This window comes from Anolis sagrei, chromosome 2 (genome assembly GCF_037176765.1).
Source record: "Anolis sagrei isolate rAnoSag1 chromosome 2, rAnoSag1.mat, whole genome shotgun sequence".
Lineage (NCBI taxonomy): Eukaryota > Metazoa > Chordata > Lepidosauria > Squamata > Dactyloidae > Anolis > Anolis sagrei.
Window position 1 is genome coordinate 166,161,119 of NC_090022.1, and position 288,358 is coordinate 166,449,476.

Sequence of the window (288,358 nt, forward strand, 5' to 3'; positions counted from 1 at the left end):
TCACTCTCCACACATCTACTAGTTCCATTTCGTTTTTCATTTGAATTATATTTTGTGGTAAGGTGGTATGGCCATCTTTTAATTTTTTATTTTTCTGATTCTTAGATTTGTCTTCCTCACTATTTAGAACTCCATTAAAATCGCCCACAAGTATCAATTCATCAAATTCTGTGTTTTGTAGTTTTTCTTTAAGGATTTTGGAAAATGCCTTTTTTGGACCGTTTGAATTGTGGTGCCCAGAATTGGACACAATATTCCAGATGTGGTCTAACCAAAGCAGAATAGAGGGGTAGCATTACTTCCTTAGCTCTAGACACTATGCTCCTATTGATGCAGGCCAAAATCCCATTGGCTTTTTTTGCCGCCACATCACATTGTTGGCTCATGTTTAACTTGTTGTCCATGAGGACTCCAAGATCTTTTTCACACGTACTGCTCTCGAGCCAGGCGTCACCCATTCTGTATCTTTGCATTTCGTTTTTTCTGCCAAAGTGGAGTATCTTGCATTTGTCACTGTTGAACTTCATTTTGTTAGTTTTGGCCCATCTCTCTAATCTGTCAAGATCGTTTTGAATTCTGCTCCTGTCCTCTGGACTATTGGCTATCCCTCCCAATTTGGTGTCATCTGCAAACTTGATGATCATGCCTTCTAGCCCTTCATCTAAGTCATTAATAAAGATGTTGAACAGGACCGGGCCCAGGACGGAACCCTGCGGCACTCCACTTGTCACTTCTTTCCAAGATGGAGAGGAAGCATTAGTGAGCACTCTCTGTGTTCGTCCGCTTAACCAATTACAGATCCACCTCACCGTAGTTTTGCCTAGCCCACATTGGACTAGTTTCCTTGCCAGAAGGTCATGGGGGACCTTGTCGAAGGCCTTACTGAAATCCAGGTACGCTACATCCACGGCATTCCCCGCATCTACCCAGCTTGTAGCTCTATCGAAGAAAGAAATCAGATTAGTCTGGCATGACTTGTTTTTGATAAATCCATGTTGACTATTAGCGATGACTGCATTTGTTTCTAAGTGTTTGCAGACCGCTTCCTTCACAATCTTTTCCAGAATCTTGCCCGGTATCGACGTGAGGCTGACCAGACGGTAGTTGTTTGGGTCGTCCTTTTTTCCCTTCTTGAAGATTGGGACCACATTGGCCCTCCTCCAATCTGCTGGAACTTCTCCCGTTCTCCAAGAACTCTCAAAGATGGTTGCCAATGTTTCCGAAATTACTTCCGCTAGTTCCTTCAATACTCTGGGGTGAAGTTGATCTGGCCCTGGGGACTTGAACTCATTAAGAGCGGCCAGGTATTCCTGGACGACTTCTTTCCCAATTTGGGGTTGGATGTCCTCCAATCCCTCATCCACTCCATCTTGCTGAGGTTGAAGACTCTCTTTTTGTGAGAAGACCAAGGCAAAGAAGGCATTAAGTAGTTCTGCCTTTTCCCTGTCCCCTGTCAGCATTGCCCCATCTTCTCCGCGAAGAGGTCCTATCGCCTCCTTGTTTTTCCTTTTTCTACTGACATAAGAATAGAAGCCCTTTTTATTGTTTTTAATGTCCCTGGCAAGTCTGAGCTCGTTTTTTGCTTTAGCCTTGCGGACCTTTTCCCTACAGGTGTTGGCCATTTGTTTGAATTGATTTATAAATTGATTTATTATTCCAATTATTCTTTTAAATTGATTTATTATTCCAATGCAAGGGGCACTTTTCTTAGAGTTGTTCCATCTTGAAAGCGGAGGCAAATTCCACAGAGTAGCTAAGATGACTGGCTTCAAGTTGTTGTCTTTTCTGTGACCATATGGATTCACAAAACATTAAGACAAATATTGGGTTTTATGGAAAACCCTTGACTTTTTATACCTAAAAGGAGTTTTTGGCCTGTTCTGGAGCCCCAAAGCCAGTTTGTTTCTCTCCCACACTGAGCCAAAATTGGAACTTTAACAGTGGCAACTATTTATTTACATATAATACAAAAGTGATACATGCCACCAAGCAGGCATGTAGCCGGGGGGGGGGGGGGGGGGGGGCGCTTGGGGGGCTTCAGCCCCCCCCCCCTGAAATTTTCATGGTGGTTCACGAAAAGGCCTTACTGGTGCATTATTTAAACTGTTATGTTTATTCATATCATGATCTGATCACCATACTCAATATATCCCATATGCATAGGGGTATTGGGGTAATGATACAAAAGGTTTGCTAGGCTAGACCCTCTTTCACTCAGACTCAGCCCCCCCGAAACTCAGCCCCCCCCCGAAACCCCCCCTGAAAATTTTTTTAGCCCCCCCCCCCCCCCCCCGAAACGAAATCCTGGCTACGGGCCTGCCACCAAGTTTTACAGTCCTTCAATATAGTTGCCAACATTGTGTACAACCCATTTCCAACAATGTGGAAGTCATAGGACACCTGTTGCAGCACGTGTTGTGTTGACAGTTTGAATGGAGGGTCTACTGCCGCAAGAAACTCTGGAACAGTTCTGAAGGGAATGCCACAAAGTGGTTTCTTCATCTTAGGGAATTAAGTCAAAGTCACAAGGGCTTAAGTCTGGGGAGTGTGGTGGATGGTACAGCACTTCACAGCCCCATCGATCGAGCAAATCAGCCACAGCTTGCGCTGCTTGTGGCCGAGCATTGTCATGCAAAATGATAGGGACGTTCTGCAAAAAGGGTCACCATTTTTTCCGAGATTACGCACATGAATGTTCCTCAGAGAATTCCAGTAAATAATAATTCCAGTCTCAACAAGTGCTATAAGGAAATAAATTATATTTGGAAGGAGCTTGTTAGGTGATAGGCCTGCATCAATAGGAGCATAGGGTCTAGATCTAAGGAAGTAATGCTACCCCTCTATTCTGCCTTGGTTAGACCACACCTGGAATATTGTGTCCAATTCTGGGCCCCACAATTGAAGAGAGATATTGACAAGCTGGAATGTGTCCAGAGGAGAGCGACTAAAATGATAAAAGGTCTGGAGAACAAGCCCTATGAGGAACGGCTTAAGGAGCTGGGCATGTTTAGCCTGAAGAAGAGAAGGCTGAGAGGGGATATGATAGCCATGTATAAATATGTGAGAGGAAGCCACAGGGAGGAGGGAGCAAGCTTGTTTTCTGCTTCCCTGGAGACTAGGACGCGGAACAATGGCTTCAAACTACAAGAGAGGAGATTCCATCTGAACATTAGGAAGAACTTCCTGACTGTGAGAGCCGTTCAGCAGTGGAACTCTCTGCCCCAGAGTGTGGCGGAGGCTCCTTCTTTGGAAGCGTTTAAACAGAGGCTGGATGGCCATCTGTCGGGGGTGATTTGAATGCGATGTTCCTGCTTCTTGGCAGGGGGTTGGACTGGATGGCCCATGAGATCTCTTCCAACTCTTTGATTCTATGATTCTATGATTCTATGATACAGCATGTAATTACAAGATGCAAAAACACAAAAATTTGCTTCTTTAAGAGTTAGCTTGCAGCTGCTTCCTTTGGGAGTTCTAAAACAATTAAAGAAAGATAAACTCACATTTCAGTATGCACCTTAACCTACTTTCTGTAATTGCCAAATTTCAGTCCCCCATGAAGCAAGGATGGCCCTGGATCTGTGTGGTTGGTGTGGAAACAGAATTGCCAAATGGGAAAAAAGCTTATTTCCAATTTAGGGCAATCCTTGTGAGATTTCTTGACAAGATATCTTTCCAAAAAGTTTGCGATTGCCTTCCACCGAGGGTGAGAGAGTATGGTGTGACTAACGCAACCCGGTCGCTTTCTATGGCTGAGTTCCCATCTACACTGCCATATTAATTCAGTTTCTGAATCAAGATTATCTGCTTTGAACTGGGTTATATGCCAGTATAGAATCATATACTCCAGTTCAAAGCAAATAATCTGGATTCAGAAACTGGATTATATTTATTTATTATTTATTTACTATTCTTGTATACCGCTTTATCTCAAGCCCAAGGGCGACTCACAGCGGTTTCCAAACAGCAAAGACAATAAAAACAGCAATAATTAATATACAATGACAGTTAAATTACACATTTCCATTAATAGCTAATAAACAATCATCAATACACAGTTATCACAAATCCCATCCCTGATCGCCTCATCATCCAAGCGTGATCCAAATTCATCGTCCATTGTTCCGTTCCTATGTTCCAAATTACCAAGTTGCACTGAATTACTCAAACGCCTGCACAAACATCCAGGTCTTCAACTTTCTACGGAATGTCATGAGAGATGGTGCCAGCCTAAGGTCTACAGGAAGGACGTTCCACAGCCGAGGAGCCACCACCGAGAAGGCCCTATCTCTCGTCCCCACCAACCGTGCTTGAGAGGCTGGCGGGATCGAGAGCAGGGCCTCCCCGGAAGATCTCAAAGTCCGGGTGGGTTCATAGGCCGAGATGCGGTCAGATAGGTATCTTGGGCTTTATAGGCCAATACCAACACCTTGAATTGGGCCCGGTAGCAAATCGGCAGCCAGTGGAGCTGGTGCAACAGGGGGGTTGTGTGCTCCCTGTGCTCCGCTCCTGTTAGAATCATGGCTGCCGCACGTTGGACTAGTTGCAGCTTCCGGGCCGTCTTTAGGGGCAGCCCCACGCAGTGTAGATTCAGCCTGAGTAGGAATTTGAAACCTGGTCTCCAGAGGACCAAAACAACTACACCAATTCATATTCAGTTTTCACAGACAACTCTAGCTCAACTCTAGCAACTCCACTCAGGCTGGATCTACACTGCTGTATGATCCAGTTTCAAAAAGCAAATTAACTACATTAAAATAGAGTATATTGCAGTGTAGATTTGTAATCCAGTTCAATGCAGTTAATCTGCATTCTGACACTTCAGTACATTCTGGAAAATGATTAACAGAGTTGCTTCGTTGTTGAAGAGTAATGTTCCTCCAGTAGTTAAACATTTACCCAACTTGCGAAGTGACACAAAGGACAAAAAGTACAGAAAGTGTGCCTCCCTATTTCTTACAAACTTCCATCCCGGAAAAGTGAAAATTGTTATATAGGCAATTGTTTGCACCTTTCCCACGGAAGGGATGGTTTACCACTGCCTTCAGTATCGGGTTCAAGGGTCAAATCCCATCGCTGGCAAGGCCAAAGTACTTTGTGAAGGAACAGCAAGTGCTGCATTCCAAGGAATCAGCTGTTTTCATCTTCAGGAGGAGCAGAAGCACATAATGCTCAAAGGATTTACTGGCTTGAGGATTTACATGAATTCTCTGGGTATTGCATTTAGGCCAGAGAATTCCTGTTTGTGTTTAGAGAGTAGCAACTTAAAGTTGCCCCTGGCATGCAATCGAGTGCCCAGGTCGTTTTGACTCCAAAAGCAAGCCTGGAGTAAGGGATCCCTAACTTGTTCTGATCATACTATATTATCTCTAGTTGAAGCTGCCCACCTTATGAAGTTACTGAAAGTAACTGAAAGCTAAAACTTCCAGCATTCTACAGGATTGTTCACTGAGTATATCAGAGGCATAATCTCCAGTGGTCCCATTTTAGCAAGGACAGTCCTGCACTCCCACTTTTTCTCTCCTTTGAGATTCACCCTTATTTTATTTATTTTATTTATTATTTTATTTCAATTACTTATACCCCGCCCTTCTCACCCCCGAGGGGGGACTCAGGGCGGCTTACAAACAACGGCACAATTCGATGCCTGAATCAATAAACGAACAATACCTACAACAATTTAGACAGTTAACAAGTTAAAAACATTAGTACATAATAAAATAGCAAAACAATCTCATGCTCAGTGTTCAGAGTTCCGTATATCCATTCCATTCCATTCGTCCATGTTTGTCGTCAGATCTTCCTTTAGCTGCCAGCATGTCCAAAAGCTTGGTCCCATATCCAGGTCTTCAGTTTTTTCCTGAACGTCAGAAGGGAGGTCGCTGATCTAATCTCCCCGGGGAGTGAGTTCCACAGGTGAGGGGCCACCACTGAGAAGGCCCTGCTCCTTGTCCCCGCCAACCTCACTTGTGATAGTGGCGGAGTCGAGAGCAGGGCCTCCCCAGACGATCTTAAATTTCGAGGTGGGATGTAGAGGGAGATCCGTTCGGACAAATACACTGGGCCGGAACCGTATAGGGTTTTGTAGGTTAAAACCAGCACTTTGAATTGTGCTCGGAATTGGATCGGCAGCCAGTGGAGCTGATGTAACAGGGGGGTGGTGTGCTCCCTGTACGTCGCTCCGGTGAGCAATCTGGCTGCTTCTCGCTGGACTAGTTGTAGTTTCCGAGCAGTCTTCAAAGGCAACCCCACGTAGAGTGCGTTGCAGTAATCCAACCGGGATGTGACAAGAGCGTGGACCATCGTGGCCAGATCTGACTTCCCAAGGTACGGGCGCAGCTGGAGCACAAGTTTTAATTGTGCGAAAGCTCTCCCGGCCACCGCTGAGACCTGGGGTTCCAGGCTCAGCGATGGGTCCAGGATCACTCCCAAGCTGCGAACCTGCGTCTTCAGGGGGAGTGTAACCCCGTCTAACACAGGCTGTAACCCTATACCCTGTTCGGCCTATACCCTGTTCGCCCTTTGTCCTCAGTTTACTTTAATTGCTACAAAATGAGTTCAAAATTCAAATGTAATTTGCACTCAATTAATTCTGCAGTGGAGAGAGAAGAGGAAGGTCAGAATCTTGCACTTCCCAGTAGTCTCAAGCAAACGCAACCCTTGGTCACATTAGTAATTTCAGCTAGGACTGTGGTTAGAGAGCCCCGTGTCCAGTGAACTTCCACAAAATAGATCAGTCAGGACAGAGAACAAGTTTTCTGGACTGAAAGCAAAGTCAAAGAGGTTTATTACGATTTGGCCAAAAAGTATGCAAGTACAAACGGTCACAAGGAATTCAATGTGCAGATTTGACAAATATGAATTTAATATGATTTGTGGGAATGAATGGAAGAATGGAAGGATGTGTAGTTGGAGTTAATAATCTTGGAAACACCAGTATAATATTAAGGCCTGCAATGACTAACTACCTGCTTGCTGGAACTGTGATCAAAACCTGCTAATGAGAATTGATAAGAACTGTGACAATGGTTCTTTCAAGTTAAGGAAATGTTTGCAACATTCCTTATGTTAAGAAGGAAGTCAACATAAGATCAACACCAATCAAGATCAACATCTGGCCAGAAAACTGAGATGGAGCCAGGATGGAAGTCGTCTATTATTAATTTACAGCTTTGGGACTACATCAACAGAATATTTCTATAAAAGACTCAGCCTAATAATGCTCAAATTGTGACTGACCTGAGGAGTCTGGTTCACCCGCCATGGGAAGGAGAGAGATTGTGTATTCGGAGATGGCAGATCTGCACAGGAGCAGCCTGGTCACTTTGGGGCTTCTTTCTCAAGGGAAGAGGAAGAAGTGCGCTTTTGGAGTCTTAGGTTTTGTGCAGGGAGTCAGGTTCTGCTGTATGGAAAACAGAGATCTGGTCCTTGGCATTGTGCCTAGGGAAAAAAGTTTTGGTATCTCAGCGTTTTGAAGTTTTGGCATTATGGAAGTTATGTAACTATGCATTGACAGGTTGAAGGAAATTGGGGTCTGGCCTAACAGGTACTTCTCCAAGGAGGGAGAAAATGATATGGTAATATTTGAATGAATTTGGATGAATGCGTGTACATGTGTGTGGATGTTGAGTGAAAATGTAACTCCCCTTTGCTTGTTAACCAATGTAATTGTAAATCCAATGTAGTTGCATAGAATCTGTATGCCTGTATGTCCAAAGTCATTCTTTGCCTAAATGTATTCTGTAATCTGATATACCCTCTCACACTGGAAATTGCAATGGCATTGGCACTTCGCAACTTTGAAGCCTTGAAAATGGTTTTAAAAATAAAGAAAGAATCATATAACAACACCATGAGGTTGATTGTTTGAATGCTTGTGTCCTGGCTTTCATTTGTTAAATGATCTGTCGCGCACTGGGCCTGTAAATAGTTGTCTTTAAAACAAGACATGCAACCTTTGCCCAATGGGAAGCCAGGGGGCCTAAACAGAAGTTCTCAGAGGTTTCCACCACAAACAGTCTTTAGATGGTTTGAGAAGTACAACAAAGTCTTTTATTAATGAACAATCAAACAGAAACTTCTCTTGTCTTCAGTAAAGTTAAGTAAATGATTCCAAGCTTTTGGGCAACTGGTGAATTCCTAAACTTGCCCACGAAGGACAGGCCGCTATCTTCAATAACTTATAGAATCATAGAATCAAAGAGTTGGAAGAGACCTCATGGGCCATCCAGTCCAACCCCCTGCCAAGAAGCAGGAATATTGCATTCAAATCACCCCTGACAGATGGCCATCCAGCCTCTGTTTAAAAGCTTCCAAAGAAGGAGCCTCCACCACACTCCAGGGCAGAGAGTTCCACTGCTGAACGGCTCTCACAGTCAGGAAGTTCTTCCTCATGTTCAGATGGAATCTCCTCTCTTGTAGTTTGAAGCCATTGTTCCGCGTCCTAGTCTCCAGGGAAGCAGAAAACAAGCTTGCTCCCTCCTCCCTGTGGCTTCCTCTCCCATATTTATACATGGCTATCATATCCCCTCTCAGCCTTCTCTTCTTCAGACTTCTTCTTTAAAGGAAAAGCCCCTTTTTAACTTCTCCCAGGCTGACTGAAACTTAAACCTAACTGATGTGCGCACCACTACCGGGTTGAACTGCATCTCAAAGCACCGAGTGGACCCACCAGCAAGGCCTGTAGTCTCTTCAGCTGGAGTTCTTTGATCTTTAGGGCTGTTTCCCTGGAAAGTCTTTGGAGACTCTTTTCCTTCTGTTTCTGTTGGAATTTCTGTAACCCTGGAAATTCTTAAAGGTGGAAGCTTTTGTACAGGGGACGTTTACACACGTCCTGTACATTGGTTAAACTAGCTGAGACTAACTAAAAAAAAAGCTCCCTTCCCTTCCCAATTGCCCTGAGCAAGGGATGGGACCAAAACTTAATGATGATGGACAGGTGGATTGACCTATAACTGCAACCAAAAGAAGCCACCTATCTGCAGAGTCTCTGAAACCTAGGACTGCAAACAAACATTTAATGTAAAACAAACAAAATTGGAGCTCCTGGTACAGCTGTACCAGAACAGGTAACAAAAGTGTGTGAAATATGATAAACTGGCCTTTACTGGAATTTCTGCAATGTTGAACCCATGTGCCTTTTAATGATGTTTGTGGAATGCTCATCTGTTGCATACAACAAAGCATGTTGCTTTTATTTTATGTTATTTTGTGTATAGAGCTTGCAAACATTGCATTTGTGAACAGCAACTTCCAGATTCCCTAGGGATTCTTGGCGTTGTAGTCCAAAACTCAGAATGGATATTGGTTTAATAGATTTGACATTACTTAACAACGTAAGTTTCCATGTCTGTGTTACTTGCGTACTGAAATGGTGTTTGCAGCTGCTCCATTGCATTCATCTATTAGGAGTCTTCCTTGTATGCTTTCTGGCTGCTTTGTTATCAGTGGAACTTAATAGCATTTACAACCACAACTAAAATTCCATGACGCTCAAGGGAAAAATAACCTGTCATCACCCATACATTTCCCTCCAGGTCTACAGAGATTTTGCAGACTATCACATATATTCATGCAGGGGGAGAGGATGCCTACAACGGGCAAGGAGGATGAGGTCAGGCAGAAAGTTGCTAAGCGGCAGAAACTATGTCTTGTTCCAGAAGACAAAGGGCTCATCTACACTGTCAATTTAATAGCGCTCCAAACTCATTCAAAACTTCAGCAGCCACATAATGCATGTTGATGATATGTTCTGCAGCACAGATTATAGAGTGCATACCGTGCATTCAAGAAAGTCACAAGGAAGTTCTAATCAAGCCCTTTAATGCATTGCAGCAGATCCCAGGGTGAAATTGGCTCCACAGAAAGCAGAGGGCATTTTAGACACCTGCCTTTGCTGAAGTGCTTTGAAAGATTTGGAATGAAGGGGCTGCCAAAAAAATGTCCAAGGGCAAAGCTTGCTAGCAGGAGGATAATTGAGCCCCCCCCCCCCCCCGCTCTCGGTTTATCCCCCCTCCCTTTTATGATGGTGTTTATCTCTCCCAGAAATGGGAAGAAACTCAAGAGCAGTTTGAGGTCGGGATCCATGATAAACATAATAATCTTCCTATCCTCAAACTAGTTTGAGATCCGTCAATCGAACTACTCACACAGCAATACCTGTTGTTTGAGAAGTCGGATTTGGCCACGGTGGTCCACGCCTTAGTTACCTCTAGATTGGAGGTAACGTTCCTCTAGTTACCTCTAGATTGGAGGTAACGTTCTCTACATGGGGCTGTCCTTGAAGACAGCCCGGAAATTCCAATTGGTCCAGGGGGTGGCAGCCAGATTATTAACTGGGGCGAATTACAGAGAGCGGACAACCCTCCTGTTTAAGGAGCTCCACTGGCTGCCATTTGTCTTCCTGGCCCAATTCAAGGTGCAGGTCTTGACCTACAAAGCCCTGAACGGTTTGGGACCCACCTACCTGCGCAACCGTATCTCCATTTACGAACCCACACAATCTCTTTGATCTTCCGGAGAGGCTCTTCTCTCGCTCCCACTCGCATCTCAAGTGCGACTTGCGCGGACGAGAGAGAGGACCTTCTCTGTGGTGGCCCCCCGGCTCTGGAACTCACTCCCCAGAGATATTAGGCAAGCCCCCATGCTAGCAATTTTCAGGAGGAACCTGAAAACCTGGCTATTCCAATGTGCCTTCAGTGATTGAATGTAAGCACTCCCTGACCAAACTTTGCACTAAACGTCCTTTGAAGCACTTTATTTATGGTTTGTGCAATTGAATCCTCCCTCATTCTTGGATCCTCATCCTGATTATTTATATTGTCCTATCTCCCAGTTTTTAAAATTTTTAGCCTTGAATGTGGCTCTGCCCTGTTAAATTCTCTGTTTTTAAATGCATGTTTCATATTGTCTGTGTCGTTTAGTACATTTCTTTGCATTTGATATATTTATGTTCTGGCATTGTTATGTTTTTGTATTACAATGTATGTACTGCACGGATGGGCTTGGCCTCATGTAACCCGCACCGAGTTCCTCTTGGGGGAGATGGTGGTTGTTGTTCATTCGTTCAGTCGTCTCCGACTCTTCGTGACCTTATGGACCAGCCCACGCCAGAGCTCCCTGTCGGCCGTCACCACCCCCAGCTCCTTCAAGGTCAGTCCAGTCACTTCAAGGATGCCATCCATTCATCTTGCCCTTGGTCGGCCCCTCTTCCTTTTGCCTTCCACTTTCCCCAACATAATTGTCTTCTCCAGGCTTTGCTGTCTCCTCATGATGTGGCCAAAGTACTTCAACTTTGTCTCCAGTATCCTTCCCTCCAATGAGCAGCCAGGCTTTATTTCCTGGAGGATGGACTGGTTGGATCTTCTCGCAGTCCAAGGCACTCTCAGAACTTTCCTCCAACACCACAGCTCAAAAGCATCGATCTTCCTTCGCTCAGCCTTCCCTAAGGTCCAGCTCTCACATCCGTAGGTGACTACAGGGAATACCATGGCTTTGACTAGGCAGTCTGATGTTGCCAGTCTGGTGTCTCTACTCTTTACTATTTTATCGAGACTGGACATTGCTCTCCTCCCAAGAAGGAAGCGTCTTCTGATTTCCTGGCTACAGTCTGCGTCTGCAGTAATCTTTGCGCCTAGAAATACAAAGTCTGTCACGGCCTCCAGTATAAATAAAGATTATTATTGTTGTTGTTGTTCTTGTTGTTGTTCTCAAATCTGTTCCAAACTGCAGCATTATAGGTTTTTTTTGTCGTGTCAGGAGCAACTTGAGAAACTGCAAGTTGTTTCTGGTGTGGGAGAATTGGCCATCTGCTTACCCAGGGGACGCCCGGATGTTTTGATGTTTTACTATCCTTGTGGGAGGCTTCTCTCAAGTCCCCGCATGAGGAGCTGGAGCTGATAGAGGGAGCTCATCTGCGCTCTCCCTGATTCGAACCTGCGACTTGTTGGTCTTCAGGCTTGCTGGCACAGGGGTTTAACCCATTGCGCCACCAGGGGCTCCTTTTAGTATTATAGTATTAATGTAGAAGTGCCCAAATATTTGCAGTTTATTTGTAAGAGAAATGCACTATTAGGTGGATTGGGTCTGTTTTTGGTGGGAAATTCTAGTGCCATGCTAATATGCAAGAATAAGTAATATGCTTAGAAACTCCAAGATTAGACTACAGACAATTGAGGGAATTTCTCCCTTACTGGATTTGTTTTGGATCAAAGCTAGGATAACACTCTCCCTCACCAGCATCCCTGCCCTGAAATATGAGGAAAGTGCACAAGCTGACCCTTTCCAATGAAACACAAGCAGGCAGTTTCCATCTGACACCCAGGCCTGGCAGTCAGCACTTGGTTGAATGCAGGTGTTGCCAACACCAGTTTTTGCAAAATGAAACACAGAGGACTATGGCAACACATACACACACACATACAGGCCTGTAGTCAGGATTTTGATTCGGGGGTGCTGAGTTTGATTCGGGGGGGGGGGGGCTGAGTTTGATTCAAAGGGGTGGGGGGCTGAGGATCTCCCCTAGCAAGCCTTTTGTATTGTTATACCAATAGCCCTATGCATATGGGATATATTGAGCATGGTGATCAGATCATGATATGAATAAACATAACCAGCCAGAATGGATGTCCAAAGAACTTCTAACTGTGCTAAGACACAAAAGAGACATGCACAAGAAGTGGAAAAAGGGAGAAATCGCCAAAGAAGAATTCAAACAAATAGCCAACACCTGTAGGGAAAAGGTCCGCAAGGCTAAAGCAAAAAACGAGCTCAGAGTTGCCAGGGACATTAAAAACAATAAAAGGGGCTTCTATTCTTATGTCAGTGGAAAAAGGAAAAACAAGGAGGCGATAGGACCTCTTCGCGGAGAAGATGGGGCAATGCTGACAGGGGATAGGGAAAAGGCAGAACTACTTAATGCCTTCTTTTCCTCGGTCTTCTCACAAAAAGAGAGTCTTCAACCTCAGCAAGATGGAGTGGATGAGGGATTGGAGGACATCCAACCCCAAATTGGGAAAGAAGTCGTCCAGGAATACCTGGCCACTCTTAATGAGTTCAAGTCCCCAGGGCCAGATCAACTACACCCCAGAGTATTGAAGGAACTAGCGGAAGTCATTTCGGAACCATTGGCAACCATCTTTGAGATTTCTTGGAGAACGGGAGAAGTTCCAGCAGATTGGAGGAGGGCCAATGTGGTCCCAATCTTCAAGAAGGGAAAAAAGGATGACCCAAACAACTACCGTCCGGTCAGCCTCACGTCGATACCGGGCAAGATTCTGGAAAAGATTGTTAAGGAAGCGGTCTGCAAACACTTAGAAACAAATGCAGTCATCGCTAATAGTCAACATGGATTTATCAAAAACAAGTCATGCCAGACTAATCTGATCTCTTTCTTCGATAGAGCTACAAGCTGGGTAGATGCGGGGAATGCCGTGGATGTAGCGTACCTGGATTTCAGTAAGGCCTTCGACAAGGTCCCCCATGACCTTCTGGCAAGGAAACTAGTCCAATGTGGGCTGGGCAAAACTACGGTGAGGTGGATCTGTAATTGGTTAAGTGGACGAACACAGAGAGTGCTCACTAATGCTTCCTCTTCATCTTGGAAAGAAGTGACAAGTGGAGTGCCGCAGGGTTCCGTCCTGGGCCCGGTCCTGTTCAACATCTTTATTAATGACTTAGATGAAGGGCTAGAAGGCATGATCATCAAGTTTGCAGACGACACCAAATTGGGAGGGATAGCCAATAGTCCAGAGGACAGGAGCAGAATTCAAAACGATCTTGACAGATTAGAGAGATGGGCCAAAACTAACAAAATGAAGTTCAACAGTGACAAATGTAAGATACTCCACTTTGGCAGAAAAAATGAAATGCAAAGATACAGAATGGGTGACGCCTGGCTCGAGAGCAGTACGTGTGAAAAAGATCTTGGAGTCCTCGTGGACAACAAGTTAAACATGAGCCAACAATGTGATGTGACGGCAATAAAAGCCAATGGGATTTTGGCCTGCATCAATAGGAGCATAGTGTCTAGATCTAAGGAAGTAATGCTACCCCTCTATTCTGCTTTGGTTAGACCACACCTGGAATATTGTGTCCAATTCTGGGCACCACAATTCAAGAGAGATATTGACAAGCTGGAATGTGTCTAGAGGAGGGCGACTAAAATGATCAAGGGTCTGGAGAACAAGCCCTATGAGGAGCGGCTTAGGGAACTGGGCATGTTTAGCCTGAAGAAGAGAAGGCTGAGAGGAGATATGATAGCCATGTATAAATATGTGAGAGGAAGCCACAGGGAGGAGGGAGCAAGCTTGTTTTCTGCTTCCTTGGAGACTAGGACGCGGAACAATGGCTTCAAACTACAAGAGAGGAGATTCCATCTGAACATTAGGAAGAACTTCCTGACTGTGAGAGCCGTTCAGCAGTGGAACTCTCTGCCCCGGAGTGTGGTGGAGGCTCCTTCTTTGGAAGCTTTTAAGCAGAGGCTGGATGGCCATTTGTCAGGGGTGATTTGAATGCAATATTCCTGCTTCTTGGCAGGGGGTTGGACTGGATGGCCCATGAGGTCTCTTCCAACTCTTTGACTCTATGATTCTATGATATGAATAAACATAACTGTAAATAATGTACCAGTAAGGCCTTCTCGTGGACCACCCTGTTGCTCTTCATCATAGTCTTGCTTGCGAGTAGTTTTCCTGCCTCTCCTAATACAACTAGTGTTACTATCACTGCCAGCAGACTCTATCACAACACTCCTGGGATAAAACCCTGCCTGGAAAGGCCCTCAGTCACAATAATGGCCTTGTTTGTTGTTTCGTTGTTGCTGATGCACAGTCCCAGGTCTGTTCTGATCTATATATGTCCTGATGAACAGAAAAAGAGAAGGACACAGGACAACCAACCATGGCTGGTCTTTTACCTTTACCTTGATTCTAAAACTAAGTACTCGACAACTTAGTGATGATTGGATCCTAGGTGGCATTTTTTCAGAGACATCACCCATAGATCATTGCACTTCCCTGGCTTTGGCCCTTCACCTCTGGTCTCACAGTTCAAAATTCAACATGAGGCATTGATGGTGTTACAGATTGGAGTGTAACACCTTTCTCTTTATGGTATCTGTTCTGTGCTTCCTCCACCCTATGGAGAAACTTTGAATGAAGAATTCTACATATAATAATTAACAGGAAGGCAGGATTACCTGTCATATGCTTCATCTTTGTTCATTGGCTGCCCCATACACAATGCATTTTTTCTTCAGTGTTGGGAGAATTTCTTGTTTGTAGTGTTCAATATTACTTTGCTGTAGGACTGTTTGTACTTTGTCACTTCTTGCAAGAGATTAAACTCCCATAAAAACAGTAACGGAAAAGAAAACAAATACGATTCTGGGTATACAGCAATTTTCTTATCAGAAGGCACATTACTGAATGTTTATGAGGAACAAGGGCCACCTTTGGCACTCCAAGGCTGGTTTGTGCATCCTCCCCCTTCCTATTGCTCTGCCAGCTTTCCCTCGTCCAAATGTGGCTTTGTGGGTGCTATCGTTGAAAGCTGCTGATGTGCCAAGGAAATGAGCATGAGTCAGGCACTATGGAAAACATTCTTGGAGGTTACATGATAAGGTGTTTGGAAAACGTTCCTTTCCTTGGGGATGAATCCTTATAGAATCATAGAATCAAAGATTTGGAAGAGACCTCATGGGCCATCCAGTCCAACCCCCTGCCAAGAAGCAGGAATATTGCATTCAAATCATCCCTGACAAATGGCCATCCAGCCTCTGTTTAAAAGCTTCCAAAGAAGGAGCCTCCACCACACTCCCGGGCAGAGAGTTCCACTGCTGAACGGCTCTCACAGTCAGGAAGTTCTTCCTAATGTTCCTTGTTCAATTGAATCCCACAAATGTTTTACCAATTAATTTCCAGTGGGATTCAGATCACAAAATGAAAGGGCAATTCACTAGCATATCTTTGGATAGGTGAGTTGCACTCCCTCCTGATGTTTTGCCCACATGGCAGATATATAAACCCCATTTGCCTAGTTTCCAACAGACCTCACAACCTCTGAGAATGCCTGTCATAGATGTAGGTGAAATGTGGGTGAAATGTCAGGAGGGAATGCTTCTGGAACATGGCCATACAGCCCAGAAAACTCACAGCAACCCAGTGATTTCAGCCATGAAAGTCTTTGACAACAAATCTTTGGATAAATATTATAACTTTATGATTGTGAAGATTTTTTTGTCGTGTCAGGAGCGACTTGAGAAACTGCTGTGAAGATAATATAAATACTATCAAGTGAATGATCAGGCAAACAGTGAGATGGATGTGGGTTGCATTAGAACAAGGAAGAGTAATTGTCATCGGCTGGCTGGGAAACTGGGATCCTTTCAGACATGGAAGGAAGAATAGCCACTATGGATCATAGGAACATTCTGACATAGCTTTTTTATGATTATTACTAGCTGTCCCCTGCCACGCATTGCTGTGGCCCAGTCTGTTGATCTGGAAAATAAAATAATGAGAAAATGTTGGTTTCTAAGATATGTAATTTCTTTATGCTTGTGGGTAAACAGTATATCTTGCTGATTTTTTGTCGGTGTTGATGTGGAGAGTGTCTGATTTGCCCACCCTGGAACATGCAAGATATCATTGTCCTTCTTTAAGGGTTCCTTTCAAGTCTGTGATACTATATCTGTGTGTGTATGAATTATATCTATCTATCTATATCTATGGTTGGATGGCTATTTGTCAGGAGGGCTTTGATTATGTTTTCTTGCCCTGATGAAGGGAGTTGGATTGGATGGCCTTAAGTATTTTCTGTTGGTCATGGGGGTTCAGTGTGGGAAGTTTGCCCCGAGTCTGTCGTTTGTGGGGTTCAGAGCGCTCTTTGATTGTAGGTGAACTGTGAATCCCAGTGACTACAACTCCCAAATGTCAAGGTCTATTTCCCCCAAACTCCATCTGTGTTCATATTTGGACCAAACTTGGCACAAGTCCTCAATATGCCCAAATATAAACACAGATGGAGTTTGGGGAAAATATACCTTGACATTTGGGAGTTGTAGTCACTGGGACCACACAAACAACAGAATCGGGGCAAACTTCACAGACAATACAATTATTTGGGTCCATTCCTGTTCATCTGAATCGTGTACTTGCTTCCACTTCTCCAGAGCTACTCAGCGGCTGCTGTTCAGAGCTACTCAGCGGCTGCTGTGGGACTCTTAAAGCAATATTTCAGGACAGGCAAGTGGAAATGAAGGACAGGGACCACTTTGACCAGGAACCCCTCTCCAACATTAGTTATGAATAAATTATGAATCAATGTGTTGTCGAAGGCTTTCATGGCAGGAATCACTGGGTTGCTGTAGGTTTTTTCGGGCTATATGGCCATGTTCTAGAGGCATTTCTCCTGACGTTTCGCTTGCATCTATGGCAAGCATCCTCAGAGGTAGTGAGGTCTGTTGGAACTAGGAAAAAGGGTTTATATATCTGTGGAATGACCAGGGTGAGTCAAAGGACTCTTGTCTGCTGGAGCTAGGTGTGAATGTTTCAACTGACCACCTTGATTAGCAAACAATGGCCTGAATGTGCCTGGTGCAAACTTTTGTTGAGAGGTGATTAGATGTCCTTGTTTGTTTCCTCTCTGTTGTTGTGCTGTTGCAATTTTAGAGTTTTTTTAATACTGGTAGCCAGATTTTGTTCATTTTCATGGTTTCCTCCTTTCTGTTGAAATTGTCCACATGCTTGTCTCACCCTGGTCATTCCACAGATATATAAACCCTTTTTCCTAGTTCCAACAGACCTCACTATCTCTGAGGATGCTTACCATAGATGCAAGCGAAACGTCAGGAGAAATGCCTCTACAACATAGAATTATAGAATCATAGAATCAAAGAGTTGGAAGAGACCTCCTGGGCCATCCAGTCCAACCCCCTGCCAAAAGCAGGAATATTGCATTCAAATCACCCCTGACAGATGGCCATCCAGCCTCTGTTTAAAAGCTTCCAAAGAAGGAGCCTCCACCACACTCTGGGGCAGAGAGTTCCACTGCTGAACGGCTCTCACTGTCAGGAAGTTCTTCCTCATGTTCAGATGGAATCTCCTCTCTTGTAGTTTTGGCCATATAGCCCCAAAAAACCTACAACAACTCAATTATGAATCAGTTTTTGGTCAACTTTAGATTCAGTTGGGTTATTTGAGGTGCTGATTCAGAAAATTGCATTGGACAGATCACATCAGCTCTAGTTTCTGATACAGAACATATGCCATCCAGTAGTCACCACCTGCTCGCCCACAGAAAAGCATATTTAACAAGCCTCAGCACTATAAGAAGGTTTTGCGAGACCAGTTACTCTCTTTGCAATGGTGTAGTAATGGTGAGGCCATGGGTCATATTTTAGTTCTTGCGGAACACTGGTGATGGAACCATTGGTCTATCCAATTCCTGTTGCCCTCCCATTTCCCTATTTGCCATTCGCATCTTCCTGTGCCCGTTGCATGCTGCTCTCTCTAGCTCATTCATCTCCTTCTGACTCCAACTTCCTCTACAAAGTTAACCAAAAGTGGAGTCACAGGCTCCATCAGATTATGGATTTAATCCATTTGTTAAAATGAGCAACGTTTTCAGTACTTTCAGCTCCAACTTAACAGCTTTATTACCTGAGTACACTAATTCATATTCATGTGGTAAGACTTTTGGGTTAAAGAGTGGACTGCTATGGTACAAACAAACAAGGGAGCAGTTCAAAATTATCTTAATAGATCAGAAAGCTGGGTCAAAACTAACAAAATGAATTTCAGCAAGGAGAAATGTAGGATGCTATACAAACAGAAGCATTAAACACGCGGGTACGGGATGGGTGATGCCTGGCTCAAAAACAGTCCTTGTGAAAAAGATCTTGACGTTTTAATAGACAAAAAGTTTTAGTAGACAAAAAAAAAAACAACAACAACAACTCATGATCCAATAATGTGTTGCAGCTAAAAAAGCCAATAGTTTTAGTAGAAAAAAAAATCATGATCCAATAATGTGGTGCAGCTAAAAAAGCTTGTCCGAACACATCTCCTATGAACCAGCTAGGACGTTAAGATCGTCTGGGAAGGCCCTGCTCTCGGCCCCACCTGAATCACAAGTACGTCTGGAAGGAACGAGAGACAGGGCCTTCTCAGTGGTGGCCCCTCGGCTGTGGAACGCCCTTCCCACAGAAATTAGATTGGCCCCCTCCCTATTAGCTTGAAGACATGGTTGTTCCAGTGTGCCTTTCCAGAATAAGGAAACTCCTAGCATTATGTCCCAACGCACTTTATCAGAGACCTAGGATACCTATATGCCCACCCCCCTCCAAACACCCCACCTGGTCACGGCCAGCACTTTTTAACTTTTCATTACATTAGGCCCTGCCATAGTTTTTAATTGTGTCATTGTGTGTTGTTAATGTTATTGCTTTGTCTTTTTGAGTTATTGCTGTTGTTATTGTTTTACTATAGTACAGGGTTAGTCAAAATGAATAGGCCAATAAGAAATAAGGTTGATCCCTTATTGGCCTATTCATTTTGACTAACCCTGTATTTGGGCTCGGCCTCTTGTAAGCTGCACTGAGTACTTCGGGAGATGGTAGCGGGATACAAATAAAGGTTTATTATTATTATTATTAGCATTATTATTATTAGCATTATTATTAGCATTTCGAAAGAAAGTGAAGACCTGGTTATTCGAGCAGGCATTTGAATAGGCAGTGTATCGAATATAGGAATATGGAACAACGGATTATGAGACTGGATCCTGATTCTACCTATGAGATGCTAATGAGATGTTATAGTTATGTTTAATTGATTGATAATAATGTCATTGTTTTAATTGTTTTTTAACTGTTTTTATGATGTTGAGCATTGAATTTTGCTATTGTTAACCGCTTTGAGTCGCCCAAACGCTGAGAAAAGTGGTATATAAATGAAGTAAGTAAAGAAATAAATAATATTTATTTATTTATCATGTCAGGGGCACCCAGACCATTGCATTACATTTCTAACAGAACAAAACAAACAGATAAAAAACCACAAGGTTTGCAAACTTGGTCGTTGATTAAATGTCCTTTGACCAGTATCTGGCCACTTGGAGTGCCTCTGGTGTTACTATAAGAAGGTCCTCCATTGTGCATGTGGCAGGGGTCAGGTTGCATTGCAGCAGGTGGTCAGTGGTTTGCTCTTGTCCACACTCGCATGTCGTGGATTCCACTTTGTAGCCCCATTTCTTGAGGTTGGCTCTGAATCTCGTGGTGCCAGAGCGCAGTCTATTCAGCGCCTTCCAAGTCGCCCAGTCTTCTGTGTGACCAGGGGGGAGTCTCTCATTTGGTATCAGCCATTGGTTGAGGTTCTGGGTTTGAGCCTGCCACTTTTGGACTCTCGCTTGCTGAGGTGTTCCAGTGAGTGTCTCTGTAGACCTTAGAAAACTATTTCTTGATTTAAGTCGTTGACGTGCTGGCTGATACCCAAACAAGGGATGAGCTGGCGATGTCACTGCCTTGGTCCTTTCACTATTGGCTGCTACTTCCCGAAAGATGACCTCTGTGATCAGCTTGATCCACTGTTCTTTCTTTAGAGATGGAAGACACAATGCTCTGCCCTGCCTGAAGGGTCTGCTCACTAAATGGGTCTTCGTTGTGGAGCCTGTAATAGTTTTCCAACAAAGCAGCTGTTTCAGGAGTAATTCCCTGAAGTAGTTGGTTCTGCAGCCTCTCGGTATAGAGGCCCGTGAACAGGTTTTCACTATTTCGATGAAGTGCTCGTATTCCTCAGGGATTGGAGCGACTAATATGATCATGTCATCTAACATGTCTGAGAATTTAGTCCAATCTGCCTTTCTGAAGTTGAATCTTCATTTAATTCGAACTTCCTGAGGCCTTATAGTTGGGAACAGTTGGCATACTATTGGTTGGTGCTGTGTGTTTGGGATTGGTGGTCCCACTGATTTAGTGCATTGCTGTACAATGCTGTCACTCACAAATAAGAGGTCTGGGTTATAGCCTCGATGCCATCTCCCGCTGTTGTAGGATGGTGGGAGCTTACTATCATGAATGAGTGATAGTATGTGCAGTTCAGACCAGGAGAGGACAGCCTCTTCATTTTTGTCCTCTTGAGCATAGCCCCATACATGGCTATGGCTTATTTATTTATAAATAAATACATACATAAATAAATAAATAAATAGTGTCTAGATTAAGGGATGTCATAGTGCCCCTCTATTCATCATTGGTTAGACCTCTCCTGGAATACTGTTTCCAGTTCTGAGCTCCACAATTGAAGATATTGAGGAGCTGGAACATGTCAGAGGAAGGCGGCTGAAAGTATCACAGGTTGGGAGACCATTAATCACTATGAGGAGTGGCTTTTGACAGTCCACTACACCCTTAATGAGAAAGATTACTGTGGGGCTCTTAGAATCATAGAATCAAAGAGTTGGAAGAGACTTCATGGGCCATCGAGACCAACCCTCTGCCAAGAAGCAGGAATATTGCATTCAAATCACCCCTGACAAATGGCCATCCAGCCCCTGTTTAAAAGCTTCCAAAGAAGGAGCCTCCACCACATTCCAGGGCAGAGAGTTCCACTGCTGAATGGCTTTCACAGTCAGGAAGTTCTTCCTCATGTTCAGATGGAATCTCCTTTCTTGTAGTTTGGAGCCATTGTTTCGCATCCTAGTCTCCAGGGAAGCAGAAAACAAGCTTGCTCCCTCCTCCTCCCTGTGGCTTCCTCTCACATATTTATACATGGCTATCATATCTCCTCTCAGCCTTCTCTTCTTCAGGCTAAACATGCCCAGCTCCTTAAGCCGCTCCTCATAGGGCTTGTTCTCCAGACCCTTGATCATTTGAGTTGCCCTCCTCTGGACACATTCCAGCTTGTCAATATCTCTCTTGAATTGTGGTGCCCAGGATTGGACACAATATTCCAGGTGTGGTCTAACCAAAGCGGAATAGAGGGGTAGCATGACTTCCCTAGATCTAGACACTATGCTCCTATTGATGCAGGCCAAAATCCCATTGGCTTTTTTTGCCGCCACATCACATTGTTGGCTCATGTTTAACTTGTTGTCCACGAGGACTCCAAGATCTTTTTCACTCGTACTGCTCTCAAGCCAGGTATTGTCTTAAATTTCTTTTCTTTTTTTTTGTCGTGTCAGGAGCAACTTGAGACTTAAATTTCATGATTGGCTGCAATGGAAGTGTCTTATTTAGAAACACTAACAATTCCTGGTGGCACAGAAGAACATTTAATACTCTTTAGTGACCACTGTCTCACAAAAGACCACTAGATAATTTGCTTTGCTCTCATGCCTGAGAGGCCTCCAAAGTCCAAGATGTTTATTCACTGAGATTGGATGGCAACTCAATAGGTAGGTAAGGTAGACAGCTTCCTTTGCTCAGATCAACATTTTATGCACTCAGGTCTGGACACCTGACACTCTCAAAGGGAACCTAGTATCAGCTGAATGCTTGTCACCCGCCTTTGCTTGCGGGCATCTCGGAGGAGGCTGGAGCCCTTTTCAGTGATAACACAGAGAGGATGGGGGAGGGAGAGTGCAACTTGGGCTTTGTGTTCCTCTCAGGAGGCCAGTCAGGGGTTCAGTCACTCTGGCTGCACTATGGAGAGGAAGGAGGTGTGAGCAGGAGGCCAAGTCATCTGATCCATAATTGATTTATTCTTCTAAAATGTACTCTTACGGCATGTCAATGAATAGCCTGACTGAGGTAAAGGCAGAACAGAGCCCTTTGTCTGCCCAGCAGGGAACAAAGGCCCGCCTGTGAGCGTGTGGGCAGCAGCAGCAGTGACCCAGCAGAGATCAGCTGGCTGGCCCCATTCCTGCTTGGCAATTCCACCAGGCAGCCGTTACCGCAGGGCAAAGGACATCTCAGGATTTCATAGGCTTAAGAAAGCAATGGCAGCTTAGTTTGGGTTCTGGAGGAATTTGGCTCCCACTTACATGCACACTGCACATGTTGCCTTTATTTCCTACCTCCTTCCTTTGAGCTGCTTTTGATTTTGGCCTCTCCCCCCTTACTATGTCCAATTTTGTGTCCGAGGGAGGTGTTAGGATACCCCTATTCACAAGAAAGCATGCTAGGATTCTCCTCCCATAAATCTGCAGCAATGTAATGTCATGAACTGTCATCGCTCTGCTAAAGTAAAATTTTACGTTTGCCACAATTGTGCTCATAACACCATCCTCTCCCATGCTGGCCTCTGAATACACCTGCTGAATGCACACTCTCTGCTCCTAGTTAGTCCCTTTGCTAACAAGGGAAGTGAACAAGTAACTCTCTCTCAGGGTCTTATTCTACAGGAGCTGGAGGGATAGCCAAGCCTCCAGTCTCCATTGGCCAATTTATGAGCCTTTTCATCCTTGCTTCCTGTTTTGGTACAGCCGCACCAGGAGTTCCAGCTTATCTTGCTATTGGTTCGTTGCTGCATGTATTTTGAAGTTATATGCCTTTGCAGTTAGATGGCTCTCCTTATTTTGCAGTTATTGGGTCAATTGCTTGTCAATTATCCTTAGGTTCCCTAGTCCCGCCCCCTTTTTGGGCTTTGGTAGGGAAGTGAGCCATTTTGTGTTTAGTTTCATCCAGGTTAGCCAATGTATAGGATGTGTGTAGCTTCCACTGTACAAAGGCTTCAACCTTTAAGAACCTCCAGGGTCACAGAAACTAGAATCTCCAGGGAAAGAATTTCCAGGGGAGAACAGCTTTAAGAGTCTCCTAAGAACTCCAGGGAAGCCTTCCTACAGCCTTGAGAGTTTCCAGGAAGACAGCCTTCAGGTCTAAAGAACTCCAACTGGAGAACAACCATTGCCTTGCTGGTAGGTCCTCTCAGCGCTTGAGAAGCAGTTCGGCCTGGTAGCGGAACCCACACCAGTGAGGGTTGGATTTTAGTCAGCCTTGGGAGAAGTTAAAAAGGGGGATTTTCCTTTAAAGAAAGTTATTGAAGATAGTGCCTGTCCCCTGTGGGCAAGATTGAGAGAACTAATTCTTTATCAAGAAAGCTTTGAAGTACCTGTTTGATTCATTAATAAAAGACTTTGTTGTATTTTTCAAGCCATATGAAGATTCCTTTGTAGTGGAAACCTCCGAGAACTTCTTCTTAGGCCCCTGGCTTCCCGCTGGGCAAAGGTTACACATCCTATATTTAAAGCCAACCAAACACAGGCCCAGCAGCAACAGAACACTTCCCTTTGTAAACTCCCTTCCTAGTGGCATGGGTGATTAGGGTGGGTGAGTCCACTCCAGAAAGTTTTAATGAAAGAAAATATAGAAGAAGGTGTACACCAAAGTCCAGTGATAACTTTGCTGTACACCTCCCTTCCTGCCTGTTATGACTATCCTAAGGTGATCCTGTCACCTTGGCGGAAGGGGGGGGCAGTGAAAGATTTTTTTCCCCTTTTATCCTGAGAGAGAGCAACTCATTGAAGGTCACCTTGTGGGTTTCTAAGACCAAACAGGAATTTGACCCCTTGTTTCCAGAGTTGAAGTCAAACATTCAAGGCACTACATTATTCTAGTGCTCTTTGGTGATACCTACTCCCAAGTAAATATCTCAAGTAGAGCAAGAACATTGTTTTTGAATAGAGGGACATCCATATGTAGGAAAAATTAATGGGAGCAAGGGAGGAATCCTGACAATGGGCATGAACATGGCTTGCTGCTCCTACCTGCATTTTCCTCCCACCCACCCTTTCCTCTTCGCTCTCCCTCCATTCATGGAGCTATATTGGAAGCTGTAATCCAACTCTTGGCTCCCATCACTCTTGTCTCCATGATACTGGGACACCCTAATGGAGTCAGGAGGGCTAGAAATAAAACCACCAAGCAAGGAGATGATGCCGGGAAACACTCCCAGCCTTAAAGATATGATTTATTTGTTTAGTTCAGGTGACAGCTGGTGTTTACAGGAGCTGGTTCAGGCAAGATCTGTCAGGGCTCAGATGGTTCTGGCAAGTTTCAATTGGAAAAAGGTTGCAGTCAAATGATTCAGAGACTGGTAGGGCTGCTTGAGGCAGAGCATCTCCTCCATCCATCAAGGTGTTGGAGTCACTTAAGGCTTTCCAGAAATATTAGATAAGCGTGTGTGTTTTGAGGACTCAATGGAATACTCTACGTGTCAACTTAGAAACAAATGACACTGCCTTCAGGGATCTTACTAGAGAGCCAAGGTTGCATTGAGGATTAATGTGACATGGTAAAATCTTGATTCCCACCACTACTCTACGTACTCGGGAGTTTGCACTCATGATTAATGGCCCAGTTGTCCTATTTCTTCTGAGGATGGATCAGTACAAACAGAGAGAACGCAAAGAGCCAGCAACAAGCTGATCAGAGGTACAGATGACAATGATATCTACAGAGATTCCTGCTTGTGAAAGAAAAGCTCTCATTCAAGGCAACTTTGAAATTCAACCTTGAACTGCTTAGTAATTCAAGACTGTGAAGGCCACAGGAGAGAAGGGGTCAGATTCCAAGGAGGAGAAGCTCTGCCTACAGCAAGGAAAATTTCTGAACAGAGTCCAAAAGGGCAGGAAGGCGTTGGTTTGCATATAACTGTAAAATGGATATTACTCGCTCACCAATGCCCCCACAGTGTATTCTGCCAAAGAAATGGCAAGGAGTTAATTAGGAAGCATGTCTTCCTCATCCAGGGCCTAGATCTGAGCTGAGGATTAGTAGTTGCTAATACCCCCTGAATTATATAAAATTCTTTGGAAGCTCCAGCTGCTGCAGAAGGGAACAGCCCATATATCAAGTGCCTTATCAAGACTTACCAGGATCACATACGAGATTGGTACTCCACTCTGCACTGGCTCCAAAGTGGTCCTTGGGCAAAACTACCCAAACATAGCAGTCTTCACGTTGCCCATCTGCTCCCCTTGGGCCCACTAATATATTTTCCTACCTAAAACACTGCAGGTAGAAAAACACTTGATTTTGCCAGTCACTCGCCATGCTTCAGCAGTTAAAATTGGGCATTTCTCCTCCTGGTTCCAGCAGTCCTGTTGGCAATGGGAGTCATGTAGGGACTGTTTGAAGCACATGGAGAGCACATGTTGTTGTTCATTCGTTCAGTAATCTCCGACTCTTCGTGACTTCATGGACCAGCCCACGCCAGAGCTCCCTGTCGGCCATCACCATCCCCAGCTCCTTCAAGGTCAGTCCAGTCTCTTCAAGGATGCCATCATCCATCTTGCCCTTGGTCGGCCCCTCTTCCTTTTACCTTCCACTTTCCCCAGCATAATTGTCTTCTCTAGGCTTTGCCGTCTCCTCATGATGTGGCCAAAGTACTTCAACTTTGTCTCTAGTATCTTTCCCTCCAGTGAGCAGCCGGGCTTTATTTCCTGGAGGATGGACTGGTTGGATCTTCTCGCAGTCCAAGGCACTCTCAGAACTTTCCTCCAGCACCACAGTTCAAAAGCATCAATCTTCCTTCGCTCAGCCTTCCCTAAGGTCCAGCTCTCACATCCGAAGGTTACTACAGGGAATACCATGGCTTTGACTAGGCGGATCTTTGTTGCCAGTGTGATGTATGTGTGAGAGCACATACCCATTACAAAAAAATCCAAGCAATGAACTACTTTAGTTTTCTGGAGCAGGGCTTCTTACCGTAATTTTTGACACCCCCCCCCCTCCACCCAAGAAGTTTTTATGTGACCCCAGGTGATATAAAAATCAAACATTTACTGATAATAAATCAGATTGCTAAACAGGCTGATTCTCCTTTTGTGTGGAGCACAACAAAAGCATTTTCTGCAGAGTCCACTTTAAACACCGCTTGCTGTTGCTAACAGATTTGCTTAAAGGGGTGGCATTCAGAATTCTTTTACTGTTGTCAATTTTTTGTGACCCCAACATTGAGTTAAGGGGACCTCATTTGAGGTCAGGACCCACAGAAGGGTCTCTACAGAACAGCAACAATCTCCTTTTGTATTATGGAGGAGATTAACCTTCAGTTATACATGCTCACACCCCAGTCCTCACCTTTTGGGCATTTTCTGAATGCTGTATGGAATGACAGAACTAGCTCACAATTAATGAATTTATAATCAACTGCACATTGATAATGAAGTAATCAACTATAGCCAGGCTAAGAAATGGTCCCAAGGCAGCAACTGAGGCAGGAAGACTTGGGGGCCAGGAGTGTGTGCTTCCAGGCTTTGTTTGCTGTGGCCTTGCAACCACCTCTCACACTGGATGCAGTCAACATCAGGTAATTCTAAATATCGACCTGAGCATCTACTTTTTGGTATCTGCTGAAATCAAACTCAGAGAAACAAAGGGTCCATTGTTCTTTGTGCTTATGTGGGCCTAATGTTCAAATGCTCAACATCCAATTTGCACATTTAAGACTAATTGCCGTATATACTCGAGTATAAGTCGACCCAAATTTTACCACAAATAACTGGGAAAACATATTGACTCGAGTATAAGCCGAGGGTGGGAACTGCAGCAGCTACTGGTAAAATTCAAAATAAAATAGACAGCAATACAATTACATTAATTGAAGCATCAGTGGGTTAAATGTTTTTGAATATTTACATAAAACTGTAATTTAAGATAAGACCATCCAACTGTGATTAAACCATTATTCTAAACTTCTTCAATGTAAATGTGCTTACGTATCCTTCCAATAATAATAGAGTAAAATAAGAAATGTAATAACAGTAATAATAATAAATGTAATAATAACAATAATAAATAGAGTGACATAATGGAACTGTAATAATAACAGTAATAATTGAATAATAAATGTAATAATACTAATAATAATCAAATAAAATAATAAATGTAATAATACTAATACTAATACTCATCAAGTAAAATAATAAATGTAATAAATATAATAATAACAAAGTAAAATAATAAATAACCTTGACTCGAATATAAGCCGAGGGGGACGTTTTCAGCCTTAAAAAGGCCTGAAAAACTAGGCTTATACTCGAGTATACACAGTAAGACTATTGTGCCAGTTGTATATGTTCCTAGGATGTGTTTAATCTGTCTTCAGGGAGAATCCTTGAATTAGTCCTGTTTGTACTAATGTAATCTCTCTTTGTGGGGCTGCCTTTGGATATTGTTCAGAAGCTTCAATGAGTCCAAAACAGAGTGCTCCGAGTGCTGCCCGAAGATCATCCAACTCTTGCTCAAACAGCTTCAATGGCTATCTATCTGGTTTCTGAACTCAATTCCAAGCTCTGGTTATGTCATATACAACTCTACACAGCTTTGATCCAGACTTTCTGAAAGATGGTTATTTTCCTGTATCTACCTGCCCATACGTCAATATAAAGAGAAATAGCTTTCCCTTGATTTCACAACAGTCTTCAGCCCATCTGGTGAGGACATGTGAGAGGATCTTCTCAAGGACTGCTCCCAAGCAGTGAAATTCTTTTCCACAGGAGACCCAAGCTGGAGTTTCTCTGCTTTCCTTTCACTATCAGCTTTTTCTTGTTGTAACTACCTTATTTACCACATTGGGAGAAAGTTGGGATTAAGAAGGCTTGTTTGGACCTCAGAATCATGCCACAACACTACCTTTTCCTTCTGAATAGCTATTTTATTTCCAAACCAGTAGTGAACTCAGATGGTTAGGTACTTATTAGTATAGAAAAGGAATACACAATCACATGTGCAGATCTGAACCTAGAACTTTGACTGAGATTCCAACTTTGTTATACTTTCTTGTCCTTCTGCTGGCCACGGCAGTCAAAGCATTAGGACAGAAACCCGATCCCTATAGAGAGATTCACCTCCCCAACTCTAATAAAGTACTCCATCCTTGCTCTCCATAGCAGAGTCAATTCATGGACACACACTACAGCAGTGTTTCTCAACCTGGGGGTCGGGACCCCTGAGGGGGTTGCGAAGGGGTGTCAAGAGGGGTCACCAAAGAACATCAAAAAACACAGTATTTTCTGATGGTCATGGAGACTCCATGTGGGAAGTTTGAGCCAATTCTATTGGCGCCGGCCAAGCTTACTTATCCGAATGTATCTCTCTCTACGTTCCACCTCATAATTTAAGATCTACTGGGGAGGCCCTGCTCTCGGTCCCTCCAGCATCTCAAACACGTCTGATGGGGATGAGGGACAGGGCCTTCTCCGTGGTGACCCCCCGCTTATGGAATTCGCTCCCCAGCAAGATTAGATCGGCATCATCCCTCCTTACTTTTAGGAAAAAACTAAAGACGTGGTTTTGGAGCCAGGCCTTTGGCTAATGGGCACAGCAGCACTTTAGGCACTGAACCCGGACAATAGGATTGTTTGAAAATTGGAAATGGCTTTATGACAGATTCTGTGATCTGTTCTATGTGGTTATGTAATTTTAATTAATATCACTGATTGTTATGTAATGGATTTTATATTGCTGTTTTATATTGTTGTTTTAATACTGTTGGCATTGAATAGTTGCCTGTGTTAGCCGCCCTGAGTCCCCCCTCGGGGGTGAGAAGGGCGGGGTAGAAATGGTCTAAATAAATAAATAAATAAATAAATATTGTTGGTGGAGTTCAGAACATTCTTTGATTGTAATGAACTATAAATCCCAGCAACTACAACTCCCAAAAGTCAAGGTCTATTTTCCCCAGGCTCCACCAGTGTTCACATTTGCGCGTATTGAGTATTTGTGCCAAGTTTGGTCCAGATTCACCATTGCGCGAGTCCACAGTGTTGTCTGGATATAGGTGAACTACAACTCCCAAACTCAAGGTCAATACCCACCGAACCCTTCCAGTGTTTTCCGTTGGTCATGGGAGTTCTGTGTGGCAAATTAGGTTCAAATCCATCACTGGTGTAGTTCAGAATGCTCTTTGATTATAGGTGAATTATAAATCCCAGCAACGACAACTCCCAAATTACAAAATCAATCCTCCCAACCCCACTAGCATTTACATGTGGTTGCATTGGGTATTTGTGCCCAGTTTGGTCCGGTGAATGAAAATACATCTTGCATATCTGATATCTACATTATGATTTATAACAGTAGTAAAATGACTGTTATGAAGTAGCAACAAAAACAATGTTATGGTTATGGGTCACAACATGAGGGACTGTATTAAGGGGTCACGGCATTAGGAAGGTTGAGAACCACTGCACTACAGCATCCAAGTGATTGCACACAAGGTCATAAATTCCTCTTATAATCCATCTTTATTTGTAAAAGTCCAGATATAAAATCTTGTTTTTTTCTTTGAAAAAAAAAACAAACAAAAAGGCACATTTAAAACTATTCCTACCCTGGACTACATAAATCGAACACTCCCTTCCTCTCCACTGCCTGCTTTCTTTCTCTTCTCTCTCCGTCCGCTTCTGCCCTGAAAGGCCTCCATCTTCCTGCGTTCCAAAAGTCCACATCAGAGAAGAGTCCAGGAAGTGCAACCAAGGCTGTTCCCGCAGTACTTTAGTAGTATGTTTCCTTTTCCACCCAGCCTGCAAGGGGTGAGCGGGGAAGGGGTGGGGGAGAAAAAGAAGGCACGTGTCAAACTAAAAGTCAGCTGTCTGCAGGCCCACACTTTCCATTGAAATACTAATAAGTTTATATTTGTTAAAATTGTTCTTCATTTTAATTATTATATTGTTTTCCAGTGTTTTTTGCCCTACAAATAAGATATGTGCAGTGTGCATAGGAATTCATTCTTTTTTTTTTCAAATTATAATCCGGCCCTCCAACAGTTTGAGGGACTGTGACCTGGCCCTCTGTTTTAAAAGTTTGAGGACCCCTGCTTTATATTATACAGTAATGCTATTTGTATTCTATCAGAGGGGAAATTATATTGCAAATTGCATTGCACAATTTTATGTATTTGCTGTTCTTCCTTCTCCTGTGTATTTGTATTTGTACACCTGGAAGCTACAAGGCGTAGAGCTTTTTCAACCTATGCTCCAATCCTGTGGAACTCATTGCCTCCATACATTAGAGCAATGTCGGAGTTGCGACCTTTTGTAAAGGCACTCAAGACTTGGCTGTTTGGTTGTGAATTTAAGTAATCAGATCTAATTTGCCAAATAGTCACTGTTGAATGTTTTTATGTTGAATGTTTTTATGTTGTGTAAATGCTATTTTAGATTGTAAGTCGCTCGGAGCACCTTGGTGGAGAGCGACTAATTAAGAAATAAATTGAAGTGAAGTGAATATTTTAGGCTGTATGCCTTTGGAGGACTGGCTAAAAATAAAAAAACAAAAAAACCATATATATTGATGGTTCTATGTAAATAAATGATGAAAAATAACACCAGCAGCGACCAACACCAAATCATCAGGAATAAGATTTAGGTATCAGCAGGACCGCTAATCAAGCAGTCAACCAAAGATTTTGAGTGATTATATTAGGTCTTCTGTAGCCACAACTGAGAAGCTGCCACAATAACAGTCCTACAGAATCACCCAACCGTGGCTCAAAAATATTCCGTAAAAAAAAATCTAAAAGAACCTTGTTTTTATGATGTGCCCAGCAACATAATGATGTGTAGGCATGCCGTGCTGTAGCCTCTCACTGTTTAACAGGCTATCTCTGGCATTCTTTTGAACTGTTTCCCATATTATATAAGGGGCACCATTTTACTAAGCCAATGCACATAATGGAACATGGATTTTGGCATCCATGGGGGATCTTGAAACCATGTCTCAGTGCAGGGGTCCTCAAACTAAGGCCCGGGGGTCGGATACGGCCCTCCAAGATCATTTACCCGGCCCTTGCTCAGGTTCAACCTAAGTCTGAAATGACTTGAAAGCACACAACAGCAACAACAACAATCCTATCTCATCAGCCAAAAGCAGACCCACACTTCCCATTGAAATACTAATAACTTCATATATGTTAAAGTTGTTCTTCATTTTAATTATTATATTGTATTTAAGTGTCTTTGCAGTACAAATAAGATATGTGAAGTGTGCATAGGAATTCAAATTATGTGTGTGTGTGTTTTTCCAATTATAATCCAACCCTCCAACACTTTGAGGGACTGTGACCTGGCCCTCTGTTTAAAAAGTGTGATGACCCCTGCCTCAGTGGGTACCAAAGGTTCATTATGTGTGTTTGCGTATACATCAGGCTCCTTACCTCCAGGGCTGCGTCTGAGGATAAGTTTTCGTACTTCATCATAGACAAAGATGAGGAGGGAGTAGGGGAAGGCACAGAACCACCATGTTGGTCTGCAAGGTAAGAAATCCAGTTGTTGTACACAATGGTATAAATGGAAACTAGAGAGGGTCTCCAAAAGCAAATACTATCAACGTGCCATTTAAACTAAGCCCAAAGTATTATTGGTAATGACTCATTCAAGAAATTAAGAGTACCAGAAATTATGCCACACTGGTCACAGTAGAAGTGGTAAGGTTTAGCTAAAGAAAGCCAAGGGTCAATGGGATTCATGACTTACTTGAGAGGATACATCCTCAAGGCAACATCCATGCCAGGGCAGTAAGAGAGGAAGGCAGCCAAAGCAGTCTCTTCAAAGAGACCAAATATCAGAATCTTGTTCCTGGAGAGACACATGAAAGAAAGTCAGCACAGGAGGAGACAATTCTTTCTTTACATCTGGCCTGCACAAATGTGGAAAAGGGACAAGATGCATCCCACACAAGGAGATGATGTGGCCTGCAGAAGCATGAAGCAAGCAAAAGGAGAGTGCCGCCACCATCCTTAGCTCCATACTTCCATCACAAAGTCATATTGCTGCTTTGCCTCCAGATAGAGAAGGAAAGAGGGAAGCCAGCTGGAGGGCCTGGACTGGAAGTCCAGATCCTCCAGTTTTCTTCCCTCTCTCTTTGGTGACAAAGAATGGGGGGATGAGAAGAAGCGCTGTGTTCCATGAGCAATGGAGAGCCATTGCTGCCTCCAGAAAGAGAAAGACAAAGGCTGGCAGCAGCAGCAGCCCAGGCAAAGAACTTGTGTGTATCAGCTGCGACGCTAAAGGTGTGGAATTAGGGAGGCTTTCTGAGGGCTGGCCACAACAGCTGGATTCCTTCCTGCTCTCTCAGTCACCGCTTCCGATTCCCTTTATTTAAAAAAACCCACAAAAATGGAAATAACAACCAAAGCTGGTGAGACTATTATGCCAATTCGAGATGAGGTTGCCAGGACAGCCCTGCCTTTGTCCGCCCTGGTTTATGAAAGGATGGAAGAGAGGCAAAGGAGGAGGGAGGGAAGAATTCAGAAATCTGTAATTGTAAACATGGGGAGTCAGCATAGTGTAGCGGTTTAAACTTGGGACTATGGCTCTGAACCCACTGGCTGACCTTGATTAAGCCACCCTCTCAACCACAAGGGAAGACAAAGGCAAATCCCCTATGAATAGATCTTGCCAAGGAAACTTTGTGATGAATCATTAATTATACCTTCATATGGACAGTATGAAAGTATATGCTGATCAAATTTTTCCTTGATTTTAATGTTATGTATTAGATGTATATATTGTGAACTGCTCTGAGCCTTCGAGGAGTGGAGGTATATAAAATTGATAAATAAATAAAAATAAAGTGAGGTACTAGAAACCTATCTGCAGCCCCAAGAGCTTTAGCCTATTTAATTTTAGCCCCTTACTACTGCCAGGTTGTGCAGGCTTGTCGACATGGAAGCGAGTACCAACTTCCTCATATTTTGACCTGTTTTCCCCAGATTTCCATTCCACATTGATTCTAATGCTATCTTAAATTTTGAACCCTTTTGGGTTTCATTGAGGGGAGGAGCAGAAGGGGTTGCAAGCGGTTACTCACTTCATTCCTTGCTGGAAGACTGAGTTTCTTCTGGTCTTACAAATAATCAGATCTGCCCATTGCACCACCACAATGCTGACAAAGAAGGATGTGTGGCAAGTGAATTCCACAATTTTCCTTTGTTCGTATGTCTGATGGATCAAAAAGTAGGAGGGCAGTTATTTAGAATTCTTGCTTCTTCTGTCCACCATGTGACAGAAAACAACCAGGAATCTGGCTAACATGTCAATTTTTGAGGCTACTGGGACACTCACCCATTGCTGTCCGTAGCTGTCTTCCACATCATTAATCCATCGGTCATCCCATGACACTCTAATCCCTAACAACGATGATGGCAAGAAGCCATTCTCCGCAAGGATCACAAAATAGGTGAAGAAGCCTCCCAATGCTTGGATCATACCTGTATAGAAGAGCAAAAGCTTTATAGTTAGGAACAGTGAGCAGATGCTAGAATAGGGTCTGTGAATAAAGCACGCTGAGGCAGACAGAAAACCATTCACATAACTCTAAGTCCATGCTGCTGTTTCATATCCAAAGGGCTGGAAAATTACTTTGGTAGTATAACTTTCAGAAACCCAGAGGGATGGAAATTCTAAGACTTTAGTCCAAAAGAGCCCCCTTTTCTGATTATATCCTTGATCCAATTGTTCACAGTCATAAACACCTGCATCCTGCCATCAAGGAGAGAGTACAGGTCCTGAGGAAGGCTTACCAATTTGGCCGTAGGCCATGCTTATCAACCTTTCATTCACTAGTTTGTCTGTCTTGGGGTTTCTGGGCTGCCTCTTCATGATGTCACTTTCTGCTTGTTCATATGCGAGAGAGATTGCAGGAACCTTTACAGTGCAAAGAGGGAGACAATAAAAAGGAGAGGTGATGGAAACTTGGATACCAATCCATAGTTTGCACAAACCTTTGTTGTTCAGATTGTTGAGGGAGGGGAATGCAATGCTACAAGACATACATTCATCCTGCACGAATGTCGCAAAATAGATCAGGGGTGTAAAACTCAATTTCATCAAGGGCCACATCAACCTTCAAAGGGCCATTAAATCCATGAAGAGAGAATCCATGTATATAGAGGGCCAACTATTTATTTCTTTACATAGTGGTCAATACTCTTTAGTTTTACCCAGTTTAGGTCCCCAGATTTTACTGAACAACTCCCATCAGTTTTTATTATCTCTGGACTAGGAATGATGGAATTGCAGTCCAACAGCACTTGTGACTCTGCGTTTGAGAAAAGGTTAAACAACCTTTTAAAGTCCGATATATCCACAAACCTTGTATCTAAATTCAAACCCCACTATTCTGACTAAACAGAACACACTGCAGCCTTTCAGATATTACTGTGTCACAACTTCCCTCAGCGCTAGTCCATGTTGTCTAATGATGACGTCTAATGCAGGAGTTATAGCCCAACATCTCTAGGGCCACATAAAATGACATGGCGGGCTGTTATGAAATAGATGTTATCAGGCATGCTGAATGAGGATTTGAATCACTGAAAAAAACAAGGAGCTCGCGAAGGGTTTTTACTAACCATGTCTGTGCCCAGATCAATGCACAAGATAGTCACTGTCCCGAGTGGCAGGGGGATGTTGGCAATGATGAAGATGAGGAAAGGTGTGATCTCAGGGATGTTACTGGTCAAAGTGTAAGCAATTGATTTCTTCAGGTTATCAAAAATCAGGCGGCCTGAAAGAAAGAAACCTTTTTTGAGGAAATGAAAAAATAGGGATTGTAGTGACATGGAAACAGCATCCTGTGCACAATAGCCCCCGCAGTAGACACTTTTAATTCAGGGGTCCTCAAACTAAGGCTCGGGGGCTGGATACGGCCCTCCAAGGTCATTTACCTGGCCCTCGCTCAGGGTCAACCTAAGTCTGAAACAACTTGAAAGCACACAACAAGAACAACAACAATCCTATCTCATCAGCCAAAAGCAGGCCCACTCTTCCCACTGATATACTAATAAGTTTATATTTATTTTATTTATTTATTTACTTTATTTATATACCACTTTTCTCAACCCTCAGGCGACTCAAAGCGGTGAACAACATCAATACAAAACATCACGAGACAAGTATAGGGCAATTAAAAACAATTGTAACATAAATCATTAAACATCCGTATAACAATCATTAGCGCCTCAACAGTAAAATCAGAATCCAGTCTCACCATCCATTATTCCATATTCCTATGTTCAATTACACTGTTTAATCGAATGCTTGTTCGAACAGTCAGGTCTTCACTTTCCTCCGAAACACCAGCGGGGAGGGGGGGGCGATCTGATATCTGCAGGCAGGGCGTTCTACAGCCGAGGGGCCACCACTGAGAAGGTCCTGTCTCTCGTCCCCGCCAAGCGCGCCTGTGATGCAGGCGGGACAGAGAGCAGGGCCTCCCCATATGATCTTAGTGTCCTAGCCGGTTCATAGGAGGAGATGCATTTGGAGAGGTAAGTAGGGCCAGAACCGTTTAGAGCTTTATAGGCTATTGTTGAAATTGTTCTTCATTTTAATTACTGCATTGTTTTAAGTGTTTTTCCATTACAAATAAGATATGTGCAGTGTCCATAGGAATTCATTCATGTTTTGTCTTCAAATAATAATCCAGCCCTCCGACAGTTTGAGGGACTGTGACCTGGCCCTCTTGTTTAAAAAGTTTGAGGACCCCTGCTTTAATTCATGCTGATGTGGAAAGGCAAGAGCACACATTAAATGGAAATATAATTGAGAACAGATATACTGTATTCCTTAAATTGTAAGGCGTGATCAATTTGCCTATGTATATGCATTGAAAAAGAGAAAGAGGAAGTTGCCAACCCCTTGGAATTTGAAATGGAAGGCAGAAAATAGAAGAAATCCGTTCTGTTTTGGGTCAACAACCCTGGCTCTTCCTAGGATAAAGAACTCACCCTCTTCAACCCCTGTAACAATAGAAGCAAAGTTGTCATCCAGCAGAATCATGTCAGCTGCTTGTTTGGAGACATCTGACCCAGCAATACCCATAGCAACACCAATATCTGCCTTCTTCAAAGCAGGGGAATCGTTCACACCGTCACCCGTGACAGCTACAATAGCACCCTGGAAGGAAGAGAGGAAGAACAACGGGAGGAGATTTAGTTCTTGGGCTGATTTCCATGAGTTATCAAAAGCACAGGTCATCCTATTTGCCACTGCTGGTTTCAATACTGCCTGGGTTATCTGGACAACTTCCAAGAATGGCAGTGCCTTTGCTTGGTCTAAAAATAGCTGGAGCAAACTGACAAATTAGATCAAGTCCTATTGGGAATCAATGCAACAGTGGCAAGACAATCCAAGTTGCCCAAGTAAGCACCAGACAATTCTGGTGGGCACAAAATACAGGGATGCAGAAGCTGGCTCAATACCAACAGATATTCCCAACATTAACACCTGTTTGGAACTATGGATCAGACTACCTTAGAAGCGATTACTTCTTCTTCACAAGATATATTTAAGCAGAGGCCAGACAGCCTTCAATGCAAATCATGGATGGGTTCTGTAGGACACTGAAGGCCCCGTGCTGCAGAACTGAATTGCTTGGCTTACCTGTCGCTGACAGCCTTCCACAATAATCAGCTTCTGTTGGGGAGATGTTCTGGCAAAGACAATCTCTGTATGGTGAGTCAGAATGTCATCTAGTTGCTCACTGGTCATGTCCTTTAAATCGGAGCCATGAATCACACAAGCTTTGGCATCCCTGAAAGTTGAAATACATCATGTGGTACATTCCAGAATGTTATCTCTCCTCTTGCCCCAAAGTACCACTGGCCAAAACTTTCCCCATACTTCCAGACTCTGCATGAATGGGATGTTGGTGAGAAATGCTTCATTTGAGAGAAATAGCGCCAAATAAATATAGTAAGTATCAAATGTGAGATAAGCAAAACTACCATTCATACAACTCTGATTCCCAATACTGTTTACTAATTTTCTTCACATCTTGCTGTTGGATTCTAGAATGTAGAGAATAACTAAGTGGCAACCCCATGCCTCCCCCGGACATGCTCATGCTCTACCATCTGCTCAGTACCTGGGATTGACCTGGCTGACAGGAATATTGAGTCGAAGAGCAATATCTTCTACTGTCTCATTTCCTTCAGAGATGATACCAACTCCCTTGGCAATTGCTTTAGCAGTGATAGGGTGGTCTCCTGTCACCATAATAACCTGCATGGTAATAGAAAGCAACATCAGTCAACAGAAGCAGAGGCTAAGTGGGAAGATTAGAACACAAAGTCCTTCTCATGTTAAAAAACCAGGTATGTCAATGCAAGGAAATTGGCTGATGGAAGATACAGTACATGAATTAGCTGAAATGGACAAATTCACAATACTGATTAAGGAGAAATCCTTTACCAAATTCAAGAAAGGCTGGAACATACTTATATACAGCAAAGATGAGGACAATCTTTAATTATTCATTTTCTGATATAGAAAAATGTTATTAAAGGTAGAAAGGGAGAAATAAAGTAGGGACTAACAAACAAGAAGGTAAAATCAACTGGCAACAAGCAGGAGGCTTATAGAATAGTTTAGTAGGGGTTTGTTTAGAATGCATTAAGTTTGCATGATAAAGGTGTGTCAGTTACTTTTGTAGGTTTGCATAAAAATCATTTATAAAAAAGGCCCTTCTCATGTTAATAATCCATTCCCAAATGCCTGCTGGAATAGAACAATCTTCTCCTCCTCCAAAAACACAGCAAGGAAGGGGGACTGTCTGGGAACAGTCATGGAGAAGGCCCTTTCCTCCATTTCACTCAAAGGTATCTGTTAAAGTGGTGAAGACAGAAGTGCTTCCCCTAAGATCTCAATATTGAAACAGGCATATACTGGAAGATGCGGCTCTGTAGATAGTCTGGACCTGAACCATTTTTGCCTACTTTAATCCTAATGGTTGTTTTCCAGGACAATTTACTGAATCAATGGCTGACCACCCAGTCAGCACACAGATAAATCTCACTGAGATGAGCAATGGGATTCAGTAAAAAAAGGCTAGTGTTGATGTGGGAATATGCAAGGACAGAAGCACCAGGAGCAACTGATGGCTCCTTTGTGCAATGGATCAAAACATCAGAATGGAACTGCTTTGTTACATAGTTTCATCTATGTTTAGAAAAGAAAAAGTAGGCTTTAACCCCTGAAGAAATGGTGTAAATGAGCAGTTTTACCTTTATTCCTGCACTTCTGCATTTGCCAACAGCATCAGGCACAGCAGCACGGGGAGGGTCAATCATAGAAATCAACCCAACAAAACAGAGGTTATCCACTGGGAAGTTCACTTCATCTGTGTCAAACTGGAAACCTTCAGGGAACTGCTCATCTGGCAGGGCCAGGTGGCAAAAGCCTACAAGAAAACAAATTCAAATGGTTTCACACGCTAGTGTGCAATAAGGGAGCAGGTATTCAGCAGTCCTAATGTGATCACTTTTGCCCACTACATTGAAGGCACTTGGTATCTTGAAGTCAATTGAAATTATTACTAGATTCTTGCAAGCATTATGATATTACAATTGGGCCTTACCAACATTTTCCTTAAAGAGACTGGCCACTGAAAGCTACAGAACTGTCCACCCACTGGTCCAGTTAACCTAAACATCTGCAAACATCCCAAATGGTTTATTGACTAATGCAAGAAAGCTGATCTACCACTGAAAGGCAAAACTGTATCTTGCAGGAGATGACCTTACCCAAGACTCTCTCCCCCAGTCCTCCTAATTCAAGGTAGGCATTCTGAAATGCATCCTTGGCCTCTTCATCCAGGGGCTGTTCTTTCCCATGGACCAGGATAGTGCTGCAGCGGTCCAAGATCCTCTCTGGGGCTCCTTTCATCACAAGCAGGTATCGTGATTCAGAGGAGTTTGCATTATTGTGGATTGACAGCTGTATTTTGATAAGAGAAAAAACCAGCAATGTTTCACTGGACTTGGAATACAAGTTTTAAACCATCATGATGCTCCAAACCTCGGGCACAAAACTGCTTGGTTAAACGTAAGACCACAGTATCCCTCAGAGATGTGTTTGCTAGCACCTACTGTTTATGTGAAACATGGCAGCTTCTTACTTGATATTTGTTGGTAGAGTTGAATGGAATCTCCACCACCTTGGGATTTTTCTCTCTCAGCTCCTTGACAGATCCACAGCAGAGTTCAATGCATTTTAGGAGTGCAGATTCAGAGGCATCGCCTGCAACCGATCTCTAGCAGATGAAACACAATAGCTCTTAGTGAATATCTGAAGATAACACCAATTCACCATATTATACACTAGCCATCCCCTGTCATGCATTGCTGTGGCCCAGTCTGTGTATATGTGTTTTGTGTGTGAATATGTGTGCGTATATATGTTTATATCTGTGTTTGCGTATCTATGTGGTTATGTGCAAGTGTTCTAATGTATTTTTTTTGTTTTTAAGTCTCTTCTGCTGTGTTTTTCAGTGTTTCTATGAGTGATGGTCACTCATTGGCCTGATAGGTGTCTTGTGTCCAAATTTGGTGTCAATTCATCCAGGGTTTTTTTTAGTTACGAACATTACATTTTTATTTATATAGATTGCAACCCCATTAAGGTTTCTCTCTTAAAAATAAAGAGACCCCAACTGGAGTGAATAAAAGGCTAATGATTATAATATAATCATTTATCTTGTGTGAAGTTGTCCCTGGAAAAAGAAATGTTATGATTCCTAGGAACAGACTCAACCTATGAGTGACCTGTAGTCTGAAAATGCTTCCCGTACGGCTTTCTTGTAAGGACATTCAAATTGTTCTGCTGACAAAAAAATCAACTAAACTTCATGTAGCCTAGTAACCATATAAGTTCACTCATCATGGGTTTGATAAAATTCCCAGCTAGCTGCCTCCTTAGGATAGGCAGTTCATCAAGCACCTTACAAACGACAAATACATGGCCAATGAGCTGTGGTCAACTCAGTGGACATACATACTGCACAAATGACACCAGGGGTGATTTTATGGTTGGAATAAACATATACATTTGGCAAGGTTAATACTATACTTACTTGAATATAAGTAGCATCTCAATTTTGAAGGTGCATATTACAAAAAAAAAAAAAAAAGATTTGTTGTTGAATGTAATGCACCCAGGTTGGGAACTGAGAGAGGAACCATGCAAGGCTGGTGAAGAGATGTTTCCCCTTGCCTGTTGGCTGTTCTGCTGTTTGCCTCCCTGATGAAAGGCGCAATGGTGGAGGCAAGGTCATTGCCCTCCTTGGAATGGCTGACAGGCATGGGCAAGTCATGTCCCTTCACCAGAACCATGCAGTTCCTCACAGGGTTCCTAACTAACTTCAAGACCTCCTCCTCATTTTTGAAGGTCTCATGAATTAGGTCAGTAAAGAACCATACCTAACAGAGACGCACAGCTTCAGCCTGACAGAGAGACATGGGTGGGTTTAAACACACAATTCTAATGCACCCTTAAATCAAATGTGCACCTCAATTTTGGCTATGCAACTTAGCCAAAAAAGGTGTGCATTAGACTCAAGTAAATATGGTACCATGTTCTGCTTGTACAGGAGTCAATGCAAGCCTTCATCCATTTGCTTTTCTGTTAAGACGATTTCTTAACCCCGCCCCCAATGACTATCAAAATTATTTTGAATAAAGAAGGGATGCTATTTGGTCTTCCAACATTGGAGATATATCTAGGTTATCCTCTGCCCCTCAGAGGTCCCTTAAAACAAGATCAACTCTGCAGACTGCCTTTGGCCCATTCCTGGCCTTAACTAAGAACAGGAAACAGCAGACAAGCAAGCAGCAAGAACAACTAAGACAAGGAACTGACACTTACTTTGAGGATGGGAACATTTTCTTGATTAGCCTGAAACACTGCCCGGTTGCAGAGGCCTGCGATCCTAGATAAAGCAGTCCAAGTAGGAGATGTCTTATCAAAAGAAGCACCTTGGAGGATGAAGCAGGAGAGAGGGCCCCATTTAGATTGATTCCTAGAACTAATCACAGATTCGCCCACTTATCTGCATTTCCGCTTGTCTGACACTAAACATGCATTCATACCCATCAAAGCTGTGAAAGATTTTCTTCTGAATAATTTCTAATTTTTGTTTTTTCAAAGGAAATGTGGCTGCTTGCGTCTCAGTATCTGCTGGGACACTCCAAGATCTTCTGCCCCATTTACAAACACTCAGTCTGCAAAAGGCTTTGTCATCATTGCAGTATGGTAATGTTACAAATAAATGACTGGTCTCTGCCATGCATTTCACCAAAAACAAGTGACTCCTGCTCTTACAGGTGGCTCTCACAAATATCACATTCTAGGAACACACTCTATTCTTAACTTCAGCAGTACCACAGATTAACAAAAGAATTGAAGAATATATTTGATAGTACTTGGAAGCCATTTATTAGCTTCACATGTAAAAAGCAATTGTGAATTTAAGCCACCAAAAGTCTAAAGAAGCTGAGCAATTAATAAACATATTACAATAATTATATGTAATTGATCAAATTAGATTAATGTAGAGATAATACAATTGACAGTGCTATATTTTTATAATGCTTTGTTAGTAATGGGAGGGTGTTGGGGTATAGATCTGGGAACAGAAGATGTGATGAAACAATTGTGTTACATATTAAATGTTTTGAACTGTTAAAATATTTAAGAAAACCAATTAAACTAATCAATTAATCCATTATCTATTAATTAACATTAACAAAAAATAAAATAAAAGAACATTTAAAAAAGAAAAAAGTAATACCAACAGTTTCAGATTCTCCCTGGAGGTACTGCTATGTTATGAAACAGCAGTTCATTGCAGATAGTAGTGCCCAGTTATCTCTGACAAGAAAAGCGGACAACTTACCACTCTGGTTTTCTGTAGTGTCAGCCTCATGGATCTGGTTATCAAACCACATGTGAGCAACTGTCATCCGGTTCTGAGTCAGGGTACCCGTTTTGTCAGAGCAGATTGTAGATGTGGAGCCAAGGGTTTCCACAGCTTCCAAATTCTTCACCAGACAATTCTTACGAGCCATACGTTTGGCTGTCAGTGTCAGACAAACCTACAGAATGACAATGAGATGGGTGCATGTATGTAATGAAATTTTGTCTCCTCACATCTTTTGTTAGAAGGAGCAAAACAAAACAAAACAACATTTGACAACAGTTGGATCAACAGTTGCTAAAACATCTACACGAAGCCGCTGGGTGAGGTCATCTGGAGTTTTGGAATGCAGTCACCGCTACGCAGATGACACCCAACTCTACTACTCTTTTCCACCCACTTCCAAGGACGATCCTGAACCAGTGTCTGGTGGTAATAATGGATTGGATGAGGGCGAACAAACTGAAACTCAGTTCTGACAAGAGGTCCTCCTGGTCAGTCAGAAGGCCGATCAGGAGGCCCGGATGTCAGCAGTGGCCAGGGGAGCCTTTGCACAATTAAAACCTGTGTGCCAGCTGCGTCCGTATCTTGAGAAGTCTGATCTGGCTACAGTGGTCCATGCCTCTGTCACATCCAGACTACTGTAATACACTCTATGTAAGGCTACCCTTGAAGACTGACCAGAAGCTTCAGCTGGTACAAAGATCTGTGGCAAGGCTGCTCACTGGAGTCCTGTACAGGGAGTGGTCAACGTCTTTGTTGCAGGAGCTCCACTGGCTATCAGTTTGCTTCCAGGCACAATTTAAGGTGTTGGTTTTAAGCTTTACAGTCCTGAACCAACCTATCTTTCTGACCACGTCTCCCGATATGAGGCGCCCAAGCACTAAGATCTGTTGGAGAGGTCCTGATCTCGGTCCCACCCTGTCTCAGGTATGGCTGGTGGGAACGAGAGAGGTCCTTCTTGGCTCTGGAACTCCCTCCCTAAGGACATTAGAATGGTTCCCTCCCTGATATCCTTCAGAAAACAAATAAAAACCTTTCTCTAGAAGGAAGCCTTTGGGGAAGACAACTGATGGACTGAGTTAAATGGCAATGAACTTCCATCATGGCAATGAGAGGAAGCTGGTTTTAAATATTGTTGATATTTAATACTGTCTTATCATGTATTCCCGTCTTAATTTTTGTATATGTGATGTTTTGTATTTTGAGTTGATACCATCTTATGATTGAACGGCATCAAATCGTTAGCCGCTGTGAGCCCCTCCACGAGGGACAGAGGGTGAGATATAAAACAAAGTAAATAAATAAAAAGTAGCTCCTCAAAAAAGTATTTGCTTACAACTTACTGTGACTGTAGCAAGCAAACCCTCGGGCACATTGGCAACAATGATGCCAATCAGGAAGATAACAGCCTCCAGCCAAGTATATTCAAGGATAAGTGAAAGGACGAAGAAAGAAACACCAAGGAACACAGCTACACCAGTGATTATGTGGATGAAGTGCTCAATCTCTACAGCAATGGGTGTCCGTCCCCCTTCCAGTCCAGAGGCCAATGTGGCAATGCGGCCCATTACAGTACGATCACCAGTGTTAATGACTACACCACGGGCAGTACCTGGAGACAACAACAAAGCTGTGGTGAAATCAAGTATACAAGCAATTATAAACCTCACTGGAGACAGAGAGGTCCATGAGGCTCCTCTAGTCAAGCAGCTCAAAGGATACTGTAACTACAAGCAGAATGGTGGCACACCCACTTGCATCCCAGTTTTGGACAATAAAATAAAGGGCATGCTTATCTAATTTGCAAATAACACCAAACTGCAAGGGACAACTAATATTCCAAAGGGCAGGATCAGACTCTAACATGACCTCAACAGATTAGAGAGCTGGGCCAAAACTAACAAAATTAATGTTAACAGGGAGAAATATAAAGTATCATGCTTAGGCAATAAAAACGAAATGCACAGATATAGGATAGGTTACACCTGGCTTGAAACTAGTACATGTGAAAGGGATCTAGAAGTCTTAGTAGACCAGAAGCTAAACATGCGTCAACAGTGTGATCCAACAGTTTAAAAAATCTATTTGATTCTAGGCTGCATCAATGGGGGGCAAAGTGTCAAGACTGAGGAAAGCTATAGTCCTACTCTATTCTGCTTTGGTCAGACCTCACCTGGGGTACTGTGTGCAGTTCTGGGCACCAAAATTCAAGAAGGATATTGGCAAGCTGGAATGTGTCCAGAGAAGGGTGACCAAAATGACAAACATCTAGAAGACAAGCCCTATGAGGAACAACATAGGAGCTGGGAATGCTTATCTTGGAGAAGGTTGAAAGTGGACATGAGAGCCAAGTTTAAATATTTGAAAGGATGTCACACGCTTTGAATGCGATATTCCTGCTTCTTGGTAGGGGGTTGGACTGGATGGCTCATGAGGTCTCTTCCAACTCTATGATTCTACATTAAGGAGGAGGCAACCTTTTTGCCTGCTGCTCTAGAGACCAGGATGTGGAACAAAGGAAAATAAATGGAAGAAAATAACTTCCTGATGGTGATATCTGTTCAAATGGCAGGAAAATGACTTCCTGATGGTGATTTCTGTTCAGCAGTGGTAGTGTAGTCAAATCTCCCTCTCTGGAGGTTTTTAAGTAGATGTTGGTTGGCCATCTGCTAAGATTGCTTTGATGTTATTTTCCTGTGTGGCAGGCGGTTGGACTGGATGGCCTTTGAAGTCTCATCCAACTCTATGAATTCTATGATTAATATTTGAATGATCTCTTACATTCTTTTCTTTGTACTTGAGAGATAAATTATCAACTATCCTTGTCTGCTTCCACTGTCACTTCTGCTACCCTCCCCCAGCAAAGAGTAGTCTCTAAGACAATACAGTATCGAGATAGCAGGTCAGAGTGGCAAGGTTTTCCAGGTCCCTGATAAACTTATCATAGTCAGCATAGCCAGGCAAATGGCTGGGGCAGCTACAGCAGATGGGCTTGCACTTCAATTCTGGCTGGAATTAAGCTCTCCAAACGCCAAACAGCTCTGCCTGAATGCCCTCATTGTTCAGAAAGTACACAAACACAAGCAACTGCATGTTGTTTTTGTTGGGCAAAACAGTCACCTGTCAGCTCTAGTATGCTAACTCTATTAGGATGACTTCCCACATTCTTAGCTCCTATTATTCATGACTTTGATCAAAGAGGGTAGAAACAACTTTTCTCTTTTTCTTTTTACCTTCAACACAATTGGTAGAGAAAAAAGCAATATTCCTTGTCTCCAGAGGGTTCTCATTTGTGAAGTCTGGTGACCTAGTCTGAGGCTCTGATTCACCTGTGAGAGAGGAGTTGTCCACCTACATGAGAAAACATGATAAAGGCAGGTTAAGGAGCTGATCTGGCATTGCCCCCCCCCAGAAACTTTGGAAGCCAGCATTTGCCTGCAAAAAAACAACAAAAAAACCTCCTTCCCTTTGGAGCAGTGAAAAGAATGTGAACCTTGGTACTCAGAGAGGTTGTGCACAATCTTTCTGACATTTTCCCCTACTCTGCTGATAATAAGGAAGGCCTAAATGAGGCTCCAATATGCTTCAGGTGCATTTAAGTCTCTCCAGAACTGCACTTACCTTACAACCGTGGGCTGAAATGACCCGCAAATCTGCTGGGATTCTGTCTCCTCCTTTCACTTCCACCAAATCTCCAACAACCACCCCTTCTGCATTGATGCTCAATTTCTCTCCATTTCGGATCACCAGGGCTTGCTGTAAAAAAAGAGAAGGAGCTTTCAAGCAGCACCCAGCAATACCCTAAGTCCTTGGTTAGGACCCTTTCAAAATGGATATGTGTCATCACAGTTGTGGGACATACTGTCCTTACTTACCTGAGGTACCATATTTTTGAAAGACTCCATGATTTTTGAACTCTTTGCTTCTTGATAGTAAGAGAAACATCCAGTTATGATGACAACAGCAGATAGCACGACACCAAGATACAACTGTGAGATATAAATGAAAAACTCTAGATCAATTTAGGTGAGATGCTTTTGTCACAAGATCAGACGTAACCACACAACCCTAAGCGACTGTATAGTGGGAAAGCATGTTCTCTTGAAATGGGGCTAGACACATTAGACAAGTCAGATCTGCTATGCAGCTTAATACCATTACATTTCTCCCTTCAACTCCATACATTTACTCACATTGTCATTATTTGGTTCCTCCTCTGTTGCAGCCTGAATACCATACGCCAAAAAACAAAGGATTGCCCCAATCCACAAGAGAAGGGAAAAGCCCCCAAATAGCTGCCGGCAGAATTTGACCCATTCTGGGGTTGTAGGAGGAGGGGTTAGAGCATTGGGACCATCACGAGCCAAGATCTCAGCAGCTCGGGCAGGAGTCAGGCCCTAGAAATCAGATTAAGTGAAGAGGAGAAATCAACATACACTTCTATGCCCAAGAGATATTATGACTGTTCTATTCAAGAGGAGCCAATCTCAAAACTAGAAAGCTAGGCTATTTTAGCATGCAACTCAAACATGACAGCTTTTCTTTACAATCTCTACTGGAAAATAATTTTACATAGTTTAAGTTCTTCCTTAATAGCAACAATTTCCATGATTTTAAGGCTTTTAGGTAGGGCTGTCATCAAACCTATCTTATATGTTCTGAATTTAGTAAATAATTTGGCCCAAATAACCTGAGCCAATGTATTCACAGTACTACACCTTATCTCAGGAGCAGCCAACCTTTTTGGCTTCTTTGGGCCACACTGGAAGAAGATCTGTCTTGGGTTACATATAAAATGCTACACTAACACTAATGATAGCCGATAAGCAAAATTAAAAAAAAAAAGTGTGATATCCACCACCACAAGCAAAAAAAGTCTATGTATAGTAATTTTAATTTTGTGCTACCCAGTTTGGAGAGTCTTTTAAAATCATTGGACAAGTCTTCTGGCTGAACAGCTTGCAATTAAATTATAATGTGAATTACAGATAACACTGAGATTTGTGGATGTAATATACTCTCTTTATTCCAATCAGTTCCACTGATGTCTCCAAAGCTTGCTCTTGAGAACTGTGCTACTAAGTTTCACACACACACACACACACACACAATAAAACATATAATGTTCTAAATAAGTTGGGCTGTACTCATAGGTACCCATAGGTTGTGTGTTGGACAAGCCTGCCTTAAAAAAGAAACTCCTTTGAGTAGAGCGGTGAAAAACAAGAGCTTAGTCTACTTCAGGAGAACCTAAAAGCTGGGGCATTGCTGCATTTAACATCAGCTTTACTGGGTGAAAGATCAGAACATCTAATTGTTTCTGACTAGTTAACACATTAGGAGAGGTCTTCACAATGTGTATCACTAAACTTTGTCTAAATACGAAATAAATGTAAACCAAATTTCAAAGGATATGCTCCTTTTCAGTTATCCAGTTACTGCTTAGAGTTTCTCAAGTTAGCTTCTCCACCAGAGCTAATGCCTATGGTATATTTAACTTTTTCAGATCTCATTCATATCACTAAATACATAGCAGTTAACAGAAAGGAAATCAGAATGTTTCAAAACATTCATCCACATAAAGAGATAAAATATGACTGCCTTACCCAAAAGATTCAGTATCGAGTTTCACTTAGGCGCCTTCTACACTGCCATATTTTATATGGCAGTTTAGGAGGAGCCTTAGCCAAGCCTCAAAAGAAGAATTTGTGAATACCTCTAGCTCCTCAAATGTGGTTCTGTGGTATGTTCTAGCACAATTACAGTCAACATATAGGGTTTGCTATTATTCTCAGTTAAGAAAAAGGACTCTCTCTACCAGTTTTCTGTTCTTTCAAACCCTTTTGCAAAGATAGCCCAAATTACCCGGCTGAGATCTGTTCCATACTTCTGATGAAGTTCATCAAGGCTGAGTTTGTGATCTTCCTGCAAAGCAAAATATTAAATAAATAAACCAACCAACAAACACGATTCAGACAGTCAGAGGGTTGCCAATAATCACAATGATGTTCAACAGCATAGTTAAGCAGAAGAGGCACTGAGAAGGGAATTAAAATCTGTCAAGCCTAATCCTAGCCAAACAATAGCTCTATTCACTATATCTTGTTGAACCCACACACTTCTTATGCAAAGATCTGAAGAACCCACCAGAATATATACCCCCTTTAGACTCCTCTTAAATCCTGTGCTGAACAATTTTCAAAAACCTTCTCAAAGTCTCAAGTAGCTGTCAGTCTGTTACTATAGGTGGCGTAAAGTGCCCATCAGTTATTACTTCACTAGATAAACTTGAATAAATCACTGTCTTTCACCTTCAACTGTAACTCATTTTGCAATTTTATTACAGGGAGGACAATGGAACATGTGTGAGGAAATCTGACTAAACGTACATGATTTTATATTATTCTGTACACAAGAACACTCCCTTCTCATCCAGCTACATGGGTTGAGGCAGAAGGAAGAGAGAGATAGAAAGGACAATTGGTAGAGTAATGATAGGCTGAAATAAAGGCAACCATCTTGAAGTTAATGACCCGAGTTTCCTCTTCCCCTTAAATGACAATCTCTTCTTACCAGTGAAACTTCCTTTTTCAATTCTTCCATATCCTTTTCTTTCTTGCCCTTTTTTGTCTTGGGTCCATGTTCATTGGTTGCTGCCGGCTCATATTTGTCACGCCCCGTCTATAAGAAAATTAGATAGGATAAGGAGATGCCTTGCCATGAATTGGGTCTCTTGTTCGTCCAACTAAGTACCCTGCAGAGGCAAAACACAAGCTCTGGTCTTGCATGCAAGATAACCTCCACAAAACAGAGAAATGTCAGAAGGATTCTGCAAGTGACCCTTTTCGAACCCTTGAATTTCTCCAAGCTCAAAGACCTAAGCAATGCAGTAGGACATCTCTCTATGTAACAAGCGTTGGAGACCGCCAAGGAATATCAGATGCTGTAGACCAGTGGTTCTCAACCTGTGGGTCCCCAGGTGTTTTGGCCTACAACTCCCAGAAATCCCAGCCAGTATACCAGCTGTTAGGATTTCTGGGAGTTGAAGGCCAAAACATCTGGGGACCCACAGGTTGAGAACTACTGCTATAGACCATATCGTAGAGGAAGAGTCTGGCAAAGAAATATATTTTGAGTATATTAAGGAAACCCTGTGAAATTAATGGAGTCACATTGTAGGTTGAAGGAAAGTAATCACATGTAAATATTCACAGAAAAGGGACTATAAACATCACCAAGAACGGTACGACCAGGAATTGAAGTATACTTTTCATGGTGATGGAATGTGTCTGCTTGATCCAAAAGTGATTTACAATACAATCAAATGCAATTTAAACATTTAAAATTGTGACACCCAACAAAGCAACCCAATCCAACCAGGCTAACAACTGAAGATTCCAGGTAAATCCCGAATTAAAAGAAAATGCCAGGAAAGTTTCCCTTCATAGGTGTAGTTCATCAAAGAGGGAAAAAAGCCCCTCTAAGCCCATAGGAGCCATGCTGAAAAATACTTTGAATTTTCCCATCTGCTTCAGAAACTATCGGCAGCTAAGTAAAAGCATAACCGATCAATTTGAGAAGTTTAGCTATGGTTAGGTATGTAATCTAATCATAGTTTGTGGCCAGATAGCAAATTATGGCTTATTTAAGTTTGCACATCAGACTTCAGGTGATCATTCTGCCCCAAAGTTTTTATATACTAGACAGGAATGTGAAGAGTGTTTTTTTTTTCATATTCCTGATTAGTTAATATATATATAAAAAACCTCTGAGGCAGGATGACCATTTAAATTCTTGTCCTTCCACTGCTTCTCTCACAAGGTCAAAGGGAAATATCTTATCTTCCTTTCCTCCTTCACATCTAATCTCAGACATGGGGTGAACTCAAAAGTTTAGTGCAAAAAGAGAATAGAGAGGAGGCAAGCTGCTCTAAAAATCTTTCCATGTGATACTTTTGAAAGTTCAAGCCATATTTTAATTGCATACTATGATAAGCAGAAAACATCACTATATACTTAGTTTGAGCCAGTGTCTGAATGATTCCTTCTACTGTTCTTTTAACACGTGGGGGATTCCCAGTTCCCAACCACCAACCCACCAGTAAATATACATGCTTGCTTCATCATTCTCTGGCTGCAATTCAAAGGAATTATTTGGATTTATACAAGGGATCTGTGTGTGTACACAAAGCAGCTCATTTAGAAACAGACATTCTACATGCCCAACTTAGTAAGAGTAAGGTTGTTTCTAAGAAAATTCCATAACAGTATTTTCTGTCACAAGATTAGACTAAAGGAGCTACTTTGTGCAATTCTGAGGGGGGAAACTGCTCTTATTCTATTTATACATTCATTCATTGGAATACATTGCTATGTATTCCATCAAGTGAGAACTGGAGTTATCTAATGGGATTTTAGTATGCCAGCTAATAGGACTAAACTTTTTCCCACCTACAACTAGACATCATTTGTAGACAGTGGCCCAAATTAAGGAAGTCAGCAACAAGATCTTCTATTGCAGTGTTTCTCAACCTTCCTAATGCCATGACCCCTTAATACAGTTCCTCATGTGGTGGTGACGTTCAACCACACAATTATTTTAGTTGCTACTTCATAACTGTAATTTTGCTACTATTAGGAATCATAATGTAAATATCTGACATGCAGGATGTATTTTCATTCCCTGGATCAAATTTGTCACAGATACCCGATACTCCCAAATTTGAATACTGTTGGGGAGGGGGACTGATTTTGTCATTTGGGAATTGCAGATGCTGGGACTTATAGTTCACCTACTATCAAAGAGCATTCTGAACTCCACCAACGATGGAATTGAACCAAACTTGGCACACAGAACTCCTATGATCAACAGAAAATACTGGAAGTGTTTGGTGGGCATTGACCTTGAGCTTTGGAGTTGTAGTTCACCTACATCCAGAGAGTACTGTGGACTCAAACAATGATAGATCTGGACCAAACTTGGCACGAACACTCCAAATGCCCAAATGTGAACTCTGGTGGAGTTTGGGGAAAATAGACCTTGATGTTTGGGACTCGCTGGAACGAGCCTCTCTACACCCTCGTATGCTCTCCCTCACATGCGCATGATGCTATCATACAACGAGCACGCCTGCTCTCCCTCCCTACTTTGGAGTCTCAGAAACCATCCTTCCCTTGGCTGAGAGGCCAGCCAATCACAGTAGAGGAGGGCTTTTGGTGCGAGGATTCGCTGTTCGTTTCCAAAAAGGAAGAGAAGAACAGGCAGCGAGATCTTCAGCCTTCTCTGCCAAAGGGGTTCCTAAGACCATCAAAAATATTTGTTTTCTGGTGGTCTTTGGCAACCCCACCCCAAGGGTCCCGACCTCCAGGTTGAGAAACACTGTTCTATTGGAAGTCAAAGTGGAAAATCTTTTAAAAGCAGCTGAAGCATACCTTAAACTGGGGAGGAGACTCTCAGTTTCTGCTTAATTTCTAGCAGTGGTTTAGAATTTACTATAGATTTAGAGTTCTCAGTCAGCGGGCCTCCACAAAGACCAGAGAACCACAATGTCTGACGTTGCAACATAAATTTGAATCATGGAAGATCTTTAAGGACTGTGATATACATAAGCTAACTCTGAGATAACACTCTATGACTTTCTACACTTGCCTTCTCTCTTCTTCCTTGACTTCACCACTAACCTACTATCAGTTCTGATGAACCAGAAGAATTTATTTTGAGACAAAGATGTTTGGGGTGAGAGAACAACAGCATGAGGAGAGATATAAAGATCAAGATTGGAATGAGACCCAAGCTCAGAGGAAGCTTTTTGTGTCTGTTCTCTCTCTACATTCTTTTAAAGTACCACCTCTCTTCGTCTCCCATTCAGGTGTAGAAAACTTCATATGCCAGTTAACTGGAAAGCCAACTAAAGTGCTTCCAAGTTCCTGTAAATTCAGGATTGAGGAGCTGTCTGATATTCCCCAGCAAAAATAAAATAAAATTGGGTATGGAATCCTTGCAACTTTTGATGTTTGCAACTAAACATATATGAGAGGGTCCAAATTTGGATTGTCAACAAATAGTAGAGATTCTTTCCTCTTCTTCAACCAAGAAGATTGATGGCTCCTGGGTGTCCAAACAGAAGCATCTTATTTCACAAATATACAGCATGATTCAAGAATGGTTTCTCCAGTGAATCCGGGACAAGTCTCCTATAAATTTAATCCTCAACAGATATTAGATCAGGACAAGGTACTATTAAGCTCAGTCCATCCCCATTGCCCAAATCTGAACATTCAGCCCCCCTCCTAAGATGTCCACTGACGAAAGTGGTGGGAGAATAACACAAGTCAGCTCTTAAAATGCTGTCTCCTTCATGCCTCTTCCCTCGCTCACTACTGGTGGAGGAAAATCCCATCCCAGATCCAATCTGGTAACCCAAGGATCTATAATAATAATAATAATAAATAAAATAAAAATAATAATACTTTATTTATACCCCACCACCATTTCCCCGATGGGACTCGGGGCTGCTTATATGAGGCCAAGCCCGTCAAATACAAATACAACAGTACATCAACAAAACAAAACAAAACAAGCAAATAAAACAATATAAAAATATAACTAAACATATAAGCAATAACACACAAGAGATTTAAGACACTAAGGCAGGGCCAGATGCAATAGATAAACATTTTAAAACACTGGGCATGTACAGAGTAGGGTATGTCTAAACATGGAGGTTTTAGAGAGTGGTGTAGGGAAAGTGATTTCTTAAGCATACATCTTTAAAGGGAACCATGGTGATCTGAAGTACCTTAGATCATGTAACAGAGAACAAATTATCTATATTATATTTCAGCTATCTGACTGCATAAAATCAGGCTTGCTTATTTTTAAAACAAGTCAATAAGAATGAATGAAAGCCAAGTTTACTCTGAGGTTATCTGCTGATCAAGTTTCCCTTAAGTTTTGAATTCACTGTTTTTGTTGTGTGCCTTTAAGTTGTTTTCAGTTTACATGTCCCGATTATGTTTTTTTTTTTTTTGGAGGATGGGGGGGGGGGGGGAAGAGAAGATTAATTCAGAAGAGGTTTGTCACTGTCTTCCTCTGGGGCTCAGTTTGTGCACTTTGCCCAAGGTCAGTTTCCATGACCAAGTCGTGATTTAAATGCTAGTCCAGAATCACAGTGAAATACTGAATCACTACACCATGCTGGCTTTTGTAGTTCATTATACTAGTAGTATTCTACCAGTAGTATGAACTACAAAAACCAGCATGGTGTAGTGATTCATTAGAGACATAGAGAGGCCAGCTGATTGGCAGAAGAATGAAATTTCAGTAGTTTTTTTTTATAAAAAAAACAAACCCGAACCCGAACCCTAACCCTAACCCTAATCCTAAACCAAGCCCTAACCCTAACCCTAACCCTACCCTAACCCTAACCTTAACCCTAGCATCTGAAATTCAATGTAACAGAACTGAAAAACAAAATTTATTTTCCTCATATTTTCTGCCGTGTGCTCAGAGCTCTACTACATGAAGAACCCCACAGGCTGTTTTTAATAAATGGAATGGAGCTTTTGTTCTCTGCCTGTTATCTGTGCCGAAGGTGAAGCCAAGCTGAAAATGCTCAACATTCTTGACGTTCTCTTTGCTGCAGTGTCTCTCCCACCCCTTTTTAGGAAGCAGGAGCCATGTGAGTGGAGGGGGAAAAATCTATCACAACCTTCAAAAAAGCCACACTTAACCTTTTAACTTTATACACAACTGGGGTGTTAAAAAACCAGGAATAACGACAGAGGCACCAAGAGACTAGACTGCTTGGTTTTCTTTGACGCTTCCTTTTATAATCAAAGGAAGTGCAACTTATGAATCATAAAAGCTACACACAAACCTTGCTTTATTTTCTTCCCAATCTTATGGGTCCAACTTTTCCACATGTCACATTTCCGTGTTTCTTCATCCCCCACAATGTGAGTCATTTGCTTGGAAAATTCTGTAACCCCCCCCCCCCAGCTCAAATTACTGAAGTGTATTTAAGCTCAAATATTAAAGTTGGCCAATTCATTCTACTAGCCTCCACTCCCAGTGGACTCCAGAGACTGACATTATATTTCCTATTTTTTACTGTAAGTTTTATTTGATGTTTGGTTCTGATATAGGATGGAAAAGCAATGCTAATTTATTCCTCACCACCCATTCCAAGCAGTAATAGGCAAGAATCATAGAGTTGGAAGAGACCTCATGGGCCATCCAGGCCTACAATTACCGTCGGCCTTTCATATCTATAGATTTTGGTTCCACAGATTCAACCATCCATTGCTGCAAAAAAAAAAAAAAAGCCATCTTGATTTTGTTGTTTTTATATTGCCTATAATGGAGTGTGCGTCCACAGGCTTGGTATCCACTGTGGAACCTGGAACCACTGTAATCAGTAAGAAAATGTCCTTAAAATGTTGTTTTTCTCGGCAAGTAATCAAGAAATTCTAGTCAGTTACAAACCTGAGTAAAACAGAACTCCTTTGGCCAAGATAGATGGCCTGCATATTCCCATGGCTTTTATATCTCACTCTTGCTTTTCTTTCTTTCTTTCTTTCTTTCATCATCATCATCATCATTTAATTACTTATTAATCGCCCTCCATCCAAGATGCTCTAGGCGATTTACAAGCTAAAATTGTAAAGGATAAAAATACATACATACAGATATTGATAAAAGTAACATAGATCAAAAGCTCTAGTAAAAAGCCAAGTCTTAAGTGCTAGGGTAAAAGGTCCTAACTCATGCATGGCTCTCATATAGGGCGGCAAGGAATTCCACAAGGCAGGGGCAGAAATAGAAAAAGCTCTGCGTCTGGTCCTTTCCAAGTGCACTTCTCTAGGACCCAGTATATAAAGTAAGTCTGTTGGGATGGTCGTTGCGGAGAATGGGAGGATGGGAGAATGAGAGATGGTCCCTAAGTTACGATGGACCCTGGCCGTAAAGAATTTCTTTCATGTTTCTGAATGAGGAAATCGAACCAGTGTATAAAATATATATGCAAGAGCCAACATTTAAAAGAATGTTAAACTGTAATCCTATATCCATTTGATTGTGTTTCAAATCCCAGAGAGAAAAGACAAGCTGTGTGCACTGAAAGTGAAGGGGTGGGCAGATAAGGAAGAAGGTAAATAATATGATAAAGAGCATTGGGTTTAGATATGATGAATATTGAACAAAGGATTCCTACACCAGCAACTCTGCTGGACTAGCCATGTTGTACAAATGCCTGATCGTTGCCTCCCAAAGCAGCTACTATACTCCCAATTCAAGAACGGGAAACGCAATGTTCGTGGAGAGGAAAAGAGATTTAAAGATGGGCTCAAAGCCATCCTTAAAAACTGTGGCATAGACACTGAGAACTGGGAAACCCTGGCCCTTGAGCTCTCTAACTGGAGGTCAGCTGTGACCAGCAGTGCTGCAGAATTTGAACAGGGACAGATGGAGGGAGAAAGGTGCCAAGAGGACGGTGTATCAAGCCAATCCTGACTAGGACTGCTTTCTACCTGGAAAACTGATGTTCTCACTGAGGGAGAACATGCAGGTCAAGAATAGGGCTCCACAACCACTTATGAACACACTGCCAAGACAGTACACTTGGAGGACTATCATCCTTGGGCTATGAGGGATCACCTAAGAACTAAACAAAGGTTAGGTGCTTTAAGCCAAAGTATCTCAAATTCATTCATTTAATTTACAATTGATGCCATACTGGTCGGTCTTTATTAAATCTGCTTTAGAGAGTGAAAATGGAAAACAATATAACCTTGTTGGTCAGAAATTTTGCATATGACATTTGATTAATGGTTGATTTATAAATATATGGTGAAGGAAAGGATACTTGTTCAGGCCTTGGTGGTGGGGTTATGTGTTTGTAAAATATTTTGTTTACACTGTATGTTATTATTGTATGTAAATAAAATCTTTAATTTTTTTTACAATTGATGCAACTGGAGTAAGAAAATGTGTTGAAGGTTTATGTGTCCATTTACTTAAAGAATTAGTATGCTGTTCACAGGTTTTCTGCTTAGTAGTTTACAACAAACAAAAAGCTTATGTTACTTTAATTTTAAAGACAGAATAAAAGCGTAAAAGAAACAAAACACCAGAATGAGAGACTAGTTTTAGAACGTGATGCTTATATGCCTCCCCTCAAAACAACTGACAACTCCTCCAAGCTTGAGGCCTTGTGCCATTGGTGCTCCAAGTCAGAGAAAAATCTAAATATTAAACAAGTAGGAGGGCTGCTTTTCAATCTGGACTAGATAAGAGCCAAAGTACATAAAACAAACTCCTTGGGAATCTTCTTTGCTATTGTAGTGACATCATTAAAATAGCATCTCAAAAAGTTGGATCTGCTACTGTTCTGTGGCCTCAGCAACAGATTCTGAACAATTGTTATCTTCTGAGTGCAATTCAAAGGCAAGTGGCATCTCTCTCCAGATTACCCTTTAGCTGAAAAAATGGTAAAGGCATTTATCACCTGGATTAGCCAGTGCACCCACAAGGCAATAAAGGATGCTGTCTGCTGTATAAGCCAAAACTGAATTTTCAGTATTTGGTTAAATGCCATTCCAAGTCGAATCTGGTTAAAAGGGGCTAATGGAAAAAGAAATTAAGGAGAGTGGCCATTTTTCCAAAAGAAAGCATGGTTACTTTCATGGGTTCCACAGCTACCTGCTGTTCGAGCTTGGAAAATACAGTAATATCATTCTGAGTGGACAAGGCCAACCCATTTTGGAAGGAATACATGGAATTTTAATAACTGGGCCTTATAGGTTTCTGGACTGGGATTAAACTCTAGAAACAAGCTAATAGGCCAATTACTTATGGATAAACAAAGCGTATTTCTGGATTTTTATGATGTATTTCAGCGGAAGGAACTGGCAAAACTATCTCAGTATTTCTTGCCTAAGAAAAATCAATGTATTCATTGGGTCTCCACAAATTAAAAGCACACATATAGGCGATTGTATTGGCCATTCAAGGCAAAGATGAACCTAGCACCTAACAGAGTTTTGCCCATGTACAATATGTTCTCCAACCACTTCTCTATCTGTATGTATTGTCATGCCTAGAGAGATTTTACCCATACAGAACTCATTTCATTTATAATTTGATTAACAAATGATATTCTAGATCAATGGTTCGCAACCTGTGGGTCCCCAGGTGTTTTGACTTATAAGAAATCCAAGTTTACCAGCTATTAGGATTTTTGAGAGTTGAAGGTCAAAACATCTGGGGACCCACAGGTTGAGAACCACTGTTCCAGATTTATTTATTTATTTCAAATATTTGTACCCTGCCCTTCTCAACCCCAGAAGGGAGATGACCTCTTATTTATTTTTTTAATGTTTAATTTATATTCTGTTTTTCTCCCAGTACAAGTCAAATGTATGATGCTGTAAGCTTCTGGTTCAATGAGAAATGCCAAATGTTGCAACCACTATTCAAGCCAACTCTCCTCCCTCAAGAGCAGTCCCTGTGAGGCAATGGAAAAATTACCCTCTTGACAGAGATGCTGGGTAGCATATTCATGCTGGGAAATGTCAGTGACAATAGAGCTTGTAGAATAAATGCAAAATGTATGTGTGAGAAAGATCACTCAAGAAGCTCTGAAACTAGGACCAGCAGGGAACAATGCCTCTCTCACTTGACCATTTCAGGGAAAAACTGAATCCTTTGACACACTTATCTCTCCCTTAAGCCTTTCATACCATATATGGGGCCACAGAATCCCTTCTCACCAAACAGCCTTTCTGGTTGATACATCCAAGCGAAAGCACTATTTGTTTCTGAGGCAGGCACCCATAGACAATACACACAGATAGAGAAGTACCATTCTGCTTTGATCTGACTGGCAGGAACACAACACTCCACTCTGGTCAACAGTGATAATGCTGCCAGACTCTCCATTGTGATTTCTCATTGCTCCTAGAAAATGTGATGGGTAGTTGCCCCCCCCCCCCCCAACCTGCAATCCCAAGCCCAGGGCAATTAAAAACAAAAACGGAGATAGGAACCTGTCACCAACTGGGATGCTCACAAGTATGAGAATACCAACAGACCACCTCATCTACCCCTTGAAGGTTGTTCACACATGTCTTTCTGTTCACTCCCACAAGAGATAATTCTGTGATGGGCCTCCAATAAATCCACTTATGTTTCTAGAGTGTGATTTCTCTGATAAGGGATCCACTCAGAAGACTCAATGTATGCACCTTTCTCCTCAGTGCTCTGCTGAGCTTTAGAAGAAGCCAAACCACCCCAAATGTGGGCTGCTTTGAACGATCACAATTACAGTAGGAGTAAGGATATTATCTACTGCACTTTGCACACACTGTAGAGAAAGACAAACACAGGGGGTCAGTAGTGCCCAAAGTATGAATCTGCCTCAAGTAGGTCACACCTAGTTAAGCTATGAGAAGCAATGTCCTCTGATTAAAAAAAACCCTTCTTCAGGACACAGTCTGAGATCTGATGTAGGGGAAGGTTTGGTTGGAACCAGCAGTAGAAGTACTTTGGTTAGGAGTGTATTTATTACTTCAGAATGAAATGGAAAACTACTGGAATACTTTACTTTTACCCAAGGCAACAATGAAGTTACTGCACCAGACGTAGAATATATACATCAAGTATATGATTTCATGCCTTCCTTAGTCAAGTATCAATAGAATCCAAGCAACAAAAAGAAGATACAAAGCATATATCTATACTGTCAAACTAATACAGCTGGATACCATTTTAATGCCCCTGGCTCAATACTATGGAATTAATATGATCCATATAAACCCTTTTCCCTTATATCACTAATGGCATTCCAAAGAAGTTGGGAGCGAGGTGCGAACTGTGTGTTCATGCTCACAGCAGTTGCTCTTCCTGATCCAGCAATATGAATCAGTTCACTGTACAAATTAGCTAAGGCAGTGAGTGTATACAGTGTCTTATCAATCCAAAAGCTGTCACTATGCACTACAAATTCTACAAAATAATTATTTATTTATGCCATTTCTATCTTGCCTCTCTCAATCCCAGAGGGGACTAAAGACGGCTTAACAACATAAGAAGCTCTTTGATGCCATATACAAGGAGTGGGGAAAGTATAGTCTGTGGGTTGCCACACCAGATTCCAACTTGTGACCCCATATACCTCACATTAAATATACAAGGGGGATAGCAGTTTGACACCCACACATGTTTCCGGAGACCCCCCCCCCCCCAAATCACTTCAAAGTAAAACCAAAAGTGATGTGATATCCCTACTGGTTGTGTTAGGCATGCCCGTGAGCCCACTGGCAGGGATGTAGTTGCGTAAAATGCCCCCTCCCCTCCACAATTGCTTACCAGAGCCTTTCCCCAAGCATTTGCTTTTTCTGGGACATTATATAATAGCTATCTTTGTTTTACATTTCAGATAAGGTTAGCTAAATTATTAATAATATTATAATTACTACTATTATTTCTATCCTGTCTTCTTTTCAGTTAAGGACTTACAGCAGTTACTAGATTACACATACAGAGAAAAAGCGAGAGAGGGAGAGTCAAAAGCTTTGCTAGAAGATTATGCACATGAAATGCAGTAATACTTTAGCTCAGCGGTTCTCAAACTCTGCTCTGTAGTCCATCCCAGCCCTCCCCCCCCCCCCCAGCACACAGTGGCAGTGAAGGAGGCACCTGTTGGCTGGTTGCTCCCTGACTGCCAAAATGTGAACCATCAGAGCACAACCTATGGAAGCACTGCCACCAAAAGCAGGGAGGGGGCCCCATTGGTGGCAACGGCAGAAGGGGTGTGTGGGCTGGGCCCAGGAGGCTGGGGACGGCTGTGCTAGAGGGGTTCTCTATGAAGAACCATTTGGTGGTGACAATGGCAGCAGGGGTCCTGTAGGGTGTAGGCCGGGGTCACAGAGACAGCGCCAGTGGGGAAGATGGCCTCCAGGCACCGCAGAAGCTAGCCCATGGCTGGCCACAGGGCCCTTTCCAGAGGGAGCGGGTCCTTGCTCACCAAGTATTCTTCCCTTCACTTGTTCACCATGCAGAACCCCCCTCCCCCCCCCACATGCCTTCCTTGCATGGCAGAAGGGGGTTGGACTGGGGTTGCTCCTCTTATTGCTATTGCTGTTGTTTAGTATTATTATTAAGGCTGGATGACCATCTGTTGGGGCTGCTTTGATTTGTGCTTTTACCACATGAAAGAAGGGGGTTGGATTGGATGGCACCTTTAGTCTTCCATTGAAATACTGTTAAGTTCATAATGGTTAAAACTGTTCTTCATTTTAAATATTGTACTGTTCTTTTTTTCTTTTTGCACTACAACAAGATATGTGTAGTGTGTATAGGAATTTGTTCATTTTCTTTTCAGTTAGTTCACACAAACTGTTTCCATCCACCTTTGGCCGAGCCCACCTGTCAAATATTAAAATGCAATGCAATCCCTGTGTCCAAGTTTGCCATTCCTGTACATATGCATTATGTATAATATATAATATAAAATATAAACATTTCTTGGGGCTTCACAAGAAACTTTTCCTTCAAAAAGGGCTCCACAGCTGAAAACGTTTGAAAACCCCTGCTTTAGATTCTTAAATAACAATTGTAGCCTCTGTAAGGCAATGAAATATCTGACGCCCGATAGAATCTGTCATAGAATATGGAAACTACAGGAGGTCTTGGCTCACATCTTATGCAGATATAATTTTTGTATTTACATATCTTTAAGAAAGCAATATGTATTGACTAAATTCTTTAATCAGTATTATGGACTCATAGAATCCTTGAGTTGGAAGAGACCTTGTGGGCCATCCAGTCCAACCAAAAAGCAGGAAAATCACCTTCAAAGCACCCCAACAGAAGGCCATCCAGCCTCTGCTTAAAAGCCTCCAAAAATGGAGCCTTCACCACACTCAAGATTGCACTCACTATGCAATCACATATTCAAAGGCTGTAATAAAATGTTTAAACATGACTACAATCAAAAACTGTTTTTAAAGTTACATACCTACTTAATTACTATATTGTTTCCTGAAAACTGCCATAAACACCTTAGTACAGAGAGATGTTTAGGTATGTACAGGGTTATTCACATATATGCAAAACAAGCACATAAGATGAAACAGCCATACTGAAAAAAGATCAAAATATCCCAATTTGATGATAGTCCTTAAAACTGAGTGAAGGTCAAAAAGTTTACTACAAGCCAATAGCCAAAAATCTGGTTTGAATGGAGAAGCCCTACTGGCATTCATAGTGATAATCCAGTGCAAGCAGGTTTATGTCTTAAGGCTACACTTGAATCTCTGATTACGTAAGAACCAAAGGGCAGCAAAACAGGTTCAAGTAATTTTCCATTTTTCTCATGTTGAAATATGTTCGCCATTTGAGTCACTGTATTCTGTGTGGCACTGAGTTGTTGTTTTTTTCACTTGAAACTCAAACCGAGTCCTCTGAATCTGAGATCCCTCGGTGGTTTGCTTAACAAAGCCAGTGCTAACAAGGAGAATTCCCAGACGGGAGAATTTCAGCTCTATTTGTTTAAACCTAGCCAAGGGCACTAGCAGCCCACGTTCAATTCAAGCTTTTACGTTTTGTTGCAATTAAGGCTTCAGCTCCAGGGCTGCAAATGGCAATGAACTAACAAAAAGGGAACTGTTACTTGTTAAATAGCAGTCTAAACTGTCACTTACTAACAGCACCTCATATTTAACTTGTTTTTTTTCTTTGGGAAATTGGCATGTGCACCCAGATTTCTAAACTCTGTTAAGAGATTTATGGACAACTCGTCATGCCGGGGTGGCCCGCAAATTGCAAGTCCCTGGAAAGATTCCAGGAAAGAAGCCTGGGCATAGAAATGGCCCGGCGGCCGAATGCGGCCCTCCAAAGTCATTTACCCGGCCCTCGCTCAGGGTCAACCTAAGTCTGAAACTACATGAAAGGACATGACAACAACAATTCTATCTCATCAATCCTATCTCATCAAAAGCAGACTCACACTTCCCATTGAAATACTAATAAGTTTATATTTGTTAAAATTATTCTTCATTTTAATTATTGTATTGTTTTCAAGTGTTTTTTGCACTACAAATAAGATATGTGCAATGTGCATAGGAATCCATTCATGCTTTTTTCAAATTATAATCCGGCCCTCCAGCAGTCTTGAGGAACTGTGACTTGGCCCTCTGTTTAAAAAGTTTGAGGACCCCTGACTTAAGTCAATCCTACATTCCAGTTAGCTGGAAGAAGACTGCTCCAGCCTTAGGAATTTCACCTCAGATTGTGGCTACAAGAACTGGAAAGTGGGCCTGCCAAGTAGGACTCACTTGCCTCCTTCACATTCATAGCTATTCATGCCTCCTTGGCCACTACAAAATAAAAATCCAAAGGGTATTTTTGAGCATTACATCTGCTGAACTCAGTAAGGCTTACATCCAAGGTACGGAAAAATATTTAGGACTAGGCTCAAGGAGCTGAAGGCTGCTCTTCTGCTGAAGCACAAAGCTTGAGATCTCTCTCTTGTGACGAACAGCATCGGATATGAAAAGCAACTTAGCTTAAAGCTTAGTGATGTGCTTGTGGTCTACAACATAGGGAAAAAGAAAAGCAAAACACACAGAAAGGGGCATACTTTACAAGTAATCCCCATACGTGAAGGTTGCCTAAAGTTAAGTCCAAAAAGGGATCAAACTCAGTGTGGACACAACACTCCACTGAACTGCAAGATCTTGTAAGTTTAGAAATTTCCTCCATTAAGCAATTCCTGCTGTTGTTTTCACCCGCCCTGCATAATAAGCTCTTACAATTCACAACCACTAGCCAGAACATAGTCCCTGGGGCTCCCACTGAAAGAAGAAAGGATTGCACTCAAATTTAGTGTCTGAGGGATATATTAAGTACAAGAGGGCCCACCCACTCCTATATCAATCTGTAACAGTGCAACATAGAGAAATCATAACTGAAAACTCTGCTTGAAGACCGTCCCCATTTCAAAGAGCCTGTCTCACAGGTCTCTCTGACTAAAATGTAGGAACCTCAAGAACCCTGTAGGATAGAAAGAAGTCCTAGAGCTGGAAGAGAGCACAGGGGTCGTCTAGTCCAATCCCCTTCTGCCTTGCAGAAACAGCACTATTAAAGTACCCCAACAGATGGCCATCCAGCCTCTGTTTAAAAACCTCCAAAGGAGGAGCTTCCTACACATTCAGAGGACGCTGAATGGGAAAGCATAATTAAGATCCCCAAATTCCTGTTCTCCAGGTGTTTTAGACTTCAGCTCCCAGAATACCTCACCACCGGCCAAAGCAGCAGAGGCTTCTGGGAGTTGAGGTTCAAAACACCAGGAGGACTGGAGTTTGGGGATCACTCCTTTAGATCCTCTTCCCTGCATTTCTGGGTCTTACTCTTGAGCAGGCATGGGCAACCTTGGGCCCTCCTGGTATTTTGGACTTCAAAACACCTGGAAGGCCCAAGTTTGCCCATGCCTGCTCTAGAGTTTAGACCAGTGGTCCTCAACCTGTGGGTCCCCAGATGTTTTTGGCCTACAACTCCCAGAAATCCCAGCCAGTTAACCAGCTGTTAGCATTTCTGGGAGTTAAAGGCCAAAAGATCTGGGACCCAGAGGTTGAAAACCACTGGTTTAGACCCAAATGGGGGCTCCTCCTCACAGTGTTGGGGTCACGAAAAAATATGGCTACTTGAAAAAGGTTTCTGAGCATCACCCATTTATACAAATCTGCCAGCAAGAACCTCCAGGGTTTTCAGTGGACTCTGGAGACAAAGTTTCAGCTTCCTGGTGTGGTCTAACTATTCCACCTTGGTTAGACCACACCTGGGATACTGTGTCCAATTCTGGACACCGCAATTCAAGACAGATATTGATAAGCTGGAATGTGTCCAGAGGAGGGCGACAAAAATGATCAAGGGTCTGGAGAACAAGCCCTATGAGGAGCGGCTTAAGGAGCTGGGCATATTTAGCCTGAAGAAGAGAAGGCTGAGAGGAGATATGATAGCCATGTATAAATACGTGAGAGGAAGCCACAGGGAGGAGGGAGCAAGCTTGTTTTCTGCTTCCTTGGAGATTAGGACATGGAACAATGGCTTCAAACTGCAAGAGAGGAGATTTCATCTGAACATGAGGAAGAACTTCCTGACTGTGAGAACCGTTCAGCAGTGGCACTCTCTGCCCCGGAGTGTGGTGGAGGCTCCTTCTTTGGAAGCTTTTAAACAGAGGCTGGATGGCCATCTGTCAGGGGTGATTTGAATGCAATATTCCTGCTTCTTGGCAGGGGGTTGGACTGGATGGCCCATGAGGTGTCTTCCAACTCTTTGATTCTATGATTCTATGAAAGGTTACTACAAGATATCCCGGGTAGTATTCCTTGTTTCGGTGTTTGTAGTGGGAACACCTTCCTTGGGTAATTTATTCTTCTCTGTTCCTTTCAGTGGTATTCCAGTAGGAGTAAAGTCTCTGGCACTACATTTTACATGTATTAAAAGGAAAAGGAGTGTGGTGGAGGCTCCTTCTTTGGAAGCTTTAAAACAGAGGCTGGATGGCCATCTGTCGGGGGTGATTTGAATGCAATATTCCTGCCTTTTGGCAGGGGGTTGGACTGGATGGCCCAAAAGGTCTCTTCCAACTCTATGATTCCATGAAGAACTTCCTGTGAGAGCTGTTCAGCAGTGGAACTCTCTGCCCCGGAGTGTGGTGGAGGCTCCTTCTTTGGAAGCTTTTAAACAGAGGCTGGATGGCCATCTGTCAGGGTGCTTTGAATGCAATTTTCCTGCTTCTTGGCAGGGGGTTGGACTGGATGACCCATGAGATCTCTTCCAACTCTGTGATTCTGATTCCTTTCACCAAAAGGAAAACCTGCCTCTTGAGCAAGCCTTGCAAATGCTGGTTTGTTAACAGTATTTGATTTCCACACCTGTCTGAACACCTATATACCCGAGATCATGGCAAACTTTTTTCAGGTGGAAAGGGGGACCGCGAGTGGAAAAAGTTTAACCCGCTTTGCTCCCGGGGCCAAATCTCTGGAAACCACCCCGATAATAGCAAGTTTGAGGCAACAGTCTTGGAGTGGAGGAGGAATAGAGTTGGAAGTGTCCTTCCTCCCCTGGAGAGGAAACCGCCTTCCTTCTCATTGTTCATGGCGCCTCGCCTCAAGAGTGGAACAATGAGAAGAAACCTTTCCCGACGCCCTGTTCCACCATTTTGACGCCAGGCTTCCCTCCCTCGCCTCCAGGCCAGCTTTATTATCCTGCTTCTGCTGCCTGGAAAGAGGGTGAGGGCCTGAAAGCTCCGACTCACGCTAGCGCCTTCCTGGCGAGGGCCGGCCCCTCCCTTGACTGCGCGGGGCCACTCCACCCGCCTTGCGGGCTGCCTCCTTCCTTCCCCTTCCTTCCCTCCCTCCCTCTCTCCCTGCGCGCGGAGGCCCATGGCCGCCCCGTCGCCACCAAGAAGCTCGAGCAGGTAAGCCCGCCTTCCCGCCTTCTTCCTCGCGCGCCGCTTACCCCTTTGCCCATGGTGCTGAAGCGGTCGGGAGTCCTTCTGGCAAAAGTCCGCCGGAGGAGCGAGTGCCACGTGTGCGCGCGGAGGAGGGAGGAAGAGAGGGCTGCCGGGCGGCGGCGGCGGCGGCGCTGCTTCTGCTTTTGGAGCGCAAGGGATGGACGGAGGGCGGGACCCTTTCCTGCCGTCGGCTTCCCCGAGCGACTGCCCGCCCGGCCGCCCCTCGCGCCGCATAAAGCCCGCCGCCAAGGCCCCGCCTTCCCCCCTTGGCCACGCCCACTCCCTCTTGGGCGGGGCTCGCCCAGCTTTACTTTCTGACGTCTTACTCTCTCTCTGTGGAATCTTATCAAAGAGTTGGAAGAGACCTCATGGGCCATGCAGTCCAACCCCCTGCCAAGAAGCATTCAAAGCACACTCAGGAAGTTCTTCATAGAATCATAGAATCAAAGAGTTGGAAGTCCAACCCCCTGCCAAGAAGCACGAATATTGCAATCAAAGTACCCCTGACAGATTATTATTATTATTATTATTAACTTTATTTGTACCCCGCTAGCATCTCCCGAAGGACTCGATGCGGCTTACACGGGCCGAGGCCCCTACTCTAGCAGTTTTCAGAAGGAACCTAAAAACTTGGCTGTTCCGATGTGCCTTCGCAGATTAGGAATCCCCATCCCAAGTCCTAGATGCACTTTAGCACAACTATTGTTGCTGCACACCGCACTTTTAATCTTACGTTCCTCCTGCCATCTCGGCACTTTTAACCCTGTACCCCATTGCGCTGGCCGAACCAGTTTTAATAGTGTCTTGATGTATTGTCATTATGGTTATTTTGCTTAATTGTTTTGATTTGCTTTGTTTATTGTTGTGTTATGTTTTCTATTGTATTGTATTAGATGGCCATTTAGCCTCTGTTTAAGAGCTTCCACAGAAGGAGCCTCCACCACACTCTGGGGCAGAGAGTTCCACTGCTGAATACCTCTCACAGTCAGGAAGTTCTTCATAGAATCATAGAATCAAAGAGTTGGAGGAGATCTCATGGGTCATCCAGTCCAACGCCCCTGCCAAGGAGCAGGGATATTGCATTCAAATCAGCCCTGACAGATGGCCATCCAGCCTCTGTTTAAAAGCTTCCAAAGAAGGGGCCTCCACCACACTGGGGCAGAGAGTTCCACTGCTGAACGGCTCTCACAGTCAGGAAGTTCTTCCTCATGTTCAGATGGAATCTCCTCTCTTGTAGTTTGAAGCCATTGTTTCGCGTCCTAGTCTCCAAGAAAGCAGAAAACAAGCTTGCTCCTTCCTCCCTGTGGCTTCCTCTCACATATTTATACATGGCTATCATATCTCCTCTCAGCCTTCTCTTCTTCAGGCTAAACATGCCCAGCTCCTTAAGCCGCTCCTCATAGGGCTTGTTCTCCAGACCCTTGATCATTTGAATCGCCCTCCTCTGGACACATTCCAGCTTGTCAATATCTCTCTTGAATTGTGGTGCCCAGAATTGGACACAATATTCCAGGTGTGGTTTAACCAAAGCAGAATAGAGGGGTAGCATTACTTCCCTAGATGAAGACACTATGCTCCTATTGATGCAGGCCAAAATCCCATTGGCTTTTTTTGCCACCACATCCCATTGTTGGCTCATGTTTAACTTGTTGTCCACGAGGACTCCAAGATCTTTTTCACACGTACTGCTCTCGAGCCAGGCATTGTCCCCCATTTTGTATCTTTGCATTTTGTTTTTTTTCCTGCCTAAGTGGAGTATCTTGCATTTGTCACTGTTGAACTTCATTTTGTTAGTTTTGGCCCATCTCTCTAATCTGTCAAGATCGTTTTGCATTCCACTCCTTTCTTCTGGAGTATTGGCTCTCCCTCCCAATTTGGTGTCATCTGCAAACTTGATGATCCTGCCTCCTAACCTTTCAGTCAGGGGTCCACAAACCTTTTAAACAGAGGGCCAGTTCACAGTCCCTCAAACTGTTGGAGGGCTGGATTATAAGGACTATGACCTGGCCCTCTATTTAAAAAGTTTGTGGACCCCTGGTTTAAGGTTTGGGTTCGGGTTAGGGTTTGGGTTCGGGTTAGCATAAGGGTTAGAGTTTGGGTAAGGGGTTACGCTTAAGCTTACGGTATGGTTCAGGGTTAGGGTAAGGGTTTCAACATTAAAGAACTCTTAGATTCCTTCTATATGATCTGTCTCCAGTCTGGCTTACATTAGCCAGGCCTGGGCAAACTTGGGCCCTCCAGGTGTTTTGGACTTCAACTCCCACCATTCCTAACAGCCTCAGCCCCCTTCCTTTCCCCCCTCAACTGCTTAAGCAGAAAAGGGAAAGGGCCTGAGGCTGTTAGGAATGGTGGGAGTTGAAGTCCAAAACACCTGGAGGGCCCAGATTTGCCCAGGCCTGATCTATCTATCAATACACATAATAAAAGTGAAAAATGTGTATGTGTGTATGTGGTGGTGGTAATTTCGGAACCATTGGCAGTCATCTTTGAGAGTTCATGGAGAACGGGAGAAGTTCCAGCAGATTGGAGGAGGGCCAATGTGGTCCCAATATTCAAGAAGGGAAAAAAGGATGACCCAAACAACTACCGTCCGGTCAGCCTCACGTCGATACCGGGCAAGATTCTGGAAAAGATTGTTAAGGAAGCGGTCTGCAAACACTTAGAAACAAATGCAGTCATCGCTAATAGTCAACATGGATTTATCAAAAACAAGTCATGCCAGACTAATCTGATCTCTTTTTTCGATAGAGTTACAAGCTGGGTAGATGTGAGGAATGCCGTGGATGTAGCGTACCTGGATTTCAGTAAGGCCTTCGACAAGGTCCCCCATGACCTTCTGGCAAGGAAACTAGTCCAATGTGGGCTAGGCAAAACTACGGTGAGGTGGATCTGTAACTGGCTAAATGGACGAACCCAGAGGATGCTCACCAATGCTTCCTCTTCATCCTGGAAAGTGACGAGTAGAGTGCCATCTGCAGGGTCCCGTCCTGGGCCCAGTCCTGTTCAACATCTTTATTAATGACTTAGATGAAGGGCTAGAAGGCAGGATCATCAAGTTTGCAGACGACACCAAATTGGGAGGGATAGCCAATACTCCAGAGGACAGGAGCAGAATTTAAAACGATCTTGACAGATTAGAGAGATGGGTCAAAACTAACAAAATGAATTTCAATGGGGACAAATGCAAGATACTCCACTTAGGCAGAAAAAAAGAAATGCAAAGATACAGAATGGGGGATGCCTGGCTTGAGAGCAGTACGTTTGAAAAAGATCTTGGAGTCCTCATGGACAACAAGTTAAACATGAGCCAACAATGTGATATGGCGGCAAAAAAAGCCAATGGGATTTTGACCTGCATCAATAGGAGCATAGTGTCTAGTTCCAGGGAAGTAATGCTACCCCTCTATTCCGCTTTGGTTAGACCACACCTGGAATATTGTGTCCAATTCTGGGCACCACAATTGAAGAGAGATATTGACAAGCTGGAATGTGTCCAGAGGAGGGCGACTAAAATGATAAAGGGTCTGGAGAACAAGCCCTATGAGGAGCGGCTTAAGGAGCTGGGCATGTTTAGCCTGAAGAAGAGAAGGCTGAGAGGAGATATGATAGCCATGTATAAATATGTGAGAGGAAGCCACAGGGAGGAGGGAGCAAGCTTGTTTTCTGCTTCCTTGGAGACTAGGACGCGGAACAATGGCTTCAAACTACAAGAAAGGAGATTCCATCTGAACATGAGGAAGAACTTCCTGACTGTGAGATCCGTTCAGCAGTGGAACTCTCTGCCCCGGAGTGTGATGAAGGCTCCTTCTTTGGAAGCTTTTAAACAGAGGCTGGATGGCCATCTGTCAGGGGTGATTTGAATGCAATATTCCTGCTTCTTGGCAGGGGGTTGGACTGGATGGCCCATGAGGTCTCTTCCAACTCTTTGATTCTATGATGAACTTCCTGACTGTGAGAGGTGTTCAGCAGTGGAACTCTCTGCCCCAGAGTGTGGTGGAGACGCCTTCTTTGGAAGCTTTTAAACAGAGGCTGGATGGCCATCTGTCAGGGCTGATTTGAATGCAATATTCCTGCTTCTTGGCAAGGTGGTTGGACTGGATGGCCCATGAGATCCTTTCCAACTCTTTGATTCTATGAAGAACTTCCTGACTGTGAGAGGTGTTCAGCAGTGGAACTCTCTGCCCCGGTGTGTGGTGGAGGCTCCTTCTTTGGAAGCTTTTAAACAGAGGCTAAATGGCCATCTGTCAGGGGTTCTTTGAATGCAATATTCGTGCTTCTTGGCAGGGGTTTGGACTGGATGGCCCATGAGATCTCTTCCAACTCTAGGATTCTATGATTCTATGATATGTAAGTTGAATTTATATGTAAATCAGAACAGGGACTTTTTTCAGCGTAACTCACACACAGTCCATCTTCCGACTTATATATAAATTAAACTTAGGAACAAATCTACAGAACTTCATGGCCGGAATAACTGGGTTGTTGTGAGTTTTTTTGGGCTGTCTGGCCATGTTCCAGAAGCATTCTCTCCTGATGTTTGTCCACATCTATGGCAGGCATCCTCAGAGGTTGTAAACTGGGTTATCTGATTTGATAATCTGGATTATATGGCAGTGTAGACCCGGCCAGTAGTTTATGGCCCCATAAACTACTTTCCTGCAGTACCAGTTTGTAACTGCATTAGAGGATCAATGTCGACAGGGCCTCAGAAGAAGCCAGCAAATGCAGTCCAACTGCGGCAGTGCACTTTGGGGACAGGCATCTTCTGTGTCCAAGTTTTTTGGGGCTGCCAAAAGGCTGGCTTGGATGAAGCCTATTCTTTTGAATATATTGAAATGTAATTAATGGATCTATAGAATTTGTAGCAGGGCATGCCTGATAAGGCTTTGCTGGTTTTACTCTGATCAAACATTTACATGATGTATTCACCTCTTGACATTTTATCCCCACCCTGGACCTCAGGGCAGGCAACATATGGTAGGCCCCATCTACACTGCCAATTCATGCAGTTTGGAACTGCATTTTATGGTAAGCATAAACTCATACAATGCAAACTGATAGCATTAAATAGCATTATATGAGTCTACAGCGACCACATAATGTAAATTGCCTGCCCTGGGGTTCAGGGTGGGGACAAAATGTCAAAAGTGCTCCATCAAGATTGCAGAGCTGTGTGCTTTCAGGCTATGCCTGGAGGTTAAGATAGGTTTTGTGAAAGGCTGATTGTTGAAATTACAAATTTAGATTTTAAATGCTTGTATCTCGTTAAAGGTCAGTCCTCCTCTCAGTCCTTTCCTCGGGCACCTCAATAATTCAACTTTTCCCACAACCAGATTAGTCCTGTTCTAGGGAGATTCCTGTCTCGTATTATATTCCTGGGGACTTTTTCTAGGTTGTCCTCAACCTGTGGAAGAAGAGACCCAAGGCTGCTTGGAAACGACACTATAGTTGGTGTAGCATATGGGTCACACTCAAAGCCCATGCCATTTTATGTGGCCCTCTTCCAGATGCTGGACTACAACTCCTGGATTCCTCCTCTTCATTAGACATCATTTATTTATTTATCGTGTCAGGCAACCAAACAGCTGTATTACATTTTTGACAGAACAAACAAACAAACATACAAAAGACACAGAGTTTGCAAGCTTGATAGTTGATTAAATATCCTTTGACCAGTAGCTGGCTACTTGGAGTGCTTCTGGTGTTGCCACAAGAAAGTCCTCCATTGTGCATGTAGCAGGGCTCAGGTTGCATTACAGCAGGTGGTCTGTGGTTTGCTCTTCTCCACACTCACATGTCGTGGATTTCACTTTGTAGCCCCATTTCTGAAGGTTGTCTCTGCATCTCGTGGTGCCATAGCGCAGTCTGTTCAGCGCCTTCCACGTTGCCCAGTCTTCTGTGTGCCCAGGGGGGAGTCTCTCATTGGGTATCAGCCATTGATTGAGGCTCTGGGTTTGAGCCTGCCACTTTTGGACTCTCGCTTGCTGAGGTCTTCCAGCGAGTGTCTCTATAGATCTTAGAAAACTATTTCTTGTTTTAAGGCCTTGACGTGCTGGCTGAAACCCAAACAAGGGAGGACCTGGAGATGTCTCTGCCTTGGTCCTTTCACTATTGGCTGCTACTTCCCGGCGGATATCAGGTGGTGCAGTGTAATTTCTCCAGTGGTGCAAGGCGCAGACACCCCGTGATAATGCGGCATGTCTAGACATCATGACTAGAGTTGATGGAAATTGTGATATAGGAACATCTGGAAGGCTGCAGTTTGTTCTATTTAGTCAGGATAGTGCGGCTTGAATTTAGGTATATGGTTTGTGGATATGGCATCTGACTTTAAAATGTCCTTTAGCCTTTCCCCAACCTCAGAGTCACAAATTCTGTTGGGTTGCAATTCCCATCATCCCCAGTCCACAGACAATCAAAACTGATGGGAGTTATTGTTCAGTAACATCTGGGGACCTAAACTGGGTAAAAACTAAAGAGTATTGAACACTATGTAAAAAAATTGTAGTTGGCCCTCTGTGTAGATGAATTCTCCAATCTTGGATGTAATGGTCCTTTGAAAGCAACTATAAGGCTAATGTGGCCCTTATTGACAATGACTTTTATACCCCTGGTGTAAAAGTTAAAGTTGATGCAGGGTAATTTACAAAACTCAGCTATTTCGATCCTGTCATTTTCTGTATTTTGCAGAAATATTTCCGTATTTGCAGAAACGCATCTGTATTTTGAAGAAATCCTGTATTTAATACAAATGTGTATGTGCGTGAAAGAGAGAGTGAGAGGAGGAAATTAGCTGAATCTCAAGAGCTATCTCAAAACGGAATGGCAGGGCAGTGGTACCAATAATAACAAAAGTTAACTTCACTATAGCTCTGTAATAGCCTCATGTATTATTATCCTCAGAGTTTATCCAATGCCCAAAATATAGCAAGTATGTCCAGTAGACTTTTGCAATTGTTTTGATATTGCTCCAGGGATATATGCTTAGGAGAAGACTAGACAAAGTTACTTTACTGTAACGTTGGAATGCAGTCTATTGATATCAATAGTATCTATGAAAGAATTCTTAAAACACATAGAAAATAGATTGATTGAGGAAACGAGCCAAACCACATGCTATACCCCAAATCCCAAGGCATATGGGAGTATCACACGTAGTGCCTGTAGGCGCCACTGTGCCTGCAGGCATTTGCATCAAAGTGCCCTGTGGTTTTTAAAAATTAAAACTGAAAATTTGGCAGCCAGAGTGAAGCACGAACATCCACTCATCTCAACTATTTATTTCCCCCCGAATGCCACTAGCTCCACAGGGAATGGGGCTGGGGAACACAATCATGAATGGAAGGGAGGCCAGCAAATTGTTGGCCCAGTTGCTGGAGGAGAAAGCTGGGAAAATGTATGAGAAAGAGAAGGAAGCTTGGAGGCGATGATGAAGCAGAAAAATGAGTGCCTGGAGCTACAATTAAGTTCAGTGTATTCGAAATGTGAAAAGAGAATGGGTGAGATAATCCTGAATGAGACTACCAATACTGGGTTCAAAGCTATGGGGGTTGTGATTTTGGTATACAAGGGGTATTTTTTTAAGTAAGGTCCGTTGGAACATAAGTACACAACGAAAGTTTATTTCAAAAAAGTAAATTTATTTTCAGAAAGTACATACTTCACTCTATTTTTGGACATAGTTGCCAAGTTTGTTCAAACACTTATCATACCTCTGAACCAATTTTAAATTACCCTCTTCATAAAAACTTGCTGCCATCAAAAGCCACCAAATCGTCTGTAATCAAAGAAGGGTGACCGGATGTTGTCACGGCCATTTTTGAATTGTCGTACCCACTTACGCACTGTGCTTTCACTCATAACAGTATCACCGTACACTTCACAAATCTGTCGATGGATTTCTGCAGCAGGCAGGTTCCTTGCTGACAAAAACCATATCACTGAGCAAACCTCACAGGCGGCGGGTGAGTTGATAGTCTTAAACATTTTTAAAGCACAGAACAGAACCGTACAGGTTAGCTACAGAGCAGAAACTGAGCACAGTTGTTCCCGAGGCATGCCGGTACACGACGCACGCGCTCGTTGTGGTATGCGCACGAACTGCTAGTGTCTACAACAAAATGGACCTTACTTAAAAAAAATACCCCTCGTATAATCTTAGACAAGATATTGGCTTTTATCATTATTGATTTGGTTTTTTATGCAGCATATGTTTTCTGACTAGCTTCACCTCCATGGGATTTTGTGACACTGCTTTAGCCTCTAAAAATTCCAAGCATGCCTTGATCCCAAATAGTGTTTGACCCCAGGCAGAATGAGTTGATTGGTTTGAATTCCTCTTCTCGCAGGGCCCTTTCTCTCTTTTCCCCTCACATACGAGGAATCCATATTTGTTTCATTAGAATGCATTCAAGTATTAAGAGTAGCCTTTTGCGTGCACTTACACTCAAAACTTAAATTTGGCACTATCACACATACCTATACTGCTCTGCATTTCTCTTCTTAGGATACCTATTTGCACTAACTTTATACAGTTTCCTGTTTCACTATCATTTCATATTTATGGAGCCTCATAACTTGGGAGGTTAAAAAAACCCCTTTGCTTGCTCAAAAATCTTTGGAAAGCTTTCGTGGCTGCACACTAGGAAAAGGAGAACACCCTGATCTGGGAATTTCCATTTAATTTTGGATGAGAACCAGAATCTATAGGAAACCTACTAGCCCAAGCTTCATGCCAGGCAGTGGTTCTTGTAAAGGTTTTTGTAAGGGCAGAATTTGGCTCCTGCTGAAGTACTCTTCTTATATTCTTATATGTTCTTGCTGAGATACTCTTTATATAATAAACTTGCATAGAAGAAATTCTACAGCAAAATCTCCCTTCAGGCCATATATTCACACAACAGCAACCGAAAAAAAGTCATAGGAGTTGCCAACTCCTTTAAAAGCTATTCTTTCATTATTACATTGGCTGCAGTGGTATAAAACTTTCCTCTCAAGCAAAATAGCTGATTTCTGCACTTTAGTTCTCTGCCATCTTGAATCATGGTTTCATTTTCATGTGTGCAAAGTGAAAGGTGAATCCAAATGAAGTCAATCCGAATGGATGCCAACTGCTACTATAAGTAAAGTTTTTTTAAAAAAAATCTATATAAATAAAAATGTAATGTTCGTTTGTGGTATACACAGAACTCAAAAACCGCTGGACGAATTGGCATCAAATTTGGACACGATACACCTAACAACCCAATGGATGTTCTTCACTTAAAAAAAAAACGAAAACAAAAAGCAGAAAAGACTTCTAAACTGCATGTCGCCAAAGAGACCCATGGCCACGCACCCTCCTCCTCACGGAGAAACAGCTGGCCGTCAAAGCATGAGGAGCCAGGCGCACGTGCACGGCCACACACACACACACACACAAGGGAGAGTAGGCACCATGGGAGTAGAGGGGGAGGCCTGCTGCATGGAGCCCCTTCTCTTTCCCTGCTACAGGCAAGGAAGAAGGGGAGGAGGAGGAGGCGAGGAAGGGGAGGATGGGGAAAGGACTTTCTGTGGATCCTTCTTTCTTTTTAACTTTCTGTCTGTTTGACCTGCTCGGCTGTCTCCGGCAACACAAGCACACATTTAACTCTCTCTCTGTCTCTCCTATTAACATCCAGACCAGGAGGTAGCTGCCTCTGCCACACTCCACCCGAAAGGACTCCCATCCCTTCTTTCCTCTCTCCTTCCCTTTCTTTCCTTTTCTTCCTTCCCCTTCCTCTTCCTTCCTTCCCCCTCTTCATGTCCCTCCCTCCTTCTTTCTCCTTCCTTTCCTTCTTTCCCTCCTTCCCTTCCTTCCTGTCCCTCCTTCCTTCTTCCTTTCCTTCCTCCCTCCCTTCCTTCCTTTCCTTCTTCTTTCCTCCTTCTTTCCCTTTCTTCATTTCCTTCCCCTTCATTTCCCTCCCTCCTTTCTTCATCCCCCTCCTTCCTTTCCCTCCCTCCTCCCTCCTTCCTTCCTTCTCCTTCCTTCCTTCCTGTCCCTCCTTCTTTATTTTCCTTCACTACTTTCCCTCCTTCCTTTCCTTTCTTCCTTTCCCTTCCTTCCTGTCCCTCCCTCCTTCCTTCCTTCTTCCTTTCCTTCTTTCTATGTATGTTGATATAAATACAATATATATATATATATATATATATATATATATATATAGTTATATAGATTACTATATAATATGTTACCATTATATATGTGTGTGTGTGTGTAATATTACTATATAATACAAATTAAATGGAAGGGACAGTCAAGAAGTAATGAGAGAAGGAAGGAAAAAGGGAAGGAATGAAGGGGGGAAGGAAGGAGAGAAGGAGGGAGGGAAAGAAAGAAAGAAAGAAAGAAAGAAAGAAAGAAAGAGAAGCAAGGAAGGAGAGAAGGAAATAAAAAAGTGAAAGGAAAAAGGGAGGGAAGGAAGGAGAGAAGGAACGAAAGACAAGGAAGGAAGGAAGGAATGAGAGAAGGAAGGATGTAACCAAAGAGCAAAGAAAGAGGGGAAAGCAACAGGTAGAGATGGAAGAAAGAAGAAGAGAAAAAGGTTGGCCACAGCAACGCATGGCCGGTACACCAAATTTGGACACAACACATCTAACAGTTCAACGAGTGTCCAACACACACACACAAAACCCCAGTGGAACAGACTTCAAAACCCCCAAAATACACCATATATACATATACAAATACATTCATATACATATACACATGCACACATTCATACACACACATATACATATGCACAAACACACACAAATATACACATATACACATACATATACATACATATATGCATATAGACAAGCACACACATATACACAATATGCATGTACACGTATAAACACTCAAATATATACACACACATATACACATATATACACACACAAAACACGTATACACAGACTGGACCACAGCAACACGTGGCAGGGGACAGCTAGTTCTAAATAACCACAAACGTACATAAAACATCAAGCAAAAGAAAACAAAGTTATTTGGTGTCACACATACTGAATCTATAAACACGAGCCCTTGTTTTTAACCGGGTAATAATTACAGGCTTTTCAAAGAACAATGAGTAATTTTCATAATTCTTTGAAAAGCCTGTAGTTATTATCCTTGAGGGAGCTGGGGGTGGTAACGGCCGACAGGGAGCTCTGGCGTAGGCTGGTCCATGAGGTCACGAAGAGTCGGAGACGACTGAACGAATGAACAACAACATTATCTGGCTAAAAACAAGGGCTCATGTTTATAGATTTGTTTTATATTTATTCTGTACAGGCTGTCCCCGAGTTACAAACATCCGACTTACAAACTACTCATAGTTAAGAACGGGGTAAGACAACAGGAAGTGAGAGAAATTTACTCCTGGGAAGGGGAATTCACTCCCGGAAGAGTTATTAGTATGAGGGAATGGGGTCTCCACTGAAAGTTTGTCCCCAATCTTTATTTCCACAACAAGTCATTTTTTTCCAGAATCCAATAATCACAAGGACAGAAAGTGATGTTTTTTGTTTGTTGTTGTTGTTGTGTCCGGAGCGACTTAAGAAACTGCAAGTCGCTTCAAGTGTGAGCGAACTGGCCGTCTGCAAAGACGTTGCCCAGGGGACGCCTGGATGTTTTGATGTTTTTACCATCCTGTGGGAGGCTTCTCTCATGTCCCCGCATGAGGAGCTGGAGCTGACAGAGGGAGCTCATTTGTGCTTTCTCCGGATTCGAACCTGCAACCTGTCGGTCTTCAGTCCTGCCGGCACAGGGGTTTAACCCACTGCGCCACCGGGGGCTCCTTAGAAAGTGAGGTGAAATCCACAGACAGCAAAACAAACACCACAGCCATGTTCACCCTTCCCTATGCTATCCAGAGCTAAAAATTATACATTTTTGGATGGAGTTATACTTTAAAAAATGTACCTGTCCTTCTGTACTTCAATACAAATACAATTGGGGAACAAACCTACTGAACTTATTTTATTCGTAACTTAGGAACTGGCTATATTCCAATTCTGAGGCTGTATCTACACTGCCCTATATCTCGAGATTTGATCCCAGATTATCTGGCAGTGTAGACTTATATTTTATTTATTTATTTATTTATTTATTTATTTATTATTTGAACTTATATGCTGCCACTTCCCTGGGGCTCAGAGCGGCTTACAATTTAAAACAATTTAAAAACAGCAATATCAAAAATCAAAGGCCTGTCGAAACAGATATGTCTTGCATGCCCTGCAGAAAGCTGATAAGTCCCACAAGACATGGATTTCAGGTGGCAGAGAATTCCAGAGTGATGGTGCCACTGCTGTAAAGGCTCTGCGTCTGGTTGCTGTTAGACGCAAGGTCTTGACACTGGGAATTTCCAATAGATCTTGGTCCTCAGAACGGAGGGATGTCTGGGGTTGGTAGGGGGTGAGGCGGTCCCTCAGGTACATCGGCCCCAGACCATGCAAGGCCTTAAAGGTGAGTACCATCACTTTGAAAGTGATCCGGTGCTCAATTGGTAACCAATGCAGCTGCAGTAAGATTGGTGTTATGTGGCATCTCATCGGAATTCCCGCAAGAAGCCGAGCAGCTGCATTTTGTACCAACTTGAGCTTCCAGATCACCGACAGAGGAAGGCCAATGTAGAGGGCGTTACAGTAGTCCAGTCTTGAGATGACCATAGCCTGGATCACCATAGCTAGGTCGTCCTTGGACAGGTAGGGGGCCAGCCGTCTAGCCTGCCGCAGATGAAAAAAGGCAGTTCTGCTAACGGCGACCTGGGCCTCCATCGTCACCAGAGGGTCCAAAAGGACTCCCAGACTCTTTACTAATGATGACGGGCGTAGCGCCTCGCCATCCAGGGTAGGCCGCTGGATATGACCCGGCCATAGGATCTCCGTCTTTGCTGGATTCACCCTCAACCTGCTGACACGCAGCCATCCAGTAACGGCCTCAAGGCACTGATGGAAATAATAATGTTATATAACAGTGTAGACTCCAGTCCAAAGCAGATATGGGTTCAGATCCTGGGATATAGGGCAATGTAGATACAGCCTAAGACGCTCTATTTTCCCAAATGGAGTGTGTCTTTTGGATCTTGTCACATGTGCTGCTGGAATCAGCCCGTCATGCTGCTAACAAAAATAGAGCTGAACAGTAATGAATTGTTAAATAAAGGAATTAGGTAGAAATATAGATAGATAAAAGAATGCAAATGTGTCATTGTGGCTTTGGCTTAAGGATGGAGGATTTCCAGGAGGAGCATTTTTTCCTGAAAATGGGGCAATAGGTCAAAGAAGCTTGGGAATCTCTGCACTAAGCAGACTGTGGAGTTTTCCAGCTTGATGGGAAGAGAGGGAGGTGTTCTCAAAGAGTTACAAGTATAAACCTCCGCATTTTGTTCTCCAAGTCAGATACTTAAACCTTGATTCACAACCCAGAGTATTGGAACATGCTGGAACATTACTAGCCTGTTTCTTTAACAATTCTGATCAAATCTGTATTGAAAAACAAAAAACCGTATAACAATTGAACACTTCAGCAATTCCTACACTAAGGAATTGAAGTTTAAAAGATGCCCACTGTGCCTGAGGGCAAAAATGCAGATGGTGCCCTGCCTACAATCACCTTTATCTATTTAGGTACCTTCAGGCAGTTGGGAGGCTGAGTGAGGACCAAAAATGTTATTCCGAGTTGACCTTGATAAACCTTGCTTGTCTGTGGCAGTGGAGGTGCTGTGGGAGAGAATGTATACTGTTTTAAAGACACTTACAGTATCCTAAAACTCATTCTTTTCATGGTATCTTATGAACAAGTTCATTTGAGATTTTTAGAAATCTTTTCACATATTCATAAAATATGTATAGTGATACACCCAACACAGTAATATTTACTTTAAAAACTTGGAATAATGGTGTAAGTTGAGCGTCCCATATCTGAAATGCCTAAATTGGAATCACTGCAACATCCAAAATTATCCATATGGATAACTGAGATAGAGACACCTTGGCTTTCTAATGGTTCACTCTACACAAACTTTGCTTTAGGCACATTATCAAAAATACTATATAAAATTATCTATTTATGAAAGGTGTACATAAATCATTAATGAATTTAAAGTTGGATCCCAACCCTAAGATATCTTATTACATATACTAGCTGTCTTTTGCCATGCGTTGCTGTGGCCCAATCTATTGATCTGGAAAATAAATTAATGAGAAAGTGTTGGTTTCTAATAAATGTAATGTCTTTATGCTTGTGGGTAAACAGTATTTCTTGTTGTTTCTTTGTTAGTGTTGATGTGGAGAGTGTCTGGTTTGCCCACCCTGGAACATGCAACATAGCATTGTCCTTCTTTAAGGGTCCCTTTCAAATCTATGATACTATATCTGTCATATACATGTGTGTGTGTGTGTGTGAATCATATCTATCTATCTAGATCTATGACTGGATGGCTCTTTGTCAGGAGGACTTTGATTACTTTTTCTTGCCCTGGCGAAAGTAGTTGGACTGGATGGCCTTAAGCAGGCCCGTAGCCAGGATTTTGTTTCGGGGGGGGGGGGGGTGAGTTTGGTTCGGGGGGGGTGTGTGTGTTTGATTCGGGGGGGCTGAGTCTGAGTGAAAGAGGGTCTACCCTAGCAAACCTTTTGTATCATTACCCCAATACCTCCATGCATATGGGATCTATTGAGCATAGTGATCAGATCATGATATGAATAAACATAACAGTTTAAATAATGTACCAGTAAGGCCTTCTCGCGGACCACCATGAGAATTTCGGGGGGGGGGGCTGAAGCCCCCCAAGCCCCTCCCCTGGCTACATGCCTGGCCTTAAGTTTTTTCTGTTGATCATGGGTGTTCTGTGTGGGAAGTTTGCCCCAAATCTGTCATTTGTGGGGTTCAGAATGCTCTTTGATTGTAGGTGAACTGTAAATCCCAGTGACTACAACTCCCAAATGTCAAGGTCTATTTCGCCCAAACTCCATCTGTGTTCATATTTGGGCATATTGAGTGCCAGGTTTGGTCCAGATCCATCATTATTTGAGTCCACAGTGCTCTCTGGATGTAGGTGAACTACAACTCCCAAACTCAAGGTCAATGCCCACCAAACCCTTCCAGTATTTTCTATTGGTTAAGGGAGTTCTGTGTGCCAAGTTTGGTTCAATTCCATCGTTGATGGAGTTCAGAATGCTCTTTGATTGTAGGTGAACTATAAATCCCAGTAATTACAACTCCCAAATGACAAGATCATAATTTTTTGAGTGATGGTCACTCCTTGTGTTGTGAGACGTTTTGTTGCCAAATTTGGTGTGATTTTGTTCATTGGTTCTTTTGTTTTTAAGGTACTCATTATGCACAGAGCATTTTTTTATATATAGAAGATAGATGTACATACAAATCTTCAAAATCTGAAATCCAAAACACTTCTTCCCAAGCAATTTGGATAAGTGATTCTCAAACTGTAATAGGTATTTTGTATAAGCTGAACTAGTTGTGACTACTTGATTTATTGTATTATAACTTAATGCAAGAGGTACTGTGAACATGTGAAATTCCTGTAAAGTAACTATTCACACCAGTAATTGGTTGATAGAAACTTTTTCTATGTTACTCTAAAAACTGTAGTGGGAAAGAAACTCCTATCTATAATTAAAATTGGCTGAGCCATTCTGATGATTGGAAATAACTAGCGCTTACCAGTATCCAAAGAGGCAGTGCCTGAGGAGGAATTGTAAACTATAGTTCAATTTTAAAAGAAAATCATGTGGTCACGTTCGTTTTAGCTATGTAATTAAGGGGCTTGCTGCAGCATTGCCAAGAGAATGTGGACTTGTTCTCACTTGTATCTTGGATCTTCCCAGTGGTTGTAATGTAGCATCTAAAAGTACTCATTATCTTTGCCTTTACTACCGTTTCACAGACATACTTATTGGGTGATGTTAGTAAAAGGTCCCTTTTAGATTGAACAGATTTCTACAAGGCGAAAGGTAGGATACTACACTTTGGCAGAAAAAAATGAAATGCATTGATACAGGATGGGTGACGTCTGGCACAACAACAGTCCATGGGAGAAATATCTAGGAGTCTTAGTAGGCAACAAGTTGAACATGAGTCTACAGTGTGATGTAGCAGCTAAAAACGAATTGGATTTTGGGCCACATCAAAAGAAGGGTTGTGTGGTTCAGAGGGAAGTAATGGTGCCTCTCTAGTCTGCTTTGGTCCTCACCTGGAATATTGTGTCCAATTTTGGGGACCACAATTGAAGAGGTACAAGCTGGATCATGTTCAGAGGAGGGTGACTAAAATGATCTGGAGACCACGAATCCCTATGAGGAGCAGCTTAAAGAAGAAGAGAAGGTTGAGAGTCATGTTTCAATATTTGCAAGACTGTCATAAGGAAGGGGGAGCAGTCTTGTTTTCTGCTGCCCTGGAGACTAGGACTCAATGGAGCAATGGGTTCAAATGACAGGAAAGGAGATTCCACTTAAACATTAGGAATAACTTCTTGACCCTGTTCAAATAACGGTTTGGGACCCGCCTACCTGCGTGACTGCATTTCTGTGTATGAACTCACACAATCTCTTCGATCATCTGGAGAGGCCCTGCTCGCACTCCCACCTCCTTCACAGGCGCGATTGGTGGGGACGAGGGAGAGGGCCTTTTCGGTGGTGGCCCCCCGACTCTGGAATTCACTTCTCAAGGACATCAGACATGCCCAACGCTGACAGTCTTTAGGAGGAGCCTGAAAACGTGGTTGTTCCAGTGTGCCTTCCCAGAATAAGGAAAACTCTTAGCAATATGTCCTCAAATGCACTTTAACATTGATTTAGGATTGCCTGCACGCCCTCATCTTTCTTTGAAAACCCTATCCTAGTTGTACCCTACCTTGTTCATGCCCAGCATTATTTTTTAAATTTTAAATTATTACATTTGGCCCAGCCATGGGTTTTTAAATGCTTGTATGTTATTGCTATTGTTTATTTTTGTTTATGAGATTTATTTTACTGTTTTGTATTGATTATTTTGTTATTGCCTTCGTTTTATTGATGTACTGCGGGCTTGGCTTCATGTAAGCCACACGGAGTCCCTTGGGGAGATGGTAGCAGGGTACAAATAAAGTTATTATTATTATTATTATTCAACAATGGAACGCTCTCCATTATGGAGTGTGGTGGAAACTCCTTCTTTGGTGGCTTTTAAACAGAAGATAGATAGCCTTCTGTCAGGGGTGCTTCGATTGTGCTCTTCTTACATGGCAGTGGTTGGACTGGATTATGGGTCCTTAAACTAAGGCCCACTGGTCAGATGTGGCCTTCCAAACTTTACACTCAGGCTCGCCCTTAGTCAGAAACGACTTGAAAACACATTACAACAATATTAATTAACTTCACTATCCCATTAGCCAAAAGCAGGCCCACACTTCCCAATAAAATACTGGTACCTTTATTGTGGTTAAAATTGTTCTTCATTTTAAATATTGCATTATTTTAAATCATAGAATCATAGAATCAAAGAGTTGGAAGAGACCTCATGGGCCATCCAGTCCAACCCCCTGCCAAGAAGCAGGAATATTGCATTCAAATCACCCCTGACAAATGGCCATCCAGCCTCTGCTTAAAAGCTTCCAAAGAAGGAGCCTCCACCACACTCCGGGGCAGAGAGTTCCACTGCTGAACGGCTCTCACAGTCAGGAAGTTCTTCCTCATGTTCAGATGGAATCTCCTCTCTTGTAGTTTGAAGCCATTGTTCCGCGTCCTAGTCTCCAAGGAAGCAGAAAACAAGCTTGCTCCCTTCTCCCTGTGGCTTCCTCTCACATATTTATACATGGCTATCATATCTCCTCTCAGCCTTCTCTTCTTCAGGCTAAACATGCCCAGTTCCCTAAGCCGCTCCTCATAGGGCTTGTTCTCCAGACCCTTGATCATTTTAGTCGCCCTCCTCTGGACACATTCCAGCTTGTCAATATCTCTCTTGAATTGTGGTGCCCAGAATTGGACACAATATTCCAGATGTGGTCTAACCAAAGCAGAATAGAGGGGTAGCATTACTTCCCTAGATCTAGACACTGTGCTCCTATTGATGCAGGCCAAAATCCCATTGGCTTTTTTGCCGCCACATCACATTGTTGGCTCATGTTTAACTTGTTGTCCACGAGGACTCCAAGATCTTTTTCACACGTACTGCTCTCGAGCCAGGCTTCACCCATTCTGTATCTTTGCATTTCATTTTTTCTGCCAAAGTGGAGTATCTTGCATTTGTCATTGTTGAACTTCATTTTGTTAGTTTTGGCCCATCTCTCTAATCTGTCAAGATCGTTTTGAATTCTGCTCCTGTCCTCTGGACTATTGGCTATCCCTCCCAATTTGGTGTCATCTGCAAACTTGATGATCATGCCTTCTAGCCCTTCATCTAAGTCATTAATAAAGATGTTGAACAGGACCGGGCCCAGGACGGAGCCCTGCGGCACTCCACTTGTCACTTCTTTCCAAGATGAAGAGGAAGCATTAGTGAGCACTCTCTGTGTTCATCCACTTAACCAATTACAGATCCACCTCACCGTAGTTTTGCCTAGCCCACATTGGACTATTTTTCCTTGCCAGAAGGTCATGGGGGACCTTGTCGAAGGCCTTACTGAAATCCAGGTACGCTACATCCACGGCATTCCCCGCATCTACCCAGCTTGTAGCTCTATCGAAGAAATGTCTTTTTGCACTACAGATAGGGTATGTTCAATGTGCAGAGGAATTAGCTCATGCTTTTTTCAAACTATAGTCTGGTCTCCCAACAATCTAAGGAACTCTGAACTGCCCTCTGTTAAAAAAGTCTGAGGACTCCTGGACTGGAAGGTCTGCATGGTCTCTTCCAACAGTAGAAAGACAGGAGGCAATAGGAGAACTTGGAGTGTGACCGCTCAGCCTAAGTGCCCTCTAGGGGACAATCTCCTTGTCCCCTAGAGGGCACTTAGGCTGAGGGCTCACCCTCCAAGTCTTTCTCACCATGTTTGAGGGCCTTCCTTGCAAAAAGTAGGTTCAAAACACGGTGGGAATGCCCCCTATGACTGCCGGGAACATATGGGGAAAAAATACGTTAGGAAATAATGTGTTTGATCAGGAGCTGGGAAGGGGCAGGAGGCCTCCAACTATGGTAGAAATGCTTTCCAGAATAGCTGTAGAGGGTTTTCGAGGCATTTGGGAGCAGTAAATTAGTTTTAACCCCTGGGATAACTAAAATTGAAATCAAGTATGTGGCCCAGGGGCTGGATTTTGTCCACCTTCACTTTACTGTGTATTGAAATGAATCTTCTGTGAACTGTTTTGACGTGGTATCACAGAGCTGGAAGACACCTCTGGAATAATCTAACGCCATCCTTCTCTTTGCAGGGAACCCACTACAGTATTACAGCTTTCAACAACATCCTATTCTGTCTCTTTAAAGCTAATAAAGAAGAATCTACTATGTTATAAGGCAAACTGTTCCATTTACAAAATAGTTTGTACCATTAGGAAGGTTAGGAAATGTGCTGAAATCTTCTCTCTTGTAATTTGAACCCAAAAATAACACCTTTTGGCATTATGTACGTAACTCTTTAGATATTTTAAGATAACAAGTTGCGTATTCATTCTTTCTGCTTCAGGCTAAATAGCTAATTCCGTCAAACAATCTTCTCAGTACAAACTGAAACCTGGAACAGATTGTATTCACGACCCACCCAGAATCACTGGGGTATTGTGTGGTTTCTGGGCTGTATGGCTGTGTTCTAGCTGCTTTTTCTCCTGATGTTTTGCCTACATCTGTGGCTGGCATCTTCAGAGGATCCCCGAAATGTGAGGAGAAAATGCTTCTAGAACACTGCCATACCATACAACACCCTGGAGCAGATTCATCAGATATAGAAAACACTGGTTGTCACATTTCTTTGGAATTTGCTATGGCTTTAGTCTCTTTTTATTTTCTGCTTTTATGTTGTATTTATATTCTGTTCAACTCTATTGACTTGTGGGGTTTTCCAGATTTCTGTTTTATCCCCATGTCAAGAAACGAGGAAGTTGGGGGCCATTTACACAATTCAAACAAGTTTGCCAACTCTGTCAATTCCTATTTTATATGGCCACAGTGATATATGCCTTGGTCACTACCCTTTCCCATTTTATGGGACTGCTCTTGAAGCATGTTTAGAAAATTAACATGGTCTAAAGAGCTGCAGACTGTGGCTTAAATACTGTTTTACCACCTCATCACATTGAGAAATTTCCCAATTGTAGGACACTATTTTCAAATATTGGGAGGCACTGAGCTCATCACATGAGTTAAACTACTGGCAGTCACGCATAGCCCCCTGTGGTTGAAAAGAGGCAGAAGTGTCCTGAAAGGAGGGAATTCCAGCAGTTGACCTCATCACATTGAGAAATTTCCCCCTCGTAGGACATCTTAGCCTCTTTTCAAGCATGGAGGAGCACAGAGCTCATCACATGTCCCAGGGTTGAAAAGAGGCAGAAATGTCCAGAAAGGAGGGAAATCTGAACAGGGGCCAGCAATAGTGTTCAGAGCTCCTACCTCTTATTGTACTGTACTCACATATTTACAACTGAAAAATAAGTCAGATATTCAGTCAATCCATCAAAAGTTTTCCATCCTGTTTCATTGCCCAGCAGTCAGTGGTCTCTTGTATCCTAAGGGTTTTGATGCAGAACCATGGGATCCCATAGAAAACAATGCTTTTAACCTAGATCACTGTACCTTTATCCTTCCGGGTTTGGGGCAGAACCATAGGATCCCATGAAAGTCTCCTTTAATGTAAAGGGCTTTGGGCAGTGTAAGGGATCTCTTGGTTTTCAGATACTGACGTTTCTCCTGATTTAAAAAAGTAATGCTGACCTTGCAATGAATGTAAGATGAATGTATTGCCAGCCCTTATGTTTTTACCTGGGAGGCTGATGGGGAGGCAGAACTTCAAATGGTGATTCTCTTCCTTGAAAGGACGGTCACCCATGCTTCCTCTCTCAATGTGATGAGATGGTTAGTCCTGACTAGAGTAGATCCACTGAGTCAGTTAGATTTATCAGTATTCACCATTCAACCATTGACTACATGGATGTGCTCCAGTTGGGACTCACCAACAGGATTCAGTCAGTATCTTTCTATACAAGCCTGACCAATCTCTGAAGTCTTTGGGGAAACACTTCACTGGGCCAACTTTTTGTGTCTACTGGGAAAGCAAGAAAGGGCTTTCTTGATAGCTGCTCCTAGGCTTTGGAAAACTAGGCTTGCTCCTTCCAGGCTATACTTTCATTGGCAGGTGATCTTTTCATTCCAACAGAAACTACTCATTTTTACAAGGAAGGGCTATTCTTAACATGCTTTACAACTTTTCTCCTTTGCTTTTAAATGGGGATAATTTAAATTGTTTTAATTATATAAACAGTTTAATGCCAATTGAAATATAATTTTCTCTGTGTTTTGTCTATTTCTGTTTTTGTCTATGTTTCTTTTTATGTTATAAGCTGCCTGGGGACACAGCTTTGGGGGAATGTTGGGGTATGAACAAAGTAGTTCAATATACAATTGTAACGAAGCGTTAATCCCACCGCTTGTCAACAAAAATGTAAAGAAGCAGCGCTAATCTCACTAGATGCCACCAAAAATTATGTGAGGAAGTATTAATCTTCTTTAATGTCACCAATATTCTGTGAGGAACCTTCTTCATAAATATCAATTAAGCTGCCACCAATATGTTTAGAGACGCTGGTTTATGTCTCTGTTTATCCTTAGTTGTGTTGTGAGGTGATTTTGGTAGTGTGGAATGCACCAAGCATAGAAGCAATGGAGGAGGCAGGTTTGAAATACAAAGAGAACAAGTTTTATTGTTAACAGAACGTAATTGTTGCAGTTTTGAGAATTTGAACTTGGCACAAGGCTTGATGTTACAAAATGGCTGGTTTGAGATACTTTCAGGCTTCTGAATGTTACAAATCTACAAACTCCTTCTTTAGTGAAGTGCTTATACTATCTCAGAGTTCCCTATTGTGAATATCCACACGGTTTGCCCTATACTCGGAACAAACCACTGATCACCAGTCTTTCCTTACTGGCAATCCTTAAAACCCCCTCTGTTAGATTCTTTTAACCTAAGCAATCTAACAAGGTAACACCTTCAGCTCTCTTGCTGAAGAAATATTCACAAATTCTAAGAACTGCTGAATTCTCACAGCTTCACAACACTCTGAACCTCTTCCCCGGGTCTCATCCACCGGACTAAACTACTTTTCCCAGAGTCCTTTCTTGACTCTGCTATTTCCCAGAGCCCTTAACTGGCTCTGCTCTTCTCCGGGTCTCATCCACCGGACTGAAGCTTAACTGCCACTTTCAAACCTTTTCTCCTTAAGCTCCGCCCACCTCCTCTGCTGCCTTGTCTTGTCACCATGGCAACCTATCCCTCACAGCTAGGCCATGGCAATAAATGTAATACATAAATACAGATTCAACACAGTACATTAAACACTCTATAATAAACATTATAAATACAGTTTAAACACATTATAAATAACACTTTATAATGAACACATCTCTACACCTTCCCTCCCAGAAATATTATTTTTGTATATTTCTTAATCCTAGAATAGCAAAAATAATCTTACATATTATTTAACAATATATACATATACATCAATTCTGAAAGGGAAACATATTAGGGTTAAATACATTTCAATTACACATATATACAAACCTTTAACCTATGGAATCCTAAATAAGGCGTCCGCAACTAAATTTCGTTTACCTGAAACATTTGAAATTAAACATGTTTCAAATATAAAATCCTATAAACACAAACTCCATTCCAACAATTTGTTATCCATACCTTTCACATTATCTATCCATTTTCATTTGTTGACATATTACATTTATCAGAATGCCAATTTTTACTTGAAACTTCTACAACCTCTCTTTTCTGAGGTAGGGACAATTCTCTGTTCATATCTACCCGATCTAAATTCCTGTACTGTTCACGATCACCCTCCCAAAAAGAAAAGGGACCGGATTCCTCTTCTGAAACAACAAAACATACATTTGCAGATCTTACAACATAAGGCTTCAACGTATTTACATGGACTCTTCTTTCTACATTGGATTGTTCATCAAAAATATCGTAGTTTATGTGGTTGTGTCTTCTGATGACCTTCCATGGTCCAGACCAATCCAATTGAAGCTTGTTGGCCTTGTTGGGAGATAAAAATAAAACTTCATCTCCGATGTCGAAGACCTTTGGTTTAGCAGTAGAGTCATAATAGTCTTTCTGTTTCTGCTGAGCCGCAAGCAAATGTTCTTGAGCAATGTCTCTAGCCAGCTGCATTGTTGCTTGAAGATCTCTTAAATACTCTGTCACTGGAACAGGATCCTTCGCCGGACTTTCTTCCCAATATTCTCTTAACAGATCTAACGGACCACGAGCTTTCCTTCCATACAGCAATTCAAATGGACTGTAGCCGGTGCTGTCATGAGGGACGGTCCTGTAGGCGAACAGCAGTTGTTGTAACTTGACGTCCCAGTCATAAGGCCTTTCCTGACTGTAAGACTTTATCATTTTGACTAAAGTCTTGTTCATATTCTCAACCACTCCATTTGTCTGCGGATGATATGCTGTGGAAGTCAGGTGTCTAATTCCACATAACTCCAGCAACTTCGACATAAGCTTGGAAGTAAACTGTGTTCCCAAATCCGAGACCAGTTCTCTGGGATATCCAGTTCTTCCCCAAATGGACAGCAGGGCATTTGCAATTGTAGTTGTTTCGATGTTAGTCAGAGCTACAGCCTCTGGATATCTTGTGGCGTAGTCAATCATGGTTAAAATGTAACGGTAACCACGTCTGCTTGGTTTACAGAGAGGACCTACAATGTCAATGCCTACTCTGTAAAATGGTTCTCCAATTATTGGCATAGGGATCAATGGAGCTTTAACTTTATCCCTTCCAGTGCTCAATCTCTGGCAGATGTCACAAGACTGGCAAAACTCTTTGATCCTCTGGAACATGCCAGGCCAATAAAAGTTTTTAGTGATCCTTCTCGTGGTTTTTCTTATGCCCAAATGTCCACCTTGAGGGTTTTCGTGTGCCACCCTCATCAGCTGTTCTCTAAAACCCTGAGGCACTACAATTTGACTACATGTCACTGATCTTTCTGTCGAGTTTACACTTTTGGATTCTCTATATAAGACACCATTCTTCAGTATAAACTCGGAGGGCTGTTCTTCTGTCAACACTGTGGGGTTTTGAGCTAAAGCAAATAGAGGCTTCAGAGATCCATCGGCTCTCTGTTCCTGCCGAATCTCCTCAACTCCTCCCGTCTTCTTAACAAGCTCAGCCACTGTAGCGCTGGTTTCTGGACTCTCGTCCCCATCTTGTTGTATGGCAAAACACAGGGCTTTCTGTTCAGGGCTTTCATTGTTACATTCTTTCTCCCCACACGCCATCTTACAGAATTTAATCTCCTCAGCCAAATCATTTCCAATTAAACATTGATATGGTATGTCAGGACTGACTGCAAAATCCCACATACCCTTCCATCCTTTATATTCTATTGGCAAAGTCACCACGGGTGTTGGGATCGCGGGACCTAAACCTTTTAATTTTATTTCAGAGGTTGGCTGTTGAAATTTCTGAGGTATTATTTCAGGGTGCGCGATGCATACTTCGGAACCTGTATCTCTGAGTCCCTTCCTGTCTTTGTGATCAATAGAAATGGTTTCTAAGTAGTCCTTAGATGGGCTGCCTGACAGGATAAACAGACATTGTTTCTCTTGAGGCTCTGAGCTTGAACTCTCCTTTGCAACAGTAACCGGTTCTGCCTTTGGTGTTTCTTTCATTTTATTCACAAAGAGGGTTGTTTTCTCTTTCCTTAACAAGGGACATTGATATTTTAAATGATTCCATTCTCCACATTGAAAGCACCGTCGTTTTACCTCAGGAGCAGTTGGTCTTATTACACTCTGCCTCCTATAGGGGGTGTTTTCTATGCCAGAGTCCCTTTCTTGCTGTGGGCGCGTTTGTTGTGGATAAAATGGCTGCCTGTTTGTTCTTTTGTCCCCTGGCAGATCTTCCCTTTTAAATCCTTCTTTCAAGGTTGTTATTTGATCCGCCATACCCGCTGCCTCTACAATCGTGGATGGCTTGCGATCTTGAATCACCCAACGAATTTCATAAGGAACTAATTGGAAAAATTGTTCCAATTTCAAAAGTTCCCTCAGCTGTTGATAATCTTCTACCTCAGACGTCTTTATCCAACTATCGAACAGTTGAGACAATCTAGAGGCCACCTGAGCAAAACTTTGAGTTTTATCTTTCTTCAACGTCCTGAACTTAAATCTATAATATTCAGGAGTCAATCTATATTCCTGTTGAACCTGTTTCTTAAACAGATCATAGTCTCTACAAGACTCCTCCGGCATCTGTCCATAAATCTGTAAAAGCTTCTCATTTATCTGAGGCCTTAGGTATATCATCCATTTGTCTTTAGCCAACCCAAAATCTCGACAACATCTCTCAAAAGATATAAGGAATTTCTCTGGGTCATCTCCTTTGGTAAATTTTGGGAATTTCTTTGTCAAATCTGGGGTATCCACTCCAGATCTCCCTTCCTGGACAACACTGGATGTTTGTGCCAAAGCCAACCTTTGTTTTTCTAGCTCAAACTCCATTCTTTTCAATTCTAACTCCTGTTCTCTCTCTCTTTCTCTTTCTCTTTCTTCCAATTCTCTCTCTCTTTGTCTTTCCTCCATCTCTAGTTCTCTCTCTCTTTGTTTTGCCTCCATCTCCAGTTCTAACCGTCTCATCTCTAATCGTTTTTCCTCCATTTCCAGTTTGTATTTATAAGCCATTTCTGACATAGGCACTGGCTCTGTCTCTATCTCAGAGCCCGAACTTTCTCCTTGGTCTCCCTCTCTTTCTTCAGCCAGCTTTCTCTGCCACCTGGTAGCCATGTTTTCAACAACTTTTACCTCACAACTTATTTTAAAATTAAACTTAAGGCACTCGATTAGTTGTTACACGAATCCCGTTGTCTGCCACCAAAAATTATGTAAAGAAGCGCTAATCCCACTAGATGCCACCAAAATTATGTGAGGAAGTATTAATCTTCTTTAATGTCACCAATATTCTGTGAGGAACCTTCTTCATAAATATCAATTAAGCTGCCACCAATATGTTTAGAGACGCTGGTTTATGTCTCTGTTTATCCTTAGTTGTGTTGTGAGGTGATTTTGGTAGTGTGGAATGCACCAAGCATAGAAGCAATGGAGGAGGCAGGTTTGAAATACAAAGAGAACAAGTTTTATTGTTAACAGAACGTAATTGTTGCAGTTTTGAGAATTTGAACTTGGCACAAGGCTTGATGTTACAAAATGGCTGGTTTGAGATACTTTCAGGCTTCTGAATGTTACAAATCTACAAACTCCTTCTTTAGTGAAGTGCTTATACTATCTCAGAGTTCCCTATTGTGAATATCCACACGGTTTGCCCTATACTCGGAACAAACCACTGATCACCAGTCTTTCCTTACTGGCAATCCTTAAAACCCCCTCTGTTAGATTCTTTTAACCTAAGCAATCTAACAAGGTAACACCTTCAGCTCTCTTGCTGAAGAAATATTCACAAATTCTAAGAACTGCTGAATTCTCACAGCTTCACAACACTCTGAACCTCTTCCCCGGGTCTCATCCACCGGACTAAACTACTTTTCCCAGAGTCCTTTCTTGACTCTACTATTTCCCAGAGCCCTTAACTGGCTCTGCTCTTCTCCGGGTCTCATCCACCGGACTGAAGCTTAACTGCCACTTTCAAACCTTTTCTCCTTAAGCTCCGCCCACCTCCTCTGCTGCCTTGTCTTGTCACCATGGCAACCTATCCCTCACAGCTAGGCCATGGCAATAAATGTAATACATAAATACAGATTCAACACAGTACATTAAACACTCTATAATAAACATTATAAATACAGTTTAAACACATTATAAATAACACTTTATAATGAACACATCTCTACAACAATATACAATATAATCATGGCAGCCATGATACTAACTGGAGCGGAGCGCAGGGAGCATACAACTCGTCTGCTGCACCAGCTCCACTGGCTGCCGATCTGCTACCAGGCTCAATTCAAAGTGCTGGCATTGGCCTTTAAAGCCCTAAACGGTTCTGGCCCAACTTACCTATCCGAACGTATCTCAGCCTATCAGCCCACCAGGACCCTAAGATCTTCTGGGGGGGCCCTGCTCTCTATCCCGCCTGCTTCACAGGTGTGGCTGGCGGGGACGAGAGACAGGGCCTTTTCTGTGGTGGCCCCGCGGCTATGGAACGCCCTCCCCATGGAGGTAAGATCAGCCCCCTCATTGATGGCTTTCCGGAAAAGACTAAAAACCTGGATGTTCGAGCAGGCGTTCGGTTAACTCAGTGCAATAAGTGTAATGATTGAAGGACTGGCAATTTGGACGACGAAACTGGATCGCGATTTTAGTCAAGAGATGAATTGGATTGTTTATTGATAAATGTATTGTGGATCGTGTTTTTATGCTTTTAAACTGTATACTGTTGTTTGTTATAAGTTGTTGTAAACCGCGTTGAGTCGCCAGCTAGGCTGAGAAACGGCGGTATACAAGTATAGCAAATAAATAAATAAAATAAAATATAATAATACAATGCATTGACCATTTTCTCATACATTTACATTTATCGAAGGCTGAAAACCTATTCATGAATAATGAAAATAAATATTGACCACAATGAGGGAAATATGAGTTTTTAAAGGAGTAAATCCAATGTCCAAAAATGGTAAGGCTTTATATTGCTTTGACTCAGAACTTTTCATCAAACATTGAGCAGATAGCATTTGGTAATATATTTACATCTGAGATAAGAAGGGGGCAATCATTGTTGTAAATTCCATAAAGGAATCAAACATTGTACGAAGAAACATTGTATGAAGAACTCCTGCTAGTCAGCAGACCACAGAGGCTTAGAAGTACAATAATGATCTTTATTTAAAAGATAGGCCAAATTCATTTAGAACTTGCTGATTGCTGCCCAAATAATCTCATTTAAGAACTGAAAACAAATCCAGAAGATTTCCATGAGAAAGGGTAATAAAATGTTCAATCTGTTTGAATGTTGAAACTTATACTCTGTATCTGAACTAGAGGGAACGGAAAATCCGAAGAAATCGTTGGTCTCTTCAAACTTTTATTTTAGATTTTCCTTTTCATCGGATGTTTATTTGTAATTGTAAATTTGTAGTTGTACAGTTTATATTGTGTAATTTATGCGTAATATACGTAATTTATGTAATTGTGTTTTTATGCGTTATAATTTTTTGCCATAGCATAATAGAATCATAGAATCAAAGAGTTGGAAGAGACCTCATGGGCCATCCAGTCCAACCCCCTGCCAAGAAGCAGGAATATTGCATTCAAATCACCCCTGACAAATGGCCATCCAGCCTCTGCTTAAAAGCCTCCAAAGAAGGAGCCTCCACCACACTCCGGGGCAGAGAGTTCCACTGCTGAACGGCTCTCACAGTCAGGAAGTTCTTCCTCATGTTCAGATGGAATCTCCTCTCTTGTAGTTTGAAGCCATTGTTCCGCGTCCTAGTCTCCAAGGAAGCAGAAAACAAGCTTGCTCCCTCCTCCCTGTGGCTTCCTCTCACATATTTATACATGGCTATCATATCTCCTCTCAGCCTTCTCTTCTTCAGGCTAAACATGCCCAGTTCCCTAAGCCGCTCCTCATAGGGCTTCTTCTCCAGACCCTTGATCATTTTAGTCACCCTCCTCTGGACACATTCCAGCTTGTCAATATCTCTCTTGAATTGTGGTGCCCAGAATTGGACACAATATTCCAGATGTGGTCTAACCAAAGCAGAATAGAGGGGTAGCATGACTTCCTTAGATCTAGACACTATGCTCCTATTGATGCAGGCCAAAATCCCATTGGCTTTTTTTGCCGCCACATCACATTGTTGGCTCATGTTTAACTTGTTGTCCACGAGGACTCCAAGATCTTTTTCACACGTACTGCTCTCGAGCCAGGCATCACCCATTCTGTATCTTTGCATTTCATTTTTTCTGCCAAAGTGGAGTATCTTGCATTTGTCACTGTTGAACTTCATTTTGTTAGTTTTGGCCCATCTCTCTAATCTGTCAAGATCGTTTTGAATTCTGCTCCTGTCCTCTGGACTATTGGCTATCCCTCCCAATTTGGTGTCGTCTGCAAATACTTCTTTTCTAGCCTCTCCTTGCCATTAAGAAAAATTGAACTGTATTATAATTTTATAAAAAAAATAAAATCAAAACAGGGCAGAGTAATGAGCAAAATGAAAGATAGGAACAGCATTTAGTTCTGTCACTTTAAACAAGGGATGAAATTCAGTAAATTAGAGCATTGAACTGGAACTAACAGAATGAAATTCAACAGAGACAAATTCTACATTTAGGTCACAAAACCCAAGTGCACACGTATGGAGATACTTGGCTCAGAAATAATACATGTGAAAACTACCTCAAGGTTATTTTTGGACATAAGTAAATGCTGCATTAATAAGTCAAGGGACATAACAGTCTCACTGCACTGATCAGGCCTCATTTGGATACACAGTCAATTCTGGGCACCTCATTTTAAGGAGGATATAAGCAAGTTGGAGCAGGTTCAGGGAAGAGCAACGAAAAGATTGGGAAGAGGCAGATGGAGCTGAACATGTTCATCTTGGTGAAGAGGAATCTGAAGGGTGACATCATTGCAGTCTTTAAACATCTCATATAGGGTTTTAGTAATGGGTCCTTGTGCATATCACCCTTATGGAAGGCCACTAGTCATGAGGCCTTTGATTTCCTGGCATAAATCTGGCTGCAGGAGAGAGGCAAATGGTTTCCATCTCCAGAAATTGTCCTGCTGGTGAATTCTGACTGGTTCTTCCATTAAGTGTAAGGTGGCCATTCCCTTCTTTTGGAGACAGCACTGTGTAACTCCCTGCTTTCCCTCAGTCTCAGAAACCCAGCTTGCTTTCCTGAGACATCATGATGCACATGTCCCATTACCAGTACTGAAATAAAATTCAAATGTAAGTCTAGTTTTCCTTCTAAACTTCAGTAATATCTCCTGACAAAGCAGTAATGTCTTTTGGCTTGATCATCTCTAATTAAGTAAAATACCCTTATCCTGTGCTGAATCATAGTTTCAAAGTGCCAACCGCACTTTAATTTGCAAAATTATTGTGTTCCATAGATCATCTAGAAAGAAGTGCTTAAAAGCTGCAATGTTTGTTTTCTTTTTTCATCATTATCCTTCTCCTCAGAGTTTTTAAAAATTCAGAGAGACACTCACCTCGCCAATGCTAGAATTCAAAGCTGGAGACACACCAGTTTTTATACCTGGACTGAGTTATTTACTGGACTGTAGAAGAATAAGTATTACCTGCATTCAGAGAAAACCACCCTCATGTTTTCGCAATGAGTTCCTAGAAAGTTCAAGAGAAGTCAGTCCTTGTACTTTTAGGATTTCTGTGGGTTCTCATCACTAGGACACTGGGTAAGAGTAACGGATGATCAGGGAGCCAAACTACTTGTTAACCATCTAGGACAATGGTTCTCAACCTGGGGTCTCCAGATGTTTTTGGTCTTCAACTTCCAGAAATCCTAACAGCTGGTAAACTGGCTGGGAGTTCTGGGAGTTGTAGGCCAAAAACATCTGGGGATCCCAGGTTGAGAACCACAAACTGGCTGGGAGTTCTGGGAGTTGTAGGCCAAAAACATCTGGGGATCCCAGGTTGAGAACCACTGATCTAGGAAGTATTTTCCCTTACCTTGTATTCCTACCTATTCATGCAGTTTTCGTCTAGATAGACTGAGGAATTTCAGGCTTCTCTGAGCGCAGTCATTATCTAAATTGGTATGTCAAACTCATTGTCACCAAGGGCCACATTAGCCTTATGGTAACCTCAAAGGGCCATTTGTAATTGTAAAATTATATAAATTTAACTACGTTTCCCTGTCATTGAAAGCCTCACTGGCCACATAAAATGACATGTTGAGCAAGATTTGGCTCATGGACTTTGCTTTTGTCATGTGATCTAAATTTTGCCTCAATGGGATCTTAGAGTAATGTCAATAGTACGTGTCATAACTTGGAAAGACCACCTTCTCTTGCACATACATGTATCCACACAGTCAATCTGGAAGGAGTTTTTGTGGGACTAGTTTACAGAATGAAAAAGTTCAAAGGGGCCTCATGGGCACTGAATTCAACCCCAACTTAATGCAGGAGATCCAGCTAGAGCAGTGGTTCTCAACTGGGGGTCGGGACCCCGAGGGGGGTCGCGAGGGGGTGTCAGAGGGGTCGCCAAAGACCATCAGAAAGCACAGCATTTTCTGTTGGTCATGGGGGTTCTGTGTGGGAAGCTTGGCCCAATTCTATTGTTGGTGAGGTTCAGAATAGTCTCTAATTGTAGGTGAACTATAAATCCCAGCAACTACAACTCCCAAATGTCAAGGTCTATTTCCCCCAAACTCTACTAGTGTTCACATTTGGGCATATTGAGTATTTGTGCCAGGTTTGGTCCAGATACATCATTGTTTGAGACCCCAGTGCTTTCAGAATGTAGGTGAACTACAACTCCAAAACTCTAGGTCAGTGCCCACCAAACCCTTCCAGTATTTTCTCTTGGTCATGGGAGTTATGTGTGCCAAGTTTGGTTCAGTTACATCATTGGTGGAGTCCAGAATGCTCTTTGATTGTAGGTGAACTATAAATCCCAGCAACTACAACTCCCGAATGACAAAATCAACCCCCCCCCCTCCCGCACGAGTATTCAAATTTGGGCATATCGGGTATTTGTGCCAAATTTGGTCCAGTGAATGAAAATACATTCTGCATATCAGATATTCATATGATGATACATAATAGTTGCAAAATTACAGTTATGAAGTAGCAATGGAAATAATGTTATGGTTGGGGGTCAACACAGCATGACGAATTGTATTAAGGGGTCACGGCATTAGGAAGGTTGAGAACCACTGAGCTAGAGTTTCTACACCAGATATATAGCCAGCCTCTTTTGGAAGACATCCAGAAAAAGCAGCCCCACCACCTCTTTAGCTGATTGGTTCCATGGCTGAAATTCTCTGTCAATAACTTCATTGTGATATTCAGTTGAAATCTATGCTCCTGTAACTGAAAATTGTTAGACCAAGTTCTACCCTCCAGGGCAGCAGAGAACAGGTCTGCTTTCCTCTTTGTGGCTTGAAGTATTTTACAAATGCAATAATGTCACCAGGCTTTTCTACACTAGGCTTAACATCCCCACCTCTTCAAGCTCTCTTCATGTGCTTTGTTTTCTATACCTCTTACCATCCTTGTTGCTCTTCTCTCATCCTGCTCTAACTTGTCTGTATCCAGGCATGTAGCCGGGGGGGGGGGGGGGGGGGGGGGGCTCGGGGGGCTTCAGCCCCCCCCCCCCCCCAAATTCTCATGGTGGTTCGCGAAAAGGCCTTACTGGTGCATTATTTAAACTGTTATGTTTATTCATATCATGATCTGATCACCATACTCAATATATCCCATATGCATGGGGGTATTGGGGTAATGATACAAAAGGTTTGCTAGGCTAGACCCTCTTTCACTCAGACTCAGCCCCCCCCCGAAACTCAGCCCCCCCCCCCAAAACGAAATCCTGGCTATGGGCCTGTCTGTATCCTTCCTAAAATGAAGCTCCAAGAATTGAACACACTAATCCAGATAAGACATGATTATCACAGAATACAAGGGGCACCATTACTTCCCTTAACTCATAAACAAGAGAAACTTTTAATGCAAGCAAAGTATGGTTTGCTACAGCATCACAATTTACGGTCAACAATAATCCCAAGGCCTTTTTCACATGTGGTACAGCTGAACCAAGTATTCCTCATTCTACAAGATGTGACTTTGAGTTTTGTTGCTTAAATGTAGAATTTTGCATTTTTCTTTGATAATCTCATTGTGTTAGTTTCATGAATACACTTCCTATCACGCAGTGTTTGTTGTCTCTCTCAGTTTTGTATTATCAACAAACTTGACAAAGACCCCCTCTAACCCAATCTAAGGACCTTATGCATTCTGTTTGTAGGAGTATGCATGTTGCGACCCAGAGCAGGAAACTGGACCCTAAGGCAACAATCCTCCACACTTGACTTCAGGAAAAACAATCCTTTTTATTGATGAAAGATGAGTACAAAAATAGAGGAAAATATGCAAGGTAAAAAGCCACAGTAAAAATCAACAACAAGAAATGTCCATGAACAAGATCAAAAACCCACAGTAACACTGCTAAATCCTGGAACCTGTTAGCAATCCACTAACCGTACTTGAAGCACTAGAAAAACTCATTGGAACAAAGCCACTGGAAGCAGGAGAACTGCAAGAGTCTCCACATGAATCTGAAACGATGCCTGGTGTGAAGATGCATCCAGGTGGGAGGCACTGAAAGCCGAGAAATCTATTATGTGACATGCCTGAAGGCTTTGAAGGCCTTGTTTGCATTTCTCTCAATCTAGCTGACCTTCGTAAACCCTGTGACTCCCCCTGCTCTGCCAAATCTGCCCTCTCCTATCCTCATTAGAGAGCCCAGGTGTCAGATTCTCTGAAGAGCCAAAAGGGAGTGAACGTTCACCACTTGGCTCTAAAATATTCTCATGGCCATGGGAATTTGGACTTTCGCTTTCCAAGGCTGCAGGAGTTTCTTCTACATTGACATCAGAATCAACATCCTCATTAGCATCAGGAAATACATTAGCATCAGGAAATACAATCAGAGAATCAGGTTCAGGTTCAGGTTCACACACAGGCTGAACCCCAGCAATGCATCTCGTATTTTTTAAGGACTGGATGCATTTTGTATTCAGACAGGATGCATAGTGACCCCACCACACCCGATTTTTACGTTTTGAAAACAGTGCGCTATTTTAGTTATTACAACACAGAAGGTTGGCTTAAATCCCTCAGTTTGAAACAGTTTGAATCTCTCGACACATCATTCTTCCTCCCCCCCCCCCCCCCCCCAATATTTCACAGTGACATAGCCTGGAAATCTCAAACTACCATTTTAGCTGACAGAGTGCATACTGATTTTTTGACCACACATAAAAACAGTACCTTAGAACCATATTAAAATTTAAGAATCACTATTAGAATCCCGTGTGCAGTTACTCAGTTTCTGCAACATTTTGCAGACAGAGTCCAATGGATTGCTGATGGAGCAGAACAAATGTCATGTGATAGGACCTGTTTGGAATTGCATTTAAAGAGTCTCAAAAATGGCAGTGCATCAGCTGCAGCACAATCATGGCACTCCAGCTGCCAGCTGGCACTTTCCTATCCCATGTGGGGAAGTGTCGCCACAGCGCCAATGTTGTGGTTGTTACTTATGGAACACTGAGCAGCCTCTGTGTTGGTTGTGGCAGCAGCCCACCACACTGTCATGCCAGTTTGTCCATGGAGCCTCACTGGAAGTTGCCATACATTGTTTGATTGGCAACGTGGGGCTCCATGGGCAAACAGAGGAAGAAGCGTCCTGGGATGCTTCAATTGCTCCATGTAATGAGACTAGCCGCCTCGTTCTGATCTTTCCTACACTATTCTGACAAGCTTTGGCCATGCTTCTGTACTCTTCCTTCATTCTTTCTGCGTGCTCTTTTTCCTTTCTCAGCAGCATCAGATTAGGAGCAGATTTTCTGGATTGCCAATAATGCACAAAAGTCTATGTTTTAACAAAATAATTTCATAACAAGTTTAACACTGTAAAATTCTTACAAGGTGACCAGCCTCTCCTAGAAGTATTTCCCCCACAGATCTGGTGACATTGGGGAACTGTGTTTTGGCTGAATTCTGAGTGACTAAGCAACCTGCCCAACCAGTTACTGCCTGCGCACTTTTTGTCTTGCACATTTTCTCTTGTTTCTGATGTGGTAATATTGGGAAGAACTGAACCCAGTAGGAATGTTTAAGTATTTTGAAGAGCCTAGTGATTCATCCAGGTTAGTGGTGGTTTATATCTACATAAAAGGCTCTTTTCACTATTAATATTCTGAAAGTGTTGATTTGCAAGAAAACGTCTTCTGTAGACTTGTCTACACTGATGAAAAAAGTTCCGTTTGGTCCATATTGACTCTGCAGTGATTCTGTTGATGCCACACATTACAGCGAGACCACCATAACTGAGCACCACAATTAAAGAGAGATATTCAATTCACAATTCACAATTCAAGAGAGATATTGACAAGCTGGAATGTGTCCAGAGGAGGGCAACTAAAATGATCAAGGGTCTGGAGAACAAGCCCTATGAGGAGCGGCTTAAGGAGCTGGGCATGTTTAGCCTGAAGAAGAGAAGGCTGAGAGGAGATAAGATAGCTATGTATAAATGTGTGAGAGGAAGCCACAGGGAGGAGGGAGCAAGCTTGTTTTCTGCTTCCTTGGAGACTAGGACGTGGAACTATGGCTTCAAACTACAAGAGAGGAAATTCCATCTGAACATGAGGAAGATCTTCCTGACTGTGAGAGCCGTTCAGCAGTGGAACTCTCTGCCCTGGAGTGTGGTGGAGGCTCCTTCTTTGGAAGCTTTTAAACGGGCTGGATGGCCATCTGTCAGGGGTGTTTTGAATGCAATAGTCCTGCTTCTTGGCAGTGGGTTGGACTGGATGGCCCATGAGGTCTCTTCCAACTCTTTGATTCTATGATTCTATGATTCTATGAGCACACATTTCCACCTCATTTTTAAGGGATGGTCCTCATTCCAGTCATTCACATTATTTTTAGTCACATGTCTGTCAGGTTATCTCCCCGCCCCCCATCAAACATGTGATTATACCAGTGTTTTCTGTTATGGGGTATGTTAATACTGATATGCAAGTATCCACAAAGATGTATGCCAGTTAGAGGGCAATAATGCATTTGCATCTTTCCTATGAAGAAGGCTCATGTCACAGAAGGAATGGACTGTTGCTGCAGATATGTGTGTGTTCCCACATAGGCACATAGACCTCTTGATGTGACATTTTGATAAATTAAACAAGTTGAGATCAATCCATTTATAAGATGATGCAATTTCTGACATTACTTTTCTGAAAAGGAGAAGAGGAAGAGTTGGATCTAGCAAGCAACAGAATCAATAGCTAGGGTGGCACTAGCTATGCCGTCCTTTCAGCCTTTCGGGAAACTTTATGAACCTTTGGCACAGCGGAACCGCCCTTTCTTCTTCAAAAGTTGTAAGGTACACTTGCATTTCTGTATACTGATCCAGATTACCACAGCTATTATAAAAAATCATCCTGCAAAAATGGACCAATTTGTCAATGCTCAATCTGTACCTTATCTGTTATCAGAAAACTTGATCTTCCATCCCTAGCCTTTCTAAATGCTAGAGAAGGAAATTGGCATTTTTCCTCAAAAGAAGCCAAAAGAATAGTGGGTGTTGGTGCTGCTTTTAGGTTCTCCCTGGATAGATTGGCTCTTGGAAATTCCCACCACTTAGAAATCTGTTCAGAAACTGTACCTTAATTATTACTATTTCTCTTTTAAGGGATGTTGAGTGGGGATGTTGAGTGGTGAAAGGGCTTTTTGAATGTCTGGGTGGGAAAACAGAATGACATACCCAGGATCAAAATCCTGGATTTTGCCCCCAAAACGTGTCTTCAGCTTATACATGAGATCAGCTTATACGTGAATATTAGGGCTGGGCAACCACGGAAAAATTTGTTTCTAAACTCGATTTGTTTTTAGGGGGTTTTTGCGTTTCGATTTTTAAAAGAATTCCGAAATTTTTCTTTAAAAAAGTTCGAAATTTACGAAATTTCGGAAATTACGAAACAATTACAAAACAATTACGAATCGATTACGAATCGATTCGTTAATGGCGGACGCGACCGCGCAATACGCTAAAAAAACCTCCAAATGGGACTGAGGGAACTTCTGAAGCTTCCCTCTCCCTCTGTTGTTGACTGTTGGTGTGATAATTATATATTTTTTTCACTGATAAAACAAACAACAACTATAAAACTTGCACCAGACATGCGGAAATAATAACGAAACGATTTCGAAACGATTTCAAAACGATTTTGAAACAATTACGAAACAATTACGAAACGAATAAAAAAATTCGTTTCGATTTTTAGTTGCTCCTAAATGGTTCAATATCGCTTCGTTATCAAAAAAATAATGAATTAATAACGAATTACAAAATTAACGAACGAAACCGCCCAGCCCTAGTGAATATATATGGCATGATTTTGAATTCCCAAACAGGATGGGCTTGAATTACACAGTCCAATAAAAAAAAATTCTCTGTGTCTTGGTTTTTAGGCCTGCTACTGGGTTTATTTGGGGTGCTGATTTAGAAAATTGCACTGGATAGACAGCATCAGCTCCAGTTTCTTAGATATGTTTATCATGATTTTCTATGGGCAAGCAGATGGTGAGTGGCAGATGTCATATGTTTTGCATCCCAAGAACTAGAGCCTATAAGGGGGAACTGGTGCTGTTTTATGAATGACCTGTTCACAATAAAATCATTCATATATCTCAAATATGTGAGTTCCCAGAATGTGTGTTGGCCAGTGTTATTTTTATAACTATAGCTTATTTTTGTAATATAATTTCCACAGCACCATTAATGTATGGCATCTTTTAAATACCCATAGATAACTATGGATATTTAAAGGGGGCTTACAGTCAATAATGTAGTTTGACTGTTCCTCCTTCCAGTTCATGCAGCTTCTCTGCCTGCCAACTTTTTAAAGTTTTCTGGCATCCCTTGTCTCCATATACTTGTGTTCATTATGAAGTCCATGGAAGAGAATACTTCTGTTGATTTCTGGAGGAAATGCCACAGCTGCCTGTTCTGGCGTGTAAAACTCAAAGCACAGGCATCTGTTCAAACTGCTTCGGAGGGTGGCAAATTCATTTCCCATTTCTACCAGTGACAGTAACTACTCTATGTTGATGGAAGCATTAACACAGCAGATGATCTGTCATTATGATGGGTAGAGTATGAAGGGAAGGAAGGACATGCATATTTCAAGAGCCCATGTGGAGGAATGAGACACATATCTCTACCTTTGGCATGTCGGGAGACAGTTCATCTTATTGCAGGCTCTGCAGGAGTGTATTGGCTGACAGTTTCCAGATTAGATAAGAACTTTTGGCTTGAAATCTAATGTTATTTTTAAACCAAGTAGACCCAGGTGATAATATGTGTTGACTCACCATCCAACAATAGAGTCAATGGCTCCCTACTTTACTTGGAACTAACTAGTGGGAGTCAGACCAGAGCTGGATCAGTGCCTCTCGGAGGAGTGCTTAAGCTGTCCTTCCAATAGCAGAAAACAGCAGCTGTCAGTCTATGCTGGAGAAAATAAAATAGTGCTGTATCAGTTATTAATATATCCTGCACATTTAGGACATAGAATCATAGAGTTGAAGAGACCTTGAGGACCATCCAGTCCAACCCCCTGTCCAGAAGCCAGAAAATTGCATTCAATGCACCCCTGACAGATGGCCATCCAGACTCTAAAACCCTCCAAAGAAGGAGCCTCCACCACACTCCAGGGCAGAGAGTTCCACTGCTGAACAGCTCGCACAGTCAGGAAGTTCTTCCTCATGTTCAGGCGGAATCTCCTTTCCTGCCGTTTGTAGAACGGGAGAAGAACGGGAGAATGGGAGGAATCCCAGCACATTGGAGGGCCCTATATTCAAGAAGGGAAAAAGGACCACCCAAACAATTACCATCTGGTCAGCCTCACGTCAATACCAGGCAAGATTCTGGAAAATAATGTTAAGGAAGTGGTCTGCAAACACTTAGAAACAAATACAATAACCGCCAATAGTCAACACAGATTGATCAAAAACAAGTCATGCCAGGTTAATCTGATCTCTTTTTCATTAGAGTTACAAGCTGCGTAGATACAGGAAATGCCATCGATGCAGCATACCTGGATTTCAGTAAGGTCTTGACCTTCCGCCATGACCTTCTGGCAAACAAACTAGTCCAATGTGGGCTAGGCAAAACTACGGTTAGGTAGATCTGTAATTGGTTAAATCAGGGGTCCTCAAACTAAGGCCCGGGGGCCGGATATGGCCCTCCAAGGTCATTTACCCAGCCCTAGCTCAGGGTCAACCTAAGTCTGAAATGACTTGAAAGCACACAACAACAACAGTCCTATCTTATTAGCCACACTTCCCACTGAAATACTAATAAGTTTATATTTGTTAACATTGTTCTTCATTTTAATTATTGTATTGTGTATAAGATATGTGCAGTGTGCATAGGAATTCATTCATGTTTCTTTTTTTCAAATTATAATTCGGCCCTCCAACAGTTTGAGAGACTGTGACCTGGCCCTCTGTATAAAAGGTTTGTGGATCCCTGGTTTAAATGAACGAACCCAGAGGATGCTCACCAATGCTTCCTCTTCATCCTGGAAAGAAGTGACGAGTGGAGCGCCACAAGCAGGGCTCCGTCCTGGGCCCGGTCCTGTTCCATATCTTTATTAATGACTTAGATGAAGGGTTAGAAGGCATGATCATCAAGTTTGCAGACGACACCAAATTGGGAGGGATAGCTAATACTCCAGGAACAGAATTCAAAATGATCCTAACAGATTAGAGAGCTGGGCCAAAACTAACAAAATGAAGCTCAACAGTGACGAATGCAAGATACTCCACTTCTTAGGCAGAAAAAATGAAATGCAAAGAAACAGAAGGGGGGGGGGGCTCCTGGCTCGACAGCAGTACGTGTGAAAAAGATTTTGGAGTCTTTGTGGACAACAAGTTAAACATGAGCCAACAATATGATGCTGCAGCTAAAAAAGCCAATGGGATTTTCGCTTGCATAAATAGGAGTCTAGTGTCTGCCCTTTTATTCTGCCTTGGTCAGACCATACCTGGAATCACAATTCTAGGCATGGCAATTGAAGGGAATGTGTCCAGAGGAGGGTGACTAAAATGATCAAAGATCTGGAGAACAAGCCCTATGAGAAGCAACTTAAAGAACTGGGCATGTTTAGCCTGAAGAAGAGAAGGATGAGAGGAGACATGATGACGACCATGTATAAATATGTGAGAGGAAATCATAGAGAACACATAGCCTGTTGTGTTCCAAGAGTAAAATATTGTTCAGGATGTTTGGATCATAAATCCATGCCTGGGGGAAAAAGGTGGGGGGATGGCATTGGGATAAACAGGACAATGGTCTTCTCCCCATCGGGAACTGCTATGCCCAGGTGATGAATGTCTCTTAGAAATCTAAGTGGCTATATAATAAACAGATGGCCATACTCCAAAGTCTGTTGTTTTACATAACCTGAGGTATGAGTCACAACTGCTGGGTGATTGAGTCCAAGATTATCAAGATGTAGCTCATGAATGTAGCTTGAGGGTATTCCTGAGTTGAGATGTATTGGGTGAAAGGTCACCATGGTGGCTGGCTTCTTCAAAGTTTAATCTATATAAATAAAAATGTAATGTTCATTTGTGATACCATCAGAACTCAAAAACCACTGGGGAAATTGACACCAAATTTGTACATGATACTCCTAACAACCCAATTTATGTCCTTCCCATTTTTTTTTTGATTTTGTCATTTGGGAGTTGTAGTTCTTGGGATTTATAGTTCACCTACAATCAAAGAGCATTCTGAACTCCACCAATGATGGAATTGAACCAAAGGTGACACACAGGACTCCCATGACCAACAGAAAAGATTAGAAGGGTTTGGTGGGCATTGACCTTGAGTTTGTGAGTTCTAGTTCACCTACATCCAGAGACCACTGTGGACTCAAACAATGATGGACCTGGACCAAACTTGGCCCAAATATTCCATATGCCCAAATATCAACACAGATGGAGTTTGGGGAAATAGACCTTGACATTTGGGAGTTGTAGTATACTGGGATTTATAGTTCACCTACAATCAAACAGCATTCTGAACCCCACAAACGACAGAATTGGGGCAAATTTCCCACGCTGAACCCCATCACCAACAGAAAAAACTTAAGGCCATCCAGTCCAACTCTCTTCACCAGGGCAAGAAAATCTAATCAAAGCCCTCTTGACAAAGAGCCATCCAGCCATAGATAGATATAGATATAGATATAGATATAGATATAGATATAGATATAGATATAGATATAGAGATTTCATAGATTTGAAAGGGACCCCTAAAGAAGGACAATGATATATTGCATATTCCAGAGTAGGCAAACCAGACAATCTCCACATTAACACTGACAAAGAGACAACAAGAAATACTGTTTACCCACAAGCATAAAGAAATTACATAGATTAGAAATCATTACTTTATTTTCCAGATCAACAGACTGGGCCACAGCAATGCGTGGCAGGGGACGGCTAGTATATAATATAAAGCATAAAGAAATTAACCATATGCACACAAAAGGAGTCTCAAGGACGACAGGGGACCTGATCCCACAGAGACCCACCACCCATGAGGCATAGGGACATGTACGCAATTGAGACATATGGAGCTTCCAAAGGGATCCAATCCCCTTTGGGCATCTATGGGGGAAGAGAGATGAAATAAAATGCAAAATTAAGATAAACATACACATGAGAATCCCATAGATAGTAATGGAACCTAATGACTTAGATAGAGGACAATCCACAGGGATGAAAGGTGACTCAGGGTTAGTTGACGAGAAAAGAGGAAAGAGAAAGGAAGCAAAGCATCAGGAAACAGCGGGGTGTGTGTGTGTGTGTGTGTTTGTTAAATCCAGCCCCAGCATTAAGGGAACAGCAAAGGAGAGTTAAAGATGATAAACCGAGGCAAGAATAGGCAGAAAGGATGCATTTTGGATTTGAGAAATAGGCAACAGTATAACATATATTGCTTACTTGGCTTTTCCCTTTGCTAACCTTTAGCCTAAAGCCTAGAAATGTAAATATTCCTCCGCCCAGCTTCAGACAAAAGACATTGGAATCCCTTGATTGAGGTAGAAAACTATAGCAAGGTAGTTTGGCCATTTGCTTAGGTTGAGCAAAGGTGCCTTTTGTATATGGATTTCAGTATAATAACACTTTATTTGTTGCCTGTCCATTTCTGCTATAAATATATAAAATATAATATTTATTTATTTTATTTGTCGTGTCTGGGCAACCAGTCAACTGTATTACATTTCTAACAGAATAAAACAAACAAACAGACAAAATACAAAATGTGCGAGTTTGGTAGTTGATTAAATGTCCTTTGACCAGTATCTGGCCACTTGGAGTGCTTCTGGTGTTGCCGCAAGAAGGTCCTCAGGTTGCATTGCAGCAGGTGGTCAGTGGTTTGCTCTTCTCCACACTCGCATGTCGTGGATTCCACTCTGTGGCCCCATTTCTTGAGGTTGGCTCTGCATCTCGTGGTGCCAGAGCGCAGTCTGTTCAGCGCTTTCCAAGTTGCCCAGTCTTCTGTGTGCCCAGGAGGGAGTCTCTCATTTGGTATTAGCCATTGGTTGAGGTTCTGGGTTTGAGCCTGCCACTTTTGGACTCTTGCTTGCTGAGGTGTTCCAGCGAGTGTCTCTGTAGATCTTAGAAAACTATTTCTAGATTTAAGTCGTTGACGTGCTGGCTGATACCCAAACAAGGGATGAGCTGGAGATGTCACTGCCTTGGTCCTTTCACTATTGGCTGCTACTTCCCTGCGGATGTCAGGTGGTGCAATACCGGCTAAGCAGTGTAATTTCTTCAGTGGTGTAGGGCGCAGACACCCCTTGATAATGCGGTATGTCTCATTAAGAGCCATATCTACTGTTTTGTGTATAATATAAATATAATATAAGATATAAGATATAAAACCTTGATTAAATGCACACAGAACGAATATGGGAAGGTGACCTTGTTGTTGTTAGTCCTTTTGCAAGCTGGCCAAGACTTAAGCCCTTTTATACTATTTCAGCCTGGTGTTTTTGGCAAAACTATAAGTTCCCTAATTATAAATTATCTTTTGTTTGGGGAGGGGGGGGGTCATGCTTGATTACAAAATGATGCTGAAAAACGGAGCCTTAGCTGAGAGTTATAGCACCCATTTAATTTTAAACTGTCCAAACACTTTTTTCAAAGCCACTAAATCTCAAGTCTGAAGTGGGAGTCACATGACTTTCCAGATATTGCAGAAGAATAGCTCTAAGCTTTTTCGTCCTTGGCTCAACTGGCTAGTGTTGTTGGGACTTGAGGTTCAGCAACAGTCACAGGCGGTGTACAGTTCTGTTCTTTGGCTTAAACCATTTGGACTGGAGCTTAGATGGATAACAGAGCTAATAGCTCATGGGAACAAAGTGAGACAATTCCTGGAACAATGTAGAGGATTTCATGTTATGAATGGGCCATTACAAACATGGCCTTGAGCTGGGCTTTACCTCTGTTCAAACAACAACACAACACACACACACACTTTTCAGCAGAAATTTTCCCATGCGGAGAGGGATTTTTAAAAATCACACAGAAAATCCAATTGTTTATTTTTGATATATAAATGCAAAAAGCCCCAATTATTTCATTGCAGGATGAGGAGTTAGTTGAGTCACGTGGAGACCTTAACTCATTAATTCACATGCCTGCAGACTCTGGGCAGCTTTCCATGAGCTGCAAGGATACAGATGCTCCCCACCGCATATAAATCAACGAAATGCAAGCAAAGGTCAATTTCTGTAGTCCAATTTATTCCATGGTCCTGCAGAGGATAGTCTGAGAAAAGGCTACTGCAGTGCCCTTAGGGGAAAAGTGACCCACACTTGGAAGGTCGCAAATAATTCATTTCGTTTCCAGAAATTTCCATGTTAGCTGATGGCTTTCAGTAGCTATGAGATTAAGCTGCAAGCCAGGAAATTTCCAGTTTAGACTTTGCTGCTGCTTTCAAGTCTTTACATCCCTTCCCTTTGATGTACACAATGACCTGTCTTTTGCTGTTTTTGTAAGGATTATGAGGCATGGTATGGAAAGTATTTTGAATATCCATCATCAAAATGACATGCTTCCTTTAAGACCCCAGAAATGCCACTCACTGTTTTTTGTTGTTCATTCGTTCAGTTGTTTCCGACTCTTCGTGGCCTCATGGACCAGTCCACTTCCTGTCGGCCGCCAGCACCCCCAGATCCTTCAAGGTCAATCCAGTCACTTCAAGGATATCATCCATCCATCTTGCGCTTGGTCGGCCCCTCTTCCTTTTTCCTTCCATTTTCCCCTGCATCATTGTCTTCTCTAAGCTTTCCTTTCTTGTCATGATGTGGCTAAAGTACTTCATCTTTGCCTCTACTATCCTTCCCTCCAATGAGCAGTCGGGCTTTATTCCCTGAAATATGGGCCGGTTGGATCTTCTCGCAGTCCAAGGCACTCTCAGAACTTTCCTCCAACATCATAGTTCAAAAGCATCTATTTTCCTTCGCTCAGCCTTCCCTATGGTCCAGGTCTCACATCCGTAGGTGACTATGGGGAATACCATTGCTTTGACTATGCGGATCTTCATTGTCAGTATGATGTCTCTATTCTTCACTATTTTATCAAGATTGGCCATTGCTCTCCTCCCAAGAAGTAAGCGTCTCCTGATTTCCTAGCTGCAGTCTGTGTCTACACTGTTTACTATGTCTGTACTGTAATACTGTTTAGTATTATCAAAAAGGAATACGGTGGGTATCAGACACAGTGTTTTAGTGATTCAGGTGGGATGGTGAAGATCCAGAACTGTTCAGAGCTGTTCAGAGCTCAGAGCACACTGTTTATTTGAGGAACTCCGAATATTTGCTGAAGTTTTTGCAAGTGCAAATGGCCCTTCATAATTTTTTTATATGGTACTGAATACTATACTGCAGGCCCATAGCCAGGATTTCGTTTCGTGGAGGGGGAGGGGGTCTAAAAAATTTTCAGGGGGAGTTTCGGGGGGGGGGGCTGAGTTTCGGGGGGGGGGCTGAATCTGAGTGAAAGAGGGTCTACCCTAGCAAACCTTTTGTATCATTACCCGAATATTCCCATGCATATGGGATATATTGAGTATGGTGATCAGATCATGATATGAATAAACATAACAGTTTAAATAATGCACCAGTAAGGCCTTTTCGCGAACCACCATGAGAATTTCGCGGGGGGGGGGGGGGGCTGAAGCCCCCCGACCCCCCCCCCCCCCCCCCCCGGCTACATGCCTGCTATACTGGGACAAAGGGTGCCTGCGAGCGCCTTCAGCCAATTCCTTGGGAGTATTCTTGGACAATGGAACTGGTGAGTGGATACTCTTTTGGGTTCTTTGTTGAGTCTCTAGATAAGGGAAACAAGGAATGACAGCCGGCTTCTTTGTTAAAAATCTATTTCCAGCCTTCTGTTATCTGACAGTCTGTAGCCTCACAGTCTGCAAAGACACTGTTTTACTTTTATCACTTTTCTTGCTTACTGGAATGAAACGGCTGCGGGCCATGAAAGCTTGCACCAAATAAAAATTGTTAATCTTTTCAGTATTACTTGATTCTTTGTTGTTCTGACTTTTGAAAGGGGACATCTATTGTGGGAGAAGCCAGACCTTGTAGCCATCCACCTGTGACCTTCTAGCCTGGCAAGAATTTCCATTTCTTCCATGCCATGGGCAAGAAATGGCTAGCATCCAGATTTCTAGCTCTCAGGGTCAGGTATGCAGCATTTATTGCATTAAACCTTTTATTAAAATTTGGAAAGTATATTACAGAAATGTAAATCATTTCACAAATAGTATATATCCAAACGATTTTGGCTACCCCTCAACGTTTGTTCATCACAATTATTATTTCCCTGAATGTAATAAAATAAAGCTGTTCCCCTACCCACCTGCACTGTCCTCTCCTTACAGCGTCTCAGCACAGAAGAAATGGAATGCGTTATGCATAAAACAGATGGCATCAGAACTGTTAATGAGCCTCATTTTGTTTAATCTGGCCTCAAATCTGGACAAATACAACAATCCAGTTACTAGAATATGTTGCTGTGCACCTTCAAGTCATTTCTGATTTATGACAACCCTAGGTGATCCAGTGACAGAATGTTCTTGGCAAGATCTTGCCTAATATATAAACAATGTATATTTCTCTGAGGCTGAGGTCTCATCTACACTGCTATATAAAATCCAGATTATCTGCTTTGAACTAGATTATATGGCAATGTTGACTCATATAATCCACTTCAAAGAAGATAATCTGGATTTTATATGCTAGTGTGCATCCAGCCCAAGGCCACCGTCAATGTCTATGGAAGATCCAAGATTTGAACCTCGGCATCCAATGCTCAAACAACTATGTCACCCTGGCTGAATTGTTAAAAGACTGTATCTCAACAAAAAAGTAATAATTTTTGGTGAAATAGTGGAAAGGGAAGGCTTCTCAACTATAGCTGGCCTGCTTGTTTGAAAGAACTACCCACTATTCTTGAATGCAGGGTGTTCACATGAAGAGCGATCCTTATTAGAAGAACCAACCATCGAGTTTTTGAACGTCCATTTGTTTTAGGACCAAAGAACCAGACTCATATATGAATTTGTTTCTTGAGTATACATCCTGCTAAAGCAGTGGTTCTCCAGGTGTTTTGGCCTACAACTTTCAGAAAGCAGAATTTCCTGAGTTTACCAGCTGTTAGGATTTCTGGGAGTTAAAGGCCAAAACATCTGAGGACCCACAGGTTGAGCACCACTGCTCTAAAGGATCTTTGAATTGTAGACAAGCTCACATAGAGATGTCTACTTGCTATAGTTGTGAATTCTACAGTAATTTATGTTTGGGATTTATCCTGTTCCTTGTTAAATTAGTCTGTTATCCGGATTCACCATGTCCACGCTGGGGTATTTATGTTCAATATTTAGGATAAATGTTCAGCATTTCATAGTGGTTATCTGATTGGGGTTTTGGGTCGTGTCAGGAGCGACTTGAGAAACTGCAAGTCGCTTCTGTTGTGAGAGAATTGGCCGTCTGCAAGGACGTTGCCCAGGGGATGCCCGGATGATTTGATGTTTTATCATCCTTGTGGGAGGCTTCTCTCATGTCCCCGCATGAGGAGCTGGAGCTGATAGAGGGAGCTCATCCGCCTCTCCCCGGATTCGAACCTGCGACCTGTCGGTCTTCAGTCTTGCTGGCACAGGGGTTTAATCCACTGCGCCACTGGGGGCTCCGGTTATCTGATGTAAGTAAGTAGGCATAAGCGACTCAAAAGGAGAGGAACTTGGTGCTCTCAAGAAAGTAAAACACACCTTTTCCTTTCCTCACCAAGAGAAAATTGCTTTCTCTACCTTTTTTTTTTAAAGTTGGAAGATGAGCTCCATTGCTAACTCATCCAATGGGCTGCTGCACATCAGTACATTTCTCCCAATGGGCTAAGATAAAAAACGGCATTCTGTTGGATTAATTTGATATTAGGGGAGATTTGTGGCTTCTACGGGAGCTTTTTCACAATTCCTGGGGTGCGTGTGGAGACTCTCCAGAGTGGAACTGTATTTCTTTAATCCACAATCTGATTATGTGGCTGTGTAGAAGCAGCCTATGGCAGCTGCTTAAGATACAGGGGCCTTAGCATTCTCAAATTTGCTCAGCAGCTCTTCTTTAGTCCTTTCATTTTACTTTCCCATTATATGAAACCTGAAGGCTTCTTCTGGGAGAGCTGAGCCCCTTCCACACAGCTGAATAAAACCCCACAATTTTTTTTGCTTTAAAATGGAAACCCTCCTGTTTAAGGAACTCCACTGGCTTCCATTTATTTTCTGAGCCCAATTCAAGGTGCAGGTGCTTACCTACAAAGCCCAAAACGGTTTGGGACCTGCCTACCTGCGTGACCGTATCTCCGTTTATGAACCCACTCGCTCTCTTCGTTGATCCGGAGAGGCCCTGCTCGTGATCCCACCTGCATCGCAGGCGCGTTTGGTGAGGACGAGGGACAGGGCCTTCTCTGTGGTGGCCCCCCAACTTTGGAACACCCTCCCAAAAGACATCAGACAGGCCCCCACGTTGGCAGTCTTTAGGAAGAATTTGAAGACCTGGCTGTTCCGATGTGCCTTTCCAGAATAGGAAACTCCAGTAAGCACTTTATTAGAGTCCCAGAAGCACTTTATCAGAATTTTAAGATTCTCTACACATTGCACTTCCTTGAAATCTGATAGACCACCTGTCACACTCAGCACTTTTAATCTGTACCAGTTACTTTGGCCCGGCCCTGTTTTAAGGTGTCATGGTGTATTGTTTTGTTGTTTTACTGTTATTGCTTCAATGTTTTTGATTTGCTTTGAATTGTATTTGTTATGCTATTGTTTTGTTTGAGGCCTTGGCCTTTGTAAGCCGCATCGAGCCCTTCGGGAGATGCTAGCGGGGTACAAATAAAGTTAATAATAATAATAATAATAATAATAATAATAATAATATAGGTTCTTGTGGGTTTTTTCGGGCTATGGAGCCATGTTCTAGAGGCATTTCTCCTGACGTTTCGCCTGCATCTATGGCAAGCATCTTCAGAGGTAGTGAGGTGTTTGCCATAGATGCAGGCGAAACGTCAGGAGAAATGCCTCTAGAACATGGCTCTATAGCCCGAAAAAACCCACAAGAACCTAGTGATTCCAGCCATGAAAGCCTTCGACAATAATAATAATAATAATATATGGCACTATGGACTCAGATAACCTAGTTCAAAGCAGATATTGTGGGGTTGATATTCTGGGTTATATGGCTATGTGGAAGGACCCTTTGTCTCAAAGCATGACAACTTAATTCTTGGTGAGACAGAGGACTCATTCAACTCAGGTGGGCAAGCAAACCTGCAGTGTATGTTCCCAATTACCTTATTACCAGGTAATGCCTGGGATGCCCCTGGTGTGTTTAGGCTACTTCTGCTTTGATTCAGTCTGGGGCAGTTTCAACCTGGTTTTTTAGCTTTTACAAATCTATTTGCTGATTTGCCCAAAGCAAGCAAGATTCAAGAGCAATTTGAAACACCATCATTCTCTCCCATTTGCGGAATTTTACAGGGACTTTGCTAGGACCACATTCTTCACCTACAATTCTCCTTTGTTTTTTTAGCCAGGTGGTTCTGTAATTTTCCATTTTCCAGAAAATCAACAGCGGGGAAGAAGGTACAACTTCATATTACCTTCCAATTGCTCACATGATGAGCCCGTTTTCCTCCTTGTATGAAAAAAAAATCAGCCACAAGAAAATGAATGTTAAGTGACAGGATATTCTCACATATTCTCACCAAATACACGCAATGAAGTTGGACACTTAATTTACCCTGACTTCAATGCAGATTACTCAAATCAATTGTTCCTCGAATATGACTCCTGCCCATGTGATAGTTGTTATATTTCATTATTTAACATTATTGAGCACAAAGTGTTTTCATTAATATTCGTCAGGTTCAAGCCTAAAAATCTCACATTTTCCTTTCCTGCAGGCAGTTTACTACTAGCTACTTAAATATTGGTGTTATTTTAGGGCAAATAACCTATTGAATTGATAATGAGCCTAGAAAGACCATGGCTTGGCACCAGGGCCGTAGCCAGAAAAAAAATTCGGGGAGGGTTGACAATTTCAAGGGGGGAGGGTTTGAAAATTTCAGGGGGGGGGGGGGTTTGAAAATTTTGGGGAGGGTTGAAAATTTCAGGGGGGTGGGGGTTTGAAACCTGCCTGCTAGCTCACGCTGAAGCAAAGAGCACAGCAGGGGGCAGAGCAACTTTCAATAGCCTGCAGCTCCACCCCTGTCAACCACCTCCACCAAGTCTGGCCTCCTTAATGAGAGCATTCAACATCCCCCCCCCCCCCAACTTGGTTGCTTCACTACATCGGCTATTGCTGCAAGTAATGACAGTGTGAATAAATTGTCAATATTTGCTTGAGATAGTATTTACAGTTCTGGAGGGACTCTTAATTTTTTGCATCTCATAGACTTAGCAGCATGGGGATTTGGTTAACCAGTTAAAATTCATGAGTAAACCAGTTTTTTTTAAAAAAAATCTGAAACATTTCGGGGGGGGGTTGAACCCCTAAAACCACCCCCTCGCTACAGGCCTGCTTGGCACATAATTAACCATCATCAAATGACATTGACTATAATGTCAGAAAAAAATTTGGACCTGGCTTCACCACCTGTATCTCTTTATCACAAAAGAATATCAATTGATTTGCTAACAAAAAAAGTTTCCTCCACATGAATAGGATTTCTTTTTTTTTTAATAATAAGAATTATATGTCATGAGGAGGGTGAGTGGGGGGAGGGGGGAAATCAGGATTTTAGAGATGCTTAGGTGGGGCAGGTGGGGCAGGGAGGGTGAGTGGGGCGGGGATATGAGAGAAGCCTCCCACAAGGATGATAAAAACATCAAATCATCCGGGCATACCCTGGGCAACGTCCTTGCAGACGGCCAATTCTCTCACACCAGAAGCGACTTGAAGTTTCTCAAGTCGCTCCTGACATGACCAAAAAAACCCCAAAAACCTAGAACCTGCCACAACTGTCCTGACTGCCATCAAGCAGCCTAGGGATACAGGGTGGCAGTCCCTTGTGCTACATTCCATCTTGAATGATAGTCCTTGGACAAAATAACTTTAATGTGAGATTGGAAAGAGAAACATCTGAATTAGGAATTATTAACAAAGCCAAATTCTTTAACAGTGATTTGAATAGACACAATGTTTTTGTAACATATGAGGGTTATCCGGAAAGTAAGGTTACGAGATTTTTTTAAAAAAATGCAAAAAATGAATATATTTTAATAAAACTTACATGGATTGTAGCATAGGTATTACATTATTTTTCCACATAATCACCATTCAGTTCAATACATTTTGTCATCCATGGGACAAGTTTTTGATGCCTGTGTCATAGAAGTTTCCCTCTGCCTTTTTCAGCCAGTTTGCCACTTCGATTTTCACCTCATCCTCATTGGAAAAGTGTTTTCTTCCCAGGTGTTCCTTCAATTTAGTGAACAGATGATAGTCACTGGGTGTGAGGTCAGGACTGTGAGAGAGGTGGCTTAAAACATCCCAACCCAATGAAGTCAACAACTCTTGTGTTGCATGAGCCAACTGCGACCGTACCTCGCAAAGGCTGATCTGGCCGGGGTGGTCCATGCCTTGGTCACCTCTAGATTGGACTACTGTAATGCGCTCTACGTGGGGCTGCCCTTGAAAATGGCTCGGAAATTTCAGCTAGTCCAACGGGTGGTGGCCAGGATGTTAACTGGTGCTCCTTACAGAGAGAGGTCAACCCTCCTGTTCAAGGAGCGCCACTGGCTGCCATTCATTTTCCGGTCCCAATTCAAGGTGCAGGTGCTCACCTACAAAGCCCTAAATGGTTTGGGACCTGCCTACCTGCGTGACCGCATCTCCGTTTATGAACCCGTACGCTCCCTTCGTTCATCCGGAGAGGCCCTGCTCACGATCCCACCTGCGTCGCAAGCGCGGTTGGTGGGGACGAGGGACAGGGCCTTTTCTGTGGTAGCCCCCTGACTCTGGAACACCCTCCCCAAGGACATCAGACAAGCCCCTACGTTGGCAGTCTTTAGGAAGAGCTTGAAGACCTGGCTATTCCGGTGTGCCTTTCCAGAATAGGAAACTGCAGCAACACGTCCCAGAAGCACTTTGTTAGAGATTAAGATTGTCCGCACATTACACTTATCCAAAAATCCTTATAGCTCACTCAGCATACTCAGCACTTTTTAATCTGTACCCATCACATTTGGCCCGGCCTAGTTTTATTGTGTTATAGTGTACTGTTTTTATTGCTTACTGTTATTGCTTAATGTTTTGATTTGCTTTTGGTTTATGTGTATTTGCTATATTGTTGTTTTATTGAGGCCTTGGCCTTTGTAAGCCGCATTGAGTCCTTCGGGAGATGTTAGCGGGGTACAAATAAAGTTAATAATAATAATAATAATAATAATAATAATAAGCAGTGTGAAGGCCCGTGAGGGAGACAGACTCCCACCATCAGCATCCCACGATGTTTGTTTTGGATAGCTCTGTGAAGTTTTTTCATGGTCTTACAATATATTCCATACCCATTTTGTCACATGCTGTCTTCACATTACATCCTGTCCAAAAAATGAAACGATTTTGCGATGAATTGCGATGAATGCTCTTAGCATTTAGGTAGCACATTACAGCATGAACTTTGCACTTGGAGGGAAACGGAATGAGGATGCTCATCTCTAACCTTCACCCCAATGCCAGTCAATGAGCTAATGACGACTGGCACTGCCTGTTAATTTCCGCTGGCTTCCCGCTACACAGTAGTGATACCAACTTCACTTCACTTCACTTCACGTCACTTCACTTCACTTCTTAATTAGTCGCTCTCCACCAAGGTGCTCCGAGCGACGTACAATCTAAAATAGCATTTACACAATATAAAAACATTCAACATAAAAACATTCAACAGTGACTATTTGGCAAATTGGATCTGATTACTTAAATGTACAACCAAACAGCCAAGTCTTGAGTGCCTTTACAAAAGGTTGCAACTCCGACATTGCTCTAATGTATGGAGGCAATGAGTTCCACAGAATTGGAGCAGCTTCCCCTGCAAAAATTCCCCACAAGAGCTACATGCCTTGTAAACTTACTTTCCGGATAACCCTCATAAAAAGTTGACAATCCTTGGCAAATATTTACTCACGACTGTTTTGTTTTCTGGTCCTGAGCCCATATCAACATATCCCAATCAAGAACTTCTGCCATTATTCACATGTTTACATACTAGCTTTATGTCGATCCTAACCCTTCTTTCCCCTCATAACTAGTCTTTACAGCCATTGTTGAAACTGAACTTGTCATACCATTGCCATACTCACATTTGCATTTATATTACTATACATGTGCGCGCACACAAACCATCCACGAGTATAAATATCTGTCCACCAGTGCATCACTCCATGCATCTGATGAAGTAGGCTGAGTCTACAGAAGTATATGCTACAAACTTCTATCTCTCAGTTTCAAGGGTGCTTCCAGACACTGAAGCAGACTAACAAGACTCTGCCTCTGGATGTGTGCTACTGAGTGTGAGAGGAGGACGGTGGGGAAGGGGACCATGAACAACAGCCACCTGCTTTCACCACTGGATTAGAACGTTGAAAAGAATCTGGCTCCTGGCAAACAGCCTGGAAACATGAACTGGACTGACTAGTCTTGTGACGCTTGTGTGTAACAAAGACCTCATTTGCTTCCTGTATTAGTTTGTTTCAGACCTGGAGTCAGACTTGAGCAGAAGGTATGAAGTGGTAGCTTGCCTTAGCAGCCTAATCCACGCTGGAGGCTCCTTTCAGCAATGTGTTCTTGTCAGGGGCGGCTCAACCCATTACGCAAAGTAAGCATTTGCAGTATAGTTGATTTCATAGAATCATAGAATCATAGAATCAAAGAGTTGGAAGAGACCTCATGGGCCATCCAGTCCAACCCCCTACCAAGAAGCAGGAATATTGCATTCAAATCACCCCTGACAGATGGCCATCCAGCCTCTGCTTAAAAGCTTCCAAAGAAGGAGCCTCGACCACACTCCGGGGCAGAGAGTTCCACTGCTGAACGGCTCTCACAGTCAGGAAGTTCTTCCTAATGTTCAGATGGAATCTCCTCTCTTGTAGTTTGAAGCCATTGTTCCGCGTCCTAGTCTCCAAGGAAGCAGAAAATAAGCTTGCTCCCTCCTCCCTGTGGCTTCCTCTCACATATTTATACATGGCTATCATATCTCCTCTCAGCCTTCTCTTCTTCAGGCTAAACATGCCCAGTTCCCTAAGCCGCTCCTCATAGGGCTTGTTCTCCAGACCCTTGATCATTTTAGTCGCCCTCCTCTGGACACATTCCAGCTTGTCAATATCTCTCTTGAATTGTGGTGCCCAGAATTGGACACAATATTCCAGATGTGGTCTAACCAAAGCAGAATAGAGGGGTAGCATTACTTCCCTAGATCTAGACACTATGCTCCTATTGATGCAGGCCAAAATCCCATTGGCTTTTTTTGCCGCCACATCACATTGTTGGCTCATGTTTAACTTGTTGTCCACGAGGACTCCAAGATCTTTTTCACACGTACTGCTCTCGAGCCAGGCATCCCCCATTCTGTATCTTTGCATTTCATTTTTTCTGCCAAAGTGGAGTATCTTGCATTTGTCACTGTTGAACTTCATTTTGTTAGTTTTGGCCCATCTCTCTAATCTGTCAAGATCGTTTTGAATCCTGTTCCTGTCCTCTGGACTATTGGCTATCCCTCCCAATTTGGTGTCGTCTGCCCAGGGACAGGTGCTCTTGGGGGAAAATAGATCTTGACATATGAGAGTTGTAGTTACTGGGATGTTTAGTTCACCTACAATCAAAGAGCATTCTGAACTCCACCAATGATGGAATTGAACCAAATATGGCACACAGAACTACGACAAACAGAAAATTTGTGATTGGTTTGGGGGGGGGGGGCGCCAAAATACTGTTTGCTTACCATTGAAAATTACCTAGGGCTGCCTCTGGTTCTTGTGTACCCCCAAGGTGTTTCTGACCTGCGGTAACCCTAATGTGAACCGGTCAAAGTTCTCTTGGCAATATTTCTTCAGAGAGGTCTGCGTCAGAAAGAGTATGTCTTGGACAAGGTCACTAAGTTGGTTTTCGTGGCCAAATGAGAATTTAAACCCTGTTCTCCAGAGTTGCAGTCCAACGCAAAAACACTACATCATGCTAGCTTTCTACATTTTAACGATGTAGTAGCAGCAAAATCATTCACAGACTAAGAAGAAAGTTGGAGTCTGTGAGTGTGCGCAGAAATCTCTATTTGGAAGGGGCTGAGTCTTAGTTAAAACACATGCCCACTAAATGTCATGAGTTGTGAAAGTGTCTCCTGTTTTGCCAGCTCCTCTGTCCAACTCCCCAAACTTTCCTATCCTAATCAGAACCAGAGATTAAGGGGGGGGGGGGGATATCTCATCCACAAAGCATTGCAGCTGACTTTGAAGATGATCGAGCGGATTTTACATAAGTTTCTCTTACAGCAAGGGAAATTATTCTGGTCCAGGTCACAGATATACAGATTTTGAATTGCTTTACCACTAGCTAGAGAAGAGTTTTCCAAACTTTTTAAGTTGGTGACATGCTTTTTAGAGATGCACCCTTTTGTGACATAGTTTTACTGGCAAATTGGAAGTTGAACTAACCCCTTATAAGAGATTCATACTCTCCCTTTCTCTCTCTATATATGTATATACATACACACCCTGTACGATCAATGTTTCAATACTCATTACTAAATTGGGTGGGGTGGGGGTCATTTAAAAAGTGTTTCTAAAGTATTTTTTAGAGGTCTGTGTTGTAACTATAATGATATAATGAAATTTTCATTACCTTTTCATTAAGTAATTATGCAATGGGAAGCTTCTGGGATTCATTTTTCCGTAATCTATTATTACTATTTCTATTACCGTAATAGTAACAGTACTATTTCACTGGAAGACCCTAGGGGCCATCCAGTCCAACTCTCTTCTGCCAGGCAGGAAAAGCACAGTCAAAGCATCCCCAACAGATGCACATCCAGCCTTTGAAATATTAATAACAACAATAATCATAATAGGAAACATACTAGGTAAACTTTGGAGTTACTGCCTCTCAATTTTGCCTACCTCACAGGTTGATTCAACTCCCAACAATCCCCTTTTTATCACAAAATCTATTTAAAGATTGAACACGGGTTTTTCCCCATCAAAACTTTCAGGGAGGCAGCACAAGGCGGTAAGCAGAATTCTGGGAAATATAGTTTAGAAAGGCAAGGACTCCCGTGCCAGAGAATTCAAAAGGCTCAACTACATTTCCCAGAATACTGCTCATTTCCCATGCTAAAGCCTAAATGTAAGTATGGTCTCTGCCTGTCTTTCTCTGGGCCAGCCATATGCCAGAGGGGTTTCTTCTTTGCTCGGCCATCCAGTCAAGCACCCCACCCTCACCATCCCTTTAAGGGAAAAAGCGGGGCTTCTCCCTCCACTCTGGCCGCACCATCCTGATCTTTTGGGGGAGAAGTCAGGGCCATAGGCAGAAAAAAAATCGTGAGGGGTTGAATTTTTTGGGGGGGGGTTTGAAAATTTCACAAGGGGGTGGGTTGGAACCTGCCTCCTAGCTCACGCTGAAGCAAAGAGCACAGCAGGGGGCAGAGCAGCCTTCAATAGCCTGCAGCTCCACCCCTGTCAACCACCTCCACCAAGTCTGGCCTCCTTAATGAGAGCATTCAACACACACACACACAACTTGGTTGCTTCACTACATCGGCTATTGCTGCAAGTAATGACAGTGTGAATAAATTGTCAATATTTGCCTGAGATAGTGCTTGCAGTTCTGGAGGGACTCTTAATTTTTTGCATCTCATAGACTTTGCACGGGGATTTGGTTAACCAGTTAAAATTCATGAGTAAACCAGGTTTTTCTTTAAATCTGAAACATTTCGGGGGGGGGGGGGGTTGAACCCCTAATCCCCCCCCCCCTCGCTACAGGCCTGGGAGAAGTGGCACCCGCGACTGAGACCTGGAGCCACTTATGAAACTTGCATAACTCTTCCAAAAATCCTAAGTTTTTTGTGCGGCCACCCATCCTGTTTCTTAATATCACTTCGTATGTATGAATATTACAAACTAGGTACGACAAACAAATTACAAATGAAGTTTTGCACAGCCCATATATACACAGTTGATTTTTATGTAGTTTCCTCTATAGCTACTCCATGTGGTTCATCACAAACATCATTGTCAACAGATTCCCCCCCCCCCCTTAATTAGACATTTAACCATTTTAGTGGCAATTACTGCAACTTAGTCAACAAACTGTACAAAAATGATAAATGTTCTAACAATGATTACACTCGAACAGAATCAGTCTTTGTGTTTGTGGGGATGGGCAGGAGCTTTTTTCACGCAGCACAACTAGGGACTACAGCCGACACACTAGTATGTCCAGACACACAGTTTGGAAAGCTCTGAGCTGGCTACCAGGTATGTTCTGTGGAGATTCTGATGCACATCTGTGGCTAGCCATATCAGCAACATTAAAACTGATAGCTGAGAATATTTTCTCTATTAGTCCTTTTAAATAAGCTTTTCTTGTAATGTTTTCTCTTGAGTGGCTCTCTTTGTGCGGCAGCCATGTTACTAACAGGAGCAGGACACAGGGAGCATACAACTCCCCTGCTGTACCAGCTCCACTGGCTGCCGATCTGCCACCGGGCTCAATTCAAGGTGCTGGCATTGGCCTATAAAGCCCTAAACGGTTCCGGCCCAAGATACCTAACTGACCGCCTCTCAGCCTATGAGCCCACGAGGACTTTGAGATCTTCCGGGGAGGCCCTGCTCTTGATCCCGCCTGCATCACAGGCACAGCTGGCGGGGACGAGAGATAGGGCCTTCTCGGTGGTGGCTCCTCGGCTGTGGAACACCCTTCCCGTGGACATCAGGCTAGCCCCCTCCCTGTTGATATTCCGCAGGAAGTTAAAGACCTGGCTGTTTAAGAAGGCATTTGATCAAGAAGTGCAATGACTGGTAATTTGACCATAGGAATGGAACAACGGAAATGATATCGGATTGTGGGTTTGACTATGAGACAACTCGGAATGGATTTTGTAGTAATGTTGATGTTGATGTTTTGATAAGATGTGTTTCTGATAATGATGAATTGTGGATTATTTTACACTATGTCTTGTAATTTGCACTTGTTTCCATGTTGTACACCGCAATAAGTCGCCCTTGGGCTGAGAATTGCGGTCTATAAGCGCAGTAAATAAATAAATTTGAACCCTTCAAAAATCCATAAAGTGTACTTCTCCCCATTTCCTTGGAAATGCTATTAAAATAGATTTCTTCAAAAAGCATTTTCTACCAGCACTACTGGAAACTATTCACTAAAACAGTGGTGAGTGTTTTAGTAGCTACCAGAACTACTAGTAGTTCTTTCACTGATCTACAGTAGATCAGCAAAAAAGCCTGTTGTTTAATAACACCAACAGGTAAACCTGAAAGGAAAGCAAGAGTGAATTTGTGTATGAAAGGATTGTCAGCTGGAGGTCCTTTCATGCTATACAGTTACAGTGCAATGATTCAATTACTGTGGTTGCCTTCTATGGAATTTTTGAGATTTCATCAGAGGCATCAGAGGAAGAGGCTTCTAAAAATCCCTGAACCTAAGGAATTGGTTTTGGAGGTGGTGTCCATCTCCTCTAAACATATTGTGTTGAGAGATTGTAACATCCACACTGAGCCCCTACATCAAGCAGGCTTCCTGCTTTATTTAACATCTGGCACTATGCCTCTAGTAGGTCATACTCCAGATGTGGTTTATGTCAGCCACAATGAGGTGATCTGTGCATTTAAAAGACATCCATGCTCCTAGACAGATCATTACCAAACTGAGTTTAGGTTGGATGCCTATCAGAACTCAGATGAAGTCATACTTTTGATAATAAGCAGGTTTTGGTATAATAAGCAGGTTTTTTGTGAACTCTGAGAAAGTTACAAGAGGCAGCCCGAATGCTTCAAAAATATTACATCATTCTGGGTAATCAGAAACGCACAGGCATCACCTAAAATATGACACAGCTCACCAAAAATATGAAGCCGTCAAAAGGAAGAGGGAGTATGGTTGTGGAAACAGTTGTATAGGTTTGAATTTCACTTTAATTTAGTTGTTGAAAAATATCCCACTGATTCTATAGCAGCAACAACAATTTGTATTGATTAGCCAGTTGGCCTTATCAAAAACGGACAGTGCAAACACAACATACAACATACGTCTGGTCCTATTAAAATAGAATACAAATATATAGGAATTTATCAACTTAAAACCAATGTAGCTTAGCCGTAGATATATGCATCAACTATCCTTGTCTCCCCTACATTGCACCCCAATCTGATCTATGTACTCTGATCTCCTTTTAGCAGCTTTAAACAAAGCAAACAAAGCAACAGTCACAGCAGCTAGTTTTAATTTTAAACACTCACTCAGATTCCTAGTGCCCTCTAAGACAAGGTTTACCTGAAGCCATTTTGTTCCCTTCTGCTTCAGGTAAGCCTTGTCTTAGAGGGCACTAGGAATCTGAGTGAGTGTTTAAAATGAGTTGCTGTGACTATTGCTCTGTTTGAGAGGGGGGGCGAGGCTACATTCTTTTAGCCAGCAGTGCAGGTCAGCTCATTGTTCTCAGAGGGAGTCGTTGCTGCTTCCTGTTTACCCTATATAAGCCATGGTTGCACTCACTAACCTACACTTTCCCCCCTGCAAACAGACAACAACATAAAACACACATCAAGAGGAGGTAATTAGCAACCTGCAGATGGAACAAACACGAAATCTTCCTGTCTCATGCACAAGATGTGGCATGTTCAGCTTTTTCATGCAACAATTACTCAATTACATCTGCCCCAAGTGTAAACAGATCACTCACATGGAACAGAGGATCCAACAACTCGAGCACCGTATTAAGACCCTTAAGGACATTCAGGACAGATCACTCACATGGAACAGAGGATCCAACAACTCGAGGACCGTATTAAGACCCTTAAGGACATTCAGGAACTTGAGCTGTTCTTAGACACCACCCAGCACACTGTCCTAGACACGCAGCTCATACCACACAAACATTATGGGTAGGCTCAAGAGGAGATCACCTCAGAAGTGGACAACCCTCAGGCTTGGAGGAATGTCACCCTTAGAAAGAGACATAGGACCCAAAAGCCTCCTCAGAATACTTCTGCTCAGCTGCAGTTACACAATAGATTCCAAATTCACACACAACTATCACTTGACCAAGAAATACAACATATTGGGGAAGACCAGAATGGCTTAGATACTGATCAGTGGCTCATCCTTGATCAGTGTGCGGGGGATAGCCCTGACTGGGACAACACTTCACAACATTCATACTTACACAATCACGTGGGTGTACCATCCCCAACCATAGACCAGGTGCAACAGTAACACATACAGGAGAAAAATAGGCTCTTGGATGAATCTCAATGGATTGTCCTTGACGAATGCACCGGGGATGTCCAGGAGGAGGACAGCACTTTACAATTCACATCAACAGGATCACTTTTCTGGGGACTATACTGCACAAAAGGGACCCTGTCAATCCTGAAAGTAAACAGGTCATGGTAGTAGGCGACTCCCTCCTTAGAGGAACGGAAGCCATCATTTCCAGACCAGATGGAATGGCTCGAGAAATATGCTGCCTACCGGAGGCAAAAATACACCATATCGCTCAGAGGCTCACCAGGCTCTTCAAGCCCCATCACCATCCTCCCCTCATGTTGATTCATGTAGGAACCAATGATACTGCTAGACATACATTTCAAAAGATCATAAATGATTTTCGAGCTCTCGGAACAAAGCTTAAACAATGTAATGTGCAGGTAGTCTTTTCATCCCTCCTCCCAGTTGTAAGACACGGTCCTACAAGGGCCAGAAAAAATAGTACAAGTCAATAACTGGCTTAGAAAATGGTGTCAGGAGGAACGCTTTGGCTTCCTAGACAATGGCCTGCTTTTCCACGAGGATGGCCTACTGGCAAGGGATAGGGTGCATCTCACCCAAGTAGGAAGGGATGGGGTGCATCTCACACAAGTAGGAAAACACCTTTTTGCTCACAGACTCGCAAACCTCATTAGGCGCACTTTAAACTAGGTCCACCAGGGGAAGGGGACAACAGCCTTGTGAACAGTACTTTATCCACAATGTCAGGGAACTGCCAGAAGGCTAAACGGAGGGCTACACAAACACAACGAGGCCCAAGTACCGAAAGCACAACAATCCCAAATAAACAGTTTGGGGGAAGGCCTCAGGGGCTCACATGTCTTTACACTAATGCACAGAGCATGGGAAATAAACAAGATGAACTCCAACTTTTAGCACAACACCACAAATATGATATCATAGGCATCACTGAAACCTGGTGGGATGACTCCTATCACTGGAATGTAGACATGGAGGGCTATAACCTCTTTCACAGAAACCGAACAAAGGGGAGAGAAGGCGGAGTAGCCTTATATGTCAAAAACTGTTATGCTTCAGAAGAGATGCAAGACAGCAATCCGGGAAACCAGCTTGAAAGCACCTGGATAAGAATCAAGGGAGCTGGGACTCAAAATGCCGTTGTAGGCATCTACTACAGACCTCCAAGCCAGGAGGAAGGACTTGATGAAGTCTTCTGCTAAAAGTTGACCAAACAGGCACAGAGAAGAGATGTAGTAGTCATGGGCGATTTCAACTATCCTGATATTTGCTGGAAAACAAACTCTGCCAAGAGTATAAGGTCGAACAAATTCCTTGCTTGCCTTGCAGATAATTTCATGGTCCAGAAGGTAGAAGAGGCAACAAGGGGGTTGGCTACTCTTGATCTCATCCTAACAAATGCGGAGGACCTAATCGATGCGGTTGAAGTGGTCGGATCCTTAGTGACCATGTGTTCCTGCAATTTGAGGTACAAAGGAAGGCCGAAATTAAGACAAGTCAAACCCGCATTTTGGACTTTAGGAGAGCTGACTTCTGAAAAATGAAGGAAACACTGAGCAGCATTCCGTGGACACAGATACTAAAAGACAAGGGAGTTATGGACGGATGGAAATTTCTCAAGAGTGAAATACTCAAGGCACAATTGCAAACAGTGCCAACAAAGAGAAAAAATAGGACAAGTGCAAAGAAGCCAGAATGGATGTCCAAAGAACTTCTAACTGTGCTAAGACACAAAAGAGACATGCACAAGAAGTGGGAAAAGGGAGAAATCACCACCCCCATCTTTCTAGCCAATCCTAACCTCCTTATTTTCCCTCTAAGACTTGAACACGCCCCCTCAAGGAAAATACCTAACTAAAATGGCTTCCACCTGGCTCCCTTTTATAAAATGGATGTTGTGGCTTTGCCAGGCCTACTCCTTTAGGCTTCAGCCAGCCAGCTAAGGTAAAGGATTCATTACATTGGTGTTCACAGGAAGACACAGAGAAGGAATTTGATTTATGAGACACCATAATTTTTTTTGAATAGGGTTTCAATACTTTTAAGGGTGGTCTGTTAATCAGGACAATGCAGCTTTTGGAGCATAAAGACCAAATGGAAGCTCCATTTGAAGCTCCATTTGAAGGGGCATCAGACTAAAGTGCAGTTGATACTGAAATGTTGCTCAATTCAACAGCTTTAGGTTGGGATTTTCAAGCCCCAACTTTGATTTGACTTCTGCAAAATGTTTCTTTAGTAACTCTGGGATTTTTTCACTAATTTACAAAACTTTGTAATGACATCTAATATTGCTTAATTTTACTTTCTATGGATAAAATTATGACAACTCCAGTCTTGAACTCTGCTTTCTTCTCCATTCTTATCTTTTAGTACCACTTCACACTAACCTCTCCATTCCATGTTCCCTTGCATCTGGTACTATTTAAAATGGGTGTTTTAAGTATTAATCATCTTGCCTCTTTTCCCAATTGTTTTATAGAACCTGGCTATGTGAAGTCATCTTTATATCGATATTTGGCTGTAGGTTCTGCAGTCAACTGCCTACCTTCGTGATCGCATCTCCGTATATGAACCCACACAATCTCTCCAATCATCTGGAGAGGCCCTGCTCACGATCCCACCTGCGTCGCAAGCACGATTGGTGGGGACGAGGGACAGGGCCTTCTCCTTGGTGGCCCTCCGACTCTGGAACTCTCTCCCCAAGGACATCAGACAAGCCCCAACATTGGCAGTCTTTAGGAAGAGCTTGAAGACGTGGTTGTTCCAGTGTGCCTTCCCAGAATAGGAAACTCCAAGCATCATGTCCCAAATGCACTTTATTAGAGATTTAAGACTGTCTGCACATTGCACCTATCTCCAAAAACCTATCCATGCCCAGTATTTTAAAATTTTTAATCATTACATTGGCCCGGCCTTAGTTTTAAATGTGTCATGGTGTTATTGTCTAATGTTAATTGTTATTGTTTTAATGTTTATTGCTTGTTATTTGAGTTATTTATTGTTGTATTTGTTATGCTGTTGTTTTTTGATGTGTTGGGCCTCGGCCTCTTGTAAGCCACACCGAGTCCTTCGGGAGATGTTAGCAGGGTATAAATAAAGGATGATGATGATTATTATTATTATTATTATTATTATTATTATTATTATTGCAGCTTCCTACTTAGTGTTTTTTATCATATACATTTTGACACAAAATTCTTAGGAACAGAAGCCTTGCCTGCAGACATCACAGTCTAAATAAGAAATGGCAGAAGGGGGAAAGACATATAGGGAAGAGAGGAAATCAAGAATATTGAGACACATGTTCTTACAATTATGAACTACTTATAAAAGCCCGTTTCTTGAGTAAAACGTTGAGAGAGAAGAGGATGAAATGCTTTTCTCTCAAGAAAGCAGGTGGAATTGACCTCCTTCACATCCTTATTTACTGTATGTTTTCCTCCTTGCAGTCAGAGCAACTGCACATTTGAAAAATAGGGGGATGAACTGTATGTTTAATTGAGGAAGTACACTGTTCTGCCTAGTGAGAAGCATGCTGGATAGAGTATTCAAATTAACCCTAAGTTTGTTTCATGCCTCAGCTGGTCAAAATTTCTCAATAATAATTCAAAAGAAGTCAGGCAGGTTCTGTCTTCTCCTAGCTGTTCCTTTCTGGCCCTTGTTAAAGATAACTGAAGACAAATGTCAGAATATCCTGATTTATCATGCCTGATAGGGGACGCCTGAGCTTGCATTTCCTTCAGTCATTTATACCTTGAGGGTAGTTTTCAAAAAAGAAGTCATGTGAGTCTCTTGCCACATTAAAAGAAGGAACAAAGGAGGATGGGGGAAAAAAGGAAGGCACGGGGCTGATAAGATGAACTGGATTTATTTTAGCATGATCTTTTGTGGATATAAACCATCTTTTCTTCAAATTCAATACCTAGTAATATTAAGGATGCAGGCGTAAAGCCTATTTATGGGAGTGGAATGGAATGTAATAGGATCCAGAAAGATGCCAACCCTAACCCTTGCCCTAATTTTTCAAAACCCAAATAAGGTTTGTGTTGATGTGTGAAAGCAATAAATCTGTTGACAAAAAGTCAGCTTTCCTAGTATGGAGCCCCCGGTGGCGCAGTGGGTTAAACCCCTGTGCCGGCGGGACTGAAAACTGACAGGTCGCAGGTTCGAATCCGGGGAGAGGCGGATGAGCTCCTTCTATCAGCTCCAGCTCCTCATGCGGGGACATGAGAGAAGCCTCCCACAAGGATGATAAAACATCAAAACCATCTGGGCGTCCCCTGGGCAACATCCTTGCAGACGGCCAATTATCTCACACCAGGAGTCATTCCTAACACAACAACAACAACAAAAAGCTTTCCTAGTTTCAAAATTGTCTCTGAGAAGATTTCATTTGTGATATGAGTAGTTGCAAGGACTCAGACCATCTGTCAGGGGTGCCTTGAATGCGATTTTCCTGCTTCTTGACAGGTGGTTGGACTGGATGGCCCACGAGGTCTCTTCCAACTCTATGATAAATAGTAATAATACTCTAGCATAAACCAGTACAGGTGGTCCCAGTGGTCATTGGCGCACTGGGTGCCGTGCCAAAGATCTCAGCCGGCATTTGGAAACAATAAACATCAACAAAATCACGTTCTGTCAACTGCAAAAGGCCACCTTACTTGGATCTGCGCGCATCATTCGAAAATACATCACACCATTTGGAAAGTGTTCGACTTGTGATTTTGTGATACGAAATCCAGCATATACATCATCATCATCATCATCATCATCATCATCATCTTTAATTACTTATTAATCGCCCTCCATCCGAGAATGCTCTAGGCGATTTACAGCTAAATTGTAAAAGATAAAATACATACATACATAATTTAAAAATTAACAGAGATCGAATGCTCTAGTAAAAAACCAGGTCTTAAGTACTAGAGTAAAAGGCCCTAAGTCACACATGGCTCTCATATAGGGCAGCAAGGAATTCTATAAGGCAGGAGCAGAAATAGAAAAAGCCCTGCGTCTGGTACTTTCCAAGTGCACTTCTCTAGTAAGTCGCGATGGGCTGGTCGTTGCGACCTCCGATGATGGGAGAAGGAGAGGCAGTCCCTAAGGTATGATGGACCCTGGCCGTAAAGAATTTTAAAGGTCAGAACTAGCCTCTTATACAGGCCACGGTACTCAGTTGGAAGCCAATGTAAATGTTGCAGCACTGGTGTTATATGGCATTTCATGAGCGTTCTTGTGAGTAACCTGGCTGCTGCATTCTGAACAATAGATCTTGTTTGCTGTGACATACTGTGCTTTTGTGTCAGAATAATAATAATAATAATAATAATAATAATAATGTTATTTATAGACCACCCTATCTCCCCAGAGGTAATGATTCTATGCATTACCATAATATATATAGTGTACTATGAAGACATTGTAAGTGCTGGTGTTGACCTATAAAGCCCTAAACGACTCCGGCCCTGTTTACCTCTCCGAACGTATTCTCCCCTACGAACCATCAAGATTACTAAGATCATCTAGAGAGGCCCTGCTCTCGGTCCCACCAGTGGTGGGGACGAGGGACAGGGCCTTCTAGGTGGTGGCCCCACGATTCTGGAACTCTCTCCCTCTGGAGGCCAGAACCGCCCCATCCATCCTAACATTTAGGAAACGGGTGAAGACGTGGCTGTGGAGTCAGGCCTTCGAGGAATGAGACAACACCATAGGACTCTGGATGGAAGTGGATATAGATCCATCTTATTAGGACGACTGACCACTGTAGTTTTATATTTAGTGTTTTTAAAGTTGTTTTATAATTTGTGATATATGATATTTTAATGAATGTGTATGTTTTTATGGCTGTAAACCGGGCTGAGTCCCTCGACGAGGTTGAGAAGCTCAGTATACAAAACTATGAAATAAATAAATAAATAAATTCTTTTTACCTCTGCTAATGGACTGGGATTTTTGAATATAATTCAGTTCAGCAGTTTTTCCTTTTGGTCTTTCTTTGTAATTTTCTTGTTTAAGGATTGGACCCTGTAAATCACTTACTGCATTTCCGAGAAAGCTGAAAGGCTTTGCAACTTTTAGTTCAGCACATTTTTGAACACTCAGCATTTCTATCTTGGACAAACCTTTCACTTACTTGCTCATTCCCCGACTCTTCAAATGAAGGATGTCTCTCTTTGTAACTGGATGAAAAGTATATATATGGAGGATACATTCCTGGACTTTACAGTGGAACATGAAACTGCAGGTAATAGTGAACGCTATTGAAACCAATCCCTTCTGGTGGAAACACACTATAGAATTGTTTGAAGGAATGACACAATTTCTAGAGACAACTTTCTTTTTACATAGGTAAGTGAAATTGTGGGTACTGATTCTGTGGATATAGGGGTTATGGTGTGTTATCAGAACCCGAGTCTTATTTATTTATTTGTTATTTACTGTACTTATAACCTGCCTTTCTTACACACACCCTCCCCAGGGGGACTCAGGGTGGCTTACAAACTGTGGCAGTAATTCAATGCCAGATTCAGACAACATAACAATAAAACACAATTTTATAAAACTGTAAAAAACATATGCATATCAATTAAATAGTCTTTCAAATGATTAAAACATATCAAACATATCATAAGTCCTGCAATTGCTGATGTCAGATTTGTGTCTTACATAGAAATTGTCCTGTTTTGTGTAGAGAAGCATTGTGCATATATCACATTATTAGATTAGGTTAACCCCCACCCTTGAATTTTCCTATCCAGCTTAAAAACATGGATTTTTAAGCAGGCTTTTGACCTCGAGTAGGCTGAAATGCGCCCATATGAGGTTGACACTCTGTCCATTTAGTTGTGAACTCATGGCAGCTAGTTTTATCTACAGATGGTCTGTGTTATAAAATTGTGCTATTTTATTTTATATTATATGTGTTGATAGTGGCCATTTTTATAATTTCTATGTAATTTTGTTTTATACTCATGCACTATGTTATATGCTGCACCTTGGAGTGCCTTTGTAAGCCACCCCAAGTCCCCTTGGGGAGATGGTGGTGAGAACATCCGTAAGAGACTGACAAAGGTGTATGGAAATTGTTGATCACAGTACTGTTGGTGACTGGGTGCGCAAGTTATCTGGTGAACAGGAGCATGGCAACATTTGGGATGCTCCACGAAGCAACAGACCACACACAAACAACTGACACTGTGGAGCGTGCGAACGACATGGTTAAGACTGATTGATGCATAATTGTTAAAGAAATGTCACTCCAGCTAGGCAATGGGGACACAAATATGTGCAGAATATTGAAACAGTTTATTTATTTATTATTCGAACTTATATACCACCACTCCCCTGGGGCTCGGAGCAGCTTACAAGAACAGACTAAAATCGAACACAATTTAAAAACAATTTGAAACAATTTAAAAACAGCAATATCAGAGATCAAAAGCCCGTCGAAACAGATATGTCTTACATGCCCTGCGGAAAACTGATAAGTCCCGCAAGGCACGGACTTCAGGTGGCAGAGTATTCCAGAGTGATGGTGCCACTGCTGTAAAGGCTCTGCGTCTGGTTGCTGTTAGACGCAAAGTCTTGACACTGGAAATTTCCAACAAATCTTGGTCTTCAGAATGGAGGGATCTCGGGTTGGTAGGGGGTGAGGCGGTCCCTCAAGTACATTGGCCCCAGACCATGCAAGGCCTTAAAGGTGAGTACCATCACTTTGAAAGTGATCCGGTGCTCAATTGGTAATCAATGCAGCTGTAGTAAGATTGGTGTTATGTGGCATCTCATCGGAATTCCTGCAAGAAGCCAAGCAGCTGCATTTTGTACCAACTTGAGCTTCCGGATCACCGACAGAGGAAGGCCAATGTAGAGGGTGTTACAGTAGTCCAGTCTTGAGATGACCGTGGCCTGGATCACCGTAGCTAGGTCGTCCCTGGACAGGTAGGGGGCCAGCCGCAGATGAAAAAAGACGGTTCTGCTAACAGCGGAGACCTGGGCCTCCATCGTCAGCAGAGGGTCCAAAAGGACTCCCAGACTCTTTACCAATGGTGACGGGCATAGCGCCTCGCCATCCAGGATAGGCAGCTGGATATCTCCACTGCCCAGTTGGCCCAGCCATAGGATCTCTGTCTTTGCTGGATTCACCCTCAACCTGCTGGCACGCAGCCATCCAGTAACGGCCTCGAGACACTGATGGAAACAATCGGGTACAGAGTCCGGTCGGCCTTCCATCTTCAGCACCAGCTGAGTGTCATCAGAGTACTGGTAACACTCAAGCCCAAAACCTTGAACCAGCTGAGCAAGTCATCGCATATAGATGTTAAACAACAGAGGGGAGAGTTGAAGAAGGTGAGTCCAGAGGAAGTTGATAGATTCACACAAGCAAACCTGAAAATCCGTATGCAGCAGACTCTTAGCTCAGTATGAGAACAATGAAAATGAATTTCTTTCAAGGATTGTGATGGGAGATGAAACATGGTTACACCTTTTGAACCAGAGATGAAGAGACAATCAGTTGAGTAGCATTATGTGAATTTTCCCACGAAAAAGTAATTCAAAGCTGCACCTTCAAGCAGGAAACGTTATGGCAATTGTCTTCAGGGATTCAGAAAGTTTTCTGCTAGTAGACATCATACTAAAGGGATCACCATTCATTCAGAATGTGGAAACCTTTATGAAACTTCAAGTTCTTCTATGTCATGTTCATCCACACCAACAGAGAGAAGATGTTTTGCTGTTGCAAGACAAGGCCCAGCTACATGTCAGTCGGCAAACCCAGTGTGCAGGCATGTAGCCAGGGGGGTCCACAAGAAGGCCTTACTGGTACATTATTTAAACTGTTATGTTTATTCATATCATGATCTGATCACCATGCTCAATATATCCCATATGCATGGGGGTATTGGGGTAACGATACAAAAGGTTTGCTAGAGTAGACCCTTTTTCACTCAGACTCAGCCCCCCCCCCCCCCCCCCAACAAAATCCTGGCTACAGGCCTGCCAGTGTGAGATTGAAAAACTTGGGTGGGCACAGTTGCTTTATAACCCAGATCTGGCATTTCCCCCTCCGCGGAACAAGATTTGAAGATGACTCCCTTGTGGCAGCTGCTAAACAGTGACTCAGATGAGCCGATCCAGCATTTTACCATGCAGGCATACAGGTCCATGGCAGTTGAAAGGGATGGGGATTATGTGGAAAAGTGACATCTTGGTCTTAAAGCATGTATCAATGTACTGTATAAATGGCAAAGACGTAGAATAAAATTTGGATTTTTTTTTTTAAAAAAACGGCATTCCTTTGAGAGGAATTATTTTGAATATAAGTGGAGGGAGAGGGTGAGAAATGATTTCTTTCTTTTTTAGAGGGGGTTATAGGTAGCATAAGTTGTTTATAACATACTAGGGCTACTTTTATTCAAGATGTATCACTGTGTTTGTATTACTTATAAAATTAAAATTTCAGTTAAAAAGGCCTTCTGTATATCATTTATGTAGATGATTGCAGATGGATCAATTCCATTACTATTTTGTTTGACTCTAACCTTATCTGTTCCCTGTTGCTAATGGATAATTCTTGCTTGATCCAAGTGAATTATTATTGGTAAAGTGCCCTGAAGCCTCTTAGCTATGATTGCCGTTAATGTTTTAGCAACAAATTGGCACAACTAGTAAAATCTTTTCTAAATTGAAGAATGGCAGAAATATGAGCTTTAAAAGATGACAGGCATGGATCCAGTTGGCTACTTCTGCAGATGGAAGAAATGTCTGCAGAACCAGGAAGAAGTGGTTTTCTACTACCTGCTTCACAGAGTCCCTAAATGCCCTCAATATCTGGAGAGATGAAAAGTTTGGAGTAGTGGAGAAGGAGAGCGGAAAGACGTAGATTCCATTGTGGGTGGCCACTGGCTCTTCCTCCTAGATCTGCTGATGGAGCTTTACCTGTTATCAGGAGCTTGTGGTTCGGTCCTGGACCCAGGGGCGGCTCGTCCATTATGTGAAGTAAGCGGTCGCAGAACACTTTTTTTTGCCAGGGGCGCAGAGGCGCCTCTGTAAATGCCCCTCGACTGCCACTTGAGGAGCACCCCCTCAGCTCACAACAGCCCTAGCAGTCCGGGGGGAGCCTCGGCTTTCTTGCCTCTCTGCCAGGTGATCCTCTTCCCAAAGGGGCTGGGCCCTTGAGCCTCGCCTAGCCCCTCTCGTTCCTGCTCCACCCGGCCACCGGGTGCGCGAGCAGAGCCGGCGCTCAATCATTCTCCGCGTTCAATCCCTTCCCCATGACCGGCTCCCTTTCCCGATCCCCCGGTGCTCCACCCGTTCCTCTCCTCTCCCCAATCCGCAGGTGGGCCAAGGGGCAGAGCCGCCGCGCCTGGCCTGCTTCGGGCTCGGAGGCGTGTCTGAAGACCCCAGCATGCGCACCAAAAGTCGCCTCTTCTCCTGACTTTCTCTTCAGCCATTGGGACCAAGACAGAGAGAGAGAGAGAGAGCCCCTCCAGCTGGAGGTATCTCCCACCTCCGCTCCCTCCTTTGTTTTTGCGCCTACCTTCAGGAAAGGTGGGCATCTCCACCTCTCTCTCTCTCTCTCTTGGTCCCAATGGCTGAGGAGAAAGTCAGGAGAAGAGGTGACTTTTGGTGCACATGCCGGGGTCTTCAGGCACGCCTCCGGACCCAAAGTGGGCCAGGCAAGGGAGCAAGTGCAGCAAGTGTAGTTACTGGGATGTATAGTTCACCTCCAATCAAAGAGCATTCTGAACTCCACCAATGATGGAATTGAACCAAATATGGCACACAGAACTCTCACGACGAACAAAAAATATATATCAATGATTGGTTGGGGGAGGGGGGCGCCAAAATACTGTTTGCTTACCGTTGAAAATTACCTAGGGCCGCCTCTGCCTGGACCTAATTCAAATCCTTTCCAATACAAACAAAACTTGTGGGAACCAAAACCAAAACCATCCTGCATACAGGAAATGATGAAAAGCTTGGGGATGATGGGGCAGAGGATGCAGATGTCTACTAGCAGCTCAGAAATGGTAAAGGGGCCGTACAGGACTATCTGTCTAAATGAACTCAAGTCTCCGGGGTATTAAAAGAATTGGCAGAAGTAATTTCTGAACTACTGGCGATCATCTTTGAAAATTTCTGGAGAACAAAGTTCCAACAGATTGGAAGAAGGCAAAGGTGGTCCTCATCTTCAAAAAGGAGGAGAAAGAGGACGTAGACAATTACCATCTGGTCAGCACTTAGAAAAGAATGCCATACTCAAAAATGTCAATATGAGTTTCTAAAAAAAAAAAAAAAGGTAATGCCAGATGAACCTTTTCTCTTATCTCTTTCTGATAGATTTACAAGCTTGGTATATGAAGGGAAGGCTATGGATGTGGCCTATCTTGGTTTTAGTAAGGCCTCAGAGTGTGGTGGAACCTCCTTCTTTGGAGGCTTTTAAACAGGTAAGATGGCAATCTGTTGGGAGTGCTTTGATTGTGTCCTCCAGTGTGTTCAGTTGCTGATCAATTCCTGAATAGGAAAGATCTATGGAAGAGGCAGTGGGCGGGATCATGTAAATTCCACACTAATTGAGAGAGAGTAAGGAACACTGGAATGTCTGTGATGGAGGAAAAACATAAAGTGTAGGGCAGGCATGTAGCCGGGGGGGGGGGGGCCTCGGGGGGCTTCAGCCCCCCCCGAAATTCTCATGGTGGTTCGCGAAAAGGCCTTACTGGTGCATTATTTAAACTGTTATGTTTATTCATATCATGATCTGATCACCATACTCAATATATCCCATATGCATGGGGGTATTGGGGTAATGATACAAAAGGTTTGCTAGGCTAGACCCTCTTTCACTCAGACTCAGCCCCCCCCGAAACTCAGCCCCCCCCGAATCCCCCCTGAAAATTTTTTTAGCCCCCCCCGAAACGAAATCCTGGCTACGGGCCTGGTGTAGGGTGAAATTGTCCCTGTTTGAAAGCCTTCACTTGGGTGGTGGGCAGAATGGTGTTTGTGGAGGACATTGGCAGAACTTGTACATGTTCATGGCACTCACTATAACCTGCAATGTCATTGAAGGGTGGTGTTTCGGAGCTGTATCTGTTTGTCAAGTGGGAGCCTGTTTGTGAAAGTGGACACCCCAGCCACATACACACATATACATTTTTGCTTTTATTATATTTGATTGTTTTCTATGTTTATTATTTTTTGTATTTGTTTGTTTGCTGTAAACTGCCCCAAGTCTGGGGACAGAGGATGGGGTATAAATAAAGTTGTTGTTGTTGTTGTTAGTGTATATCTGTAGTATTAGTTGGCCCAGTTTTCATTTAAATAAAAGCAAGTTTCTGGTCCTTATAGAGCAGGCATAGGCAAACTTACATGTCCGAATGCATCTCCCCTTATGAACTATCTAGGACCTTAAGATCACCTGGGGAGGCCCTGCTCTCGTTACTGCCTTTGTCACAAGTACGTTTGGCGGAGACGAGAGACAGAGCCTTCTTGGCGATGGCCCCTCGGCTGTGGAACGCCCTTCCTATAGATATTAAATTGGTCACCTCCCTTTTAACATTCCGAAAAAAAGTCAAGATGTGGCTTTTTGAACAAGTATTTCCAAATGCAGAGTAACTGACATAGGAAAATGGAACGATGACAATGAGACCGGACAACGTTTTTAACAAGGAGACACTATGAATTTATATTTTACTAGCTGTACCAGCCACACGTTGCTGTGGCTAACCTTCCCTCCCTCTTTCTCTCCTTATTTCTCTCCTTCCTTCCCTCCCTCTTTCCTTCCTTCCCTCTTTTTATTTTCCTTCTTTCTTCCTTCTCTACCTTTCTTTTCTTGATTCCTTTGCTCTTTAGTTCCATCCTTCCGTGTCTTTTTCCTTCCTTCCCTTCCCTTCCTCTTTCTCTCTTTCGTTGCTTCTCTCCTTCCTTCCCTCTTTCACTTTTTATTTCCTTCTCTCCTTCCTTCTTTCCTTCCCCCTTTCTGTGTATGTGTTTTGTGTGTGCATATATATGTGTATATATTTCTGTATATATTTGTGTATATATGTGTGTTTGTGTATATATGTGGTTTTGCGCATGTGTTGTAATGTATTTTTGGGGTTGTTTTTTTTGGCTTTTTAAGTCTCTTCTGCTGTGTTTTCCAGTGTTTTTATGAGTGATGGTCACTTGTTGGCCTGGTAGGTGTCTTGTGTCCAAATTTGGTGTTAATTTGTCCAGTGGTTTTTGAGTTATGTTAATCCCACAAACGAACATTACATTTTTATTTATTTATTTATTTATATAGACTAGCCGTCCCCTGCCATGCGTTGCTGTGGTCCACATGGGGGTTCTGTGTGGGAGGTTCAGCCCAATTCTATCGTTGGTGGGGTCCAGAATGCTCTGTGATTGTAGGTGAACTATAAATCCCAGAAACTACAACTCCCACATGTCAGGATTCTATTCCCCCAAACTCCACCTGTGTTCACATTTGGGCATATTGAGTATTCGTGTAGAGGTCTTTTTCCTCCAAATTCCGTGTTCCTAGTTGGGCATATGGAATATTCATGTAGAGTTTGGTCCAGATCCATCATTGTTTGAGTGCACAATGATCTCTGGATGTAGGTGAACTACAACTCCAAAACCAAAGAACACTGCCCACCAAACCCTTCCAGTATTTTCTGTTGGTCATGGGAGAACTGTGTGACAAGTTTGGATTTTTTTTGCCGCCACATCACATTGTTGGCTCATGTTTAACTTGTTGTCCACGAGGACTCCAAAATCTTTTATTTATTATTTATTTATTTACTGCGCTTATATACCGCAATTCTCAGCCCTTCAGGGCGACTCATTGCGGTGTACAACATGAAGAAAACAAGTGCAAGAGAACAAGACATAGTGCAAAACAGTGTACAATTCATCCTAATCATAAAAACATCTTATCAAACAACAACATCACTACAAAAGCACTACTACATTCCGAGTCGTCTCATCGTCAAGCCACAATCCGATCTCTTTTCCAGTGTTCCATTCCTATGGTCGATTGCCAGTCATTGCACTTATTGGTCAAATGCCTTCTTAAATAGCCAGGTCTTTAACTTCCTGCGGAATATTAGCAGGGAGGGGGCTAGCCTGATGTCCACAGGAAGGGTGTTCCACAGCCGAGGAGCCACCACCGAGAAGGCCCTATCTCTCGTCCCCACCAGCCATGCCTGTGAGGCAGGCGGGATCGAGAGCAAGGCCTCCCCGGAAGATCTCAAAGTCCTCATGGGCTCATAGGCCGAGAGGCGGTCAGTAAGGTATTTTGGGCCGGAACCGTTTAGGGCTTTTTCACATGTACTGCCAGGCATTGTCTCCCATTCTGTATCTTTGCATTTTGTTTTTTCTGCCTACGTGGAGTATCTTGCATTTGTCACTGTTGAACTTCATTTTGTTAGTTTTGGCCCATCTCTCTAACCTGGTAAATTAATGAGTCATCTCATATTTCAAATAGGGAGGGAAATGGGAAAACCGAGCTCCACCCATCTATCATTTTGAAGTGGCATGTGGCAGAAGCACACTATTGGACGATGGAGGCTATTCTTGGACCGTGGGAACTCAGGAACCATCGAACTCGCCTTTAACAATTCTCTTGACATAGGGGTAAGACAGCTTTCTTTTATGATAAGCCGCTCTGGGGCTTTTTTCCTCACTCACCAGCTGGCTCCTTTTATCTTTCTTTGTGTTGCAAGAGAGAGAGAGAGAGTACATCAATATCAATCCATGTGCCACCTGTTGTGGCAGGAAACATTGGAAACAGACTATCCCATTCCACAGGTAGTTCATATTTGCGAGATGGGCTTGATAGAAAGAGGAAAATAACCCATACGCATCTGGGAGAAGTAACCAAAAGCTATTGGAAAGTAGACAGGAAAGTGGTTTTGATCTCTTTCCTCTTCCTTTGTATGAAAACTGAGCAAAGTCTACTGCAGGCTCACCCTGCCACCCTGCCATTTGTGGGCCATAAGAACAATAGGCAGAATAATGTTTAGAAATAAGAAATGTCAAGTTTGAAGGGACTTCCATACTGCTGGATTGCATCAGTATGGTTTCACTGTAGCTGTCCTGGCTGCATTCTATGGAATCCTAGGATTTGCAGTTTAGTCAGGGGCACCAGAGCAATGCTCTGACTGGGATTTTTAAATGTTCCCTCCAACTGCAAATCCTGACTCCTAAGGAAGTTTCTGTGACAGTTAAACTAGAATCATAATACAACAAACGTGTGATCTGAAAGGATCCTAAGAGTTAAAGAGAAAGTAAAGCAGCCTGACCCAGTGGTAGCTGGTGGCTTTCATATCAACAGGACAGTTAATACGAGTATTTTTTAAGTAAGGTCCATTTGAACATAAGTACACAACGAAAGTTTATTTCAAAAAAGTAAATTTATTTTCAGAAAGTACATACTTCACTCTATTTTTCGACATAGTTGCCAAGTTTGTTCAAACACTTATCATACCTCTGAACCAATTTTAAAATACCCTCTTCATAAAAACTTGCCGCCTGCTCCGATAACCAAGAGTTCACTGCCATCTGTAATCAAAGAAGGGCGACCGGAGTGGTCCTCATCATGGACGTTGTCATGGCCACCTTTGAATTGTCATACCCACTTACGCACTTTGCTTTCACTCAAAACAGTATCACCGTACACTTCAAAAATCTGTCGATGAATTTCTGCAGCAGGCAGGTTTCTTGCTGACAAAAACCGTATCACTGAGCGAACCTCACATGCGGCGGGTGAGTTGATATTCTTAAACATTTTTAAAGCACAGAACAGAACCGTACAGGTTAGCTACAGAGCGGAAACTGAGCACAGTTGTTCCCGAGGCATGCCGGTACACGACACATGCACTCATTGTGCGCGAACTACTAGTGTCTACAACAAAACGGACCTTACTTAAAAAATACCCCTCATATGTTCTTTGTTTTGACCTTAGCTTTAAAAAAGTTGAAATTATTTTCTGACTAAGGCTTGTTGTCTTGGATTCTTCCTCTAAAGTCTTTCCAAACTACACATTAGTTTGTCGGCTGCAGTGTGTAAGTGTGCTATGTGAATGTAGTGAGAAACCTTTATGTGAAATACACAGTAAATCACACATTTTTAAATATATAAATGAAAGGTTTAATGAACTATGTTGTGTCCCCATACACTTCATTATTATAATGTAAGTATGTGCCTGTATTTCAAATTCCAGAAGTTAGATAGAAGAGATAAGAAACTCTTTTTATGCAAGCAATGCAAGCAGTGGAACTCTCTGCCCCAGAGTGTGGTGGAGACTCCTTCTTTGGAGGCTTTTAAACAGAGGCTGGATGGCCATCTGTCGGTGGTACTTTGAATGTGATTTTCCTGCTTCTTGGAAAGGGATTGGACTTGGATGACCCACAAGGTCTCTTCCAACTCTATGATTCTAATGTATGGAAGAAGACAACAGGAAGGACAAGACACCTCTTCCAGAAAATTAGAAACATCGGAGGTACATTTCAGGCAAAAATGAACATGATCAATAACAGAACAGAAGAGATCAAGAGAAGGTGGTGAGAATATATAGAAGATCTGTATAGGAAGGATACGTGGCAAATCCATGGGCCTTTGTGATGAGGTCCCCAGTGACAAAACATCAGTCTAGGGACATCATCCCATGAGTGGAGAGGGGAGTGGAGTAGGGGAAAGCAGAGGGAACTGTCTTATTCCTATCCCATTCTGTTCCATCCCGTCGAAGTCCATCTTCTGGGATGTCCAGCCATCCCATGTCTTTTCCCTATCAAGGTCTGTCGTCCGTCCGTCCGTCCCCCCCAGCTTTCCCCATTTGTATTCAGTTAGCACCTGATTTCTCAAAATGCATCTGAGCTTCATTTCCATGCACTGCGGAGTCCCACCTAAGTGTCCATGTGATGGCTTCCATGAGACTCCTGTAGGACTCCATTTCCAAAGCATATGGAATCGGAGCTCATAATCAGTGGGATGAGGACCCAAGATTAAATGTTAAGTAAAATGGATGGAAGCACACTTTTAAAGACACTTTTGCAAATTTAGCAACAAAATGAGGAGTCAACAAGGAGCCCTTGCTTGTTAGAATAACTAACAATATTGGTAAATAAAGCAAAGCATTTTTTAAAAGACAAAGAACAGAAGGAAAATAGGAGTTTAGGATTGCCCAAGTAAAAATGGGAGATGCCTCTTGCACCTTTAATGGTGTGGAGAAGAGTGAATGTCAGTAAGGCTGGATCTACATTGCCCTATACCCCAGGATCTGATCTCAGATTATCTACTTTGTACTGATTTATATGAGTCTACACTGCCAAATTAATCTCGGATAAACAGATAATCTGGGATCAGATCCTGAGATATAGGGCAATGCGGATCCAGCATAAGTGCTTCTTCCTAATGTTTCAGTGGCAAGCAAAATGGATGCAGTTAGTCCAATTCAGGCCTCTTTCCCTTCAATCCTCTTTGACCCAGAGTGGTTTGGAGGCTTCATTAGGAAGGTGATATAGTAAACTTGTCTCCAGTTTGAATACCATTGTTTTTAACCAAAGGTTCATTTTCATAGTCCAAGCTCTTGTATTCAGTGGGCAATTTGTTATATACTGTATATACTTGAGAATAAGCCTAGTTTTTCAGCCCCCTTTTTAGGCTGAAAAAGTCCCCCTCGGCTTATACTCGAGTTACTCGTTTTTCCAGTTTTTGTGGTAAAATTGGGGGCCTCGGCTTATATTCGGGTCGGCTTATACTCGAGTATATACGGTATATGAATCCATAATTCCTTTCTTAGTTTTCCATTGTAATATTTCACCTAGATCTGTCTTGGGTCATTCCTTCTTCCACTCTGTCATCCTTTGTGACATTTATGGCACGGATGCCATAACAACAAAATGCTTGATCCACATTTGTCTCTCAACTCCTCTTAGTCTTTTGTTGATCCATCCAAATTCATAAGATTTCCTAGCATTTTTATTTAATGTATTATCACTTTTCCATGTATCTGTTCTTTCTATGATCTAATATTCATATTGCTACATGAGCAGAGCCATCTCCAGTTTTCACTCTGGCAATGCTTGTGTATTGTGTATATGTGCGTGGGAGTATCCAGTCTGTTGCATGGATTGGCTTACGTCTGGCTGGCTGTGGGATAGACATTTTGAGTACAGTGAGTTCCTAGGCTTCAGAGAAGACGGGCACTCCCTGGAGTCCAAATTACCTGGAGAAAGTGACAGAAGCACAAACATTGGTATTTGAGGCCTTTAGGAAGGAAAGCAGCATCCTGCTGCCAAGAAACAGGGATCCTGGGAAATTATTCAGAACTGCAGTTTAATAAACCTTTCACATGTTTTTATGATAGAACCAATTAGGTAATGACATGTATAAACTGTTTGACATGTATAAACTGTTTTACATAGTGTAATGTACAATTTCTCTGGGCTTCAGAAGAATGCTGTCAAGGAAATTTGACTGGTGTGTAAATCAATATCTAGCATAGTAATCTGAGTATGTGAATTTGGACTTAGTATCTCACAACCCATTGCACCATATTTGTGAAGCAATGCCTTTTTGGAAAGAAGCCACATCTGTAAAACAATATGGAGGGGAAGCTCCAGTTTCACAGGCAGGTGGCAACATGTTTCAAAAGGCAGGAAGGAATGCGATCTCCATGTGCCCAACTCCCTGGCATACCACCTGGCATTTTGTGAGCTGAATCATGCACCTGAGTTTATGCAACATCAAATAGGTCCTTGCCGCTGCCTTGTTGTTCATTGCTCACATGTAAGCTATGAGTCTGACAGACTTGCTCATTGTGAATGGTGAAGAGGTGGGCATCCAAGAGCTTTTGTGAAAGAATATGAAGAACTGAGATTATTATTATTATTATTATTATTATTATTATTATTAACTTTATTTGGACCCTGCTTGCATCTCCCGAAGGACTCGATGCGGCTTACATGGGCTGAGGCCTCAAAAACTACACATAACATTATAAAGCAAATCAAAAACATCAAGCAATAGACGATAAACGATACACCATAACACAATTAAAAACTAGGGCCAGGCCAACTGTAATAGGATTTTAGGGTAAGTGCAATGTGCAGACAATCTTAACTCTCTGATAAAGTGCTTCTGGGACATATTGCTGGAGTTTCCTATTCTGGAAAGGCACACCGGAACAGTCAGGTCTTCAAGCTCTTCCTAAAAACTGCCAGTGTAGGGGCTTGTCTGATGTCCTTGGGGAGGGTGTTCCAAAGTCTTGGGGCTACCACAGAAAAGGCCCTGTCCCTTGTCCCCACCAAACGCGCCTGCGACGCAGGTGGGATCACGAGCAGGGCCTCTCCAGATGAACGAAGGGAGCGCATGTTTTCATGCAGGTAGGCAGGTCCCAAACCGTTTAGGGCTTTGTAGGTGAGCACCTGCACCTTGAATTGGGACCAGAAAATGAACGGCAGCCAATGGAGCTCCTTGAACAGGAGGGTTGACCTCTCTCTGTAAGGAGCACCGGTTAACATCCTGGCCGCCCCCTGTTGGACTAACTGAAATTTCCGAGCCGTTTTCAAGGGCAGTCCCACGTTGAGTGCATTACAGTAGTCCAATCTAGATGCGACCAAGGCATGGACCACCCCGGCCAGATCAGCCTTTGCGAGGTACGGTCGCAGTTGGCGCACGAGTCTTAATTGTGCAAAAGCTCTCCCGGACACCGCCAATGCCTGAGCCTCAAGCGTAAGTGATGGATCTAGGAGGACTCCCCAACTGCGGACCTGTGACTTCAGGGGGAGTGTAACCTCGTCCAGCACAGGTTGCCACCCTATACCCCGATCCGGTTTTCGATCGACCAGGAGGGCCTCTGTCTTGTCGAGATTGATCTTCAGCTTGTTCTTCCTCATCCAGACAGCCACAGCGGCCAAACACTCGTCCAGCACTCGAGGGGCTTCCTTGGAGTTAGGTGGAAATGAGTAGTAGAGTTGTGTGTCATCTGCGTAGAGATGGCACCTAACTCCAAAACTCCGGATGACCTCTCCCAGCGGTTTCATGTAGATGTTAAAAAGCATGGGAGATAAAATGGAGCCTTGCAGGACCCCACAGGTCAAAGGCCAGGGGTCTGAACAGGCATCCCCCAGCTTCACCATCTGGGATCGGCCCTCGAGGAAGGACCGGAGCCAGGACAGAACCGTGCCCCTGAGATCCATCCCAGAGAGCCGTCCCAGAAGGATACCATGATCGATGGTAGGAGGAGGGTGTTCCAAATTCTTCAGAATTTGGAGTGTAATACCCACCAAGAGTTTTGATGTTAGTTGTTAATTGCCATCAAAATTTCAGCACTTGGCACAATAAATGAGAGACCTCCAAGACACTCTGCTATCAGTTTCTCCGGTTTCAGAATGCTGATTAAATGCATTGAACTGCATTATATGGCAGTGTAGACTCATATAATCCAGTGCGGTTAATCTGCATTATGAAACTGCATTATATGGCAGCATAGATGGGGCTGAGTATGGGCATGAGAAAAACATAGAGGGGATGTCTGAGTCATTTTTTGCCCTGAATGCAAGACACATTGGAATGCAGGGGTTCTTTCTGTGCATTGTGTGCAGAGTTACAGTTTGCCCGTTTGCTGGCAGAGTGCTCATTCGTTTTGACTGTGCTTGAAATAAACCCAATGAAAGATGCTGTGTGCTTGAAATAAACCTGGTATTGTAGACAGCATGCATTTATGATGCTTGTTCATTCAGAATAAATGGTTCCCTTCTCTGCCACAGGAAGCCATTGCTGCCTTGAGAAGTGGAGAGTGTATGTATACTTGCTGTGTTATGGGTTGTTTTAAGAAATTGGACTTTCTCTTTAAATGTATAAAGAACACTAGAGGGGACGAGTCATCTCCCCTGTGACTACAACCTTCCTCAGAAGAATATGTCAGCTGTGAAGTCAGACACTTGTTTATCTTGCCCAGTACTACCTAACTCTGTCAATGCCATTGGGCTAAAGTCCCCATCCTTAACAACTGATAAAACTGGCTGGTGCAAATGGAAATTGTAGTCATTTGTAGGTAAGATTGGATTGGAAGGATGCTCTAATCTGACTCTCTTGAGGGATTGTGACTCTTTGGCTCAGGACCTCATCCCATGGGGAAATCGTGAACATTTTAAACCTCAAACCCATGATAACCCACACTTCTCATCCCATGATGTTTCCAGTATACTTCTCATACATCAAGGGAACCACTGACCACATTAGAAAGCTGATGAGGAAACACAACATACAGACTATCTACAGACCCACCAAGAAAGTACAACAAATGCTTCTAGTCCTTCGATGCTGAACGCAGCAAAGCACAAGAGGGATCCTCTCATTTCTGCAGGTGTCTACCGTATACCATGCAGTTGTGGACAAGTCTACATAGGGACCACCAAACGCAGCATTGCCCAAACACGATTCAAGGAACATGAAAGGCACTGCAGACTACTTCAACCAGAGAAGTCAGCCATAGCAGAGCACCTGATGAACTAACCTGGACACAGCATATTATTTGAGAACACAGAAATGCTGGACCACTCTCACAACCACCATGCCAGACTACACAGAGAAGCCACTGAAGTCGATAGGAATTTTGCAAGGGTCTGTTCCAGGAGGAGTGACCCTGCAGCCCCACCAAAGAGGGATGGCTACGTTGGTGAGCAAAGAGAAGCCCAATTTTAAGTAATTTATTTTCCCTAGGTTCCCAAAAAGAATCTCACCAAAGTTGAAGAAAGCTAAGATACATGCTACTGAAATCATGTTTTCATGAGAAAGAGTGATGTCATCATTGCATGAATTTCTTTTTTTTAAAACAGTCATGTCGGCATTCAATCCAATCTTTCCGTGTGATGGAGAAGAATATGCTTTCATCCACTTAAACATGGGAAGAGATGTGATCGGGGAGAGTTTACTTCCGTCTTCTTACAATATGAACTGAGGACTGAATATGATGGTAAGATGATTCCTTAAGGTGCTTCTGACCTGCGTGAGATGAGGCCCTCATTCTAGATCTCCACTTTCCATTATAAAGATGCCAAGGATTGACTCCAGGATAAACAATATTTTTGCCTAATGGCAGAAATGTGCATGGCAATTTATTTATTTATTTATTTATTTATTTATTTATTTATTAATCAATTTTATATACCGCCACTCCCCGAAGGCTCGAAGCGTTTCACAGTATACACATACAATACATCATATTAAAATCAAGGAAAAATTTGATCAGCAAGGTTCAAATGCCAGCCTAAATAAATAAGTTTTACAAGCTCTACGAAAAGATAGTAAATCTCGGCGAGCTCGTGTTTCCGCTGGCAAAGCATTCCAAGGCTAAGGAGCCACCACCATAAATGCTCTATGCCTAGTAGACATCAGGTGAAAGGTCCAAAATTGGGAAGTTCAAGTAAATTCTGGTCATCTGAACGGAGTGATTTCTGGGGTTTGTAGGGGATTAAAAGATCCAACACATCTTGTCTGTTGAGTAAAGCTACATGTTCTTGCCTGCTGCCTCAATCTTGTATGCTACTTGACAATGTCTAATGCAACATTTTTCTTGCATTTAGTTTATTTTACTGTGGGAAAAATCATAAGCATGAAGAGATGGCTCTCTCCAAGAATGACTACTGAGGTTAGCATGATAAGTTGCAGTTCTGCAGCCTCCGCTCATCCAAATACCAAGAACTGAGTTCATAAATATTCCCTTTTCTGTTCTATTTTTAGAGATGCAGTGCCTCTCTTGGTCTTCCACAGAGACAGTGCAGACTGCCAGCTGTTCTGAGGAGTACTTTCTGCAAGACAAAACAACCTGAAACGGCCAAGATGGCGTACGACTATTTCACTCAAGGAGGTGTTCAAGCAGGGTACTTTCCACTGAAAATGCCCCTCGTCTCTTTTTAGTACTATCAATATTCACAAGAAATACATTTTTACAGAAATTATTTCTAGGTATCCATTCAGATGGTTTGTAAGTACAAGCTTCCTTAACTACATTCATCACACTAGAGACTGAATCCTCATTAAATCTGGTTTGTGCCTCCTGCAAAATTCTGGGGTTTGTAGTTTAGTGAGGCTGTTTATCTGCTGTATCATTTGCTGCACATTTGGATCCTTTGCACTCATGCATGATCTACATCCCTATATCCCAGGATCTGATCCCAGATTATCTGATTATCCCAGATTATCTGGCAGTGTAGACTCATATAATCCAGTTGAAAGCAGATAATCTGGGGTGATATCCTGGGATATAGGGCAGTGTAGAAGAGGTCTCAATTCCTTCAGCAGGAGAAATCATGCAAAGAGCAAGGGTGGTCATGCCCTGTATCTCCCAATAGGTCTACGGCAAGAGCAAAAAGAGGAGCTACGCATGCCCTGACTCTCTGTCCTGCCATCTAGGTAGGGCTCTTTTAAGATGTAACAACCCCAACAACCTTGCTCTTTCAAGACACACAGATCTCTTCTGTTTAATGGATTTTAGATTGCTGCTCCATCTCTAATTTTCCTAAAATAGAATCAGCCTTACAGAGAAGCCTTCCTGATTTCAAAATATTATTTCTGCTGCCTCTTGTTTTGTCTGCAAAGTTATCTGTTTTTGAGATGTGTATATGCCAGAATTTGGAGATATTCACTGGCTACCTTGAGAAAATCTCATGTAGGCTTCTAGCAGTCCACCAGTGTGTATTCCTGATGTCAGACTTAGCGCAGACACCTGATTGGCATTGCCTGCCATGGCCCAGAACTCCTGAGCTCATGCCATTTGTCGTCCTCAGCCTCCACGCAGCTGTTCCTATGTACATGCGTAGAGTTCTTAAACTTTTAAAGCAGTGGAAACCTTTTTGAAGGAAAAGTTTCTCATGGAGCCCCTAGAAATGTTGCTAGAACATAGCTATACAGCCTAGAAACCACACAACACTCCGGTAATTCCGGCCATGAAAAAAGCCTTCGACAATACAATATACAAATATGATTCAGTGGTTTGAGTACTAGGTTAGGGCTTTGGGAGAATGGAATCAAATTCCTGGTCGGCCAAGGAACCTACTGGGTGGCATTGGGCCCGTCAAACTGTCTCAGCCTCAGGACACACAAGAACATCTCCTGGAACTAAACATATTGCATGTTATTTTTCTTGCACTCATAATTATGCAAACAAAGCTCTCATGAAGTAGGTTAGATTAAGAAACTATGATCGCTCAAGGTGACAACAGGAGTGCTTTATAGGCCTGGGCGGTTTTGTTCGTTAATTTTGTAATTCGTTAAATATTCGTTATTTTTAACAATTACAAAACGATTACAAAACTTATTTTCAAACCCGGAAGTGTTTTTAAATATCGAAACGGCATCCTCCATCTTTTTTACGAGCTTCCACCCGTTTCGGAAATGACGTTTTAGGGATGGAGGATGCTGGGTGCGCCGGGAGCCAATCCGGCGCTCCCAAGCACCGTGGCTCATTGTGATTGGGCGGGCTGTCCTTTAAAAGTGGCTCCGCATGGCCGCATTGCTCATTGCGAAGGAGACAGGAGGTGCGGGAGGGAGGCTTGGTTGGCTCTTGGCTGCTTGCTTGCATTCATTCATTCATTCATTCATTGCTTGCTTGCATTCATTCATTCATTCATTGCTTGTGCTTGCATTCATTCATTCATTCATTGCTGGGAGCAGTGGGGAGGCTTTGCCCTGTTTTCGCCCCACAACAGAGCAGGACAAGCATTTTGTTAATTTTCCATTTTTAAATATTTCTGATAAATATATTTCTTTTATTCTTTAAAAAATTCAAAAAATATTCTAAAAAAAGAAAAAAAACTTGTGTGCCTGTGTGTGTGTTTGTCCCTGTCCTGTGGCTGTGTTCGCTCCACAACAGGGCAAGCATTTTGTTAATTTTCCATTTTTAAATATTTCTGATAAATATTTCTTTTATTCTTAAAAAAATTCAAAAAATATTCTAAAAAAAGAAAAAAGTGATTTGCACATGCGCGGGGGGTCCGACATCTTAATGAATCGATTAGTTAATAATAACGAAATTTTGTAAATACCGAACTTTTTTAAAGGAAAATTTTGTAATTCTTTTAAATAACGAAACGCAAAAAAACCCCAAAAACGAATCGATTTTAGAAACAAATTTTTGCGTTGTTACCCAGGCCTAGTGCTTTAGGTAAGATGCGATTTGATGCATAATGTGAATTGGACAGAGAAGATGTAAGAAAAATATTGTGAACAAGGACCTGATAATATTAAATGTTGTTAATCACACTGCATGCTTACATAGGAACACAGTGTTGTATTTATTGATTTTTACATATTTTCTTACATTTAGTACATATATTTCTTGTCTGGCCCCACCCTACACTGATTGTCTCAAGCCACACCTCTCTGCATTTTCTTCCATAACAGGTTGGACAGTGGGCAATTGAAAATGGACCTTCTCCTTCCCCCTTTATCAGAACATATATAGACTTAATTCATACAGGTTTCAGTGGTAGTGGTTTGTGAAAACGAGATGAATTATTATATAATATGCAGTAGCAGCAGATAGGAGAGATAATACCAAGAGCTATCCCTTCTGGATGCAGAAAAATATGGTTTTATTATTAACTGAGACCCTGGAGTGGATTCTCATCCAAAAGCAAACCAGAGTAATGATAAAGGCATATACTTTCCTTTTTATACATCTTCAAATGCAGGCAAACAAAGAAACATGCTTCTACATCCATTAACATCACTACGTCACCTTAAGCACCATAGAAATATCAAATTACATCTTTCAACATGCAAGAGGCATGTCTCTATATTTTTTCTAAACATTTCAGTGCTTGCAATGTACATACAATATATGTATAAATAAATATCTATATTTCCAATATCTTCCCATCAATGCCTCTAAGATCTGTTTGCATTCAGTTTCACTGAAATTTAATTCTTCAAGTCAATGTTTGAGGAAAGAATATTTGTTTTTGATTCGCTGATTGAACTGTATGTCTCTTTGGTCTCCAATGGATGTCCTAAAGCCAGGATTGTGTGTCCATTTTGTTCACACAATTCTTACTTTAAAATTCCTATTTGGCAAATGAAACAGGAGCATGAAAAGACATTTGTAAGGATCTTTTTCTCTCTGTTAAGGCACCCACTTTGAAGAACATTTAGATGTCCTTGTGGTTCCTTAGTGAGACTTTACTCTTGTATTTCTGTAGCTCGGCACCATCACCCTTGAACCAATGCAGACACTGTGTCTGAGCATAAGAACTCTAACAACAGTATTTTACCATTCTAGAGGCACATATAATTAATGCAAACCCAATTAATTATGCAAATGTTCGACATACAGTTAATGATTAGTTGGTGCACAGAAACATATGATTACACAACTTCAAGGTTTAGTTGTTTTGGTAACTTATTTACCACACCTAAACCCTGAGGCGCATTCATTTCTTTCTTTCTCTGTCTCTGCATAATGCTAGCTGCTCTTAACTGTTGTGAGTCTAACGTAAATCTCTATGTCTCCCATGTATTTTATACACCTAGTATTTTAACACCCGTTCATTGAGCCAGTCCTCCCAATGAATCTTTATCATATTGTATACACCACAAATCACATACATACATAATCAAAGTTAACTTTGAATATTCTAGTAAATACAAGAATCTTTTCATTGAAGTCCAGAGCAGCAAGCATTTCTATCTGAAGTTAAAATAATACGAGGGGTATTTTTTAAGTAAGGTCCGTTTTGTTGTAGACACTAGTAGTTCGCGCACATACCGCAACGAGTGCGTGCGTCGTGTACCGGCATGCCTCGGGAACAACTGTGCTCAGTTTCCGCTCTGTAGCTAACCTGTACGGTTCTGTTCTGTGCTTTAAAAATGTTTAAGACTATCAACTCACCCGCCGCATGTGAAGTTCACTCAGTGATACGGTTTTTGTCAGCAAGGAACCTGCCTGCTGCAGAAATTCATCGACAGTTTTGTGAAGTGTACGGTGATACTGTTATGAGTGAAAGCAAAGTGCGTAAGTGGGTACGACAATTCAAAGATGGCCGTGACAATGTCCATGATGAGGACCGCTCCGGTCGCCCTTCTTTATTTCAGACGATTTGGTGGCTTATGGTGGTGGTAAGTTTTTATGAAAAGGGTATTTTAAAATTGGTTCAGAGGTATGATATGTGTTTGAACAAACTTGGCAACTATGTCGAAAAATAGAGTGACGTATGTACTTTCTGAAAATAAATTTATTTTTTTGAAATAAACTTTCGTTATGTACTTATGTTCAAAGGGACCTTACTTAAAAAATACCCCTCGTAATAACACTTTATTTATTACCTGCCTTCTCTCCCCGAAGGCACACTGAATGACAAACTGTCTTGCCTGGTCTTGAGGACTGGACTACTGTGCTCCAACTGGATTCACTAGGGATGGCTCAAGAACCATAAAAGCATAGAGTTGGAAGAGAACAAGGCCCAACATATTCTGCCAGACAGGATTACACAATCAAGGCATGCCTGATAGATGGCCATCCATTCTCTGTTATAAACACCCAAAGAAGGGGACTCCACTCCATTCTAGGCAGTATCTTCCACTGACAAACTGCTCTTAGCAACAGGAAACTTTTACAAATGTTAAGGTGGAATTTATTTTCCTGCAGTTTCATAGAATCATAGAATCAAAGAGTTGGAAGAGACCTCATGGGCCATCCAGTCCAACCCCATTCTGCCAAGAAGCAGGAATATTGCATTCAAATCACCCCTGACAAATGGCCATCCAGCCTCTGCTTAAAAGCTTCCAAAGAAGGAGCCTCCACCACACTCCGGGGCAGAGAGTTCCACTGCTGAACGGCTCTCACAGTCAGGAAGTTCTTCCTCATGTTCAGATGGAATCTCCTCTCTTGTAGTTTGAAGCCATTGTTCCATTGCGTCCTAGTCTCCAAGGAAGCAGAAAACAAGCTTGCTCCCTCCTCCCTGTGGCTTCCTCTCACATATTTATACATGGCTATCATATCTCCTCTCAGCCTTCTCTTCTTCAGGCTAAACATGCCCAGTTCCCTAAGCCGCTCTTCATAGGGCTTGTTCTCCAGACCCTTGATCATTTTAGTCGCCCTCCTCTGGACACATTCCAGCTTGTCAATATCTCTCTTGAATTGTGGTGCCCAGAATTGGACACAATATTCCAGATGTGGTCTAACCAAAGCAGAATAGAGGGGTAGCATTACTTCCCTAGATCTAGACACTATGCTCCTATTGATGCAGGCCAAAATCCCATTGGCTTTTTTTGCCGCCACATCACATTGTTGGCTCATGTTTAACTTGTTGTCCACGAGGACTCCAAGATCTTTTTCACACGTACTGCTCTCGATCCAGGCGTCCCCCATTCTGTATCTTTGCATTTCATTTTTTCTGCCAAAGTGGAGTATCTTGCATTTGTCACTGTTGAACTTCATTTTGTTAGTTTTGGCCAGTCATCTCTCTAATCTGTCAAGATCGTTTTGAATTCTGCTCCTGTCCTCTGGACTATTGGCTATCCCTCCCAATTTGGTGTCGTCTGCAAACTTGATGATCATGCCTTCTAGCCCTTCATCTAAGTCATTAATAAAGATGTTGAACAGGACCGGGCCTGAGTCCATTGCTCTGTGTCCTAGTCCCAGGGACAACAGGGACAGTGGGAAACAAGTATATCATCCTTTCAAATATTTAAACGTGAGTATCATGTCACCTCCTAATCTTCTCTTCTTCAGACTAAACATATTGAGCTCCCTAAACCATTCCTCCTCACAGGGTTCAGCTTCAGATGTTTTACTATTTTGGGTTGCCCTCCCCTGGACACACTACACCTCATGCGGTCAGCAAATTACCAATCAATAACAGTAACATTGCCTAGCCCACATCTTACCAGCTTGTTTGCAAGAATACAAATATAATGCTATATCCACAGCATACCCTTCATCCACCAAACTTGTAAATCTGTTCAAAAAAAGGGAGGTAAGATTAGTCTGATATGACTTGTTCTTGACAAACCCATGTTATCTTTTAGTGAGCAATGCATTCCTTTCGAAATACTTATTGTTCAATAATCTGCTCTAGAATCTTTCCTGGTATTTTATTTACTGACGTCAGTCTGATTGGGTAGTAATTGTTTGGGTCCATTTTTCCCCTTTCTGAAAATGGGAAATGATAACATTTGCCCCCCACCAGTCTGCTAGGACTGCTCCTGTTTTCCAGGACTTTTCAAAGTGGTTCTGGGATTATTTTGGCAAGTTCTTTTAATTGTAATTCATCTGACCTTGGAAACTTGAATTCCTTTAGAGTAGCCAGATATTCCTGTATTGCCTTTTAATCCTTTCTATTCTGTGTACTATTCATTTTAATGGCAATTAGTAATATGTTTTATTGATTTTAATTGGGATCATTTTTAATGTGCTGTTTTTATGTGAACTGATATTAGATAAGGGTAAAGGTTTTCCCCTGACATGAAGTCCAGTCGTGTCTGACTCTGGGGTGTGGTGCTCATCTCCATTTCTAAGCCGAAGAGCCAGCATTGTCTGTAGACACCTCCAATGCCATGTGGCTGGCAGGACTGCAGTTGATCTACTCACATTTGCATGTGAGTATGCCTTCATGCCAGTGCTTAGATAATTGCCAATAACTAAAGATAGATTTAAATTAAATTAAAATATATACATTTTAGCCCTGTTAAGTGTGCTTGAGTCTCTATTTCTTGTTTTCAATCTTTATTATCTTTAATGTTCAGTTATCAGTTTTTCCTCAGTGTTCAGTTACCATTTTTTCTGGACTCTTTTGTACATTCAGTTGCTGATTTAAATTTATTTTTCATTTGTTGGCAGAAGCTGGGGCTGACAGCAGAAGGTGACACCGCTCCCCGGATTCGAACCTGCGACGTTTCGGTCAACAAGCTCAGCAACTCGGTGCTTTAACCCACTGTGCCAGCAGGGGCTCCAAACTGATATTACCATTGTCTAATATGTTGATGTGATTTTATCTGTATTTTATGTGGCTATGGCAGATGGAATATGGTGGCAGGGTATAAATAAAGTTTTATTTGTTTGTTTGTTTGTTTGTTTGTTTGTTTATTATTTCCGCTACTGCACCATTTGTTTCCTGGATTGAAAACTGCTTTCTTTTTGGGAGAAGCCCAAGGAAAATCCAGTGTTGTGTAGTTTGTCCTTTTTTCTGTCCTGTTAGCATTTTGTCATCTTCTCCATGCAAAGGACCTACTATTTCCTTGTTTTTCCTTTCCCTACAGATGTAACTCAGACAGCCTTTTAATTGTTTTAACCTCTTTAGCAAGCCCGAGCTTGTCTTGCACTTTACCTTTTCTGACTTCCTCCATATGCCTGCTGGCTGTTCATTTGAATTCATCTTTGGTGATTTCCCCCTTTTCCCCATTTCTTAGTTCATAGCTCAGCTGAAAGTTTTTTTTGTCATCCTTCCTGGTTTTTTTGCCCCAACACTTCCCATTTTATATCCTCACTTAAACTGTTTGATGCTCTCAACCTGGGTTCCAGGATTGAAGTCATGAATCTCTTCACATGAGTAAGCATCCATGGCATATAATGCTATTGCTGCCCCTTTGCTGTTTGGTCTAGGTGTAACGTCATGAAACTTCAGAGCATGGTCCAAGAAGCCAACTCTGCTGAGCTAGCTCTCCTTCTCCACCATTCTTCTTTCTTTCTGGGCCATGTCCTTCAACTTGGAGGAGAGACAAAATGACCACATACGCATCAAGATCCTTCAGCTTTCTATTCAGAGCATTGTAATCTCTTGTGATATTCTGAGGGTTGCAATGTCATTGGTTCCCACATAGAACAAATGCAAGGGGCCATAATAATTCACTGGGTGGTCACAGAAAACTCTGATAGGGCTGATTCGGTTACATCAGAAACAATGTAAAGGCACACAGCAACAACAATGGTCAGTGGGCTTGACATGGATTGTCAGATGCTCTATTGCATCACAGACCTTTACCCCAAGGAGACAGCACATCTCTCATGTCATCTTGTCAGTCCTGCAAACTATTGTTTCTGTCCCCACCCTCTCTGCAGCTTAACAGAGCCATTCCATGAGTTGACTTTTTCGAAGTCACTTGCATGTTCTCTGAGGACGGACACTGCTTCTTTTGCTGTACCTTGTCATTGGTGGTAAGGGAGAGAACTTCAAATTGATTTTTTAGCACCAAAGTCACCGAATGATCTCTGATAATTTTACTTCTGTATATTACATTCCTCCAAATGCCTACCTCATGTGTTTAGAAATTGAGCTCCTGCTCAGAAGGCTCCCCTTTTTTCCTCATCCAGGAAGGCCTGCTCTACTTTATTTAAGAAAACCTAATATGCTGAAGAGAAGATACACAGTCCTCAAGTCCCTGGACCATCTATTCCAGCAGCCAACTTGTACTTGCTGCAGGTGTACCCAGAGGCGGCCCTAGGTAATTTTCAACGGTAAGCAAACAGTATTTTGCCCCCCCCCCCCAACCAATCACTGATATATATTTTCTGTTTGTTGTGGGAGTTCTGTGTGCCATATTTGGTTCAATTCCATCATTGGTGGAGTTCAGAATGCGCTTTGATTTTAGGTGAACTATACAATAGGCCTGGGTAACAACGCAAAAATTTGTTTCTAAAATCAATTTGTATTTGGGGGGGTTTTGCATTTCGATATTTAAAATAATTACAAAACTTTCCTTTAAAAAAGTTCGGTATTTACGAAATTTTGTTAATATTAACGAATCGATTCGTTAAGATGGCGGACCCCTCGCGCATGCGCAAATCACTCCCGAAACTTTGTTATTGGCGGGGGGGTCGATTCGTTAAGGTGATAACGAATCGATTCGTTAAAATGGCGGACGCGATTCGCGCATGCGCAAAACGACTTCCGAACTTCGTTATTAAATACGAATCGATATTTTTCAGAAATATTTAAAAATGGAAAATTAACAATGCTTGCCCTGTTGTGGAGCGAACACAGCCACAGGACAGGGACAAACGCGCACACACAGGCACACAAGTGTCTTTTCTTTTTTTAGAATATTTTTTGAATTTTTTGAAGAATAAAAGAAAGATATTTTTCAGAAATATTTAAAAATGGAAAAATAGGGCGAAAACAGGGCAAAGGCAAAGCCTCCCCGCTGCTCACAGCCCAGGGAATGAATAAATGCAAGCAATGAATGAATGCAAGCCAAGCCTCCCTCCCGAACCTCCCGTCTCCTCGCCTTCCCCAGCAATGAGCAATGCGGCCACGCGGAGCCGCTTTTAAAGGGTAGCCCGCCCAATCACAATCAACCATGGTGCTTGGGAGCGCCGGCGCACCCAGCATCCTCCATCCCTAAAACGTCATTTCTGAAACGGGCGGAAGCCCATAAAAATGATGGAGGATGCCGTTTCGATATTTAAAAACACTTCCGGGTTTAAAAATAAGTTTTGAAATCATTTTGTAATTGTTAAAAATAACGAATATTTAACGAATTACAAAATTAACGAACGAAACCGCCCAGGCCTACTATACAACCCAGTAACTACAACTCTCATATGTCAAGGTCTATTTTCCCCCAAGAGCGCCTCAAGAGGGCCCCTGGGCAAAATAAACTATACTGCAAATGCTTACTTTGCGTAATAGGTTGAGCCACCTCTGGGTGTACCTACCCACATCTTCTGGAAAGAGCATGAACATACCCCAGTATCCATATTCCATAGTCTTAAGTAGGCTCTGAAACAGAACTCCAGGCCTACCCATTAAAACTCCCTTGCAGAATTCTTGTTGGCCTTGCTTCTTGTTGTAGATGTTGTATTTATGAATACCCTGCATTATCTCTCCTGAAAGAGACTCAAAGCAGTTTAACATAAAAATATCAGCACACAAAATGATGCATGCCTCAAAAGTGTGTCAACAATGGGAAACATTTTGAAAGCTCTGCTAACGCCATCCCCAAGCAAACTAGGGACTGAGCTGAAGCCCTGCCCTCTTAGACTATGTGCTAAAGGAGAGCACACAAAAGGCAAACAATCCCCCTAGCCTTAAAAAGGAATAATGCATGCATGTGTCCTCAATGTGTCCATCTCTCCTCAAGGCTCCTTGAGGAGAGAAAAAGTGAGGTATCAATAAACATAACAATGATGATGATGATGATAAGCCAGAATTGAAAAGTTAGCAATAGATCCCAAATGTAGACTCTGCAAGGAAGTAGATGAAACAATAGATCACATCCTCAGCTGCTGCAAGAAGATTGTGCAGACAGACTACAAGCAGAGGCATAGCTTGTAGTCTGACTGCTCATTGGAACTTGTGCCACAAATACCATCTGCCTGCGACAAAGAACTGTGGCATCACAAGCCTGAAAAAAGTTACAGAAAATGAACACGTCAAACTACTCTCGGACTTTCGAATTCAGACTGACAGAGTTTTGGAGCACAATACTCCTGACCTCATTATCGTATTAAAAAACAAAGTATGGATTGTCAATGTTGCAATCCCAGGCAACAGCAGAATTGAAGAGAAACAACTGGAAAAGCTGACACGATATGAGGATTTAAAGATTGAACTGATCCAACACCGTGCAGGGGAGCTCAATTGCCGTTCTTAAATATCTCAGGACAAGAGGGGGCCACTTCACGCCGGCAGCGCTCAAGCTGTTTGAAGCCAAGTCATTAGCCCAACTCTTGTATGGTGCTCAGCTGGGCCCCTTCCCCAGTTTTGCCCCATTAGAGCTGGTTCAGTCCAAGTTTCTGAGATTGGCCTTGCAGGTCCCTCAATGCGTTTCTAATGCCACCCTGCGACAATAGACGGGTTTTATGAGAGTGGAGGCCAGGGTGTGGGTGGCCATACTTAACCTCTGGCTCAGACTGTCCCGTGCACCCCTTGGCCTTGCCCCACTAACCATGGAGGATGACTTCCAATCCACATGGAAGCAGGCGGTAGCATCCAAAATCTTCTCGTTGGGATTTTCTCCAGGTCTACTATTAGCTATGGATTACAATCAAGCCAAAGCACTTATTAAACAACGTATCACAGACACAGAGCGCCAACTAGATCTGGCCTCGGCTCCAAGCTTCCTCATCAGTGAAGACAGCAGATACCTTGCCAACCCTATGGCATATTTAACATACTTAGAGGTTCCTATTCATCGGAGGGCTTTCACCCTGGCCCGATGCCACGCTCTCCCATCAGCTGTACTCGAAGGCCGCTACCGGAAGATCCCTTTCCCAGAGAGACTCCCCTGTGACTCGGGTCATGTAGAAACAATAGAACATGTGCTCCTTCAGTGCCCGTTCTACAGGGATATCCGTGCCAGGCTTATCTTACCTCTGAAAGACAAGCACCCAGGCCATTCAGGACAATTTTATACCTCCCTGCTACTTGCAGATACTAATTCAGCTACAACCTACAATATCGCAAAGTTCTGTGCAGCAGCATACAAAATCCGCCAGGGAATGACTAGTTCCAAAAGTCAACTGTGTGTCCAGTAATCTTCTTCCCTGAATCTACAATTTGGTGATGGATCTGGGCATTGTATGTTTTTACCCTGTTTCCCCTTCTGCTCCCTCACCCATATTGTGTTTTTGGTAGTTATATTTATATTTTTAATGTACCAAACATGCCAGGTTTGTATGGAAATGTGACACTATTTCCTGTGCTGGTCAATGACCGAAATAAATATTTTGAATTTGAAAAAGATTGAACTGCACAAGCCAGTCAAGTCATCCAATAGTGATCGGCACACTGGATGCAATGCCTAAAGACCTTGGCCTGCACTTAAACACAATTGGCGCTGACAAAATTACCATCTGCCAGCTGCAGAAGGCCACCTTACTGGAATCTGCACGCATTATTCACCAATACATCACACAGTCCTAGACACTTTGGAAGTGTCCGACATGTGATACAATAGGCAGCAGAGTGTCTGCTGTGGACTCCTCTGTTGTGTTTTAAATAATAATAATTTTTTTTTGTCGTATCCGGTGTGACTCCTGGTGTGAGAGAATTGGCCGTCTGCAAGGACGTTGCCCAGGGGACGCCTGGATGATTTGATGTTTTTATCATCCTTGTGGGAGGCTTCTCTCATGTCCCTGCATGAGGAGCTGGAGCTGATAGAGGGAGCTCATCCACCTCTCTCCGGATTCGAACCTGCGACCTGTTGGTCTTCAGTCCTGCCGGCACAGGGCTTTAACCCACTGCGCCACCGGGGGCTCCAAATAATAATAATAATAATAATAATAATAATAATAATAATAATAATGTGAAAGACAGACTCTGCTTCAGCACATGGCCTCCAAATGTCCTCCTCTGCAGCCCCTCCTCCATCTACAAGAGAGGCTGCAGGGACAAAATAACCAAGGTGCATAGTTAGGTTTATCAAACAGCCCCAAAGTTATCTCTTCTTTCAGAATGGCTGTAATGAAATACTGGTATACTCCTTCCTTGATTCCTGCCAGATTCTTTGAAATGTCCTGGGCTAACCCCAGGTCATTCAGGATTGGTTTTAGACTGGGAAGGGCACTACACAAGGAAAGCACTGTAACATCAAGGAGGTTTCATTTCCTGAAATGGCTAGGAATCTAGAACCTTCATTTTCAAGGGCCTTTGAACATATCAATGGCCTCAGCACAGGGGAGGGAGTGAAAAAAATCTCCTCCTAACTCAACACTTCATTCTGAGAAGAGATGATCAAATACACCGCATCATGAATGATGGTTCTCCTTTCCTCTGGGCCATTCTTGGTGGATGAGGGATGCATGAGGGAGGGAGGTTTCTGCAATGGTGAGTTTTAGTTCCTCGTGGTGGGACTAAAGCTGCAACACAGGAACTGTACAATTCAGCTGGTTCACATCGGCAACAGGTCGGCGCCACTGTCGTTTGCAGCGAGGATGGTGTTAGCTTTGGCCTCCCAGTTCTTCCTGCCAAGAAAATCTTTCCGTGACTTAATAAAGAGCCATTGTTTCAGGGAATGCCCACGAACCATTGCTGTGTTCCGGCAGATAATAAGAGGGCTGGTTTGCCTTTCATTGCTGTGATGCCCAAAGGGCATGGGAGGACATTCATAACTAGGCATTTGTACCAACAGCGTGGCTGGAGTTGGGGCTGAGCCTCGGAAGAGAAGAAGCGAGGAACATATGGCGCCAATGTGTACAGTTCTTCTGACAAATGTTTCCTATGAAATAACACATTTAACCTTCAGTAATAACTACCATCTCTGGGAACAGGCATCACATCAATAAACAAAAGCCTTCTGAGCCAAGGAGACACGATAGGAGAACTGCAAATGTATACACTTTGGTTTCTAACACAAACCGAGCAGTCAGACTCACAACCCCCTCAGAGACTTTGGGTGATTCATACAGGCTGCAATTTTTGCTGGTTAGGAAGGGCTTTCCCCCATAATGCCTACAAAAGAGATTATACAGTAGATAAAACAGCAAGGAGTTAGACCAGGCATGAGCAAACTTTGGCCCTCCATCTGTTTTGGACCAACTCCCAGAATTATTAACAGCCGGTGGGAATCTAGAACCTACCTGTTAGGAACTGTGGGAGTTGAAGTCCAAAACTCCCCAAGGGCTGAAGTTTGCCCATGCCTGAGTTACACTCAGGGCCCTTCCACACAGCCCTTTATCCCAGAATATCAAGGCAGAAAATCCCACAATATCTGCTATGAACAGGGTTATCTGAGTCCACACTCAGATAATGCCTTGATATTCTGGGATAAAGGGATGTGTGGAAGGGCCCAAAGTTGATAGCATAGGAAAAAAACTTATTTTCACTGATGGCCACATCAGCCTTATTTATTTATTTATTTACTTTATTTCTATACTGCTTTTCTCAGCCCGTAGGCGACTCAAAGCGGTTTACACAGTACAAATCACAAAACAATGTCAAAGGCAATTAAAACACACTATACATAACAGTCAATATCAACAAATAATCATTATCATAACGCCTCAGCACCAAATCAGAACCATTCTCATAATCCTTGTTCCAAGTTCCTATGTTCGATTGCACCGTATTTCTATAATCAATTGCACTGATATAGCCAAACGCTTGTTCGAAGGGCCAGGTCTTCACCTTCCTTCGGAACGTCAACAATGACGGGGCCTGTCTGATGTCTACAGGTAGGGCATTCCACAGCCGAGGGGCCACCACCGAGAAGGCCCTATCTCTCGTCCCCGCCAGGCGCGCCTGTGATGCAGGCGGGATCGAGAGCAGGGCCTCCCCAGACGATCTTAATGTCCTAGTCGGTTCATAGGTGGAGATGCGTTCGGAGAGGTAAGTAGGGCCGGAACTGTTTAGGGCTTTATAGGCTAAAGCCAGCACTTTGTGCCCGGTAGCAAATTGGCAGCCAGTGGAGCTGGCGCAACAGAGGAGTGGTATGCTCCCTGAGTGCCGCTCCTGTTAGCAACCTGGCTGCCGAGCGCTGGACCATTTGAAGCTTCCGAGCAGTCTTCAAGGGCAACCCCACGTAGAGAGCGTTGCAGTAGTCTAGACAGGATGTAACCAGAGCATGGACCACCGTGGCCAAGTCAGACTTCCCAAGGTACGGGCGCAGCTGGCGCACAAGTTTTAATTGTGCAAAAGCTCCCCTGACCACCGCCGAAACCTGGGGATCCAGAGTCACTCCCAAGCTTACAGTTACCTTTTAATATATGTGTACTATGGCAACAATTTTAATGCTTATATTTTGTTTTGTTAATCTTATGGTTATGTTGTTTTTTACTTTGTATGTTTTGTGATGTTACCTGGGAACCGCTCTGAGTCCCTTCGGGGAGATGGAGCAGTATATAAATAAAGTTATTATTATTATTATTATTATTATTATTATTATTATTACCTTCAAAGGGGCATTTGTAATGGTAAGCCTGTATAAACCTAAATTTCCATGGCATTGAAAGCCTCGCTGGCCATATAAAATGATGTGACTTAGAAGGTGGGATGTTTCAAGAGAAACAAATCTCTCTCTCTCTCTCTCTCTCTCTCTGTGGCCTTTTCTACACCACCATATTTCTACACCAACTTTTCTATACCACAAAGATCCGCCTAGTCAAAGCCATGGTACTCCCTGTAGTAACCTATGGATGTGAGAGCTGGACCTTAGGGAAGGCTGAGCGAAGGAAGATCGATGCTTTTGAGCTGTGGTGTTGGAGGAAAGTTCTGAGAGTGCCTTGGACTGCGAGAAGATCCAACCAGTCCATCCTCCAGGAAATAAAGCCCGACTGCTCACTGGAAGGAAGGATACTAGAGACAAAGTTGAAGTACTTTGGCCACATCATGAGGAGACAGCAAAGCCTAAAGAAGACAATTATGCTGGGGAAAGTGGAAGGCAAAAGTAAGAGGGGCTGACCAAGGGCAAGATGGATGGATGGCATCCTTGAAGTGACTGGACTGACCTTGAAGGAGCTGGGGGTGGTGACGGCCGACAGGGAGGTCTGGCGTGGACTGGTGCATGAAGTCACGAAGAGTCAGAGACGACTGAACGAATGAACAACAACATATAAAATCCAGTTTATCTGCTTTGAACTAGATTATATGGCAGTATACTCATAATCCAGTTCAAAGCAGATACTCTCGATTATGTGCTTTGATAATCTAGATTATATGGCAGTGTTGAAGGGCCTCTATCAGACGTGTGTGCGCACACACAAACACCCTTTCTGTCAGAAAAGGAAAATCCATGAGGACTGGGTGGATTGCAAAACCAGCCTTGGGGAACTATATGCTGCACCAGGATGCACTGCTTGCCCACTGTTCTTCTGAATCTAAGACCCCTTCTACACTGCCATATAATCCAGATTATCAGAACACACAATCCACAGTATCTTTGTGCCGTCGCGCCTGGGGGCTATTATTCTTAATGAAGGAGGGATGGACATGGCATCTTTCCCCAGGGGATTGCTTCTTGCCCTCCTATAAGAAACTGGAACTCTCAAAAACCCAAAACACTGTAAATAACTCAAAATAGGTTTTATTGATCACAAAGAGTTATTTCTTTAAAGCAATGAGCTGGAAACTTCAGAGGGGTGAAAGAAAATATACGTTACAGTCTCAGTCCCGGGTCCAAGGTGTTTGAAGCTGAGAAGCCTTTCCAAGTTGCCTCTTTCCTCAATGGCTGTGAATGCCGGAGCAAACCACAACCCCAGTTCAGATGGCCTATGTTTGAAGACTCAGGAATTTCCTCTGGTGCCAGAAGAACTGGTTTGAAGGCGCTTGAGACTTCCAACGTCATTCAGGTTGGTCTGAACATGAAGCACAAGTCTCAAGGGTAAAAAACCTCAGAACTGGTGCTGAGAGGTAATTTAAATCAGAGTCTTTTAGAGTCAAGTCTCTTACTCACGTCCATCTGGTAGAAACTCTGATGGCAGAATGAAAAGAAAGGAAGCACTCCCCTCCTGCAGGAACAGGTGGAGCCAAACAGTACTGATTGACAGCTATAAGTAACCAATTCATACAACTATACATAAGCAGGGTAAAAAGGCAGGATTAAGCATGATACAACAGTTTAAATCTTGCAACTAACAGTTCTACACATAGGTGGCGCCCCTCGCGCCATCACAATCTTATTTGAATTTATACGAGTCTACACTGTCATATAATCTAGTTCAAAGCAGATAACCTGGATTTTATATGGCAGCACATAAGGGGCTAGGTGTGAATGTAATCATGGCTATAGCCTACAAATTTTCCTGAGAACTTTCCAAGATCTCATTTTCCCATTTGGTGTCTTTAAGAGAAAAAAAACAACAACCAGTATATAGATCATAGAATCATAGAATCAAAGAGTTGGAAGAGACCTCATGGGCCCTCCAGTCCAACCCCCTGCCAAGAAGCAGGAATATTGCATTCAAACCACCCCTGACAAATTGCCATCCAGCCTCTGCTTAAAAGCTTCCAAAGAAGGAGCCTCCACCACACTCCGGGGCAGAGAGTTCCACTGCTGAACAGCTCTCACAGTCAGGAAGTTCTTCCTCATGTTCAGATGGAATCTCCTCTCTTGTAGTTTGAAGCCATTGTTCCATTGCGTCCTAGTCTCCAAGGAAGCAGAAAACAAGCTTGCTCCCTCCTCCCTGTGGCTTCCTCTCACATATTTATACATGGCTATCATATCTCTCAGCCTCCTCTTCTCCTTAAGCCGTTCCTCATAGGGCTTGTTCTCCAGACCTTTTATCATTTTAGTCGCTCTCCTCTGGACACATTCCAGCTTGTCAACATCTCTCTTCAATTGTGGTGCCCAGAATTGGACACAATATTCCAGACGTGGTCTAACCAAAGCAGAATAGAGGGGTAGCATTACTTCCTTAGATCTAGACACTATGCTCCTATTGATGCAGGCCAAAATCCCATTGGCTTTTTTTGCCGCCACATCACATTGTTGGCTCATGTTTAACTTGTTGTCCACGAGGACTCCAAGATCTTTTTCACACGTCCTGCTCTCGAGCCAGGCGTCACCCATTCTGTATCTTTGCATTTCATTTTTTCTGCCAAAGTGGAGTATCTTGCATTTGTCACTGTTGAACTTCATTTTGTTAGTTTTGGCCCATCTCTCTAATCTGTCAAGATCGTTTTGAATCCTGCTCCTGTCCTCTGGACTATTGGCTATCCCTCCCAATTTGGTGTCGTCTGCAAACTTGATGATCATGCCTTCTAGCCCTTCATCTAAGTCATTAATAAAGATGTTGAACAGGACCGGGCCCAGGATGGAACCCTGCAGCACTCCACTTGTCACTTCTTTCCAAGATCACCATCATCATCATCATCATCATCTCACAATTCTCTCACACCAGAAGCAACTTGCAGTTTCTCAAGTCACTCCTGACATGGGAAAAATTTATAGCTCTCTGCTTCTAGTTCCTCCCACTGCAAATAATACCTTCAAAGGAAGTAATTTCCTAAGGGCTGAAGCTTAAGTGAAAAGGGTTAAATCCATCTCTCCCTCCATGCCAACTTGTCCCAATAATTATTACTCCCGCCAGTTGATGTTATTTGCCATTTCAAATGCTTGCATGTCAGTGCAAAGGCACATTCTTTGTCATATCTGGTTTGTTCCTTAGGGGCAATCTCCTCTCCTTGAGCTGTCTGTAGCCTCCAAGGTCAACTAAACACCGAGGGTCCCTCAACTTGCTCTGCATGCCAAGTCCATTATCAGGAGGGCGCAGCAGGATGCATTTCTGGCCAGCTTTGCAGCTGAGGCTTTCACATCTTTCCCCTGGAGATTCTGTCTCGTATCTCCAGAAACATTTTCTTCTGACTGTCTCTTTGTGGCAAGGGTGAGACGGTCAGGGGCAGTCTTAAAAGAATAACCGTATTTAATGCAAGAAAAAAAAATCACACAGTCCAAAATTTAAAATACATGGTATTTCTCAAGTAATATTTCTTTACACCAGATTAGAATAAATGTGGTCCATCGTTGTTCCTTCTTTACAAAAGAAGATGCAAAGATTAATTTTTTAAATTAAAAAATGTTCTTACCCACTCTTAGCCTGGAGGAAAGGAGATTCAGCCAAAATATTAGGGAAAAAAGTCTTGTGAAAAGAGCTGTTTGACAGGAGAATATGCTGCCTGGGAGTATTGGGTAGTCTCCTTGGGATGTTGTAGGTTTTTTCGGGCTATATGGCCATGGTCTAGAGCAGGGGTCCTCAAACTAAGGCCCGGGGGCCGGATGCGACCCTCCAAGGTCATTTACCCGGCCCTCGCTCTGGGTCAAGCTAAGTATGAAACTATTTGAAAGCACACAATAACAACAACAATCCTATCTCATCAGCCAAAAGCAGGCCCACACTTTCCATTGAAATACTAATAAGTTTATATTTGTTAAAATTGTATTGTTTTAAAATGTTTTTTGCACTACAAATAAGATATTTGAAGTGTGCATGATTTTTTCGAATTATAATCCGGCCCGCCAACCGTCTGAGGGATTGTGACCTGGCCCTCTGTTTAAAAAGTTTGTGGACCCCTGGTCTAGAGGCATTTTCTCCTGACGTTTCGCCTGCATCTATGGCAAGCATCCTCAGAGGTAGTGAGGTCTGTTGGAATTAGGAAAAAGGGTGTATATTAGGGCTGGGCAACCACGGAAAAATTTGTTTCTAAACTCAATTCGTTTTTAGGGGGTTTTTGCGTTTCGATTTTTAAAAGAATTCCGAAATTTTTCTTTAAAAAAGTTCGAAATTTACGAAATTTAGGAAATTATGAAACAATTACGAAACAATTACGAAACAATTACGAATCGATTCGTTAATGGCGGACGCGACCGCGCAATACGCTAAAAAAACCTCCAAATGGGACAGGGGGAACTTCTGAAGCTTCCCTCTCCCTCTGTTGTTGACTGTTGGTGTGATAATTATATATTTCTTTCACTGATAAAACAAACAACAACTATAAAACTTGCACCAGACATGCGGAAATAATAACAAAACGATTCGAAACGATTTCGAAACAATTACGAAACAATTACGAAACGAATTGAAAAATTCATTTTGATTTTTAGTTGCTCCTGAATGGTTCAATATCGCTTCATTATCAAAAAAAATAATGAATTAATAACGAATTACGAAATTAACGAACGAAACCGCCCAGCCCTAGTGTATATATCTGTGGAATGACCAGGGTGAGACAAAGGACTCTTGTCTGTTGGAGCTAGGTGTGAATGTTTCAACTGACCACCTTGATTAGCATTTGATGGCCTGACAGTGCCTGGGGCAAACTTTTGTTGAGAGGTGATTAGATATCCCTGATTTCCTCCTTTCTGTTGAAATTGTCCACATGCTTGTGGATTTCAATGGCTTCTCTGACGTTCTCTGACGTTGTGTTTGGTGGTCCCTATGTAGACTTGTCCACAGCTGCATGGTACACAGTAGACTCCTGTAGAAGTGAGAGGATCCCTCCTGTCGAAAAACGCAGCGCCCAAACACAAATCAAGGGACATGAAAGGCACTGCAGACTACTTCAACCAGAGAAGTCGGCCATAGCAAAGCACCTGATGAACCAACCTGGACACAGCATATTATTTGAGAACACAGAAATGCTGGACCACACCAACAACCACCATGTCAGACTACACAGAGAAGCCATTGAAATCCACAAACATGTGGACAATTTCAACAGAAAGAATGAAACCATGAAAATGAACAAAATCTGGCTACCAGTATTAAAAAAACTCTAAAATTACAATAGCACAACAACAGAGAGGAAGCAAACAAGGACATCTAATCAGTAATCACCTCTTAACAAAAGTTTGCTCTAGGCACTATCAGGCCATTATATGCTAATTAAGATGGCCAGTTGAAACATTCACACCTAGCTCCAGCAGACAAGAGTCCTTTGTCTCACCTTGGTCATTCCACAGATATATAAACCCTTTTTCCTACCTCCAACAGACCTCACTACCTCTGAGGATGCTTGCCATAGATGCAGGGGAAACGTCAGGAGAGAATGCCTCTAGACCATGGCCATATAGCCCGAAAAAACCTACAACAACCCAGTGATTCCGGCCATGAAAGCCTTCGACACAACATCCTTGGGATGTTTTTAAATAGGCTGGATAGTCATCTGTTGGGAATGCTGGTATCCCTGTATGGTGGAAAGATGTTGGCCTGGATGGCAGACTTTGAAATATATTTCTTTCATCATGGTACCAGTAGGTATGGACAATTAATTTTTAAAAAATGCTTGTGAAACCTAGTGTTGTGTAATAGATTGAATTTTGGATTAGGAATCTGAGCCCCCATCTACACTGCCATATAATCCAGTTTCTGAATCCAGATTATGTGCTTTGAACTGGATTATATGGCAGTATAGACTCATATAATCCAAAGCGGATAATCTGAACTCAGAAACTGGATTATATGGCAGTGTAGATTCAGGGCTCAAATGCCCGCCTGGTCATGAAAAGCCACTGGTTGACCTTGGGCGAGTCATTTTCGCAGCCTCAGAGGGAGGCAATGCCAAACCCTCTCTGAACCAATTTGGCCAATGAACCCCACAGCAGCTTTTTATGAGGGTCCCATAAATCAGAAACCCCTTATAAGCACATAGCACACATTGCCTACCTTATCTGATTACTTCTTATATATCTATATATCTATAAATGCTCTGTGCATAATGAGTACCTTAAAAACAAAAGAACCAATGAACGAAATCACACCAAATTTGGCAACAAAACGTCTCACAACACAAGGAGTGACCATCTCTCAAAAATTATGATTTTGTCATTTGGGAGTTGTAGTTGCTGGGATTTATAGTTCACCTACAATCAAAGAGCATTCTGAACTCCACCAATGATGGAATTGAACCAAACTTGGCACACAGAACTCCCATGACCAACAGAAAATACTGGAAGGGTTTGGTGGGCATTGACCTTGAATTTGGGAGTTGTAGTTCACCTATATCCAGAGAGCACTGTGGACTCAGACAATGATGGATCTGAACCAAACTTGGCACAAGCAATCAATATGCCCAAATATGAACACAGATGGAGTTTGGGGGAAATAGACATCTGGGAGTTGTAGTTACTGGGATTCACAGTTCACCTACAATCAAAGAGCATTCTGAACCCCACAAACTTCCCACACTGAACCCCCATGACCAACAGAAAATACTTAAGGCCATCCAGTCCAACTCCCTTCATCAGGGCAAGAAAACATAATCAAAGCGCTCCTGACAAAGGGCCATCCCGCCATAGATATAGATAGATAGATAGATAGATAGATAGATAGATAGATAGATAAGATAGATAGATAGATAGATTCACACACACAGAGATATTGTGCTGTCGCCTGTGCATAAGATGTAGACAGGACATAAATTCTGTGTGCCCAACGGGACACCGGGGCTGCCTCAGATTAAAGGCCCTTGGACCTCCCCAAAACAGATTGCTTAAAGGTTCAACTAAGTTCTTTATTAATGAAAACAAACAGGTATTTCAAGGCTTTCTTAACAGTCTATAGGCTCTTTCAATCTTTTCCACAGGGAACAGGCACTATCTTCATGACTGGTATTTTAACTAATGGGGAAATCCTTAGCTTCTAATCTGGGCAGTCTTTCTTTGCCTCTGTTGGTGTGGAGCCCCTACACCCGGTACCAACTGCGTCTGGCTTCCACGAGTGATCCTTACCAAGCAGAGCTTTGTAGACTTCCAAGGGAAAAGGAGTTCAGGTTTCGGTGATGGCTGGCTGAAGTCCCTCAGCAAAGGAGCTGTAAGGCTGTATGATCCTCGGCCAAGTTGTGGGCTGTATAATCCCGGCCAAGCTGTGGGGCTGTATCTCCCCGGCCAAGCCGTAAGCTGTATATCTCCCCGGCCAAGCCACGCGACCTTTCTTCCCGGCCAAGCTGTAGAAGACGAAGCTTTCTACAGGAGCTCTTGGTATTATGTCCTGTATGAAAGCTTCTCTGTGTGGACTGAACTCAAAAAGGCTCCTATTCCCTCCAAAAACCCAAAAAAGGGGGTGGGACCAGGGAACCTAACTATAATTGACAGGTGGCTTGCCCTATGATTGCAGCCAAAAGAAGCCACCTATCTGCAGAGTCCCTGAAACTTAGAATCATAGAATCATAGAATCAAAGAGTTGGAAGAGACCTCATGGGCCATCCAGTCCAACCCCCTGCCAAGAAGCAGGAATATGGGCTGAGAATGGCGGTTAATAAGTGCATCAAATAAATAAATAAATAAATAAATAAATATTGCATACTTAGGACTATAACAAACATTAAATGCAAAGCAAACAAAATTGGAGCTCCTGGTGCAGTTGTACCTGCACAGATATAGTATCATAGATTTGAAAGGGACTCTTAAAGAAGGACAATGATATGTTTCATGTTCCAGGGTGGGCAAACTAGACACTCTCCACATCAACACTGACAAAGAAACAGCAAGAAATACTGTTTACCCACAAGCATAAAGAAATTACATATATTAGAAACCAACACTTTCTCAGTACTATATTTTCCAGATCAACAGACTGGGCCACAGCAAAGTGTGGCAGGGGACGACTAGTGTGTGTGTGTGTATCTTTTTACAAAATCACATGCGATCTTATTATCCCCACAAGATTTTGCTTCAGATCACTTAAGTCATGGAAACAACAACTTTTATTTGGGTATGCACTAATGCAAAACCTCTGCTAACGCCTATATGCCCCAGCTGGTGTAGAAATTGGGGAATTCATGGGATTGTTGTTCTGACAGTAACTTTTCCAAGCTCTGAGCAAGACAGGCTGCCAGATGGCTGGCTGCAGCTGCCTAGATGAACAGATGAGGCCACAGATGTCACTCTCAGGGAGAAATTTCCCCATCTGCCTCTCAGCTGGGAGGGAGGGACTTGGCCCAGTTTCATTTCCTTGTAGCTTTTGAGACAACCTTTCACCTTTACAGCAGGGAAGAAGCTTTGCGTATTGGTGGAGGGACTGAGAGCAGTATCCTTCCTCCTTCCTTCCCTGCCCTTTTGCCCTTTTTCTCGCCTGCTGCCAGGCGCTTTCATGCTGACTGCACAAACAAGGGCTGCCGGCCCAGCAGAGTGTGGGTCAATGGGCAAAAACACAGCTGAGTTCTGTAAGGGAGCCCAGGGGCCACGCTTGCTGTGCCCACAGCTCCTCCCAGCTGCACAAAGGTGTCTCCTGCAGTTGACACAAGTCCATGTTGCTGGCTTGTTCGCTCTCCTGCTGAGAAGTATTTTTGGAAGGACCATCTAGCAACAGGCAAATGATAAAGAACACATTGAGCCAGACAGAAGAGGCTGAAGCAGGCAAAGTTGGCTCGGGGAAGAAGGGATACAAATGGCAGCACTGTGTTTCAGTTGTTCATGGAAAAGCTTCTGTGTTTGCTAAGACAAATGACCTGTGTATTCATGTACCCATTAACCAGAGCGCAGATGGGAAAGGAGAGGCATGTTCTGGGCTGCCCAGGGAGCAGCCACATTTCCTGCCTCCTGGAGGCAAATTCCATGCCAGGCAAAGAGGATTGGAGTTTAACCAGAAATAAGTTTCAGCAATTCCAGGCAAGTTACAGGGTCTTGCAGAAAATGTCTGGATTCTTGTCTAATATGAATAGCAGGGGGAAATCAGGATGTATTTATAAGCTTCTAAATGTTAGAGTAAGCTGAAAGTACTTCCCAGTTTCCACTTTCCAGCTTGTCTGCTGGATAGCTTGCTAAGGGCACCTCTATCTGCAAGTCAAAGCAGGGGTAGAGCTTCTCCGTGCAGCTCAGGCCATCTGTTGGGGTGTTTTGATTGCGTGTACATGCATGGCAGAACTGGATGGCCTTTGTAGTCTCTTCCAACTATGTGATTCTATCCGATAGGGCTGGGCGGTTTCGTTTCGTTAATTCGTAATTCGTTAATAATTCGTTAATTTTTTTCAATTACAAAACGATAACGAACCATTCTGGAGCAATTTTTTTAAAAAACGAATTTTTAAATAGTTTTGTAAATGCTTCGTATTTCGTTATTGTATTCGTTTCGTTATTGTTTTGAGGTCGTTTCGTTATTATTTCCGCATGTCTGGGGCAAGTTTTATGGTTGTTTTTTGTTTAATTAGTGAAAAAAAATTATAATATCACACCAACAGTCAACAACAGAGGGAGAGGGAAGCTTCAGAAGTTTTTGGAGGTTTTTTAGCGTATTTCGCGGTCGCGTCCGCCATTAACGAATCGATTCGTTATTGTTTCGGAAATCGATTCTTTAATGTTTTGAAATTTTTTTCACATTTACGAAATTTTGTAAATATCGAACTTTTTAAAAGGAAAATTTTGTAATTATTTTAAATAACGAAACGCAAAAAACCCCAAAAAACGAATCGATTTTAGAAACAAATTTTTCCGTTGTTACCCAGGCCTACTATCCGAAGAAGGGAGGGGTGATGGGGATGGGGGCGGGGGATGAAACTGACATTTGACACAATATAAACTGTATTTTGCTGCAGGAATTTTGTCCTGTTTTTCCATTAAAATTATAAAATGCTCCTCCGTCAGATCAAAACAAACAAGGAGGTTCTGTCTCTGGTGAGCAGCAATGATGGAATTACTGATTGAAGTTTTTGCACATACACACATGCACTTCGATACAAATATATTGAAGTGCTATCGGAAGGGGGCAGGAAGAGACTTGTAGTGACAGGAGCTGAAGGGGAGTTCTGAAGGACACCAACAAAAATAGAAAATGTACATAGATTTGGAAAATTAAATTAACATACATTTTGCTCAGTTCTGGAGTCAGACCTCAACACTCAAAATAGAGGGCAACTGGGTGCTGCAATGCCTAAGGTGGCCTCCTCCACCAGTGGAAAATATTTCAACTGGCTTTGTTCCCTGTATGGAAACTTCCTATGAAAACTAGTTATCTTAAACACTGCAGATGACAATACGGTAGAGTGATGCTGATACTTAGGCTGGATCAAGACAGCCTTGTACCAGAAGCATCCACATTTCTGGGGGCTTGTCCATATCCACCCCAGAAAGCGCACACTTTCTGGGGTGGGTTGTCCACACGTTCACTCGAGACTAGCCCGAGAGAACGTGTAGAGGCCCTACCCTCTTCCCCCCCCCCCCCCCAAGCTCCCAGACCCCTTAGAAAACTAGGGGGGAAATTAAATGGTCTCCATTAGAAGCCCTGGTGAGCTCTCACGGTGCATAGAAAGACATGGCAGGAGCGCGAGGGGGGGGGAGCCCTCCATGCTCTCCTGGGTCGTCATTTCTCAGTGCCAGGAAAGCTCGCCAGGGCTTCTAATGGAGACCACATAAGTTTTTCTTATTTTTCTATGGGATCTAGGGGCTTGGGGGGAAGGGGTGGGTATTTTCCTGGTTTGTAGCAAATTAATGCAGGACTGTCCAGAATGTTGTCTGGATAGGTCCTTCTTTATTGTGGGAGTTCCCACAATAAAGGCCCTGTCTGGATGGGCCCTCAGAAGCAGACAAACTGTATGACCCAGTGATAGATGATAGAGCTTAACAGCAGAAGAGGCAGTGTTCCATAATTGTTTGAGTGTTGGACCATGACTTTGGAGACTGAGGGCCTCATCACACTTGAGCATTTGCTATTTCAGTCCATGAGTCATTAAGGCAGTTGAGCCCATGTCACTTGCCATTCCAGCAAGGCCCATCTTCTCAACATCACTGCTACCCCTCTTCTTGTCAGACACACACACACACACACCAGTACCTGCAGAAATGCATCTTTCTCCCACATATTCTGTGCAATGCCCATGCCTTCGAGGCCTCTTGGCATGAAGGACTCAGGGGGAGAAAAGGGCAGAGTGGTTAGGGTTTCAGAGCAATTGGTCAATGGAGCATTTCCAGAGAGAAAAGCAGGTTGGGCTGGTACTGAATAAACATAAAAAGCGAATACTGCCTCAAAGGTAATTGTGAAAGTCATTTGAAGGACTCTTGTTGGGAAGAGGATCATTGTAGTAACTGCCAGTTATTATCAACAACAAATCACCAAAGGGGACTCAAGGTGGAGCACAACATGCAAACAGCAAACATTCAATGCTGGGACATAAATTTTATGCAAACAAAAACATTAAAAATATTTGTCTCAACATTGAAATACACTGTTTAAAACTTCTACAACTAATGTGTACAGAAATGGAAACATTGCAAACTGTTACGATTTCCTCAAAAAGAAGACTGGGGATGGGCATGGAGTGAGGGGTGAGCTTCTTTTGCCAAAGGGATCACGACAATAGCCCCCCACCCCTCCTAATGGTCCCAATGAGCCTGGAAGGAAACACGCTCAGGAGCAGATTTGAAAAATATATTCTGGACACTGTTTTTGAGGAAACTTTATTAAGAGATGGATCAGGGAAAAGCATGAAACATGACATCTCTTACATGGCATGAACATACTGACATTTTTTTTCCCTTTCAAATGCTGTCACAGTAGATTCAGCATATCTCTGGGGCACAGCAGTACACTGGGCCCTGCCTACACATTCACTTGTAGGAAAAAAAGTAGGAAGAGGAGGGGAGACCCCTCGACTCCTCTCCCAATTGAAGGGGAGGGGGGCTCCTCTTTCCTCACCAACAGTGCGAAATGCACCCTGCCAAATGCACATGGCCAAAACAAAAAGGGAGCACAGAGGCATTATGCCATGTGTAAAGCAAAGCGCTTTACATATGGAGTCATGAACCCTGTACTCCTTTTAATTTTCTTTCTGCACCTCCCCCTGTCACCTCTAAGGAAAGGAGGAGGAGGAGGTGGGTAGGAGCAAGGTGAAGATGTGGAAAAACAGGAACAAAAATGAGATGCATGTCTTTATTGTAAGCAATAAAAACAGTAACATTTCTCTTGTGAATGCCAACATGACCGTGCTGTCACGCGCTGGGCCTGTGAAAGAGTCTGTAGACAGGACATGTTTTCTGAATGCCCAACGGGACGCCGGTGGTGCCTCGGCTGAGAGACCTTTCGGATTTCCCCACACAAAGTTCTTTTAAAGACTTAGAAACTTCAACAAATTTTTTATTGTTGCTTAAATGTTCAATAAATCATTGATGAGGAGCTGCTCCTTGAAACGGAAGATTCTGGTGCAGAGTCATGTCTGCTGCCCGACTTCCTGCTGGGGTGGCTGTGCTTGCTATGGGCAGATGCACCTCCCTGACTATTCTTTGCACTCAAGGCCTTTGGGGAATGCTTAAGGAACTGGGAGCTTATGCTACAAGCAGGTGAAGCTTGACCATCATTTTCCCTTCTGAGGGAGGGACTAAAATCAGCTACATGAAACAGGTGTGCATAGCTAGATTCCCTATGCTTAACACTGTTTAAGAACTGAACTGCTCTAAGATTTGCTTCTTGGCTGTTTATTTTGCTAAGCACCTGGGTGATGTCATCCACTAGGCCTCTCCACTTATTAATCAAGACTTTGAGATTTGCCCTGATGTCCTAAGATTCCCTTAGGTCCTCAGACCTCTTTAACCAACTAGCAGGGTCAACAATGGAAAGCTAGACGCTTTCAACCTTATCTGTGAGCCAAGACTCCTCTAGCAAAAGTAAATCTAAGGCCTTTTGGGTTGGGTGAATAGAACTTTGGGAACGCAAGCTATAGGCTTTGCCATTAGACTTAATGACATAGTGAGCCATAATGACAATCAAGCAAACAGTATAGCAATGCAGTTACAAAGCACACTGAAAACGTATAACTTTAAGGCAGAAAATAAAACACAGCAGCAACAACAAATCAGGTGCACATTAAACACTTGCTGGAAACGCCAAAGGGATCACAAAAACCCCTTTGTAGACACCTGAAAGCAGGGCCGTAGCCAGACATTTTTTTTGGGGAGGGTTGAAAATTTCGGGGGGGGGGGAGGGTTGAAATTTTTGGGGGAGGGGGAGTTGAAACCTGCCTCCTAGCTCACGCTGAAGCAAAGAGCACAGCAGGGGGCAGAGCAACCTTCAATAGCCTGCAGCTCAACTCCTGTCAACCACCTCCACCAAGTCTGGCCTCCTTAATGAGAGCATTCAACACACACACCCCCAACTTGGTTGGTTCACTACATCGGCTATTGCTGCAAGTAATGACAGTGTGAATAAATTGTCAATATTTGCTTGAGATAGTGCTTACAGTTCTGGAGGGACTCTTAATTTTTTGCATCTCATAGACTTAGCATGGGGATTTGGTTAACCAGTTAAAATTCATGAGTAAACCAGGTTTTTTAAAAAAATCTGAAACATTTGGGGGGGGGGGTTGAACCCCTAAAACCACCCCCTCGCTACAGGCCTGCCTGAAAGGCAAATGTAGCAAAGCTATGCAGGCTTGCTTCTGAAAAGGCGGGAAAAGAACTTGCTTCTATTGCTGGGATGAAATGTAGCAACTTTGCTGTGGAAGCTTGCTTCTGGCTGCTGGAGACTGAAACTCTTGCAAATGTAGCAAAGTTGTGCAGGCTTGCTTCTGAAAAGGCGGGAAAAGAACTTGGCAACTTGCAAGCTTTCTTCAGCACAGCAGGTGGAGCTTGGAGCAAAGAAGGGGGACATGGGCTGCCTTCCAAGATGGCCGATTCTTCAGGGGCACGTTCACATCAAGCTGCAGGTATGAGGCTTGAAATGGCTCCACACTGGATCCCTTCTGTACTGACTGTAACCTTTACTGTCTTTTCTTTATACACCCGGGCTGCAAAGGCAGCCAGCCCCGTCTTTTACTGTGCTGTCACGCGCTGGGCCTGTGAAAGTCTGTAGACAGGACGTGTTTTTTGAATTATTATTATTTTGTATCAAAAGCATTGCATAAATTAGTATAAAACTGATAAAAGCATTGCTTTTAAACATTTGAAACATTAATAATATATACACACACATACACACACACACACATATATACATATACAATTACATATGTTGTTGTTGTTTTGTTGTTCATACGCTCAGTCGTTTCCAACTCTTCGTGACTTCATGGACCAGTCCACGCCAGAGCTCCCTGTCGGCCATCACCATCCACAGCTCCTTCAAGGTCAATCCAGTCACTTCAAGGATACCATCCATTTTGCCCTTCATCGGCCCCTCTTCCTTTTTCCTTCCATTTCCCCCAGCATCATTGTCTTCTCTAAGCTTTCCTTTCTTCTCGTGATGTGGCCAAAGTACTTCATCTTGGCCTCTACTATTCTTCCCTCCAATGAGCAGTCGGGCTTTATTTCCTGAAGTATGGACTGGTTGGATCTTCTCGCTGTCCAAGGCACTCTCAGCACTTTCCTCCAACACCACAGTTCAAAAGCATCTATCTTCCTTCACTCAGTCTTCCCTATGGTCCAACTCACATATACATATACAATGCTCTGTTCATTTTGAGTGACATAATAACTCAAAAACTGCTGGAGGAATTCACGGCAAATTTGCCCACAAGATACCTACTAACCCAAGGAGTTACCATCACTAAAAAAATACAATGTTACTACTATATATTACTATATTAAATAGACTCATAGAATAGAGTTAGAAGGAACTCTACCATGGTCTTAGGGAACAGACAGGAAGGGAAGAGAGAGAACAGACAGGAAGGAAAGAGAGAAGAAAGAGGGAGGGGAAATGGAAGGAATGAAGAAGGGAAAGGGGGAAGGAAGGTAAGAGAAAGAGGGAGGGAAAGAGAGAAAGAAGAAAAGAGGGAAGGAAGGAAGGAGAGAAGGAAGGAAGGAAAAAAAAGAGGTACCAAAGAAAGGAAGAAGAGAAAGTAGAAAGGAAAGAAAAAGGGGAGAAAAGGCAGGAAAGAGGTAAAGAAGGAAGAGTGGAGAAAATGAAATGCCATATAACACCCATGAAATGCCATATAACACCAGTGCTGCAACACTTACATTGGCTTCCAACTGAGTACCGTGGCCTGTATAAGATGTTAGTTCCGACCTTTAAAATTCTTTACGGCCAGGGTCCATCATACCTTAGGGGCTGCCTCTCCTTCTCCCATCATCGGAGGCCGTTGCGATCAGCACAACGCGACTTACTCTATATACTGGGTCCTGGCACTTGGAAAGGAGCAGACGCAGGGCTTTTTCTATTTCTGCCCCGGCCTTATGGAATACCTTGCCGCCCTACATGAGAGCCATGTGTGACTTAGGGCCTTTTACTCTAGCACTTAAAACCTGGGTTTTTACTAGAGCATTCGATCCCTGTTAATTTTTAATTTTTGTATGTATGTATTTTATCTTTTACAATTTAGCTGTAAATCGCCTGGAGCATTCTCGGATGGAGGGCGATTAATAAGTAATTAAATGATGATGATGATGATGATGATGATGATGATGATGAAAAGGAAATAAAAAGTGAAAGAAGAAAGGAAACAGGAAGGAAGGAGACAAAGGAAAAAGGAGAGAAAGGGGGAGGGAGGGAAGGAAAGAGAAGGAAGGATGGAACCAAAGGACGCGGAACAATGGCTTCAAACTACAAGAGAGGAGATTCCATCTGAACATGAGGAAGAACTTCCTGACTGTGAGAGCCGTTCAGCAGTGGAACTCTCTGCCCCGGAGTGTGGTGGAGGCTCCTTCTTTGGAACCTTTTAAGCAGAGGCTGGATGGCCATTTGTCAGGGGTGATTTGAATGCAATATTCCTGCTTCTTGGCAGGGGGTTAGACTGGATGGCCCATGAGGTCTCTTCCAACTCTTTGATTCTATGATTCTATGATTCTATGAAAGAGTATAATATAAAATAAAGAAACATTCCCTGGGGCTCCACGAGAAACCTTTACTTCAAAAAGAGCTCAGTGGCTGAAAAAAAATTGAGAACCTCTACCTTACAGAGATGGACCTCGCAATACTTTCCTGTATTGTCTGGATTTGATCAACCCTTTCTTTGAAAAAAAGGAAGGAGAATAACATTTGCACATGAAGAGAAGAGCACACAAGATATCCTATGAATCATTTCATACAGCCCCATCATTATGCCCCATTAGCCCAAATCTCTGAGAAATGTTGTTATCTGGGGGGAATCAAAAGACTGCTCTGGTGGTGATTCAGCTCCCTCCCTGGACAGGGCTATCCTTCTGCCGGGAAGGCACACGCCCCTACGCTTGGCCTAGCCAATGGCACTGTCTGCCTTCAGTGGCTGCATGTTCCAGCCAGCAGGCAGAAGGCGGCTCGACCGGCGGCACGTTCTGTTCCTGGGCAGTCTTTCAACATGAGGGCTGCGGGATGGGCCGGGCAGGCCTGTTACGCAAGTCCCCTCTTGTGGGGATCACGTTCCATGGACTTCCTGCCAAGTTGAGAAACAAGAGAGACAGAGCGAGGGGGGAGATGCAGGCAGCCATGCAGAGAGCACCATAACAGGCTTTGTGGGGAAAACACGGCCAGGTGTTGCTGTGTCACGGCACAGCCGCACGCTTCTCCAGTCTGGAAATGTCACTCCCTGCATTAGAGACAGGCCCTGCATAGCCCTTGTCATTTCTGTCTGTGGCTGAGGCCCCTTCTACACTGCAGATTATCAAAGTAGATAATCCACTTTATCTACACTGCCATATAATCTGGTTCAAAGCAGATAATTTGGATTTTATATGGCAGTGTAGATGGGGCCTTACACTATAGAGACAGACAGGTTGTTGTGCAGCTCTGCACTTGCAACAACAACAACAACAATCTTTATTTCTACCCTGCCACCATCTCCCCAATGAGGACTCGAGGCGGCTTACATGAGGCCATGCCCAATAGTACATTACAATAAAATAAGACCAAAGGCCTAAAACAAAACATAAATAAGGCATAAAATACAATAAACAATGCACAATAATACAATAGAATCATAGAATCAAAGAGTTGGAAGAGACCTCCTGGGCCATCCAGTCCAACCCCCTGCCAAGAAGCAGGAAAATTGCATTCAAATCACCCCTGACAAATGGCCATCCAGCCTCTGCTTAAAAGCTTCCAAAGAAGGAGCCTCCACCACACTCCGGGGCAGAGAGTTCCACTGCTGAACGGCTCTCACAGTCAGGAAGTTCTTCCTAATGTTCAGATGGAATCTCCTCTCTTGTAGTTTGAAACCATTGTTCCGCGTCCTAGTCTCCAAGGAAGCAGAAAACAAGCTTGCTCCCTCCTCCCTGTGGCTTCCTCTCACATATTTATACATGGCTATCATATCTCCTCTCAGCCTTCTCTTCTTCAGGCTAAACATGCCCAGTTCCCTAAGCCGCTCCTCATAGGGCTTGTTCTCCAGACCCTTGATCATTTTAGTCGCCCTCCTCTGGACACATTCCAGCTTGTCAATATCTCTCTTGAATTGTGGTGCCCAGAATTGGACACAATATTCCAGATGTGGTCTAACCAAAACAGAATAGAGGGGTAGCATTACTTCCTTAGATCTAGACACTATGCTCCTATTGATGCAGGCCAAAATCCCATTGGCTTTTTTTGCCACCACATCACATTGTTGGCTCATGTTTAACTTGTTGTCCACGAGGACTCCAAGATCTTTTTCACACGTACTGCTCTCGAGCCAGGCGTCACCCATTCTGTAGGCAGGTCCCAAACCGTTAGGGCTTTATAGGTGATGACCTGCACCTTGAATTGGGACCAGAAAATAAACAGCAGCCAATGGAGCTCCTTAAACAGGGAGGTTGACCGCTCCCTGTAATTCACTCCAATTATTTATCTGGCTGCCGAGTGCTGAACCAGTTGGAGTTTCCTGCCATCTTCAAGGGTAGCCCCATGTAGAGTGCATTGCAGTAGTCCAGTCTAGAGGTAACTAATGAGGGATGTAGCTCAATTAACAAAGCCTGTGTATGTCTGCAGTGCCCCTTATCCTCCTTATCCTGCTTCTAGGTGGATGTTATTTTAGTAGCATTGGCACTTCGTGAGACAGAAACCTAGATTTTTTCAGTAGGGAATTGCAACTTCATGGCTGTAGTAAAACATGCAGAAAAGCCAGACCTGGGAGAGCATGAGATTCTCTAGCTCAGTGGTTCTCAACCTGGGGTCTCCAGATGTTTTTGGCCTACAACTCCCAGAAATCCCAGCCAGTTTACCAGCTGTTAGGATTTCTGGGAGTTGAAGGCCAAAAGCATCTGGGGACCCACAGGTTGAGAACCACTGCTCTAGCTCATCCCACTTTAGCAGACATGGTAAGCAGCGCCCCTTTCTAAGCATTGTGTGAACAGCAAAACACAAAGAAAGGGGAGGGCAAACAAGCCTGCCTCACGTGCTCTGCTCAGAATGTTAAATCAACATTGATCTACACATTTGGTCATCCAAATAGAAATCATGAGAAACGTAGGAGCTGGTGAAAGGACAAGACATGCTTGCTGGGTATATTTTGGAAGAAGCTTTTATGTGTTGTCTAGAAGACTCGATTTCATTCATTTGTGAAAGGCTTACTTGGTCTGCTAGTTTCATTTCACATATATACGTAGATTGCCAAATTTTGCATTAAAAGTTTGCCAAGACCTATTGACCCATGCCATGTTATATCTGTCTCTGGGACCAAATATCCAGGAACACATCTGTTTTATTAACCTAGGCATATCTTGAGTCCCCTCTGGGGTGGGAAAGGGGGCTAGAAATGTTGCAAATAAATAAATAAATAACGGCAGCTTTTTTTTTTAAAGCAGTTCTTGTGCACTTCACTTCACTTCACTTTATTTCTTAATTAGTCACTCTCCACCAAGGTGCTCCGAGCGACTTACAATCTAAAATAACATTTACACAATATAAAAGCATTCAACATAAAAACATTCAACAGTGACTATTTGGCAAATTAGATCTGATTACTTAAATGCACAACCAAACAGCCAAGTCTTGAGCGCCTTTACAAAAGGTTGCAACTCCGACATTGCTCTAATGTAAAGAGGCAATGAGTTCCACAGAATTGGAGCATAGGTCGAAAAAGCTCTACGCCAGGGGTCCTCAAACTTTTTAAACAGAGGGCCAGGTCACAGTCCATCAAACTGCTGGAGGGCCGGATTATAATTTGAAAAAAAAAGAATGAATTCCTATGCACAGTGCACACATCTTATTTGTAGTGGAAAAAACACTTTAAAGCAATACAATAACAATTTTAACAAATATAAACTTATTAGTATTTCAATGGGAAATGTGGGCCTGCTTTTGGCTGATGAGATAGTATTGCTGTTGTTGTGGTGGTGTGCTTTCAAGTCATTTCAGTTCTTAGGTTGATCCTGAGCGAGGGCTGGGTAAATGACCTTGGAGGGCCGCATCCAGCCCCCGGGCCTTAGTTTGAGGACCCCTGCTCTACGCCTTGTAGCTTCCAGGTGTACCTCCCTAGGGCCCGGTATGTATAGGAGATTTTCCTGGATGGATCGAGGTAACTACTGATGGAGAAAAGGAGTGAGGCGGTCCCTAAGATATAAAGGTCCTTGGCCATTTTGAGCTCTAAATGTCATGATCAGTATCTTGTAAGAGATCCAATGTTCTATTGGTAGCCAATGCAGTTGTTGCAGAATCAGTGTAATATGGGATCTTATAGAAGATCCCGCTAGCAGCCTGGCCGCAGCATTTTGGACCATCCGAATCTTCTGGGTTGTTGACTTCGGAAGGCCGGCATATAAGGCGTTGCAATAGTCCAACCTCGTGGTGACTGTTGCGTGGATTACCGTAGCCAATGCTTCTACCGAAAGGTAGGTTGCCAATTTCCTTGCCTGGCGAAGATGAAAAAAGGCCTGCTTACTTATGGCAGTGATCTGGGCCTCCATCATCAGCGATGAGTCCAACACAACCCCAAGGCTTTTAACAGTGGCAGACAGAACCAGAGCTTCCCCATCGAAATCAGGCAGAGACTGGATTAATTCTGGCGGCTGGCCAGGCCAGAGTATCTCAGTTTTTGCAGGATTCACTTTTAGTCTGCTCGCTCGCAGCCAACTCATCACTGCTTCCAAACACAGCCTAAAGTTCTCAGGAATCACGGTTGTCCCAGGTTCGAGACGCAAGAGTAGCTGGGTATCATTTGCATACTGGTAGCACTCTATGCCAAAACTCCGCACCAGTCCAGCAAGTGGCCAGACGTAGATGTTAAATAACAGGGGCGAGAGGATAGCACCCTGGGGAACTCCACAGCAAAGGCAGGAGCTCTCAGAGCTTTGGCCTAACCACTCCACCCCCTGTATCCGGTCCCGGAGGAACGAACTGAACCATTTCAGGGCTAAACCTCGTACACCAGATATAGCCAATCGATGAATCAGCAAGTCCACGGTGTCGAATGCAGCTGAGGTCCAAGAGTACCAATAGCGCTGATCTGCCTCGGTCTAACTGACGACTACCAAGCTACCCAATAGCTACCAAGACAGTTTCTGTCCCATGACCTGAGCGAAAGCCTGATTGAAAGGGGTCCAAATCCCCATGCTGTCCGTTCAATCACCTTGCCCGAAAATGGAATCACCTAGGATGCACCTATACTGTAAGCATGTATGTTGTTTGATATCCTGGGATTTGTAGTTTGCAGAGGCACCAGGCCTCTGCAGAGAAGGCTAAAGAGTTTGTAGACAGGGCCTTCTCTGTGGTTGCCCCCCGACTCTGGAACACCCTCCCCAAAGACATTAGACAAGCACCCACATTGGCAGTCTTTAGGAAGAACTTGATGGCCTGGCTATTCCGATGTGCCTTTCCGGATTAGGATAACCTCCAGCACTATGTCCCAGAAGCACTTTATTAGAGTTTAATACTCTCTACACATTGCACTTGCCCAGAAATCCAACATACTACCTGTCACACCCAGCACTTTTTAACCTGTACCCATCACTGGCCCGGCCCTGGTTTTATTGCGTAATGAAGTAATGTTTTGTTATTGCTTATGTTTTTAATTTGCTTTGAATTGTATTGTTATTGTTTTGCTGTTGTTGTGCTGAGGCCTTGGCCTTTGTAAGCCGCATCGAGTCCTTCAGGAGATGCTAGCGGGGTACAAATAAAGTTTAATAATAATTAATAATAATAATAATTTTGTTGATCGAAGTTTTTCGTGATCTTATATGTAATGTATTACCCTAATGTATTACATGTGTATATTGTAAACCGCTCCGAGCCTTCGGGAGTGGAGGTATATAAAATTGATAAGTAAATAAATAAATAAAAATGTCAAACTGAATTCATTCTACAGCATAGATTCACTCAAGGAGGCTGGGGCAGGATAAACAGGAGAGGCTCCTTGGACCTTAGGAAATACCCTGTTTCTAAAACTGAGAATGATTTTGAACGGGTCCCATCACATGGCGTTTGCCCCGGCCTGTCAGTATTCTGTCAGAATCCATCTGCAAAGCGTTGTCGTAGAAATGGATTATTTGCAGATGGAATTCTAATCATGGTTTTTGAAATATTATGGATTCTTCCATTGCTTGAAGCACAGTTTTTGTGTGTGATAGGACAATCTGTATGCATCCCATCAGCAATGATACTTTTAAAAGGTCATAGAGTGATGTAGGGGGTGCTTTGAATAGTCCATTCAGTGGTATGATGAGACGAAGTGCAGCATTTTCAAATCATAAAGGTAAGGTAAAGGTTTTCCCCTGACATGAAGTAAAGTTGTGTCCGACTCTGGGGTGTGGGGCTCATTTCCATTTCTAAGCCGAAGAGCCGACATTGTTCGTAGACATTTCCAAGGTCATGTGGCTAGCATGACTGCATAACTGCATGAAGCGCTGTTACCTTCCCACCGGGTACATATTGATCTACTTACATTTGCATGTTTTCAAACTGTTAGGTTGGCAGAAGTTGGGGCTGATAGTGAAAGCTCACGCCGCTCCCCGGATTTGAACCTGCGACCTTTCACTCAACAAGCTCAGCAACTCAGCGCTTTAACCTACTGCACCACTGCAGTGGGTTAAAGAATTCTAATAATCACTAATCAGGTGTGATGAGGAGCGTATGCATCCCATCTCAATATAGTATGCATCCAGTCCTAAAACAAATATGGGATGCATTGTTCTGGTACAGCTGTTCCAGGAGCTCCAATTGTGTTTGCTTTACATTAAATGTTTGTTTGCAGTCCTAGGTTTCAGGGACTTTTGGTTGCAGTTATAGGGCAAGCCATCTGTCCATCATCATTAAGTTTTGATCCCGCCCCTTGCTCAGGACAATTGGGAAGGGAAGGGAGCCATTTTTTAGTTAGTCTCAGCAAGGTTAGCTATGTACAGGATGTGTGTAAAGCTTCCCCTGTACAAAAGCTTCAGCCTCTAAGAATTCCATGGGGAGAACAGCTTTAAGAGTCTCCTAAGAATTTCCAGGGAAAGAATTTCCAGGGTTACAGAAATTCCAACAGAGACAGAAGGAAAAGAGTCTCCAAAGACTTTCCAGGGAAACAGCCCTAAAGATCAAAGAACTCCAGCTGAAGAGACTACAGGCCTTGCTGGTAAGTCCACTCGGTGCTTTGAGACGCAGTTCAACCCGGTAGTGGTGCCCACATCAGTTAGGTTTAAGTTTACAGTCAGCCTGGGAGAAGTTAAAAAGGGGATTTTCCTTTAAAGAAGAAGTTATTGAAGATAGTTGCCTGTCCTTCGTGGGCAAGTTTAGGAATTCACCAGTTGCCCAAAAGCTTGGAATCATTTCCTTAACTTTACTGAAGACAAGAGAAGTTTCTGTTTGTTCATTAATAAAAGACTTTGTTGTACTTCTCAAACCATCTAAAGACTGTTTGTGGTGGAAACCTCTGAGAACTTCTCTTCTGGCTTCCCGCTGGGCAAAGGTTGCACGTCCTGTTTTAAAGACAACTATTTACAGGCCCAGCACGTGACAAAACATGCATGCTGATATAAATGGATTATATCCCAATGTGCGGGGCTGGATGAATGCAAAGCTGGGGTGAAAATTGTTGGAAGAAACATTAACAACCTCAGATATGCAGATGACACCACTCTGATGGCCGAAAGCGAGGAGGAGCTGAGGAGCCTTCTAATCAAGGCGAAAGAAGAAAGCGCAAAAGCCGGGTTGCAGCTAAACGTCAAAAAAACCAAGATTATGGCAACAAGAATGATTGACAACTGGGAAATAGAGGGAGAAAACGTGGAGGCCGTGACAGACTACTGCAGATGCAGACTGTAGCCAGGAAATCAGAAGACGCTTACTTCTTGGGAGGAGAGCAATGTCCAATCTCGATAAAATAGTAAAGAGTAGAGACATCAGACTGGCAACAAAGATCCGCCTAGTCAAAGCCATGATATTCCCTGTAGTAACCTACGGATGTGAGAGCTGGACCTTAGGGAAGGCTGAGCGAGGGAAGATCGATGCTTTTGAGCTGTGGTGTTGGAGGAAAGTGCTGAGAGTGCCTTGGACTGCGAGAAGATCTAACCAGTCCATCCTCCAGGAAATAAAGCCCGACTGCTCACTGGAGGGAAAGATACTAGAGACAAAGTTGAAGTACTTTGGCCACATCATGAGGAGACAGCAAAGCCTGGAGAAGACAATTATGCTGGGGAAAGTGGAAGGCAAAAGGAAGAGGGGCCGACCAAGGGCAAGATGGATGGATGGCATCCTTGAAGTGACTGGACTGACCTTGAGGGAGCTGGGGGTGGTAACGGCCGACAGGGAGCTCTGGCGTGGGATGGTCCATGAGGTCACGAAGAGTCGGAGACGATTGAACGAATGAACAACAACAACATCCCAATGTGACAAGGACCCTTGAGGGAAAGGTAACCTATTTCTCTGATTTTCCTTTCCATTGCTGGAAGATTTGATGTCCTAACTTCTCTAAAAGTATAAAAGCATCTCCAGTGTAATCACTCCTTTGGGAAAGTTGCCAGGCAAAGAAGCAATCATTGTGTTACATTGCATCCAGCTGCTTATGGTCACACAACCTTGTGTGTGCGTCATTGCAAACATTTTTAAAATGACTTCTGACCTAGACAAATGTTGACATGCACTCTGCGTGTTTAAATGAGATACAGTATTTGCTTCAAGCACAATGCAATCTTGGATTGGAGAGCAGAGGGAGTTGAATTCTGTGCCATGTTTTGGAACCAGCCCTAAGACATCATGGTTGTGAATACAAGGATAGGCTCCTGAGCTTATCTGCCTAGAAATCTGCCAGCGTTGGAGAGATTTTGCATGACCAGAGCCATGCAAAGCAGAATGTGAAATGGAAGCCCAAATTTATAGTGGGAAGGGAATGAGTCATTTTCTCTAGGCTGGGAAATGAGGAAGATGCCTTCTGCTTTGCATGTGCTGTCCACTCCCTTCCTTTACACTTTGCAAAGCCAAAAGCCAAATGTTTGCAGGGGACATGTTTAAGGGATAGTTGGGGTTGTGGGGTGGTGTTACTGGGGGGAAGCTGGTAAGAAGGGGAGGGGAGGAATGAGTCATTTTCTCTAGGCTGCCTTCCACTTCAGTGTCACCCCCCCCCCCCCCCAAGGAAAAGAACTGAATCAGCTAGATTGCTCTGGTGAACTACTTTGATAACACTATGTAACAAAATTTGAAAGATTTTTCTGTTCCTGGCTTGAAAGTGTTACTTCACAGAATCATAGAATCATAGAATCAAAGAGTTGGAAGAGACCTCATGGGCCATCAAGTCCAACCCCTGCCAAGAAGCAGGAATATTGCATTCAAATCACCCCTGACAGATGGCCATCCAGCCTCTGCTTAAAAGCTTCCAAAGAAGGAGCCTCCACCACACTCCGGGGCAGAGAGTTCCACTGCTGAACGGCTCTCACAGTCAGGAAGTTCTTCCTAATGTTCAGATGGAATCTCCTCTCTTGTAGTTTGAAGCCATTGTTCCACATCCTAGTCTCCAAGGAAGCAGAAAACAAGCTTGCTCCCTCCTCCCTGTGGCTTCCTCTCACATATTTATACATGGCTATCATATCTCCTCTCTGCCTTCTCTTCTTCAGGCTAAACATGCCCAGTTCCCTAAGCCGCTCCTCATAGGGCTTGTTCTCCAGACCCTTGATCATTTTAGTCGCCCTCCTCTGGACACATTCCAGCTTGTCAATATCTCTCTTGAATTGTGGTGCCCAGAATTGGACACAATATTCCAGATGTGGTCTAACCAAAGCAGAATAGAGGGGTAGCATTACTTCCTTAGATCTAGACACTATGCTCCTATTGATGCAGGCCAAAATCCCATTGGCTTTTTTTGCCGCCACATTACATTGTTGGCTCATGTTTAACTTGTTGTCCACGAGGACTCCAAGATCTTTCTCACACGTACTACTCTCGAGCCAGGCGTTACCCATTCTGTATCTTTGCATTTCATTTTTTCTGCCAAAGTGGAGTATCTTGCATTTGTCACTGTTGAACTTCATTTTGTTAGTTTTGGCCCATCTCTCTAATCTGTCAAGATCGTTTTGAATTCTGCTCCTGTCCTCTGGACTATTGGCTATCCCTCCCAATTTGGTGTCGTCTGCAAACTTGATGATCATGCCTTTTAGCCCTTCATCTAAGTCGTTAATAAAGATGTTGAACAGGACCGGGCCCAGGACGGAACCCTGCGGCACTCCACTTGTCACTTCTTTCCAAGATGAAGAGGAAGCATTAGTGAGCACTCTCTGTGTTCGTCCACTTAACCAATTACAGATCCACCTCACCGTAGTTTTGCCTAGCCCACATTGGACTAGTTTCCTTGCCAGAAGGTCATGGGGGACCTTGTTGAAGGCCTTACTGAAATCCAGGTACGCTACATCCACGGCATTCCCTGCATCTACCCAGCTTGTAGCTCTATCGAAGAAAGAGATCAGATTAGTCTGGCATGACTTGTTTTTGATAAATCCATGTTGACTATTAACAATCTTTCCAGAATCTTGCCCGGTATCGACTTCCTGTTTAATTTTACGGTACTTACTTTGAAAGTAGTTGTTATACTTCAGAAACTTAATTTTCATGGCTGCCACAAACTTTGCTGCATCGGATGAGTCTCTATGAGATATTAATTGAAAATCCTGTGCTGCAGGATGTCCTGCAAAAACAAAGTTTTGGAAGTTTAATAAACTTCCCCCATGTTTTTATGATAGAACCAATTAGGAAATTACATGTATAACCCAGGAACAAAAATCATGTTACATAGTGTAATTTAGAGGGAGAGGGACACTATTGCTCTTGCCCTGTGGCTTAAACTATCAAGGCTTCCTTCCGGACCAATGCAATTGAGATGGTGCAATATATTTAAGGAGTTACATTCCCAACCACTGGGCTGGTTTCAGGAGATGACACTGTGTGATTGTTTCTTGCCCCTTGGCAAAGGTAGTGTGGGATGCCATAGGCAACCTATCAAGTGCCATCTTAATGCATGGACATGATGGAGAGTTGCCCAAAGGACCCATGAGCATAAGGGCCCATGCTAATCTATGAAAAAAAAAAACAACAGAATTTAATAGTGGAATCATAGATTTGGAAGAGACCTTGTGGGCCATCCAGTCCAACCTCATTTTGCCAAGAAGCAGGAAAATCGCATTCAAAGCACCCCTGACAGATGGCCATACAGAGTCTGTTTAAAAGCCTCCAAAGAAGGAGCCTCCACCACACTCTGGGGCTGAGAGTTCCACAGCTGAACAGTTCTCACAGTCAGGAAGTTCATCCTCATGTTCAGACGGAATCTCCTTTCCTGTAGTTTGAAGCCATTGTTCTGCGTCCTAGTCTCCAGGGCAGCAGAAAACAAGCTTGCTCCATTTTAACTCATGTTTAACTTTTTGTCCACGAGGACCCCAGTATCTTTTTCACACATACTGCTCTCGAGCCATGCATCCCCCATTCTGTATCTTTGCATTTTATTTTTTCTGCCTAAGTGGAGTATCTTGCATTTGTCACTGTTGAACTTCATTTTGTTAGTTTTGCCCCAGCTCTCTAATTTGTTTAGACCATTTTGAATTCTGCTCCTGTCTTCTTTACCTTGGTGGATGATCTACATGGAGAACTAGATAAGGGGAGTGTGACCTATTTGGTTCTCCTGGACCTCTCAGTGGCTTTCGATACCATCGAGCATGGTATTCTTTTGAAGCGGCTAACAGATATTGGGCTGAGAGGCATGGTTTTGCAGTGGTTCCAGTCCTTTCCCATAGTGTTGGGGGAGTCTTGCTCAATCCCATGGTAATTAGACTGTGGGGCCCTGCAGGGCTCATCACTTTCTCAAATATTATTGAACATCTACATGAAACCTCTGGGAGAGATCATCTGGAATTGTGGAGTTCGGTATCATCTGTACGCATTTCTGTGTATGAACCCACATGATCTCTTCGATCATCCGGAGAGGCCCTGCTACCGCTCCCGCCTCCCTCGCAGATGCGATTGGTGGGGATGAGGGAGAGGGCCTACTCGGTGGTGGCCCCCCGAATCTGGAACTCACTTCCAAAGGATATCAGGCATGCCCCAACATTGGCAGTCTTTAAGAGGAGCCTGAAAATGTGGCTATTCCAGTGTGCCTTCCCAGAATAAAGGAATAACTCCCAGCAAAATGTCCTTACAAATGCACTTTAACCATTGGGTTGCGTTGGAGTGTACCCCTCAATTTTTAAAACCCTCACTTTTTAAAAAACCCTCCTACGAGTTATATCCTATCTTGTCATACCCAGCATTATTTTTTAAATTTTAAATCATTACATCTGGCCTGGCCATAAGCTTTTAAATCCTGTGTGCTATTGTTATATGTGATTTATATTATTTTGTATTGCTTTGTATTGTTATTGCTTTTCTGTTGTGATGTGTTGTTGGGCTTGGCCTCATGTAAGCCGCTCCGAGTCCCTTGGGGAGATGGTGGTGGGGTATAAATAAAGTTTTATTATATTATTATTATTATGCCCAACTCTACTACTCCTTTCTACCAGAAATTGCCAGGGAAGCCATGCTGTGCCTGAACTGGTGCCTGGGGGCAGTAATGGGCTGGACAAGGGTGAACAAATTGAAACTGAATCCAGAGAAGATGGAAGTCCTACTGGACTCATGTAAGACAGATCCAGGAATAGGGTTATAACTGGAGCAGAATGGGGTCACCCCCCCCCCCTTAAAGCTCAGGTTCACAGTTCGGAGGTGATTCTGGATTCTTCCTTAAACCTGGAAGTACAGGTGGCATAAGTTAGCAGGGTCGCTTTTGCTGGTACACCAATTGCAACAGTTCCTGGAGATATCTGACCTGGCCACAGTGGTACATGCCCTGGTTACATCCCTCCTGAACAACTGTAACGCACTCTATGTGTGGTTGCCTTTTAAAATGGTTCAGAAACTCCAATTTGTTCAAAGATAAGCAGATAAGCTGTTGTTGGGCGTGAAAATAAGAGAACACAAGAGAAACAGCTGCACTGGATCTCTATTAGTTTCCAGGCCTGGTGTTGACCTTTAAAGCCCTACATGACATTGGTCCAGATTACTTGAGATATAGGGTTTGTTGGTATACCCCAGAAGATCTCTTAGATCAAGTGGGAAATTGTTAGTTTCCTCTAACATCTGAGACACTCTACATCTGAAGAGTGCTAGAGAGAGATCCTTTTTAGGTTGTGGCTCCCTCCCTCTGGAAGGCCCTGCCAGATGATATTAGATCTGTATCCTCGCCACTAACATTTAGAAAGTGCATAAAACCTTCCTGTTCAAGGAAGCCTTTGGAGTTCAGTGAAGTTCAACAGTGACAAATGCAAGATACTCCACTTTGGCAGAAAAAATGAAATGCAAAGATACAGAATGGGTGACGCCTGGCTCAAGAGCAGTACGTGTGAAAAAGATATTGGAGTCCTCGTGGACAACAAGTTAAACATGAGCCAACAATGTGATGTGGCAGCAAAAAAAGCCAATGGGATTTTGGCCTGCATCAATAGGAGCATAGTGTCTAGATCTAAGGAAGTAATGCTACCCCTCTATTCTGCTTTGGTTAGACCACATCTGGAATATTGTGTCCAATTCTGGGCACCACAATTCAAGAGAGATATTGACAAGCTGGAATGTGTCCAGAGGAGGGCGACTAAAATGATCAAGGGTCTGGAGAACAAGCCCTATGAGGAGCGGCTTAGGGAACTGGGCATGTTTAGCCTGAAGAAGAGAAGGCTGAGAGGAGATATGATAGCCATGTATAAATATGTGAGAGGAAGCCACAGGGAGGAGGGAGCAAGCTTGTTTTCTGCTTCCTTGGAGACTAGGACGCGGAACAATGGCTTCAAACTACAAGAGAGGAGATTCCATCTGAACATTAGGAAGAACTTCCTGACTGTGAGAGCCGTTCAGCAGTGGAACTCTCTGCCCCGGAGTGTGGTGGAGGCTCCTTCTTTGGAAGCTTTTACGCAGAGGCTGGATGACCATCTGTCAGGGGTGATTTGAATGCAACATTCCTGCTTCTTGGCAGGGGGTTGGACTGGATGGCCCATGAGGTCTCTTCCAACTCTTTGATTCTATGATTCTATGGGGGATCATAATTAAATGATACTAAATGGCTAGGTTTGTTTTATACAATTGGGTTAGTATAACTTATTTTATTGAACTTTAGAGTTTACAGCATGTCTAATATTTATGGTTTTAACTTGGGTTTAACTTTTATATTGTATATTTTATTGTCTGTAAGCCACTTTGGGCCCTTGAGTCGGGAGAGGCAGGATATAAATGTCTTAAATAAAAAATAAAGTCTTGGCGTGGTTGGCAGTTTCTCAGGTTTAGGATTTCTTGAATATTTAGAACTTCGTCTGAGTCAGGGCTTGATTTGGGAGTGGAGCCAGTTTTGGATGCTGGCTGGGCAGATCTATGTCAGGGTTTAGACAAGGTGAGCATGTCCCTGTACGAAATGTTAGAGCTCTCACTAGCATTCAGTGCCATCACCATACATCCATCTGGGGTATTGAGCCTCCGTGAGGTTAGTATGGGACTGCACTCTTCAGTGGAGATTTCTGGTCTACAATGGACTAGGAGACTGGGAAGCAAGAAGAAAAGCTCAAGATTGTATGTAAAATACCTGGCTGAATTCATGGCACCAGAATGTCACTGATACATCTAGGAATAATTATACCAATATTAAAACCACTGTCCACCAATTTATTTCTGGGGAAAATACATTGCATTGTTATTACCTTTAAAGCACTACATGGCTTTTGTCCTGGTTATCCATGGGATTGCCTTCACTCATATACACTGAGGTCCTTTGGGAAACATCTACTTTGAGGTACCAGAAGAGATTTGTCAGTTGAGATAATGTCTGAGTTTAATGCTTATCTAAATTACTTAAAATTATGGTTTTAACATTTTTATGGATGAATTTGAATACGAGGGGTATTTTTTAAGTAAGGTCCGTTTTGTTGTAGACACTAGTAGTTCGTGCGCATACCGCAACGAGCACGTGTGTCGTGTACCGGCATGCCTTGGGAACAACTGTGCTCAGCTAACCTGTATGGTTCTGTTCTGTGCTTTAAAAATGTTTAAGACTATCAACTCACCCGCCGTATGTGAGGTTTGCTCAGTGATACAGTTTTTGTCAGCAAGGAACCTGCCTGCTGCAGAAATTCATTGACAGATTTGTGAAGTGTACGGTGATACTGTTATGAGTGAAAGCAAAGTGCGTAAGTGGGTACGACAATTCAAAGATGGCCGTGACAACGTCCATGATGAGGACCGCTCCGGTCGCCCTTCTTTGATTACAGTGAACTCTTGGTTATCGGAGCAGGCGGCAAGTTTTTATGAAGAGGGTATTTTAAAATTGGTTCAGAGGTATGATAAGTGTTTGAACAAACTTGGCAACTATGTCGAAAAATAGAGTGACGTATGTACCTTCTGAAAATAAATTTACTTTTTTGAAATAAACTTTTGTTGTGTACTTATGTTCAAACGGACCTTACTTTGAGTCGCCTTAACCGCATTGAGTCGCCTTATCAGGCTGAAAAATGCGGTATAGAAATAAAGCAAAATAAATAAATAAATAAATAAATACTTAAAAAATACCCCCCGTATTTACTGATTTTATATGCTCTTTTAACTGTATGTGCTATGTTAATTGTTGTTCCCTGCATCAGTTGATAGGGAGAGGCTGGTAGGAAATTAATAAGAATAAGAGTAATAGACAAACCTTCTCAGATGGTTGTTGTTCATGTCCATCAAGAATTAGAGGTGAAGGCTTCCTCCATCCTACCAGGGCCATACAGGTCACAAATATTCGTGAAAAATAGAAATAAATATTCCTTGTATCACTTAGTTTCCCCATGTACTCACAGTTCCTCTAAGAACAGATGTGGATAGAGATTTGCATCTGGCAAGGAATCCAGAGTGGGAGAGGGGCAAATCCACTTGTTCTGATAGACAACTGTGACATGACAAGCTGAAAAGGTTAAGCTGGAATAGAAGCAAACCAAAACAAACTTAAGCGACTGGAACATAACCCTGCCGTGAACATAAACTCTGCTCACAGCTGATTACTGACCTAGAAAGCTGCCTGGTTGCCACACCAAAAGTAGACTTTCCTGACCCTGAATAGAATTTGCCAAATCATCACTGTCACAAGAGTGGGAGCTAAGAAAGTTCCCAAGATATATCATATCTCATTTGGGGAAGCATTCAAACTGTTGCCTGCTGACATCAGATTGTTATTCAGTGGCTCCCTCCTTTCCTGGAGGGGCAGTCCCAGAAGGTGGTGCTGGGAAATTCTTGTTTGACTCCCTTGGTCATTGGTTAAGCCCTCATGTAAGGGATCTTGCCAAACAGAACGCAAACCAATGTTAGCCAGTACTGCTTAGCAGAAGTGTGTAGATATGCAGCAATCCATATGATGTACTTCTTTAATAGAAAGACCGCTTCCAGAAAGGAAAGGAGATAAATGACAGCACAACCTGTGCATGTCCACTCTGAAAAAGCTATTTTAAGTTCCCCAGATAGGCTAGAAAAAGGTCTCAATTTACAGGTTCTACTAACTAACTAACATGGCTAACTTTTGGCTTTTTTTTTTTTGGCTGGAACAGGGAGCTTATGGAGAGTACGCATTACCTGCAGAGCTCATGGCAAGAAGCCATGTGGCCAAAGATGACTGCTCCCTTGCATTTATGTTTCTATTCCAAATGGGAAATGGATTTCCAGGTAAGCCCAAAATCTTAGTTTGGTTGAAATATCTACGCAAAGCTGCTGGAGCAGGCTATCTGGGATTTGGGGACTGGTGACCTCCCTGCTCTCCTGGAAATGGTTAAGGGTATGTATAGGTCTTGTTTTCAGCTGATGCCAGTAAAGTTATCCATATCCTCAGTCATTTCCAGGATGCATTGAGGGCCATGATAATAGTGATCCAGTCCAGACACAAAGGAAATCTCATTGGTGACTTGGCAGGATATGCAGCATGGGGCAGTCTTGGGTCTTGTGTGTGTCCTGGAAAGCTGGATGCCAATGGAGAAGTCCTTTGCCAGGTTTGGCAGTTCTGTGCCAACTTTCCCGTCTTAGGAAAGTGGGGCTAGTCACAGTGACTCCTGCTTTAGTTACCTCTCTCTTGATTATAGTAATTTGCAACGCAGGGGGCTACCCTTCAAAATGTTTACAAACTATAGCTGTAGCAAAATATTGCAGTCATTGTTATATGGAATATTTTTAGAGAACCATATAAGACCAGCTTCATTGGTTTCAGATTTGTTTCCAAGCACTATTCAATGACCTGGTTTTGACCTAAATAATTTCTAACCACATTTTTGGAATATCATCTCCTACGAACCAGTCCATAATATGATAGCAACAATTCTGTGGACTTCATCAGAACTGGGGGAAACAGGCAGAAGCGAGGGAAATTGTCTTCTTTGCTGATGTTTCATGGGGTCCTGTCTTTAAAGAAGACTAAGAATTTACTTAACCCCATCACACAAGATTGTCTCCTCTGGCTTCTTACTCAACCACCTGCTTTTCCCTCAAGATCCTTCCACTGTAGCAGGATTAAGGCACCTTTCTTAAGGCACCACAATCTCTGGGATCATTTGTCCTTAAGACCCTTCCAATAAAGAAAATTTAAGGCACCATTTTTAAACGCTTCTTTCAGTGGGACCCAAACCATCTGAAGGAGCATTAGCAGACGGCTCATCCATTACTCCACATCACTAAACCAAAATGACTCCAGCAATCTGACAGTGTGTTTTTCCCCTCTTTCTCCCATTTCTTTCTCCCATTTCCACCCACAGCAGGAGCTCAGAAGACTATTTCTCCCCATCTCCCCCTCCACAATTTCACTACATTTCTACTACATTTAAGGGATGAAAGCCAAAGAATGACAACCAGAAGTATCTTGACATTGTGTAAAGGGCTCCATGGCACTTCATCCCTGAAATGTCTTAGTAGTGTGGGATACAGAAGAAGACCTGCAGCTGATGAGGTCCTAGGTCACAACTGGAGAGATCAGGTGTGTAGGCTAAATTTGTTCCTTCTTTAATATATTTCTTATAGATAACAAGAATCATACTACTCCATTGAACTTTCAATACTCCTTAACAGTGTGGTTTTATTGTATTAATGCAGTTTTGCTACTTCTGGTTTTGTATGATAGTTTTGAAACATTAAATTAACTTCTGTCTTCTTTATTTGAATTTGTGATTTTGAGTAACTAGAGATTTAAATGAAATTTCTTCTTCTTCTTCTTCTTCTTCTCCTCCTTCTTCTTCTGTTTCTTCTTCTTCTTCTTCTTCTTCTTCTTCTTCTTCTTCTTCTTCTTCTTCTTCTTCTTCTTCCCAAGTGGAAAAATAAGGTTTATTCCGATCCCTAGTTGCTGCTAATCCTCTCATCATAAAAGAGGTTTGGGCACTGGCATTATTCTGCCTTGAGTCAAATGCATTTTATTTATTTATTTATTTATTTTATTAATTAATCAATTTTATATACCGCCGCCCCCCGAAGGCTCGGGGCTGTTTACAATATACATATGTGATACATTACATTTAAAATCAAAGAAAAATTTCAATCAGCAAGATTCAAATACCAGCCTAAAGTTTTACAAGCTCTATGAAAAGACAGTAAGTCTCGGAGAGCTCATGTTTCCACTGGCAAGGCATTCCACTAGTAAGGAGCCACCACCGGGAGTGCTCTACGCCTAGTAGACATCAGGTGAAAGGTCCTAAAATTGGGAACTTCAAGGAGATTCTGATTGTCTGAACGGAGTGATCTCGGGGGTTGGTAAGGGGTGAAGCGGTCTCTCAGGTACTCCGGCCCCAGGCCATATAAGGCCTTAAAGGTAAGAATCAGCACTTTGAAGGTAATCCGATGCTCAATTGGCAACCAGTGCAGTTGCTGCAAGATTGGAGTGATATGACGCCTCGCTGGGACCCCTGCGAGAAGCCGGGCAGCAGCATTTATTTATTTATTTACTGTATTTGTATACCGCCTTTCTCAGCCTATTGGTGACTCGGCATTTTGCATTAGTTTAAGTTTCCGGATCACCGATAAAGGCAGGCCTATGTAGAGGGCGTTACAGTAGTCCAACCTTGAGATGACCGTAGCCTGGATCACCGTGGCCAGGTTGTCCCTGGACAGATAGGGAGCCAGACGCCTAGCCTGACGCAGATGGAAAAATGCAACTCTGCTTGCGGCAGAGGCCTGGGCCTCCATCATCAGCAGAGGGTCTAAAAGGACTCCCAGACTCTTTACCAATGATGACGGGCATAATGTCACACCATCCAGGATCACTCCTCCGTCCAGACGACCCAACCAAAGGATTTCCGTCTTCGCTGGATTCACCCTCAACCTGCTGGCATGCAACCATCCAGTAATGGCCTCAAGGCATTGATGGAAATTATTGGGTATGGAGTCTGGTCGGCCTTCCTTTGCCAGTTCTTTAATGTGACTCAGGTCTTTAGCGTTAGGATCTGAAACCTGGCAACAGTATTCAAAATACAATTAGGTATCTTTTTCTCCTCAAACAAGACATGTTTACTTAGAGGAGACATTTGAAAAAAGACTATTTGAAAAAGTTGCTTTTAAGTATTAAAGCTGAAACAGATGAAAGGTCACATTGGGAATTTTAATTGAAAGACATGGCATACATATTTATATTTAAAAATAAATAAGAAGTGACTGTTGAAGAACATACATTATCGCTGGGTTATATGTATAAGCAGAAAGGTCATTAGCAAAAAGGCAGGATTTGTGCCCAGAAATATATACAGTCTCTTTGTTAAAGGTGTGCTTTTTATTATGGATTTCTTTTTGCTTAGCTTATCTAGAATAATAAACTCTCTGATGTGTTTGCTTAAGAAGAGAGTATCCGAGATTGCCAAACTGAAGAATGTACCAGACAAAGGCTTTACTGATATGCAAAGGCAAACAGGTGAGTACAAGATGTTCCAACGCAGGACTGCTGTCTGTTGCCAAGGAGGCAAATATGGATATGTATGAATGGAGACTGTGCCTTAGTTGCTGAAGTGTGTTGGTGATCCCTGCTAACTCGGAAACTCGTTTGGGGACAATATCTAGTTCTGACTGAAATGCTGAAAAAAAATTCTGCTCCTCTCCGCCTTCCTTTGGGGCAGAACTTTTCATGAAAAAGCAAGTTAAGACGTTAAGATCGTCCGGGGAGGCCCTGCTCTCGGTCCCGCCTGCGTCACAGGCGCGGCTGGCGGGGACGAGGGACAGGGCCTTCTCGGTGGTGGCCCCTCGGCTATGGAATGCCCTACCCATAGACATCAGGCAGGCCCCTTCGTTGCTGGCGTTCCGGAGTAAGGTCAAGACGTGGCTCTATGAACAAGCGTTCGGCTAACAATGCAACTGAACTCATGAAGACGGTATAAATGAACAAAGGAACGGTAGAAGGATTATGAGAACGGAATCTGATTTTTACTGAGGCGTTGATGACTATGTTGTGTTGCTTTGTATTGTCTGTCGTGTATGTTGTGTTTTAATTAATTGTTATTGTTATATAAATTGTATTGTAAACCGCATTGAGTCGCCGAATTAGGCTGAAAAATGCGGTATAAAAATAAAGCAAATAAATAAAATAAATAAAATAAGTTATCAATGAAAGGAAGCATAATTGCTACATGACAGCTGCAGTTCTAAGCAATGAATGTGGTTACCAATGTTGTTGTGATTAGATTTATGCCACTCTGCTTCAATTGGTGAACATGTTCCAGTCTGAAGGCATGGCCTGGACAAAGAACTTGTTTTCATAATGGTTTTAATAATGTATTTCCCCTTCCATAGGGCTGCACGCAATTACACCTGTTCATATTTAAACAGAAGCAGCACACCCATTTCAAGGTTTTTCAGGTTTCAAAATTGGAATCATAGCAGTAATAATGAGGTAAGGCTACCATCACCTGGTGGGATTGAGGCATTACAATACTCTGCAAGTCAGAAGACTTCCAGGATTTGTCGAGACTCTTCTTTTGGTCAAATATATGCCAGTAAAAATCTGTGGGAAATATACCAGAGCAAGCCTTGGGAAATGAGTCACTTTGGAGTTGCCAACATGTATATGGCCTTGTTTCATAATGTCCTTTGTTCCTGGAGGTGTTTCCCAGTATTTATTGATGCTGTCTCCTTATGTCAAATCTAACCTCAAATCACCCTTAAGCTTTTCTAGTATTTACACATTTTTTTTGTTATAACATTTGGAAGCCACCTTGAATCCCAGACTGGGAAAAAGGCAGAAAAGAAATAAACATGAAACAACAACAGCAACACGTCATGATTACTTATAAACCAGCTTATCTGTCTGAACGTATCCCCCTATGAACCACCTTGGAGATTAAGATTGTCTGAGGAGGCCGTGCTTTCGGTCCCACCTCCTTCGCAGACGTGACTGGTGGGAACGAGAGACAGGGCCTTCTTAGTGGTGGCCCCTCAGCCGTGGAAATCCCTCCATAGTGAAATCAGAGCAGCCCCCTCCCTCCTGGCCTTCAGAAGGAAAGTGAAAATATGGCTTTGGGATCAAGCCTTTTGAGAATAGTACAGTGAAATAATAGATATGGAATATGTGCAATGACTATTGGAATGGCCCTGGAATACAATTGTGGATGGTGGGGTTTTTAATACGGAATGCAATGTTTTTAAATGTTTAATATGAATTTTAATTTTAGTGTTTATTGGAATTGTATGTTGCTCTAAGGCATTGTGTAAATGCCTATATGTTAGCTACCTTGAGTCCCCTTTGGGATTGAGAAATGCAGGGTATAAATAGGGTATATAACTAAATAAAGCAGGCATCCTCCAAAAGCATTCCTACAAGTAATAGCAAATGTACTGCTTGCTTAGGGCCCGTCCAGACAGTATCTTTATCCCAGATCTTCCGCAGCATACAAGAGGGTGGCCAGACGCCATTCCCTGCAAACACGGAAGCAATTGCTAGAAAAGTCAAAAACTGAAAGATTTCCATGTGTGGGAATATTGCAGTTTTGAGTTGAATATTCACATCTTTGAATGTCTGTATGTTCCTGCAATCAGAAATCATGGGGTTTTTTATCTAAGTTTGTCCCCGGGTTTTAGATGTTTGTTTCTGATTGGTTGGTTCCTAAAATGAAGGTGATACTTGAATCAAAGGTGAAAACTTGGTTTGTGTGCCAGAAACTTCATGAAACATGTGGAGGGCACAGTTTATCTGGCCAAGACAAATGGAACTTTTCCAATGATCCATATATCCAGACCTCCGTGTATCCACATATCAGCATCTCGGGGTTTTTTTTAAAAAAAACCTGCCAAGGTTTCTGGTAGAAGTCCCATAGCAGTCATCTTGGGAGCCTCTAAATCTTGCAACAAAGCATCAAGCCTGGATAGTCCTGGAATTTTTTGTCCCTGTTTAAAACCCATGATTTAGTGCTGTCTGGAAGTGCCTTTAGTCTGTTTTATTGCCAGCTTTATGGGTGATTGCTCCATGCTCTAATTTCAGGCCTGTTTTTGGGCATTTTAGCATCCTAAGCTAAAGAAAATAACCATATTTCTCTTTTTCGTGCCTGTAGCAGAAGTGTATACCTGTTCCGGCTCATCTGAAAGGTGTAGGTATATATGGTGAGTATCCAGAAACATCTTACATGTCATCAGCCCTTCCCTCATGAAGACCTTTGGGCATATATTTTACATCACCATTGCTAGAAGAAATTCTGTGAATTGCTTGATGACAGCATTATTCAATTGAACACAATTACGTATAGAGTGTATCGTAATTCGAATCAGGGTTTGCAAACTGGAGCCTTTCAGATGGCCAGAAGTTGATGTCCTGTAGGCCCCATCATTCCTTATCAGTATTTGAATCATAGAGTCAAAGAGTTGGAAGAGACCTCATGGGCCATCCAGTCCAACCCCCTGCCAAAAAGCAGGAACATTGCATTCAAAGCACCCCTGACAGATGGCCATCCAGCCTCTCTTTACAAGCTTCCAAAGAAGGAGACTCCACCACACTCCGGGGAAGAGAGTTCCACTGCTGAACGGCTCTCACAGTCAAGAAGTTCTTCCTAATGTTCAGATGGAATCTTCTCTCTTGTAGTTTGAAGCCATTGTTTCGCGTCCTAGTCTCCAGGGAAGCAGAAAACAAGCTTGCTCCCTCCTCCCTGTGGCTTCCTCTCACATATTTATACATGGCTATCGTGTCTCCTTTCAGCCTTCTCTTCTTCAGGCTAAACATGGCCAGCTCCTTAAGCTACTCCTCATAGGGTTTGTTCTCCAGACCCTTGATCATTTGAGTCGCCCTCCTCTGGACACACTCCAGCTTCTCAATATCTCTGTTCAATTGTGGTGCCAAGAATTGGACACAATATTCCAGGTGTGGTCTAACCAAGGCGGAATAGAGGGGTAGCAGCCTAACAATATCTGGAAGGCCGACCCTAACTTGGGAGACAGTGATTAATGAGTCCTGGCAAAAAGGCGTTGAGAAAAACCTGATGTGCAAGGAGGGGAAAAGAGGAAATGCCATTGTTTAATCACACAATTAAGGTGCAGCAAAATGGAATAAAAACAATTTATTGTAATATGAGTTGCGCTATTTTTGTTCACTTCCATTCCTTTTACCTCCCAAATATATCTTTAACATTAAAATAAAGGTATGTACAATTGTACTGTGAACCACTGGGGGGGGGGGGGGGGGGGCTGCTTCAAGAAACTAGGAAATAACAATTGGACAACGCAGTGCAATAAAAATGAATAGCTTGCTCTAAACCCTTGAGCAAAGGCCATTTTTGAACTCCACTGCAATTGTATGTGTGGTGGAAGAAAGCAGCAACAGTAAATATGAGAAGTTTGTGTCTATATACAATGAGCCCTTAGTATCTTCTGGAGTTTGGTTCCAAGTCTCCTCGTGGATATGACAGCCCGTGGATTCTCAAGTTCCATTATATACAGTACTGTTGTAAAATGGCAGTGAGCCTAAATGGCAAGAGGCTACAGCATTGTATGCCTACACATCAACATAGTTCTCAACATGTCACAAAATCAACAATATTTTCCAAGCCATGAATGGTTAAATCCACAGATTCAAAAACAGAGGGGCAGCTATACACACTTTCCAATTTAGGCTGAAATCCTGAGGGTTTCTTATATTATGCAGTTCAGAAAGGGGTTGAGACTTTTGCATATCGCTATCGCTGGGATTTGGGAACCAAATCAGGGGGTTTGTGGCATATAATACATATTATATGTCACATTATGTATATATTATATGTCACAGTCCCCCTGATAGGCCTATAATATGCAAAATTGACAAGGAACCAAGGGCATGCATTCCCCAGTGCATTTCTTAGTGAACTGCTATACTGCACCATTCCTTGTGCATATAGTCAAATAGGAATCATTAGTTTGTTTCTGAAAGACCTCTCTGAGAAATAATCAGAGGAGAGAAACTCTGCACCAAACTGCAGACTAAGGCCCCTTCCACACTGCCATATAAAATCCAGATTATCTGCTTTGAACTGGATTATATGGCAATGTAGACTCATATAATTAGTTCAACGTAGATAATGTTGATTTTCTGCTTTGATAATCTGGATATATGGCAGTGTAGAAGGGGCCTAAGAAGAGCAAAAAAGAGACAGATATAAGGGATCTTAGCAACTGGAACATTTAGTAACTAAGGAAGACAACCTTTAAAAGCCTCCACATGCACACTCATGTTCGATACTTCTCTCTAGATGCTCCCAAACTTTTTCAAACACACTAATTCTCTCTGTAATCCTGATATTGCAACTGGGGAGGAATAAACTGAGCAACCAGAGCACTACAGTTACTTGTTTTCTTCACCTTCAGCTTCCAATACAGCAACGCTGCTTATGGGTCTGTAGCCCATAACGTTTGTAAAAATGAAATATCAGGGAGCACTGTTTTCACACTGTCCACTCTCAATTAACCGGTAGCACTGTTTGTCTTCTTAGGCATTTTAAAGGTGTTGGCTTCAATGTAAATAGCTGTGCCCAAACAGCCTTACTTCTGCATTGTCCTCTATGTCACTACTTATCATCTGTAGGATAGCCATATGAGGGGGATGAAGGACCAAGACTAAGCCTGGCTAGGATGCTGCTTTCTCCATCTCTCTCAGTCGAGGGGAAGCACAGGGTTCTCCAAGAAAACAGACAGTTTGCCTGCCACTACATCCAGATCATTGGTATTGGCATATTTCAGCAGGTTTGTGCCCTTGATGAAGTAGTGCTTCAGGAAGTGCTGGCTCACACACTTGTGCAGCTTCTGGACCAGCCGCAGGAAGCCTGTGCGGAAGCAGCGCCAGTCTTTGGAGTGAGGGTACTTCTCACAGGTCCAGAAAAGCACCATCTGCAAGAGGCATTCAAAGAAGTAACGACTGAGGCACAACAAGTTTCCTTCAAATAGAACAGAAAGTGTTTTGGGCCATCGATCCCAACCATGTGGTAAATTGTTTTCATACAGTATTGCTTTCTAAGCAGAAACACTTTTTTGGTGACACTCACTGTTGTTTTCTGATGGAATAAAGCCCCGTGTTGAATATCCCTTGCTCAATATACTTGGGATCAGAAGTGTTTGGGATTTTGTAATTTTAAAAATATTTTGGAGTAACTGTATCTGCATGCCTTGCCGGTCGAAACTTGAACCATCCGAGATCTACTTGCTTTTCAGAAAGCCTGTAAAACCTTTCTTTTCTGGCAAGCTTTTGATGGGTGAACAACTCAGGCTATGCCTGTTCTAGTTGCCTATTGTTATTGTTATGGTTATTTTTAAAGCTAATTGTGTTGTTTTAATCTGTTTCTGTAAACCGCTCCGAGCCAAATTGGGAGTAGCAGTATACAAGTTAAATAAATAAATAAATAAAATGTAGGTACATAATGATATCTCAATATACACCTACATCTTTATTAATGACTTAGATGAAGGGCTAGAAGGCATAGAATCATAGAATCAAAGAGTTGGAAGAGACCTCATGGGCCATCCAGTCCAACCCCCTGCCAAGAAGCAGGAATATTGCATTCAAATCACCCCTGACAGATGGCCATCCAGCATGATCATCAAGTTTGCAGATGACACCAAATTGGGAGGGATAGCCAATACTCCACAGGACAGGAGCAGTATTCAAAACTATCTTGACAGATTGGAGAGATGACTGGCCAAAACTAACAAAATGAAGTTCAACAGGGACAAATGCAAGATACTCCACTTTGGCAGAAAAAACGAAATGCAAAGATACAGAATGGGGGACAATGCCTGGCTCGAGAGCAGTACGTGTGAAAAAGATCTTGGAGTCCTCGTGGACAACAAGTTAAACATGAGCCAACAATGTAATGTGGTAGCAAAAAAAGCCAATGGGATTTTGGCCTGCATCAATAGGAGCATAGTGTCTAGATCTAAGGAAGTCATGCTACCCTTCTATTCTGCTTTGGTTAGACCACACCTGGAATATTGTGTCCAATTCTGGGCACCACAATTCAAGAGAGATATTGACAAGCTGGAATGTGTCCAGAGGAGGGCGACTAAAACGATCAAGGTCTAGAGAACAAGCCCTATGAAGAGCGACTTAAGGAGCTGGGCATGTTTAGCCTGAAGAAGAGAAGGCTGAGAGGAGATATGATAGCCATGTATAAATATGTGAGAGGAAGCCACAGGGAGGAGGGAGCAAGCTTGTTTTCTGCTTCCTTGGAGACTAGGACGTGGAACAATGGCTTCAAACTACAAGAGAGGAGATTCCATCTGAACATTAGGAAGAACTTCCTGACTGTGAGAGCCGTTCAGCAGTGGAACTCTCTGCCCCGGAGTGTGGTGGAGGCTCCTTCTTTGGAAGCTTTTAAACAGAGGCTGGATGGCCATCTGTCAGGGTTGATTTGAATACAATATTCCTGCTTCTTGGCAGGGGGTTGGACTGGATGGCCCATGAGGTCTCTTCCAACTCTTTGATTCTAGGATTCTATGATTCCAGATGTGGTCTAACCAAAGCAGAATAGAGGGGTAGCATTACTTCCTTAGATCTAGACATTATGCTCCTATTGATGCAGGCCAAAATCCCATTGGCTTTTTTTGCCGCCACATCACATTGTAGGCTCATGTTTAACTTGTTGTCCACGAGGACGCCAAGATCTTTTTCACACGTACTGCTCTTGAGCCAGGTGTCACCCATTCTGTATGATATCAAGATATCAATATCCTTTTTTTCCAATGGGAATGCAAAGATTAACAGGTAGTCCACTCATCCCTAACTCTTATTGAATTCTTCTTATGCTGAGGTGTGATGCAATGACATAATTCAGAACTGCTGTTCTAGGGGGGAGGAGAGAATGGGGGGAGGGCGGGGTGTTGGGCAATACACAACTAAGGAATGTATAAAATGTCATTTAAGGAATATTTACTTTTGGAATTATGTATATTGAAATAAGTCCTGTATGGCAAAATTTTGTTGATTGTTGGGATCAAATAATTTTTTGGGGAGACTGAAAAAAAAGGTGTGGAGCTTCCTGACAATTATAATATAAAATTCATCCTATGTGGGGAATGTTGCTATAACATAAAGTATTCAGTACAAAAGAAGGGACTTGGAGCTTTGCTAGAGTAAGAAATCCGGAGGTACTGCCTTCTTATTGTGTTACACTAGAATCTGTGGAATTCATTGTTCCTCTGGATACAATGGGTGTTATTTAATGGCACCATGCCACTGTTGTTTTAATAAAGGTTTCCATGTAGCTGATTTTTATGGTTAATTTTATGTTCTTTTGCAACTTCCTTATTTCAAAAGAGTTGAACAAATAGAATGCTTAACTGACGTATCACTGAAAGTCAAAGTATTGTATCACAGGGATAATATTGCTGAAAGTTGTAATCCTGTACAACTTCCTGCCAGGCTAAGAAACCATAGCAAACCATACTTAAGACGCAGTCATCCAGCAAAAAAATAATAATAATGTTCCTGTGTTGGTATTTTAATTGCAAGGCCAGAAAACCTCATAGGAGGGATTACAGATTAACTCAGCAACAGCAGATTATTTCCATTTACTCTTTTTACAGGGAAGGTGAACAAGGTTTGCACCCAACAAGGAGGAGGGCCCCACTTCTTTTCTAGGTTTAAAGGACAATGGAGAAAGGTGGCACTGTGTACGTCCCCAGGGTAAATATGCAGTCATTGGGAAAGAGAAATCCCTTTCGTGCCACTATATATTACTGGCATACAGCCCACAGTATAGCTGCCTAAATCTAATGTGTCCCTTTAGTGAACACATGAAGTTCTGACATTGATCTGAAAAAGCTTCATGCTTCTTCTTTCTAAGCTATTTTCCCAATGGAGGGGTTAGCAGATCATGCATTCACCAAAAACTACATTCATTGTTTTCTTCTCTGCTCTTCTTCTCCTAGAAAACAACAGGCAACTAGTCATTCTGCTAAAAAAAAACTATCAAATGTCCTAAAATACATCCTGTGCCTTGGACAACTTCAACATGTGGACAATAACAAACTTGCCACCCTACAGACATTACAACCACCAGCTGTTACTGCCAAAAAGTCCCCTGTTGTGTTCATCCTCAGATGCAGTTGTTTGCTACACACACCTGCAGGTGAAAAGATGTGAGTATCGGCTTGTTTCCTGTACACCAGACATCTTCTTTCATCTGCCTCATGACCCGGAAGCACGTCATCCGGCAACCACCGTCCTCATCAAGTCCTTGCATCAGAATGTGTTCAGCTCGTGAAAAACTCAGGTGCCAATGGTAATTGGAAGCGGCCAAGAGATCAAAACCAAAGGACTGCAGAAAAAGTTTAAATGGTTGAGCAGTGAAGGACAGGGAAGAGGGGATAGAGGACATCCTGGAAGTTGGTCGCATGCTTTGACACTTGACTAGCCTCCCAGTAGGATTATATTTCTATTCCATCCACTAAAAAATCATCACATTGAGATCAGTATGCCGAGCAATAGTGAGGGGATTTGCCATGGATCATGGCGAAAGCCAGCATAAGGCGTGGGTGACCCATCACCCTGCACCCCTGCATTGCCCCTTACCTCATTCCATGAGGGTAAGCATCACCACCCAGCTCCCCCCTCCCCATTCTTTTTTATGCAACACGGTCAGCTTCCAGTGTGGTCGGCGTTGCCTCTTATGACAGTTCAACCTCACTTCAGGCATGGAATCCTGTTGAAAGTAGATCTACGATGTGTGATGGGATCGGGGGGGGGGGGGGGCTCCGTACCTGAAGTGAACTCAAACTGTTGTAAGACGGGCAATTTTGCCCATGCGATGAAGTTGTAATTTAGGTTACACCTACCCCAATGGTCAAAGGTGGAAATGATTACTATGAAAACTGTTTTAAACCCCAAATGTTCAATTAAAGTCTACTTAATTATGCTACAGTAAAAGTATGTCAGAAATACTGCAGAACATGATCTTCCCATGAAAGCAATCTCTGCATGTATTTGGAAAGCATTTAAATTTGAAAAACCACATCTCTATGAGCATCGCTGATAGCCTTATCACACTGGGGCTGTAATGCAGATAGCCCCGTTCTTCTGGTGTGAGCAGAATTTTGAGAAATGTAATTTGGGAAAGCAAAAACATATGTAGCAGAGTATTCAAAAGGCCCCACCCTAAACTACATTTCCCAAAATTCTGCTCATGCCTGCGTTAAAACGCCAGTGTTATAAGGGGGTGAGTTTTAAGATCCTCATGGGACAGCTTTTTCTTGCTCACAAGCACATTTGGTGAGGGCACAAGACAGAACCTTCTGAGACCTCATCTACACTGCCAAGTAATCCAGTTTCTGAATCCTGATTATCTGCTTTGAACTGGATTAAATGGCAGTGTAAACTCATATAATCCAGTTCAAAGCAGATAATCTGGATTCAGAAACTGGATTAAGTATCAGTGGGGATCCAACTTCAGTACCTGCCCCTGGTTTGTGGAATTCCCTCCCATGGGAGATATACTTAGCTACCTCTCTACTTTCCTTCCATCAACAAACAAAGGTTTTTTTTATGTAGGCAGATTTTTGACTCTTGATTCATTTTGTGAGATGAAGCTTTTCATCAGATATGCTGGGTTTTTAAAAGTATATTTCACCTTTTTAAATTTTGTATATTTAATAGAAGTCCATGTTTCATTGTGTTTAAGGAATAGTGTTAAAATGCTTTGTTTTAGTTGGTTGTAGGTTGCCTTGATAGGGTCTGTATATCTTAAAGCCACTGCTACTTAAACACTGGGTCCCAACCCTAAATGAGGCCCCTTAACACAATGTTGGGGCTACAAAAAATTTGGTGGGAGCAAAAGGTTTCTGAACGCCATCCATTTTCACAAATCTGTTAGCAGCAACATGCAGGATTCACAGTGAACTGTGCAGAAAATGCTTCAGCTGTATTCCACAAAAAGGAAAATCAGCCTGTTTAGTAAGTCTTGCAAATTCTATGTTTGATTTTTATACCTATTTTATATACGTATATACCCAGGGTAACATAAAAAGTTCTCAGGAGAAAACAGGTAAAGGGTGGAAAAAGTTTAAAAAGCCCTGCTAATGGCACTAGATTCCTATTGATCATGGGAGCTAAGAAGGGTAAGTGCTGATCAGTACTTAAATGGGAGGCTATCAGTGAATACCAGGTCTCTTGGGAGGAGAGCAATGACCAATCTTGATAAAACAGTGAAGAGTAGAGACATCACACTGGCAACAAAGATCCAAATAGTTAAAGCAATGGTATTCCCCATAGTCACCTACGGATGTGAGAGCTGGACTATAGGGAAGGCTGAGCGAAGGGAGATAGATACTTTTGAACTGTGATGCTGGAGGAAAGTTCTGAGAGTGCCTTGGACCGCCAGAAGATCCAACCAGTCCATACTTCAAGGAATAAAGCCTGACTGCTCATTGGAAGGAAGAATAGTAGAAGCCAAGATGAAGTACTTTGGCCACATCATGACAAGAAAGGAAAGCTTAAAGAAGACAATGAAGCTGGGGAAAATGGAAGAAAAAAGGAAGAGGGGCTGACCAAAGGCAAGATGGATGGATGGGATCCTTGAAGAGACTGGATTGACCTTGAAGGAGCTGGGGGTAGTGACGATTGACAGGGAGCTCTGGCGTGGGCTGGTCCATGAAGTCATGAAGAGTCGGAAATGACTGAATGAATGAACAACAGGCTTTAAATATGTCTGAACTAATAAGAAAACCCTATGAAGAACATGGGGTCAACACAAGTTGACAGGCACAATGAAGGCACATGCACACACACAAAGCTGCTGTGGATCCTGTATTAAGAGAAAGGCAGGATATAGTATGTATGGTCTACTAGTGGAGACAAGAAGACAGACACCACATTTTAGCAATTACAAAAGGGGATATGAAAGAAAGTATTGCCTTAAGAGCCATACATAGAACTTGGGATTTATTTTTTTGCTGAACCTTGTAGCAACTGATGGGAATGGTGCCCTTACCCACTCTTCAAGAGATTGCTATCTGCTATGTTCCCCTAAATGTAGAGTGGAGGGGTTTTGCATCCAGAAAATATTCTGCAAATCTCCAGTGCAAATGTACTTAGACCAGTGGTTCTCAACCTTTCTAATGCCGCGACTCCTTAATACAGTTCCTCATGTGGTGGTGACCCCCAACCATAAAATTACTTTCGTTGCTACTTCATAAATGTAATTTTGCTCTTGTTATGAATCGCAATGTAAATATCTGATATGCAGGGTGTATTTTCATTCACTAGATCAATCTGGGCACAAATAACCGATACACCCAAATCCGAATACTTGTGGGGTTGTGGGGAGTCATTTGTCATTTGGGAGTTGTGGTTTCTGAGATTTATAGTTCACTACAATTATGGAGCACCCTGAACTCCACCAATGATGGAATTGAACCAAATTTGGCACACATAACTCCCATGAACAAGAGAAAATACTGGCAGGGTTTGGTAGGCATTGACCTTGAGTTTTGGAGTTGTAGTTCACCTACATCCAGACAGCACTGGACTCAAACAATGGTGGATCTGGACCAAACTTGGCACAAATACTCCATATGGCCAAATGTGAACACTAGTGGAGTTTGGGGGAAATAGACATTGACCTTTGGGATTTATAATTACTGGGATTTATAGTTTGCGTACAATCAAAGAGTTTTCTCAACTCCACCAACGATAGAATTGGGCCAAACTTGACACATGGAACCCCCTTGACTAACAGAAAATACTGTGTTTTCTGATGGTCTTCGGTGACCCCTCTGACACCCCCTCGTGACCCCCCAGGGGTCCCGACCCCCAGGTTGAGAAACGCTGGCTTAGACCCACACCTTACCATCTTTCTTAGGAAAGACTTAAGAAATCAGTGGGGGAAAACATTTAGTGGGGGAAAGGTTGTGTTGTCCTTGTAACAGGAAGATATTGTTGCACTTTCCTTACTAACAGCTTACACAAGTCTCCTTACCCTGCCTTAATACTGAAATAGATTAACCCAGCAATCTCTTTAAAATGGCTACCATGGATGTTACAATTCACTGTGTCCTCTTATAGCTTAAATTCTTATAGCTTAAAGAGTACTCTCTATAAGCTATACTTTCCTTTCAGCAGGATGAGGCTGTCAATTTGGCCTACAATGATGTGCCTCCACCTGGTACCTTAACACATTGCACTTTTTCCTGGCAAGGCCAGCGTTTGAAGCATCGGGGCCACTTGATTTTCTGGGGCCAACAGGTTGGGATCTCAATAGTCGGAGTCAGCTCAACTTCCACCTGGTAATCAGATGTCTCAACAGCAACACGAACCGCTGAGCTGAAGCCTTCTAAAATGTTGATTTTGTCTGGAAAAGAGACAGCAAGAGGGTATCTTTACTTGTGGCTGAGCACGAACAGAGAAAGTAGACAATTGCAATCGGATAAAGATTCTGGAAATTATATATGGAGGATTTATGTTTTATTGATTTTATTGTTCATGGAATTTTAAGGATGTTTATATGCTTTTAACTGTTTATATTATTGTGGCATCGAATTGTGCCAGTTTTGTAAACCGCCCTGAGTCGCCCTCGGGCTGAGAAGGGTGGTATAGAAATATAGTAAATAAATAAAATAAATAAATAGAAGGACCAATGTTGTAACCCACCTCAAGCTGTGTGGAGAGGCGGGCAAGAAATAACAACAACAACAACAACAACAACAATAATGTCATCATTGTTATGTTGGCTTAGTACTATTTCTTGTTGTTTTACTCCTGTCTCTAGTAATGGCACCAAAAGAAGCACATTCAAAGAAGCAAACTCTGGGTAACCAAATGGAGTGGGTGGGCTGGAGAGAGATATAGGAGTAGATGGAGGCCCCTTACACTGCCATATAAAATCCATATTTATCTGATTTGAAGTGGATTATATGGCAGTATAGACTCATATAATCCAGTTCAAAGCAGATCTACTTTGATAATCTGGATTATATGGCTGTGTAGAAGGGGTTGGAGTCTGTGGATCTCTTCATATAATCAGAAGTTTATATAATAAATAATGCACACTTAAATACCCTAAAGGCACCAAAGGCACCAAACTCTCAAAGATGATTGCCAATGGTTCCGAGATGACTTCCACTAGTTCCTTCAATACTCTTGGGTGTAGTTGATCTGGCCCTGGGGACTTGAACTCATTTAGAGCGGCTAGGTATTCCTGGATGACTTGTTTCCCAATTTGGGATTGGATGTCCTCTAATCCCTCATCCACTCCATCTTGCTGAGGTTGAAGGTGACTTTCTTTTTGTGAGAAGAACAAGGCAAAGAAGGCATTAAGTAGTTCTGCCTTTTCCCTATCCCCTGTCAGCATTGCCCCATCTTCTCCTCGAAGAGGTCCTATCGCCTCCTTGTTTTTCCTTTTTCTACTCACACAAGAAAAGAAGCCCTTTTTATTGTTTTTAATGTCCCTGGCAAGTCTGAGCTCGTTTTGTAGACAAAACTAGTCTGCATGGCCAATTATGATATATGATTTCTTTCACTTGTGATATGAATAGTTCCATTTTATTTACCACTCACTAAAGAGATTTGTGGAGATTCCTTGGTCCCACTAAAGAACTAAGGAAACTGGACAGGACACAGAAAGGACCAGAAAGTTGGAGAGAGAAAATGCAATGCTTTGCCCTCAGTGGCAGGACACGGTAATTTTGCTGTATATCTTGGACCATTATATGACATATTATATTAAAACGTCCATGCCATTTACTTTGGTGCTCCTGTTCCTAGCCAATTTTAGCAGTTGTTATTCCATCTCTTTGGTTTATGGGACTATTAAAGGCATCACATTAACTATGAAGTAAATGGCATAGAAGAAACAGCACTAATAGGAAAAGTCTGTCTTCTCCCTGTGTGGTCTTAGCAAGATTCTTGACTTTCCGAGTGCTAATCTCCGGAGGCTATCTGTTTCTTCTTTGCCAGCTGCACTGTGCCTCAAAGGTTCAAAATGCCAAATGCATAAGGATTGGAAGTTGCCTTGTGTTTTCTCACGGGGACATAACACATACCTAGAAGATCTTTAGTAATCCCTGAATTCTTTCTAAGGATTCAAATGCCTGCCAGCTTCTACTGGAATCAAGGCAGTCGTGCAGAGATCTGTGAGAGGGCCTTGGACAATGCTGTTGTAGATATGAGAATCATAGAATCATAGAATCATAGAATCAAAGAGTTGGAAGAGACCTCATGGGCCATCCAGTCCAACCCCCTGCCAAGAAGCAGGAATATTGCATTCAAATCACCCCTGACAAATGGCCATCCAGCCTCTGCTTAAAAGCTTCCAAAGAAGGAGCCTCCACCACACTCCGGGGCAGAGAGTTCCACTGCTGAACGGCTCTCACAGTCAGGAAGTTCTTCTTCATGTTCAGATGGAATCTCCTCTCTTGTAGTTTGAAGCCATTGTTCCGCGTCCTAGTCTCCAAGGAAGCAGAAAACAAGCTTGCTCCCTCCTCCCTGTTGCTTCCTCTCACGTATTTATACATGGCTATCATATCTCCGGGAGCCCCCGGTGGCGCAGTGGTTTAAAGCACTGAGCTGCTGAGCTTGTTGATCGAAAGGTCGCAGGTTCGATTCCGGGGAGCGGCGTGAGCTTCCGCTGTCAGCCCTAGCTTCTGCCAACCTAGCAGTTCGAAAACATGCAAATGTGAGTAGATCAATAGGTACCGCTCCGGCGGGAAGGTAACGGCGCTCCATGCAGTCATGCCGGCCACATGATCTACGGACAACGCTGGCTCTTCGGCTTAGAAATGGAGATGAGCACCACACCCCAGAGTCAGACATGACTGGACTTAATGTCAGGGGACTACCTTTACCTTTTTATCATATCTCCTCTCAGCCTTCTCTTCTTCAGGCTAAACATGCCCAGCTCCCCAAGCCGCTCCTCATAGACCCTTGATCCTCATAGACCCTCATAGACCCTTGATCATTTTAGTTGCCCTCCTCTGGACACATTCCAGCTTGTCAATATCTCTCTTGAATTGTGGTGCCCAGAATTGGACACAATATTCCAGATGTGGTCTAACCAAAGAAGAGTAGAGGGGTAGCATTGCTTCCTTAGATCTAGCCACTATGCTCCTATTGATGCAGGCCAAAATCCCATTGGCTTTTTTTGCCGCCACATCACATTGTTGGCTCATGTTTAACTTGTTGTCCACGAGGACTCCAAGATCTTTTTCACACGTACTGCTCTCGAGCCAGGCGTCACCCATTCTGTATCTTTGCATTTCATTTTTTCTGCCAAAGTGGAGTATCTTGCATTTGTCACTGTTGAACTTCATTTTGTTAGTTTTGGCCCATCTCTCTAATCTGTCAAGATCGTTTTGAATTCTGCTCCTGTCCTCTGGACTATTGGCTATCCCAATTTGGTGTCGTCTGCAAACTTGATGATCATGCCTTCTAGCCCTTCATCTAAGTCATTAATAAAGATTATTAATGAAATAAAGAAAGTGATTGAATGGTCTGAAGAAGTGCAAGGAGGCTGTGAGTGTTTGCAATTGACTGTGAGAAAGGGAGAGATGCTTTAAAAAAGACTGTGCCTTTCTACAGTAAACTCACCCATGAGATTGCAAGACACAATTGATCTCTCCACAAGCTCTCGGAAGACAGCCAAGACTCTAGCAGGTACAAGGTCCCCCTCAATGTTCACATCCGTCTCGTGCCATTGTTGGAGGCTCTTGGAGAACTGCTCAACTTCCAGCCACTGCTGCAGATCCTCTGGATCCCTGACAGGAGACATGAGCCTGGCTCCATGTGCTGTGTAGTAACGCCAGTGTCGTTTCTGGCCCTCTTTGTATCCAGACAGGCCAAGCAAGGGGATGGTGATGAGGAACTGGTTGGGTGCTAAGACCTAGACATCAACAGAAAGGTTGAAACAGAAAACATAAATGGGGGAAGATAGCATTTGGTGGGGAAACGGAGAACAAGAGCCCAATCCAGGGACCTTTCTAGCTTGGGTGTCCTCCTAGATTCAGCACTGGCGCTTGAAGATCAAGCGTCGGCGGTGGCTGGGAGGGCATTCGCACAATTGAAGCTCATGCGCCAGCTGCGACTGTACCTTGTGAAGTCGGATTTGGCCACGGTGATCCACGCCTTAGTTACTTCTAGATTGGACTATTGCAATGCGCTCTACGTGGGGCTGCCCTTGAAGACGGCCCGGAAATTCCAATTGGTCCAACGGGCGGCAGCCAAATTATTAACTGGTGCGAATTACTGAGAGCGGTCAACCCTCCTGTTTAAGGAGCTCCACTGGCTGCCGTTTATTTTCCGGACCCAATTCAAGGTGCAGGTCTTGACCTACAAAGCCCTGAACGGTTTGGGACCCACCTACCTGCGTGACCACATTTCCATCTGCGAACCCACACGATCTCTTTGATCTTCCGGAGAGGCTCTTCTCTCGCTCCCACTCGCATCGCAAGTGCGACTTGCGGGGACGAGAGAGAGGGCCTTTTCTGTGGTGGCCCCCCGGCTCTGGAACTCACTCCCTGGAGATATTAGGCAAGTCCCCACGCTGGCAATCTTCAGGAGGAATCTGAAAACCTGGTTATTCCAATGTGCCTTCAGTGATTGAATGTAAGATACTCCCTGATCAAACTTTGCACAAATGTCCTTAGAAGCACTTTATTTTATGGCTTGTACAATTAAATCCTCCTCATTCCCGGATCCTCCTTCTTATAATGTATATTGTCCTATCTCCCAGTGTTTTTAAATTTTTACCCTTCAATTTGGCCCTGCCCAGTGAAATCTGCTGTGTTTTAATGTTTGATTTTATATTGCTGTGTCGTTTATTATATTGGTTTTGCATTTTATAGAAATTTTTTGGTGCTATTATGTTTTTGCATTATGTTTTGTACTATATTGATGGGCATGGCCTCATGTAAGTCGCACATGAGGAGGAGATAGAGCGGGGTATAAATGAATTATTATTATTATTATTATTATTATTATTATTATTATTATTAGATACTTTTCGGATATTTATATCTAAATTATTATTTCCCCAAACTTGGAATACATATAGAAGCAGCAATTGGGATGAGTTGATGTGATATGAAGAACAATGGACCAACCCAGACACTGATTTTAAACTGGCGGGATTTTAAACAAATGTTTTTATTAATATAATATATGTTTAAATGAATTGTTTTAAACTGTATTTTATGTTTGTGATTAACACTAAAATGAGTGCTTGTTGTGAAGCCGTTCCTCCGGGGATAGTTTTTTGTTTTTAGAAGGACGGGGTACAAATGTACGAAATAAATAAATAAACATGGGTTAAGGGTCAGCAAAGTGCAGCCTTCACCTGTATGTGGCCTCAATGTCCCCTTCCCCTCCAACTACTTGGACTAGCCAAACAGAGTAATCTGCCTCTCCTGGGAGTCTCTGGGATGGCTAATCATATTTCAAATAGGTTGCAGAATCTAGAGTACTTTTTCACATTTCTACAGGTTTGTGTTTTTTCAAAATCAGAAGTGTATTCTGATTTTGTATCCAGTCACAAGGATTATGTTATGTTATCCAGTCACACAGATTATGTTATTTTTGGCAGCATCTTGAGGCCGAATATTGGTGTCCAATTCTGCTCAATTTGTCCACCCCAATACAGTAGATATCTTGATTGAATGTACTTCATATAAATACTTCCATGCAAATACCTTGCATATAAGCCAGTATTATTATTATTATTGTGTGTGTGTGTGTGTGTGTGTGTGTACACATGCACATTACAATGATGGAACAGTCACCCAAGAGAGTTCAGAATCTATATCTAAGGTCTTTCCATGCTGCCCAAAATGTGAATGGCTAAGATCTGGGCCTTTGCAGGTATTTTTAAAACCTGGAATAAACCTGGATAATCAGATTTATTTCAGGTTGAAATGAATAAGCCAGGAGCATCATTTGGATGCCCCAAGCTAATACATTTCCTATATCACATGATGCAGTGCCGTAGATGTGGCCTGTGTTAGGTACTTCCTGGGTCCCCGTTCAAGGCAATCTCAAGCCTGCAGTGGAGAATGGCAAAGCAGCTGGCCTGGATGATCTACAGATGGAACAAATCAAGAACTTTGGTCCAAAGCAAGGTGCTGGCTGCTGGAGCTGATGAACAACTGCACTGCATCCTGTCAGATCCCCAAAATCTAGAGGAAAGCAAGAGTCATCGCCATCTTGAAGCCAGGTAAAGACAGTAATGATCCAAAAAGCTATAGACCAATCTCCCTGTTGTGTCACCTCTACAAAGTTCTGGAGAAAAGAGACGTATTTTGCATAGAATTATGGAAAAATAGACCCATGTCTGATTCCACAGCAAGCTGGCTTCAGGAAAGGCAAAAGCTGCACATCGCAAGTGCTGAACCTGACTCAGCACATAGAAGATGGCTTTGAAAGACAGCAGATCACAGGAGCTGTCTTCATAGACCTGTCAGTGGCTTATGATACTGTGAACCACCGCCTCCTCCTGAGAAAAATGTATAATATCACAAAGGATTACCACCTCACCTGCCTCATAGGAAACCTGCTACAAAAAAGGAGCTTCTTTGTTGAGTTCCAGGGCCAGAGAAGCAGATGGCGGAAACAGAAGAACGGCCTGCTTCAGGGGAGCGTGCTCGCTCCATCAATGAGCAATATTTACACAAATGACCAGCCACTTCCAGAAGGGACAGAGAGTTTCATCTATGCTGACGATCGTGCCATTACTGCTCAAGCAGGGAGCTTTGAAATGGTAGAACAGAAGCTCTCCGAAGCTCTAGGTACCCTTACCGCCTACTACAGAGAAAACTTGCTGATCCCTAATCCATCTAAAACACAGACATGCGCCTTTCACCTTAAGAACAGACAAGCATCCCGAGCTCTGAAGATTACCTGGGAAGGAATCCCACTGGAGCATTGCAGCGCACCCAAATACCTGGGAGTCACTCTGGACCGTGCTCTGACCTACAAGAAGCACTGCCTGAATATCAAGCAAAAAGTGGGTGCTAGAAACAATATCATACGAAAGCTGACTGGCACAACCTGGAGATCACAACCAGACACAGTGAAGACATCTGCCCTTGCGCTATGCTACTCTGCTGCTGAGTATGCATGCCCAGTGTGGAACACACATCACCACGCTAAAACAGTAGATGTGGCTCTTAATGAGACATGCTGCATTATCACGGGGTGTCTGCACCCTATACCACTGGAGAAATCACACTGCTTAGCCGGTATTGCACCACCTGACATCCGCCGGGAAGTAGCAGCCAATAGTGAAAGGAACAAGGCAGTGACATCTCCAGCTCATCCCTTGTTTGGGCATTAGCCAGCATGTCAACGATTTAAATCAAGAAATAGTTTTCTAAGATCTACAGAGACACTCGCTGGAACACCTCAACAAGGGAGAGTCCAAAAGTGGCAGGCTCAAACCCAGAACCTCAACCAATGCTGATACCAAATGAGAGACTCCCCCCCCCCCCTCCGGGCCCACAGAAGACTGGGTGACCTGGAAGGCACTGAACAGACTGCGCTCTGGCATCACGAGATGAAGAGCCAACCTTCAGAAATGGGGCTACAAAGTGGAATCCACGACACGCGAGTGTGGAGAAGAGCAAACCACTGACCACCTGCTGCAATGCAACCTGAGCCCTGCCACATGCACAATGGAGAACCTTCTTGCGGCAACACCAGAGGTACTCCAAGTGGCCAGATACCTGTCAAAGGACATTTAATCAACTACCAAGCTTGCAATCTTTGTGCTTTATCTGTTTGTTTGTTTGTTTGTTTTGTTAGAAATGTAATACAACCGTGGACAGCGAGTGGAGAGGGGAGGCCTGGTCTCCGAGAGGTCCCCTCTATCTTGTGGGGTTCCTCAGGGGGCCATTCTCTCCCCTCTGTTGTTTAGCATCTATATGCGACCATTTGCTCAGCTGGTTCGAGGTTTTGGGCTTGAGTGTTACCAGTACGCCGATGACATTCAGCTTGTGCTGAAGATGGAAGGCTGAACGGACTCTGTACCCGATTGTTTCCATCAGTGCCTCGAGGCCGTTACTAGATGGCTGCATGCCAGCAGGTTGAGGGTGAATCCAGCAAAGACGGAGATCCTATGGCTGGGTCGACCGGGTAGTGGGGATATCCAGCTGCCTACCCTGGATGGCGAGGCGCTATGCCCGTCATCATTGGTAAAGAGTCTGGGAGTCCTTTTGGACCCTCTGCTGACGATGGAGGCCCAGGTCTCCGCCATCAGTAGAACCACCTTTTTTCATCTGCGGCAGGCTAGACGGCTGGCCCCCCTACTTGTCCAGGGATGACCTAGCTATGGTGATCCAGGCTACGGTCATCTCAAGACTGGACTACTGTAACGCCCTCTACATTGGCCTTCCTCTGTCGGTGATCCGGAAGCTCAAGTTGGTACAAAATGCAGCTGCTCGGCTTCTTGCGGGAATTCCGATGAGATGCCACATAACACCAATCTTAATACAGCTGCACTGGCTACCAATTGAGCACCAGATCACTTTCAAAGTTATGGTACTCCCCTTTAAGGCCTTGCATGGTCTGCGGCTGATGTACCTGAGGGACCGCCTCACCCCCTACCAACCCCAGAGATCCCTCCGTTCTGAGGACCAAGATTTATTGGAAATTCCCAGTGTCAAGACCTTGGGTCTAACAGCAACGAGACGCAGAACCTTTACAGCAGTGGCACCATCGCTCTGGAATACTCTGCCACCTGAAGTCCGTGCCTTGCGGGACTTATCAGCTTTCCGCAGGGCATGTAAGACATATCTGTTTCGACAGGCCTTTGATTTTTGATATTGCTGGTTTTAAATTGTTTTAAATTGTTTTTAAACTGTGTTAGATTTTAGCCATTCTTGTAAGCCGCTTCGAGCCCCAGGGGAGTGGCGGCATATAAGTTCAAATAATAAATAAATAAATCATTTTACAGGTGAATTTCAATGGATTACTGATGGAATGGGACAAACGTCATGTGACAGGATCCATTCGGAATCAGGTTCAGAGTCTCAGAAACTGAATATATCCCAATGTGATAAAGTCCTAAAAGAAAAGATGGGCAATGATCACAGAAGGAGGAAAGGGGATAGTTCAAAGAAAGACTTGTATAGCACTCCTGGCTCCTGAAAAAATAGGACTCTGGTTTTTACCAGTCTCCATCATGCAGTTGCTTGAGTGTTTGGGAAATCAAGATTCAAATCCCTTCTCAGCCATGGAAACCTACCTTGGTGACTTGGGCAAGTCATACTCTTCCTGTGTCAGAGGCCAAGATGAAGCCCCTCTGAATATATCATCTCAGTGAAACCCTGTGACAGGTTTGCTTTAGGATCACCAAACCACTCGAAGGCACACAACAAAAGCGACAGACCCATGGCTTCTTTAGGGCAGTTCCTTCAACGTTAACTTTCAGGAATACAACAATGTGCTGAAACAGTTTAATTCTAATCTGCATATTTTGAATAGCATCATTAAACATTGTGAACCCTATTTTCACATCATGATTTGCTAGCAACAAAACCCTGAAAATCATTACATGCAGAAGTACAGAGATTACTCCAAGAACATTGAACACGTTGCACAGCAGTATCACAACTCAGAGGAGTAAGCAAACCAGAAGTATCACTTACACAAGGCAACTGCATTAATGTAAAACAAAGGGGAAAGTTAGAGCAGGAGTCATGACAAGCATCGTAAGAGAGGGAGCAGGAAAAATGTTATGTGGTCTATATGAGCTACCGACAGGGATAATTTAAGAGTAAAATATTTAGGGCTGAAGACATACTGAGGGCACTTTACTATAGATAAGACAAACATGCATTTTTTTGTTTATTATATGTACCTGAAAACAGCTTCTGGAGCACATTTCATAGAATCATAGAATCAAAGAGTTGGAAGAGACCTCATGGGCCATCCAGTCCAACCCCCTGCCAAGAAGCAGGAATATTGCATTTAAATCACCCCTAACAGATGGCTATTCAGCCTCTGTTTAAAAGCTTCCAAAGAAGGAGCCTCCACCACACTCCGGGGCAGAGAGTTCCACTGCTGAACACCTCACAGTCAGGAAGTTCTTCCTCATGTTCAGGTGGAATCTCCTCTCATTTGACGAGCAGAAGCAACAGTTTGCCATCTCTATCTCGCCATACTCCTGGTTATAAAGAGTCTGGAGTAACAGCCTGAGCAGGCTGACCAGCCTCCTCACAGATGGGAAGCACTGCCAAAGTTAAACTATACTCACTATACTCTATGCTAAACAAGCAGCAAGCAGTTAGTTCGTTAGTCAGTCATCTGTAGGGCACTATCCAGTTCAGACCCATGATACATAGTTACTAATGGTAAAGGTTTTTCCCTGATATTAAGTCCAGTCGTGTCTGACTCTGGGGGATTATGCTCATCTCCATTTCATAGCCGAAGAGCCTGCGTTGTCCGTAGACGCCTCCAAGTGCATGTGGCTGGCATGACTGTGAGAGCCGTTCCTGACTGTGAGGAACTTCCTGACTGTGAGAGCCGTTCAGCAGTGGAACTCTCTGCCCCGGAGTGTGGTGGAGGCTCCTTCTTTGGAAGCTTTTAAGCAGAGGCTGGATGGCCATCTGTCAGGAGTGATTTGAATGCAATATTCCTGCTTCTTGGCAGGGGGTTGGACTGGATGGCCCAGGAGGTCTCTTCCAACTCTTTGATTCTATGATTCTATGATTCTATGATTCTATGACTGCATGGAGTGCCATCACCTTCCTGCAGAAGCAGTCCCTATTGATCTACTCATATTTGCATGTTTTCGAACTACAAGGTGAGGCAGCATAACTTCCTTTTTTAAAATGTGCGCCATTCAGTCGGTTGAAGACGTAGCGGAGCGCTAGTGGTCTCGTTCGAGAGGCGGGAGTATAAAGTTTTGTCCTGACACAGTTCAGTCGCCATCCTGCGTTGGGACAGTGAGGAGCGGGCTTTTGCCGTTGAGACCTACTTTTCGAGCGGATTTGGAGTGGCCGGCCCGCTCTCCAGATTTGGCCCCTTGTGATTTTTTTCTATGAGGTTTTTTGAAATCTCGTGTTTCTGTGAACCGTCCAAGGACCCTACAAGATTTGAAGACCAACATCCAGGAAGAAATTGCCAACATAACGCCTGCTATGCTGGCAAGAGTCATGACAAATGCCAGAAATCAGTTTACTCAATGTATGGAGAATGGGGGACGTCACCTACCTAATTTGATCTTCACAACTACGTAAAACAAAACTTTAGGTCTCAGCCTACATTATAAAAAAATAAAAAATTCTGATTCATACAATGGGTTTTATTAAGTTTTGAAAAAAAGGAAGTTATGCTGTACTATGTTGGCAGAAGCTGGACCTAACAGTAGGAGCTCATCCTGCACCCTGGATTTGAACCATCAACCTTTTGGTCAGCAAGTTCAGCGGCTCAGCGGTTTAACCCACTGTGCTACCCTGTGCTCTGATACATAGTCATTGTGGCTATTATTATGATTTCTTACCTGCCCTTCCCATGGATTGAGGTGGAAAACAACAACAGATTAAAATAATCATACACAATATCAGTTTAAAACTAACATCAGTTAAAACACTGGTTTTATGATCACTTTAAAACAGGGGTCCTCAAACTTTTTAAACCGGGGGCCAGTTCACTGTCCCTCAGACCGTTGGAGGGCTGGACTATAGTTTTTTTAAAAAAGAAAATCAATAAAAAAATCCTATGCACATTGCACATATCTTATTTTGCTGTGTGGAAGAGGCCTTAGAGGGGTTTTATTCTAGCCCTCTTTAGGCAGTAATTCCAGGAGCAGAGAGTGGGAAATCTTCCTATTTCTAGTCTGAACAAAATCTGGCTACCAGTATTAAAAAAAATAATCTAAAATTATAACTGTAAATAAAGAACAACACTCAAACACAGGGGAACTCCAGACAAGAAACAATCAGGGCCGCTAATCACCTCTCAAAAAAGGATTCTCCCTAAAAACTGTCAGGCTATGAAATGGTAATCAAGGTGGCCAATTGAAACATTCACACCTACCTCCAACAGACAAGAGCTCTTTCTCCCACCCTGGATCTTGCACAATTTTCCTAGTTAAAGGTTTTCCTCTGACATGAAGTCCAGTCGTGTCTGACTCTGGAGTGTGGTGCTCATCTGCATTTCTAAGTCAGAGCCGGCGTTGTCCGTAGACACCTCCAAGATCATGTGGCCGGCATGACTGCATGGAGCGCCGGGGCAGCCTCCCTTGGCTGGCTCACGCTGCCCATCGGGCCCAATGGGCAGCATGAGCCTGCCAAGGGAGGAGCAGCCCCGCGCGGCCTACTCACGTGTAAAGCATCTCGCGAGGTGCTTTACGCGCAAGTACGCCACGCGGAGCAGCTGCCCTTGGCTGGCTCACGCTGCCCATCGGGCCTGACAGATAGCGTGAGCCTGCCAAGGGAGGAGCAGCCCCGCGCGGCTTGGCTGGCTCACGCTATCCGTCAGGCCCGAGGGGCAACGTGAGCCAGCCAAGGGAGGGGCGCTCCTCCTTCCCAGACCGGATAAGTGCCCTTGGCGGGCCAGAAGTGGCCCGCGGGCCGTAGTTTGAGGACCCCTGCTTTAAAAGAACATACAGTTTTATAATTACAGTCCAATGTTTAAAACTCATAATTTAAAACTCATACACTAAAAATCATTTGGGTGGGCTTGCCTAAAAAGGAATTGATCTATAGTGCTGTTTTATTTTTATAGCGTATTCAGATGTTTAGTCCTTTCTGACAGAAATTTCACTGTCTAAGGGTAGCTGAAGAAGAAGGTCAGTAGACCTTTAAACCTCACAGATTTAAAGCCATACATCTGCATCCACAACTCTCATGCTCTGTTCTTCATATGTGAGGGCTTAAAAAGAAGGGAAGGGTTCCACTGGTGCCAGTGAAAGGAGGATTCAGGAAAAACCTAGGGAGGGTGTTTTTAACTTCCTCTGCCTTTGCACAGCGAGCCTTATCTGTATCAGACCTAGTTGTGAGTAAATAAAGAAAGCAGTCTTCAATTGCATGTTATGAATTAAACAGGGCATGCGGTTTACTAAGGTGGCAGGCAAATTAGAAACTATGTTTCTGCTTTCAACACACATTTCAGGAAGAATGTGATGTCCATCTAATGAGGTATCGTTGAAAACAGAAAACAGAAATGAGGGAACTGGGGCAAAATCCATGCAAGGTGTTTGTACCTGGATGGATGGATGGAAGGGGCGCTTCCCCTGAAGTAGAGATGACCATTTGGCCAGTAAGGCTGGCTGATCCTGACAGAGGCAAAAAGGGAAACAAGAGATACAACAGAGGCAAAAAAGTGATTAGTGAGCAAAGTAATCAAGCAACAAGTGTTAATGCACATTTCTAATTGAAGTGATGCCCAAGAAAATCTGTAACTCTGAGGTATGACTTTTTCAAACTAGCCCAAGGCATGAAGCAACACACTATGCAATCCTGCCATGTTCTGAATCAAGCTACTTGTTGCTTTCATGTGAACTCTGCCTACCCTGCCAGTCCTTTATCTTTCTCATCTCCTCTCTTTGCCTCATCTGTCTGCTGTTCAGGTGAGAAAGGAATAGGTTGGTAGAGACGGAAAGCAGGCACATTACTACATCCTATGTACAGCTATGTCTGAAAATTTGAAATGCGTCCCTTAAAGCTCAAAACCCTCTTACATTTACCAAAATGTTACTGTAAGGTGGTTCCGACAAGACGTCATTCTGGAAATGCAGGTTTGGAATTGAAATGTGAGCCAAATCCAGCCTGAAAGCAGAAACAGTGATACCCTACCATTCTTTAGCTTCCAAGCAGAACTTACCCAATTAGTGTGTTTTTGGGGGAGCAATGTTGTTGAACTTCATTTAGACTTTCCCACTCCAACAGACAGACACTCCTGGCTAACACACAACGAGATCCCACTTCCACATGACATCCCAAACAGCACTGCACAGTTCAATACCAGGAATGCAGAGAAGAAAGATGGATTTCAGAATACAGCTCTTGCATCTTCTGCTTCCCAGATTAAATACACTACCCATCCTGACCTGGCTTCTTCTACTTCTCATACTGAGAAATAGGGAAGGGCAATTGTGTTCACACTCCTGTTTCATAGGCTGCAGGAATTAGCTGTGCTCCCTCAAAGTACTTGATTCTCAGCATACCCTTCTCTCCTATATAAGCCCTGGCTTCCATAGAGACAAAATACATAGAGGAAAAAATGTCATCAGGGAAGCTTCTTCCCACCCCCATTATAATATAATGAAGCTGAGTGATGGGAAGGAAGCAAAGCTTGGTAGATGAAGGGAATGTTGTGGATGTAGCATATCCTGATTTCAGTAAGGCCCTTGATAAGATCTCCCATGACATTCTCACAGAGAAGCTAATAAGGTTTAGCAGATTTAGCAGTCAAAGGCAACACACCCTTTAAACTATGGTGGATCCTAGACATAGGATCCTGACACTGAGACAGCATGGTGGCACACATGAGCAGGAGTGTTCTTGTACTCATATCCTGCTTGAATGCTTCCCATTTGGAAGCAACTGGTTTATAGCACTTATATGTTTATAGCACTTCCATATAATATGATAGATGTATGCATCTATCATATACTACTGGAGTATGTGTACAAAGTGAATCTTTGAACACAACCTGAAATACATACGTTTGTAGCAGAAGCTTTCACAGACTGGATCTACTTTATTAGATGCATGGAATATATTCCTTCCTTGGCTCCTGGTTCTTTTATGAATGCTGCCCACAGCCCAATCCTGCATATGTCTCATTAAGGCTGCTGCACTGTAGTTTTGCAGAAGCAAACAGAGAGATGCACAAACTGGGGACCTCATCCCACCAGTGGGGGGAAAGTGAGGGAAAGTGAAGGGAACAGAATTACCCCTTTCCCTCCTGTCTTTTGCCATCTTCTGAGATGGCCAGCCATCCCTCGTCCCTCCTGTATTGAGGTCCATACCCCTCCACCGCCTGCTTTCTGTCACTTTCTTATTTGGGGATTTCAGGCTTCATTTCCAAAGGAAGACCCACAAAGTCTCACCCTGTGATGACCTCCATGGGACTCCTGTGGAGCTCTGTTTCCAAAGCGGATGGAAATGGAGCCTGAAATACATGGGTTGAAGTCCTGGGCCAGTTCTAACATTCCACCTGTGGCTGATCTGGCCACGCAACATCTGTCTGGATTATTGTAACATGTTCCAAGCTTCAGGTTGCCCAAAGTGTTGCGACTAGATTGTTCATTAGGATTGGTCACAGGGTTCATGCAACTTCCTTACTGCAACAGGTCCACAAGCTGTTGATCAATTTCTGGGCACAATTTTGGTAAATACTGGTAATGACTCATATAGCTATATCTTTCCATCTGATCCTCCCCAGGTACTGGGTTCCTCAGGAGAGGATCTTTTGTCCATTCCACCATAGGTACTGAGCCTATAAGGTATCTTTCTCTAGATTTTGGAACAACTTTCTAAGGAAGTTAGAATAAACCCCTTTGCTGTCCTTCATTTAGCTGGGAAAGACTTCTCTATTCCAACAGGAGTTTTAAAACGAGGATTTAAAAGAAAGGGCTCTTAACAGTATGCTATATTGCTTTAATTGTACTGTGTTGTTGTTGTTTCTTAAAGAGATTTTTAAAATATTTTCCCTAGCTTTAAGGGAAAAAACAGACAAAATATATTAATAGTAATGATAATAATGATGTAAAGTATGGTTTTACCCTTGAATGGATCTGAGCATTGACTCAATTACTCATTCACTGAACACATACACTGGCAAAAGAACCTCCACTCTTACCTTCATGTTCTCATTATGAATGCCAGAGTTGGAAATTGCTTGGAAACGGGGATCCTTGTTGCTAATATCTGTGGTTAGCCGCTGTATGATTTTCTGCACTTCATCCACAATTTTGGAGACCACTCGGTGCCTCACATCCACCTGCAGATATAACCCAGCAGTTATATTACTTTCTTGCAACATCTCCAGTCCACATGCTACCAGGCATGTAGCTGGGGGGGGGGGGGGGGCCTCGAGGGGCTTCAGCCCCCCCCCCCAAAAAAATTTGTCATGGTGGTTCGCGAAAAGGCCTTATTGGTGCATTATTTAAACTGTTATGTTTATTCATATCATGATCTGATCACCATACTCAATATATCCCATATGCATGGGGGGTATTGGCGTAATGATACAAAAGGTTTGCTAGGGTAGACCCTCTTTCACTCAGACTCAGCCCTCCCAACTCAGCCCCCCCCCCGAAACCCCCCTGAAAAAAAATCACACACCCCCCCTCCCGAAACGAAATCCTGGCTATGGGCCTGCATGCTACAGGTAATATATTTGTACATACTGATAATAGGTAGCATATTTGTACATATTCTTGGACTTGGGGCTCAAGTAAAATTCCAAGGCCATAATCTGAAGATTCCTTCTTTGAGGGTTTGAAAACAAAATCCAGTTCCAAAAGACAAAAGGAGCATCCTTACCTTACTCTGAATGTATTGCTCTATAGCTTCTTCAGTGAGTTGCTTCATGGTAAGAACTGATGCTCCGTGTTTCTCCAGAGAAAGACTTCTGATGTTTCTGCAGGGATAACAATCCCAGTATATTCAACTCCACCTCAAAAATGCTTCCTTTTCCTGCAAATGAAGAAGTACGAATGGAATTCTTCCTTGGGTCCTGCATTTCAATTTTCAACCCCACTTAACATTCCCAATTTTTCCCCCACATTTGTTTGCTTTTCCTTTTGAGCCTTCACATAAGTAATAGAGACAGTTAGAAAGTTAGATTCTTTAATTTTAAATCAGAGCATTTAAAATCCCATTTGCACTTCAAAAATCAAAATTTCATGATCACCATGCATATTGTTTGTTCAGCCCAGAAAGTTTGCAAATTATCCAACTTCCTCCCAGTCCTTCTCCCAATCGCTCCTTATCACTTCTTTCTCTTTCCTGATATATTGACAGTAAATGCCACACCACTTGGGCCTTGCCTGCAGTTGGCTTTGCTTTCTTGACTGTAAACACACACTAAGCTGCCGCTTGTTAGCTGCCAGCTGCCCAAATAAGCCCACATACACAACATAAATTGTTCTGAAAGTGGAAATAATTGATCGGGCCTTTTATCAATCGAACAAGAGCGAGTGGCTTTTCGCAAAAGGTTTGCATCACAATGACAGGGACATAGGCGGTATATTCCAAACTACAAAAGGCCACTTCAAAACAAACAAGCAAACAGCTTTGCAGTGTGTTCCATTGGCAATCTTTTCCCCATTGTGTTGTTATAATGTCACAAGAGACTGGCAGGGCTTGGTGTCCTGGAGAAAAGTGCGTCACTAAAAGCAATTGGGCTTGGTCCTGATACAGATTTATTGTCTCCATCAACTAATCTGGGCAAAAGTTAAGTGATCTTGAAACTGTTCCTTGTTCATGAGACAGTGTTTTGTGTTTTGTACTCTGTATCTGTAGGGGCCTGGTAGGTTGAAGACTCTGCTTTAAGGATAAAGATTCACAGATTTTCAAATGGTGTTGCAATATGTTAGCGCGCTGGTTGAGGTCTGTAGGTGTGTTGCGCAAATGTAATGAAAATCCTCTGTGTCTATGTGAAATTCATCATACATTTTTAAACATATAAATGAAATATTTTAGCGAGATAGGTTCCATTTCATTTTTACAATAGTAAAAATAGTAAAATAGTAAAAATAGTAAAAAAATTTTTAGTAAAAATAGTAAAGAAATAGTAAAAGTAGCAGCCAATAGTGAAAGGACCAAGGCAGAGACATCTCCAGCTCATCCCCTGTTTGGATATCAGCCAGCACGCCAACGACTTAAATCTAGACATAGTTTTCTAAGATCTACAGAGACACTCGCTGGAACACCTCAGCAAGCGAGAGTCCAAAAGTGGCAGGCCCAAACCCAGCACCTCAACCAATGGCTGATACCAAATGAGAGACTCCCCCCTGGGCACACAGAGGACTGGGCGACTTGGAAGGCGCTGAACAGACTGCGCTCTGGCACCACGAGATGCAGAGCCAACCTTCAGAAATGGGGCTACAAAGTGGAATCCTCGGCATGCAAGTGTGGAGAAGAGCAAACCATTGACCACCTGCTGCAATGCAACCTGAGCCCTGCCACATGCACAATGGAGGACCTTCTTGCGGCAACACCAGAGGCACTCCAAGTGGCCAGATACTGGTCAAAGGACATTTAACCAACTACCAAACTCACTAGTTGTGTATTTTTCTGTCTGTTTGCTTGTTCTGTTAGAAATGTAATATATAATGGACTGGTTGCTCTGACACGACAAATAAATATTTTTACAATTTATGCATATGTCATCTCTTATAAGGGAGTTGATTTAACATAATTTTTATTTTATTTTATTTTATTATTACTATTATTATTTTAATGTCATTTTGATAATGTTGTTGTTGTCTGATGTATATGCTTTGATTTTATTGCTGTATGCACCGGGATTGTGGCGCAGCTGGCTGAGTGTCAGCTGCATTAAGATCACTCTGACCAAAAGGTCATGAGTTCGAAGCCAGCCCAGGTTGGAGTGGGTGTCCAGCCATTGTGTAGCCTGTTGTCAACCTTTGCAACCCGAAAGACAGTTGCATCTGTCAAGTAGGAAAATAAGGTACCACCTTGTGTGGGAGGCTAAATTAACTAATTTATGTGGCCATAAAGAAAAGACTCCGGGGAATGTGGAATGCGGAAGAACTTCTGTAATCTGGCCTGAGTCCCCTACGGGGTGAGAAGGGCGGAATATAAAAACTGTAAATAAATAAATAAATATTATTTTGTCTGGGCTTGGCCCCATGTAAGCCACTCTGAGTCCCCATCGGGGAGATGGTGGCGGAGTAGAAATAAAGATGATGATGATTATTATTATTAAGTTTGCTAGTAAAACTGAATTACCATGTCATGAAACGATGGATGTCTTAGTGTGTCACCAAAAATGAAGTGTTTGGAAAGCTCTGGATTGATTCCTTCCTCCATGCAGCCAATAACGGTGCTGTTGGTGCAGATTCTGATCTCTTAGGTCATCTCCCTTTTTCCATTCATGGTCATGCATCTAAAGTTATTCAGAAAAGGATGACCTCAAATAATGCTGCAGATTTTAATTGTTTGATATTCCTAGGATAGTTGACAGCTGCAATCCTTCCCGTTTGCTTTACAGTGTTTGGCTTCTCTTCCCTTATTGGAGAGCGCTGAAAATCCATCAACATCTTCCTTCTGAACAGTTGTGCATCTGGAGTAGATGGGAACTGGGTAGGTCATATTATTGGACTGCATACACAGCACTCTTTCCTTTTGCAGCTTTTCTTTTTATGTGAGAGTGATGTGCTTACTGCCATCATTTATTTGGCTATTGCTAAAAACAAAGTGAGAGAGGCATCCATGGGGCACCTGCCTGAATTATGCGAATGTCTTGGGGAATCAAAGAGAAAAGCTATCCACTCTTTTGGGACTTAGTGTGTAGAGGTAACTTGGGAAGTCATCTGATAAATTATGTTGACTGATATTGGCTCTAGCTTGGCATAGAGACAGTTGCAAAGGTAAACAAGTAGAGAACTGGCAAACACCCAACATGTAATTGAGGACACATCGATTCTGGACTAAATGAGGTGTTATTGTTTTGCCTGCCCTGTTCAGCATACCAGAAAGGTCAGGTTAAACATGTAGTGCATGAGTGTATTCAGTGTCTTTTTATTTCTGCTAAAAGCAGCCATGGAAGTATTGAGTTTGAAATGGGCTGTCACATGCCAATATTTATTTATTTATTTCCTTTTCTTTCCAAAAATTGTGTTATTAGTGGGTTGTTGTAGGTTTTTTTGGGCCATGGCCATGTTCTAGAGGCATCTATATATATAAATTTGTTAGGGGCATCCAACGAGGAAACAAAACGCAAAAACCCCCCAACGAAACTTAACCAAAATTCCCATGCCCATAACACAACCCACAAGGTACAAACATACCTACTCAAAATGAAAAACAACACAACAACACACTCACAAAACGGCAAAACAACAAAACTCAAAAATCCCCCAACGAAACTTAACTAAAATCCCCATGCCCATAACACAACCCACAAGGTACAAACATATCTACTCAAAATGAAAACAACACAACAACACACTCACAAAACGGCAAAACAGCAAAACTCAAAAATCCCCCAACGAAACTTAACTAAAATCCCCGTGCCCATAACACAACCCACAAGGTACAAACATATCTACTCAAAATGAAAAACAACACAGCAACACACTCACAAAACAGCAAAAGAACAAAACTCAAGAAAACCCCAACGAAACTTAACCAAAATTCCCATGCCCATAACACAACCCACAAGGTACAAACATATCTACTCAAAATGAAAAACAACACAACACACTCACAAAACGGCAAAACAACTGAGTATGCGCATTGGCGCCCAGCCGCAAGTTCCATCGCGCGCGCACATGGCCTTCCGGCCAACGTTCCCTCTGCGGAAACCATGCCCACTCCAAGCCCCACCGCGCCGCTTCCCGCACACACACACCCCCTGCCGCACACACACACACGCAACCCCACGCTCCATCACTCCCCCCGCCGCCGCACACACACACGCAACCCCAGGCTCCATCACTCCCCCCACCGCCGCACACACACGCAACCCCACTCCCCCCCGCCGCCGCACACACACACGCAACCCCACGCTCCATCACTCCCCTGCCCCAATCTTACCTCCTTTTACTTCAGGCCACCTCCAAACCCCACCCCGCCCCTTCCCGCCCTGTCAAAATCTAGGAAAGACAGGAAGGAAGGAAAGAAGGAAGAAAGAGAAAGGAAGGTAAAGAAAAAGGGGGAAGGAAGGAAAGTTAGAGGAAGAAGAAAAGGAAAGAAAAGGAAAGATGGAAGGAAAGAAAAGAGAGACAGCAGAAGAGAAAGAAAAAGGGGGAAGGAAGGAAAGAGATAGAGAAAGAAGAGGAGAAGGAAAGATGGGAAGGAAGGAAGGAAGGAGGGAGGGAGGGAGGGAAAGAAGGAGAGAAAGAGGGAAGATTGGCCACAGCAACATGTGGCGGGTAAAGGTTGTTATTTCTATTATTATGATGATGATGCTATTGTTCCTATGAGACCCTTTTAGGGGGAATGGGAGAGGTGTCAGGTCCCAGAGGCAATGCATTGCATTATTGTTATTGTTATGATGGTGGTGAAATAAAAGGAAATAAAAAGTGGAAGAAGGAAGCAAACAGGGCGGGAAGAAAGGCAAAGGAAGAAAGGGGGAGGGAATGAAGGAAAGAGAGAAGGATGAAACCAAGTAGTGAAAGAAGGAAAGAAAGAAAGAGGTAGAGAAGGAAGAAAGTAGAGAAAGGGGGAGGAAAAGGGGGAAGGAATAGGTAGGGACCTCTCTTTCATAATAGTCCAGATATCTACCTCAACTTTGATAAGTTTTACTATAGGCCACAGCAACGCGTGGCAGGGCACAGCTAGTATGTATATATATATTATATGGCCATGTTCTAGAGGCATATGTATATATTTATTATTATTTTGTTATTTACAGCTTTTATATTCCACCCTTCTCACCCCGCAGGGGACTCAGGGCGGATTACAGTGTACACATATGTAAGCTCACAGCAGCCGCTCCCAGAAAGGACACAGGACGCCAATCCGTAATCAATCAGGAAACTTTTACTACTGGATGCATATACACAATGAAAGCCAGGATTGGCACACGGACGCAAGTCAACTCTTATATACCCTCCCTCACATTCGAATCCCCTCTTCCCGCCTGACAAAGATCCCGCGCAATATTCCCCGCCAAACCACCAACGGCCCTCCCAAGGCCACCAGCTGCAATTCCTTATCAGTTCTCCATGTCAGGAATCCGGTTTTTTGCGCCAACGTCCAAGGCCAGGAAACCGAGTCCTGACATAATGTCCCCCTCCACCTCTTCTTCTTCCTGGAAGGGAAATATACGTCACCATTATGTCCCTTCTTTGTCTAGTGGGCCTTGGTATTTCTTTAGCAAATTACAATGGAATGTCGGATGTACCTTCCCCAATGTCTTAGGGAGTTTCAGAGTATATGTCACTTCATTTATTTTGCTAGAAATCCTAAAGGGACCAATATATTTGGGAGACAATTTCCGAGAGGGGGTATTTAGCTTGAGGTTTTTTGTGCTCAGCCATACTAAATCCCCCTCCTCCAACTTATCACCTTCCCTCCTCTTTCGATCTGCAAACAGTTTATATTTTCGTTGGGCCTCTCGTAGTGATTTTGCCACCTCCTCCCAGTTCGCCTTCATTTTGTCAGGCCATCCTTCCTTTCCCCCCAGCTCTTCCCCCCAACTCGGCAGTTTGGGTAAAGGGGTTACTTCCATGCCGTACACTATTTCAAAGGGGGATTTCCCTGTGGATGCGTGACAGGCTCCATTATACGCAATTTCTGCAAACGGGAGTAAATCGGCCCAATCGGTTTGGCATTGGTTTGTGTATGTCCTTAGGAACAGCCCCAAGGTTTGTTGCGTGCGTTCGACCCCCCCATTGGTCATGGGATGGAACGCTGAACTCAGGGTCCGTTCCACCCCCATCAACTGCATGAACTCTTCCCAGAACCGGGCCGTAAATCGCACCCCTCGGTCACTAATCACCTGGTCTGGACAACCATGTAACCGATAGATGTGTTTGATAAATAGCTCAGCCAATTTCTCTGCAGATGGTAATTTAGGTAGCGCTATGAAATGCGCTTGCTTTGAGAACAGATCCATTACCGTCCATATGTAACGTTGACCTCGGCTAACTGGGAGTTCGCCCACAAAGTCCATAGCAATTACCCTCCACGGTTGTGATGGTTCTGCCACCTTTTGCAATAACCCCGTTGGTTTTTGTGGGGTTGTCTTACTCTGTGCACACGCATCGCACCGGGATACATACATTTTGGTGTCATTCCTCATCCCTGGCCACCAACACTGACGTGCCAACATTTTTAGGGTTTTCGTTACTCCCCAGTGTCCCGCTCCCTTACTGCCGTGGCATCTGACCATCATTTTTTCCCTCAGGTTGCCTGGGATGTATAACTTTCTATGTACAAATCCCAACCCATTCTTCCATTCCACCTTTTCCTTGTTTCTTTCCAGCCACTCATCCTCCCTGCATGCCTGCCTTATCTCCTCCTCCCATCCTCCGTCTCTGCTCTCAACCCCCACCAGCCTCTGGCTGCGTTCCGTTTGCGCTCGTGTTTGCACTGCCATGCCCCACTGCCGTTCTGAGAATATGCTCCCCTTCGGGCTTCGCCCCCTCCCTTCATCCTCCGGCATTCTCGACAACGTGTCTGCGACCACATTTTGTTTCCCCTTTTGGAAACGCAGCTTAAAATCGAATCTACTGAAATACTGAGCCCATCTTATTTGTTTTGCTGACAGTTGCCTGGGTGAGGTGAGGTATTGTAAGTTTTTATGGTCGGTCCACACTTCAAAGGGGATGCCGCTTCCCTCTAGTAGGTGCCTCCACGTTTCTAGAGCCCTCACCACTGACAGAGCCTCCTTCTCCCACACCGGCCAGTTTCGTTCGGTTTCGCCGAACTTTTTTGAGATGAACCCGCAGGGTTTCAACCTCCCTTCTGGGTCTCTTTGCATCAGGGCCGCCCCGTAAGCCCAATCTGATGCATCACAATGGATTATGAATGGCTTGGTCAAATCGGGGTGGATTAACACTGGTTCCTCAGTGAACCTGCATTTCAGTTCTTCAAAAGCTTTTTGGCACTCTGCTGACCAATTTAGTTTCGCCCCCGGGGATCGCACTTTCACCGTTTCCCCCTTTCCCTTTGTTTTGAGCAGTTCAGTTAAGGGCAATGTTATCTGCGCAAAGTCCTCTATGAACCCCCGGTAGAAATTTGCAAATCCGAGGAATGATTGCAACTGTTTGCGCGTTTGGGGAGGGCTCCACCCCCTGACGTCCTCCACCTTTGCCGGATCCATTGCTATCCCTCCCTTGGATATCCGGTACCCCAGGAAGTCTATCTGTTCCTTATTGAACTCACATTTTGATAGCTTTGCAAACAGCTTTGCCTCCCTCAATTTCTGGAGTACCTCTCTCACCAATTTGACATGAGATCGTCTATCCCGGGTAAACACAATTACATCATCCACAAAACAAAACACCCCGCGATACAATAATGGGTGTAGCACCTCATTAATCATTTGCATAAATGCTGATCCAGAGCCTTTGAGCCCGAACGGACAAATTAAATATTCAAAATGGCCCAGCGCACAGGCAAACGCCGTTTTCCATCTGTCCTCAGGCCTTATGCGCAACTTGTGATAGGCCTCGATCAAGTCAATTTTCGTGAACACCCTTGCTTCTGACAACCTCGATAGCAAGTCCTTGGTTAGTGGCATGGGGTAGTTGTTGGTGGTACTCACTGCATTCAGCCCCCTATAGTCCACGCACAGTCTCAACGAACCGTCCTTTTTGTGCCTAAACAGCACTGGGGCTCCCAAGGGTGACTCGGATGGCCTTATAAACCCTCGGGCCAAGTTCTTTTCAATATACTTTCTCAGTTCCTCCATCTCCTTGACCGACATTGGGTACAATCTACTCCTGGGCAACTTAGCATCCTTATTGAGTTCAATCTTTACTTCGACCCTCCTAGGAGGGGGAAGCTGATCTGCTTCCTTTTCGTCAAAGACATCCTCGAAGTCTCTGTACTCAGGGGGAATTTCCTGCACTCCGCCTGCCGTGCTTTCCACCCCCTTGCAACACTTCCCCTCTTCTTCGCTCGGGAATGTCATGCTGCCTTCCCTCCAATTGATTTGTGGGTTGGCTTCCTTTAACCATGGCATCCCCAGTATTATATTGTAAGTAGCCATAGGGGATACTACAAAGGTTATGCTGCCTTCCCAGCTCCCCACTTTACATTTCACTTCCCCCACTTCAAATCGCGCCGGGGCTCCAGCCGCCACTGATCCATCTAGCTGCGAGAATGCTATGGGGCTCTGCAAGGGGGTTTTCTCACATTTCAGTTCGTCCGCTAATTCTGGGGTCATAATGTTTCTTGAGCAGCCGCAATCCATGAGGGCTTTGCAGCTGGCCCACTTCCCCTCCCCTTCTAGCCTGATCGGGAACACCAGCATTCCTGGACTGTGACTCACCAGATCTCCCACTGGGGCCCTAGAAGGGGGGCTCTCCTCCGCTCTCTTCCCTGCAGCCGGTTTGAACTTTGGGAAATGGGACTCTCCCCCTTTCCTTTGCCGACATTCGGCAGCCCGATGGCCAAGGCGACCGCATACATAACAGCCGCCCCTCTGCTCCTTGGGTCCTCCGGTTGGGGCTTTCCCGACCGTGCCTCTCTCCGTCCTCCGACTCTCCTCCTTTGCTCTCGTCTGCTGCGGCACCGCTCCTTGATGCCTCTTGACCTGTGCCAAGGTTGTCTCGATGCGGCCGGCCAGCTCAATCCATGCGCCTATCTCCTCCGGATCGTCACGATGGAGTGCCCAGGTCAAGATTTCCTTCCGCAGGCCCTCTTTGAATATCTGGACCTTGGTGGTATTGGACCACTCTGGCACCTTCTCCGCCCTCAACCGGAATTCCTCCACGTACTCAGACACGGAGCGATGTCCTTGGGTTATCGTTTGCAGCTTTTCCCTTGCCCGGACCCTCTCGAGCGGATCCCTGAAGCGCGCCTCCATCGCAGCCAGGAATCGCCTTGTAGATCCCAAACATGGGTCGTGCCTGGCGTGGAGCTGAACGTACCACTCCGCTGCTCCCCCTCTCAGTGCTGCGCCCACTGCTCGCACCCTGCTTGCTTCTGACCCGAAAGTAAGGGCGTTATCTTCTAGATATCCCCTCACCATAGTCAGGAAGTATGCGAGGTTCCCGGCTTCTCCTCCGAACTCGATCCTCAGCTCCTCCCTCCTAGGTTGGTATAGAAGGGGCTGCCTCTCCCGGTTCTCCGCTCGCGGTGGCCCTCCCTGGAGCCCTCGCTGCTCCGGGGGCAATTCCTGACGCCCTGTGCCGCGCCCGGCTCCGGCCGGGGGCACCAGGAACGTCTGCTGGGACGCCAGTCCCCGGGGTCGTTCCTCCTCCTCATCGCTCTCCGCAGCGGCTCTCCAACTCGTCTGCGCTTTTGGACGTGCCCCGAGTCCCCGGTCACTCCTCTCTCCCGCGCTCCACATCGATTCCCCTCGGGGTGGTGGTTCCTCTAACAGTGGGGCCAGCCACTCCATCACCTTTGACATCATTGCGAGGGTGGTCTCCATTGATGCCATCTTTTCCTCCAGGAAATCCAACCTCTGGGGGGAGGGAAACTCTAGCCCGCTGCTTTCTCTCGTTGCTGCCCCTGCCTCCTTCACTCGCCTCTGTGTGACTCCGTTGGGCTGGGCGTACGCAGTCGATGAAGCCAAGGCATTCACTCTCTCCAGCTCCTCTTCCGCATTCTCGAAAGGGGAGGCTGGTTCTCCCCCCTCCGTTGGATCTTCCTCCTGTTGCATAGGGGTACCTCACCACAGCCGTGGGATGGCACCGAAGAATCCTGGCTTAATGTAAGCTCACAGCAGCCGCTCCCAGAAAGGACACAGGACGCCAATCCGTAATCAATCAGGAAACTTTTACTACTGGATGCATATACACAATGAAAGCCAGGATTGGCACACGGACGCAAGTCAACTCTTATATACCCTCCCTCACATTCGAATCCCCTCTTCCCGCCTGACAAAGATCCCGCGCAATATTCCCCGCCAAACCACCAACGGCCCTCCCAAGGCCACCAGCTGCAATTCCTTATCAGTTCTCCATGTCAGGAATCCGGTTTTTTGCGCCAACGTCCAAGGCCAGGAAACCGAGTCCTGACACACATATATGGCAAACATTCAATGCCAAATTTTGACATACAAACATATAAAGACATACACAGAGGCTATTTAACTTTTTCTGTGCAAGTGAGGTGCACATTACATTTGATAGCATATTGGAATTGCATGCATAAACCAGCCTGCATGCCTCCCATCAGGCCAATGGCTTCATTCATGAGGGCTTCAAAATCCAGAGGGATGGCCTTGTGAATAAGGTCAGTTGTGCCCCTCTGTCAGGCTGAGGTTGGCAAGTTTGCCAGCCTTGGCCTAGAAGCATGGCTTCCCCTTGCCTGTCAGGGTATTTTGAGACAGGCAGCAGAATAGCTGATAGGTACAAACGGGAAGCTGCACAGCATATTCAACAATAACTTTGGGGGGGGGGGGTTATGTGCAACTTCTAAATTGCAGTATACATTACAATCAATGGCATGTTATACTTGAGTAAAGATGGTAATTGGGGGCACCTGTAATGGTCAGGCACTTTCATTGAGCTCTTTTGCCATCTGGGAGCAGTGACTATGATATGGACAATAAGATCACAGTCCACAACCACCATGGGTTTGGAACGGTGCATGTGGCTACCAGTGTAGCCAAGGTCTGAAAAGTCCCTATGAAAGCAAAGTACTTGCAAAGATTACTCCAAGATATTACTTCTTATCTTTATAACTGTAGACTCTACTTGATTACTGGTTGCTGAATAAGTTGTATTTATGTTCAGTTTTGAAGTCAAGCATGCCCCCCCCCCCCAAATAAGGGATGGTAACTTATAGTTCTGCAAAGGGCAAGAGCACCAGACTGCACAATAGGGGTTAAGTCTTGGTCATTTTTGCCAAGACACTAACAATGGCAAGGACCCCAGGAGGTTTTCAGGGAGCAGATTGGTCCCTGGGCTCCAGCCCTTGGAAAGAGTTACAGTTTTCCAAGGGCCAAGGACAAGTCTCGATCCTGGCGCTGCATGAATCCATTTCTTGGCTCAGTGGAAATCACCCAGCTCCTTTTTGTGACAGTTGGACTTTATTCAATTCCTTTTTGGCTCTAAAGAACTCATTTTCGCATCTGAACTTCCCCAGTATGAACTAGGGACACATGTTTTATTAAAGTTATTGTTTCAGTCAATTTCTCTGGTGGGCAGGGGGTGGGAAGGAATGTTTTATATGAATTTCTTTGGATTCCAATATTCCCCATGTATCTTTCCTTAATTCCTGTCCTGGCACCCAACCCATCGCCCTTTCCCCTCCTTCCTGGAAGAAGCTCATCAAGGAAGCAGCCAGCTGTTGAAAAGGACGATTAGCTATCACAAAGAACTCTTATCATGGTAACTTGTGCATGGAAAAACATAGAATTGGAAACCTCAAATTGAACCTCGGAGTTGGCCCATTCAGTGAAAGGGTTTCGCTTGGCACCTTTGATCACATCACCCTGGGGGGCGGAAAGACCCTTGGAAGGGCTTTTTCCCTCTGAAACTGTTTACATTCCAGATTCTATACAGTAAGCATTCACCCCATCCTTTCTCATTGTGTCTTATCGGATGGCAACAGGAAAACCCAGATTAAGTAATCACTATTTATCGCCCACCCATCTAAGGACAATAGACTGGGCATCCTTTGCAGGCTGCTTTTTGTGGACTCAGGATCCCCGAGGCATGAAATCCATTTAATCCATTTATACACTCATTGTTTCTACTTCATCCCGCCTCCCCTCTCCTGATTCGTCAGAGTGCTGGGGCGGTAGGAGCTCTCCCATTGGTTCCTGCACAGTGGAGGAGCTCTGTGATTGGCTCTGACGCAGGATGGGCGGCCGAGCCTCCTCCCAGCTGTTATCGCGTCAGCCAATCACCTGCAAGCCGGGCAAAGGGCGGAGGGCGGGGATTTTGAAACTTCTAAGCCTGCAAACCCTATAAGAATGTCTCTGATCTTTATACTGGCATGCTCTGTAGGCGAATGATTGCTACATTGCATCCTTTTCAGCTGAATCGCTAATAAAACACCTCGGTGCTTCTTCTTCAACTTTGGTGAGGATTATTTTGAATTATTTAAGCTCAAGAACACTGCTGAAATCAGGCTTCTCTGGCTCGCCAAAGTAGCGATCCCTCTTTGGTGACCCTCCTAAAGTTCCTGTCGGCTTCAGTTTTAGTATTCTAGTTGCAATTACTTAAGGGTGTGTGCTATTATATTATATTATATTATATTATATTTATAAGGCTGTGTGTTATTATTATCATCTTTATTTTTTAAACCTCTGCTGGGCTTGTTCTCTGGGAAAATAATGAAACAACTCCTGAATAACCTTGGAAAAGGTAACCTACAGTTGCTGATTTTAGTGTTTGTTTTCACAGTGCTTCCTCCCAGAGAATCTACATTACACTACATTACATAAACAGGAATGCAAAAGGGATAGGGTTGACCTGAATATTTTCTTGATCTGAGCACTGTTTTTTTTTCTCTTTTAATGGTCACATTGGTCAAGGGGGGGGCTTGGAAACAGAGAAGCTTAGCATTTGTTGCAACTAATTCATTGTGACAGAGAGACAATGTCATGTACAAGGCCAAATAATACTGCTTCTTTGTTGTAGCTGGTCCTATTAGATCAATACTTGTCAGCTGTATCAACTATATAGCCCTGTTGCTGTTTTTTTCAAGTCTACAATAAACTTGCCTTATAAATTGTTACTGCCATAATGTCAGCCTCACACACAAATTTCGTTGAAAGACTTCCTGCAAGGCTCTGTACTGATGTTGAAGGATACAGAATTAAACTATAAGAAGAATGATAAAATCAGTTGGGAATAGGGATTTAAACATAAAAGGTACAATCTGGCAAATTTAGTCAGTCTGCAATTTGACCCAGGAATTCACCTTGTAGGACAGGGAGATTCCTTCCCATTGAATTTTTAGACTAATGAAATGAAATAAGATAGTCATGCTATAGAAATATCCACAATATATATAAAAACAAAAAGAAAGCCTTGCTAGTCCACTTGGTAAATTTCCACAGCAATATATTGGTATGAATCAAGCAAAGCACCATGAAGAATAGGGTCTTTTGAATTATCTGAAATTATTCATTAAGCTTTATAATATGAAGACCAGGGGATGAAGGAAGACCTGGCCTGATTCTGAACTTTAAATTTTACCCTCCCCTTATACTTAAAGACATGTCCATTCATATGTGAATTGGATTGCCTGGTTGGTTTATATTTCTTTATTGGTATATCATCATCACTTCAACTAATCAAAATAATTCATAATCATTCACCTCCATCATCATCATCATCATGGCCGAGTATGATTACCTTCCAAGTGTAGAGTCTTGGTGGTGGGTCCATAAGTGACTGTACAGACCTATTCTGGACCCGCGCGTTCTTTTGCAGTGAGGACATCAATTTCCAGATAATTCATGATCATCAGTATTATGATGATGACTGTGCCTGGAGCAAACTCTTCTTGAAAGGTGATTAGATGTCCCTGCCTCTGCAAAAGCAGCAGAGAGAAAAACAGGCAGGGACATCTAATCACCTTTCAAGAAGAGTTTGCTCCAGGCACAGTCAGCCCATTGTATGCTAATCAAGATGGTCAGTTGAAAGATCCACACCCAGCCCAACTTACAAAAGCCCACAGATATATAAACCCCTTTTTTCCCAATTCCAGCAGACCTCACCTCTGAGGATGCTTGCCATAGATGCAGGCGAAACGTCAGGAGAAATGCCTCTAGAACATGGCCATATAGCCCGAAAAAACCCACAAGAACTGAGAGAAAACAGAATGTTGGTGGATAGGAAAAGAGATTTAAAATGGGCTTAAAGCTAACCTTAAAAATTGTGGCACAGACACCAAGAACCTGGCCCTTGAGCACTCTAACTGGAGGTCAGCAGTGACCAGCAGTGATGTGGAATTCAAAGAGGCATGAATGGAGGGCAAAAGTGAGAAAAGTGCCCAGAGGAAGGCGTGTCAAGCCAATCATGACCGGGACCGCCTTCCATCTGGAAACTGACGTGGAATAACATGTGGATAAAGAATAGGGGTCCAGTCACCTATGTATCAACTGCCAAGGCACGATAGGGTTTCATACTCTGACAAGGGATCACGGAAGTGAGTTAGGGAGAAGCTTAGACCCAATCTTTTTAATCAAGAAATATAGTTTTATTTTTAAACAAACCTTTGGAAACTCTGCATCTTTGCCTCCTTAGCTCAAGAATGATTTTACAGCCACAACACACTTTTTGCTTGCTGTGAGCTAATTGCTCAGTTAAGTATGCTGTTTTGTATTTTTAAATATTCTGTTATTTTGGAGAATTTCCTAACAATTATGACATCATCATCTTACCTTTCTCACATGCTGGAAGTCAGTAATGTACACTGGATTGCCAAACAATGCCACCAGCCTGGTCCTGACCCTTTATTCCTATTCAGTTCCATTGCACATCTGGTGCTTGCATTGGGGTGTAATATGAATCAGCAGTGTGATCCCAGTCTTCCTCTTAATTTTTGCTTGGGCAATTGTGAGTACCCCAAAAACACAGCCAAGGTGTAATGGGGGGAGTCTGTATCTGGCCCAAGGAAGGCAGAGGAGGGCAGGCTTGCTACCTTGAGGTTGAGATCTGAATGGTCCAGAATGGTAAAGGTTTGGACGAGCCAATCAGATGTTGGCTTAGAAGAATAAGCAACATTTTCCAGAGCAGTTAACGGCTGGCCATAGCAGTTGGGCCTTCTCATGAGTTCTAGTAGGGTTTAGGATTAATCTAAACCACTGCTTTTTAAACTATGGGGCCAACCCCAAATGAGATTACTGTATCCAGAAATAAGAATTGTTTTTAATGTTATTTGTAATTTTTATTTTAAAAATTAAAGTAGTGAAAGATACTTCATTACTTTAATTTTCTATATGTAATGAAAATGTTACGATGGTCATTATGTTTATTTATGTCCCACTTTTTCGCATCCACAAAAGAAATCTTGATAAATTATTTCATAATTTCAAGCTTCAAAGTGTCTTATTTACTATATTTTAGACATAGGTAGAAATATTCAACAGATAAAAGAAAAAATTGTCACTCCACCTTTCTGTTTGTTGTCTTAAAGATAGGTCCCTAAGGTGTGTGTGCATTTTTTAAATTTGGAAAGGATGAAGTGGGCCAAATATGTTTATTTATTTATTTATTGATCAATTTTATATACCGCCACTCCCCAAAGGCTCGGAGCGGTTTACAATATACATATGCGATAAATTACATTTAAAATCAAAGAAAAATTTCAATCAGCAAGATTCAAATGCCAGCCTAAATAAATAAGTTTTACAAGCTCTACGAAAAGAAACTAAGTCTCAGAGAGCTCGTGTTTCCGCTGGCAAAGCATTCCACAGGTAAGGAGCCACCACCGTGAATGCTCTACACCTAGTAGACATCAGGTCAAGGGTCCTAAAATTGGGAATTTCAAGGAGATTCTGATTGTCTGGACGGAGTGATCTTGGGGGTTGGTAGGGGGTGAGGCAGTCCCTCAGGTACTCCGGCCCTAGGCCATATAAGGCCTTAAAGGTAAGAATCAGCACTTCGAAGGTAATCCGGTGTTTAATCAGCAACCAGTGCAGTTGCTGCAAGATTGGAGTGATATGACACCTTGCTGGGACCCCTGCAAGAAGCCGGGCGGCAGCATTTTGCACTACGTTTCCAGATCACCGATAAAGGCAGGCCTATGTAGAAGGTGTTACAGTAGTCCAACCTTGAGATGACCGTAGCCTGGATCACCGTAGCCAAACACCTAGCCTGACGCAGATGGAAAAATGCAATTCTGCTCGCAGCAGAGGCCTGGGCCTCCATCGTCAGCAGAGGGTCTAAAAGGACTCCCAGATTCTTTATCAAAGATGACGGGCATAATGTCACGCAATTCAGGGTAGGCCACTGGATCACTCCTCTGTCCGGGCGACCCAACCAACGGATCTCCATCTTCGCTTTCACATACATAAAATGTATTTATAAACACAGAGAAGAAACACCCCTGTTGGCTTTTGTCTCACATATAATCTGAACTGCCCTCCTGCAAAACTGTCTGAAAGCAGGACCTGGCCCTGGTGTCCCCTTCAGTCGGAGCTCAGATGCCTTTAAAGAGCCAGACACAGTAATGTAAACAAATCAACAGTTTATTAAATCAAAGTAGACAGGACTCAGAGACACTTCCTTCAGTGTCTCTGGCCAAACTTAAAGTTTGCAGCAATTTGCAGCCTGAAAAACAAAGTAAGCAAATAAACCGGATTATACTGGCAAAAAATCCAGATTAAACAAGAGTTCAAGCAAAACGGTTCAAGCCAAAACGGTTCCGGCCCAAGCTACCTATCTGACCGCATCTCTGCCTATGAACCCACCAGGACTTTGAGATCTTCCGGGGAGACCCTGCTCTCGATCCCGCCTGCTTCTCAAGCTCGGCTGGCAGGGACGAGAGATAGGGCCTTCTCGGTGGTGGCTCCTCGGCTGTGGAACGCCCTTCCTACGGACAGACTAGCACCATCTCTAATGGTATTCCGCAAAAAGGTGAAGACCTGGATGTTTGTGCAGGCGTTTGAGTAATTTAGTGCAATCTGGTAATGGAACATAGGAATGGAACAATGGACGACGAACCTGGACTACGCTTGGATGATGAGAAGATTGGGTACGGTTGTTTTTTGTAATAATTGTGCATTGTAATTGCTTATTGGTAATTTATGGATAATGTGTTAAGTCAATTGTTATATGTTGTATGGAACCACTGCTGTTTCTACTGTTTTTACTGTTTGTGAACCGCTGTGACTCGCCTTCGGGCTTGAGATACAGCGGTATATAAGCAAAGTAAATAAATAAATAAATAAATAAATAAATAAAATCACAGTTCAAAGGTAAAGCCAAAACAAAACACTGTGAAGAGAAGCCGTAGTCCAAAATCAATCCAAGGTCGAAGAAGTCCCAGTTGAAGATAACAGAGTCCAAAAAAGCAGCGTCGTCATCAGAAACAGTCCGTGGTGAAGGACAGGGGAAATCCGCACTTATGAGAGTTCAAGCCGGTCAGCACACGAAGAATACAGCAACCTGCAGTTCCAGGACCCAAGCGCAGCAAAACCCAAGGCATGTAAACAACACTTTGCCTAGTGCAAAGTTCCAAACTTCCAGTGCTTTCATTTATCCTACAACTCATCATCCGTTGATGAGCTGTCCCCTGCCCTTTCCTCATCGCTATCAGCTGTCTTACCCATTACAGCTGAGTGCCAACACCCATCTCTCCAACTCTTCCACCTCCTGTCAAGACTTAAGTCTCCCCATGAAGCCCTGGTATCTCCAGACTGCCAATCTCCAGAAAAACCCTCAAACGTATCAGATTCCTGCTCCCAAGTAATCCGTTTGACACCTCTACTCCCATCTCCCTCCTCCTCACACATTTCACTCTTTGAGAAACCCTCGAAGGAGTCTTCGTCTGTGGGAGGCATAAGTATTCTCTTCATTTGTTGTTCCTCCTCCAACACCTGAGCACCTCATTTCCCTCCTCTACTACTCCCACTAGTAGTAGTATCGTTGCCAGCAGACTCTACTACAACAACTAGGCTGACCAAAGAGTGGAATTTTCTAGGTAGATTAAATGTGTAATGAATGTTTCACTGGTACCGTACTGCTTTTTGCTGGCAAAAGGAGGGATTTCTTGGACTAGTGCAAGCCATCATCTGCCAATTATTGTAGATTGTCTGGGAAAAAACCAGTTGAAGATAGATAATAGGCGTAATTATCAACCGACGAGCATAAAAATTGAGGCAGGGATGATGGTAGATAGCCTTATTTTTATTGAGAGGTTTTGAACGTGAGAAGAGAGGAAAAGGCACAAAGCAAGTCAAACACGCATTACACAAACTACGCAAAGTCAAAGGCAGTTTGCAGCTTAAAATTCATAGAAGTCGTGCCCAATGCTGGCAAATATCAGAAATGCTCAGGCTACACTCCTAAGCATGCTTATTTGAAAGAAAAGTCCTACAGAAGCAAATTGGTCCCGGAAGTGTTTATGTGTAAGAATATCACTGTTCAGTTCTTGTGGGTTTTTTCGGGCTATATGGCCATGTTCTAGAGGCATTTCTCCTGACGTTTCGCCTGCATTTATGGCAAGCATCCTCAGAGGTGAGGTCTGCTGGAACTGGGAAATATCACTGTTCCTATTATGGTTTCCAAGGTTCAGTTTTAGATTATGTAATATTGTTCACTATATGTTCACTGCACAAAAGCTATTTCTGGAGAGCTGATATAATTTCAAAGAGAATTTTGATTGTTCACAGTGTAGATCCTCACAACATTTTCAACCTGTTTTTTTTTATTTCTCAAAATTGTGTTCAAGCAGGTATGGAAACCAAACAACGCAGACTGGCATCCCTCCTTCCAAATGTCTATCTCTAAGCTATCAAGGTCAAACAACTGACCTGACAGCAAGTTTATTCATGCAAGGAGACAAAAACAGAACAAAAAGGATGTTTGACCCAAGAAATAAACAGCCGTGAAACTAATACATTAAAAAAAAATGGAAGGACACAGGAAGAATTTAAACTTCCTATTATTGGAGAAGGCATTGCACACAAGTGCATATACTAACAAGAGTTCCTTCCTCACATGTGCTAGAAAAGTACATGCCGCCATGGTCCAATTCTGTACTAAAAGCACACGTAGCAGCACCTTTAAGTCTAAAGTGTTTGGAGACAGAATAAGTTTCACAGACTCCTTGAAACAACCACAATTTACATTTCTGAACAGATTATGATTTAGAGCTCCTGTACATGAGACATAGGTGAAGCAGCTGCAGTCTGAATTGGTTCCCACAAATTTAATTCTGTCCAAGATAAACTTAAGCTGAAGCATATGATCTCCTGGCAGAGATGGCGGTTAATTTACTAGATCTGGTACTTGAGATGAGCTTTAGGGACTTGGAAGTGCTATTTGCCTCAAAGAGAGACAAAACTTTAAAAGCACTACGCCCATTCTTTAACCTAGGGAAAATCAAACATGAAAAAAAAAATCCTGCTAAAAGCACCATCAAAAAGCTGGGAATTGGTAATCTCTGAAGACCTTTGCTTGATCCAAGTGGCTTCAGTGATTAGTTGACTTTCTTGCTTCCTAATTTTCTTGGAGATTCAGTTTCTCCAAATTCCTCAATGAAACAAAGTCTTTCATTATACTGATTTCAGTAAAAAGGATTTCAAGAACAGTTTGAACAAAAAGATCTTAAGGAGAAACTGACTCATTGTAGGCATGATTTTGAGTATTCCTTGGGGTAGAGAAAAGCATATAAATAGGGTAAATAAATACATAAATAAATGATTTTTGGATTGAAAAGAGAGAGTATGAAGTTAAGGCTGTCCAAAAAAATAAATCGACTGCCATACCACTGTTCTTTGAAATCAAGACCATTCACCTGTGGACATGGCTTCTCGTCTTTTGAAAATGTGCATTATAAGAAATAGCAGCAAAACAGCAGTGATGTCTAGTGCCTAATTGAGTTTTCCCCTTTAATTGCTCCACATAAAACTTTTATTTATTTATTTATTGACAGGAACAAAAATAGGGAGGGCATTCTAACATTGAGGTAACATATAACATGTATATTTTCATAGATATGGCCATCTGAATTAGACAGGAATTCCTAAATAAATTGACTTCTTTTACTGGACAGGCTCAACCCTGTACACATTTAAGGGATAAATCTCACATTTCAGATACTGATCTTCACTTTGAGAGCTAGCTTACAATTTGCAATTCAACAAAAGAAAAAAAAATCAAATCCAATTACCCTGATCCCAATTTGGTTACCATAAAGCTATTATAAACCGTACATCAAATTTCTAGATAATAAAAATGAGTCTACTTCTAAACCATTGCACTCATCTTTGGCTAGGTATTATCTTTAAATAAGAAGTAATTTCAGAGACATTAAAGTGCTTTTGAAGAAGAAAAAACAATAATTCTGTTTCAGCAAAAGTTTCCTCATGAAAGTGAGTCATAACCACAGCACTGCATGGCAGGATAGCCGTCACGGGAATGTCCTCATCAGAAATACAACAGAAGAGGCTCTACAGCAGTTCTGTGAGCCATGTTAACAGAGAGCACAAATCTCTCCCCCCCCCCCCCCCCCGGTAATTCATTTATGGATAATACTTCACCTGAACAAGAAGTTATAAAAATCCAAACAATTTTTACCTTGCTGATGACACATTCATCCTTAAAGCAAAGCCAAAAAACCCCCAAACAACTGTTACTAACAAGAAAAGAAACCAAAGAGTCATGTTTGTACATTATCTGTGATAAATAGGAATATTATTTAAAATGATTAGATTAGGAGAAGGCACTGCTAACATGGCTGAGAAATAGAATAGAAACAAAGCAGTGACATGTGAAACTTAAGGACCTTCTCATGTACATTATTACTTGATGTTAATGGATTTCATGTAGAAGTGTAATCATTCCTTCTCTGAAATCACAGAGAGCCATCAGAGCACACACCTCCCTTCTGCATTTATGTGGTCCAACTAAGGGCCCTTCCACACAGCCCTATATCCCAGAATTTCAAGGCAGAAAATCCCACATTATCTGAGTGTGGACTCAGGTAACCCAGTTCAAAGCAGATATTGTGGGGTTTTCTGCCTTGATATTCTGGGATATTGGGCTGTGAGGAAGAGCACTTAAAAGGCTTTATTTTACTAGGGTTCTTCATTAGTGCAACTCTCTGCTTCTGCTATTTCTCCTTGGTCTCTCCAGCAATGCATTACTTTTCCACTGGACTACCTTACTATTGACTCTCAACCTAATATATGCATTGCCGTGCATGTATAGAAATATTTTCTCCAAGTACTAAATAAGGCCAAAAACACTCAATGGTAGACTACATCAGTAATAATATATATATATATATATATATATATATATATATATATTTCTATTTTAAAGACTTCTACGCTTTTATTTTAGGGTTACATGGGCTTCTTTGATAATCTAGATTATATGAAGTGACTGGACTGATGAAGTGACTGGACTGACCTTGAGGGAGCTGGGGGTGGTAACGGCCGACAGGGAGCTCTGGCGTGGACTGGTCCATGAGGTCACGAAGAGTCGGAGACGACTGAACGAATTAACAACAACAACGGGCTTCTTTACGTTTGTTGTATACTCTATATCTATAAGACGTCAGATAAATCTAAAAATTGAGATTTACATTTGCATCTGAGTTTTATTCACTTTATAGATTCAAAGCAGTATGCTTATAGTACAATCACCTAAAAGTTTTGCTCAGATACCTATTGTAAATTTCAGTAGAACCTCTAAGTTCATTGAACTACAGGCTTTGATTTGCTTGAAAGGCACTAAATTCAGAACGAAAAGATAAGCTATGGCAGGGATTGCAGCTAAGGCAAATCACTATCTCCTCAGACTTCCTTCAGCTGCATTGTTCCTACATATTTATTTTATTTATTTATTTTGCTTTTTGGTATAATTTCCGCTATGCTCCAGAAGCAGTTTAACTAGATATATATCATGAGAAGACCCCCAAACACTTCTGGACTTTAAAATAGTTTCAGGAAGAAGGTTCTCTGAATGTTTTCAAAGCTTTTCCCATTCTTTCTTTCTAAACCCTTTCAGAAAGGACAGCTTTCTTAGCCCTCTTCTACATTGCTATATAATCTAGATTATCAAAGCAGATATTCCACATTATCTGCTTTGAACTACATTATAAGTCTACATTGCCATATAATCCAGTTCAAAGCAGATAATCTGGATTTTATATGGCAATGTAGAAGGGGCCACATAATAAAATCATATAATCCATTTCAAAGCAGATAATGTGGATTATCTGCTTTGATAATCTGGATTATATGGCGGTATAGAAGGAGCCTAAGGCTCTTCCACCAGCAATTTGTATCATCACCTGCCACTGTTGCAGCAAGGACTGAAGTCTCACCAGCTGCAGAAATTGAGAAAAGATGCTTTCAATAAGGGTAATAAGCCTAGTTTTGAGCTTCCTCCTTATGTGTAGGCATTTGCTTAACACTACTGTAGCTGTATGTAGACAGGGGTGGGTGCACATATATATTATTCAGAACTAGACCAAAGAAAAAAGTAAGGTAGATGTTGATGTCTAAAATGGCATGGGAAGATAAGTTGGAAAAACAGCCTGTTAATGATCCTTAGTCAAAAGGTATTTTTAAAAATTAATGCAACCGCAAAAAGGCCCTGACAATGTATGCTTCCTTCAGTAACTATTAGCAAAGTATAGCAAAGATGCTTCCTGTGAGAAGACTGTATCAATTTCCTTCACAATCGAGTCAACAAATGAAACATCCCTTTCTATTAACAAATACACAAGCTATAACCTTTTCAAATGAAGTCAAATTCTCACAATCTCCATTGATTTCAAAAGTTGGTTATAGGAACACTGCTTCTGCTATCAAATCCCAGAATAATCCTCCTCCCAGTATGTGGCATTTTTTTTGTATCCTTGGCTATATACATCTGGAGTCCTCAGTTAGTCCCTGATCCATCTAAAACACAGACATGTGCCTTTCATCTTAAGAACAGACAAGCATTCTGAGCTCTGAGGATCACCTGGGAAGGAATCCCACTGGAGCATTGCAGTGCACCCAAATACCTGGGAGTCACTCTGACCTACAAGCACTGTCTGAATATCAAGCAAAAAGTGGGCGCTAGAAACAATATCATACAAAAGCTGACTGGCACAACCTGGGGATCACAACCAGACAAAGTGAAGACATCTGCCCTTGCGCTATGCTACTCTGCTGCTGAGTGTGCATGCCCAGTGTGGAACACATCTCACCGCGCTAAAACAGTGGATGTGGCTCTTAATGAGACATGCCGCATTATCACGGGGTGTCTGCGCCCTACACCACTGGGGAAATTACACTGTTTAGCCAGTATTGCACCACCTGACATCCACCGGGAAGTAGCAGCCAATAGTGAAAGGAACAAGGCAGTGACATCTCCAGCTCATCCCTTGTTTGGGCATTAGCCAGCATGTCAACGATTTAAATCAAGAAATAGTTTTCTAAGATCTACAGAGACACTCGCTGGAACACCTCAGCAAGAAAGAGTCCAAAAGTGGCAGGCTCAAACCCAGAACCTCAATCAATTGCTGATACCAAATGAGAGGCTCCCTCCCTGGGCACACAGAAGACTGGGCGACTTGGAAGGCGCTGAACAGACTGCGCTCTGGCACCACAAGATGGAGCCAACCTCAAAAAATGGGGCTACAAAGTGGAATCCACGACATGCGAGTGTGGAGAAGAGCAAACCACTGACCACCTGCTGCAATGCAACCTGAGCCCTGCGACATGAACAATGGAGGATCTTCTTGCGGCAACACTAGAGGCACTCCAAGTGGCCAGATACTGGTCAAAGGACATTTAATCAACTACCAAGCTTGCAAATTTTGTGTTTTGTCTGTTTGTTTCATTCTGTTAGAAATGTAATACAATTGTCTGGTTGCCCCTGACATGATAAATAATAGGAAAAGCTTTTCTAGACAATGTCTATCAATCTTTCTGCCTCGAGACAGACTCAAGGCATAGATATAAAGTATTATAGATCACACTAGATGCCATATCCTTTGAGGATAACTAGCTACCACTATAGGCATTTTGAATTTGCTTTAAATTCAGAAAGGCAATAATTACTTCTAAGCTAAATTATAGGCAGTCTATAAAAACAGGTTCTGTAGTTTTGTTCTCACGTTCGATTTGTATGTAAGTCAGAACAGGCACATTTTAAAGTGTAACTTCAGTCTATCTATCTAGTAAACTGTATAGTTTTTGATAGCGCAGGGAAGGGTTAACACCCCTGGAAAGTTTGTTTTGCTATCTATGCCCAGGTTCTGAAGATTTCACCTCACTTTCTGTCCCTGTAACAATTGGATCTTGAAAAATGTGGCTGGTCATGGAAACAAGGATTGGTGATAAAAGCTTCAGTGGAGACACCTTTTCCCCATGATATAGCTCTTCCAGCTCTTCATCGCTATGATACTTCATCTGGTTGATGGGAAGCTTCCCAGCGTAGTGGAAATCATCTATCGGACAGATAGCAAGCTGTTTAACCTCAGCAGACTGAAAGCCAAAACCAAGGTTACAACAACAGTATGTTGATGACAATGTCGTCTGGGCGCATTCAGAAGATCTACAAGCCACTCTAAATACCTTCGAAGAGCATACGAGAAGCTTGGCGTGTCATTGAACATCAAGAAACCCAAAGTGCTGTTCCAGCAGTCACCAGCCAACCCCTCTCCAAAGCCAGCGATACAGCTTAATGGTGTAACATTAGAAAATGATAATTTCTGCTACCTTGGCAGCCACCTCTCCACCAAAGTCAACATCGACATCGAAATACAACACCGCCTGAACTCTGCGAGTGCAGCATTTTTTCGAATGAAGCAGAGTGTTTGAGGACATCCGTAGGGAGACCAAGGTGCTTGTTTATAAAGCTATTGTCCTCCCAACCCTGCTATATGCCTGCGAAACGTGGACTGTCTACAGACGTCACATGCAACTCCTAGAACGATTCCATCAGCGCTGCCTCCGGAAAATCCTGCAAATCTCTTGGGAAAACAGGTGGATGAACGTCAGTGTGCTGGAAGGAGCAAAGTCCACCAGCATTGAAGTGATGGTCCTCCGCCATCAACTCTGCTGGACCGGCCACGTTGTCCGGATGCCCGACCACCGTCTCCCAAAGCAGTTGCTCTACTCTGAACTCAAGAATGGAAAACGTAATGTTGGTGGACAGGAAAAGAGATTTAAAAGATGGGCTCAAAGCTAACCTTAAAAACTCTGGTATAGACACTGAGAACTGGGAAGCCCTGGCCCTTGAGCGCTCCAGCTGGAGGTCAGCTGTGACCACCAGTGCTGCAGAATTTAAAGAGGCACGAATGGAGAGGGAAAGAGAGAAACGTGCCAAGAGGAAGGTGCATCAAGCCTTCCGAGATTGCCTTCCACCTGGAAACCAATGCCCTCACTGCAGAAGAAGATGCAGGTCAAGAATAGGGCTCCACAGTCACCTACGAACCCACCGCCAGGACACCGAACTTGGAGGACCATCATCCTTGGACTACGAGGGATCGACTAAGTAAGTAAGTAGCTCTTCCAGGAGTGAATTTCCATTTCTAGGGATAGGTTTTCTTTCACATCTTATTGTCTCACCCTAGGACAGTAGAGAAATGTCATATGTAAGTCAGATTGCAACTCAGGAATTGTCTGTATACTATATAATTTGTCACTGGAAATAGTGGATCCAATTCAATGAAGTTATGTCATGGGAACAACAGATAGATCATGTCCCACTCTGCTTTGCTATGCATGTCTCATTGGTATGATAATGAAGTCAGAAATGTATTTTCTCTACTGTCTGGCTTCAGATCTCTTCTCCCATTTAAAATACTGGAGAAGAAAAGGAACAAGACATACAAAACAACACATACAAAAGTAGCATAGAAGAAAATGCCTTTCTTCTAATAGAACAGATGAACTCTCTGCCAACACAAATAGTAATATCTTTTGAAGAAAATGTATTCTGTGTAAATGTGAGAGTGTCGGTCTTGATTAAACCGAGTTGTAAAGTGTGAAACTGAGTTGTAAAGCATGAAAAGAAAATGCAGAGTACCAGTATTTTCAACACAGTAAGTCAACAGAGATCAGGACTCTTGTCAAGGGCACCTAGTTAACACAAAAATGAAGTTGGATGCACAATTACTGTGAATTTAAAAATCAGGATCTCTCTCTTCTCTGCAGCACACTTATTGGTTTATGAGCTGGTAAAAAATTATATACTCACAGAGCCAAGGTTAGGAGTGCAAATATCAGATTTGGTCCATTCAACACAAATCACTCCAAGATGAAAATTCTACACTGCATTCACAATGTCTGCTCCCATCAAAAAATTAATAATGCCCCCAGAATTTTTTTAAGGTTAAAATAAAACCCAAGTGCTATCTGAAAAAACAAACAAACAAAACAAAACAAAACTACCCCCTATTAATACAACCAAAGATATCTAGCCGTACATTGGATCCATTCTGTGTAGCTTTTTACTTATTACAAAATCAAAACGATCAATTTCTTGAAAAAGTCCTTAGTGGCAGTTGCCCTATTGCCACCATTTTGAATCACGTCTTATTTTTTGCCTTAAACAAAGAGATTGTATTTCTACGCTCCACGGATTGCTGTTTTTGTGTTTGTAAATAAAGTTGGACAATGCTTCAAAGAGGACATTACTATTTAGCAGAAGAGTTTTATCCATCATTTTATCATTTGTGTCTCTTCATCAGCATCATAAAATTCTTCATCCTCACTTTCACTCCCAGCTGAATCTTGGCCGCACTGAAACAAAAATGAGATTCTGAGAAAGATATTCTTTATCAGGTTTAGAATACACGTTTTTATACGATTAATTACTGCATTGCACTGCTTTTCATCAATTTACATATGGCAGGAGAAGACAAAGGCAACCTTTAATAGTTCTGCTCCTATCATTCACCTACCGTATGTGGATTACATTAAACTATAGCAGCAACTATAGAACCGAGATCAAGAATTTTTTTGCAAAATGTCATTCTGTTATTTGTAATTTTAATTGTATTTGGGACAAACACTCATACCTTTACAACAATAATAAACTTTTTTTAGACTGCTCTATCTTCCTAGGAGAACTCAGGGCGGTTTACACACACAGAGGCAAACATTCAATGCCTGACATATACCAAAACATTACGGCAACAAAACATAATACAAAATAATAACAGATTTATACTAACCAACTAAAATTAAATATCAAAATAAAAACATAGAATGGCTAATCAGTAAACAAATACATTTAAAATATGGTCAACAATAAGACATCTAACTTACAAGATACTAAAAGCCCCCAAGGGCTGCATTTCAGTGAACCCAGTTTAGGAAGATAGGCACGAAACTTACTCAGTGCTAGAGGCATCCCTCACCTATCAAAATCTTTATGACTATGACCTTTAACAAAATGACAGCCAAAGCTATTTCTACCACTCACTTTTGCTTCCTCCATTATCAGCATGGAGATCTGGGCAGTCCCACTTGTTCTGATGGTTAAGTGGTGGCAGACCTATTTCATGGTCTCCTTTATCTCTCTCTACTACAACAAGAGGTGATCAGAAAGTAAACATACCTGTAAGCCTTTCAATTCCTGAAGTGACGTGGCTTCATCACCCAGTCTCTGATATGAACAAACCTGGAGGTCAAATATTGTCTCCAGTAGAGGGCTATTTAGAGTTTCTGGCAGTAGTAGACTCAGAAAACCAGCCAACAAGCCTGCCACTCCAAAAACAATATATGGCAGGTATGACTGCAAAGATTTCTGTAAAAAAATCAACACACACAAATATCTAATATCAGCTGGGATCCCACAACCTTAGCTACAGGACTTTTATACACATAGCTCTTTACTAGCTGTTTTATACTGCCATAGCACATGTTGGGTCGGTTACAGAATAGTGAGGCAGTGAACAGTATTACTTAATAGCGTGGTAGTTCAAATGAACACTTATCTCATCTTCTCAAGCTTTGCCCTGAGAACACATTAATTTGTCTAGGAGTTAGTACAAAATGTTGTATTGTACTTCAATTCTAAGATGCACTTTTTTGCTATATAAACACCTCTAAAATGGGGTGTCTTAGAATTGCATGTGTATTTTATGTATTTTTTATGGTAGTGGTTGTATTGAAATTAGGACATGTCTTAAAATTGAAGAAATATCATGTATACAAAATGATGCACTTACAGATGAAAGTGCAAGGAATACGTCATGATAAAATATGCTGTATGGTTTGAGTGAGATTGTATGAAAGGTGTACGAATGTGGCCCAATTGGGCTGAAGATACCATTCTAAGGAATGAGGCCTGGAAAACTACAAGACAGAGGCAAAGAACCGATGGAGTAATTAAAAATTGCTGATGAGATTTGAGACAAATGATTAACTGTTGACATTCTGACTTGATAAACTCTTGGTGGAAAAACAACTTCTTTACATTGCCAAAGACAATGGTTCTTTTAAGTAAGGAAGTCAACACTGTGGCTCCTTACAGAAATGTTTACAAGCCTCCTTGATAAGGAAAGCCAATTAAACAAAATCAACATCTGTCCAGGAACTGATGGAATCTGTCTGTCAGTAATTTACAACATTCAGAACCACATCAACAGAAAATACTACATAAAAGGACCCTTTTCTCTCAGAGAGAGTGTGCCAGACCAACTGAACACCATTTCTGAACACCATCGCCTCCTCTCAAGAAGCTGATCATCTTCAATAAGAAGAATGGTAAGAATGCTTGATGAATGATGAATGAATGATTGATTGTTAGAGTATATGTGTAAACATTGATGCAATATTCTTTCTTTGTCTATGTAACCAATATAATTATTATAAAACCCAGTACTGGAGTCTGTGCCTACTTTTTCTCTGAAAGTGCCTAATGCAACCTGTCTCACTAAAAGCGGAATAAAAGAACCTATTTAATGTTTTTAAAAAGTACTTATGACATATTAACAATAATTTCAGGATTGGCCAGATTGCTAGGGGGATATGATGACATGGATGTAAGACAAATGAGAAAAACTACATTAAGAGATGTATTCTCTAGCAATGGCAATTTTGCAAAAAAGAAAAAAAGCAGTACTTCACAACACAGAATGCTATCTAAAATGCTGGGATTAAATTTTAGCTCCCTTTGTATTCTCACTCTTGCAGCACTATAAAACTTGCATTTGGTATGAATTGACACTTTCCTCAGAACAAATTTAAAAAATTACACCTAGATTGAGCTGCTTAGCTCTCCATAAGACTGGCTATTTACTGGGTACATTGAAATAAACTTGGAATTTACTGTCCAAAGTACGAGAAAGTGCTGCTCTAATACATATCCAAAGGACACTTCCAGTGTTTTGAGGCTGACTCCCTCTGACTAACATCCCCACCAATAAGACTCCAATTTCAAAACCTGTCAGGATCCTCTTGGTGGCATGACCACCAAGTCTGAGACACTAAGGTCTAAAGGGAGCTGATTACAATCTTATTGCTTAGACCTCAGAGTGGTTTGGTCACAAGGGGAAGACTGGACATATGGCCCTCAGGCCTGGGGCTACATTTCTAGAAAAGCATCACTTAGCTCTCTTTTACAGAAAAATATGTGAAGAGTCACTGAATCCTGCTACTGAATTGGGGGTGAGGAATAGCACACTCATAGTTCTACACCGGCAGGTGATTCAGTTAAGCACCTGCCTCCCTCAGAGGGAAGCTGCTTTCAGATTTCAAGATGACTTCTATGTACAGTTAGATTAAAGTAGTGAGTATATCAGATGGTGCCAATGGGCACCTACTGATACTGAAAAAACTTCTTACTAGCATTTGGAAATGGCTCCAAGCCTCTGCTAGACTCATCAACAAACATTTCTGAGCTTCATTTGGGGTTCCAAGATCCTCATAAACACGAAAAAGGTGACTAACTAAAGGCTAATGTTTTGTCCTGCAGTCTGTCCAGCCACCAAAGGGGGCCTTGTCTCTTCTCAAGAGTGGGATGGGAACAAAGAAAAATGGCACAAACCAGAGCTGGAACAAAAGGAGCAATGATCCCACCAACTCGGGAGAACATAGAGCAGGTTCCCATTCCAACATTCCTGTGAAGAGGAAAAAAAGGACAATATAGTCGCAATTAAGGGAATAATTTTCGTACATAGGACTCCCCAACCATATATATAGTGCAGTGTCCCCACTTCTCAGCCTTATAATTTTTAGTCTCAGCCAATGGTCCTTTATCCTGCCTTGTCTGCTTTAGTGGAGAATAAGTCACTTTACTTGAGCTTTGGGGAAAGGCTCTTTGTTAGGAAGACATGCCATGGTTGGGGAGGCAGACGATTAGAGGAATGTTTGAATTGTGGGTATATAAGCCATGGCAGACGAGGAGTCCAAAAGGCAAGAGTAATGTGACTGAACTGTTCCAGTGGTGCACTGGATGGGTGTTGAAGGGCTGAGCTCTCCAAACCTTTCATGTTGGTGACGCATCCTTTCGCGACACAGTAATTCAGTTTTACTAGTAAGCCAAAAGTTAAGCCAACTCCTTATAAGTATTTCATACAATATTTATTTATTTTATTTATTTAAAAGTTTTATATACCGGCCTTCTCACCTCTCTTGAGGGACTCAGGCCGGTTTCCAACCAAATATCACAGACAATCAATAAAACATCATAATTCATATTACAGTAAAACATTAAAACAGCAATTACAATCAATATATATTTTCTAGAAAAGGGGTCTACAAACTTTTTAAACAGAGGGCCAGGTCACAGTCCCTCAAACTGTTGGAGGGCTGGGTTAAAATTTGAAAAAAAACATGAATGAATTCCTATACACACTGCACATATCTTATTTGTAGTGCAAAAACACTTAAATGCAATACAATAGTTAAAATGAATAACAATGTTAACAAATATAAATTTATTAGTATTTCAATGGGAAGTGTGGGCCTGCTTTTGGCTGATGATATAGAATTGTTGCTGTTGTTGTTGAGTGCTTTTGAGTCGTTACAGAGGTTGACCCTGAGCGAGGGCCGGATAAATGACCTTGAAGGGCCATATCCGGCCCCCGGGCCTTAATTTGAGGACCCCTAGTCTAGAATGTATAATATATAATATATATAAGTTTCATATAATCTTTACTGCATAAATGAGGTCTGGATTTTTTTCTTTTACACTTCCTTTAATACAGTTGATTCTTAAATAGTTTCCTCCATGCAGTTAATCACAAATATCATTGTAAACACAATATCTTTTCTAAATTAGACTTATATGTTTTAGTGGTAGTACCTAATTACAAAAATTATAACTCTACCTACACTTGAACAGCACCAGCACTCCACTCCTGTACTAATTAAATCTCTCTGGATGGCCACCCACAGATGCTTTGATTATGTCTCGTGCCTGGTTGAAGGGGATGTTACTAGATGTCCTTTGGGGGTCTCCTTGAACCCTAGTAAAACATAGACTTCCTGGGCACTAGTGGAGTCTCCTCTTTGAACATTTTTGAACTGAAGCTGGATGGATATCTGTTGGAAGGGCTTTGACTGTGTCTTGCTGTCTGGCTGAAGGGAGTTTGACTGGCGGCGGGGGCGGGCGGACATACAAATTAGTATGTCCTGACACACAGTCTGGAAAGTTCTGTTGTAAGGGAAGGAATAAGAGAAAAAGAAAGGAGGCTCAAGCTAGACTTGCACTGGGACACTTTCTAACACCGTACATATTACAGTGCAGCATTACCGTATTTGCCTGGATGGCAACATCTTTCACAGAAAGAGGCCTTGCTTGGACACTTTGTAAGTCTCAAGGGAAAAGAATACCAAAAATACTTCCAGCCAAGCTCCCCCCTCCAAGTGATTCCTATAAAAAACAACGAAGACCACCGATCTTGTATAACACCAACAGGCAGCTCCCATTCTTTTGGAGACATGAAGTGCCCCATTAGTTTTTATGAGCCATAGAGCTACCTGAAAAAAACTGTTCCAGTAAGGCAAAGATGTGATTCCAAAAACCTCTAAAATGGCAATTTTCATCTAAAGCAAGGCATAGGGTCCTGCTTTAATATCTCTGAAAATTTTCTGTGATGATTTTAAAAACACATTTTCAAGAGAAGTATGGATTCCTGGGGAAGTCATAACCGCCCCCCCCCCCCCCGCCCCCCAAGATACTGGAGAAGAGAAGGTTAAGAGGTAAAATGATCACCTCATATTGAGAAGGGAGCAAACCTGTTTTCTGCTGCTCTGGAAACTAAGACAGAAAGCAATGAATTCAAATTGCAGAGAGAAAAATCCACATTAGGAAGAACTTCCTAATGGTAAGAGCTGTTCAGCAGTGAAATATGCTTCCTCGGATGTTGATGGTCTCCTTTCCCAGAAGTTTTTAAACAGAGGATGAATAACCATCAGCCGGGAGTACTTTGACTGTGTATTCCTGCATGGCAGAATGGGGTTAGATTGGATGGTCTTTGGGATCTCTTCCAACTCTGTGATTCTAGGATTTACAGAAGTAATCTGACAGATTTCTTGTAGCCCAATCTGAGAATGGGGTCCTTTTTTTTAAAGGATCAATGCCTCCAAAGAAGGGGGAGGTAAGGATAACTACAGACAATAAAATCCACCATAACAATGTCTGCCTTACCGTAGCACTGTAGGATAGAGTTCAGATGTGTAGATATAAACAATGTTAAATGCTGCACTGATTGTCAGTTTCCCGAGTAAAGATAACGAGCGACTGTTCACAAATGCAAAGATTCCTGTATCTGTAGGGAAAAGATATAATTCTTGTAAATACTCCCTTGCAATTAAACATGGCCTCCTTGAATTGGATAGACTGCTCCTGTGGTCAACATGATGGCAAGACATAAGCCATTTTGGCCCACCCTTCAACTAAAGCAGCTGGAGGGAGTTTACTTGCCCAAGAGCCTGCCAGATGAAGCCCAGAGCTGCAAATGTAGCACTCAAGTCAGGGTCCCTAGAACTTTGACCAGAGGACTGTGAGGTAGGTTGTTTGGGGGACCGTTTTCAATTTTGTATTTAGAATCTGTTTTTGGCTGCCAAGGAGCTAATCTGAATTAAATATGGCATACAATACCATTCCAATAAATGTTCAACTAAGCAAAACTCCTAAACAATTCACCTTGGACATTCAAAGAAAGATGTAAACATTTTTTAGAAATAGGAAGAAATATGTATTTCGTGTTGTGCTTAAATAGGAATGGTTTAATTTGGTTTAAAAAACAAATAATAGTAATAATAATAATAATAATATTTATACCCCGCCACCATCTCCCCGATGGGAACTCGGAGCAGCTTACATGCGGCAAAAGCCCAAACAACAATTACAATAAAGAAAAACCAAAAATGCAGACCAAAAACACAAACAATAAACAACATCATAGTTACATAAATATGTGAATACATAACAATGTAAAATTTACAATAAGCACAAGCACAATGACAAACAGGCCAAAATGTTATAATGAGAATTTTAGACTGATTTTAGCTCTGAATGTTTAATAATATGGAACGTTTTAAAGGATTTTTGAACCTCTAATACTTGTTTAGTTACGTCTTCTAATTATTTCTATGTATATTTTTATTATGATGTGAGCCACCTTGGGCATGTCCTGGAGAAAGGTGGCATAGAAATCTCCATAATAAATAAATAAAATAAAATACACAATGTATTCAAATATAAACTGCACATGAAATATGAGACACAACCTGATCGATCCTAGTTATCATAAAATGCTAAGAAAATTCTAAATAACAGAAATGTTTACTTTTCTTGAAATATACTTATCAAAAACCATTCTATGCAAAGAATGAATATTGTGAACCTTACAATGAATGAGAAGAATGAAGTCCAAGCCCACAAAGGGCTAACTGGTTAACTTGCTAATCAATGACCCAATAATGTAGCCAGACTGCATAACTCTATTACTTCAGACTTCAAGCAAGGGCTGAAGTGACCATCCTGCACATGAATGCACATATGTGTGCGTGCACACATGCAGATAAAGTTTTATTTTTTCATCGTGAGTGAGTACTTCAAGAAAGCCACACTTCCTGGTTTGAGCAAAACATGTTTTATATAAACAGCAAAACTTTTTTACTACTGAACTGGAATTGTGAAGGAAAATTTGTAGTTGTAGCAACACAGCATGTAACCACAGAAAGAAATCGGCAGAGGTTTAGCCAAAGCCAAAGCATTTCTCTCACACGTCCAAGAAGAGATGAACAGCAGAACAAGAAAAAAGATGCTCATGTCTTCCGCTACAACTGCAATTGTTTCCTTCATCGAATAAGCTGACTACAAGAATGAAAAATGGACAGGAAGTATAGCAGATAAAATGAGGTACATTATATACCGTACATATAACTAAAATGAAGATCTACATATATGAAACCATTTTTAATGTTTTTAATTTTACTGATTCCTTAAACCTGTCTCTGTAAAAGGAATCCATTTATATATATTCCACTGTAAAGAGATGCTCGAAGGAAGATTTTACTCCTCATATCTTAATGGGGACAATAAACCACACTGGAAGGGCCACCAGCCATTCGCTCATTTGCTACTGAATCACTCCCACTTTACTAATTCCCCAGGATGAAGCAGTTGCCTCAAGGAGACCTGCGGGCAACTCTCCTATCACAGCAGACACCACAGTAAAAAAGTAGTCCAAGTGGCTCTTCATAGCACACACTCAAAATGCTCAGCTCTATCAGGTCACTGGGAACTATGCTAACTATGCTTCGACAAAAGTTGCCAGCCTGATTCCTTACCCTAGGGGCTAAACTGTACCAAATGACTCAAGCTGAGAAGAATGTGGCTGAGTTGGCCATCAAAACCGCCTTTGCCCCAATAGAATGTATTTGATCCACCTCCGCCAGCACTGCCTTGGCCTGAAAGCAAACCTGAGATTTTCATAGTGCCCTAACACTGCCAAAAAGGAAGAAAAGAGAAATTTTTAGCCAAAAGACAAACTGAACGTCTTCAGCTCCTAGTTTCAATACAAACATACCATGCAACTTTCCATTAACTAGCCACAGAATTTACAATGTAATAAAAACAAATAGGTATAGTGGCAACAAAATCCATGTGCATTAAAGAATTGCAAAAGAAAAATAGATTTTATACATGTTGAGCAGGATTGAAACGTAAGGCCTATGTCCTAAACATGAGTTTTGCTACAAGCGCACAACTCTACAGTAATTCCTAAAAAAGACAACATGTATGAAGAAGTTTTGAATTTTCTACATGCAGATGTCATAAGGAAGAGCTGCAGACACACTTCTTGGGCTTATGGGTCAAATCGTCAGAGGCAGTCTGTCCAGCCATCCATCTATCTATGAGAATGACTGCTCTCAACACTTAGAATATGATTACCTTTTTTTTCCGGAAGAAACATAACAACAATAGAGGCCAGCCCACCCAGGAACAAAAATGTGGCAAGCGTCCGCTTCCGGCCAAACCTAAAAAGCCAGAAAGAAAAGAAATAATGAAAATGCCCTGTGAGAAGAAAATAAAACAGGTTGTCTTTGCATCATGGGTTATAGTACAGCAAGCCAATCCTTCTGTATTAATCACATACTGTTTCCTTCCTTTTTTTGGTTTTAGATTTTAAAAACCTAAAACATCTATGACTTTAGAATCTCTAACACTCGTAGGAAGGTTGACTGGTCCAGAAATTAGGAGGGATTCATAAATTTGCCAATAACAAAGAGGGTTCAAATTATTAACAGGCTTTACACTTTTGCTTGCAACCTCCTACAACGAAGAAAGCTTGAACTGTTGTATGTGAATTAACCTTCTTCAACAATAAATTTCAAAAGGAGATTTCAGATTGAAATGAATTAATTTTCATACATTCATTTTCTTTTTATGTCAAAGAGCTGGTGTTGTCCATAGACACCTCCAAAGTTGTGTGACCGGCATGACTGCATGGAGCACTGTTATCTTCCCGCCAAAGTAGTACCTACTGATCTACTCATATTTTGCATATTTCCGAACTGCTAGGTTGGCAGAAGCTGGGCCTAATAGCGGGAGCTCACCCTGCTCCCCAGATTCAAAGCGTCAACCTTTCGGTCAGTACGTTCTCAAACTGTGGACTTATAGGTATTCTACCCCTTGGCACTTAGAAGCCCCATCCAGCAATGTTGATGACAAAGAATCCAGAACTGAAGTTCAAAACACCAATAGAGCCAAAGCTTGAGAACCAATTGATTATATCACTTGTTGTCATCGTGCAAATTGCACATGACTGATATCATACAAGAAAACATATAGAATAATATTGGAATAAAATTATGAAAGTGTCAATTTGTGAATACTGATTGTTTTGCATAACTACATGTGGAGGAACAGCTGTGGTTCAGTAACATTTTGAAAGCCACAGAATTCCCACCTATGCTTTGGAACACGTTTTCTCACTCAGGCCCATGATAATTTTGTAGTCTTGTATGCGCTCTCCTTTTGCACTCTACGTGGGGCTGCCCTTTTTTTTAAAAAAAATTTTATTTGGAATATTTTGCTCGTAGAGGAGCTAATAGAAGAGAAGTGCATTGGTGAAAAGAAAGACAATACAAACAAACGTACGTACTTGTGTGTTACTGTTTATTGGTTATTGTTTATATGCGATTTATTTTAATTGTATTGTATTTATTGCTTTTGTTTATTGCTTTTGTTTATTGTACTGTTGGGCTTGGCCTCATGTAAGCTGCTCCGAGCCCCTTGGGGAGATGGTGGCGGGGTATAAATAAAGTTTTATAATTATAATTATAATTATTATTATGACAAGGGCATTATCCTGGCAACCCAGCCCTTTGACTATTGCACTTTCCCTCGGCTTTATCAAGGAATCATTGCACTTACTCTGAGTCTGAACCCAGCTTCAATTTGTTGGCCAGCCAGGGTATTGTTTTATGATGTTAATTGATTTTAATGTTTTTTTATTACTTGTTGTTATTGATTGTATTTTACTGTGTCTGTTTTCACTTGTAATCCTTGTACAAGCCCCTTTGTAAGCCGCCCCGAGTCCCTTCAGGGAGATGGAGGCGGGGTATAAAAATAAAGTTGTTATTATTCTTTCTGAAAATCAAAATAAGTTGCATTCAAAAGAAAATGCAAGCACCTCACACATGCAAGTGAAATAAATGTAGATTTTGTCTACTCCCTTCTATGCTGGATTCAAATCCAGCATCTATAGCAAAAAAAGCTAACGCTTCAATGAGAACAGTTACTAAAGTATATAGAAGGTCTTACTGGCACTCAACACTCACCATTTCTGGTTGATCAAGTAGATACAGAGGGGGTATGCAGGAATTTCTATTAGCCCAGAAAGAGCCAGGTTAGCATAGAGGCTGCCACCCAAATCACCCACATTGAGAGTAAGACCATAATAAACCAAGCTGCATACAAACCTGCAGAAGGAAGAGATGTAACATGAAAAGTGGGCTCTTCTAGTTGCAAGTCTACAGAGTAAACATTACCTTAAAAGCAGACAATGGTATTATGAATTCCAAAAGATGAAACCCATTGCCTCCACCCCTACATCAGAATAACCAATGCATGAAGTGAGAGTGATACAAACAGGATAATCAAATTCTAGCACCTGGTGCACGAACCATTCTCTCAAATTATTGTCATGCATAACCTTTCAGAAGCTCGCCATTCACATAGGGACGATCCCTGTTAATCTAAATGGCAGATGGAAACTGAGCAGACCAGCACAGTCAACAGGCTAAGGGCATATAAAATGCTCTTCAATGGCACTTTTGTATTTCCTCCTTAACTGCAGTGTGAAGCTGCTCTCTAAATGCCTGCACTGACCACCTTCTCTCCAGATAACTTTGCCTCGATATTTGCTTCTTTTGGGAAGGTAATAGAAAAAATATTCCGATCTGACCTACAAACCACAAGCCACACCTTTTTGGTTTTTATGAGGCTATAATAAAAACTAAAAATGTGCTCAGTTTTATTCCACCACCTGAAAAATGCAGTGATTTGGGGTATTAAAATTTGGTCAAGATTAGTCTCTAATGGTCAATATAAAAATCCTGCTTCCATTAATATGATCTTGAACAGAAGTTCAAAGGTGGTGTGAAAGAAACAAGCTATAACTATGTTACAACTGCTGAGGAAGTAACTAGTGTTACACTGGTGTTATAACACATGATACTGCCTATCTGAGATGTGTCACATGAGCATTAGTTCTGCAAGTTGAACAGAAGAAGAAAAAGCAAAAATTAAGTTATAGCTGGTATGACACCTCCTTCCTTTCTTCTTTCTGGGCAGTTGGACAGCGCATTCCCAAAATATGCTCACATGGTTCTTTGTCATTCACCTCTCAAGAGAATACCATGAAGTCTGAGATGCCTGCACTTGTAACAGGGGCTTCATTCCCATCTGAAGCCATTTTGCTGTACCAAATGCTACAGTCTGACATCAAGAATGATATGCAGTTTTCTCAAAACCTCCGATGTTGCTGAAGCCGGGACTTGTCAGGAGAAATCCTGCTCTCACAAGACTTGAGACAGGGTTTCTATAGGCTGCCTTATGTCTACTGGCAATCTTAAGATAAGCAGGCATCGGAGAGAGTTAAGATGCATTTGTGTCTGAAAAACATGACAACCCTATATTTAAATAGCAGTGTAAGCTGCATTTTCAATCTCAAGGGAGTTCAAGTACCAGATGAACATCATGATCAGTGTACGTCCCAAAAGGATCTTGTATCGGAAAAGGTCAAGAATGCTAGCAGCCACTCTATGGCTCCGTTCAGCTGGCAGCTTAAGTGAAAAAGTGCACTTTGGCTTTCGATTCCTCTTTGCAATGAGGTAGAGGGAATCTTCTGCTTTATTCAGTTGACCTTGTGAGTACAACCAACGAGGTGACTCTGGAATGAATCTAAGGAAGAAAAAAACACAGTTTATGGGTGATGTCTGTGACATTTTACTATTTAATATTGCTAGTTAAATACTACCTTTAAAAAAACGGTTTATTTTGGTTATGGTACATAACAGAAAAGCAATCTTTAATATATAAAAAGCTTCTGTGCATCATGAGTACGTTAAAAACGAAAAAAGTACAGGGCAAAATATCACCAAATTTGGCCTCGAAATGCCTCATACCCCTAGGTATGACCAACAATCATAAAAATTAAAAGAAGCCACCAAAAAGAAATAATAATTTTTTAAAAAGTAGAGGACAACACAGAGCATGTGCGCAGGGGTAGGGAGGGTGCACACGCACAGGAGAGCTCCTCCATTGTCTCTCTCTCTCTCTCTCTCACCTCGACTAAACAGTCCTCCTTGCTCTGGCTACTTGCTTTCCCCGCCCCCGTTTGCTTTTCCTCATCCCTGAAAGAAGCAGCAGCCGGAAGGGAGGGAGGCAGGGAGAAGTCCCGCTGCTCAGAGGGAGGGAAGGAAGGAGGGAGCCCTGCAGGGGGCTGCTGTGCTACTGGCAGTGAGGGCAGAGTGGTGTGTACATTACTGCCAGCTCCAACAGTGCAGGAGGGAGTCAGTTTGGGGAGACGTGGGCCTTAAGCAGCTGCACAAAACTGAGCACTCCCCCTCCCTTTGCCCGTAAAGGTGTGTGTGTTCATGTGCCTGATACAGATTATTATTAAGCTGAGGCTGGCCATCTGTCAGGAGTGGTTTGATTATGTTTATCCCTTATGGCAGAAGAGGCTGGACTGGATGGCCCTTGGAGGTCTTTTCCTATCCTAGGATTCTATTATTATTATTATTATTATTATTATTATTATTATTACTATTATTAACCAGTCTGAATAGCCATCTGTCAGGAGTGCTTTGGTTGTGCCCCTTATAGCAGAAGGGGGCTGGACTGGATGGCCTTTGGAGGTCTCTTTCTACCCTACTATTCTATTATTACTATTATTAACCGAAGTCTGAATTTCCATCTGTCAGATTGCTTTGGTTGTGCTTCTCCCATATGGTAGATGGGGCTGGACTAGATGGCCCTTGGAGGTCTCTTCCGTCCCCTTCCCTTCCCATCCCTTCCCCTTCTGGGCTTGGTGTCACCACCAAAAGGATCCCTGCTTGGCAGAGAGGCAAGAAGGCAAGCAGGCCACTTAAGCCCCACAGAGAGAGAGATAAAATGACTGAGAGAGAAAGGAAATCCTTGCAGCAGCAGCAGCAGCAGCAGGAGGAGGAGTAGGAGGAGGAGGAGGAAGAGGAGGAGCCTGACAGGTCAAGGCCACCCCTGAGCATCAACAGAGTGCCTCAGGAGAGTGCTGTGTGTTGGTGAAGGCAATTTTATAGCACTTGTGGCCTTCTAAGAAGGGAAAGGAAAAGACACCACTGTAGAATTACAGACAGTCTTCAACCTACGAACAAGATCCGTTTTTTAGGTTAACTCTTGCATTTGTATTGAAGGCCCCTTCCACACACCTGGAAAAAAACCCCACATTACCAGCCTTCACATGGATTATATGGTAGTGTAGACTCAGGGCCCTTCCACGCAGTCCTCTATCCCAGAATATCAAGACAGAAAATCCCACATTATCCGAGTGTGGACTCAGAAAACCCAGTTCAAAGCAGATATTGAGGGATTTTCTACCTTGATATTCTGGGATATAGGGCTGTGTGGAAGAAAGGAAAGAAAGAGGTAGAGAAGGAAGAAAGCAGAGAAAGGTAGAAAAGAAGACAGGGAAGGAAGGGAGGAGGGAGGGAAGGAAGGAGAGAAAGAAAGGAGGAAAATTTGGCCACAGCAACGTGTGGCAGGTACAGCTAGTATATAATAAATATATACAAACTGACTTTGTAAAGCAGAATGAAACTGCTTTACAAAATATTCAAATAAATTTGAATGTGCAAATATTATATTATTATTATTATTATTAACTTTATTTGTACCCCGCTAGCATCTCCCGGAGGACTCGATGCGGCTTACACAGGCCGAAGACTCAAAACACAATACAGTAAAAACAACACAACAGTAGAAAACATAGCAAATCAATAAGTTAAGCAAGCAATAACGACAATAACAATACATCATGACACTATAAAACTGGGCCGGCCAGCGCAGTGGGGTACAGGGTTAAAAGTGCTAGAGTGGTAGGAGGAGCATGGGAATATTAGACATCAACTTTGAAAAAGCAATGTAAATGCAAGAAAATGATAGCATTAGGCACTGACACAATTCAACTACATATAATTAAACATTATCATAGTATAATTAATAATGAATATGCAACCTTGTGTTTCTGCAATATATTTAGCAATTACTGTTCAAAGTTTTTGTATTTGTGCTCCAAATACTACCTCTCTGCCTTTTCCCCTCTAGTTTATTTTTCAACTTGCAGTTGCACCAAAAGCAACTTGCAGTTTCTCAAGTGGCTCCTGACATGAAAAAAAAATTTTTTTTTCAACAATCTCAAAAGTAATTTAAAATTGTGACAGTTTTAAATGTTTACATCTGTAGCTAACTTAGGTTGCACTACTCATGCTTATCTGGAAGCAATCCCTATTGAGTATGCTGGAGTCTATGCACCATACCATACACCTATCTTCAGTTAATGGCAAGCAATACAAAAGACTATGGCATGGAAAGGGCCAGCGCTAATGTTGCTAATACCCACACTGCTTTTGCCATCAACGCAGACATGAAAGGCTAATTTACACCATTGTTCTAACAAAGGCAGAGACTGGCTTAAAGAACTAAAATGACTTCACAAGCCTGTTTTCCTGCAATTTCTTGTCTTTCATTTTTCTCCACTGCTTGAAGTGTTTCCAACATTTAATTTGCATATGAGCTTAGTTAAACACCTTGCTTAAAGGGAACTGGAAAAATACACCTTCCCTTTCTTTATTGTACACAAAAGCAAATTAATTTCTAAACAGTGTGAAGCAGCTGGAGGATTTGAAATGCAATCTTCTTTCATCAGCACACCCACCACCAAGTTTCCATTCCAATTTTATCACCCTTTTGGCTGAGGTAAGCAGAAGATGAACTTGCTTGTGTTTCTCATGCCAATCCTACACTGTGAGTTATGTGAACCCAGTAACTAGGCTTCATTTGGAGGATTTACATTTTCCTCTTTGATTACTGCAAGGGTAAAAGTAAATATATCAGTTTAAGAGTGATGGCAGCAGCTTCAGTGCTACTATGCAACTCCTCCCATGCAACCCGTTCATATTTTCCTGAGTTCTGAATAAATGTTTCAAAAGTAATTCTGGCTCAATAAGGAAAAGCCAGAATTACAGTACAGACAAAGAACCGAGGTGTTTAACTAAGCTCATATGCAAATTAAATGTTAGAAACACTTCAAGCAGTGGAGAAAAATGAAAGACAATGTTCTTAAATGCCTGGGTCTATCTTCCTGCTAACTGCTGTCAACCAGAAACCTATCCGTAAACAGTAGCTTTCAGATTATTAATTCAGCAGAGAAAAGCCACAATATATACACAACTTAAATTATGGGAATTTTGATAGCATGCAGCTGCTAACATCAGAGTTTGGGACAAGCAATATGAGTAAGGACAAAGCAAGAATGAACCACAAAATGTACAAGGCTAGAAATGGCATGAAATGGAGAAGACAGCAATATTTCCAATGCAGATTTAGGGAGAATAATGGATAAAAGATAATAGTGATTTCACCCAGGGCCTAGGTCACCCACAGACTGTGTCAACAGAATTGTGCCTGTAAAATTCCAGATGCAGTATTCCCTTTCTACCCAGCACTGATAAACCGACATCTTGAATTGTGTTTCCAGTTCTCAGAGTACACTTTAAGGGAGACATTACCAAGAAACGAAGGAAGGGCTATTAAAATGAAAGAGTCCATAGGACCAATGCTATAAAAAGAGAATAAAACCATATCCAACCCTTGAGAAACTATAAATAGAGAGGAAGAAGAAGCACTTTTTAAACATGGGTGAAAGAAGAAGGAATGATTCAATGCAGCAGTTCTCAACCTGTTAACAGATATTACCAGAACAATTAAAAGATGCATAACTTACAGAGAGAGGAGAAATACTATTGATCCCTCCAGGTTAACCACAACTGCTAGCATTCTCCAGGAGCGAATGAGATATCCTAACAAAGCAAACTGGGCAATTCCCACTGCAAAGAACAGGCCACCAATTGATCCTAACATATAAGGCAGATAGGGGAAAATGTTACTGACCATTTAACAATGTCTCTGAACATAAGTACTTTCAAAGAACAGTGCTAAGCATGGAGGGCTATCCAAATAAAAAACAAAAACAAAAAATGTAAAAGATGGAGGCTTATACAGCTAATCAATTGGGGTGGGGGACAAGATAAACAATGATGACCACAGGAGCTTATACTATTTTACTGCATATACTATAAATTGTTATGGGCAGTGCATTTTACATAAAGAGTAGTGAAAGGCAAAAATAGATATTGCTATTTAAAGACATAATAGAATGTTAAATTGATTCCAAGCAAGATCCGATTACGCATGTTTTTGTTCAAGAAAACGAACTGGAGAGAAACGCAGACAACATACTCAGACCATTAATTTAGTGATAATAACTCCTCCTAGTCTTACCATAAAATTACTAGAAATGTAAATTGATTAGACACATAGCCATGTGCTAGACAATTTTTCTAATATATCCATATTCTGCCGAATTATTTGCCATTCTTGCAAAGGTTTTAATCTAAAATGATGTTGACCTGGCAAATTCAGAACTATTTTTGGAATTTTTCTCAGGCTTAGAAGCATAGCATTTCCATTTCTAGATGGTCAACTTCAGGGAGACAGAGCATGCCAATCTCTATAAGAACATGTCTCCTATCAATAGAGAGGGAGGTTTCTGCACGCTTGGGTGAATCCAAAAGTATGCAGAAGAAAAAAAAATGTACAACCCAGATGACAGATTTTTGGAAGAAGTCCCTCTCCCCATGTGTACAGTGCATACTTGACTCATCAAGATATCTTGTCACAAATATCTAATAACAACCGAAGTCATGCTTCCAAAAGCAATTATGTTGGATCCTGGTTTGGAGAAGGCTGAATGAGTGGTTGGGAAAGGTAGATTAACCAGAAGGGGGCTGGATCAGATGAACAATGAACCCAGAAACTGGAATGAGAGGCAATGTGAAAGGGAGCAAATGACCAAATTAATACAGATAGAGCACGAACGGAAGCTGGAAAAAAGGGAAATAGCAGGAAACCAAGCAAAAAGAAAGAAAGAGGTGCAAAGACAACAGGAAGAGGAGATTCCAGTGTGGAAGGGAAGTAAGAGACAGGAGTGTGTGACTGAGTTGGGCAACAAAAACATGGGTTAATCAATGCATTATTTTGGCACCTTACATTGCACAATAACAACCAAAACTGGTAGGCTCAATGATTCACTGTAATTTAAACTAGACTTCTGCCAACCTAAAACCTTTCAGATGTGGGGGATGACAACTGCTGCACTCTGAGGATGTCTATGCTGGGTATGCGTAATGTGTGAGATGGGATTACTGTCCCAACAAATCTAGAAGGCACCAAAAGTTGGCTGTTTTTAAGTATTTTGGGATAGAGCACAAAGAAACAGTCATATTTTAAGGGGCTTAAAAATCGTTCTTATATTTAACTAGCCGTCCCCTGCCACGCGTTGCTGTGGCCCAGTCTAGTGATCTGGACAATAAAGTAATGAGAAAGTGTTGATTTCTAATATAGGTAATGTCTTTCTGCTTGTGGGTAAACAGTATTTCTTGCTGTTTCTTTGTCAGTGTTGATGTGGAGATTGTCTGGTTAGCTTACTCTGGAACATACAACATATAATTGTTCTTCTTTAAAATCTATGATACTTTTAAATCTATGATACTATATCTCTCTGTGTGTGAATCATATATATCTATCTATATCTATGGCTGGATGGCTCTTTGTCAGGAGGGCTTTTATTATGTTTTCTTGCCCCGGTGAATGGAGTTGGACTGGATGGCCTTAAGTATTTTCTGTTGGTCATTGAGGTTCTGTGTGGGAAGTTTGCCCAATTCTGTCGTTGGTGGGGTTCAGAATGCTCTTTGGTTGTAGGTGAACTATACATCTCAGAAACTACAACTCCCAAATGTCAGGGTCTATTTCCCCCAAACTCCATCTGTGTTCATATTTGGGCATATGGAATATTCGTGGCAAGTTTGGTCCAGATCCATCATTGTTTGAGTCCAAAGTGCTCTCTGGATGTAGGTGAATTACAACTCCCAAATTCAAGGTCAATGCTGACCAAACCCTTCTACTGTTTTCTGTTAGTCTTGGAAGTCCCGTATGCCAAGTTTGGTTCAATTCCATTGTTAGTGGAGTTCAGAATGCCCTTTGATTATAGGTTAACTATAAATCCCAGCAACTACAACTCCCAAATGACAAAATCAATTTTTGACTGAAGGTCACTCGTTGGCCTGATAGGCGTATTCTGCCCAAATTTGGTGTCAATTCGTCCAGTGGTTTTTGAGTTCTGTTAATCCCACAAACGAACATTACATTTTTATTTATATAGTTGTTGTTTTTTTTTTTTTGCAGGGTTCCCACGCATTAAGGCAACTAAATTTCTTAGTGAATTAACTGGAGCCCAAATGGCAAACAAAAGCTGTTTCCTCCCAGTAAATATCAAGTTAGCCAATTAGTACTGTTGTTTGTTTATTTATTTACAATATTTCTATCCCACCTTTCTTGAACCCGAAGGTGACTCAAGGCAGCTTACAACCTTAACAGACATTTTTTAAATGTTTACTTAACAGACGTTTTTAAAATTTTTACTTAACAGGCATTTTTTAAAATGCCCTTTCTAAATAATTGGCACATTTATCATGGGAAGAATATTCATAAAATTACAATGTTTATTACATATGCATTTTGCTTGGAATCAGCAGACAGAGGCCAAAACTAGTGATGATATTTTTGAATATATAAAAACTGAAGAGCTCAGCTGCTAACATGTGAATCTGCAGAGCTTCATTACTGTCCATACAAAGAATTTTTAAAACCCAGAACTATTTAATATAATATCATATATATCATGTACTTTGCAAGATCATATTTTTGACCCTGTGTACAAATAGTGGGAAGTCTGGATTCATTAGAACACTTTATAACAGTGTTTCTCAAACTGCTCCTCCAGGTGTTTTGAACTTTGGCTTTCAGAAATCCTAGCCAGCTTACCAGCTAAAATATATATGTGTGTGCGCGTGAATTTTACAGTAAATATAATGAGATAAATGAGAAAAAAAGTTTAAGTGCTTTGGATATTATATGTCTGCTGTATTATAAATGTATTGATTTATTTTATAAAAATTAAAATATATATTTTGAAAAAAGGAATTGTGGGAGCCAAAGTCCAAAACATCTGGAGGAGCACAGTTTGAGAAACTCTGCCTTACAACATGCATAGAATTCCAAAGTTGGAAAAGACCACAATGACCATTCTACCATGCTGGAAGACACAATCCAAGCCCTCCTGACAGATGGCCATCTCAGTCTCTGTTTAAAACCCTCCAGAGAAGGAGACTCCATCTCACTCTCAGACAGCAACACATTCCACCATCAAACATCTCTCGCTGTCAGGAAACTGAGGTGAAGTCCCTTTTCTTGATGTTTAAATCAGTGTCTTGGTCTCTAGAGCAGCAGAAAATAAGCTAGCTCCACCTTCAATATAACATTATTTCAAGTATTTAAAGATGACTATCATGTCCCCTCTTATGTATATAGAAAAAATGTCCTGCACCTGACATACTATATGTCATGGATCAGTGGTTCCCAACTTCAGCCATCACAATTCCTAACAGCTGGAAAGTCCAAAACAACTGGAGGACCAAAGGTTGGGAACCATTGTCATAGACCATGGGTGTATGAAGTACAGACAAATGCACCTACTGATTTCATAACAATATGAAAAAGCCCTCATGCATATAATGAGCCAAATGAATCACAAATAGACATAAGGTAATCAAAAGCTGTACCTGCCAAAGCCCAGTAAGCAGTGCCCACACATTCATTCAGCAGGACAAAAGCCACCAGGGACATCCCACCATTCATTACTCCCACCAAGAAGCGCGAGACTGCAAAAAACTCATAGGAGGGAGAGAATCCATTAGCAGCAGCAAAGATGATGTCAAGGCCAAAACCTGGAAAGCAAAGAAAAAGTTTTTCATTATAAGTATTCCTAAGAGCAGATAATTTTTTCCAAAGTTACTGTATATACTCGAGTATAAGCCGACCCCAATATAAGCTGAGGAACCTAGTTTTACCACAAAAGACTGGGAAAACTTATCGACTCGACTATAAGCCAGGAGTGGGAAATGCAGCAGCTACTGGTAAATTTCAAAGTAAAAATAGATACCAATAAATTTACATTAATTGAGACATCAGTAGGATCAGTGTTTTTGAATATTTACATAACACTGTAATTTAAAGATAAGATTGTCCAACTCTGATTATACTATTATTCTAACCTTCTTCAATGTAAGCCATAAAAAAGACTCCATCAAAGCACTCCAGCAAAAACATGCGAGGAATGCGCAAGTACTTCATCAGTGTCACAGATGGACGATGAAAGCAACAGCTCCCCTGGTGGCCAGAAAAGTTAAATAGCCTCTGACTGTCTATCTATATGTGTTGTGTGTCTTTGGCATTGAATGTTTGCCATATGTGTGTACATTGTAATCCACCCTAAGCCCCTTGCGGGGTGAGAAAGGCAGAATATAAATACTGTAAATAATTAATAAATAAATAAGTGTGCTTACGTATCCTTCCAATAAAAATAGAGAAAAAAATAAATGTAATAACAATGATAGATTAAAATTAATGTAGTAACAATAATAAAGAATAAAATAATAAATGTAATAATAACAGTAATAATAAATGTAGTAATAATAATAATAATAATAATAATTTGAGTAAAATAATATCTGTAATAACAATAAAATAATAATAATAAATAGAAGGTCCACAGAATGGCTACAGTGGCCACTGACAGAGATAGACAGCAAGGTTTTGGGCGTCCTGGGGGCGGCAGATCTTCCTTTACTGCAGCTGTGGCAACATATAGACCTAGAAATTGGCCATGCCAGTCAGAAGCATGCACTAAACCCTGATGCTGCTTTGCTTGAAGGCTCCGCTGACCCCTTCGCCCCCCCCCCCTCGTCCTCCTTCTCTCTAGCCAGCTGACTGGGGGGAGGGGTGGAGCGACAGGAGCAGTGGTAGTGATGATGGCAGCACTAGAGCCACACTTGTGGGCTCTGCAACCACTGCTCATCCTTCACCTCCTTCCCTGGCCAGCTAGCCGAGCTGGGGGGGGGGGAGGAGTGGCAGGCACAGTGGCGGCACTAGACCCTCACTAGAGGGCTCCGCTGCCACTGCCACCACTCATCCTCTGCCTCCTGCTCCTCCCTAGCCAGCTGGCTGTGAGGAGGGGGAGGGGACGCGGTAGTGGAGAAGGCACTGGAGCTTTGCTTGCCATCTCCACTGCTGCTGCCGCCACTTGTCCTCCGCCTCCTCCTCCCTGGCCAGCTGGTTGAGGGGAGGAGGTGGGGTGGCAGTAACAATGGGCTGGAGACATTGGAGCCTGGCCTGCGGACTCCATTGCCACCAGTACTCTTCCACATCCGCCCGCTCCATGGAGGCGAAGGTCAGCCGGCTTTTGAGACTCGCCTCGAGGCTCCGCTACCTGGCTTGAGTCAAGTATAAGCCGAGAGAGAGTTTTTCAAAGGGGTGAAAATACCAATCTTGAGAAATTGCTAAACAATAACCAGTTTTGAAGATGGTGACTCCAAATCAAGTTCCATCTCTTAACTTATGTTATGTTAATTTAACCTATGTACTATTGCTTTTTGTATTGTTTTAACTGCTACTTGCTGTAAGCTGCCCTGAGTCCCTTCTGGGAGAGGGGTCAGGATATAAATAAAACATCATCATCATCATCATCATTATCATTCGATTTTAACATGTCTGATGACAATTTCCAGCAGGGTTATCTTGCTTTTAAGAATGACCAGCAATTGCCAACAACAACAACAACAAACAAAAAATGAGCCAGGTTGCAGATTGCTGCCATGTTATCCCTACAGGGTTTTCTAGAAAAAGATACACGCCAGAAGCCTTTAGCCCAAAGGAGATCTTCAGCCCAAAGATGTCTCTCCTGTATTTGCAAGTATAACCAATTAGATTTTACATAAGCCTTCAGCAAAATTCATGTTACTAGGTTTTTTAAATTCCTTTCTTTTGCTGCTTACCTACAAGATAGACTTTCTTCCGTCCAAACCGATCAGAGAGTTGGCCAAAAGTTATTACTCCAACAAATACACCACTGAAGAAAAACGAACTGGCAGCACTGATCTTGTATGATGTATTGCCAATTAAAAACCACTAGGGGGAGAAAAAACATCATCAGTTAGAAGGCAGAGAAAAAGAAGCTTTCCCTCAAAGCAAAATATTCATTTTAACAGGACAAAACTAACTCTTAATCAGATGCAATCTCCTTCAGTGCCCTTTAGTTAGCAAGGGATATTGAAAATCCAAAAATATTCTACTTATTCATCTTTACAAAATTATGAAAAACTATACAGAATGGTATTGATGCTATTTTAATTGTATCAATGCTATTTGATCAAACAAGCCAATCTATCACATATTAATCTCTTATAGTATCAACAGTGTCAATCAGTTATGTTTCAGTCAATGGGAAAAGGCAATAGGAACTGATCCTGTTAGCCAAAATGCTGAGAAAGGGAGTCCCCAGGAAGCACAAAACAAAGGTTGCCTGGTACACATGATATCAGACACTGGGTTTTACATGGGTGCAAAAAGGCACAAACATAATTTTATTTGAATGTCTAATTAGACTCAGCCTGCAGCATTAGTAGAAATCTGGGAGATCTTTACAGTGCTTGCTATTTCATATTATTTCAGTCAATAAAAGTTTTATAGCTGGTCTACATGTGAAGATTTATTAATAGATTTGATTTAAATGCTTTCTCTAGCTCCTCCAGCACAACTCAGTGGTCAGCTTCCAGTGGGAGCTGACCACAGAGTCATACTGGAGGACCTAGATATTCCTAGAAAGGTGCTCAAGTTTAAAATGGGTTTTTATTTTCAATTTTCCTACTCTGGGGGGGGGGGGGGGGTTGCTTACTCCCCTAATCCTAGCAAACCTGGATGGCTGGTTGTAACTTTGTAGATTTTGTAATGTTTACTGTCCCCAAATCCTGCTACCTATAGGATAAACACAATAATTACTCCTAAATAAAGTAAACCCAATAAATCAATGTGATTTAACATTTAGTAAATCATTCAATGTGTTTTACTCTATTTGTAATTATGAGCTTCGTAACATTAAGGAGATTAAGTATAACCATGTATGAACTCATTTTGTGAACTTACCTCAGAAGCTATTGATGTAAAATTGCTGCTAAAGTGTATGTGTTTTTGAACTTCACTTCCATTGGCTGTCAGAAGCCACTTCCCAAAAGCTCTTTCTTTATTAATTGACTCATTATTATGACTTTGATTAACTGACATTCCTTCAAGATCCCAGTGATAAGGCGGTGTTGCTCCCACTACTGCAATGAGAACTGCTTCACTAGCTACGAAGAGCTGAAACAATAAGAAATAGAAGCAATATCAATACCAGAAACAACTACTTTCTTCAGGGGAACCAATTTCCTTGATCCTATCTTCTCAACAGCACAAGATTCCATTTCCTTGTGACATCTCAGCACCTTTGACTCTTCCTGGCCTTTCTCTTTCCAGTTATGACACATAAGTACAATTCTTTCTTACAGTTTAACAGTAAATTTGGGGGTGGGGAGGGGGTGCAGGAATGAAGTACAGGCAATCCCTAAATTACAAATTCAACTTAAGAACACACCTACAGAATCTATCTTGTTCATAACTTGGCCTCTATATTACTAATCAATAGTTGCGGGGAAAACACCCTGGCAGAGAAAACAAAGTATTACAGGGGACTAACTTATTTTCTGTAAATTTTAAATCACCCAGACACAATCTTATTCCAAATTTCTACCACACACACTTAAATTCCAAGAAGAGCCATCCATACGGGAAATGACAATCAGCTTGTAGGACTGAAAAGAAAGAACACAAAGGTCCCAAATGTAACCCTGCCATTAGAGTACATCACATTCACAATTAACACTTCGTACAACAAACATAACAGACATCCTTTTTGCGTGTAACTCTAACTGCTATTTAGGTCTGGATTGGACGCCACTTTTCTCTTTTACTGCCAAATGTAAAGGGAGTCACATGACTAAAGAGGAAGTTTGTTTAAATAAGCCAGAAACAAATCATGGTTTGTGATTCTGACTTGGAATACAAGGTGAAGTCAAATTGTATTGTCGAAGCCTTTAATGGCCAGAATCACTGGGTTGTTGTAGGTTTTTTCGGGCTATATGGCCATGTTCTAGAGGCATTCTCTCCTGACGTTTCACCTGCATCTATGGCAAACATCCTCAGAGGTAGTGAGGATGTTTGCCATAGATGCAGGCGAAACGTCAGGAGAGAATGCCCGTGGCCATATAGCCCAAAAAAACCTACAACAACCCACTGAAGTCAAATTAGTTGGAAAAGTGAACCAGAGGGGAGGGAAGAGCATGCCCTCCTGAAGTTCACCAAGATTTGTAGCATTAAATTCTACTATATCAAACATCACTAGTTCCATTATAATGTATTTCAAAATGTCCTCTCTTTCTACTATGAGTTCCCTTAGATTGCCAAGGACACTTATTTATTTATTTATTTATTTTATTTATTTCTTGCATTTGTTAGCCGCCGCTCTCAGCCCTAGGGCGACTCGCGGCGGCGTACAGTACAAAAAGGACACTTTACAAAAGAATCAAACAACAATTAACATCACAATACATACATCTACTTATACTAAAAATCCGCTGCGTCATATTTATGGAATCATAGTCAATCTCGTCGTCGTAGTTCAATCCGGTTGTCATTACCCGTAGCATAGCACTTAGTTGAAAGCCTGCTCGAAGAGCCAAGTCTTCAGGCCCTTACGAAAGGCCATGAGGGAGGGGGCCTGTCTGACATCAGCAGGGAGGGAGTTCCACAGCCGGGGGGCCACCACCGAGAAGGCCCGCTCTCTCGTCCCCGCCAGACGTGCCTGTGAGGCAGGCGGGACCGAGAGAAGGGCCTCCCCGGATGATCTCAAGGCCCTCGTGGGCTCGTAGGCCGAGATGCGGTCTGCAAGGTATTTTGGGCCGGAACCGTTTAGGGCTTTGTAGGATAACACCAGCACCTTAAATTGGGCCCGGTAGCGAATCGGCAGCCAGTGGAGCTGGGACAGCAGGGGCGTTGTATGCTCTCTGCGTCCTGCTCCCGTTAACAACATGGCTGCCGCGCGTTGGACTAGCTGCAGCTTCCGGGCCGTCTTCAAGGGCAGCCCCACGTAGAGAGCGTTGCAGTAGTCGAGGCGGGATGTGACCAAAGCGTGTACCACCGTGGCCAAGTCAGACTTCCCAAGATACGGGCGCAGCTGGCGCACGAGCCTAAGCTGTGCAAATGCTCCCCTGGTCACCGCTGAAACCTGGGGGTCCAGGCTCAACGATGAGTCCAGGGTCACACCCAAGCTGCGAACCTGCGCCTTCAAGGGGAGTGCGACCCCGTCCAGCACAGGCTGTAACCCTATACCCTGTTCGGCCTTGCGACTGACCAGGAGTACCTCTGTCTTGTCTGGATTTAGTTTCAGTTTGTTCGCCCTCATCCAGACCATTACAGCGGCCAGGCACCGGTTCAGGACTTCGACGGCCTCCTTAGTAGCAGGTGGGAAGGAGTGACAGAGTTGGACATCATCTGCGTACAGGTGACACCGCACCCCGAAACTCCGGATGATCTCACCCAGCGGCTTCATGTAGATGTTAAACAGCAAGGGGGACAAGATGGAACCCTGAGGAACGCCACAGGTCAACGGCTGTGGCGCTGAACAGGTGTCCCCCAGCAACACCTTCTGAGTACGACCCTCCAGAAATGACCGGAGCCACTGCAGAGCAGTGCCCCCAAGACCCATCTCTGCAAGGCGTCCCAGAAGAATACCGTGGTCGACGGTATCGAAGGCCGCTGAGAGGTCCAGGAGCACCAACAGGGACACACTCCCCCTGTCTAGCTCCCGGCGCAGATCATCCACTAAGGCGACCAAGACCGTCTCGGTACCATGTCCCGGTCTGAAACCAGACTGTGCCGGATCCAGATAATCCGTGTCTCCCAAGAATACCTGGAGTTGTGAGGCCACCACGCTTTCCATGACTTTGCCCAAGAAGGGAAGATTGGAAACAGGCCGAAAGTTGTCCAATTTAGTGGGGTCAAGTGATGGTTTCTTCAACAGCGGCTTTATAACAGCCTGTTTTAGGCTCGCTGGAATCTTGCCCTCCCGAAGGGAGGCATTAACCACCACCGTTACCCACTCGGCCAATCCCCCTCTGGCCTCCTTCAGAAGCCAGGATGGGCAGGGGTCTAGGATGGACGTGGTGGGTCTCATTCCTCCAAGTATCTTGTCCACATCCTCGGGTTTCACAAACTGAAAAGAATCCAACAAAATCGGACAAGCAGGTGCTTGTGTCACATCCACAGAGACTGCATCTAATGTGGCGTCCAGCCCAGAGCGGATCAAAGCGACTTTGTCTGCGAAGAACCGAGCAAATGCTTCACAGCGCGCTGTCGAATTGTCAGGGCTCCCACCTGAAGTGGAGGGAGTTAAAAAACCTCTGACAACCCGAAACAGCTCCGCCGGACGGTTTTTTGCAGACGCAATAGTGGCCGCAAAGAAAGTTTTCTTTGCGGCTTTTATTGCCGCGGCGTATGCCCTTAAAAAGGACACAAACCGTGTTCAGTTTGACTCGCTTGGGTCTGAGCGCCACACGCTCTCTAGAACCCTCTTCCTTCGCTTCATCGCTGCCAGCTCCTCAGTGAACCAAGGGGCTGGTTTAGCTCGGTTACTCGAGAGGGGACGTTCCGGAGCGATCTTGTCAATGGCCCTGGTCATCTCCCCATTCCAGAGAGCGACCAAGGCCTCGACATGATCACCTGCCGCGGTGGCGGGAAACTCCCCAAGAGCCGTCAGGAATCCACTCGGATCCATTAGCCTCCTGGGGCGGACCATCCTAATGGGTCCTCCACCCTTGCGGAGGTTAGGGGGCGCAGTGAGCCTAAATCTAATCAGGTAGTGGTCGGACCATGGCAACGGAGAGGTGGACAACTCCTCCACACCGCCACCCTGCTCCCATCCCTGGCAGAAAACCAAGTCCAATGTGTGTCCAGCACAGTGGGTGGGGCCAGTTATTCGTTGGGACAGCCCCACTTCCACAAGACATTTTGCCAAAATGGCACTGTTTGAATATTTCCAGCTTCTCCACCAATATGAAATGAACCTCTCATTTTTACTTCTACTCAGTCAATCGAAAATGGGACTGGTGGGAAGTCAGACTATTTAACAAGGACAAGTAACTGCATATATTAATAGCATGCCAAGATGCCATTGTCTTTGTCCATACCTCAAATACAATATGTATTGCTATGTAAGATGCCTTGATTGCAAGAGACGCCCTAATTTCAGTACCACGACCACCAACAACTGAAGAAATACAGTCCATTGACTGGCATTTGTAAATACCATTAATTTCAGGGTTTTTCCCCGTCTTCCTTTGTGATTTCCTTGTTCAAGGACAACCTGTAAATCCTGTTCACATATTAGTGTGTCATCTGCAGTGTGTCGTGTGAACCTAATGAGTCTGTGTGAAATCAGGAAGTCCCAGAGTTACAAACATCTCACCTACAAATGACTCAGAGATAAAAATGTGAATGAGACAACAATAAGTGAAAGAATTTTACTCCTTAGAACAGAAACCCTCTCCTGAAAGTTATTATCATGGGGGAAAGGGGTCTCCACTGAAGCTTTATCACTGATCCTTGTTTCTACAAGTCAAATTTTTCAAAATCCAATTATCACAGGGACAGAAAGTGGAATGAAATAATCTGAACAGGGGCACAAACAGTGAAGGAAACAATGTGGGGTGTTAACCTTTTCCTATGCTATCCAAAGATATAGGCTGGGATTGTTGTTGTTTATTTGTTCAGTCACTTCCAACTCTTCGTGACTTCATGGACCAGCCCACGCCAGAGCTCCCTGTCGGCTGTCACCATCCTCAGCTCCTTCAAGGTCAGTCCAGTCACTTCAAGGATGCCATCCATCCATCTTGCCCTTGGTCGCCCCCTCTTCCTTTTGCCTTCCACTTTCCCCAGCATAATTGTCTTCTCTAGGCTTTGCTGTCTCCTCATGATGTGGCCAAAATACTTCATCTTGGCCTCTACTATTCTTCCCTCCAATGAGCAGTCGGGCTTTATTTCCTGAAGTCTGGAATGGTTGGATCTTCTAGCATCTTTATTATTCAATCATCTTCTTCTGGCATTTCTGTTTGTCTCCATTTTTTAGCATAACACATCCTTGCGGCTGTTAATGCTAAAAATAATATTTTATCTTTGTCTTTTTCCAAATTCTTATCATACATGCCTAGCAGGAACAACTCTGGTTTCATTAGTATTTTTATTTTTTAGCATATTTTGAATTTCTTTTTGTATCTTCTTCCAGTAATCTTTCGCTTTATCGCAGGTCCACCACATGTGGAAATAGGAGCCTTCTTTCTTCTTGCATTTCCAACAAGTCATGCTTGTGTTCTCATATATTTTTCCTAGTTTTTTCGGGGTCAGATACCACCTTAGTGACATTTTAACCCAATTTTCCCTGAGATCGGAGGCATATGTGTATTTTAATCTCTTTTTCCAAATCTCGTTCCATTCTGTTTGTCTGATATTTCTTCTTAAATTTTCATTCCATCTTCTCAAAAAACATTCTGAACCTTACCAATGATGGAACTGAACCAAACTTAGCTGCCCTGAGTCCAGTTCGGGGTGAGAAGGGCGGGATATAAGAACCCGAAATAAGTAATTGGAGGAAAGTTCTGAGAGTGCCTTGGACCGTGAGAAGATCCAACCATTCCAGACTTCAGGAAATAAAGCCCGACTGCTCATTGGAGGGAAGGATACTAGAGACAAAGTTGAAGTACTTTGGCCACATCATGAGGAGACAGCAAAGCCTAGAGAAGACAATTATGCTGGGGAAAGTGGAAGGCAAAAGGAAGAGGGGCCGACCAAGGGCAAGATGGATGGATGGCATCCTTGAAGTGACTGGACTGACCTTGAAGGAGCTGGGGGTGGTGACGGCCGACAGGGAGCTCTGCCGTGGACTGGTCCATGAGGTCATGAAGAGTCGGAGACGACTGAACGAATGAACAACAACAACCATAGCTCTTACAAGGGGTTGGCTTAACTTCGGCCTGCTAATAGAACCAAATTACTGTGTCACGAAATGATGCATGCTTTAAAAGCGTGTGGCCAAAAGAGCCCTGTCTTACTGTATGCCTCGGAAAGTTCAAATGTCCTTCAACCGGTTTTTAGATGCTGCCATTTGCAATGGTCTGGAGAACAAGCCCTACGAGGAGCGGCTTAGGGAACTGGGCATGTTTAGCCTGAAGAAGAGAAGGCTGGGAGGAGATATGATGGCCATGTATAAATACGTGAGAGGAAGCCACAGGGAGGAGGGAGCAAGCTTGTTTTCTGCTTCCTTGTCGACTAGGACGCGGAACAAGGCTTCAAACTACAAGAGAGGAGATTCCATCTGAACATGAGGAAGAACTTCCTGACTGTGAGAGCCGTTCAGCAGTGGAACTCTCTGCCCCAGAGTGTGGTGGAGGCTCCTTCCTTGGAAGCTTTTAAGCAGAGGCTGGATGGCCATCTGTCAGGGGTGCTTTGAATGCAATATTCCTGCTTTCTTTGCAGGGGGTTGGACTGGATGGCCCATGAGGTCTCTTCCAACTCTTTGATTCTATGATTCTATGTCAGGCTTGAATCCATTCATCCTTTCCCTGAAGCCTGTTCTATGTGGAGGGGCCTTGCTGGTATAGGGTGACCTACATCACACTGGAGGAAGAGCAAATAAAGGAGCTTTCTGGGGATGAGGTTGATGTTCCCCACCCTGGGAGACGACGCCTCCTCCTCCTCCTCCCCTTCCTCCCGCCCCCACTCTCACCTGGAGCAGCGCCGCCAGTAGGACGCACAGCCAGACCTGGAAGGGCCCTATCTGGCCCACCAGGAGGAACGCCTCTTCCACGTCCATGGCAGCGGCGGTGGCGGGAAAGGCAAGCGCGGCGGCCCTTCCTCTTCGCCTCTTCCTCCTCCTCTTCTTCTTCTTCTTCCTCCTCCTTCTCCTGCTCCCTGCCCCGCGAAGCGCATCCCAGCCTCGCCTGCCCTTCACTCACTCGCGCAGAGTTCGGCCCCGGTTGCGTGGCCTGAGGAAAGAGGAAGACCGGCTGCAGCAGCGCGCGAAAGAGAACGCGCATGCGCCAACAGGCGGGAGGGAGGGGCATTCATCCGCTCCTGGCCGTGGGTGGGAGACACCACTTCCGGGTGGCGCCCCCTTGGCCCCGCCCCCCGCGGAGGGAAAACTGACAGGCTGCCAATTGGGAACGAGAGAGAAGACCCGGTTTTTTTTAATGGGAGACGACTCCGCCCTTGCCCCTCCCTTCTTAAAGGTACCATCAAACACACACTGAAAAAAGAGGCAGGGTGGAAGTGGGAGACGTGGCCGCGCCTTTAAGCTTTTCAATATCTTTGACTTGGCGCCCCTTCTAACCCGCCCTTGCCTTCATGTGAGAACAACAGGCTGGCTGTTGTTGTTGTTTTTATATAACGCAGGCACTCCTCCTTTCTGGAGATGGGTTGGCACGGAAGGAATAATAACTTTTTTTTGTCGTGTCAGAAGCGACTTAGAATCATAACATTCCAGTTGTGGACTAACCAAGGCAGAATAGAGCATGGGTAGCATGACTTCCCTAGATCTAGACACTATTAATGCAGGCCAAAATCCCATTGGCTTTTTTGGCCGCCACATCACATTGTTGGCTCATGTTTAACTTCTTGTCCACGAGGACTCCAAGATCTTTTTCACACGTACTGCTCTTAAGCCAGGTATCATCCCCCATTCTGTATCTTTGCATTTCGTTTTTCCTGCCAAAGTGGAGTATCTTGCATTTGTCACCATTGAACTTCGTCATGATACCCCTCTATTCTGCTTTGGATAGACCATCTGGAATATTGTGTCCAATTCTGGGAACCACGATTCAAGAGAGATATTGACAAGCTGGAATGTGTCCAGAGGAGGGCGACTAAAATGATCAAGGGTCTGGAGAACAAGCCCTATGAGGAGCGGCTTAAGGAGCTGGGCATGTTTAGCCTGAAGAAGAGAAGGCTGAGAGGAGATATGATAGCCATGTATAAATATGTGAGAGGAAGTCACAGGGAGGAGGGAGCAAGCTTGTTTTCTGCTTCCTTGGAGACTAGGACGCAGAACAATGGCTTCAAACTACAAGAGAGGAGATTCCATCTGAACACGAGGAAGAACTTCCTGACTGTGAGAGCCGTTCAGAAGTGGAACTCTCTGTCCTGGTGTGTGGTGGAGGCTCCTTCTTTGGAAGCTTTTACACAGAGGCTGGATGGCCATCTGTCAGGGGTGATTTGAATGCAATATTCCTGCTTCTTGGCAGGGGCTTGGACTGGATGGCCCATGAGGTCTCTTCCAACTCTTTGATTCTATGATTCTAACCCTTACACTAACCATAACCCTAACTCAAACCCTAAACCTTGTCCTAATGGTTAAGGAACCATACCATAACCCCTAACCCTAACTGTAACCCTAACCCAAACCCTAAACCATGCCCTAACCCTTAAGCATACCCTAACCGTAACCCCTTGCCCTAATCCTTAACCATACCCTAACCGTAACCCCTAACCCAAACCCTAAACCCTGCCCTAACCCTTGCCCTAAGCGTCCCCTCCTTTCTATCCTTCCTTCGCTCTCCCCACTCTCACTCCGCCCCTCTCATCACAGCCGCCTTTGCTGCATCTCCTTGACGCTCAGAGCTTCTGGACCCAGCTATCATACTATCACCCTGGTTTATATGAGTCTACACTTTCAGATAATCTGGGATCAGATCCTGGGATATAAGGCAGTGTAGATCCAGCCTACATTGACCATATATTGCAATTTCAAACTGCATTACATGGCAGTTGATCAGGCCTTCAGCTACTTCATCACACTAGAGAATAAATCCACTTAAAATCCATTTGCCGTCTCCTGCAGGATTCTGTGGTTTGTAGTTTGGGGAGGAGGATTTTAAGTGGATTTATTCTCTAGTATAATGAAACTCCGTGTTAGTATACAATCCACACAACGATTCCAGACTTAAGGAAGGATCAGCATAGAGTACATCTAGAAATACACAAAAAGATAGAAAACCAAAGGCTGGATCTACACTGCCCCCCATCCCTGCATCTGATCCCAGGTTATCCGTTTATCCCAGGTTATGCTATGTAGCACGATTTTTGTTCCTGGGTTATAAATGCTGTCCCTCATTGATTCTATCATAAAAAGATGAAAAAGTGTCATAAACTACAAAACTTTGTTTTTGTGGGATATCCTGAAGCACATTTTGCTATTGTTTTTCAATTAATATCTCACTGAATCTCAACCAATTCAGTATAGTTTGTGGCAGCCATAAAAACAAAGTTTCTGGACTTTCACAACTACTTTCAAACTAAGTACTGCACAATGAAACAGGATATCACATTTTCAAACCAGGAACAGGAAAAAAAAAATCAAATTTTGTTACATAGTGATCTGGTGGTGCAGATAT

The 288,358-nt window shown here is 42.9% G+C and overlaps 3 protein-coding genes and 1 long non-coding RNA gene across 6 annotated transcripts; 1 reads left to right on the forward strand and 3 right to left on the reverse strand.

Annotated features, from left to right (window-relative positions):
- Positions 1 to 30,164: 30,164 nt before the first annotated feature.
- On the reverse strand, positions 30,165 to 66,371 carry LOC132767951 (sodium/potassium-transporting ATPase subunit alpha-1). The gene is made up of 23 exons (XM_060763408.2): positions 66,155 to 66,371; positions 49,208 to 49,315; positions 48,500 to 48,559; positions 46,828 to 47,031; positions 46,510 to 46,623; positions 46,256 to 46,390; positions 45,868 to 45,985; positions 43,978 to 44,246; positions 42,611 to 42,809; positions 41,581 to 41,690; positions 39,836 to 39,970; positions 39,462 to 39,654; positions 38,943 to 39,118; positions 37,805 to 37,941; positions 37,321 to 37,471; positions 36,666 to 36,834; positions 35,292 to 35,446; positions 34,461 to 34,584; positions 34,003 to 34,148; positions 33,749 to 33,879; positions 32,413 to 32,514; positions 32,094 to 32,185; positions 30,165 to 30,462 (listed from the first exon to the last, which is right to left on the reverse strand). Exons 1-23 carry the CDS (start codon positions 66,164 to 66,166, stop codon positions 30,434 to 30,436), a joined length of 3,069 nt encoding a protein of 1,022 aa, XP_060619391.2. The 5' UTR covers positions 66,167 to 66,371; the 3' UTR covers positions 30,165 to 30,433.
- Positions 65,818 to 156,197, forward strand: LOC137096095 (uncharacterized). Of its 2 annotated transcripts, XR_010909259.1 has the most exons (5): positions 65,818 to 66,113; positions 140,616 to 140,764; positions 147,974 to 148,110; positions 148,878 to 149,017; positions 155,974 to 156,197. It is a non-coding gene; the product is annotated as an uncharacterized lncRNA (long non-coding RNA). The 2 variants fall into 2 exon arrangements; XR_010909260.1 differs by lacking the exon at positions 140,616 to 140,764 and having other exon boundaries at positions 65,822 to 66,113.
- A 47,229-nt stretch (positions 156,198 to 203,426) lies between these two features.
- On the reverse strand, positions 203,427 to 229,286 carry MAB21L3 (mab-21 like 3). Of its 2 annotated transcripts, none has more exons than XM_067464061.1 (8): positions 229,188 to 229,286; positions 228,682 to 228,834; positions 227,996 to 228,136; positions 225,393 to 225,464; positions 215,786 to 216,077; positions 212,371 to 212,552; positions 208,332 to 208,526; positions 203,427 to 205,101 (listed from the first exon to the last, which is right to left on the reverse strand). In XM_067464061.1, the coding sequence occupies exons 2-8, from the start codon at positions 228,727 to 228,729 to the stop codon at positions 204,868 to 204,870; spliced, it is 1,164 nt and encodes a 387-aa protein (XP_067320162.1). In that variant the 5' UTR covers positions 228,730 to 228,834; positions 229,188 to 229,286; the 3' UTR covers positions 203,427 to 204,867. The 2 variants fall into 2 exon arrangements, with proteins under 2 accessions (XP_067320162.1, XP_067320163.1); XM_067464062.1 differs by having other exon boundaries at positions 229,052 to 229,282.
- Positions 229,287 to 250,468: 21,182 nt separating this feature from the next.
- On the reverse strand, positions 250,469 to 286,021 carry SLC22A15 (solute carrier family 22 member 15). Its single transcript, XM_060763414.2, has 12 exons — positions 285,697 to 286,021; positions 278,970 to 279,182; positions 277,823 to 277,955; positions 275,552 to 275,716; positions 271,597 to 271,726; positions 267,303 to 267,518; positions 265,895 to 266,035; positions 264,003 to 264,088; positions 261,249 to 261,369; positions 258,642 to 258,714; positions 256,209 to 256,397; positions 250,469 to 255,388 (listed from the first exon to the last, which is right to left on the reverse strand). Exons 1-12 carry the CDS (start codon positions 285,781 to 285,783, stop codon positions 255,308 to 255,310), a joined length of 1,635 nt encoding a protein of 544 aa, XP_060619397.2. The 5' UTR covers positions 285,784 to 286,021; the 3' UTR covers positions 250,469 to 255,307.
- Between the last annotated feature and the right edge of the window lie 2,337 nt (positions 286,022 to 288,358).

Coding starts and splice junctions, on each gene's coding strand:
- LOC132767951 (XM_060763408.2), bottom strand. Junction 39,971..41,580: donor AAAATGTTCCCATCCTCAAA/GTAAGTGTCAGT, acceptor TTCATCTGCTAG/AGATCGGTTGCAGGCGATGC. Junction 37,472..37,804: donor GTCAGCCAGGTCAATCCCAG/GTACTGAGCAGA, acceptor TTCAACTTTCAG/GGATGCCAAAGCTTGTGTGA.
- MAB21L3 (XM_067464061.1), bottom strand. CDS start 228,729: ATGAAGCAACTCACTGAAGAAGCTATAGAGCAATACATTCAGAGTAAG. Junction 208,527..212,370: donor AAAAAGTGCAATGTGTTAAG/GTACCAGGTGGA, acceptor CTTTTTCTGCAG/TCCTTTGGTTTTGATCTCTT. Junction 205,102..208,331: donor TCACATCTTTTCACCTGCAG/GTGTGTGTAGCA, acceptor TGCCTCTTGCAG/ATGGTGCTTTTCTGGACCTG.
- SLC22A15 (XM_060763414.2), bottom strand. CDS start 285,783: ATGGACGTGGAAGAGGCGTTCCTCCTGGTGGGCCAGATAGGGCCCTTC. Junction 279,183..285,696: donor TACTGGCGGCGCTGCTCCAG/GTGAGAGTGGGG, acceptor TTATTGTTTCAG/CTCTTCGTAGCTAGTGAAGC. Junction 255,389..256,208: donor AGGAATTGAAAGGCTTACAG/GTATGTTTACTT, acceptor TTTTTGTTTCAG/TGCGGCCAAGATTCAGCTGG.